The sequence below is a fragment of the Canis lupus genome, chromosome 5 (assembly GCF_048164855.1).
Source record: "Canis lupus baileyi chromosome 5, mCanLup2.hap1, whole genome shotgun sequence".
NCBI classification, from domain to species: Eukaryota; Metazoa; Chordata; class Mammalia; order Carnivora; family Canidae; genus Canis; species Canis lupus.
This window is the reverse complement of record NC_132842.1, coordinates 42,898,038-43,141,830: the sequence shown is the minus strand read 5'-3', so window position 1 is coordinate 43,141,830 and position 243,793 is coordinate 42,898,038. Positions and strand designations below refer to the sequence as shown.

General features: G+C 37.3%; 5 protein-coding genes, 3 long non-coding RNA genes and 2 pseudogenes across 12 annotated transcripts; 2 read left to right on the top strand and 8 right to left on the bottom strand.

Moving 5' to 3' along the window:
- Positions 1-728: 728 nt before the first annotated feature.
- LOC140633611 (ovomucoid-like) lies at positions 729-5,540 on the bottom strand. The gene is made up of 5 exons (XM_072826419.1): positions 5,491-5,540; positions 5,011-5,087; positions 3,495-3,532; positions 2,470-2,588; positions 729-1,080 (listed from the first exon to the last, which is right to left on the bottom strand). The coding sequence occupies exons 2-5, from the start codon at positions 5,075-5,077 to the stop codon at positions 1,035-1,037; spliced, it is 270 nt and encodes an 89-aa protein (XP_072682520.1). The 5' UTR covers positions 5,078-5,087; positions 5,491-5,540; the 3' UTR covers positions 729-1,034.
- Positions 5,541-10,481: 4,941 nt separating this feature from the next.
- On the bottom strand, positions 10,482-18,888 carry MARCOL (MARCO like). The gene is made up of 4 exons (XM_072825107.1): positions 18,408-18,888; positions 13,875-14,596; positions 11,647-11,768; positions 10,482-10,689 (listed from the first exon to the last, which is right to left on the bottom strand). The coding sequence occupies exons 1-4, from the start codon at positions 18,454-18,456 to the stop codon at positions 10,644-10,646; spliced, it is 939 nt and encodes a 312-aa protein (XP_072681208.1). The 5' UTR covers positions 18,457-18,888; the 3' UTR covers positions 10,482-10,643.
- Positions 18,889-37,136: 18,248 nt separating this feature from the next.
- LOC140633612 (uncharacterized) lies at positions 37,137-54,111 on the top strand. The gene is made up of 4 exons (XR_012031190.1): positions 37,137-37,312; positions 42,450-42,566; positions 50,944-51,033; positions 53,201-54,111. It is a non-coding gene; the product is annotated as an uncharacterized lncRNA (long non-coding RNA).
- On the bottom strand, positions 45,213-55,370 carry LOC140633610 (serine protease inhibitor Kazal-type 6). Of its 2 annotated transcripts, XM_072826417.1 has the most exons (6): positions 55,241-55,370; positions 54,979-55,122; positions 53,274-53,296; positions 47,210-47,284; positions 46,562-46,677; positions 45,213-45,422 (listed from the first exon to the last, which is right to left on the bottom strand). In XM_072826417.1, exons 2-6 carry the CDS (start codon positions 55,034-55,036, stop codon positions 45,377-45,379), a joined length of 318 nt encoding a protein of 105 aa, XP_072682518.1. In that variant the 5' UTR covers positions 55,037-55,122; positions 55,241-55,370; the 3' UTR covers positions 45,213-45,376. The 2 variants fall into 2 exon arrangements, with proteins under 2 accessions (XP_072682518.1, XP_072682519.1); XM_072826418.1 differs by lacking the exon at positions 47,210-47,284.
- Positions 55,371-77,588: 22,218 nt separating this feature from the next.
- On the bottom strand, positions 77,589-85,373 carry SPINK14 (serine peptidase inhibitor Kazal type 14 (putative)). 4 transcript variants are annotated; one of them, XM_072825103.1, is made up of 7 exons: positions 85,135-85,373; positions 82,451-82,651; positions 80,850-80,995; positions 79,945-80,045; positions 78,679-78,815; positions 78,386-78,463; positions 77,589-77,806 (listed from the first exon to the last, which is right to left on the bottom strand). In XM_072825103.1, the coding sequence occupies exons 2-6, from the start codon at positions 82,531-82,533 to the stop codon at positions 78,397-78,399; spliced, it is 534 nt and encodes a 177-aa protein (XP_072681204.1). In that variant the 5' UTR covers positions 82,534-82,651; positions 85,135-85,373; the 3' UTR covers positions 77,589-77,806; positions 78,386-78,396. The 4 variants fall into 4 exon arrangements, with proteins under 4 accessions (XP_072681204.1, XP_072681205.1, XP_072681206.1 ...); XM_072825104.1 differs by lacking the exon at positions 78,386-78,463; XM_072825105.1 differs by lacking the exon at positions 78,386-78,463 and having other exon boundaries at positions 79,945-79,988; positions 85,135-85,372.
- Positions 85,374-90,935: 5,562 nt separating this feature from the next.
- Positions 90,936-92,340, bottom strand: LOC140633608 (uncharacterized). The gene is made up of 2 exons (XR_012031188.1): positions 92,307-92,340; positions 90,936-91,046 (listed from the first exon to the last, which is right to left on the bottom strand). It is a non-coding gene; the product is annotated as an uncharacterized lncRNA (long non-coding RNA).
- A 1,420-nt stretch (positions 92,341-93,760) lies between these two features.
- Positions 93,761-97,974, bottom strand: LOC140633609 (uncharacterized). The gene is made up of 2 exons (XR_012031189.1): positions 95,241-97,974; positions 93,761-94,417 (listed from the first exon to the last, which is right to left on the bottom strand). It is a non-coding gene; the product is annotated as an uncharacterized lncRNA (long non-coding RNA).
- Positions 97,975-105,330: 7,356 nt separating this feature from the next.
- On the bottom strand, positions 105,331-186,252 carry SPINK5 (serine peptidase inhibitor Kazal type 5). Its single transcript, XM_072826416.1, has 33 exons — positions 186,114-186,252; positions 184,846-184,871; positions 179,598-179,725; positions 177,864-177,936; positions 160,986-161,113; positions 158,921-158,984; positions 157,916-158,043; positions 156,358-156,424; positions 152,586-152,713; positions 149,827-149,914; positions 147,827-147,954; positions 146,519-146,600; positions 145,074-145,201; positions 143,260-143,341; positions 142,792-142,919; positions 140,236-140,284; positions 138,381-138,508; positions 136,738-136,825; positions 134,189-134,316; positions 133,477-133,543; positions 131,796-131,923; positions 129,945-130,053; positions 128,217-128,344; positions 125,201-125,273; positions 124,185-124,312; positions 123,944-124,022; positions 119,854-119,981; positions 118,975-119,047; positions 117,726-117,853; positions 116,386-116,482; positions 111,742-111,872; positions 108,824-108,911; positions 105,331-105,637 (listed from the first exon to the last, which is right to left on the bottom strand). Exons 1-33 carry the CDS (start codon positions 186,166-186,168, stop codon positions 105,629-105,631), a joined length of 3,192 nt encoding a protein of 1,063 aa, XP_072682517.1. The 5' UTR covers positions 186,169-186,252; the 3' UTR covers positions 105,331-105,628.
- Positions 186,253-189,603: 3,351 nt separating this feature from the next.
- On the bottom strand, positions 189,604-222,744 carry LOC140634474 (uncharacterized; annotated as a pseudogene).
- Positions 222,745-239,989: 17,245 nt separating this feature from the next.
- LOC140634473 (chromobox protein homolog 3-like) lies at positions 239,990-240,456 on the top strand (annotated as a pseudogene).
- The last annotated feature ends 3,337 nt before the right edge of the window (positions 240,457-243,793 follow it).

Sequence of the window (243,793 nt, the reverse complement as noted above, 5' to 3'; positions counted from 1 at the left end):
AAGAAAATAAAGTAAGAAAAAAAAAGAGAATTAATCCTGGAGATTTTACACAAAGAAATAGCCCCTACATAGACCACACACTTCAATAAAAATGGGTAAAAGTTTTTTTAATCAATAATGAGCATAGTTGATATATGATCTATGGCAGATTGATACTTATCTTCCAGTAGTCCAAGCGACACCACTGTCATTAGACTCGAGCTTTAAAGGAGCATTGAGCCACTGCTAAAAGCTACCTCTTGTTAGTTGGGAGATGGAAAGAAGTGGAAAAGCATCAGACTTTCGCCACAAATGAATACCCTAGTGCCACCTGGCATTTGATCGCTCACTTACCTCTTGACTTATTTGTGGGAAAGTAAATAATACAATAAATATTTCCCAAACCTTAGAACCCTTACAATATCTTTCAGTACATTCTTTAATTCATTCCCTTATAAGATTTAAGCTCTTACTGATTAACTCCTTTGTGAAGTTTGTACTACCTAGCTTTCATGATCATCACACTAGCCTGGGGTGTTTCTAGAATTCCATTTCCCAATCCCCTTTCTTGGAACATTTGATTGTTTAGGTCAGAATGGATTCAACAATCTGTACTTTTCTTAAGCACCCCGGTAACATATTACTTGTTTACTTCTGAATAGATTGATTTTACTTTGCCAAAGTCTGCACATATCTTAACTCACTACCCAGTTACAGAAAGGTTATTTTAATAATAAAGATGACAATCATTAAACATTTTAATGAATGAAATTTTTATTATTTTAAGTCATACAACTTTCCATGTGATGAAACATGCAATTAGGACATTAGTGTTTCAAATTATCATTGAATAATTGAACATAGAGAATTAAAAACCCTGAATCACAGGAACTTAGAGTTGGGAAGACTACGTAAATGCTCTCTATTTTATCTTCTGTTCACAGGACACATCCGGTCATTTATGATTTCAGGCTCTGATTGAGAATGATATCCTAATCATCCATGGAATGTGTCATAAAATGTGATGACACATCGAAGGGCAGTGTGGTCAATATTCAACAAGCACCAAAATGTAAGAAAGTAAATTTCTCACCACTCTTCCTGTAGAGAAAGCAAGAGAGGGAGACAGGGAGGGAGGGAGGGAGGGAGAGAGAAAGGAAATTAAAGAGTTGTAGGGAAGAAATAAAGTGTGTTACATTTAACAAAACATAAGGAAGATGCTAATGGCAAACTGGTGAAATTCAAATAAATTCTTTATGACAGTTAACAGTGATATACCAACATTAATTTTTCAGGTTTGAGAATTGTGCCAGGGTTCTATAAGGTGTTATCCCTAGCAGAAACTGGATAAAAAACCTGGAAAATTGGTACTATCTCTTAAATTTTTCTGAAAATCCAAAATTACCTGAAAATAAAAATTTTCCTTAGAAAAGCAGTCTGCAACACCCCCTGGGTCATCTCACTGTAGACAACAAGTTCACTAATATAAATTTGACCATTGGCTGCACAAATTGGGTCCATTTCTCTGGTGCAGAAATGTACATAATATTCATGCAGAATATTGGCCGGGTATGAAACATGATGATACCAAAGCACTTCTCAACAGGGAGGATTTGAACTTGGAGCATCATGGGGAAGCTGTGCTCCACTTCCAGAAGCAGCTGGGCTCCACTAGCTCCTAGGCTGTGGCACCTGTCTCTTCCCTATGGGGCTACTTGACTCTTCCCACCTGCTCTGTTCTGATTCACTCTGGGGACCTACCCCGATCTGAAAGAGGAGATATTGGATATTGTCTTAATGGTTCTCTGGAAATGAAGGCCAATGTGGGGGATTAAATGTGCAGAGACTTGGGTAAGGAAACATCTGTGAGTAAAGTGAGGAGGGAGGTGGGAAGCCCTGGCCAGAGCACTAGCCTCCAAGCTCCTTCAGAGTGAAGGGGATGGGAAGGGAGATTTGAAGGGAGTGTTTGAGAATGCCCTGCTGGCCAAGGAAGATATTTGGAGTCTACCATGGAGTTCATGAGACAAATGGACCACAGAGGAGTTCCTTTCTAGACCAAGTGGGCCCATTAGGATGGATTTCCAGTGGCAAAGGTCGGTTCAGGGCCTTGCATGATGATGCCCCCTGCAAGGAGAGGTCTGCAAGGGGGATGATGGCCACCAGAGATCTGTCATTCTGCACCTGGGCTTAGGAATCCCATCATGCTGGTTGCTGGTCTGCCTTTAGGAATTCACCATTAAGTCTCATGAATTGATTTCTGCCTTTGCACAGTAACAAGCACAATTTTGGCAAGAGCTCAAATTCAAAATGACTTTCAGAAAGAAGAACTTAGGGGCAGGGTTCAGGAGTGACTCCTAAATATTTACAGACATCTAATAGTTACTGTCTATAGCTGTTGTGCCCAGGTTACCAGCCACATGGCTTTTGCCATCACTTTGTGATGGTTTCTTCCGACTTTTGAAGAGCAAAAATGTATTGTTGTGTGCTCACCTCTTTTCGGTGCAGAAAGCACATAGATTGCCATAAGTGTTTCCATTGCTTGCACAGACTGGATATAAATCTGTGGTGCAATCATTTTGCCCAGGTGGATGTTTTTCACAGTTTGGCTTCTAAACAGAGGTATAACAAAATGAAACTCTAAAATTTTCTCTATCTTCACATGAAAGGCTATGTGTCAAAATTGGTAAAATATTGTCTAATATGTAGTTTTCAAAGGTAACATCTATAACACTAACATCTGTAAAATCAACACTCAAGCCCCTTAAAAAATAAGATGTTATTAAATTGTCTTTATAAACCTATTACTTTTCAAAAGGTCATAAAACTACCTGACTGTGTTTTCCTAATTTAGTGACCACCATCCTCACTTCCCTTCACATCTTTCTCTTTCAAATTCTAGAAGAAGTCATGAAGCAGAAGTTTTGTAGTTATCATTCCCTTATCATTCTTGATAATTTCACTAGGTATGTGTGTATGTCTATGAATAAACATATAGATATAAATACAATTTGTTTTGTATTGATGGTGTTGGCAATTTACCTAAATAAACAATATGTGTGCATACTGAGATCATCTGTTTCTGAAATTTCTCTGTGATCTGCTTATTCAGATACTTCAATCTGTCCTTCAATTTTCACCTCTATGTGCATAGATGGAAATTATCATATTTGGTCCACCATTAAAGTGTATATTTTGGTTGGTTCGTTTGTTCCTTTTGTTTTGCTAAAATGAACACTTCTACTGTAAACACCATTTGACGTCTCTCAGATAATTGTCGACATGTTGTGCCCATTATCTGCATTTTTGTGTAATGGAACATGTGGGTTTTTAAGTTGTCTAGATAATGACAAATGGTTTTATGTTGCTGCTTAGTTTACATTTCCTGACTTTCATGTAATAATAACACTGTTTTAAAAGATCTCTCTGTTTTACATTTGTTTGAAATTTTGCTGTTACAATTTACAATAAAAGAGTAAGTATTTTATTTTTTCCACCTTCCATCATTAGTGACTTACCACATTTAGGATTTCATGAATAGGTGGTAAAGATGTTTCTGCAACCAACAAATACAGATGACAACATTAAAAACGAAGAAGAAGAGGGAGAGGAGGAAGAGAAGAAGAAGAAGGAGAGAAGGAAAGGAAGGAGGAGAAGTAGGAGGAGGAGTGAAGGTAGAGGGAGGAGAAAAGAGATAAAAAAGGACCAGGAAGTCAAAGAGGAGCAAAGAGGGGAGGAGTAGGAGAGTGGTCTTTGGGGAAACAGAATCCATCTCTTAACAGCAGAAACCTATGGGAAGTGCTACTCAATATCCTGCAAGTAATGGGGCGAGTCTTTATGTCATTAGCACAATTAAAAATTCACAGAACGCTTCAAATCTGGAAATATTTTGAAATTCCCAATTATTCTCACTCTGTGAAAAATAATTTGATGTACAATTTTTAATAATCCCTAAGCTTTCTTTGAAGATAGCATTGTTTTTCTCCTTATTTTTGTAGATGGGACACTGCAGACCAAAAAGATCATGCTTTAGAACATGTCACTTACATAGGAAGAAATCAATTAGTACTTAAATCATCAGTTCCCTCATCTATCCAATAGGATACAGATGCCTTATTCTGGAATTCAAGGATCACCTGGAGCTCCAAGCAAGATAACCTTTACCAGAGGAGTCCACATGTTTCTCCCCTTAAGTAAAGGCCTGTCTTCTGGACCTCAGTGGGTGATGAAGAAGCCAGAATATTAACCAACAGCAGACCCAGAGGAGATCTTTCCTCCCCAAGGTTTGTATTTATTGACAATGGATTTGACATCCAAAAAGGGAGGGAGAAAACAATTTAGGACATGTTCTTTAGTCACAGATGGACAAAGAGCCACATAAGCTGCCCATTTTAACCCACAACCCTGTCTCCACTTGTCCAAAGTAGGAAATGAGAAAAAGCAATCCACTGATGCAATTTTTCAATTTTATTTACTATTTTTAAAAAGATTTTATTTATTTACTGGACAGATGGGAGGGAGCAGGAGAGAGCACAAGCAGGTCTAGCGGCAGAGGAAGAGGGAGAAGATGGCTCCCTCAAGAGCAGGAAGTCTATGTGATAGGGGCTCCATTAAAGAACCTTGGGATCAGGACCCAAGCAGAAGGGAGACAACCCTCTGAGCCACCTTGGTACCCCCACTGATGCAATTTTAAAAGACATTTGTGGGGCTCCTTGGGTGGATCAGTCAATTAGGCAAGTGACTCTTGATTTCAGCTCAGGTCATGATCATGGGGTCCTGGGATTGAGCCTCATGTAGGCTCCCCATTCAGCTCAGAGTCTGCTTGGGATTCTCTCCCTCTGCCTCTACCCCTAGCTCAGGCATGCTCTCTCTCTCTTTCAAAATAAATAAATCTTAAAAGAGAAAGCTGAAAAGACATTTGTATGTCTCATCACTTTATGGGTTTTGAGACTAGAAAGTAGGTCCTCCCTCCTGGATTCCTTCATGTTCTAAGATCCGTGAAATATTTCACCCAAAACTGGAAACTTTACTCACCAGAATAAAGAGGAAACACCAAAGAGATGATGAAAATAGCTTCGATCCATGATGAGAAAAGAGACATTTTATCAAGTCTGTGGAAAGAAATTTTAGCATGTTTATGACATACGGCAGGTGGACAAACTTCCTGTTTCCAGAGGAGAGTTTCTGACTGGCAAAGGAACCCCTCCAATCCCCTAGAGTCATAATTAATTACTTAATTAATTCCTATATTCCCAATTATGGTAGACCATGTCTCCTCATCTTTCTTCCCCTGACTCTGAGTTCAATAGGACATGTATGTGAACCAAAGGCCTCCTAGGGATGTGAGAGCAATCCTGGGATAAATCCTCTTAGTATGTTCAAGAAGGAGCTGCTCCTTCCCCAGGCTTGGCACAGCCCACAGGGAGCCAGGCTGCATAGAAGGAAATAGGCCCTTCCTTGGGAGTTCCAGGTCTTCCCCAGAACATAGAAACAGCTCCTGCAGGGAGGAGTGACCTGGAGTGGCCCTCACAGCAGTGCCCTGCTCCAGGCCTGCCTTTGCCAGTGTCCCCTCACCCACCTGAGACGGAGAAGGCAGTGGACACAGGGAGGTGTTCAGCTCTAGGCACTGTGTCTAGGTTGCTCATCTGTCTTTCTCAGCCACTCCCACCTGCCAGAGGCTTCTCCTTCACTGGCCTCTTGGTGAGGAGCCTGGTGGTGCAAAACAGATGGTCCGCGGCACATAAGATGCTGAGCTGTCATGTGTGTTCTGTGTCCTAACAGTGAGAGGCTTGGGGCAATTTGATCTCCTGTGCAGAGAAGAATGAGGATGGGAAAGGGTAATAAGAGTAATTATAGATCCTAAGATAGAGAAAATACATGTAAGCTTTCCAAGCGATTGAGTTGGAAAGGACAAGAGAATCAGAGCCAGCAGAGAACAGTTTTGGGAAGTGCAATCAGGTAGCGGCTGACAACCTGGATATCGTGCAGCACTGGAGCACGTAGGCTCATCGGACACTGGTTAGATCAAAACTCTCCTTAAAGCCTAAATTGCCATTTTTTATCTTGAGATAATTGTAGATTTGAGACAGTCGTAAGAAATGACACCTACAGTTGTCTTGCCTCCTCTCTCCATTCCTCGCAATGATATGAAACTATAGTGTAAATTCCCAGCAGGAATTGATACCAGCTGGAGACCTTCTGTCACTGTCTGTTCTCACCACCAAGATGGTGAGTCCATTGTTTGTACACAAGCCTGGGCAATGGTCTGCTTGAGGAACTGTCAGGTGGGTATGAGCGTAGCCTGCCTTGGGTCCCCGGCTGAAGGATGGGACGTGTGTAGTAGGCAGGGGAGACACCAGGTCACTGTGTAATGGTTTCTCAATATCTCTGTGTGTCCAGTCATCTTGTTGTGCACCTTTCATTTACAGGGTGTAATATGTCATTTCCATGTTAATAAAACTGTAACAAAGTGAAGAAGACTAACAGAAGCGTGACTGAGACCCCACCGGGGCAATGCCTTAAGTTTTAAGTTAAATAATAGAAATGGGTGACAACTGGAGGTTTTGAGGAAGGCTAAGATTTAATCAGCCATTGTTTCCCTGATGAACTAACCTCCTTCACAATCTGGTTTCTGGAGTTTTGGCAACTAAAAGACTTGAATTCAATTCCCATTACTGCTGAGTGATCTTGACGTAATTTTTCATATTCTAATATACAATTTCTGTATATTATATGATATATATATATATATATATATATACACACACATATATTGGAAATGTGAGAGTAACAATCCCTGAGTCTTAGATCTTAGGGTCAAATATGAAGGCCGTTTGCATTCACAGTTGGCTTTTGGGCTTACCTTTCCCACCCTAATCTAATCTTCCTTTTATCAGTAGTGATAAAAGCTCACACTCAGACAGAAACTCTGAGGGTAGCACCGTTCAATGCCAATAAGACACAATGTGGCGAGTGCACAAAGTGCTCCATTATTCTGGTCAAGTGAGTATTGCTCTTAGAGTAGCTCTCTGAACTACTGACATAGATGCCATCTGAGGCTTCTGTGGCAGATCAGTTCTTCTGATATGGGACATTTGAGGAAAAAGGAACTGAAGTATACAGTTGAAATTACTGTGCAGCCCTGCAGGTCTCCCACCCTAGATTTCTCGTCTTGCACATTCTCCTGAGCAGAGATTAAGAGCAGGAGAGGCGGCCTGTGAATCCCAGCTGTTCACATGCCTTTTGTTTTCAGTGTATGAACTTGTCCAGCACAAGGGGACTCACACACATGTCCCATGTGTGAGTTGAAAGTTTCATGAAGAACAAAATGAATATATTATTCAACTTGCCTCAGAGGGAAGATAAGAAGGAGAAGACTGTACCTTTAGCATAATAGATATATTAAGGGAGAAGGAAGAAAAAATTGAGAAGTAAGAGCAGTTGGCAGCCTCCCCAGTGCCACTGCCCCATAAATTTTAGGCAAAGAAATTCCCCACTTTGGACAAAAATAGCAATTTACTTCAATTTTACCTAAACTCATAGGAAACCAACTAAGATGGTTTCATGCATGAAGCTCTCCCCAGTCACTGAATATTGTGTCTGCTTGTTTTAAACCTCATATAGTTGAAAAGAGAATAAGAAAAATTCACATTTACCAGTATTTCAAAGAAGACTGAATTCCTTCAGTGCACCATCTGTTTCAGAAGGAAGCAAAGGGATTTGCTGTCATATACCAGGCTTTAAAAGATGTCTCAGGGGGCAGGTTGGAGACCCTGTGGGTTAAGTATCGTCAGCTCTTGATTTGGCTCAGGTCATAATCTCAGGGTTGTGAGATGGAGCCCGACATCAGGCTCTGTCCTGAGCTTGGAGCCTGTCTAAGATTCCATCTCTCCTCTCTCTGCCCCTCTCTGCACACACTTGCTCTCTCTCTCTCTTAAAAAAAAAGCCTCAGGCAATGATCAAGGAGAATTTGCTGATTCAATACTCACATATAACACCTAGCACTCACTACAAGTGCCCTCCTTCACCCCATCACCCATTTAGCTCATCCTCTCGCACCTTCCCTCCAGCAACCCTTAGTCTGTTCACTCTAGTTAAGAATCTCTTTTATGATTTGCCTTTGTCTTTCTTTTCCCCCCATGTTCATGTATTTGTTTCTTAAATTCCACATATGAGTGAAATCATATGGTATTGTCTTTTTCTGACTGGTTCAATTGGCATAATACAATACACTGTGGATACATTCACATTGTTGCCGAGGGCAAGATTTCATCATTTTGATGGCTGAGTTGTATTCTATTGTATACATACATTATGACTTTTTTCTCCATTCATCTGTTGATGGACATCTGGGCTCTTTACATGATCTGGCTATTGTCGATAAGGAAAGCCATCTTATACACGAAAACCTCCAAAAATGTACCACAGATTGCCCCTTCAGGAAGAAGAAAGGGCAAAGGATGACTGTGACTATCTTGTTCACTTTTTCCACCTCAGCTAGCTGCACTGTGTTGGGAAATCTCCTCTAAAGTTCTCTGTGTAAGAAATTAGATGTGAAGATAAGGCACTGCGGTACCTTTCATCCTGTCCAGGTTGTGGGCACTTGCCTTCTGCAGATGGCATCAAAGCCAGTCATGTGGCATGGAGTAGGGGACCATTTGATCTGAGAGGCACAAATGAATGAGGAGGGAGAAAATAACCTGTAGTTAAAGATCCTACAATGGATAAGCTATGTACAATCTGTCCAAGCAAGGGAGTTGTATAGGCTCCACGAACTAGGGCAAGAAAACAAGAATTCTAGAATCTGTAATAGCTAAATACAGGCAGTATCTTAGTTTTTGAAAAAATTATAGATATGAGAATCACCTGAGGAGCTTTATAATAATATCTAGGTTCCTCCTCTGAGACGGTGATTCAATTGCTCTAGGTTAGACCCTGAGCATTGGTATTTTTATGAGTAATCAAGATAAATGTGCAGCTCTATTTGTGGGTAACAGAACTATGGACATAAAATGGTATCTGGGACTTCATTACAACCATTTCCCCCTGTTCTAAACTAGCTGTTTTGAATTTAATAGGAACATTGTATAAACTGCTCTGTGACTGTTTTTATTTATTTAATAACAGCCGAGCCTATTTTAATGTGATTTTATTCAAATCAATTTATTCTTTTGAAACACTGTATGATATTTCTGATTGTTATGTAAGTATTAAGTAACTTAAGCATATTTAGTGAGGGCACCTGATAGGATGAGCACTGGGTGTTATACTATATGTTGGCAAATTGAATTTAAATTAAAAAAAATTTTAGGGGCAGCCCGGGTGGCTTAGCGGTTTAGTGCCGCCTGCAGTCGGAGGCGCGATCCTGGAGACCAGGAATCGAGTCCCACGTCGGGCTCCCTGCATGGAGCCTGCTTCTCCCTCGACCAGTGTCTCTGCCTCTCTCTCTCTCTCTCTCTCTCTCTGTCTCCATGAATAAATAAATAAAATCTTTAAAAAAATGTTAAAGCATATTTAGTAATGAAAATTTACTCATTTCGTTCCTGCTCAGAATGATCAAATTTTTTGCATGTCTTTTAGAAGGAAATAAAAATTCTTGAAAATCATTAAAGTTGTGCACACAACTGGCCCTGGCCTGAATTTTCTGGTGCTTCTATATGCATTATCAGATCCCAGAAAAGATTTGCTTTATCAGATAACCTTATGGGTTAAGGCCTTTGTTCATATTACTTATTTGCCTTAAAACTTTTGTCTCCTTTTTTCTGAATATGGTAAAGAAGTACTTTTTCACCCCTTCCCAGCCCCTGTGTCTTTCTGACCTTATCTTTCCATGACCCCTTAATGGGTTGTTAACTTTTATGCAGCTGGCTCAATCACTTCTCATCAGCTGCGCCAAGACTGCAGGCCTTGTCTGATAGGCTTTTATCCTACCCTGTCATTCGCCCCCAGATAGCTCCGATTGTGCAGCCCTGAGAAATAGAAAGCTTCAGCTAGTTGGGAGTGGTAGAGTTGATACTGTACAAGGTAATCTTCGGTGGCAGTGGGGACTGGGACTCTTCAGGACAATGTATAGGGATAATGTAGATCAATGGATCACATTGAAATCTCTGCCAATCTTTGGGATTTTTCTAGTGTATCTGTAATTTGAGCTATTCTCAGGAGACTTGATCAGGGAGTAGTGGTGTCAGTAGGGAAGACCGAACCATTTATAAATAAGTCAGGGGGGATATAATCTAGGCAGCTAAATGTATTTACCTAATCCTAGACCATTTCTTATCTAAGGAGACTCTGGCTAAAATTTCTATCTCTATCCCTTGAAAATCAATGCCATTAATTGTTTGAAGTGTTCATAAACACTGACCTAGAACTCAGTACTACTTTTTAAGAATTTCACCTATTTTTCTCACCCTAATGCTCTGTGTCAGGCAAAAATCAATCTGTGTTCTATATCCATGAATTTGGGAAAGTCTAGAAAATAAATGATCCCAGAAATCAGAAGCAACTCTGGAACTGACTTTATTTGTAGTGGAACAACCTTGAAAATAATGAAGGATCCATCCTATTGGCAAGACTTTTGCTGACCTCAGCAGAACGCCCAAGGAAACCCATTGTTTAAGGAGAAGTGAAAGTAGATTTTGAGGTTCCAGGCAATTCGGTTGCTGTCAAAGCTAGCATTTCCCTTCATAGTTCAGACTCAGTTTTCCATTACTCATCCTGAAAATGAGATAATGAAAGAAATTAAGGATCAAGAAACTGTGGCACCAACACAGAGAGAAAATGAGATTATTTAAAAATCACATGGGAAAGAGCAAGTTGGGGCTTTGGCTGGCCTGTTTCATACTGACTGCTTTGAGAAATTGTGACTGTGTGCCAGGTGTTCCTTGTCCCTGGGCTAGCTGTCTTAGGTATAAAATGAGAGAAGGGGCATCTTATGTTTCTTCCCGCTCCAATTTTTATTGCTCTAGGGCACACTGACCTTTAACATTTATTTATTTCTGCATGAACAATTTATTCAGCCTTCATAAGTAATTCAACGACCAAAAACAAGAGAGGTGTAATTTTTACCTCATTACTATCTTTGCGGCCCTTCATTAATTTTGAAAGCTGAGACATGTAACTCTTTCTGAGTCCCATGTTCTAATTTTAAACTGCCTTAGGATCATTGTATTTCTTGTGGATGAACAAGAAGGCAACCTTGAAATGTTTGCCTGGCTCACCAAATCCATTCTTCAATATTGTTATTTAAATTTAAGATACATTTTAATAGGCTGAATTAATCTATGGGGTTCGTAGCTGTGTTTATCCTCTGATACATTTTGTTTGCTGTCTTCAACTGCAAAAAGGAAAGCTTTGTGGAAGCAGGAAGCAATTCTGTGTGTTTTGCTCACCTCCTCACCTCCACACATGCAATGCCTGGTTTATAGTGGAAGTTTAATGAATATGTGACTCAATGACTCAATAATAAATTTATTCCTACTTAAAAAGCTGAATGTATCACATTCTCTCAGAAAATGCCTGAATTTACTGTTCAGGGTTAATACTGGTCATGTGTCCTTTGACAAACACCCAAGGTGCTATTGAGAAAACTACAGAGAAACAGAGAAAAATGTTCTTCAACTCCTTTTGGATCAGAATCATACTTCCTGATACAAAGACACAGCGTCAGCTTACCTTTTGGCTTCATTGAATACACAACGATTCCCATAGGTTTTTCCATCAGAACCACAGACTGGCTTGTAGATAGACTGACATTTTGTATGTCCAGTTGGGTTCTTGCTGCTGGTTTTGTCAGTCTGCAGTAATGTGAAAGACCATTAGGCACATAAAGGGAATTCAGTTTAATTCTCAGAATTATAATAAAACTAAGAGTTATTGCTCAAAATTATTGATTAAGCATTGCATTAAGCCAATCATTTTGTGAATCCGTTTATTTTAAACTACACAACAATCCTGAAAAAAAATGTGTAGGGTTAGCTCTATTGTATCATTGCAGGCATATAGTATATTTATGTGAAAAGCCCAAGACCAGATATGGATAAATACCCAAGCTGGGTTTCAAACCCTGAATTATGGGACTCTAGAACCCCTGCCCTCATTACATGTGAGACTGCCTCCACATTAATTCTTTGTAGACAAATCTTCCCCTCATTGAGAAAACAATAATTATGGAAAAGACATTATGACTCCGGGATCATGCCCTGAGCAGAAGGCAGATGCTCAACTGCTGAGCCACCCAGGCTTCCCAATTATATATTTTTATAGATTTATTGTATATATATATATAAGAAGAGAGAGAGTGTGGGTGAGAGAGGGCTGGTGGGAGGGGCAGAGGGAGAGACTCTTTAGCTGATTCACCATGAGGGGGTCACAGACCCTGAGACCACAACCTGAGCCAAAATCAAGAGTCACTGGATGGACTGACACACAGCTGCCCCCAAAGAGGCCATGATTTACCAAACCTTTCTTTTTTCTCGTCTCACAAAAGGAAATGAGGCAGCAGGTAGTAGGATTGTGCAGACTTAAGTACTACCCGAGGCAGTTGCTTAGAGTCGACTTAGAGAATGACACACATCTGTGAGCACAAAGGAGCTCTGACAGCAGATGAGAACAGAGACACTGACTGAAGTTGTGAGGATCTTCGACAGGAGGCTTAGTTTTCTTAGGACCAAGGAAGCTGGACAAAAAAAAGCTCAGTCTTTCCTGTTGGTCGACACTACCACCGTTTCATAGCACTGCCTTACTTTCCTTCCACATAGTCTGTGAAATGGACAGGGTTGTCTCACATGTTTCTGAAGAGCTTCCTGAGAAAGCTTTGAAGTAGCCCCTAAACACTTGGAAACATGCTGGAGGAGGCAGTAAGCTGTGGACGGCAGAACCCCGTCCCTGGGAGACCACTACTTCATGTCCACCTAGACATAAGGATGGAGAGGGACACGCAATTTTCATTTGAAAGGGAGCCAAGTGAGGGGTGACAAATCTGAGGTAAAAAAATGAAGTTCCCGTGAAGATAATGAGGTGGAGGGAGTGTCCTACAAATCTGTTCCGGATTAGCAGGTGCAGTGCCCAGGATCACTGTTACATGGCAGTTGGGAGACAGAGAGACTGGCGAGTGAAGGCAAAGCGCAGCAGGACTCAAAGGGAACACGGGAGTCCTGGATGTGCAGCTGTTTGCAACAATGTCTCCCACACATCACCTTTTCACTCATCTGACAAGAGGTTCGAGAGAACCTATTAGTTGTTCTAGAATCTGGGGACCCAGATTTCCAAAGAACTGGCACTTTCTTTAGAGGAGTTCATGATCCAACTGAACATACAATCAAGTACAGAGCAACATTCTATGAGAGAGGGTATCACCAGTATTAGGAATACATTTGTGGAAAATAAAGGAACGTGTAAAAGTGGATGATGTGTGACCAGAGTGACGTGAAATGTCCGATCATATCCAATGATTACGAAATCCTCAATGCCATGCTCAGGAGTTTGGGTCCTATCTTCTAGGTATGGTGCCACTGAAGAATTTCCAGCGGGGCGGTGATGGATCAGATCAGATTTGTGATTTAGAAATAGCACTTGAGGGGCTTGTAGATTATGGATGGGATGGAGATGGGCATGAATGTTAAATGTGGCGGGGATGGGGACTCTGTTCAGGAAGGTCTCACCTAGTCCAGTATCGGGAGAAGGGCTGGAGTGGAAGATGGTAGAAGGGAATGGGAAGTGGAATGGAAGAGCACGACACTCATTAATGACCGTCGGTGTATCTGAAAACGACCATCTCCGGGTTCCTCCTCATTTGTTGGATCATCATCACCACCAGTCGTTATTACTACAGTATGTTCTGTTAACTATTTCAAGTCTTGGAACATAAAATGGCAGAGGGGGAAAAAGAGATGAACACTAACCTGAATGTCCGTTATACTGGCACTCAAAGGGTTGCCTACAGTTTTTCTTTCTTCTTGATTATAAAAAGACCTTGATTTCCCTTGTTGGCTATACCATCCTGGTCTTCCTTGCTGTCTAGATGACATTGAACCCCCTTGCTGGCTTGATGACACTGGCTTCCCTTGCTGGCTAGATGACCCTGAACCCCCTTGCTGGCCAGATGATCCTGGCTTCCCTTGCTGGCTAGACGACCCTGAACCCCCTTGCTGGCCAGATGATTCTGGCTTCCCTTGCTGGCTGGATGACCCTGGATGCCAACCCTGGCTAGATGACCCTGAACCACCTGGCTGGCCAGATGACCCTGGCTTCATTTTCTGACTAGATGGCCCTGGATCCCTTTGCTGGCTAGATGATCCAGGTCTTCCTTGTTTATTAGAAGCTTCGGCATTCCCTTTTTGATTACAGTCCCTTGAATTCTCTTGCAGACTCCCAGGCTGATTGAGAACTCCTGGCCTTTCTTGCTGATTAAAATTTCCTTGTTTTCCTGGCTGATTAGAATACTCTGGTCGTCCTTGCAGGCTAAATGTCACTTGTTTTCCTTCTGTGTTGCCACCTCCTTGCTGATTAGATGCCTGCTGTTCTCTTTGATGGTTAGCTTCATTTTTTCTCTCTAGAATAAATGCAGGCTCTGGACCTTCTTGTGGTTTAAAAACACTGGATTTCCAAGTCTGGGTTGAAGTCACTGGAATGATACCATAAGCACAAAAATAAAGTTATCTATATTTAAGAATTTAAAGTTAACAGCATTCATCCCCAGAAATAGTATGTATTTCATGCCTCTTTGATTTGTTTTTAACAAAACCTCAAGACAGAAGCTTTGCATAACTTCTCATAACCTTAATGTTTGGTTCTTGCATTTTTTACCTAACTGTATCACCTGGTTCCTAAGAATCATGGGGTCAAACCAGCCTGCCCCATTTCTAAATCAAAGTTTGATTTACTTGAGCTGAATTATTTTCCCTTATACTACTCCAAATTTTTATTTTTTGTGACTATTTCTTAATTCCTATGTTTCATAACTTATCTACTCTGTTTCTCAAATTTGTTCTGGAAGTTTATCCATCAGTATATACATATATAGTTATCTCATATATATATATACATATATACACATACATTTATACATATATGATTTATTCAAATTCTATTCCAAAATAAGCAGGGTTTAGCCAACGATCCATAAGTGAATGGAATGGTTTTATAGCTGTTGATGCTATGGAATTCTGGTGGGTCTTACGTTTCATGTCCTTGGTTTGGTACGAGGGTTCCTTTTTGGCTTCCTCACTTTTTCTGTTTAATGATTATGCATTTACCCTCACTTTCTCAATTTGAGGCTTCCTCAAAGTTGTTTTCAGGCTCGCATTGTTTTTCTTCACAGGCTTCCTTGGTAATTTTTTTCAATTTTTACAACCTGAAATCATTGTGGTATGGATGGTTCCAGGCAATACCTGAGATTCACTTGTATTAGCAATAGGCCCACTTTATATTTCCGCAAGTACACATACTTGTGCCTTCCAGTAAAGTTAACAGAAGTCAAACGCCTCGTTAATTGTTACCCATTGAGCATGCTTGCTATGGTATACTTTATTACTGGTGGTCAAGGTCTTAGGCCCGGCTCAGGAGCTTGGCACTCAGTAACCTGGCTTACTAACTGTGCATAGCGTGGGGTGGGGTCTGTGGGTATGATCTAGCCATTCTTTCAATTTACCAAGAAGCCTATTTGAAGAGTCCATTACTGTGCCAGAACTACAGTAAGATCTAGACATACAACATTATTACAGTGAGATCTAGACACACAATATGACATTATTATTCTGGCCCCAAGAAGCTTGAAAGCTTCTTGCTTTCAAGAAGTGGGTGCAAACAAGCACACAGGCATTTATAGTAGTACGATCAAAGTGAAAATGTGAGAAGTAAATTAGACAACAGACCCAGACTCAAGATAACAGACAGTAGTGCATCATCTCTCCTTGTTGGAGGAAGTGACACATAAGAAGAGAAGGCTCTAGCCAGAAAAAATGGGTAAGAAACTAATCATGTTCAGCAGAGAGATGAGTATATGCATGAGTTATGAGAACCAAACAGTGTTCCTTAGCAGGCACTAACTTGGAGAAGAAATCCATTAGAATAAAGAGTTGGATGGAAATAAATCCAACCAGCTGGGCTGTCTGGGTGGCTCAGTTGGTTAATGTACTTCCTTAGGCTCAGGTAATCATCCTGAGATCCTCGGTGAGTCCAGTGTTGGGGGCCCTACTCAGTGGGGTGTCTGCTTCTCTGTCCCTCCCCTGGCTCATGCTCACTTTCTCTTGCTCATTCACTCACTCTCTGCCTCAAATAAATAAAATCTTTTTTTTAATGTAATATTTTTACTTTATTTGCTTTTTATATGTGTAATCCAATGTTTTAGAATTATGTAATATTTGAAGATATATATTTTTAAGATTTTATTGATTTATTCATGAGAGACAGAGAGAGGGAAAGATAGAGACATAGGCAGAGGAAGAAGCAGGCTCCATGGAGGGAGTCCAATGTGGGACTCGATCCTAGGACCCCGGGATCACGCCCTAGCTGAAGGCAGGTGCTCACCTGCTGAGCCATCCAGACGTCCCATAAATAAAATCTTAAAAATCTTAAAAGGATGATCTATTTTCTTGTTAATTATGTTTGCTTAATAGGTCATACAAGCAAATACCTCAAATTTTAAAGATACAAAAGGATGAATAGTTTAAAGTCACTTTCTGTTTCTCTCCCTTCTCAAACCCCTTTGCACACAGTTACATTTACCCAGTTTTTCTGTATTAGCCAAGAGATGTCTTATGTATTTACGAATACATTGGGATATATTTTCCACATAATTAGTAGCACATTGTACACTGCTCTACTCCTTAGTTTCTCTCTGCACAGTATAGTGAGTCTTTTCTTTATCAGTACTATAGAGCATCTGTATGATTTTCCCCAAGAGCTACACACTATTTCATTTATTACATTTAGCACAATTTATTTAGATGGCCTTCTAGCAATGAGAGGCTATTGTGTTTCCTCTTTGTAGTACAAACAATGGTATAATGGATTCTGAGCAGTATAGCATTGCTCACATGGTTAAATTTGTAAAATAAAAACTGGGGGTGGAATTTTTAAGTAAAAAAGAGATATTAGAATGTGGTTTAATCATTTTTTGAAGTTAAACTTTTGTAAAATAATTAACCTCAGTCTTTTTTTTTTTTAATTTTGCTTTTCTGATTTTACACACCAAATATACTCTTGGCATTGATTTATGCTGCAGTAGGAATTCCTGATTCCCCTCTCTCCCTTTTTTTTTTTTTTTTTTTAAAGATTTTAGTTTTATTTGACAGAGATGAGAAAGAGAGAGAGCAGAGAGCACAAACAGGGGGAGCATCAGGCTGAGGGAGAGGGAAAAGCAGTGTCCCTACCAAACAGGGAGCCTTAGGCTGGATCGCAGACCTTGGGTCATGATCTGAGCTGAAGGCAGATGATAAGCGATTAACCTACTGAGCCTCCCAGGCACCCCTCTGATTGCTCTTTTTCCTTCACCCTTCAAATCCATAGAGCCACTGCATCTGGCTTTAATATACTTTCTTTAACAACAAATGTCTGCTCAGTACCTACTCACTGTCATCCAGCAAGGTGGTGTACAAAGGTATATGGTACCTGTCATTATAAAACATTTATGTTCTAGGAAGGGTTTTTGTCTATATGCATTTTTCTCTGAAGCATACATAATAATAAATATATGTGTAATATATCCATTTTCTCTGACACATATATTATAAAAATCTAGAATATCTGTGTCATTTATCACCTAGAGAAATTGACAGCCCAGGCTGGACATTTCAGCTTTGAACACAGACCACCCAATTGCATTCAGGTAAGGAATGGAGAGAAGTATGCCGGGTGACAGCTGTAGACAACTCAGGTAATGGTGGCTAAGCAGTGTATATGTGATTCTTTCGACAGACGGCAGGAATGCATATTTGTTTGCATTTTATAACAGAGAAAATCGAGATAAAAAATGGAGTTGCTTATGTTAGTAAATTGAACACCAATAAAAAATAAATTAAAAAAAAATGGAGTTGCCTAAAATAACATAAACAAGAAACTAAAAACCCAGAGTTTGAACCCATTTCTTTGTTACCACACAGCCCCAGATCATCCAACACAAAACCCTATTTTCTTTTTATCAACATGGCTTGAGAGTATTCCCAAACTCTCATAATCCTTTTAGACTGCATTTTCTTCTCAGTGTAACGTGTTGCTTTCCCCTTTCCCCTGCGTCTGCAGCAGCACCAGATAATGCTGTGTTCTTTCACCTGGTCCTTACCTTTATGCCTTCGGCGGGTATTTATGCTGTTTGAAATGACACTCTTCTTTTCTCTGTCTGTTAGAGATTTGTCATTTTAACGTTCTCTGACAAAGTATTACTAATAACTCAACATTCCTATGGAAGGAAAGTCATCAAAAGTAACTTTTCTTACCTGAGAACATGGCCGCGAACACAAAGGGAAGGAAAATGGAAGCCTTCATGTCAGACTCTGTTGTTTCAGGCTTGCTTGTTGGGTGGAGTGAAGGGTAACTCTTCAGTAGATGCTTTCTGAAGAAATCATCCTGATCACCACCATATTATATATTTGAAAAATCCTCCACCCTAATTGCTAAACACTGTCACTTTGTTTAAAAAAATTATAGAGTAATTTTCACAAACTGGAAGGTGTTACTTCCTGAGTGGATTGCCATTTTTAAAACTAGTTTCACACCCCAACTCCCATAAATATCCAAAATTTAATATGCTTCTATCAGACACATATCTTACAGAAAAGAAAAAAAATCGTGGAATCCATCAGGGAGAGTGGTAAATTCAGTGTTCAGGTTTTTTTTTATTGTTAAGAGGTGATTTATCTTTTGTCAGTACTCTTACTGACCTTGCAAGTTTGTATATCCAAACAGAGATTCCCATGACATTTTCCTACAAATAAATGATGTGCCAATTATTTACCTCAAATTATATTTTAAAAGCTAGTAAAAAATGCATGAGGCATGGGTCATTAATAAGTGATGAGTGCGTCCAGCGGGGAACAATGATGTATAATGTATTTTTTATGAGGGAACAAAACACAAGAGACCTTATGTTTGAGAATAACATTACACCATTGACCTTCTTGCCTCAAGCTATTATGCCACACAGAAGCTTATGTGAAAATCACCTTGGGATTTCTAGACGGTCATAAACTCAATATTATAAAAACAGTGGAATATTGTGCTCAAAGGTGGGTGACCTATTTAAGAAAATTTGAATTAATTGAGGCTTGTCTAAAGGAAAATGACCTGGATAAAGTGAGGTCTAGAAAATATAGCAGAAGGTTGGTTGATTGTAGTAGAAAATATAGGCTTGAGTATAGACAGACTTAGGAGTGATGTTGCCATTGGATTCATCATGTAAAAGGCATTGGCACGGAGGAGAAAGGTATTATTTGATCTGTGTAGTTCCAGGTAGCAGAACTTGTTCCAATATAAGGAAGTGCAGGATAAACATTCTTGAAGTCTAAAGACAATTTCAGCTCTGGGAAGGGAGTGAAGTAGGCGATTCTTACAATTACCTCTAATTTTAAAAAGTCCTCAGATTTAGTGGTTCTGGATAGTGCTTGATTTTCATTTCAGCTTCTTTAGAAGGGCAGTTTTGAAAATAATGAGTGATTTCTTTTAACCAGGTCAGCAATTTTAGGGCATCAAAAAGGACAAGTTTTAAATTTTTCTATAGTAAAAAGGCAACTTTGTTTTGTCCTTTCGCAGTTATTCTCTGTACTGACTGGGATTCATATGAACATCAGAACAGGCTCAGTGAGCCAGAAGGCCTGATTATGTAGATACATATGTGTGTGTGTATATTTCTCCCATATAATAAACCCCATATTATTAACCTATTTAAATATACTTAAAGACCAGATAATTTTAACCAGAGTTTCATTATGAAAATTTCCAAAATCCAACCAAGTTGAAAGAATTATGCAGTGAAAACCCATAAACACACCACCAGGATCTTCAATTAATATTTTGCTACATTTGCTTTACCATATATTGATCAAAATGAATAAATCTGATGCAGGTTATTTTCATATCCAGATACTCACATAGAAGCCTCAATTCAGTGAATTCCAAAATATCAACAAATGGACCATAATAGCTGCATTTGCATTTTGCCTAAACAATTGTTTTGTACATACTCAGTGCCCTGGGCTAGGTCACCTATGCTTTTCTCCTAGCTCAGGGTTAAACACATTTCAAAATAGCATATGTAAATAACAAATATCATGAAATGCTTTTGCATGTGAGGACCTCACACTGAGAAGATGAAGTCTCATGAAGCCTCTGCTCTGGGGTCTCAGAGACTGTCTCCCGAACTTGTAGAAGTTATTGCTGAATAAAGCAGTGCTTTCTCTATTATCTTTTCTCTATATCACTGTTCTCCAAGCCATACCAAAGGGTGTTTTCTTTTTTTTTTTTTTAATTTCTTTCTTTTATTTATTTTTTATTTTTATTTATTTTTTATTGGAGTTCAATTTGCCAACGTATAGCATAACACCCAGTGCTCATCTCGCCAAGTGCCCCCCTCAGTGCCCATCACCCAGTCACCCCAACCCCCCCGCCCACTTCCCCGTCCACTACCCCTTGTTCATTTCCCAGAGTTAGGTGTCTCTCATGTTTTGTCACCCTCACTGATATTTTCACTCATTTTCTCTCCTTTCCCTTTATTCCCTTTCACTAATTTTTATATTCCCCAGATGGATGAGACCATATAGTGTTTGTCCTTTTCCGATTGGCTTTTTTCACTCAGTACAATACCCTCCAGGTCCCTCCACGTGAAGCAAATAGTGGGTATTTGTCGTTTCTAATGGCTGAGTAATATTCCATTGTATACATATACCACATCTTCCCAAAGGGTGTTTGCAGTAATTACTTTTAATCCTCTAATTTTCTTTTTTATTCTTTTAAGATTTTATTTTATGTTATTTTATTTTTTGAAAGAGAGAGAGATAGAGCGCATGTGAGCCTGGGGGATGGAGGAGCAGTGGGAGATGGAGAAGCAGACTCCCTGCTGAGCAGGGAGCCCTTCATGAGGCTGGATCCCAGGACCCTGAGATCATAACCAGAGCTAAGGCAGAGGTGCCCCTAATCCTCTAATTTTCTTAAATGGAACATTTAACCTCTTCTTTAGTGATGGGAATCCTCCCACCTTGACAATTGTCTCCCATTGTCATCTTCACATTTGGGTCTTGGAATATTCTGTCTTAGATTAGGCTCTCTGAGAGAGAGTATGTCAGGTTTTGTTCTTTGCACCCCATGTATGTACAAGATGGAAGGCATCAGCTCCATAGCATTTGCTAAGATATTCAGACATGGACACAAATAGGTTGAACTGAATCCAGCAGATGATTTGAATATTTGGTCTGGTTTTTGAAATATAATTCATATTGCCTGAAAGACATAATGTCTCTTAAATTCAGTGCCATGTTGCTAAAACTGTCAGAGGGAGACTTGCCAGTTGGTTACCAAGTCTCATTAAATACTTCACAATATTAAGAAAAAGGCCAAAGGTCAAGCACTAGATAATCACTATTTAACTGGAGGTCCTTTTGCCATTTCTCAGTTGACTTATTAATTGATCAATTCACCCAATCTTCACCCACATAGAGGCATTAGTTTCAGAACACAGCGTCCTGTAGGGTAGGAGATGCTTGAGATAGAATCTTGGATAACCTCTCTGCTTTGGGTGTCAGTTTCCTCCCTCAGCACACAAAGTTTTGCTACAAACTGAAATTCAAATATATTTAATTTCATCATTATTTCTTGAGATGATGCATATATCTGACACACACACTAAAATGTTCCATTAATGTCAGCTCTTGTTATTATATCCATGGGCGTATTTGAGATTAGAAACATGACTCTCCCATGTTTTGTTTATTATATAATAGCCACAGAGTGTAACTGGTCACATTTATGTGTGTATGTATTATGAGTCTATGTGGCCACTTATAGTCTGTAGCAGATTAGATATAGACAGCCTGTGACATTTGATGCCATCACATACTTGAGGCTGCTTTCTAGACTCTTTTGTTAAAAGACTCAGAGATCTTGAAATTGTGAGACCTCATAGTTTGCCACAAGAGAGAAAACAGATTGCCCAAGGACATAAAGTTTGCTTGTTCAAGATCATCTCTGTCACATTAGTATACTGATTTGCTGGTCCAAATATTTTACTTCCAGCTTGTATACCCTCTATTAAAAATAATAAATATTTACTTAAACATCCAGGACCATATGCTGTGTCAAGTGCTTTACATGAATTATCCCATTCAATTCTTTTTAGAAATCTTATTTAAATTCAATTTGCCAGCATGTGGTATATAATTCAATTCTTAAAACAACCTATTTTATAGATATTGTCTTCATTTCTCCAATGAAAAATAGAGATTGTCACAGAATTTTATTGTGACAGAGTCTATATTCTACATTTTATCTCTTAATTTCTATAAAATATCTTCTGCCTGTAATAAACTCAAACAATACAATCAGCTCTTCATCTCCATCAGATGGGTGGCATCTGATGCCACCCACAATGGTGGAATTTGGAATTCCCCAAATTCCACAATGGTGTTGTGTGACACTGCAGAGTATCTTGGGGAGTCCTTGAATATCTCATAACTAGCATTGCAGTTTTAGCAATCATAATTAAAATATGCAGGTCTATTTATTTCCTTCGATTTTTATTGGTACCTTGGAATACTTTAGACACTAACTTGTTAATAAGTCCATGGAAAGAATATTTATACAGTTCCTACATTAAGGGACAGGTTGCCTGAGTTTGATTTCTGTTTCTGTCTCTTATTAACTTGGTGACTGATCACGTGTTTCCGTGCTTCGGATCCCTCTTATGTAAGATAAATGTAATTACAATGCCTATCTCATTGGGTTCTTGTGAATATTTAATAAAATAATACATGTAAAGCCCTTAGAACAATGTCTGACACAGGGAAAGCACTCAAACACTGGTAGCTATAATCTTTTTTTTAAATTTAGATTTGTGCTTTGGTCACTAGTGGAAGTTGATACTCTTGCAAGAAGGGATTTAAAATAAAGCCTGCTAAGGTAGCTGATGATATTCTATTGAAAGAAGGTAAGACTGGGAGTTATTTGAAAGAAGAGAATGTGGGAAGGGAAGCACAAGTTGTGTGTGTGCGTTGTGTGTGCCTGTGTGTGTGCCTGGATGCGTGTGTGCATGTGCGTGTACGCCCATGTGCATGTGTTATAAAAAGGTGGTTGGGAAGCCATTTTTTAAATTAATTATTTTTTTATTGGAGTTCGATTTGCCAACATATATCACCCAGTGCTCATCCCATCAAGTGCCTCCCTTAGTGCCCATCACCCAGTTACCCCCACCCCCCACCCACCTCCCTTTCCACCACCCCTTGTTCGTTTCCCAGAGTTAGGAGTCTCTCATGTTCTGTCTCCCTCTCTGATATTTCCCACTCATTTTCTCTCCTTTCCCCTTTATTCCCTTTCACTATTTTTTTATATTCCCCAAATGAATGAAACCATATAATGATTGTCCTTCTCCCATTGACTTATTTCACTCAGCATAATACCCTCCAGTTCCATCAACATCAAAGCAAATGGTGGGTATTTGTCGTTTCTAATGGTTGAGGAATATCCCATTGTATACATAGACCACAGCTTTTTTATCCATTCATCTTTCGATGGACACCGAGGCTCCTTCCACAGTTTGGCTATTGTGGACATTGCTGCTATAAACATTGGGATGTAGGTGTCCCGGGATTTCACTGTATCTGTATCTTTGGGGTAAATCCCAGCAGTGCAATTGCTGGGTCGTAGGGGAAACCACTTTTTGCGTGTGGTTTCAAAGCAGAAGTATTACCACTTGGTGGAAGTAATAAAGAGGCAAAAACTAACTTGCTATAAAGAAGTTGTTCTTGGAAGGGCCTGGCTGGCTTAGTTGGTTAAGCGTCGGACTCTTGATTTTGGCTCAGGTCATGATCTCAGGGTCATGAGATCGAGCCCCATGTTGGGCTCTGCCCTCAGCCCAGAATTGGCTTGTCCCTCTTCCTCTGCTCTTCCTCACACTCCCTGTCTCTGTCTCAAATAATAAATAAATAAAATCTAAAAAAAGAAAAAGAAATTATTCTTTGTTGATGGAATGGCCTGCTTCTTTAGGTTGTGGATCTTTCAAAACCAAGGGTACTTGATAAAGTGCTCAAAACTGTTGTGCTTTAAAGAGAGATACACCGCTCATAATGCCATCAGGAGCCAGGGCTAATGAGAACGAGTGAAGCTGGTCCTGGGGCCCTTGTGGGAACCACTCACCCGAAGACTCAGAAATTTGCCATTGTTACTAAGGAGCATGGGTACTACGTCAGCAGATCCTCTCACTTGTCCAGAGTTTCTAGAAATCCAGTTTTTTATGTGAACTTTTCAATTTTTAAATATTGGCATCTATGAAAAGAAGTGACTGTGTGTGGGCTAAGAATATCCCTAAGCCACATCCAGCTGGTTGCCATTTGTTGGAGATCTCTGTGTTAGTAGCAGTATGCTAAAAAGTATGTAACCCTACAGTTCTCTGAGTGCTGACCTCATTTTTTCCACATACTCAATTTGAGACTTTGGAAATAGCCTTCTCAAAGATACCATTTTTTCACAATGTTTCTGGATTCTTTTCTTCTGCTTTTCCATTTTTTCCTTCCCTCCTTCCTTCCTTCTTTCCTCCCTTCCTTCCTTCTTTCCTTCCCTTAGACTTCTAAGCACCTACAACATGCCAATAAACCTATGCTTTCAAGGGTTTTCACGTTTACCACACATAGAAGCTCATACTATCTTCTGTACATCATGTAGTACTGCAGTAAACTGAAAAATCTGATAAAACCAGAGACATCTAGCCTACAGGCTTCAGCTGTTCCAGAACCTATTCAGCTGTTCCAAAGACTGAAGCAACGAACCTTCTGTCTCATTTGGTACTTCTTCTTGTCTCCGCCAACAAGCTGAGAAGCTCTAAAACAAACTCTATGTGTCTGTTAGGGCAAAATATTTCCTCCACTATATTATTTACTAAGGAATGCTAATCTGGTACAGATAATATATATTTTCTTGGACTTACCTTTGCTACCCTCGAGTTCATCTGGATAAATCTGAAGACTTGAGATTCAAAGCACTGATTCGAGAATTCTGGGTTTGAGAAACATAGTAATAGTCTATGTCCCAAGTTTGTTTCCAGGTGGTATTTTTCCATACTAACTAAATCAAACTAGCTGGTCTAAGTAAATCAGGTGGTCTAAGTAAATCAGGTGATCTAACTAAATCAAACAGGTGGCCCCACTGCTATCTAAAAAGAACATCCATGTCGAAAGTCTGCCAAAATAACTTCATTGAAACTGTTGTCTTTTATGCATGATAACAGGTGGGAAATAACCCCGCAAAGGGTGTTGAGTGACAGGGACAAAATCATCTGGCCCAAAAGACAAACTGAGTGCACCTCTAGCCTTGCAGTGTCAGGAATCAACATTTCCCATTGTGTTGGAAACCAAGCTCTCCGTTTTTTTTTCCTGAAAGAAAAGAGATGGTGCTCAGAATGAAAACAGTGGAAATGGGTTAAGCCTAAGCTGGATGAACGGGGAAAGGGTACTTCTTTTTAGGTCTGTTTGGGGATAATTACACTGTCTTATTCTAAATAAGAGTTATCTGCACAATACCTAGTACAGTAAAGACATAGTGAGTACGTTCCTAGACCCATACTCTGCTGGCCCCAATTAAGTGCGCTGCTCAAGTAGCTGTTTCCATGTGCTTACATAGCTGCTTTGCAGAATTCACAGCCGTTGCGGTAAGTTTGCCCATCAGAACCACACACCGGTTTGTGGATCTTGGGACAGGGTTTCCCACCTGTAGCTGATTTCTCATAGTTCCTGCAAAAAGCCTGTAATTTAAATGAGGTTCTTTTTTATTTACTTCATGGACAATAGCATTGACATCATTAGTTCTCCTGAGGAATGAAAAGATACGCTAAATTTATGCTTAGAAATTCTTTTTTTTAAAAAAATATTTTATTTATTTATTCATGAGAGATAGAGAGAGAGAGAGAGAGAAGCAGGCCCCATGCAGGGAGTCTGACGTGGGACTCGATCCCAGGACTCCAGGATCATGCCCTGGGCAGAAGGCAGACACTTAACCTCTGAGCCGCCAGGCGTCCCTAGAAATTCTTTTAAAAAGCACACATTTTATTGTTACAATGAAGATGTATGTTAAAATAAAAAGTAATAAAAGTTACATGTAGTCTTAGCCCAGAGATGTCCTTTGTGAGCATTTGGTTTTCTTTCTATTTCTTCTCTATGTATTTTATTTCCAGTTTTATATTAAAAATAGAATCACACTGTGCATATGTCTATTTATTCTTCGTCATTTATCTTTTCTGTACCATTATGCACATCCCCGAAAGAAGGATTTTTTGTTGAAATACTCCATCATAAAGATGTTAAATGATTTGTTTTACTAATACCTCATTATTGTATATTTCTTCTTTCAGACATTGAGTTGAAATCACCATTTTGTGTATAAAATACTTGTACATATTCTGATTACTTTCTTAGGGTATGCTCTTGTGAGAATTGCTATCTCTAAGGTTCTAATTTTTAATGCTTTCAATACTGATTGTCAAACTGCTTTATCATAAGTGTGTATCCAAATATGCATAAGAGATAAACGTAAGTTCTTTATCTCTTTCTTGGAATTTCTGGAGAAATTTGTCTATACTCCTCTTTTATAAGGTATTCCTTAATACAGCTAAAAGTGCCTCGAGATAATAAGCCATATCATGTTCATCTTCTTATGCATTTCCTAGGAAAGGAGAAGGTAAAAGTCAAATATTGAAAAATATTTCTTAAATGAATGGGAAAAGAGCAGAGAATTTAGAAGATAGTTTGTTACTGAAGGTTGATATCAAATAATGTGTTTTTTTTTCAAAAAAATTTTTTTCTGGATGTAAACTCCTTGAAGAAAGGGATAAAAGAATATGTGCATTATATAATCATGTTCTATCATTGATCTCTTCATTAGCTCCTTATCTCTCTATCTGCCAATCCTACAAATAATGCATGTTTATAATAGAACTCTTAAAAATACATAGCAGTACAAGAGGAATTAACTTAAAAACCCAGAATCCATTACTCCCAAATTTGACATTTTCTATGTTTATATATTTTTAAAATATGGTCACAGATTGATAGCATTTTACAAAATGCTTTTTAAACTTGAAATATACTTTCAGTACCTATCTGTATCAAGTAACTGTGAAGTATACACAGTACCTATCTGTGTCAAGTAACCTATTTTATATTACCATTTTAAGTAGTGATATAGCCATTTTGAATAATTGCCATATGTTATACACATTATTATGCAAATCCTCATTTGGAAACATTTAGTTTGTTTTTGTGTTTTTTTGCTACTATAAAAAACCTGAAAAAAAAATCTGTATGAAAACCTTTTCAAATAACTCCTTTTCTTAAGCTGCATTTCTAGAAGTAAAGTCTGTGTTTGAATTTGCCTTTTTAAAGACTCTTGATGCAAGCATCCAGTAAAAAGTCAGGAATCATTTTTTCATATGTGCATTTCATGTATGTCTTGAACATAATAGATGCTCAGTAAGCTTTGTTAAATAGTAGGGAAGATAGGATAAATAATTATAGAATTTAATAGAGAGCCTGGGACAAAGTGTGTTTATAAATCTTCGTCATAAGAATAGAGGACAAACTTTCAGAGCCCACCTTCGTATCCTTTTTTCTACTAGAGAAAAGTCTGCATTTATCTGCAGACTTTCCCTTGCTGAGCTTTTGCTTTTGCATTTATTTAATCAAAGGATATGTCTTTGAAAAGTAATAAGTCCAGTGTTCTAATTTTGTAGGTGGGGACAGAGTGCTCACTTATTTTTGGAAGAAATGCTTCCAACATTTCCAGGACACAGTAACAGAACAGAACTAATGCTTTGATACCTCATTACACTATGACTTTTCTGCGTTGATTTTGTCTTTATTTACCAGTCATGGTAATGATTGGAAACCCTTTTTCTAAGAATATAATTTTGAATATTAAGTTACTCCTCTCAAGAAGTTCTTATTCATACTTACATACCTGCTTGCAAATTAGTTGGTATTAAAAAGCATCATAGCAATAATGCAGTTTGTAAAGTTGATTATGATTTCATTGCAATAATCTTCAAAATGTATTTCTAGATTTAAAAGTTCAACAGGAAAATATATTCCTCTACCTGCCACCCAGAATGTCGGTTTCCCCATGTGGCAAAGAGAGGAATGAAACAGAATATTAGAAATATCAGCCTAAAGACTAGAAACATCAGAGTTAGGTAGACTGTCATCAACGTGTATAGCATAAATTCACTGTTTTGGGTCAAGAATCTGACTTGTTATCTTTATGCTTTCTGCAGTCACCATATGTGATAAAAGACACCCAGGTGGTATCGAAACACACAAAGAATGGATATTTAAATGAAATATTTAGTCCTGTCAATTTGCAAAAAAGTTTTAAAGAATCTAAGTATGTGCTATGATGTAGTTTAAACAATGACTGAATTTGGCTATTTTTCCCAAACATTTTCTGTTGCAAGAACAGTGTTTGATAACAGAGAGTTTACATTTGATGGGACAAAGAAGTCTTACTTTACCAGAAGTTAATTAAAAAAAAAAAAAATCAAATTCTCCTTTTATTTTCCTTCTTATTTACCATGATTTTGTTTTCAGAGATTTATTTTCTCTCTATTTTGCTATTTAACTTCCTTTTAAATTCCCCTTTGTATGATTCCATAAAGAAATTAATTTAATTTCTTTACTGTGGACTAAATAAACATTGATTGAGGGCCTACTTGGTGCCGGTAAGTTAATATCCAATGTGGTCTAATCAATTCCTAATCCAAATTTTACAAACAAATTTTTCCTCAAGAAAGTAGCTGTTGCTTAAAAAGAGTTGAGGAGATTGAGAAGATAAAACAAATACATGTGATTTTAGACTAGATCCTATACTAGAAAGGTGGTATTTCTGGGACAATTGGTGAAATTTGAATAAGATGATAGATTGGTTAATAGTTACGTATCAATGTTAAGATCCTGATTTTGATGACTGTATCAAAGTAATGTAAAATGTTAAGATGATATTTCTTTGAAGCATTTTTACTGTTTTTAAAAAAATCAAATTATTTCAAAATGAAAATGTCAGAAAAAACCTTTAAAAAATAAAGTACAGGGACGCCTGGGTGGCTCAGTAGTTGAGCGACTGCCTTTGGCCCAGGGTATGATCCTGGAGTCTCAGGATCGAGTCCCACATTGGGCTTCCTGTGTGGATCCTGCTTCTCCCTCTGCCTGTGTCTCTGCCTCTCTATGTCTCTCATGAATAAATAAATAAAATCTTTAAAAGAAAATAAAGTACAAAAAAGTCTATTTAGACCTCTCCATCAATATTTTAAACTAAACTTTTAGGTAAGATACATAGATATAAGAGGCACATCTCAAAATCTTTGTAGTAGGCTAATTTTTGGAAAGTAGAAATGATATACATTTCACACTGGATGGTCTTCTTATATATTCTCTATCATTTGGTGACTTCTTTTTTTTTTCTTTTATTCATTCTTAAACTAGAATTCACAAAGAAGAGAAAACATTATTTCCTGGCATTAAAAAGCTTACATACTAATACAGAAGACTATCTGTGAAGGGTAACAAAATAAGTTAAACATTAAGTATATTAATAAAATCCAACAGAAACACAGATGACAAAGCAATGAATCCCTGGTGGGAAGGATAGAAGCGATTCTGCTAGTAGAAGATTTCTGTATATGTAGGGCACATGAGAGGAGTTGTTAGAGTCCCTCTGCCTGAAAGAATGGGCACACTTTCATGATGGTGCAGACAGTGACTGATGGTTGTCCTTCAGATAAAGAGCAGCATCTGCAAAAGCATCTGAGAGGTCTTGGCCAGCTAGGCACCGTGGGCCACCTAGTGTGGACAGTGCCCTGGTCATGGGGGGTAAAGAATGAATGAAGCTAAACAGGGACACTGCCCACAGATTGGAAATGGACTCTAATACAAAGCTAAAGAATTTAGCTATAACCTTCTGAGCAGGTGAAAAGTGCCTGATTTTAAAGTAGAGAATTATATGACAAAAGTTAAATGTTAGAATATTAATATTCTTTGATATCAGTGTGCAGGATTTTTATTGAGTAGGTTAAGTTTTAAAAGCACTGAAGTTGTTTCTCCTTATCTTTACATTTTGTGAAAAACATTTAATATTCAATTAGAAAAGTAAAATTATAAATGTAGCTTAGTTATCAAAATGTAATCATAAAAATTGTAATCAAATAATAGCTAATTTAGTATTTAGCACTTATGTGCTAAACACTCTTATGGGCTGTATACAAATCAACTCACATAATACTGAATTAAGTGCTATTACTAGCTGAGTTTTATTGATAAAGAAACTGAACACAGAACACTGAAGTACCTAAAATCAAACGTTTAGTGAGTAATAGGGCTGGGATATGGACTTAAATACTCTCTTTCTCAAAGGTCATATTTCAAAAAATAAGCTAAACCAATTTAGTATTTGAAGGTATATATCTATATTTTTATTGTTACTATTGTTTTTGTTGTAGTCCTGAAGAATGTAGAGCCTGTAATTACCAAACACCAATACACACTACCAAGAAGATTTGATATTTATGAGTCTGGCATACACTCACTGGGTATACCCGAGTATGTTTACTAAAATTTAGAGCTGGGGATCCCTGGGTGGCTCAGTGGTTTAGTGCCTGCCTTTGGCCCAGGGTGTGATCCTGGAGTCCTGGAATCGAGTCCCACATCGGGCTCCCTGCATGGAGCCTGTGTCTCTGCCTCTCCCTCCTCCCCCCCTCATGAATAATAAATAAAATCTTAAAAAAAATAAAATAAAATTTAGAGCTATAATTCTCCAATTTAAATGTCTGCCAAAATGTCAGGGAGCTTCTTAAAATGAAAATCCCTCAGCCTCAAAAATCTCTAGATGTCCTGATTCAATGGAGACTATAATATGTATGTTTAAGAAGGAGGAATGTGCATTTTCTGAAGCATTCGTAGTGATTTTATGAACGAGGTACACAGATCCAGAGTTACTGTATATTCTGAGCTGCCTGGATACTCTGAGTTTTTTAAATTATCTTCTTTTTATGACTATTATACACACTACTTTCACTTTCAAAATGATCCTGATTTGGAAAATAAGTGATATTTACCCTGTAGTCTTTATAAATACTGCCTATAAATTCCTTATTTGGAAATGTGACATCTGACTAATTTAAGGAAAATTGGAGGCAATTTTCAAGTCCTTTTGTGCATCTGCACCAGTGATGACACTTGATCTATATTCCTGTGTCAAGCCACCATTTCATCTCCTCATCAGGCTAGCCAAATGAACTCTGAAGATCTTAATAGAACAGCCACCATACTCCTCAGTTCAAGGTCTGCTATCGTTTTCAGACAACTTCTTATGATTGAAAAGGACCCATGAGAGAGAAGCACGTACCTGAGGATTTCCTTGGCTTACAGCCTCTGCAATGAGAAAACACATACTGATAAATCACAACAGCTCAGAAGAATCTCAGAATTCAAAAGCTAAAATTATCCTTAGTGATTGTCCATTACAACTGTCTTACTTTATGGATAAAAACGGAGGCCCAGAGAAGGGAAGACAATTGCTCAGGACACACAGTCTGTTAGGCATACAACTGACCTAGAGGCCAGATTACAAATGCCCAGTACAAAGCTCTTCTCCCTACATTTGGTGTCTGTGATTTATGTGGCTTTTATCCAACTCAATCCAAGTGTGGTTCACTTCTTTAAGATTTATGTTAAAATTGGGCAGCCCGGGTGGCTCAGCGGTTTAGCGCCGCCTGCAGCCCAGGGTGTGATCCTGGAGACCCTGAATCAGTCCGAGTCGGGCTCCCTGCATGGAGCCTCTTTCTCCCTCTGCCTGTGTCTCTGCCTCTCTCTCTCTCTCTCTCTCTCTGTGTGTGTGTGTGTGTCTCTCATGAATAAATAAATAAAATCTTTTAAAAAAAGATTTATGTTAAAATTGAGCTAGTCCTAAAGAAACAAAGGCAGAGTCTAAATCTATTCTTTATCAAAGAGGCATATCTTTAACCAGAAAAACGTTGGAAATTCCAAGGATAATCAAAGACAACTGGCAAACAAGTGTCAATATAATGATATAATATACAAGAATTTCAAGAACACTTTAAAAAATCATATGATTCATCATCATTCCCACTAACACTATCAACCATCTGCTTGGAAGATTTGTCTTAAGCACTATGTTAAATCTTATACACATTAAGAGAGAGAGAGAGAGAGAGAGAGAGAGTACAAGTTGGCCATGACTGGAATGCTAAGATTTGACTTCTAATCCTCATTATGCTACTACCTTTTTCTTTCATATTGAGCAACTCACTTCTTTTCTCTGGCTTCTATTTCACCACATGAAAATAGAGACTGTGAACTCTACCTGCTCTAAGACTTCTTTCAATAAAGATTATGCTTAAATAGCTTGGCTTGAAAGTCTGGAAGACCTGGGCTAGCATCCCAGTCATGGGCACCCTGTACTTCTCTCTCTCTGACTCTCTTTCTAATTATCTTTTTACTTTGCTCACCTGTGGGGCAAGTAAGAATGACTCAGCTTTCTGTAAAATGAAAGCTTCTCAGGAAAATTCTGGCAGTTGAATTCCTAAGATAAGAATTTCTTGAAGGTGACTTTAAACAAGAATTTCTAATTTCACTATAAATTGTTTCCTTGAAGAATGAAGCTTCTGCTGTTAATTGTGGTCTGCTGAGGGGAACACAATTAATTGGCTTGGAACTCCTAGATTAGCCACTTGGGGCCCAGGTGATCTAGGGCAGGCCATCTCATCCTATGAGATGTAACACTTTTTTTTTTTTTTTACCTTTTTTTTCCCTAAAGATTTTATTTATTTATTTGAGAGAGAGTGAGAGTGAGAGAGATCACAGAAGGAGAGGGAGAGGGAGAAGCAGACTCGCTGCTGAGCGGAAAGCCCCATGTGAGGCTCAATCCCAGGACCCTGAGATCATGACCTGAGCTGAAAACAGATGCTTAACCGACTGAACCACCCAGGCCCCCCTGTAACACTGTTTTTATGGACAAAACCATCTCTTGTGTAGCATTGTACTGATAATTAGTTAATTTGTAAATAAAAATTCCTTCTAAATTAAAAATGTGATGGGCAGTCACCATCATTAACCATCTTATCATTATAATTATTGTCATCATTAACAACATCATTAACTGCTGACATAACCAGTCTGGTCCAAAATGTCATTTCTCATGTATATAGTACTCATCTGTGAAGAGGAACAGATAGGCCACAGTGACCAAAAGCAGAAGGCTGCTTGATGGCTTCATGGTCAGTGAGGTTTGCAAGGTCTGTAGGGAATGAGTTAGAAGAGTCTACCGCTGTGGAGGTTCCACAGGCTGTATTTATAAGTGGATTCATATGCATGCATCGCAGTATATACATTTGTCAGCCAGCCAGGTTCTCCACTCAATTGTGTAATCTATTTCCCCAGAGATTAGAGACGCCAGAAACCCAAGAGGCTAATTTCATGCCTTTTCCAAACAGTCAGGGATAATGGCCCAAAATGATGTTTAGACAGAATGAAATGATTACATGTAACACACACAGAGTTTGCTCCCATCAGCAGCACATGGTGGTAATTGCAATCAAGTCATTTTATTCTACTTTGCTTATTTTGATCTGCCCCCAGCGAACCTTGGGCCAGAAAGCTTGCGTCTTGGCAATACCCTGTAAGATGATCTGCATAATAGGGGTTCAACACTAATAATGTTTGGTGTCACAGCTACTAGGACCATGAAAATGCTGATGTGAGGAATTTTGAGGTAGAGGAGATCATTAGGCAGACTAAGAACATAAGCCTAATAGTCATTACATTAAAAATTTAGGTATTCAAGGTGATTGTGAATTGGAGGCTATGTCTTTAAACAAATCCTTGCTTTTAGGCACCATGTGTGTGTTGGTTCCTATTCAACATTTTTATTCTAGCAAGTTTTTCACAGGTGGATCTTAGTCATGGTGCATAAATGCCACCTACATTTACCTTCTTTCTCAAATACACAAAGTACTCTTCATATTAGGGCTTTTGTACTCATTGTTTCCTCTGCCTGGAAAAACCTTGGCTGAGAAATCTTTTGCTCTAAAAATGTCAATTCATCTATCATTTGCTAAATGAAGATTTCCCTGACAATTCAAAGTACGCCCATCCCTAATCAGATTGTGTTTGTGCCTTCTTAGTTCTTTCCGATATCTAAAATTTTCTCATTTAATTATTACTTGTACATTTTCTCACCAGATAAATACATAGATGCATACAATCATACACACAAATGCATGGACATACATGTTAAGATATGAGCTCATGGATCTTTCCCACTACTCCACTGTCTCCACATCTCTATGCATAGAACAATGTCTTACACAGAAAAGCATGCAGAATGATTTTGATTTTATAAATGCTAACCAATAAAAATTCCTTCCGTCAATAATAATAATTGAGCACCAATTATTCCAAGTACCAGATGCTGAAAATGCAATGAAAACAAAGATTCATAGAGCTTAAAATCTTCACTCTTTTCTCTGACACTTCTGGGTGGAACCTACTAATTCCTGGAAATTTATTAGATTCTAGAAATTTAAAAATGAGTAAAGAAAGCTCACAGGTAGGAGGAGAAGAAAGTCATTTAATTAATGTTATACACAAATAAGTAGGGAAGCCCAGAGGACAGCACATTTGAGGGGTGTGCGGGGGTCAGGGAGGAAAGGCTGATAAGGGTGGTCAGGACCAGACATCACAGGGATCTGAATCTCCAACTTAAGAAAGTTGGAGGCACATAAAGAGATAACCAGCATTCCAAGAATAAAGATTAATGTGGAAAAAAGAAAACAAATAAGAACTAAGGTATATTCTGAGAAATGGTTACAGACAGGCCTTAAGTTGAAATGAAATGCTGAGCTTTGTCATGAGTCTTATGCTTGGGGTTTACTAAAATCCCTGGATCCATGGGTTTCTAGTTGTCATCAAATTTAGAAATTTGGGGTGACTGGATGACTCAGTTGATTGGGCATCTGCCTTTGGCTGAGGTCACGATCCCAGAGTCCTGGGATCAAGCCCCGACAGCTGAGCAGGGAGCCTAATTCTCCCTCTCCCTCTGCTGCTGCTCTGCCAGCTTGTGTGTTTGTGCTCTTAAATAAATAAATAAATAAATAAATAAATAAATAAATAAATATCGTTTTTAAAGACTTGAAATTTTAATATTACTTTTAAATTTTTTAAAAAATTTTTATTTATTTATGATAGTCATACAGAGAGAGAGAGAGAGGCAAAGATATAGGCAGAGGGAGAAGCAGGCTCCATGCACCGGGAGCCTGATGTGGGATTCAATCCCGGGTCTCCAGGATGCGCCCTGGGCCAAAGGCAGGTGCCAAACCGCTGCACCACCCAGGGATCCCTTAATATTACTTTTAAAAATATGTTTTCCTTCCCTCATCACCCTTCTCCCACACTGCATGAAGTTGTCCTACAATTTACTGATATTCTTTTCAATATGTTTTTTCCTGTATTTTATTTTTGCTCATTTTAAAGCTTGTCTTCAAGCTTGCTAGTCTTTTCTTCTATACTAGCTAATAATCTACTACTAATACTATATGGCATATTTTCCTCAGACATTTCAGTTTTTTCATCTTTATAAATACACTTTGATTCTTTCATCTTCCATCCTTTTTACTGAACATGCTCTTTCTTCTACCTTCTCGAAGAGATAACTGACATAATAGCCTCATCTATCAATTATATTATTTGCATCATTGCTGGATCTCTTTACATGATTGATATTTTTCCAGATTCAGGGTCATGTTTTTCCTATTTCTGTTTTCTATTTTCAGTTTTTCTGCATCCTGTTACATTCTCACCTGGTCCTTCTTTAGATGCTATTTATCCTAGAGAATCATTAACTCCTTTTCTGTTGCAAGGAAGACATATGCTATTTACAAGGCAAGTGTAAAGTGGGGTGGGGGTGCAGGACCTAGCAAGAATAGAAGCAGGAAAAGGAGCAAAAAGCAGATTTTTGTGGGGACTTTCAGTTTCCTTGTCTCAAGACTTCATTAAAATCCAACATTTCTTCACTGAAGAGAACAATCAAGGGAATGAGAAGGTAAGCCACTGACTGGTAGAAAATATTTCCAAAGATATACATAACAAAGGACTTACTCAAAATATACCAAAAAAATCTCTTAAAACTCAATGAGAAGAAAATGAACAATTCAATTTAAAAATGGGCAAAAGATCTGAACTTTACCTTACCAAAGGAGATATACAGACAGTCAAGAACTTATGAAAAGATGCTCAACATCATATGTTTTTGGGGAATTGCAAGTTAAAAACAATGTGATGTCACTACACACCTACTAGAATGGCTAAAATCCAAAGCACTGACAATATCAAATGGTAACAAGGATATAGAGCAGTCCCAGAAAGACAAAGAGGAAATTTAAATGTGTATTTTTAAGTAAAAGAAGTCAACCTAATAGACTACTTCAATACTGCAATTTATTCTTATATATATATTTGGTCTTCTGTGGTTCCTGGCTCACAGCTCCTCAAACCCTTGGAATTCCTTAAGCATTGAGGATGCTACAGGTTACCTTTGGTTATGTTAATGAATGACTTTTGGAAAGAATTTAAGGCTTGGGCTGGTTGCCAGAGGAGTCAACCACAAGATTAGTGGTTCAGAATTTTCAGGCCCACTCTCCTGACCTCTGCAGAGGAGAGAGGAGCTAGAGGTTGAATCAGTTCCCAGTGGCCAATGATTTTATCAGTCATGCTTTACAATGAACCCTTCATGAAAAAAACACCACAGGGTAGGGTTTGGAGAGCTTCTGGGTTGGTCAGAAATTCAAGTAACAACCTGGACTTGTGATTGGAACTTCTGTTGTTTTTTTTTTTTTTTAAAGATTTTATTCATTCATGAGAGAGAGAGAGAGAGAGAGAGACAGAGACACGGGCAGAGGGAGAAGCAGGCTCCATGCAGGGAGCCTGATATGAGACTCGATCCCAGGTCTCCAGAATCAGGCCCTGGGCTGAAAGCGGCGCTAAACCACTGAGCCACCTGAGTTGCCCATGACTGGAACTTCTAATCTGTAGCCCTTCAGTCAGAAGCACACGTGACAGCCTGGGCTTGCCATCGGCTCCTGAAATGGGTGAGGGGCCCCTTGACCTGTGGAATCTGATGCTATCTCTGAGTTGAGTATGGGACACCCAGCCGCTGTCCAAGAATTGCTTGATGGTGTTGGGGACATCCCCCCTGCCACACTGAAATCAGAATGCAGAAACTATACAGAGTTATATAACATGTGATTCCAAGTGAATGACATCCTGGAAAAAGTGAAACTATAGAGACGGTGATGTGGGGTCATGGGGTGCAACAGTCAAGAAAGAATTCTTGAGACATTTTATGGTGCAAAAAAGTGTTTTTGTTATAGCACGGAGATAGGACCCACGGGCAAAAGGAGCTGCACTGGACTGTGAAGAGAGACTATTGATATACTTTTAAATTTGGGATGGGGGAGGGTAGAAATAACTTAGGTCTCTAAAGGGGTTTCTGCGTGTTAAAGAGGAGTTACAGTGTCCTGGAGGTCTGGCTGTTATTAAGATAAGGCTGCATTTAGTCTCTAGCAAAACATCAACATTAAGGCAGCTGGGAGTTGCTTGAGTCACACTTTGCATGTCTCTGGTATTTATCCCTGGGCTGCAAGTTGTAAGGAAATCTAATTTTGGTTACATTTCTTGTACCTGTGCTCTCCTCGTCGACAGTAAAACACAGTAAAAAATGGTGATTGTCACGAGTTCAGCAGGAGAGAGGGATGAATAGGTAGAGCACAGAGGATTTGGAGGGCTTTGAAACCATTCTGCAGGACATGATAGTAGATGCATGTTGATGCTTTTGTCAAAACCCAGAGCACGTATAACACCAAAAGCAACCCTATTTTAAACTAGAGGCTTTGGTTAATAATGATAGGTCAATGTTGATTGTAAGTAATGCACCCCACTATGGGGGTTGTCAATAGGGGAGAAGGAGGGGAGGGTATATTTAAGAATTCTATGTATTTCCTGCTCAATTTTGCTATGAACTTAGTGGAGCTCTATAAACAGTATCTATTAATTTTAAAAAAGAAGATAAGCATATCAGAAACTAAGGACAAAAGTGAAAATTGCAATGAAGCTTTAGTTTATTCTCAGTAAGCCTATGGAATGCACTTCTGAGCTGTTTCCCCAGAACTGGATATTTTCCTCTGAAACTGTTGTTTTTAAAAGCATATCTCTTTTTTTTTTTTTTTAATTTTTTTTATTTATTTATGATAGTCACAGAGAGAGAGAGAGGCAGAGACACAGGCAGAGGGAGAAGCAGGCTCCATGCACCGGGAGCCCGACGTGGGATTCGATCCCGGGTCTCCAGGATCATGCCCTGGGCCAAAGGCAGGCGCCAAACCGCTGCGCCACCCAGGGATCTCAAAAAAAAAAAAAAAAAAATAAATAAATAAATAAATAAAAGCATATCTCCTTATAGGTATGTAATGTATCACTTTACAGTTTGCATGGAGACTTTATATACATTTATTCATTTTTCCTAAATCTGTCAGGTCTTCTTATTATTGCACATGTGATAGTATTGACGCCTAGAAAGTTAGGATTTAACCCACAATTGCTAGGAGGACGTCAAACTCCAAATCCAGTTTCTTCCAAAGGACTCAACATCCCTGGAGAAAATAGATGGACAGTCTATTGCTGGTACAGATGGACCAAGAGCAATGATGTCTAACACAGATACAGTTGATGAGGAGCACGAAGGCTGCCAAGGCTCCCATTGAGATGTCATTTTAGCTGGAGAAGTAAAGAAGGAAATCCACAAAAAAGAATCATTATTCCCTTTGCTATCTTTTTGTTTTAGTCATCTAGCTGGCCTATTTCTATCCCACAGAGCTTCTCTGTTGGTGTGTTTTTGCAGTATTGTATTTTCCCATCTAGGCAGCATGGTACAACACTTTACTTCAAACAGGCCACACAAAGAGTGTATTAGTAAGAGGAGGCAAATCTCTTCCCAGATTCTAGGATTTGAGAAACAAAAAGTAGATGTCCTTAGGAAGATGTGAACGAAGTCATGCAGTGATGTGTTCTTGAGATTCTGCTGGTTTCGCTTACATAAAAGAGTATGAAGGTTGTCAGTAAGACCAAGAAATTAACCTATAATTAATTATGACACTTGTAGGTGGGGCTCAGCACCTCTCGAAATGCTCAGTGTGAAAGCTTTTAATGACGTCTGCTTAAGTCTGTAAAACTGTTTTCAAAGCAACACACATCTAACAAAATTATTACTACAAAATGGGTTCGATATTACTGCGTGAACAATTTTCTGTGTGATGAGAACTTGAGGACTGTATTTATGAAGTCAAATTATTTGTATGAAAAATAAAATAATTCAGGTAACTGCTATTGTTCAACCTCAGAATTGTGTGGTTTCCTCTCCCACTACTTCTTCCTTTTCTCAGTTAATGATCTTACATACTTTTTCAAAACTATGGTATTAACTATGGTCACTATGCTGTACAACAAACCGCCAAAACTTATTCATGTATTCATCTTATAATTAAAATTTGTACCCTTTGGCCAACAGCCTCCTATTCTGCATTCTCTTCCCAGGCTGGCAACCACCATTCTTTCTGGTTCTGCGACTTTGACTTTTTCAGATTCTGCATTATACAGCATTTGTCTTTCTGTGTCTGGCTATTATATTTAGCACAATGTCCACTAGGTTCTTCCTTGCTATTGCAAAAGGTAGGATTTTCTCTCTCTCTCTCTCAAGTTCCATTTCCTTTATATATATATATATATATATATATATATATATATATCACACACTCTCTCCCTCTGGCTAAGTAACACTTAGGAGGACATTGGACTGAAGTGGCTGTAATGCCTTGGTAGCCTATGTAGTAATAAGCAAATCCAAGTGAAGCCAAAGTCAATGAGCATGAGTCCGAGGAAATGGAATGTAGGAAAAACTAATTGCAAACAGCCAACTTGGCTTTCCCAAATAAGGCAACTGCTTTAGGTATAGCCAATGAAGGAACTACTTAGCTTTCCTTCCACAGCTTCTGTGTAAAAGCCTTTCCTCTAGCTTCTGTTGGTGGTCCTAACAATTTTAAGTTTAGTGCTGCTTGATTTGAATTGGCATTTACCTGAATAAATGTGTAAATTTTAGTGTGCCTCAGTTTATCCTTTAACAACATCTATAAAATTTTCTTTATTCCTGCCGACAGCCATTTAGGTTGTTTCCATATCTTGGCTATTGTGAATAAGGCTGCAGTGAACATGGGAGCATAGCTATCTCTTTGAGATCTGGATCTTATTTCCTCCAGATACATACCTAAAAATGGAACTGCTGAATCACATGGTAGTTTTGTTTCTAATTTTTTTGAGAAGTCTTTGTACTGTTTTCCACAATGGCTGAACTGATTTGCAATCCCACTGACAATGTATGAAGCTTCTTTTTTCTCCACATCCTTGCCAAAACTTGTTACCTTTCGAATTTTTGATAATAGCCATCCTAACAGGTGTTGAGGCAATATTGCATTGTGGTTTCAATCTGCATTTTCCTAATGCTTAGTGATGTTGAGCATCTTTCCATGTGTTTTTTGGCCATTTGTATGTCTTCTTGGGAAAATTTGTTCAGTTTCTCTACCCATTCTTTAATCAATTTAAAAGATTTTTGAGTTGCATGAGTTCCTTATATATTTTGGATATTAACCCCTTATCAGATACATGGTTTGCAAGTATCTTCCTCACTCTGTAGGTTCCCTTTTCATTTAGGTGATCATTTCTTTTGCTGTGCAGAAGCTTTTTAGGGTGATGTAATCTCACTTGCTTAGTTTTGCACTTGTTGCTTGTGCTTTTGATGCCCTATCCAGAAAGTCACCGTCAAAGCCAAACTCATGAGATTTTCCCTTAGTTTTCTTCCAGGAGTTTTACAACTCAAGGTTTTATGTTTAAGTCTTTAATCCATTTCAAGTTGGGTTTTGTATATAGTCTAAGATAAAGGTCCATTTTCATCCTTTTGCATGTGGAGATCCAGCTTTTCCAAAGCCATTTACTGAAAAGACTACTTTTCCTACTTTGTATTCTTGGCACTTTCTCAAAGATTAAATGATCATTTATTTGTGAGTTTATTTCTGGGTTTCTCTATTCTGTTCCATTGGTTCACAGTTAAGCCATTACCACACTGCTTTGAATACTACAGCTTTATAATATGATCTAAAATTAGTATGAGTCATATCTCCAGCTTTGCTCTTCCTTCTCAAGACTTCCTCTATAACTTTAGTTTTTCAGGGTGTTTTGTGGTTCCATATGAATTTTAGGATTTTTTTTCTATCTCTGTGAAATATATCATTGGAATTTTGATAGAAATTGCATTGAAACTGTAGAATAGTTTAGGTACTATGGACATTTTAACAATATTAATTCTCCCCAGTCTATGAACACAGAATACCTTTCCATTTATTTGTGTCTTCTTTAATTTCTTTCCTTAAGACTTTAACAAGTGAAGAAGAAGGTCATTATATAATGATAAAATATCAAGTCATCAATAGGATGTAACAATTTGAATATATATGTACCCAATGTTGGAGCATCTAAATTTATAAAGCAAATATTAATAGAACTGTTGGGAGAAATAGATAACAATGCAATAATAGTAGGGAACTTCAATATCCCACTTCAACAGATGATAAATCATCTAGACATAACATTAAAAAGAAAATATTGAATTTGAACTACATTTTAGGCCAGATGGATGAAGTGGAGCAGAACAATGCATCCAATAGCAGCAGAATGCACATTCTTCTCAAGTGCATACAGAGCATTCTTTAGGATAGATCATTTGTTAGGCCTCAAAACAATTCTTAACAAATTTAAGAAAATTGGAGTCAAATCAATATCTTTTCTGATTACACAGTTATTGATCTGTAAGTTAATAATAGGAGGACAATTGGAAAACTCACAAATATATGGAAGTTAAATAATACATTTCCACAAAAAACCCAATGGACAAAGGAGAAATCAAGGGGACATTAAAAAAAAAAAAACACTTGAGACAAATGAAAATGGAGACACAATATACCAAAACTTATGGGATTGTGCTTTATGTTGTGCATTCTTTTAGTGTACGTGTCTTATCAGATCTAAAGAGTAACTAGTGAGCTAAATGGGGCCATGAAAGGATACCTTTCTCTCTTTGGGTTAGATATAAATCTTCTCACATACGTTCTGCTTATTTTCCTTTAGGTCAAGTTACAGAACTGAAATGCACCCAAACTCTGTAGTCACAGATACCAGCTCTGGGGAAGAAAAGAAGAAAGTCAGAGAAAGATCAAGAAGACTTCACAGAATGCCTCTTTCAGAGTTAGTGGCCTCTTTGAACCAGGTCTTCTCAGACTATGGCTGTAGCCCTTTCACAAAATTAACATCAGTGTTCACACATTAGGAATTATGATAGATACTGTCACCTTCTTTATATGTTATTTTAAGCCTTTGCTAAGTTCATGAATACTTTTAATTCTGATGTCTCTAAATATATAGGACTAATCCCTCCAATTCAACACTTATATCCAAATCACTCAAATAACTATAATTATGTGAAAGGTAGTTTAGGAATATGTGATTAATGTGGTCATCTTGAGTAAATAGAGGCCCTGTAACTTCTTGGCTGTGAGATCGTGGACAAATCATTTATATCTTTCTACCTCAGCCTCCTCTTGCATAAAATGGGGCTGCAACTTCACAAGTATTGCTAAATATAAATGTGATAATATTTGGGTGCTGATCACTGGGAATATGGGTAATCAGTGATATATTGGTAAACCTAATTGTTTGTGGTGAGTTATTTTGGTCTTTTATCTTTGCTACTATTTTCTATGGCTTCCCCCCCCCCCCGTTGTTCCCTTTGCAATTTTAGAGTGTGAGAGTGGTGTGCATATGTTTATGTATACTACTTCAAGAAAACTTTACATAGACACAGACAAGCCACCAGAAAGGCCCCCCTCACTCAGCCTCATCACTGACACAGCACATCATTTCTGCAGTGAATTTAGTTTAAAAATACCCATAAGAGGTAAACAGATGACTTGGCAAGATTTGGCAGGGAAAGAAAAATGCCTGAGGATAGTGATTATAAATTTGGTATGATCTGGTTTTGACAATGAACCCATGGTCATTTGAAGGTATAAGGATAGATAAGAGTGTTCAGATCAAATGAATTATTTTCTTATGCTTTGAAGAGAAGAGTACAAACCATGCTTAAAACAGTGTGTTCTGTCCTGACCATCAAAATAGTGAGGAGCATTAACAGAATTATGAATATTTGCTTCTTTTTTTAAAAAAAATATGTATTTATTCATGAGAGAGAGAAGCAGAGACATAGGCAGAGGGAGAAGCAGGCTTCCCGCGTGGAGCCCAATGCAGGACTCGATCCCAGTTGGGATCATGACCTGAGCCGAGAAGGCAGACGTTCAACCACTGAGCCACCCAGGTGCCCCTGAATATTTGCTTCTCTGTGCTTTTAAAAATCATTAAAAAAACATTTTTACTGAAAAACTTTAAACAAACAGCAATATTAAAATACTTTTATAGTGAACCCCTTTAAAACCACCTGCTAGATTGTACCATTACTATTTTACTATGCTAGGTTTGTCATGTATCTGTCCATTAATGCATCTTAGATGCAATTCAAAGTAAATTGCAGACATCAGTAACATTCTCTCTTAAAAAATTCACTATACATATCACATTTAAGACTATACTACATGTAAAAAAGAGACAACACTACATGTTTACATTCTTTTCTTTTGATGTCAAATTTGCAAACTATGGTACACATAAATCTTAAGTATGTATTCACTGAGGTTTGACAAATGTATACATTTCTGAACCCAAATTCCTATATCTTGACCATTATTGTATGTGTGACTTGCCTCTTCTTTCTAAGAAATACAAGATTTCTGGCCTTCTGTGGTTTATTTTTTATGTGCTTCCCTTCCATCTCCAAAGAATAGCTCAGAACTATTAAGAGATAGCAATTTAATTATTTATCCAGTTATGGACCCTGAAATAAGCCTTGAAATCAATGGTAGTCTTAAGAGATAGGTAAGAGATTTGTATGAGGAAAAAAGGGTAGACAGAGTGGCACAAGGTGGCACAAGAGCCATTCCAGGCAGGACAGGACAACGAGGTGGAAATAGATACTCTGTGTGGACAGCTGACAGGACCCTGGCCCAGCTGGAGGGGACGGTTCCAATAGGAGAGAGGAGGAGTGGGCCACATCGAGAGGCAATATGTTCAAAGATGCACAATGACAGTTTCCAAACTCCACAGAATGCCTGTGTGTCTACATTGGAAGTAACTAAATTTTATCAGGGAGTAGAAACTAAAAAGGAAAAGAAAAGCTTAATTTCATTAATGAGCAGTGGGCCTTTTTCTCCAGCAAGGGGAATACTCTTTAAGCATGGAAGAGTACAAATCCCACACTTGAAAGGGTAGAAGGTGTATATTTTCCCTAGCATAACCTAATCTCTCTGGCTCTTTATCTAAATACCAGATGCATCCCCTAGTTTGGTTAGGTCTGACTTAATATACATAAAAGGTACACATAAAAGGTAATATCTATGTGCATAAATGTACCATTCCAAAGAGATGAGAAAACTGTGGTCTAGAGAGGATGAATGTTTTAGTTTTATATAAAGTACTTTTCCTAAAATTAGGAAGGAGTGATATTATGTGACTTATGACTTAAATAATAGGTATTGCAAAATAATTGTAAACCTAATTAATGTATTGTCACATTGTTAAAAATCCTTCATCATCTACATGGCAACTTCAAGAATAAGGGAGGGAAGGGGATTTTCCCAAGATCCCACAGTGACTGCTTGGTTGATTTAGATAAAAAAAACAAACCAGGTCTTTTTATCCAAGTTTATGCCAGGTCAATTATTCCATATTGTATCTGTATGTCTTCTTCATCTCAAAGTAAAAACACAGCAATGATTCTACAGAATTTACTTTATTGACAAGCAAAGCCAGGGAAGTAGGTGTATATTGAACTACCCAAGAGCCAGGCAGTGTAGACAGTATATCTTTATAAATTTAAGGGACCCATTCGAGAAAAACAGAAGTGAGACAAGAAGTGGCTAGAAGTCACCACAAACACTGCAGAAAATTCAGCATTCTCCTTGATGTTTTAGATTGATCTTCCCACCACTTTTCCTATAAAAGAGAAATACACATGTATGCTCAGTGCAACATCATTAGTATTCATGACAAAGGTTGAAAAAAGGTTTAACTATTTAGAGTCCATGCCATCATTTGGTTCTACAGGTATCCACTTTTATGATTTGGCAGAGGGCAACTAAATGTACTTGGAGATGACATCTGGACAAATTACAGAAAACAGGAATCTTAAAACAAATTTCAGAATTTTACCCAGGTTGGACCTTTTGTTTTCAATTGTTCATTCTCTGAGAGTAAACATGTATACAACCAGAAAAGTAAAAGTGAAGGAGAGATAATGGCAAAGGGACTTTAGTGTCATAGTCCTGATAGAAGATATAAGAGACTGAACCTAACATTCAGATATTTGGCACTTTAGCAGGTCATATATTCAGTCCTTCTCAGTAATATGTGTCCATTACATCAAATCTCTTTTTACCCTACTGCCTTTCTTCTGGGAAAATTTGGTGTTAATTAATCAGATATTGTACGTAAGCAAGTAGGCACATATTAGGTGTTGATTCAATATTTATTAATTTTATTCTATGTGTCTGGCCTGTTATTTTTAATAGGGAGCTATATTAAAAATATAAAATTCCTAAAATTTTATAGCAAAGTTGAGAGAAATTAAGACATTCACAGAAGAAACTCTAATACAAGAAAATGAAGACAGTGGTGAGGAGTAAGAGACTTTTACCTGGCTTAAGCAAGGTTTATAATTTCTCTGGTTTTAGAGTAATCAATTAGACTTAAAGATCGATTGATTGAATTTTTTATTGATTATAAGCCAAATCCTTGGAAAGGTCGAAATCTTTGCCTAAAATCTATAGCATCTGTTCTGTTCCTTACAAACATGAAATTCAATATATATTGGTCCTTAATAGAATCTTCCTAGTGTACTATGTAAAGTTTGACTAGTCTGCATATAAAGGATAATCTTTTCCACTATTCTTTGTTGAAAGGCTCTTTTTCAACAAAGTGAAAAAAAGGAATGAACAGAAAATGGTAACTTAGCAATATATAATTTGATATAAAATAAAATGTCGGAAAGTAATTTGGGTAAAATAATATTTTTATTGATGATAAATTTTCTCTAAGCTTTCTATGTTTCTGATTTTGTTGAGTATGATACTTACACCATCGCCTTACAGAAGGCACATTTATTGCCATATGTCTGGCCATCAGAGCCACAGTGGGGGTTAGATTCCCGAGTGCAGTAGACCTTGGGATCCCGGAACTCACCACAGTCAATCTACCAACATAAGCACGGTGACAGTGACATTAGTGCATCCTGTCGGTGGAACTATCCCTCAGAAGAGAAGCTTTGGACGGCAAGCTTAAACACACACACACACACACACACACACACACACACACACACGAGCACACGTGCGCACAATGTAAAACTTTCTGAAATAGAAAATAGCTTTTCCTTGTCTGCTTAACTAGAACTTATTAAATGTAACAGCCTTTTTCTTTGAAACACAGGAAACCCATTTCTGTGGTTATTGTATTCAGAAGTAAATTAATGATGTATGCAGATCCTTACTCCTTATATAAGGAGTGAGGCAAACACTAAAGGTATGACGTTTTGCTCCAACACTTAATTATTTGGAGAGTTGTTTTTTGACTTTAAATGCTTCTTGCTTTTTCTTTTCTTCCTTCCTTCCTTCCTTCTCTTCCTTCCCTCCTTCCTCTTTTTCTTTTTCTTTCCTTTCTTTTCTTTTCTTTCCCCCCCCCACTCTCTCTTGTCAGTGAGAAAAAGAAAAAAGAAAGTCTCTTACATGAGAGAGACGCCTCCTTAAGACTCCTTTCCCTGGCAGTTGGCCCTTTGATCTTGCCATCCAGCCTCTTTTGTCCTTTAGAAAGCAGACATGCAAGAGGCAGTTGGGGAGGGCCTTCACTGTTGAGAGAGTCTAGAACCACCTCCCTCCCCAAGCCCGATTTTCCCCTTCCAGTGCCCCCTGGGAATGAATAGAAAGAATACAAAATTTCAACAATCAAGACCAATACTATCAAATGGTATATGAACAGACTTCCTTAGAACATAGACACACTTCACACTTTCAAATTGTACTGGCCCCTGCTGATACCTGAAGTGAGCCGATCAATCCTGTGAAGAAATTTGTTTTGTACACACCATTAACCAGTTGTGCTAGCTTGGACAAAGTACTCAATATCTAAGCCTCTATTTGCTTAATAGAAACTTGAAAAAAAATAACGGTTTCCACGCTTCATCCCTACCATTGTTCTAAGGATCAAAGGCGATCATATAAGAATCGTGGAAAATCAGCGTAGAATAGTTGAAGTAGACCTGGGCTAGGAGTATGGAAAATAAGCTTCTTATTGCAGGCTTGCTCTAACTGTACCATCAGACTAGATGGTCTCTGAGGACCCTTCCACCTCTATTGACCCTTCCACTCAATAGAGTGGCTAAAAAAAGCTCAGTCCTAGTTCTTCAATTGGATGGGAGAAATAACAACTTTTGCCTAAATGCTTCCTCCTCCACGTCCAGAGGTCCCTCTTCACTTACTGTATGAGAAATTCCAGCATGGTGACTGGGGTCAGAAAAGGACCACTCTCTGAGAGCCGTGAAGGTTGGGGAAGGTAAAGGATGCCTTTGCAGGGACAGCCAGAAATCCCCTCTGTGTAGCAGAGAGCAGGGGGAAAGAGGGGAAACAGCAGGCTGGGACTAGAAGGAGGCCATGGCTCTCACAACTTGAGGAGAAGTGGGCTAAGGTTTCTGAATGTCATGTCTTTCTTTCCTTCTCTTTAAAAGATTTTGTTTATTTACTCATGAGAGACAGAGAGAGAGGCAGAGACACAGGCAGAGGGAGAAGCAAGCTCCCTGCGGGGAGCCCAATGCGGGACTCGATCCCAGCACCCTGGGATCACGACCTGAGCCAAAGGTAGACACTTAACCACTGAGCCACCCAGATGCCTCACGTCATGTCTTTCTTGTGTCCAAATCTCCTCTCTCCTATTGTTTGTATTTTAGATTTCTGTACATGGAATCCAAACAACTGGCTTTTCAGTGGAGGTCAAAGCAGGTCTAGGCTAAAGGGGATGGTAGGATTAGTTTTTTTTTTCTCCTTTAAAGTTTCCCCTGTGAGGGATTTAGAAAATCCAGGAGAGCTGAAATTGCCCTCTCCCCCAATCTTTTAAAACCCCCTACTGCTCTGTCATGTTGCAGGATTGTTCTGTAGACACACCTAGGTTTGAATTTTGCTTCTTTCACTGACTAGCTACATTACCTTGTACAAAAACTTCACTGCTCTGAGCTTAAGTTTCTTCATCTTTAACAGGGCTGGCAATGCCTATCTTCTGGGATTATCTTAATAATGAATCCTTTGAAAACACTTTGTCAAAGCTCCAGGTATGTGGAAGATTGCTACTATGCATACTAACAATGTAAATTGTATCACAGTCTACAATTTCTGGAGCCCATTATTTCTTATCCCATTTTTAGTGAATTTCCTGATTTTTTTTTTTTAATTGGTGTTGGATTTAACAAGCATCTCTATTTATTCCCTCAGTTCAGCTTCCAGAGACCACGTCTGTGCACTTGGGTGCCAATGTTTAGTATCAGTCTGACCCCTTGTGGTTCTTCAAAGAACTGTGCCTTCTAAAATATTCTGGAATAATCTGTGTCTTTTGCTAATGGTGACTACCAGATTATTTAAATTATCTGGAAAATGAGTTTGTACAGTTAATAAATCAACTAAAGAGTCAGGATCATTGATATTTTAGTCTAGCACTTTAGTTCTACAAATAAAGCCAGTGAAAGTTTGCAAACACACAATCACACACACACACACATACACACATACCCCCCCGCCCCCCCGCCCCACACACACCCTAGAGTGTAGGACTTCATCTATTCTTCTCTTTACTGAAAAATACTAGTTTAGGTGCCCCTAAACTACTGCTTTCATTATAGTCTTTCTTTCTTTCTTTCTTTCTTTCTTTCTTTCTTTCTTTCTTTCTTTCTTTCTTTCTTTCTCTTTCTTTCTTTCTTTCTTTTCTTTCTTTCTTCTTTCTTTCTTTTTCTTTCTTTCTTCTTTCTTTCTTTCTTTATTTCTTTCTTTCTCTTTCTTTTCTTTCTTTCTTTCTTTCTTTCTTTCTTTCTTTCTTTCTTTCTTTCTTTCTTCTTCTTTCTTCTTCTTTTTCTCTTTCTTTTAAAAGATGTTATTTATTTATTCATGAGACACAGAGAGAGGCAGAGACATAGGCAGAGGGAGAAGCAGGCTCCCTGCGAGGAGCCCAATGTGGGACTCAATCCCTGGAACCCAGGTTCATGCCCTGACCCGAAGGTAGACGTTCAACCACTGAGCCACCCAGGCATCCCATTATAGTATTTCTTTGCTTAAGAAGTAAGGATAGAAAACACTAACATGTATTTGTCCTGAAAATTATGCTGCTCAATATGTATTCACACATATTGAGCAGCATAATGGCTGCTCTGTTGCTGATCAGAAGTAGCATGGAAGGGCATCTGGGTGATTCAGTCAGTTGAGTGTCCAACTCTTGATTTTGGCTCAGGTTATGATCTCACGGTTGTGAGATCGAGCCCCACACTGGGCACCATGCTGGGTGTGGAGCCAGTTTAAGATTATCTCTCCCTCTCCGTCTGCCCTTCTCCTCCAATTAAAAAAAAAAAAGATGAAGTAGCATGAATCCACAGACGCTCACTCAAAGTGGAGTTGGGCATCCTGAGATGCTGATTGCACAGCTTTACTGCTGTTGCTAAACTTGGGTGAGGTAGGTCCTCTTTCTGAACCCTGTTTCCCTATCTGTAGTTAAAGTGTAGGTGCTGATTAACACTGCCAGGTTGTATTTAGGTTTCCTATCAGTATCTTAATTATGAGTTAGTACAAGCTCATTAGGAAAAATGAGTAACCCCAAACATATTTTAGCCATGGAACATTGTTTTACTAACTCTACTAAAATTTATCATGCCTTTATCTTAAAATACCAACAAAAATAAACTTATGTATCTTAAAATTATTGTAAAAGACAATGGTTGACAATTATTTATTTTTGAGCAGTTTGTTATATTAATTTCAATCTGGAATACTCATTTAAACAGCACCTTAAGGATATGGTTCCCAAATATCCAGCTTAGTAGGGAAATAAGAAAAATAAAGACAAAGTAGTGAGGGGTTCTGAAAGCAAAATGTATTCTGTTCAAAAACCTATCCTTGTTCTGAGAGCATGTATTTGAAGCATTTTGGTATTACCCTATAATTTCTTTAATGAAGGCTGATGATGGTAAATAGTGGTTTTACTTTTAATTATTATTATTATATTTTTATATTTCTGTTATTTAATGTTTCTACTTGGCAAATTAAAGAATTGGCAGCATAGTAGTCACTTAAATTTATGGGGAAATTTTATGGAACTATGAATTCCCAAAGTTCAGGAACACGCTTTTCGTTTAGTTTGAACCCTCTCTTTGAAAGAATGTGAAACTTTTACAAGTCAGTAATTTAAACTGTTCACTCTAATTTCCCATCAGGTGCTCCATCATGGAGAGACTTCTTGGCATGCGAATATTGGCTTTGGGGTCAGAGAAAACTCTTTCCCTTTTGTCCTGGCTGGATCAGACGTGAGTAGGCATGCTCCCAAGGGTAGTTTCAATTTCTGCCTGTTGTTGGGATTGCCAGCATTCTTCCAGACACACAGAAGAGAAATGTAGCCTTTATGCCATCTCAAAGGTGGCATCATCCCTACCCTTAATATTTGAGCGTAAAAGAGACAGCAGTCTTGGTCAGGCAGGCTTGGTTCATTCCAATTCAGATACCCAAGGCCGGAAGGGGTTCTAGAGATCATGGAATCCATATTTTCATTTTAGAGATGTAGAAACAAAGGCAGTGAGTAGGGAAGATACACCCCTTGGATCATATAGCCAGCAAGGATTCAAACAAGGACTCATTTATACTGTCGCCAGGGTGTGTGGGCACTCTAAAGTAGGTGCTTTCCAGCATCAGGTAATTACCTAGAATGTAGATTCAAAACTCCCCAGTTGTGTGTTATTACTCAGCAAGCCTGGCATAGTGCCTGAGGATCTGCATACTGAGGAAGCATCTCCTGGGATCCTCAGGCAAGCAGAGTCTAAGACTGGGGTCCATCTACAGGAACGAACCAATAAATAGCAGATTTTCAATGAACCCTAGAAACACTAAACATCCAATCTGGAATTCCAAAATGAAAGAAGAAAAGCAGCTTCTGTGTTAATGAGAAAATTGGGGTTAAATTCCATATATATTAAATTTGTATGTAATGGCCTCATCATATTTTACTACTGAATGGGATAAAGAATGTTTTTCTGGATCTTATGTCCTCTCTCTATTTTGATATTTAACATAGGCTGGCTACCATATATATTTAAACATAAGAATAAATAAATTTTAAGATGTATAATTACATATAGCAATACAAACCCATGTGTGTATGCACTAGGACCCAAGTGTATATGTGCATGCATGCGTACACACACACACACACACACACACACACAAGCACATATAGCACACTGGCAGTAATCATGAGGCATCATCCATTATAAGATGTATCTCAATTCCTGAGATGCTAAATTTGAGGAATAAAAAGCCTTATGCGAGCAGAAGGTATACTAGGGTTGGAAAATGTTTTTCAGCTACTTTGCCAACTCCAATCAGTTGGCAGTAGTGTCTAGAAACTTCTGATGCCAAGAGTTATTGAGCACAATGAGGCTAACCAAGAACCAAGGCCAAAGTCAAGTGAAAACGTTCAATATAGACACAGGGCCAGGACTGGTAGAACAAATACCACTTGTTTTGTGTTGTCTTTTGATAGAAGAAGAAAACTGGAAAAAGGTGGTAGATTAATTTGGAAAAAAGAATCAACCAGGGATCCCTGGGTGGCGCAGTGGTTTAGCGCCTGCCTTTGGCCCAGGGCGCAATCCTGGAGACCCGGGATCGAATCCCACGTCGGGCTCCCGGTGCATGGAGCCTGCTTCTCCCTCTGCCTGTGTCTCTGCCCCTCTCTCTCTCTCTCTCTCTGTGACTATCATAAATAAATAAAAATTAAAAAAAAAAAAGAATCAACCAAATAAAGAAGATAACTTGTGCCTATTTCAATTGTTAATCCCAACGGTACTTAAGTTTAAGTGAATATTCAGGGCAAGACACTTAACAGCCTCTGTTCTAATAACTCCTTTAGAAGTTGCTAATGATTGATCACTAAGTCATCCTTCTATAATTTGCCAAATGCTCTCACATAGTTTATATAACTTAAATCTAATTCTATGTGAATAATATTATTCCTTTTCTATAGTTGTGGAAATTATGGCTCAGAAAAACTGAGTAACTTGCCCAAGATCACACAGTGAAATCAGTGACTGAGCATTAGTGCTATCACAGATTCATCCTATTTTTTTTAAGATTTTATTATTTATTCATGAGAATACACAGAGAGGAGACAGAGAGAGGCAGAGGCAAGGTGGAGGGAGAAGCAGGCTCCATGCAGGGAGCCCAAGTGGGACTCCATCCGGGGTCTCCAGGGTCACGCCTTGGGATGAAGGCAGGCGCTAAACCACTGAGCCCTCCGGCTGCCCAGATTCATCCTATTTTTATTTATACTTATTTCACTTTAACAAAATCTGAGGATGGGGCATTTAGACTCTTTAAAACTGAAAACAGTATACTCATAGAGATACTGTAATTAAAAAATGATATACTTCTGATTTCTGTATTTGTCCTGCTTGTCCATTGTTTCTGCTCTTTTACCCATAGGCAAACCTCTGGCCAGGGAATACCAACCAAATACCAGCCAGGTCTGAAGAATACGTAAAAAACATACACTGACCTGTCCTCCTTGACTGAAGACACCTGAAAAAAAAAAAGCACAAAATCCAAACAATGTAGTCTCTGAATGTGTGAAAAGCAGGATTTGCAGAATAAAGGTGCCCTCTGTAGAAACTTCAAAAGTGATATAAGGACAGGACCCTGATGGAGAATATTTCTTGGAGGTTGAGGGGAAGTTAGAGGAAATAGTTAAAGGACTTGGGAATTCATATGACAGTCCTGGTTGAGTCACTAATTTACTATGGGAATGACCTACCTATTATCTCTGGCTTCACTGTAGAGAAATTGGGTTGGAAAGTTTCCTCTAACTTTGACCTTCCAGGCTCCAGTGCCTGCAGCCTCTCCCCAAAGTCCTTGTTACAGGCAGCTGGGGAAGGCACTGCTTTTGTTGTTTGTTCTTTGATCCCCAAATTACTCTTCTGCCCTTTATACTCAACCAGCTTTAAATATAGACCCAAATATAGACTTGTAAGGACAAACTCATTCTCTTTTCTGCGATATATTTCTCTTGCTACAGCTTTCTAAATTCTTGAAAGAGAAAAAAATGTCCATGAATACAGTTTTGCTTCTCTCTCTTCCATCTTTAGGATTATGTATGTGATTTTAAGTTGTGGCTAATTAGCTCAGTGGTTTAAATCATTCTTTTTTCTTTCTTTTTTTATGATAGTCACAGAGAGAGAGAGAGGCAGAGACATAGGCAGAAGGAGGAGAAGCAGGGTCCAAGCACCGGAAGCCCGACGTGGGATTCGATCCCGGGTCTCCAGGATCGCGCCCTGGGCCAAAGGCAGGCGCCAAACCGCTGCGCCACCCAGGGATCCCAGCTCAGTGGCTTAAAATACAGATACAATAAAAGTCTTAGATTCAGTTCTGGTATGAGCTGTTGAATCTTGATTTCTGGCCATTGCTGTGGAACTCCTAATGCCAACAACACTTCTCACACTGAAACAGCAAAGAATAGAATAATAAAGAAGGAAAGAAATAGGTACAGTGGCCCTGTTTATTCATACAATGCTGTGATAAAAAAATATCAGATTGTACTATAACTATCCTTTCAACAATCTGAATTGATAGAATCTATGACTATTGCTCATTAAAGTAGCCAAAGATATTCCCCTGCTTGAAGAATTAATTCACCACCAGCATAAATGTTTCTGCATTTTAGGATTCCATAACTTTTCTGAAGCATTCTCTGGGCTGCCTTTATCCTCCTTATTTCAATTTCAGTTATTTGAATCTTAATTATAAGAATAATGAGGACAGGAAATTCTTCTTTTGTCTTGGAAACCAAATTACTCGTCCTCCGGACTAGTTCTATGAAACAAACATCTATAATGTTCAGAAGTCATGGATTCAAGTCATAAATTCTACTTCCTACTTACTAGTCTTTTGCCAATTCTCTTAAGTTCTATGTGCCATGGTTTTTTTTTATATGTAGAATATAGATACGAATACTTGACATGTGTATTGAAGATAATGTATAAAAGCCCTCAGTACATTCTTAAAATATAGAATATGCTCAACAAAAAATATTTTTTTATCACTACTATCACCTTTTTCATCATCACAGTCATTATCACCATTATGATCTCAGAATTGGTCTTTAATATCAAAATTGTTAGAATTTGAAATATGGTAGACAAATACTCTTATTCCCAGTTCACTACGAACACTGTATTATAACTTTAAGAAAAAAAAAAAAAACTCACCTGAGAAAATGCTGAAAAGAGCCAGAGAAAGGAGCAGAAGGACACTCAATGTTTTCATGGTGCCAGTTAGCTCACTCAGATCAAGGCTGCTTTGTCCAGCTCAGGTTCTGTGTCAAGACACTTCCCAGGGCACTAGAACACACACTGAGACATATATATATAGACATGATCAAGGGAGCTGGGATCTCCACCTTCTTTATAAATCATATTCTAAAACCATATGCAAATCTATACAATTTAAGCATTTATTGGGAACTCTTACCAACTTAAAGAAATGCTTCATGCTCTCCAACATTCTTAAAAATTAGAACAATTATGTAAGTTGCACCTTAGATCTTATTAATTGAGGATGTCCTTTCCCAGCTGTAGTCTACGTTTTCCTAACAACCAATATATCCTCCCTAGTCTTCCCTCTAAGGTTTTGCTACATTAAAGGGATGATTCACTGGTGGAGCCCGCTTGATGCCTAGGTCTCTTGCAGACAGGTCCTGCATGTCTGTGGTTCAGATGAGCAACCACAGGGGAATGGAATCTAGGGTGTAACTTGGATTTTCAAAGTCCATGTCATCCAAGGTGTACCCCCCCAAAATAGGTATTCTATGTTGTCACCAGGACTGCATTAGCAAAAGCATTTTCTGGGGGAGGAATCAGCCTGCTAATTTTAAAAATCATCACTGTACTCAAATGCCAGTGATTTTCAATTTTGAAGTCAAAATGAAGAAGGGAGTCTATATATATTTTTTATTTGTAAAAAATTATTTTCATTCATTTATTAATTGGTGGTGATATATGAAAGTATTGAGTCACTATATTGTACATCTGAAACTAATATTACACTAAGTCAACTAACTGGAATTTAAATAAGAACTTAAAAAATTATTTTAAAAAGTTACTGAATTGAGGAATATTTAAAATAAGGAATATTAACTAATTTCTTTTTCTCTATAAGGTAAAAAAAGTAGTCATAATAAAACTTTTTGTTTTTGCTTCTTGAAAATATACTCTTCATATACATAGATGAATCCCATTAACTATCATGGCCAATTCATTTGCAAGACAGATCAAAGAGTGGGATGCTGTACCTTTCTTTGTGGGAACAACAACAAAAATAAACAATGGTTATAGCGCTAATGAAAAAGTCTGTCTCAAATCATAAACAGCTACTTAAAATACCATGAAGAAAAATATAGCACTTTAGAGTTTTGGAAAAACATGCAAAAAATATGCCCAGTTTAAACACTCCTTTGTGGAATCCAAAAAAATAAAACAAATGAATAAACAAACAGACAAAAAGCAGAATCAGGCCTATTAATACAGAGAACAAATTGATGGTTGCCAATGGGAAGGGGGGTGGAGAGTTGAACAAAGTTGATGAAGGGAAGTGGGAGATAGAGTCTTCTGATTATGGATGAATAAGTCACAGGCTTAAAAGGCACAGCAGAGGGAATACAGTCAATGACATTGTAACAGCATTGTATGGTGACAGAGGTAGCTACCCTGATGGTGAGTATGGATAGTGTAAGGTATAGAGAAGCTGAGTCACTATTTTGTACACCTGAAACTAAGTAACATTGTGTGTCAACTATAGTCCAATAAAAAAAATTAAATGAATAAAAAAATAAACACAAGTGATTAGTGTGTCGTATGTACAAATAACTCAGAAATTATACTTCTAAACAATGGGGTTCCTTTTACATTAAAAACTTTGAGAAAATATATATGTAGTTCAGATATTGTTCCTTTTATTTCAAGATATTTATTATCTTTTTAGAAATTTACATACTTTTAGGAATTTTAATTTGATACATCTCAAAATTTAAGATGTGTTTTCTGTCTTAGGAAATGGTGAACATATTGTACTGAATTTGGTAATCGAATGAAATACTGCAGTTCAATTAAAAATTAAGCATGAATGTAATTAAAATAAGAATTATTTTCTTTTAGTTGCCTCTCTGACAATTTTGAAAGGTGTGAACTTGGATGGTAGAGGAAATGGGAGAGTGAGGAGAATAGGTAAGAAAGAGGAAAGGAATAAGAAGGTAGGAAAAGCACGTGCTTGGCGAGTATTCAGTATTTTCCTTCTCAGGAGTGTGGTGTAACACACATGTAGACACATGTGCTCACACATACATAATCTTGAAGTCCTTTGCAAAAAGTTAGGTCAGATGTCAGGCACTAATAGTTTCAAAGGCAATTAATGAACAACCTTAAAAACTGTTTTAAATTATTCTTGAATGCTTCATGGGAAGAAATTTTGTGACTTCCAAATATTCGTAGCAATTAATAGGTGCTCAGATAATGTTATATAATTGAGATTGAGATAACTTTAATTGGCAAGAAAGTATATTCTGTTATTATCGTGACATGAAGAAAAGAACAATAAAAATAAAATTTCATTCTTTGACACAGAAATCTTAGCTTATATAAAATTGGATCCACTCTACTCAGTATATTAGGTCCAAACTTCATTCATGTTTTATAAGAAAATAAAAAATAGATTGTGATCTTCAAGGACATTTACCTCCATCTTCTTCTCAGCACAAAATACAAGCTAAAGTTCTTCTAAGAGAAGTACATAGTCCTTTTATACTTAACTCGTTCTGTGGTGGATAAGAAAGAGCATAGACTTTGATTCCAGATAGACTAGGAATGTGCATTCCACTTCTGCCATGAACTGTATGATTTGAGGGATGTTAATTAACCTTTCTGATTCTTAATATTCTTAAATCAGATGGCCTTTCTTTTCATGCATCTTATACTTATTTCTTTCACTTTCTTGGCTCAGAAATACCGTTAGTGTTTTGTCGAAAGTTTGCATTCAGTCTCAAAATTGTTTAAGGTTTGAGTATATCATCATATTAGTGATGCCTTTCAACCTTGTGTCAACTACAAATAATAAATGTCTTCTTGATCATCATCAATATCATTGACAAAGTGTTGAACAAAACAGGGTTGAAGATATTTCACCAACTTATCTCCCAGGTTACTCTACTGGAATCAACGTTCATGTTTTTGGCATGGTAGCAAGCTCTCAGCCTTACGAAATACAGGGAGGCATATTGGGCATGACTTGCTTTTAAAGAATCTACGTAGACTCCTGGTTATCCTCACCTTTCCTAAATGCTCACATTACTGTATTTCCTGCTCCTCCCGTCACAGATTCAGCACCCCTTTAAAAATAAGTCCTTTATGGTTTCTCATTTATTTGCATTACACTTGTATTTTCCTAACTTAAGTCACGATGTTGCTTTTGCCTGGAATGTTCTTTCCTCTAATCGCTGTAGTCTAAATTCTACATATCATATGGGGAGAAGTCTAAGTAATAATACTCTTCACGAAACATTTCTTTCTTCTTTCTTTCTTTCTTTTTTTCTTTTTTCTTTTTTTTGAGAGAGAGAGAGAGCAAGCAGGCTGGGGTAGAGGGAGAAGGAAAGAGAATTCCAAGCAGGCTTCATGCTCAGCACAGAGCCTCATGTGGGGCTTGATCTCATGACCATAAGATCATGACCTGATCTGAAATCAAGAGTCAGTCACTTAACCGACTGAGCCACTCAGGCACCCCTCGCGGAGCATTTCTTAATCCTCTAAGGTAGACATTCTACACTAGTAGCAAGAAGATTAACTCTCATTTGTTAATGTATTTTATTTGTAATGTATTTATTTGTATTTTAATGGTTTAAAAAATTCAAAATAGTCTACAACTTTTAAAATTTGAATATATAACAAAATGTTAAACACAAGATTTCTGAATTTTTGGGGGTCCTTCATTGCCAGGGTGAAAGTCAGCTGGCATTTAGTGGTAACTGCTTCATTTAAATATGTCATTGAGGGATCCCTGGGTGGCGCAGCGGTTTGGCGCCTGCCTTTGGCCCAGGGCGCGATCCTGGAGACCCAGGATCGAATCCCACGTCAGGCTCCCGGTGCATGGAGCCTGCTTCTCCCTCTGCCTGTGTCTCTGCCTCTCTCTCTCTCTCTCTCTCTGTGTGACTATCATAAATAAATAAAAAATTTAAAAAAAAATATGTCATTGGTTCATCATTGGCCTTATTTGTTGCTGGCCCTAGAAGGCATTTGAGTTTGAGAATCATGTCCTTTGACTGCAATAATATTTATTCTTCTTAATTCTCTTGACATGTATCTTTACTTTTCTTGTGAAACTGTTCTACTTTGTAAAATTATGCCCATCTGACATCTTCTCTATTTGTCTGGATGCTCCTTGTGAACAGAATCTGTAAGTTATTAATCTTTTATCCTCCAAATCTTTGTTTTATATTTAGCAATTACTCCACATTTATTCAAAATGCGAATAAGATTTTTTTGTAAATTAGCATTATATATTGATCAGAGATCATTAGTTACTTGTAGCAAACATTTTTCAAAATCTATCCTTTTCCTTCTTTTACACATGTAGATGTTTGCTCCCTAGTTTTCTATCATTTATTTCATTTCTTTGATTTCCTATAGATATATTTCAACAGGGCTGTAGTTTCCCTTAGTAACCCCTATATACTTACCTGCTTCCTAATGAAATAGAGGGACTATATACTAATACTCTCTGACTCTCATGTGAGAAAACATAGACTGCCACTCACATAATCAGGAGTCAGATTTTGCAACCTGCAGATTCTTGTGTGGCAGCTCTCTTCCTATTTAATTCATATAACCTTCTCCAGTCACTGCCCTTACTTCACCATCCACACTCTCTTCATATCCTTTTTCATTATGATCAAGGCTATTATTTTTCTTTATATTACTTTAACTGTAATAGAAATCAAACTAAGTCATAAAGTACACTTTTGGAAGTTAACGATGTTATGAATCTTAATATAACATTAGGAAAATTTCTGTTTCATTCAAACATTTCTATCTTCCTGATTTTCTCTCTTTTTCATGTTTTTGTATATTTCTTCATGAATTCACTTTTACAGTTAAATTTTGCATATGTAGTTTCATATTAAGCCTCCTTAAACATCTTATTTTTATTTTTTAAATTTAAATTCCATTTGCCAACATACATTACATCATTAATTTCAGATGTAGTTTCCTATAATTCATCATTTGCCATAAACATCTTATTTTTGAATTTAGGTGTTTTAGCTCCACATAAATTTGGATAAGGTTCAAGAAGAGATTACCACAGCATAAACTTAGGAATGCTATGAAACAGTGATACTATTCCTCAGTCATCCTAAGAAAAAGGTCAGAGTAACCTTGTTTTCATCTTTGACAAGGTCACTAGACTGGTAGATGTGGGGTACAGAATAGACACCATGGGTTGGACACTGGCAAGATGTGAGACAAACTGTCTCGGGCTGTAATTGTGAAGCGACAGAGAATTAGGAGTAGACTGCTTTAACTGGTTCAACAACTGAACAAAAAACGTGCTGATGGATGAATTAACATACCTGAGAAGAACAGAGTACTGTCCAGTCACTACTTTCGTAACTGACTCCAATGAAGATATAGAAAACGTGCTTTAAATATGAACTTACTTCTCTATTATCCTCTCCTTTTGTGGTTCATTTCCTTGGCTTATTTAGAGAGCATTTCATCTTGTTCATTTTGGCCGGTCATCACTGCATCACCTTCACTGATTGCATCAAATTTATCAGTTAAACTACTCAAGGTGTCACGGCTGGAGTACTATCGTCATTCACCTCTCTTTTCTTAGAACTTCTATAAATCGGTTCCACCGAAATTGGTACTGGATTGCTGTTATGTTATTGACTGATGAGTCTTGTTCTGTAGCTTCATCTATAACATGAGATTATAATGATCTTGAAAGCAAGACAGGGGTTTATTTCATTCTCTGTTAAACTCTCCTATCAATATTTTTTGAATGAAAAAGGACAGTTTTCATCTTTACTTATGTTCTTTACTTATTAATCTTTTGGTTATCTTATCTAAACTACTTCCTGGGGGAATCCCTGGGTGGCGCAGCGGTTTGGCGCCTGCCTTTGGCCCAGGGCGCGATCCTGGAGACCCGGGATCGAATCCCACGTCGGGCTCCCGGTGCATGGAGCCTGCTTCTCCCTCTGCCTGTGTCTCTGCCTCTCTCTCTCTCTCTGTGTGACTATCATAAATAAATAAAAATAAAAAAAATAAAAAAAAAATAAACTACTTCCTGGGGACACCTGGGTAGCTCAGTGGTTGAGCATCTGCCTTTGGCTCAGATGATGATCATGGGGTCCTGGGATCGAGTCCTGCATCAGAGTCATAGCAGGAAGCCTGCTTCTCCCTCTGCCTATGTCTCTGCCTCTTTGTATGTGTCTCTCATGAATAAATAAAATCTTAAAAAAAATAAACTGCCTCCTAATCTTCTCTGCCATTATTTGAAGCTAATCTTCCTCAATGGTTTCTATAGGTTTGTTTGGCTGCTTTGCTCCCTCTGCCTTCTCATAGCAATTTGCTCGTCCTCATTAGAGTACTTAGAACACTATGTTATCTCTGTACTCTAGGGGTTCACAGTTTAGCAAGTAAGATAGAAGCAATACAATTCAAATATCATGTAGTAGTAACATTTCAGAAAACACACTGTTTTTGAAATGCCATGAGGGCATAAAGATCCAATTAATTTTTCCAAGACAGTATCAGCAGAAAAGGGCTCATTAAAAAAAAAAAGATACACTTGTACAACTGCGTACAAGGAGTCTTGAAGAGTAAATATGAATTCTGTGGCAAAGTAACACTGGAGGGGAGATGCTGAAGAAGAAGAGGAGGACAGAAGTAGAGATACAATTGAACTAAAACCCAGGCAAATAGAATGAATGAGAGAAGACTATTGACTGCCATGAAAACCAAATAGCTCTACAGGCTGAAGCACAGGCTACCTTACCTGGTCAAGATGGTTGAAGAACATTTGAAATGGGCCAGGACCAAGTTAGTTCCTGGAATGTCTCACCGTGTTTTCAGAGTGAGCAGTGGCCCAAGGTGATTTAGAGCTAGCTCTGAATCAGAGGGCAATAAAAATTCTTGCTGGCACACTGACTTTTCCTACCACCCTAAATTGAAACATTTATTTACCCTCTGGAAAACATGATGGAAAACAAGCTAGGGTGAATTGCACATGGTAACAATGGAAAAAATGAAATAGTTTCAGCCCAACTAAGTGTCTGGTTGTGCCTGTTCCTTTTGAAGCTTAATTATAAACATCATCAAAAGAAGCTTCTATAATGTTAGCTAACACTACAATACCAGGGGAAAGTTCGCCAAAGTCTTAAAATCACAAGGAAGCAGTGTTGCCCAGGTCAGGAGATTTAGTTCAAACAAATCATTACTCAGTTTCCCCTAAATTTAGGGGCAAAGAGTCTGCAAGATTTTTACTTCTAAATTCTCTAATCCCATTATATCGGCTATCTACATTCTTTCCCAAGCCTATCGACTCCGGGGATTGGGGGACAAGCTACCTGAGGGAAGAATAAGTGAGAGTGCCTCCCCATTGCTTAACAAAGTTTAGCCAATAAAATTAAAGAGCTTTTAACTCAGGATTCAAGGTTCTTCTGTGATCTGGCTACCTTCTGTCTCAATTTCATCCCCCAGTATCCTTGCTGAACAGCAGAGGCTCAAACCACTAAAATCCTGAGTACTATCTCTTCCTATACTTTTGCCTACTAATATTTTCTAAAACACATTGTTGCTACTTCTGCTTATTAGAATCCAACTCAACTTTCCCAACTAAGCTAAGGTAAAGCCTGTACTAAAACATTTTCTGAAGTTTCTCAGGAAAGAATCAATTTTTCTCTTCTAACTTATATTAAAATAAATATAAGCATTTTATTTATAATAAAAAGCATTTTACCTTTAATGGCATATAGCATGGGGTATATTCTAAGTCTATACCTACCTTATAGAAGTTATTCAGTATTACTTAAGATACTATATAATCTTTGAGAGTAGAGGTTTATTAGACATATGCCAATCAAAAATAGTAGGAACTATAACTAAGAGTTTAATAATAGTAAGAAAAATAGGCAAAGCTAAGTAGCTATGTTTGGTGAAGAATCAATGTTTCTATGATTCATTGTGTTTGGTTATGCTGCATATAGAGGGCAATGTCTATGACTTGGCCTCGTTGCCTGTGTATAAGAGAAACAACAATCCTGTATCTATCAGATAGTACAATCCAGTAACTCCTTATCCTCTTAACTCTGATGCAGGTAAATTTTGCACCATACCTTTTATTACAAATTGTTTTATGTAAGATAGTCCCAGTTGATATAACACATTATCTCTATGTATAATAACTTACACAAGAGGAAGTGCTTCTCAATTGTGTAAAGACCAGGTGACTACCTCTGATTTACATACATCCTTTTTCCAAGCAGTGGTGAAGAGACCCAGTCTCCTTTTATTTTGGGCTTTCTTATATGGCTTAAATTTGCTATGCTCATTTGCATCAAGGTAGTAGGAGAAAGAAAAATATTGTGGGGCACCTGGATGGCTCGGTTAGTTAAGTGTCCAACTCTTGTTTTCGACTCAGGTCATGATATCAGGGTGATGAGATAGAGCCCCATGTTGGGCTCCATGCAGTCTCTTTGAAATTCTCTCTCCCTCTGGACTCCCACTCATTCTCTCTCTCTCTGTCTAAAATAAATAATAAAAATCTTTTTAAAATAAAAGAAAAATATTGTGAAGGGTTCACACGTGATTCTTCACCAACTTGGCTTTAAAGTGAAACATCAATCATCGCTGAGAACTAGTCACATGATTACACTTAAATCCAAGAGGGGTAGAAAAACCAATTTCCTTGTTGAGCTTTCCCTTCCCGGCAATGGTTCTATATTCTATCAGTGGAGTATGAATTTTGTAGATAATTAGTCCCAATGGCTACCAGATAACCATGCATACCTGTTTTCCCACTCTTAGGGCATACACACTTGACTTCTCATAAGAGGCATTCTAAAGTGTTGTCCAATCATTGCAACCAGCAAAAAGTCCTGATTTCTGAGAGGAGCTCTTTATGGAGACCTATACATTGTAAGGTATGCTGCCAAGGCCTATCTCCTCTCCTATACTAACACATAATGGAGCTTGAACCGGGTCACCACAATTCAGGCCCCTATTCAGAACACAAGAGTGATGAGATTCACATGCCTCTCATGGCACAGAGCACTGCCCAAATCTGCTTACCTGGACTAGTGAAGTCTCCTGGCCTGGTAGTGGGGCACAGTCTTTGACAACACTCTGATTTTATTACCTAAAGAAATGCCCTCTTCCCTAGTTCTTGGCAGTTTTTGTCTCTGCCCTCTGTTAAGGATCTTATTTGCCTTTCCCCCATCAAGAACCAATCTAAGCCAGGGATGCCTGTATGGCTCAGCTGTTGAGCGACTGCCTTCAGCTCAGGTTGTGATCCCTTGTTTCTGGGATGGAGTCCCACATTGGGTTCACTGTGGGGGGCCTGCTTCTTCCTCTGCCTACGTCTCTGCCTCTCTCTCTGTGTCTCTCATGAATAAATAAATAAAATCTTAAAAAAAAAAAAAGACCAATCTAAGCTAGAGTTTGGAAACACATTTACCCCTGGGGCTACACTACTCTCAAACGTACTTCTCCATGGTCAAGTTCAGAGGCTTAAAGTTTCTTTAAGGGAAGTGATTCTTTTATCTTGGCTTATAGTTTCTCTGGCAATTCAATTTGAAAAAAAGAAAAAAATAGTTTCTTTAGCAATACAAATACTCAAAATTTGGAAGTTTCCTGAACTAATTCCTTTTACTTATTTCCATTTTGGGGAGTACGTTCAAAGTCCTTTACTATAACTGAGGCCTACTTTATGCCTTTTCTTTCTTAATCTCCAGTCTTCAGCTCTAAGTTTAAGGGAGGATAGTTTGTGTCCATCTGAAATAATGAGCTTAGGTGGGAAAGTCTTATCTTTAATATGATCGTGGCAACAAACCTAAATGACTTTTTCAATGGAGAAAATGCACATGGCTTTTGTTACTAAGGGGCTTTCTCAGTCTATTTCTTACCATGAGAGGTCTAGAAACAAAAAGCTTCTTAATTTCCTTGGAAGCCTCACATTTCTGGGTGTTTTCTCTGTGCCCTTTAATTTTTACTAGTAAGCCTCCAAATACTTTTCTCAACTCAAGTCTTTCTTATCATATGTTAAAATAAGAAAATAAAAACCGGGGGGCTCCTGGGTGGCTCAGTCAGTTAAGCATCCAACTCTTGGTTTTGTCTGAGGTCATGAACATGCAGCCCCTCATCAGGCTCTGTGTTCAGCACAGGATCTGCCTGAGATTCTCTCTCTCTCCCTCTGCCCCTCTCCCTGCCCATGCTCTCTCTCTCTCTCAAATTATAAATAAATAAAATCTTAAAAAAAAAATCAGAATACACTCTCACTGTGACTCTTTCTGATCCTCTTCCCCAGAATTACAGGCTGAGGAGGCATATGGGGTTGCTCTTGATCCATCATGGTGTGGCAGTGGTAAAACCCAGTCTCAAAGTTGTTCACATTCTTCCCATCAAGCAGTAAGGTCCATAGCCTGTATCCTTCAGCCTGGGCAAGTTTGGGAGTTTGTCAGTCACTAGAGTATGCCAGAAGTGAGGCTGTGCAAGCTCTGAGGATAGGTCATATAAGTCACCACAATGTGTACCTGGCTGTCTTGGAATGCTTAGTCTTGGGATGTTCCTCGTTGGCGTGCACGTTGAATAGATTTGAAGTGTGCCTTTTGTTCAATAAAGTGTTAGGCAAAATGATGCATAAAGAGCCCCAAAAATTAAGGGGCACTTGGGTGATTCAGTTGATTAAGCATCTGCCTTTGACTCAGGTCATGATCCCAGGGTCTGGCATTGAGCCCCATTTTGGGCTCCCTGCTCAGCTGGGAGCCTGCTTCTCTCTGCCCCTCCCTCTGCTCATGTGCTCTCTCTCTCTTTTTCTCTCAGAAAATTAAATAAATCTAAAAAAAAAATAACCCAAAACCTTTTTGATGACATTGAACAACCCCAGACTGAAGGAGACAGGAAGAAATGAAGAGGTCATGTTTTGTGTAATATGGTATAAAACATCAATGGGCAAGAGGCAGCCTCTGAAAACTACTCATCTTTAAACACAGGCCTTTTTTTTGTGGGGTGTGTGTTTTTGATGGGTAAGGGTGAGAAGGTAACACAGAATGAATAACCAAGAGACCAGAGGACAGGACTGAAAACAGAGAATTACTCCCAGGTAGCAGTGTGGGTCTTTATCAAAAACTAGCAACTTGTGCCCAATTAGTGGAGATCTATAATGAAGAAGTGGCACGGTAAAAATTATATTTAGACCAAAAGATTCTGGCTGAGTGCACTGTGCTGATGTGTAATGTTGAATGTTGAATGCATGTGAAAGAGTGGAAGCAGGGATAGTAATTAGAAGATTATTGTAATAATTCAAAAGAAATAAGACAGTGGCTACACTGAGGAATTAACAGGGTGGTGATGAAAAGTGGTTAGCTTTGGGGTATATTTTGAAGATGGAGCCAAAAGACTTTGCTGACGGATCAGATGCTGGGTGTGAGAAAAAGAGTGCAGTCAAGGATGATTATAAGGTTTTTGGCTTAACGACTGGAAAAACTGGAGTTACCATTTTATGAGCTGGTGAGCAATGAGGAAGAAACAATTGTGGAGGGACAGAATGTCAGGAGCTTGGTTTGGGACATGATAATTTTGAGATTTTGATTGGATATTCAAGTAATAGTGCTGAATGGGCTGTGGGATACAAGACTCTGGATTTTGGGGAAGAAGTACAAATTGGGGTACAATCTGCTAGTAGGTGAGATCGCTAAGAGAATAAATATGGGTAAAATCCAGAATGGGTCCAAAGGCTGAGAAGCTGCCATTGCCACTCGAGGAAGGAAATCAGAGAAGCTGAGATGGAGCATCTTGGAAGTGTGATGGGGGAAAAATGTCCTTCCTAGAGGAAGAAGAGTTTAATTGCATGAAATGTTGTTGATATGTCCACGGAAGTAAGGATTAATCAATAATGGAACATTATTCAGTCCTAAAAAGGAAGGAAATCTTGCCATTTCCAATAACACATTATCGATATCATTCTTCATATTGGTCATTCATGTCCTATCTCTTTTTGTTTTCAGTCAGGTGGACTAGAATTTTCTCAGTTTTATTAATCTTCTCAAAGAACTAGCTTTTGATTTTGTTGCTTTTTCTGTACTGATTTTGTTTTTTTACTTCATTACTTGAAAGTGGAATTTTCAGGAGCAGGAAAGGAGAAGATTTTCAGGAGCAGGAAACATATTCACCACAGGCATGGGGGAGGCACCATCTGCAGGTTGATGGTAGTGAAAGGCTAGCGTGGGTCTTTCAGGATTGCTTCTATTTTCTCAAAGAGGAAGTTCCTGAGAGTGAGGATGTTGAATGAGACACACGTAGTGCTTTCCGACTTGATTTCAGCTTTGTTTAACATTGACCTTGATGACCTCCACTTTATTTCCTTTTCCCCATTTGATGGTTATAGTTTTGACATACTTTGTATTTTTAATTTTTCATTACATCTTTATATTGCTTTTGTAATGTGACTTTTTAACAGTTTTCCTTTTTTTGTACAAGGAAAGATTCTAGTTCTATATTTATTGCAATGATTCCTCTTTTAATTATTTCTAACATCTTAACTATTTGCATTTTGAAAAAATCAGATTTGGTGCATTTTGAAAAAATCAGATTTGGTGCTCTGGTTGTCACAGACAAATGAACTGAGTTTGAATATTTCAGATAGGAGTTGTAGCTGAGACAAAGACTACATTTCAGAACACAAGGATACTTGTGAAAATGTGAGAAAAGTAGAACTGCTGCAATTTTGTCTATTTCTCTATAAAATAAAGTATTCTTATGCACTCACCTTTCTTTATGTATGTCAGTCAAAAAAGCACACACATACACACACACACAAAACCACAGGAAATAAGTGCTGGTGAGGATGTGGAGAAAAAGGAATGGTTGTGCATTGTTGATAGAAATGCAGACTGGTACAGCCACTGTGGAAAACAGTATGGAGTTTCCTCAAAAAAACTAAAAAATAGAACTACCCTATAATACAATAATCATACTACTGGGTATTTACCCCCAAATTGCAAAAACGCTAATTCAAAAGGATACATGCAACCCTATGTTTATTATAGCATTATTTACAAACTACAGAAGCAACCCAAGTGTCCATCAATAGATGAATGGATAAGGAAGATGTGGTATATAGTTACAATGAATATTATTCAGCCATAAAAAAATGAAATTTTGCCATTTGCAACAACGTGAATGGAGCCCGAGAGTATAATGCTAAGTAAAATAAGTCAGTCAGAGAAAAACAAATACCATTTGTTTCACTCATATGTGGAATTTAAAAAACAAAACAAATGAGCAAAGCAAAAAAGAGAGAGACAAACCAAGAAACAGACTCTTAGCTAAAGACAAACGATTGATGGTTACCAGAGGGCAGGTGGGTGGGGGTTGGGTGAAATAGGTGATGAGGATTAAAGAGTACACTTACCATGATAAAAAAAATTAAATTAAAAAGTCTCATTCATTGAGTTGTCTCATTTTGAATCTCAAAATTCTGTGAGATACTCATCAACAGGTAAGGTATTATCTTATTTTACCTATGATACAACCATGTGCAATAACTGACTATCAAGGTTGTAAATAGCTTGATGATAGATACTAAGCATCTAGTATTTCCTAGAATCAGCCCAAAGGGCACTACATTGACACAATATCAGTTTGCAGAATTCTTATGTGGTAGACAAAATATGTAGTCCCTTAACAAATGTGTTACGAAGATGTATAGATGCTCCCAGGAAGGGTATGATGATTCTCTCCCTTACTCAGGAGTTATTCTGTAAGTGTGAACTCTGCAGAGCTTCACCGAAAAAAAGACACAAAACTTCTGCTTGACTCATTAGGATGCAACCCTGCAATATAGGACTTTTCCTCTCCTAAAACTTAGTCACAATGCTAACAAGTCATAATTTCCCATGGAATGCTGATGTAGGAGGAGGTTGAGTAAATGTATAATCATTGGAGCTAAGTTATTATTACACACACATATGAAAGTCTTGCTTTGATATTATATTCATCTTTCCTTAAGAATAGTCTTCTGAGTCCCTCTCTCAATGCCAGAAACTGGCAAAAGGAAATTGAGCAAGGCCCTGACCACAGCAATGTACACATTCCATTCTTATTTTGGGTCACACGGGTATTTCAACAAAAAAAAGAAAAATTAAGAAGAACTGTTTAGTCATGTCAATGTATAAATACCTTCTATTTGATAGTCCTAGTGGCTCCTAAGATATATTATATCAAAAACTAAATTCCTCTTGATTGCTACTGAATCTGCATCTTTTCCATGTCTTCTTATTTGATTAATAGAATTATGGATGAGGGATAATCTCAGACTTTTATTTGATTTATACCTCTACCTTGTCTTTATATCTGAACATTATTCAGTCACTAAGATGGCATCTTCTTCATTAGTAATATTTCTAAGAAGGAGGAATCATAAACCATGAAGTTGGCAAAGATCTGATTTCAAAGATCCGATAGTAATCATATAGATGGTGAATATGTCACACAGTGCAGAAAATTCTGAATATATGAGTACTCTATAACTTTTAAATCAATTCCAAATATTTAGTTGCTTTTCCCACTTTCCAATCATTCCTTGATAATTATTTCTGTCATTTTCCGAATCCTTCTAGTAAGGGCACGATCTACTTACAAGCAAGTTTGAGAAAAGTTGAAATCTTCAAAATATAAAGCTGAAATTCTCCATCTACCAAAGGACCGGATAATCTGAGGAAGTTCCTCCTTCCTACTCCTGTTTTTATGCAATTGCCATTGTGATGATGGGAGATGAAACAAGGCAATCTAAGAATGCTTTGCTCCATCTTAGTTTAAAAAATACTGTGAAAATGTTTTAGAACCAAACATCATATTAGCATTTATGACTTCAATGGTGTGGTACAGCTCAGGTGGCTAATTCTTTATTCATTTGTTGAATAAGCACCTACATTATGCCAAGCACTAGACTGGGGATAGGAAATGTAACAATAAACACCGATATGCAATGTCTCCTGCTCCCCTGAAGCTCATGGTCTAGTTATGGAAAAAGAGGTTAGTAAAATTATCCTCGTGATATGTGTTTAATTTTCTGAAATACAGACATTTAGCAGTATGAAAGGTCCAATAAACAGGTCAGATTTAGTTTGGGACTCAGGAAAAACATTCAGAAAGAGAAGGAAGTCTGAGAAAAAGCTTCCTATCTCACACGGGTCCTCCTTTTCCTCCCCATAGCTACAAGCAAAAATACTGTAATCTCCTCTTTTACTTCCCAGATCTAGCTTCCATCCTATAGTTATTTCTTCTGGGAGTTGGACTGTGACTCACACATTTCTGCTTCCTCTGGATACTACCCAAAGGACAATATCAACCCCAGTTTAGCAGCAGGCCCTAAGAGATCCTTCTCCCTCCCAGCTCCTCCTTGAGAGCCTGCCTCTTAGGTGCTATTTTGGGATTGGAAGAATTGGATACCTACAGAATCTGTTCTCTTCAGGTCACTGATCAAACTCTGTTTTGCCTCAAGTGGCACAGTTGCATGCTTATAGAAGATCAATATAATTCCTAAGGGCTGAGAAACATTTTAGTTCTATAAAGCTTGCACCTAGGTACAATTTTCCTGCAAACTCTGTAAGGGCAGTCATTAAACCTTTGCTTGAGTATTCTTAAGACAGGGACTGGACTCCTTTTCAGGGAAGCCCATTCCACTGTTAGATAACACAATTAGACAAATCCTCCTTAATTTTAATTGAGACCTGCCTTCCTGATGATTCAGTTATCCTAATTTCCACCTTGAAGCCACACAGATCACAGTGTGTCTTTCTGTTCCTTCATAGGCTCTTTCCCTCTCTTCCCCTTTCCTTCCTCCTTTCTTCATTCTTTGTTTCGTTCTTTTCTAAACTTATTTCATGCTCTATATAAATATTCTTCTCTACAGGCTAACTATCTGCAGTTTTGCCTTTTATTTTATTTTTAATTTAAAAAAATTTTTAAGACTTTGTTTTTTAAAGTAATCTCTACACACAGCATGGGGCTGGAACTTACAACCCAGAGATCAGAAGTCACATGCTCTACCTACCAAGCCAGCCAGGTGCCCCTGCAGTTTTGCCTTTTAAAAATGGAATATTTTCTAGTACTTTCATTATTTTGATCAAATTTTTCTATACTATTTCCAAATGTTCTGTTTTTCATAAAGTTTCATACCTATGTGTATATACATACAAATATATGTAATATTCCTATATATATAATCTGATATATATTATGAAATATGTAATATTCCAGAAGCTACTTCATCAAAATAGAACTTATCACAGCTATTGGTTTCCTCAGTTCTATTTTGATGAAATAGAAACTGGGGTTGTGAGATGGATCCCCACCTTCAAGCTGCGAGCTGAGCATGGAGCCTGCTTGAGATTCTCTCATCACCCTCTCCCTCTAACCTTCCACCACCACCACCACCCCCATTTGTGTGTGTATGTGTGCGTGCGCACGCGTGCTCGCAAGATCTCTTTCTTTCTCTAAAAAAAAAAAGAAAAAGTCATAAGAAATTAACTTGACTTCTTTGTCTTCTGTCCTGTGAATTATTGCCCTACCTATCATAACCACAACTACTCGGAGCAGAATTTTATTACAGTTTGGGCTCTAATAGTCCTCAGGAAGGACCTCTTTCCAACCATCACAACACCAAATAACCTAGAATTTTTGTAATAACTAAGGATAAATTCATTCTTCAACTTGCTCTCATTCATCATTAATTTGGAAGAATATGTATTTTTAAAATTTTTAAATTCTAATTAATTAACATATAGTGTTATATTAGTTTCAGGTGTACAATACAGAGCTTGAACAATTCCTTACATCACCTGGTGCTCATTGAAATAAAAACCCTCCTTAATCCTCATCAACTGTTAACCCATCCCCCACACCCCTCTCCTCTGGTAATGGTTACCAGTTTGTTCTCCACAGTTAAGAGTTAGTTTCTTAATTTGTCTCCTCCTCTCTCTTTTTTAACCCTTTGCTTGTTTTGTTTCTTAAACTCCACATATAAGTGAAATCATATGGTATTTGTCTTTTTCTGACTTATTTTGCTTAGCATTATACTCTCTAGCTCATCTATGTTGTTGCAAACAGCAAGATTCCATTCTTTCTGATGGCTGAGTAACATTCCATTGAATATATGTACAATATTTTCTTTATCCATTGATCAATCGATGGACACTTAGGCAGCTTCCACAGTTTGGCTATTGTAAACTATGCTGCTATAAACATAGGGGTCCATGTATCCCCTTGAATTAGTGTTTTTGTTTTCTTTGGGTAAATCCTAGTAGTGTAATAGTAAAAAAAAAAGCATGAAGCATAAATAAAAATAAGGTAAGCTATGTAATATTAAAATTAATATTAATCAAAATTTTAGAATATTAGTAAACTAGTAAAACTAGTAAAGTAAAAGAGAAAATATTTCCAACATACATATCCAACAAGTGGCTCACAGAAATACATGAAGAACTCCTACAGATGATAAGAAAAATACAACTGCCCAATGGAAAACATGTGCAAAATAAAGGAAGAAGTTATCAAAAAACTAATAAATTATGCATCATCTCCATTATCCTTTACATTTCAGTTGTTTACCACTAGTTTTTAAAAAATTTTTTATTGGAGTTCAATTTGCCAACATATAGCATAACACCCAGTGCTCATCCCTCCAAGTGCCCCCCTCAGTGCCCATCACCCAGTCACCCAACCCCCTGCCCACCTCCCCTTCCACCACCCCTTGTTCATTTCCAGAGTTAGGTGTGTCTCATGTTTTGTTACCCTCACTGATATTTTCACTCATTTTCTCTCCTTTCCCTTTATTTCCTTTCACTAATTTTTATATTCTCCAAATGAATGAGACCATATAATATTTGTCCTTTTCCGATTAACTTACTTCACTCAGCATAATACCCTCCAGGTCCCTCCACGTCAAAGCAAATGGTAGGTATTTGTTGTTTCTGATGGCTGAGTAATATTCCATCGTACAGAGAGACCACATCTTCTTTATCTGTTCATCTTTCAATGGACACTGAGGCTCCTTCCACAGATTGGCTATTGTGGACATTGCTGCTAGAAACATTGGGGTGCAGGTGTCGGCGTTTCACTGCATCTGTATCTTTGGGGTAAATCCCCAGCAGTGCAATTGCTGGGTCATAGGGCAGATCTTTTTTTAACTCTTTGAGGAACCTCCACACAGTTTTCCAGAGTGGCTGCACCAGTTCACATTCCCACCAACAGTGCAAGAGGGTTCCCCTTTCTCCACATCCTCTCCAACATTTGTTGTTTCCTGTCTTGTTAATTTTCCCCATTTTCACTGGTGTGAGGTGGCATCTCATTGTACCACTAGTTTTTGATCTAATGTTATAATAAATCCTGTTCTTTTGCTAAGGTGAAGCGCTTAAGAAAAAAATAAATCGGTTCCTTGGATTATATTTACTTTCAAACAGTCTTCATCCTGTTTCTTTCATATAACACGTTGCTCTCCTAAATTTTTTGGCTATTTTAGAAACTAGCATACATTTCAGTTTTCCTATTTTAATTTCAAACTCAAAATGTACAGTTCTAGCCGTACTTCTCTTTGATCTGACATAGAATCAATTTCCCCTAATCATCTGCATACTGTTATTTGCAAGTTTATTGTCTTGCTGTTTGATCTATATATTAAGGGCTTATTTTGTTTCTCTATTCTTTTTTTCTGTGGTGTGAAGTTTGGGATTAAATGGGGATTGCACACATTTAGAATAGAATTTCTTTTTCTATGGCATATTGACCTGCCTATTCATTACTTCTCAATTCAAAAGTAGCATGTGTAGTATGATCCCGTTTTTAGTTCTATCACACTTTTTTAAAAAAGATTTTATTTATTTGACAGAGAGAGAGAGAGAGAGCACAAATAGGCAGAATTGGCAGGCAGAAGAGAGGGAGAAGCAGACAGCCTGATGCAGGCTGAATGTGGAGCTGTCTCCCAGGACCCTGGGATCCCAACCTGAGCCTAAGGGAGCTGCTTAACCAACTGAGCCATCCAGGTGCCCCAGTTCTATCACACTCTTAACCTACATATTTAGTCATTAAGAGAGAAAGAGGAAGTGTTGGAAAGATTTGCATCTAAAATTCAAGACAGTACATATTGGCTGTAATGTTTTGTTTGGTTTTACTTTTTTAAATTAAAATTTCCTCTTCTGTATTTCTGAATTCTTCTTGAAGAGTATATATTACTATTTCAAAGCAAAATCATTTTAAAATACAAATTTAACACTTAAATTAAGGAAAGTGAACCATGGTGTAAGTTGGTCTTGTGGTTTGCATGGTATTTCAATGAACCTCTTTGGCTGCCTACACATACCAGAACTCTCAAGTAATTCCTAATTTGTGTATATATACAAAATATGTATCAGCCATCAGAAAGAATGAAATCTTGCCATTTGCAACAACATAGGTAGAGCTAGAGTGTATAATGATGGATGATCAATTTTTAGTCAAGTCTGTCTCTTTGAGTTGATTAGCTTTCTTTGGGTCAGGAAAAAATGAACTCTGCAGAATTATATGAGTAATATTTAGTCTGTAAGGTAGAAACATTTACCAACTCTCTTATCCAATATGAGACCTGAATAAGAGCTCCGCATGCACTATGTTAGGAGATTTCACCGTCTTGGGGAAGAAAATAGATAAATAACATCAGGAATTGCTGAAATCTCTCTTCACCCCAAACCGTTTCCCTTAAATAGATTCAGAAACAGGAATTCCTATGTAAGGAGTGAAGGAGAGCTCTCTTGCTCCTTCATAAGGCTTTGTTTGCATTTGCTACTCACCTGGACATCCCTATTTAAACTTATCCGGAACGTCACTTCTCCTCAAAATCAGCAGTGTGCTGTTATTTTCATCATTTGAAATGATGAGAAATCTGTAGCTCCTGGAGCGTTAGCAACTTGCCCAAATCACATTGTTGCTATGCGATGAGCGGGCCAAAAAGGCTACGTTATTGGTTTAACCGGCAGTATTTTACTGCCACCTTCTGGGAAAGTAGAGTATGTTACAAGTCCTACAAGAGTTCATGAATGAGGTCAGGCCTTTTAGGCTGTGCCTGCGGCAGATGAAGTAATTGTCTTACAAGTCATGCTAGGATATATGTTTGTATATAACACACAAAAGATAATGGTTTTTAAACAGGTCATGTTTAAAAATGATTTATAGAATTGTCGTGTTTATAAATGATTATAGAATAGAGGCAGGATTATGGTTGAGAGACTAGAATGGAAGTAATAGTTAAGAAGAATATAAAAATAACCCACCAAAACATGATGAAGACTTGCATTAAATAAATATTCATGGGTCTAATTTATATCTAGGATGAAATGAGAAATTATATAAAAAATTGCATATTGAAATTGAGTTTGAGTGAGAAAAGAGAGACATTGACTTTCATTAAATCAAAACGCATGGAGAAGTCCATTTAGAAAGAAAAATAGGACTTATATTAGCTATATCATTAAAGATTCTAGAAGCCCATGAGATTAAGATGTGTAGTATCTGATACTAAGTCTATGGGTACAGTCTCATTGTGTGAACACTTGAGTTATAAGTATGCAGACAATAGAGCAATTATAGATGTAAGTGGGATTATGAAGCAGAGAAAGATGGGGAAAGAGAAGTTGGCAATGACAGAAGCTTAGGACAGATCAACAATTAGATCATATAGAATAAAGGGATTGTGACAGAGGGAGTTCAAAATTCAAAACAGCTGCTAGACAGAATAAGAGAGCGAGCACAGGCAGTGGCTGCCAGAGTGAGGAATTCTAGGGGCAAAAGTTCTTTTATGTTGGCAGTGAGAGGATATATGCAGCCAAGGTCAGCTCTTAGAGGATGCACTGAAAGGAGGGAAGTCTTACACTTAGATAAACATGCTGCCCTCCTTTCTTTCTTTGGAAATGTCTACTGTCAAATGACAGAAAAATACTATTATTAAAGTCCTTTTTACTGTTGTGAATGGCACCTTTAAGTAAATGCTTTATTATCCACTACAAATTTTTGTATTATTACAGAATGCAAGTCTTATCTTTTGGAAATCTTTTTAAAATATTGATTGAGTTATTTTAGAGAGAGTATGTGCATACACATGAGTGCAAGGAGAGGGAGGAGCAGATGGAGAGGAGAGGCAGAAAGAGTGAGAAAATTTTCTAGCAGATTCCCCACTGCATGTGGAGCCCTATGTGGATCTCAGGTCCTGAGATCATGACCTGAACAAAATCAAGAGTCAGACACTTAACTGACTGAGCCATCCAGATGCTCCAAGAATTCTTTTAAAAAGTAGAATAACAACTACTGAATACATTGACAAAAGTACTCCAGACTTCAGAATATAGTATCAGAGGAAAATCTAAATAAAATGATAAATCTTTCATGATAAAATGACGATAAATAAAATGATTTATCTTTCATGTTTCTAACTTTTTATTAAAACTATATTCTGGATGTCAAGAAAGTTAGAAACATGAAAGATAAATCAAGCTTGTAGAGACAAAAATTAAAATGTTTGAGATGAAAAAAATCTCCTGTATAACATTCATGGCAGTTTAATCATTACAGAAGAAAAAATTCGGAAACATGAACTCAAGGCAAAGTGTTAGAAAACAATCCTCCTTGGAGTCCTGTGTGTTCCTGCGTGGCCCAGGACTCAGAATAGTGGAAAGAGACCTGCTATAAAGATAGAGAATATTTCATTTCCTCAGGGCAATTTGCTTTTCATATTCTAAAGATGATAGACCAATATTATTTTTCCCTTTTTTACTGGAGCCATGTGTCTGCTTAGTAGTTAAGGTCAAAGAACTAATGGAACAGATGAAAACTCTGACCATAGTTTCACAAGAATATTCAGAGGCAGAAGAGATGCTCTTCCCAAGCTAGCAGAGAGCAAGCTGGCTGAAGGGAGAGAGCATATTAGAGTATATTAGCGTGTATATTATTCCATATTAGGAATGCATAGGAATATAGGAAAATATATATATATATATAAAACAAGGATGATAGATAAAATAATTTTAAATATAAAACAAGGAAGAAGAAGAATGTCCTGATAGATTTCAGAGGTTAAAATGTGTCAAGAGAATAAAAAAAAAAGCAGTGGGATATTCATGGACACTACTGACATAGGCCTCCTATGGAGAAGAGTGGGGCTTGTGGGTTGGGTGTGTGTAAGTGCCAGAGGTGTGTAAATGCCTCTGTCTGAATGCTGAGTCTAAAAGTGAGGTTGTTCAACAGAGAGGTTTGCAGTAAGTGGGCGACACAAATGGCTGGGAAGAGCATGATGCTCCTTAGTTCCTAATAACTGTTTTTTAAGAAATGCCATAGGAATATAGAAGAAATTTCTCTTGTGTTCCTTGGAAAACAACTTGGAGCATTTGTACCATAGATTACTACACTGTTCCCAGTATCAAGAGGCTGATGAATCCCAATATTAGTCTTTGACTTTTGGCTCAAATGTTCATTTTGTTCTACTTTTGAGAATTGAGACACAGATTCTTGGACCAAGGATAAATCAGGCTTTCAGAAAAGTTTGTTTATTAGGGAGGGAAGAGGTCTAAGGAACCTTCAGTTATCTGATACAAGTTCAGCAGGGGCAGGTCTCTGTCACTATCACATGTTAGGAGGGATGAATTGCAAGAGAAGGATTGTCATGATGGAAAGAAAAAAATACTCTCTGGCATCCAAGTCCACTCAGCATTTTCCATCATTTTGAAACCTAATTTTCCCATGAGACTTCCTAAAGGAAAGAATCAGAATCAACATTTCATGAATAAAATGTCAGAACTACAAAAACTCTTTAAAATTATTTTATCTATCATCCTTGTTTTATATTTAAGGAAACTAAGAACCAGAGCATGAAGGAAAGGGACGACAAATAAAAGCCAGGCTATTGGATTTCCTGCCCGGTTACCCTTCAATGATTCTAAGATGCTATGGAAGATATTGTGACCTATGCTACAATCTCTTTGAAAATAAATTTTTCAATCAGGTCTGAGAGTGTAATCTATAAGACCCATCAATCCTCATCTTATTCTGTTAACACTCTCATGCTTTGGCCCAATTCCTCATGACTGGGGATGATGTGGGGTTTACACATTCCTGTCATTGCTCCTTTTACAAAATTACAAAATGATTGTTGGGTTGAGGGCTCCAGTCTGATGCCAAGAGGAGAATTTTACTCCCTGTGAGCTGTACTGGCTTACACAGAGATCAATCTGAAGCCATAGTTTTGTGAGATCTCAGTGTCTAATCACTGGTAATCATGTCCTATATGTCCAAAAACCTAAACACCGATTCTTAGCAAAAGGATCCAAACCTGCAGTCACCTCATCCTAGCTCAGTTTCAGGCACATAAGAGATTGAAGGTATCTGGGAGAAGGCAAGCCAGAAGGACCTGAAACAGCACAGAGAACAGGGAGTCTGCTTTCCACCGCAGCGGGCTTTCTATTATTACCACATGCTTCTCTGAGTGGAGACTGATTAGCATCTGTACAAACTAAAACAAATTCCTGGCTTTGAGGCTGATGCACTTGGTAGAAGAGCTACATAGTAACTGCTGTGGACTAAGCTTGTCTTTGTTCTCTTCTTTCTCCCCCAAACAGTACTCACATGCTCTCAATACAGAAGATGCAGGGGTTTTCATAGGTTACAAAATTAGTGCCACAGATGGGTTGATATAAATCAGGGCAGGGGTTCGCTGTTCCAGTGAACCAACTCAAGTCTACTTTCTTATATGGACATTTCACCTGAAATTCAGTTGAAAAAAATAATAATGGTTACAATTGCCCTCACAGACAGGTAGATAACCGCTGGACTTGATTAGGAAAATCTAAACACAGTCAGGATCCTATCACTATCACACAAAGCTCTTACAGCTGCCCCTCCACAAACCAGTGGAGGAAGAACAATTGATGTTCTTCCAACTGACAACCACGATGCCCTTATTGTGAGGACTTCCTGAAAGTAACTGGGCACAGAGGGCTGCTACCCTATGGTGGGAGAAAGAAGAGTGGATAAACAGCATATATTGGGGAATATAGCTTCTTTCTCAATCTCCTTTATTTCCAGAATATTAGACATGGGAATAGTCTTAGGGATTTTCTGTGCCAACTGGGCAAAAAGCCCTGAAAGCCCATAATTGGAAAAGGGGCTTCTCTGAAATCCATATGCTTTGATTTAAAATACTTACCATGTTTTATCCATTTTCAAAATCCCCAAGTCAATTCTTTTCTCAAAGTTGTGAAATGTGAAAGCAGTTAGCATAATGCCTTGACTTTGTAGAGAAAACGAAAAACAAAGAGACATGTCTCATCGGGGACGGGAACCCCTGTCGGCTCATGATGCTGGTGTCAATGGCAGCTTGCAGCAGTGACTCAGGCTTGCTGGAACTTGAGGAGTTCTGGGGGCTCTATGAGTATCTGAGACAGATTGATAACATGCCTCTGATACAAGCTGGGAGGGAGTTTTGGCTGAATGTGTAGAGAAAGAGGGGATCATATTTGAGCTTAGAAACTCTTCTCTTTCTTTCCATATGCAACACCACCAGCATGGCCAGGCCCCATCATCTACCTCTTGTATATCTGTCACCTAATTAATCCCCCCACTTCCTCTGTTCTCCTGGCAATTGTTGGTGCTCAAAAATATATCCTAGGCAGTAGGGAGGGTTCTCTGGTTGTCAAATGATCAAATCTTGGTGTGGTTCTCAGTTTGGACACTCTACTCGGGGCTCTTGTACCTGCAGTGTACCTGCCCGTTCATGTGAGTGGACTCTGTAGAATGCCCCAGATGCCATTCCTGAAATAAGGTTATAACACAGTAATTCTAAAGAAAACTCAGATTAGACTGTCAATCCTGAGAAATAGAGTGGAAGAGTACCTTAACAGTTCCATGTGGTGGCCACCAGTTTCGACGGCCTGAAACTAAGACATAATTGAAAATAGTTGCAGAGTATAATATCTGGTGAATCCTAGCTTGATCTGTTGGCAGAATTAAAGAATTCTAATTTATTACCAAGGAAGCTTGCAATATGAAAACATGGTTTTATCTATACATGCATTCATTTCCTCCCCCGCAAAAATGTGGAATAACTCTTCTACTCCTGATTGGTAATCAGTAAGCAATCACTGCTCTCATAAATGTTGCCAGTCCAGTATACCAAATACGTTTTTGATTAATAGTAGCTAGCTTGGGCTTGAGAGGATTCAGGACCAGTAGTCAAAATGTAAAAAAAAGATTAAGAAATGCTGGAACTTTAAAGAGATCATTAGCCCAATCTCTGTATTTTACAGAGGGAAAAGACTCTTGCTAATGCCCAGGAATTTCTGGTAATACGTGAAAATTCAAGCTCTTCAGTTCTTAAGGCTAGGTATCTTTAAAACTCCCTATAGGACTCTTCTCTAAAAGAGGACAAAAAAGGTAACACCAATTCAAATTCATGGCAAAGTATTTTTAAAAGTTTTGAGTCTTTGAGATGTGCTGTGGACATATTACCAATCACTTTAACATCATACCTCACTGAAGCCCCCAAGCCCTCTGGTCCCCATGAGTTAAGTTTTATAATCTGTACTAACAGATGGGAAACAAAGGCCCTTACACTTAGCTCAGAGTCTTTTCTTGGGACCACACTCCATTGGCTTTCTCTCTATAGATACAGATACATATAGTAAAATGATACTCTTACATAAATAAATAGAAAATAATTCTAAAGCATTCTTTTGGATTACAATATCAATCTTACAAATCAGCCATACATAACTCCCAAAACCAGTCAAATTACTCACCAGAAGATAATGCCCAATGTATCAAGATGAAGAACAAAAGTGAGCAGAATACTGGAAGATACTTGGCCATTTTTCCTCCTGGTGTGTGTATCCTTAGAATGATGCTTTGAGATATTGCCTCAGGATGTTTCCCTCTAGAACAATCACTAGAGCAAAGTAATCAAGATATAAAGATGATCTGTGAAGTGAATATCCACCTTTAGCCTTCCCACTGTAGCCACTGTATACCACGCCTGGAAAGCCTATCATTTCACCCTTCCCCAAGAACAAATGTTCAGAAAAGCTTAACTTGGTTAGTCATAAATAAAAATATAGAACTCAATGATAGATCTGTGACTACTTAGAAGACAGAAGTAAATCAGAGGTTACTCTTTGGACAGAATTATATTATTTTAGTGTGGAGGTGTTTTAAGTGTCTTGAAAAGGTGACCCCTTACCTGAAGATTCACCCCAATTTTCTCCTTTGAGGAGATACGAAGAAAATGATAAGGCCATTAGAGGCTTCTAGATAGTAAGACTTTCTCAACAGAGGAAGCAGGTCTGTACTAGCTCATGAAGCAGAGACTACCCCTTTGCAGTAGGACAAAGATAATATTTTAGGCATAAGTGGTTGTGCTGAGAATCTTCTGACATGGAATGCTTATCTTTTTTGGAGCACTCTGACAGAGTACATAGGGAGAAATGCTGTTCCATCTCATGGGGGCCCCAAAGTTATTTTCATCTAGACATCCAGCAAGGGAGAAGTCAGTGAGCAAGTTGTCCTGTGGGATCGCCTTCCCTTGTAGCAGACTTTCCAATCCTAGAGAATGGTATAGGACAGTTCTAGGCCTGACCAAGGGACCACCTTGAACTCCCCTATTTCCTAATCCTACAAAAGTGACCTGGTCCTCCCTATGTGCTCTGGTGGACTTCATCGCTGCGCTGTAGCATATATAAATAGGCATCTGACATAAACTCTTTCCCAGAGACTATGGTGTGATCTGTGATATCTGAGACACAGTAAAGTCTCCAGGGTATTCTACTTCCCAAGGTGGTTGGAGGTTCTTGGCACAGGCTCTGGAGCTATCCTGCATGCTCCTGGGACAATCTAGGACATGTTTTTGCTAAGCATACACATCTCTTCCTGACATCATTCCTGGATTCCTGCAGGAACGGAGCAGCAATAGTGGACAATCTAGCTGTACTACAGCAGGATGCCAGATGCCTGCTTCCCTGCACATATATCCCCTTTGACCCACCTCAGAAAGAAGAGAAAAGGAAGAGAGATGTAACATGTTCTTTTGTGGCTCGTGCCTCTTTTGAGAAGCAGGTAGGAGGGCTTCAGGAGTGGGTAGGGTAGGTATGTAGGAGAGAGAAAGCACTGAGGCATTGTGTGCTGGGAGGAGCAGGCCCCGGAGGCCCAATATTCAGGGTAAATCAGAGTCAAACCTCAGCAGGAGTCATTGGGAAAGGAAGCACAGAGCTGCCTAGAAGCCTTGGGGGTAGGAATGGATCACTGGACACTGGACAGGGCAGCCCTTGACAGGCAATCCAAACAGGCAATGGCATGAGGAAAGAGCATAGCAGAAAAAGCAGAGTATGTTCCACAATAAGAATGATACCTGTGACCAGCGTGAAAAATACAGAAATAGCTGCATAAGAAAGGAGGCTGGTGATGCATGAGGGCTCTGGACGCCATTTGCATTTGGTCCAGCCTTTCTCTTGAATTGATCCAGAGCCTTTGCAACTTTGTAACCTGGAAGATTTGTGGTCATGGCTGAGTTTCCTCTTGCTGTCTGAACTTCCTGCCTCCATCTTCCTTCCTGTAAAGAATAGTTGTTCTTATACCAAGGAAATAAGTGAACTTGAGAAAACTGGAAAAATGGGAATTAAAAAAAAGAAATAAAAAGACGTGAAATCTCAAAACCCAGAGATAACTGTTAAACATGTATTGGATATTATGGTTCCATTTTTAAAAAATCAAAATTTTGTAGTACTGTATATTGTTTTCTGCCTTTTCCACTTAGAAATGTACTGTGACATTTTCTTGATTTTTAAGTGTAGTCATACAGTATATGAATTTAGGTGCCTGGTGCCATATGCTGTCACATATATGGGTTTTTATATATTAATATTCTCCCATTGTTGCTCAATTAGATTGATTCCAGTTTTCATTATTATTAGCATTGCTAGAATAAATAAATTTTTATTTACTTCGGTTAATTTATTTCTTATTAACTTTAATAAATGTGCTTAAAAACAAACTGACTGGAAAATTCCAGAAAGGACCTGACTAACCTAGAATATGAAAGAGGTGTTTTTCACCCAATCTGTGGACTCCATGCTTATAATCTAATGTGGAGCATTTTGAAAATACAATGCCACCTTACTAAGTGAATCATCTGTCATCCAGTTCAGAGAGAGAGAGGGACTCCATTGCATAAAAAACATTACAGAAGAAAAAGTAAAACATCAAAGGAAAGGAATGAGGCTAAAATATCTATAGCTTTTCCAAACTCCCACAAATTCCAGTTGAATAATATTGGGTGAGGAGAATATATAAGATTAAGGAATCACATCTCTCTCAGAGAATCCTTAGTCTATGACTTCCTCATCATCTATTATACCCAGGGCTTAATTCTAAAAGCTATAACGTGGAGCTTTTTCCTGGGTGGCAGTCTCCTCTTCCTAGCTATGAAATGATTTGATTTGTGGTCATGGTTGAGTTTCCTCCTGTTACCTGAACTTTCCGCCTCCATCTTTCTTTTCATTTTCAAAAACCCACACCTTACTGTACAATCCAAAGCAGGTGCTTATCACCTTTCAAGGATACCAAAATCTTCTACAGGATTTAACATACAGCTCCACTGTTCTCTGCAGAAAGGAAAGTTTTAGCTCCACTGCTCAAATTACAGAGCTTTCTTGTCTAGCCCATTCTGTTAACCAATTATCTTACTACCAGAGCACTGAGCTGCTTTCCTGTACGTCCCAATAGCTGTCCTTCCCTCACAGAATAGCCACCACACAAATGTCGGTCCAGGCTATAGGATAAAGCCTTTTTCTTCTCAAGGATTTTTTGGAAGCCATAGGACAGCATTAGCCAGACTCACATAATCTCCTGCTCTGGTCTTGAGCATTGATTTGGGTAACAGAATTCCTGACCTGTTCTTTTGGCCTCAATAACCGTCACATTCCTCTCACCTGACAAACATTTAGACAGGCTTCTAACTGATCATTTACTTTAGAAATCTTATCGTTATAAATTCTTTCTCTGGTGCCTCGAGATGTAATTCTTTTTGGAAGCCCCTGGCCAGTTTTACAACCCAGAAAGGTCTTTCTTGAGGACCCAGGAAGGATCCCTTTGAAATGCAGCCATCACGAAAGACTGCAGATTCTCTCCTAGTTTCCCTGAAAGGGCAGAACCTAACTTCTTGTGGACACTTTGCTCTAAGTTGCAAAAGCTATTTCTGTCATAAAGATATGAGAAGTTTATATTTCCTTCAGATAAAGCCAATGAGCTAACATAGCATGCCTATGATTTTCCTCTGATCTCTTGTGTTGCTTTCTCACTAACTCACCCAGACCTTAAGAATCCTCCTCCTTTTTTTTTTTTTTTTTTTCCCTCCAACAGCACTAAGCTCATTCTGAGCTCAGGCTTCTCTTACCTATTCCAACAGCACTAGACATGCCTTCCTTACCTATTTAATTTTGTCTGATGCAATCTTCATTTTAACAGGAGCATCCCACATGCCCAATAAGTCAAATTTTCTTGTCTCTTTTCTTTGGACTGAATCACTGTTTTGTTGCAATATCCTAGATTTCTTTTTAAGACCAATTCTCAACCTCATATACAAGTGTCAGCCTTCCTATCTTGCGTACCTGCAATTCTAGCATAAAACGGAAGCACTTACTTCTCATTAGTCTTACTTCTTTCTTTCATTGCCCATTTGTTTGCTTTTTAGCATTCAGAGGTCCTCCCTGAACTACCCACTCACTGGCCTGCTGTTCCCTGTTGGTAACTTCTGATTGCTACTGCCTGTCCCCTAGGATTAACCAAGAAGTGGAATTGAGACAGGTCAAGGTTCCCTTTTATTGTCTGCATCCTTTGTTCTCCCTAAAACTCCCACCCTTGGCTATACAGATGTACATGAATTTGTGTTCGAAAAGGATGGAGAAAAGAAAATCTTTAAAGGGAATTACCGAGAAGGGGGAGAAGGTAAAAAGCTTGTAAGATAGAGAAGAGTTTCTTCAAAGAGGAGAAGGAAAATGAGAAATCCTTAAGGCGAGGCTCTGATGGTGAGCTCACCTAGTGTCTGATCTGATTCCTCTTCCCTTAGGCTTCTATTTCTTTTCAAAGACTGATTTGCTTTTCTTCATTTCATTTTGGGGCAGCAAATCCTCTCCACAATCTCTTATGGGAAGTCTGGAGGAGAGGCTCTGGCCATCTAAATTGTGAGGGCCCAGCTTAAGTGTGGGCACTTTGAGTCAACTCTTTGCGGTGTTCTGATCAGTGTGAGTTGAAGACATCCCACTTTCTTTTCAGGGTTGTTCCTGAGAAACACACATAGACACACACTCACACTTCTGCTTGCCAAAATTAAACATTAATCCTCAGATGGTACAAGTTTTCAAATTATATATTGTGACCCTTCAGTGGGTTGTGAAATTTATTTTGTTACCACCACTATTTTAAAATAAAATATAGTAAAATGGAATGAATAGAGTAGAATAACATACAAATTACAATGTAACTTCAACAGTGTGTTTGTTTTTCTAGGTGGTGAAGTAGATTATATTTTTTCCCCTGTGAGTCACATTCAATAAAGTTTAAAAACCCCAAGAATAAATCTACAAGGAAATAAAAATTTGCTATCTGAAAGCTCTGTACCTTTGTACCTCTGTATCTGCTATCTGTGTCTCTTATAAGAAGAAAATAAGGGTGTGTTGGTTTTGTTTTTTTTTTACGTTTCCTGCCAAAAGCCAGATAGAGTGCTTTGTTCTTAGCAATTCAACAAGCATTTCTACGTCCCTACTTGAAACCCTTCTGTCTTCCCCTTCATAGTTACTAGAACATCAGAGGCACTTAATAAGCTTGTTTCTTGAATGACTTAATGAAAACTTCCTCCAGTTGCAACATACCATACTATCCCCAAGAATCAAACTAACTGTACCAGCATTTGGGAAAAGCAAAGTGTTGTGGTAAGTGTTTCAAATGACACATTGATGTTATGAAAAGTCTAAGCCCTCAGGTGTTGTATAGTCTAAGGGGGTTGGCATAGAGGAAAAAAGCAGATGAGAAATTGTAATTCAAAATGTACCATGAAAATAGGTTTTCAAATCAAGTAGTAGCATTATTAATGCTGGATAAATGTGGATATATATTTGTTTTAAGGCATAGGATGTGCTCTATCTTAATAATTTTCCCCTAATATTGATATACAGTAATATACATTTTACAAGAAGCACTGCATTGAGAGGATTCCACAAATTATAGTACTCTTGTTTCTTTTCATTTAGCTCAAAATACTTTTAGTTTCTCATTTGATTTCTTCTTTGACTGAGGGTTTATTTATTGCTGTGATATATACTTTCCAAATATTGAGGATTTTCCAGAGATTTTTTCTTTTCTTTTTTTTTTTTTAATTTTTTATTTATTTGTGATAGTCACACAGAGAGAGAGAGAGAGGCAGAGACACAGGCAGAGGGAGAAGCAGGCTCCATTCACCTGGAGCCCGACGTGGGATTCGATCCCAGGTCTCCAGGATCGCGCCCTGGGCCAAAGGCAGGCGCCAAACCACTGCGCCACCCAGGGATCCCAGAGATTTTTTTTTCTTATTCAATATGGTTGTGGTCAGAGGACATATGCCATATGACTTGAATTCTTTTAAATTTATTGATATTTGTTTTATGGCCAAGAAAGTGGTCTATCTTAGTAAATATTTCATGTGTACTTAAGAAAAATGTTTACACTGCTGTTGTTGAGAGGAGTGTTCTCAGGTCATGTGGTTGATATTATTGTTCAATTCTGCTACACGATTGTTAATACTCTTATTAATTTTTGAGAGATGGATATTGAAATAACTGGCATGATCATGGATTTGTTTATTTTTCCTTGCACTTAGATTCATTTTTTTATTTGCAAATCTTGAAGTTCTGAAGTTCTGTATTGAGGTTCATAAACATTTAAGATTTTTATATCTCTTTACTTGACAACTTTATCATTATAAAATTTACTTCTCATCCTTTGAATTATTCTTTGGTCTAAAATTTATTTTGCTCATATTAACATTGCCATTCCCGCTTTCTTTTGGCTAATATTAACATGGTAAACCTTATCTTTTTTTTTTTAATTTTTATTTATTTTTGATAGTCAGAGAGAGAGAGAGGCAGAGACATAGGCAGAGGGAGAAGCAGGCTCCATGTACCGGGAGCCCGACGTGGGATTCGATCCCCGGTCTCCAGGATCGCGCCCTGGGCCAAAGGCAGGCACTAAACTGCTGCGCCACCCAGGGATCCCCTGGTAAACCTTATCTTATCCTTTTATTTGTATCCTATTTGTGCTTTTAATTTATTGATTAATTAATTTATAAGGATTTTGTCTGAAAGTAATCGCTACACCCAACATGGGGTTTGAACTCACAACCCTGAGATGAAGAGTTGTGTGCTCTATTGACTGAGCCAGCTGGGCACCCCTGTACCTTTTTTTAAAAGTGTATTTCTTGTAAACACACTTGCTTTTTTTTTTAAATCTAGCCTTGCTTTTTAAAAAATTCTGTCTAGCAATCTCTTCCTTTAATTGGAATGTTTAGACCATTCATATTTAATATGATGACTGATATACTTAATGTCAGGGTTAATTTTATATGTCAACTTGGCTTGTGCCCAGACATTTGGTCAGACACAAGCTGAGATGTTACTATGAAGATATTTTTCGGATACAGTCAACATTTAAATTAGTAGATCTCGTTATTATTGTTTGTAATTAAATTATTTATTACTTAAGGTCAACATCCATGTACCCACCATTCTAGTGATGAGTTGGAATGGCTATCATCCTAAAAGGCTCCCCCATGTTATTGCCTGCTATACACTGAATATTTGTGTCCCCATCTAATTCTTATGTTGAAGCCTAGTTGCCAATGTGTTGGTATTATGAGGTAGGACTTTTGGGTGGTGATTAGGTCATGAAGGCAGAGTCCAGAGAGCTCCCTTTCCCCTTCTGCCATGTGAGGACACAGCAAGAAGACAGTTCTCACCAGACACTGAATCTTCTGGTACCTTGATCTTGGACTTGCCAGACTCTAGAACTACGAGAAATAAATGTTTGCTCTTTAAGCCTCCCAGTTAATGGTATTTTTGTTACAACAGCCCAAATAGACTAAGGCACTGCCTTAGTCACAGACTCTATTCTGATTTATATGTTAATCGCTCACATGAATATTTAATAGTTTTACTACCTATAAATGTCTCCTTAAAAAAGATATTTTAGCTTTTAGGATTTCCTTTTTGGGACTGAAAATTCTGCTTCTTGACTGCCTTCAGACTTGAGCGGCAACATCAATACTCCCCTCAGTCTCCAGCCTGCTGAACTACTTACCAGGTTCCATAATCACATGAGCCAATTAAAGTAAATCTTTTCCTTTTTCTCTTTTCTCTGTCTCTTTCTCTCTCTACATCCACATGCACATGCACACAAAACACATAATTTGGTTTTCCTGAAGAACCCTAACTAACACAATGATGTTGAGTCTACCATTTTGCCACTTGCTTTTTTATCTTTCCAATCTGTTTTTCCCCTCAACCTCCTTTCTTTGTCTTCTTGTGCACACATGAATATAAGTAGCTTCTCATAGTGTACCTTTAAGTAATATTATACCATTTAACTAAGCACAGAATCTTAGAATATTTTCATTTGTCTCTTCTATTGTCACATTGTCATGCATTTTATTTTCACATATGAAAAATAAAAATAAAGTTCTGGCAATTTAGCTACTATGGATGAAATTATGTCCCCTCCAAATATGAATGTGAAAACACTAACCCCCATTGTGACTGTTTTTGGAGATAGGGCTTTAGGCAGCAATTTAGGTTAAATGAGATCATAAGATTCAGGTCTTCCTTCAGTTCTTATTGTACCTTTAACAATTCTTGATTTTATAGTCTTTTATATTGTATAGTAATCAACTCTTCAAAAGAGTGTCTCTGACTAGTCTACAAACTCCTTAATGGCATGGATTCTTTGCCCATTTGCATTGCCTTTTTCTACACAACACATTGCTTGACCTATAGTGATCTTTCTATGTGTGTTGTTAGAAAAGACACACAACTCTCTACAAAATAGCAGGCAAGCATTTGGCCAATCTTTACTAAAAAAGCATCATGCTTAGAGAACCTGGATGGCTCAGTCAGTTAAGCATCCAACTCTTGATTTTGGCTCAGGTCATGATCTTCAGATCTTGAGATTGAGCCCTGCATTGGGCTCTGTGCTCAGCAGGGAGTCTGCTTGAGGTTCTCCCTGTCTCCCCGCGCCCCCCCCCCCCCGCATGCATGCTGTCTCTCTCCCTCTCAAATGAACAATAAATCTTTAAAAAAAAAAAAGAGCATTGTGCTTTGGACAGATGAACTTATAGGGCATAACTTTGTTCCTATTTAAAGACTTAGTGTTAGAAAATTCTCTTTACCAAGGAAAAATATCTCTCTTTGAATGTTACATTAATGACATGACTCTCCCTATGGAACACCAGAAATGAGAAAGCTCTGATCTCTATCTTATGATAATCCTGCATATGCCCTCATCTTTCCTAGCTACCTTGAACTTTCCTTGGGCATTTTAGTGACTTCAACAATTTAATCAGATTATATGGTTCTTAATATCTCCCCAACGTGATCAACAAAATGCCTTCCTTTGTGGTTGCCATTTGTGACTGAGTCCTCTTTAAATAGATATCTAATGTCTAAATACATTCCTAGTTGATAGTATTATGGATTCTTACTCTTTCTCCAAAGCTGAATTATACACTTTTTTATTATTGTTGCTAAAGGTACTAATATAAGACTTGTGGTCAGATCCATCCCTTGACCCATGTTTGCTTAAAAATCATGAGATTTTTTTTTTTTAAATGGGATTCTAAGAGTAGATTCTTCTCTCACCAGTGTGCATACAATCTTCCAGTTCTCAAACTGAGTAAAAATAGAGGAAATCTTTCTGTGTAACCCACTGAGGGAAATGACCATAGACATTCTGCTTAACAGACAGTCACATCCAGAGACAAACTTGAAAGATTTCTGCTAAGAATCTTTTATTGAAGAATCAAATCCACATATTTGCCCCCATAACCATTTAAAGAGATTGGTTCTCTACATGGAATCTGCCAAAGGGAACTTGGGATCCAAATCTCAGCACTCTCCATGCTTGGCCAAAAAGATTGTACCACGACTCTTCCTACAAGAAAAATCATTTTTTTTTTAAAAGGAAAGTTTTAGAGATCTTAAACTTAAATTGAAATTTTAATATTCTTAGATCAAGCCAGCCAAATGAGCACAGAGCATGAAAGGTGAATAATTATTAGCTGAACTCCAGCATGGTGGAAAAAGGAATTTAATGTAGTCAAATCCAGTATCAGAACCCCCCAAAAAATCTATAAATATCTCTGTTACCTGCCATTTAATAATATTATGATGTTGATCAAGTCTCCTTTTCCAGCTTCAGTTCCTTTCTACCACTTTCTTTCTCTTGCCCTCTCTCTCTCTTTCTCACTTTTTACTTCTTTTTGTAAAATATTATAATTATCGGGCAGCCTGGGTGGCTCAGCAGTTTAGTGCCACCTTCAGCCCAGGGCCTGATCCTGGAGACCCAGGATTGAGTCCTGTGTCGGGCTCCCTGCATGGAGCTTGCTTCTCCCTCTGCCTCTCTCTCTCTCTCTCTCTCTCTCTGTGTGTGTCTCTCATGAATAAATAAATAAAATCTTAAAAAATATTATAATTATCAGTGAACCATGTGACTGTTAACACTTTGTAGGAGCATCTCACTTAATTAGGTAGCTATGATGGTTTCTGGCTCTGCAGGAAAGGCTGTTTTTGCAAATAGTACATTAAATTCAGAACTTACACAACAGCATTGCAAAACGAACATTTGTTGGAATAGTTTTTTCCATCAGATCCACAGAGAGGTCTGTAATCCATGGTACACATATCAGAATATTCGGTGCACTCAATATCCTTCAGTCCAAAAAAAAAAAAAAAGGAAAAAAAGAAAGAACAATCTCAAATTATTAAATCATAGAAAATAAACTGTTTTAAGGCCTATGAGAAGTCACTTAGCCCTCAATCCCATATGCAAAAAGACATATCTTCTTTAATTTCCAAAATCTGACCCAGTAATGGTGACAATCTTGTCACAGTAAGAGATAGCTTAGCTTGAGGTTAGGGCTTCCCTCCCAACTCATTCTCCACAGGGAACTGGTAAATAGAGTACATCCAGTGGATTTTATCTTGTACTTAATTTCCAAACCAGTCCTCTCCTTGTCACACTGTTATCCACTTTATTTAGGCCCTCCTATGTCTTGCCTGCATAGTTGCAGATGTCCGCCAGTTTGCTGCCCAGTGTCTATGCTTAGCTAAGATTTCAGTCACCTGCCACATTGATGTCAGAGTGATTCTTTAAAAACCAATTTGTTGTTTATTATCAGATCTTGTTTTTTGATTAGTTAATTAATTCCCCATCTACAGAACATCCCCTCATAAGCTGTGCTTACCTCTCTCATCTGCTTGACCTGTAACTCCAACTAAATTTGAATTCTCAGAGTGTTTCCTGCTCTCCTAAACATCCCTGTGCCTTCGCTTAGGCTGTTTTTCTGTCTCACCTGACCTTACCCACTGTGTCCAACACAACAACTCCTAAGACTCCTAGTCCTCCTTAGAAGTCAGTTTAACTCTTTTTATAACAGTTTCTTGACAACATTTATCTCTCTTACCCATCAAATTGAGTCAGATGTCACTCCTTAAAATGAACTGTCTTTAGTACCACAGCACCATATTTTTATTTCTCTTGTCACATTTCAAACTGTATTAAAATTATTGACATCCACTCACATAGTTCTTTACTCCTGAATTGTCTTTATAGTTGTTCTTGAAATTTTTTTCTGTTTTTTAAAAAATAACTTCCTTTATTGTTATGAGAGTGTCCTTAAGTCCCTAGTGTCCTCTTCTTAATCTGCTAATTAGCTGCAGCATTAGAAAACAACCACATCTATACCAAACTGCCCCAGTTAAGGGGCTATGAGTAAAATTTGTGGAGTCTTCTTCTGGAGAAGTAAGTTAACTATGCTCATGTCTTTTGTTTGGCTGGCCTTATAACTTATCTATGACTATACATACTCATAGATAATTTCTAGAATGTCTATTTTAAAACTTTCATAAAGTGAGGAATTATTGTAACCCTTCATATTAGGAATAAATGAAACTTCCTTGTATACTTACACATGCAGTATCCTGAAGTTTCCTGACTTCAAATTTTTTGTTTCTGAAAGAAGATTTTATTAAATAGGTAATTCATTACTTGGCATTTTACAATCTACAGAATAAAATACAATCATATGTCATTTTGTGTTGCCTGTTTTGTACTGAGAATGAGGCGCTCTGGTTAATATTCTACCCGGGTTGATGAATATTGACCATTAACACCTTCATGTATGATCATTTTGTAAACAAATAAAAATATAAGAAAGTAAGATCAACTCTAAGAGGAGATTGGGCATTTAAAAAATTAGTTCATAAATATTCAGATGAAAATTAAAGGCATAGTATAGTGTGAAAACATTTTTGCAGTTAAGAAAAAAATATATTCAAATTCATCTCTGGCACTTATAGTCTGTGTAATTTTGTTACAGTCACTTCTAAGATTTCTGTCTTCTAAAAGGAGGTTATGAGATGATAAAATCAGTAAGCTTTCATCAGTCTTTAGTCTCTTGCATTTTTATTAGTACCCGAGTTTGCATATCCTGAGAGACTTTATTCTGAATAACACTTGTTGTTACACTTGACTATAAATTTTCAGAAGGGTTAGAAAAGAAGGAGAAAATGATGAGAAGGAAGAAGAGCTCATTTCTGTAAATATTCAGTCTGTATTAGCTGTATAGCTAAGATTTGATGTGTTTTATCACAGTGAATCCTAAACACTATTAAATTTCTATATTATAGATGAGGATACTGAAGCATGTAGCAAATTGGTTTTTCTTTTTTGCCTAGTGTCACACAACCTCTAAGTGTAATCTGGATTCTAGACCAGATACGTGACAACAAAGCCCATGATTTTGATGTTACACATACAGTCATAAAGTAATGAATTCAAATTCCTGGAATGGCTGGTAAGAACTATTCTTTCATTTTCCTAGAAGCTGAGATGTTTACAGTTAGCAACTCATAATTTGTGGGGCTGCTGGTGGTAGGGGTCTCAACTATCCATTTGTACTCTCAATCTCCTCCCTAGACTTTTCCAGATAATTGTAAGAAGCAACATGGATTTTCTCTGGGGTATGAAAGATAGATCAAAGTCTTGTAAAGTACCTGTGGCAATTATTCAATAGGAAAGACACAACAGAAAATTATGGAATTTTGACCAAGATACATTTTCTGCCTGAGACTCAGCTTCCTCAAATGTAATGTGAGAATAAAAATGTCTATAGGTAACGCTAATGGCTGAGGAACAGTACATAATGTGAATGAGAATTTGGCTGGATAGCAAAGAAATATCTAGCTAAATTAATTAATTAATTAATTTTAACAAAGTAATGTCCAAAGGGTATTGGAAGAGCATGACAAAAGGTAGGATTTATCAAACCACCTTGTTGGAAACCAAGCAGGTTTTGGCCAATGTGGACTTTGTGATCTTAAAAAAAAAAAAAGAGGGGATACAAACTGAGTATGATACTTACAGAGTTAGCGCGCAAAACATGCATTCATTACTGTAAGTCTTATGATCTGTGCCACATATTGGTTGCAGGTGCCTTGGGCATGCAATCTGAGAGCCTTTTCCTTTGTAGTTGGAGCAGTCCACCTATAATTGGAACAAAAAACAATGGCCCACATTGTCTTCCTTCCATTCTATAGTCTTTCTCGTATCAAGTTGGTCAGAGAGAAAAGAGTGGAAAGAGTACTAGCTTCTTCAACTTTTTAGCAAACAACTAGAAGACCTTACATGGATCAGATGCTGTGCTACACAACTAGATCAGACATGAAACATTAGAGGTAGCTGTTTAAGAAGAAAATGTTAGTCTCTCCTTTTCGAGTTACAGTGAAAATACAATGGAATACTGAAAGTGAAAAATACTCAGAAAAGTTTAAAATGCCACCTAAAGGTAACAGTTTACTTTATCTGCTGTTCACCTTTTGCAAAGAGATTCCTTTGCGACCTTCAAAGAAAGAAACACCACCAGGAAAAGTGGAGTAGCAACGGTTTTACCTCCCTAGGAATTATTTCCATTCACAGTGAGCCAGTTTAGCTCCTTTCACAGCTCCATTTACACATCAGCTCTGGTATCATTTTTACCAAGACCCCACAGAGAAGTTTACACTCACCTCTCTTCCTATTGCTTGATCATCAAAAGAGAGTGGCATGCGGTGCATTTGAATAGAAGGAATCAGAGAAAGAACAAATTTCATAGTTAGAGGTGCAAGATTGAATTCATTGTTCACAGTGACTAAAACCTATTTCTGACATCCTTTGCCCAGGCCAGACCTAAGAGAGTTCACTTCTTTAGTCAGGACCAATTCAGGATGAAGCCAGAAATGTATGTGACTCTGATTAAAACAAAACAAAACAAAAACAAAACACAAAAACACAACACAACACCAGGGAAATTCCTGGTCTTTGGAGAAAGGGCTGTCATAGGTATCCAGGAATTTCTGTGAGCATGTCCAGGATAGGGTTGGGTTAAGGTCTCAAAGTTCTTTCTGAAAGGCAAGTCATAAGCATAAGCATAAGCATAAGTTCTTTCTGAAAGGCAAGTCATAAGCATAAGTTCTTTCTGAAAGGCAAGTCATAAGCCTGATGTCTTGATCAGGAACTGAGCAGGTTTCCCACAGTTCTTTTATTCTTTCTTTTTTATTATTATTAAGTATAGCCAAGGCAGTATGTTACATTAGTTTCAGGTGAACAACATAGTGATTTGACAAGTCTACACTACTGACTATATTCCCTATGCTGTACCTTTTATTCCCATGACAATCTTTTTATTCTTCTTCTCAGTCTCTCTTCCTCTTCTACGAGGTCTGACTACCACCCTCTCTTTGCTAATCAGGCCAATTCAGTTAATTTCTCAATTTTCTTCTGACTTTAACATTCTATTATTATTGAAGATTGAACAAACTGCAGTTAACATAAAGTCATTATCATTGAAAGGAATCCTAACTTACCAGGTGGAGGGCCAGCCCATGCGGTGGCTACAAGAGCAAAGATGGCAAAAACAGTGAGACTCTTCATAGTGATGATAAGTGAAGGTGGCAGGGACATGCTGCTCTGAGGCACACATACACGTATATATACATATATGCACAATGGGAGGGTCTCATCTTCATCAAGACTGACCTGTACAATGATGACTGGTTGTTAATCCAAGCTAGAGTGTTAATTTCATTTGTCAAGGAAAGCTTCCTTATTTCCTTGATTTATGGGCAGCTGAAATAGTTGTACCCTGAACTCACCTACCAGAACTGTCTTGCATAATAATCCTCTGGTTTCTTAGCAAATACAACAGCATGTCTATATTTGAGAACCAGTAAAATCATAGGTGGGGTAAAGAGACATTATATGAAATGCACAAAAGTTGAAATAGAAAATAGGAGCAATGAGAACATTTCATGAAAATGCACAGTAGTACACAATATGAATACTAAGTACTGTAATACCTTTTCTGGAGTTTGAAGATAATTTATAGTGTTTTATGAAGGCTTGTTGAGTGACTAAAAGAAACTTGTGAAATATGCAGACCAGTATTATTGCTACTTAGCAAATGGGACAACAAACACAGAAAGTTTAAGAGTTTTCTATTTAGTCAGAGTTAACAGTTGGAAAAGCCAGTTCTCCAGAATCCTAGACCTATACTTCTCTCATAATTTTTTTTTTTTACTGAGATAGGCTACTTCAGTAACAACAACCAATATTTATACTTAAAATCCAATTTTTAGCATAGTGTCTCATGCTTCTTAAGATCATAACCATGATATTTTCTGTTTAACACATTCTCCTGTGCCCATATCTATATATGTACGTACGTCCACCCCACCCACATAACTGACATTTTTTCAATAATGCAGGCCTGGCCTAATGATTTCTAATTACTTAGCACTTTCATCTCCATTACCTCATGTGAAGACATCAGCTCTCCAGAAGATAGAGTTAATGTGGATTTAAGATACAGTTAATTCCCAAAGGTCTAACTCAAAGATTGGAGGAATTAAGCAAATTGCCCAAAGCAGACAGCAAGTAAGTGATAGAATCTTGACCCAAACCAGATTTTCCAATTTCAGAACTTATGACCTTCCAGTAACTGGTTGTATTTGTTTCTAATTTTTTAAGTTGTGTCCCTCTCATTCATACTTTCCATTCTCCAATACCACCTCTTTTTCTCAAAAATAATTCTATAATTTTGGTTTATGCTATTGTGAAATTTGAATACTTCTACTGTATCCATATTTCAGTGCTTCTTCAGCATTTGAAATATGTATACTACAATGAGATGTGCTCCAGAAACTTTTCTTAATGAGATAAATGATCTTCTTCCCAAGTCATAGTGGAGCACCTGCTTAGAGAGATCAAATTCTGAGTAGATAACAGAAATGAGAAAAATGGCTCAGTCATGGTAAAGCTGGAAATGTCAGGAGCAAGCACCTGGGTCTGTGCCTTTCAAACTTTTCATTATTGTTATTTAATTAAGAAATGGAACTTTCCCCCCTTCCTGAATGTAATTTTGTGAGGCAAGCAAGAAATGAAACAATCTTTTAAAAAGGCAGAAACTAAATAGAAACAAGACAGAATTAAAGAGTCCCTACGTTTCCACCAGACAAATCCATGCAAATCTATTTGGAAACTGATCTAGAACACACACACGACAGGAAGTGAGGCCCTGGGAGGGAGAGTATCTTGTCCACTCAATGGACACTCAGTGAAACAGATCCCCAGACCACTCAGTGAAACAGATCCCCAGATTCTAGTACAAGATTTGCTCTGTTATGCCATATCTTCTCACACCATTACACCGCCTTATGTCAACATGGGATTTCTGCTCCTACTTGCTTTCCCAGAGAACATGAGGAACAATCTGCCACCTGGGTCCTAGACTCCATTCTCTACTGCTTACTAGATATCCTCTTCCTGATATCCCATACAATAGGATCTTCCAGTTCAACATGTTCCTAGAAGGCCTTGTTGCTAAATCTCATTTTTAATGGTTCTCTCCAGTTTCACTTTGTTAATATCTATCAGTAGCAACTCAATCCAGGAAAATTTAGGAATCTTCATTTCATCTCTGATTTTCACACTCACATCCAATCTCTAACCAACTAAGTTTTAATTTGTATCTGTATCTTCCTCTCCAGGAAGAATATAAGTGTTTTTTCTTAGTTTGTTTGCTTTATTATTATTTTTTAAATTCAGAGTTCAAGAATAATAGCTTATAAATCTACCTCCAAAAAAAAAAATCTACCTCTCACGTTTCTTCCTTTTGGGATGACTGAAAAATTAACCCTGTCAACAAATTCTAAGAAGACTGCATTTTTCTTTCCTCCTTTTGCTACCTACTCAATAACTATCTAAGGACAATGCTCAACATCACTCAGCATCAGGGAAATACAAATCAAAACCACAATGAGATACCACCTCACACAGGTCAGAATGGCTAAATTTTACAACAGGAACAACAGATGTTGGCAAGGATGTGGAGAATGAGGAACCCATTTACACTGTTGGTGGGAATGCAAACTTGTAGCCGCTCTGGAAAATAGTATGAAGATTCTTCAAAAAGTTAAAAATTGAACTACCCTATGACCCAGCAATTTCATTACTAGATTTTTATCCAAAGGATACAAACATAGTGATTCAAAGGGGCACATGCACCCTAAAGTTTATAGCAGCAATGTGCACAACAGCCAAACTATGGAAAAAGCCCAGATGTCCATCAACAGATGAATGGATAAAGATGTGAGATATATATATATACTATATATGTATATATAAATATACATACATATATGTATGTATACATATACATATACATATACATATATATAATAGTGTTACTCAGTCATCAAAAAGGAATGAAATCTTGCCATTTGCAACAATGTGGATGGAACTAGAGAGTATCGTGCCAAGTGAAAGAAGTCAGAGAAAGACAAATACCATATGATTTCACTCATATGTGAAATATAAGAAACAAAACAGATGAACATCATAGGGGAAAGGAAGGAAAAATAAAAAAAAACAGAGAGGGAGACAAATAATAAGAGACTCTTAACTATAGGAAACAAACAGAGTTGTTGTAGGGGAGGCAGTTGGGGCATGGGGTAACTGGGTGATGGGCATTAAGAAGGGCATTTGATGGAATAAGCACTGGGTGTTATATGCAACTGATGAATCACTAAATTCTACCTCTGAAACTAATAATACACTATATAGTAATTAAATTGAATTCAAATAAAAATAAATTTAAAAAATGTGTAGGATTATGTAAACTCAATACCATCACAACACATTGTCCAGATCAAAAGTTACTTTAAAGTGACTTCAAATCCATTCCTATTTCCAGTTCCTTAACAGGTTTAAGGTTTTATTTCAGAAAAAGCGTTGGTTGTGATTCTAGGGTAGCCAGTCCTAGGGGTGGATGTGCTCTGTGCATTAATTCTTAACAATCTCCAATATGATCTGACGCCTAGTAGGGGTGAGTTTTGATCAATAAATGTAGATATACAACATTATCTATTTCCTCTTTTTCTCTAAAATTATGTCTAATTCCAAATCTTCTGTTCTGTCAGGTTTTGGGGACATTTGGTCTCATTCATTATTGAGATTGGTGAGGATCTGAGATGGTTACACAGTGCACAAGAACATGAGGAGAGACCCTCTAATCTCTGGACAGTCATGGCTGCTGCCTGCATCCTGATGGTCCAAGCCAGATATAAATGGTTCCCGTCCCTGAGGTAGTTCCCTGATTCTGTGCCACCTATGGGAGGGGGTGATTTTTGGTTGAGATTGAGAACTCTTGAATCCAGGGTTCAGCAGATACCTTTTATAGTCATACACTCAAGTCTTCTGCCTTTTGAGGATGCTACCAAGCAGCAGTGTTGGTCAGTGTTAGAACTTTGTCCCTTTCATTTCTCTTGAAAATTTTATTGCTTCTACTTTGGTTACTTTCCAAAGCACACAAGCCATTAAGAATAATTTCTTGCCTATTATTTATGCTTTTGTCAGTTTTACTCAGATATCCTCTAAGGCAAAAAGTACACACTGTTTTCTTTTAGCTTTGTGTTAAGGGGGAAGGAAAGATACAGGGAAAACTAGTTAATAGCTTTTTAACCATTGCTTTTATTGTTGATGTGTTATTATTTCTTGTTTGACATATTGACATTAAAATGACCATCAACATTCCATTCCTCTTTAGAATATTATTCTTGTGCTTTTAAGTAAATGCTAATCTGGGGTCATGCAGCTCCACTAGCAATCCTCCAGTGGGCACTTATAATTGGAACTCCTTCAATTGTCTACTCCTCTTTTGAGTGCATAGGAACAGCCCCTGGGTAGAGAACGATGTGGCATTTCCTGCATGATTTAGCCATGCCTGTCCTGTGACCAAAGGTTGGGACTTAAGCAAATATCCTCTGTGAACACAACTTGTCCATAACTCATTTTTAGAGACCTTGGCAACAGGAGTTCTGGCAACTTTGTCACTTAAAATTCTAGGAGCAAAATGGATCCAGAGCTAAGAATATGATAGTTGAAACTTTTCACTTTATTACTGCTCCTAAGACTTCTTTCATGTTTCATGTTTAAGTCAAGCCATTGGAATTCACTTTTCATTATTAATCCCATTTCTATATGTTAAAAAAATCAGCATGCGTACTTTCTTCTGCCACATGTTCCATAGATCTGGAATTGAATTATTCCACAAATAAACAGAAGTGACCGTTTCTGTAGATAATGAGCAATTTTCTGGATCACTAGACGCAAAATCTATTTCTCTGTCTGAAAACATATCGGATAGATAATATTTTATGAAGATGGAACTGGGGTTCATGAAGCCAGAGGGAATGGTGTAAGGAACACAAGATTAAAAAACACTTGAATTTGTATTTCTGATTTAGACCCACTTGGGTAAGCTCAGAAAATCACTTTCCCTCTCCAAGCTTCAGATTTCCATCTATGAAACATGTTGGATAAATCATATCTAATTTTTCTCTAGCTCTGTCAATTTGGGATATTATCAACCTGAAATAAAATGATCTTTTCCTGATTGCAATCTTATCAGGACATGTTACATATTTAGCTGATAAAAATCAATTAATTAGCTGAAAGTACAATGTCAATCACAACAGTCCACTTCACAGTGTATTTTTCTGGGGTCATGCTACTCCTTGCATTTCTCTTTAGCTGCAGCTTTTGCTAGTTTCTGAGAAAAGACCTCATGAATTTAGCCTTCTAGGCCGGGAGGAGAAGGGGAGATACATCTTATAAGATCATATTTTCATATAACTTGTTTGTTTACAGCTATTAGTGTCAGAAATATTTTATTTGTACCAGGAAGGGAATGCAGTTCCTTCTCTTAAGTTCCTCGAAAAATAATGGTCCTCTTCTATTCTTGTAGGCTTTATGCCATTGACCAGAACTGAGAGTTTCCATCCAATATTCCCTTTTAAAATTCTTATCTTAAGGGTCTGGTTTTACTCAACAACTTTTAATAAGCAATTGCTCCATGCCAGGCATTGATTGTACTAGGCACTGGGGATATAAACATGGACATTAAATGGTGTCTTCTCTTTAAAAAGTCAGTCTAGTGAGAGAGATGGACTTCTAAATAAGCAAGTACACAACAGTGACAGTAGGCCATGCAGGTATGAGGACAGGATGTTATGGGAGCATATCAAAAGAATAACTAATTTTTATTCTTTTATTTAAAATATTTATTTTCAGAGAAAGAGAGAGAGAGAGTATGCACAAGTAGGGGTGGGAGGGAGGAGCAGAGGCAGAGGGAAAGAGAAAAACTTAAGCAGGCTCCACACCCAGCAGATCATGACCTAGGCCGAAATCAAGAGTCAGATGCTTTACCGGCTTTACCGATGGAGCCACCCAGGTGCTCCTAACTAATTTGTATTCTAAGGGGAAAGGGGTCATGTAAGGTTTCCAGAAAAAAGCTGTACCTTCAATGAGCAATAGCAAATTAGAATTTGGAGGGATGGACCTTGTGAGTTGGAAGGAAAACTGGGAGAAGGACCAGGGGTGGATAAAAAGAAGATGTTAGGAAGGGACATTTAGGAGAAGTTCAAGAAAATTATTCAAGGTAGAAGGGAGAGAGGACAATGTAAGAGTGGAGGCTAGAGAGATGAACGGAGGCCTTGTATGTTAGAAAGAGTGTGGAGTTCACCTTGGGACACCTTGGGAGCTAGAGAAACCACTTACAGGTTTTAAAAATAATGCCATCAGATCTGGACTTCAGAGCATTATTCTGCCCACAATAAAGAATGCAGTGGAAGGGAGAAGACAGAGGCAAGAAGATCATTTATAACGGTGCTGTGTTCAATCATCAAGTGATGATGATGGCTTGAACCAGACTTATCCATGGTGACTGACTCTATGGGGGATAAAAAGGGTGGGGATAGACAGAAGCCAATGCCTAGACAGGTTTGTCTCACTTCGCTTTCTTCTAGTACAGTGTGGTTACTTAGTAGGAGTGTTCAAAAATTCAAACTGGGGAATTAAATATATCAGTGTTTTGAAGAGGTCATTTGAAGTTTTTTTTAAAAATAGAGAGCTGTAAAGGATGGAGACAAGTCTGTTCAGAGGTCATTAGAAAAGTCCATTAGAGAGAAAAAGAGCGTCTAAAATTCAAAGCGTCAAATATTACAAGTACTGTAATAGATTAGAATGGTAAAAGCACACTTTATTTTCTGATAGCTTTGTGACAGAGGGCAAGGAAAAATACAAGGAAAACTAGTTAGTAGCAAAGAATCATCTAGAGGAAGACAGCACATCATCCCTCAAAATAATATGGAAGGAGCTCTATGGTCATATGAATTTCCATCAAGGATGACAAATATTTATTTTGACTTTTTTCCTGGGACTAATCCTCATTTGACAAAGTCTTCCTCTCTGTTCTCTCCTCATGCTCAAAGAATGAGTTATAGTCACAGGTTATTTAGATAGAACTTTCATTTCAATGCTGGAAAGAAAAAGGCACCTGTGTGCCATAATGGCATCAGAGAAAGAACAAGAATATCTTGCTATGTCTTTTTTCCAGGAGGTAAACAGATAGCAGTCATCACTGTAAAGGCCTCAGGACATATCCACTTCATTTACCATCATCTCTCTGTATAACACATGAGACTGGCCTTGATCAAAGTCAACCAAGAAGGCCACAAAGAATATTGGATTGGGGTACAAATCTGAGTCTTACTGTGTGCCTTGTTCAGCTTCAAGCACATATTAAATGTTTAGAAATGTCCATATTTATTATTTTCTATTATTCTATTTTCTTCTAGTTCTATTTTTTTTTATTTTTTTATTTTTATTTATGATAAGCACACAGTGAGAGAGAGAGAGGCAGAGACACAGGCAGAGGGAGAAGCAGGCTCCATGTACCGGGAGCCCGACGTGGGATTCGATCCCGGGTCTCCAGGATCACGCCCTGGGCCAAAGGCAGGCGCCAAACCGCTGCGCCACCCAGGGATCCCTCTATTTTTATTCTCTATTATCATGGAGTGAGAAATGTGTTTGGTGCTTAACAGCATAAAAGAGGGCCAAGAGACCAGTAAGTTACAAAGAAGGACAAGAGACAGATTCTTACCCACTACTGAGTTAGAGCCCACAGGTCAAACCTGGCCCACCACCTGTTTTTATAAATATACTTCTACTGGACCACAGCCATGTATATTTATTTACATAATTTAAATTCATTATTTATGCAACAGCATCATTGAGTGGTTTGTGACAGAGGTCTTATATCCCACAAAGCCTATGATATTTATACTTTGGCTGTTTACAGAGAAAGTTTGCCTACCTGTAGCCTAGACAAGTGCTCTCCTGGGGTGTTTCTGAAGCCTTGAGAGAGGAAAATTTCAAGGGAGTTCCTTACATGAGAAAATAAGGAGTTTGATACTGTTAGATCTCTGAAAACCCATATTCTGAATATAGAATCTGAAACAGCATCAGTTATAGAGAAATGTGTAAGTCTGTGATTGTAACCAATAAAATGTGTTAAAGTTTTGCCTTTTCACTTCTAACTCAGGATCATTTATCACTTCCAGGGCTAGAATTTTAGGGCTGGTTTGTGACGTAGGTCTGGTTTTCATTTGCCTCCCATCCACTGAACCAATAACTCAAGAAGCAAGTAAAAAATTAGTTCACTTGAAAAAAAATTAGTTTACTTGATATTTAATGCAGCTTTTTTGTTGTGACCATTTTGACACAGATGACATTTTATATTCACCTCTACTTTAGGTGAAATAAACTTCCACATTCACATTCAACTCCAATCCTTGTACCCCCATTCCAGCATCTAGTTTTCTTGGTCCCCATCCCATTCCTGATGTCTGCACCTCCCCACTCTTCCCCTGAGCATCCCTGAGTCACTGGGTCTTTCTCCATCCCCATGTCTCATCCCATTCCAGACCATCCTATCCTCTACCTCACCCTATTCCTAACCCACACTTTCTCTGGTGCTCAGAATGATTATCAAGGATTGTTTAAGTCTTAAGTGTGAGATAACAAAAATCTTCTGTGCATATTACCTAATAATCATAACCATCATAAAAATACTAATGAAAGAATGTAAAGGGTTTGTTTATAACTCAGTAAAATGTTCAAAATGACACGAAAAAGCAACTACTTATCAAAAAATAGTAGGTCTTAGCCATGATAACAGAGTTTCTGGATTTCCTAGAACTACCCAGGAAGGAGATACAATCTCATGTTGCAGATTCTCTAAACCCTTCCCTTACATCCTGGAATTGCCAAAGAAAATAGCAACAATGTTTTCTCACTTTTTTTTTTTCGGAAATGACAGTATTTTCATGCTTGAAAAATGATTTACAAGACTTCTTTTTTTCTGTTTTTTTTTTTTAAGGATAACATAGAGAAAAACCCAGTGTAGAATTGATTTTTCAGTTACAAAGGACAAAGATCACAAAATCCTACTATAATTACCCTAGAGACAACTTCTCTAAAAGAAAAGGGCAGAAGTAAAAAATACAAAATCAACTTCCCAAATCCAAGTAGACCTGTCATTCTGGGTATAGTTCTTCTATAGCTGAGAACAACTTTAACTGTGATAGAATCTATATAGATTTCTCCTGCTAGGATGTGTTCAGCACCAACTCAATATCTGTAAGTGAACAACGTAACTGGGTATGGTCATAGGAGGCCAATATCAAGATGCTGAGTGTGACAGAGTTTCAGCCCTGAGGCAGGGGCTTACAAGCCATCCCACCCTATCCCTACCTGCTGCTTGTATTCCCTGGCTGATTTCTCATGTGCATGAGCTCACTGTCTGGTTTAGTGGCCTCTAGCTATATGTAGATAGGTATTAAGCAGTTGAAATGCAGTTGGTCAAAACAGATATGCTGTAAATATAAAATACATATACTAATATATCAAAGACCTGGTTAAAAGAAAAGTTTATATTGATTCTATTTTGAAATGATAATAGTTTTGAGATATTGAGCTACATACAATTTTTATTAAAGTTGATTTTACCCATTTTCTTTTGTATCTACTAGAAAATAGGAGGTGACACGTGATTTGAATTCTATTTCTCATGGACAGTACTGCTCTAGAGACAATTGACACACTGGTAATTCTCATTTCCTTTGTCTTGCCCCAGACCATGGGTCCAAGGCCCTGTTAGAGGAGATAGTCAAGAGGCAACATGATTGAATATGAGAAACTACTGGTTTGTGTCTTTGGATTGTATCTGCAGCAGTAGTTACTCTCTGTGGAAGTACACAAGCTGGACAGGAGAGCTGGTAAGGTGACAGATACTGAAGGTGATTCATAGCTGGTTTGACCTTAAACAGCTCTTGAATACTGGGGAGCCCATACCTCCCTCTTCTAGACACTTCTTCCCAACTATGACAGCAAATTGAATCTGAAAAAAAAAGTGAGCATTCTGTGTCCACCAATAGCTTAGCAAGACAAAAGGGTAGAGTTTTTTGGCTTCTGTAAAAAACAAAAATAAAACAAAACAAAAAACGAAAAACCCCACAACATTCCTATTATCCAGGCAGTGAGAAGGAATCCCAGAAATGGTGTTCTGCTGGGTTTACGTTTATTGAACAAGTAGTTGAACAGACAGCATTGTGATCAGGAGATTTTCACGCACAGACAGATGGAGATGTCTCTATGCCCTCAGATCACAGAATCTAGGAGGAAAGAGGATGGGAAAGACTGCAAGTCAGTGAGTTCATTCCCCCAACAGCTTTGTATTATTTTCTATAGTAAATAAGACAAGCTCTGAAGAATTCTTTGTCTATACAGATGGTGAGGGTTAGGCGAGTCAGAATTGGGCATATATTTTCCCTCATGGCTTTCACCAATTCTTCCATCATTTGTCCTAGAAGAGAAGATGGATAGGTTAGGTGCTAGAAACTGAATATTACAGAAATGTGGGCTACATATTTATAGGTATACTGTAATCAAAGAAATCCATAGATCCCTGCAGTCTGCCAAGAACTCACCACTTACCATCACTTTCACATTTTATTCAATTGATTCAATGAGTCCTGAGCAACTAGTATACATTACCTGTGGAGGGAGATACAAATACTAACTCTGCCTTTGATCATGTGTGATCCTCATGGTAATGAAAAGATGTAGGTGTCAGTAACATACCACAGAGGAGGGAACAGAGCTCCAGAGAAGGTCAGTGGCTTGCCAAGGTCTCACACTGGGTCAGAACTTAAATCTAATTCCTCCAACACTAATGCTTTACTACTATAGTTTGTTTTAGGCCATTAGAATTTAATCATCTACCTTCCTTGCCTGAATCATCCAATATTCATACACTCTTGAAAATCAACATCTAAAGTTTTTTTTTAGGGATCCCTGGGTGGCGCAGCGGTTTGGCGCCTGCCTTTGGCCCAGGGTGCGATCCTGGAGACCCGGGATCGAATCCCACGTTGGGCTCCCAGTGCATGGAGCCTGCTTCTCCCTCTGCCTGTGTCTCTGCCTCTCTCTCTCTCTCTCTCTCTCTCTCTCTGTATGACTATCATAGATAAATTAAAAAATTAAAAAAAATAAAAAATAAAAAAGTTTTTTTTAAAAAGAAGGTAAGGGCCTCGGGAAGTTTTTATCCATATAACTGCACATTGTCAGCCAGTACAACTGGAGCATCAGTAGCACTATCATTCCAAACTCAGACTTCCATTTAGTTCTTACTTCCACCCTAGGAGATTTCCTTTGATTTGAGATTCACAATCTATGGTCTTGTTATATCTCTGAAAATCTTTGTCACGGAATTGAGAATAGTCATTTATTATTTCACAGAATGATATTGGTATTTTCCTTAACATAGAAATTTCCTTAAAAAATAAAGATAAAAAATAAAAATAAATTTCCTTTCATGCTAGCTAATTTTTATTTAATTGAGATATATACTCCCTCTTCTAGAGTCCCTGGTTTTCAGAACTTCCTGACAACTCAGGGATGGTGGCAGAGCATAAGCTTGAAGCCAGAAGATCTGCACCAGACCCAAAACATAAGGTTGAATAATTTTGATAATTGCAGGATCTCCCACAGGCTGATTTTCTGTGAAATGAGAAAGATAATAATCCTTGTCCTAATCACAGGTCTACATGAGGGTGCACACAGGAAAGAGCACATAAAATTCTGAGTTACATCAATCTTAGCAGTACTGAGTAATAGAAAATACTTCTTAGATACTAAGCATCATTACGCCATTCTAGGATCTTCAGTCTATTTTTCCAGGAAAGTTGTGACTGTCTGGCCTTTTTTAAAATTCATTCTTCAGATTCCAGACTCTCTTAGAGAACATTTCAATACAGAAGCAAAGTTCAGGCAATTGGTTTCAACCTCAAGGATATGCATGCATAATAGTCATTAGAGCAATGCTGGGCCATGACCCACTTGGACCACCTTGGTGTATCGAAGATCATACCACTGAATCATACAGAGGGAACTGAACCCATGCTAAGGACACCTTTTGTTCTAATGATTTATTCCATCATCTAATACCATAAATAAGTCCTATCTGCTACATCATTCTAGTGAAAAGAAAACATCCAAAAATGAAAAGAAGAAACCCTTTTACAAAATCTTTTATGCTTAGCCCTGTCAAGATTCTTCTTTATTTTAATTAATACATCTTATCAGTATTATCCTATGACAAATTTCTCATAAAGTAGTTTTTGTCAAGTTGTCTACATGGGATTACAGCAAGATGTAGTCTAAAGTGTGATCTTTAGGATTCACATAAAGGTTATTTTCAGTCCTGAGTTATATGTAATCAGGTATATTTGTGAGATGGGAGAGATACTATATTCTGTTAATAAAATAAGGAACAAACCACTAAGATTTTATATGGTCTTCTGCTTTCACCCCCATACTCTGCTTACTTCACCTGGCCTTTTAGCAGCTAATGTAAAACCAAAAACACTTAGTTTACATCTCTTGTTTTTCCAGTTTCCCATATCAAGACTCACTGAGTAGTTCTTTTGAATGTGGCTCATCTAGTATTGCTTAGGAGCCCTAAATCTGGCAATTCCCTTATTGCCAGAGCTTTTTGTAGCAGTGGAATGGAATGAAACCAGTTGTGAATAATAATAAATATTTACTTAGTAAATGTACTCTATTACAATATTTTATTTTTATTGAATATAAATATATTTTAACATCAAATATAAAGTTATTAAGCTATAACTCACTATAATTATTAAAAATACATAAGCACTGTGCCAGGTCTGTTTCTCTAAGTTTACACTATGGACTCTTCTTTTTGTCTAAGTTCATACTTTGGTCTCTTTGGCATAAGAATAATAGTGATAATAATAACAAATGCCATTAGTTTGTAGACACTGTGTCAAATGCTTAAAAGTTAATATTTATTGAGGATTTTCAATAACTTAGTGAGACCTTTGGTCTAGATCTTTGATTTGCCGAAGGTCTCATATATGAGGAATATACAAAACTGGAATTTAAACCCATATTTACATGGAAACAAATATTTTCTCTTGTTTGAAAATGCCTATATTTCCCCCCAAGTTATATACCATCTTGCCTGGGGAAGAGCATCCTCAAATGTAATCAAGAGGGAGAATGGCAAACCTGATAATATTTGTCAAAACATCCTTCTGGGATTTAAATGAAAAGGCCAGATTTTCATGTTGGGAAACAGTTGAATGCAGTGTGAAGCGCAAGAATATGGGAGTTACACAGAAATAGTTGAAATTCGGTTCTGTCACTCTGTGACCTCTTGCAATCTTTTCTTATCTTTTTATGGTAAATCACATACTTTGCCAAAGTGTTATGTTAGGAACATTGCTCATAAACAATCTATTAATGATCCCAGTTAACAGTAAACATTTAAAAATATTAACTATTACAATTTTATTCCCACATATTGCAGTGATTACTTATCTTCACAATGAAGGATGTGACCAATTCTGGGGTTACCTGACCCAGTATCACTTCCCTAGCCAGAGAAATGTCCATCATTTGGTGGCAGACACAGAAACAGAACCAACTCACTCTGGCAGTATCATCATAAATGCAGTGTACTTACAGATGCTGGAACAGGGAGCGATGTTGTTTCTGGAATGTTCTCTTCACACTTCCCTTCACTGCGTATGTGTGTATTAGTTTGACGTATTCTGAAACAGAACAGAGGAAATTAAAAAGATGGGAAAATTCACAGTTACAGTGAGAAAAAACAAACAAACAAGGATCAACGTGGGTGAAATCTGGGCATTAAATCAGAACTGAAATGAAAGGTAAGACCCAGGATCTGAATTCAACTACTTTCCAGTAGGGATCACCCAGGTTTTGTCTCTCTCTTCATATTCAGTTCCAGATTCTTTCCTCAGTGCTGGATTCATTCCATCACATTTTATTCACCTCTATACTCATGAAATCGTTCAATGTTAGAAAAAACTTGGGGACCATCTATTCCAAAAGCCATCATTTTACAAATAGAAAAACTGGATCCCTTTGAGAAGCTTCACTGTACTGATATCGATAATGTGGGATTACAAAATACAATACATATGTATAATAAAATATATAAAATATATATAGAATATGGATTATATAAAATACAATAAAACATCATCATATGGTATGAATTTTATAGCTGGAAAAAGTCTTAAAAGGTATGCATTTTTTAAAGATTTTATTTATTCATGAGAGACACAGAGAGAAAAAGGGACCTAGGCAGAGAGAGAAGCAGGCTCCTTGAGGGGAGCTCAATGTGAGACTCAATCCCAGGACCCTGGGATCACACCCTGAGCTGAAGGTAGATGCTCAACCACTGAGCCACCAAGGCATCCCAAAAAGTATGCATTTTAATGCTTCTCTCTTAAGAAATATTGCATATCAAACATCTGCTTGTTTGCTTCTGGTATTGGGAAACTCACTGTCTATCAAGGTAGTTTGACTTGTCTTTGGACACTGCTCGAGTTGAAATGACTTCCCTCAAAGACCACAGAAATCAATACTATTTCCCCTTGCCAGGGATAGTCTGGATTTCCCCACCATAAAATATACTACCAGTTCCTTTAGCTAAAAAATCCGTCCTGAGGCATGATTTATTAATATTTTTGCCATTGAAGTTTCTGACTCTAAAGTTCCCTTGACTAGAGTATCACTTGATATGGGTTTCCACAGTTAATGGAATGCTTAAAGAACACTGGATGGATAATTTAGGCCCTGACACTTACAATAAAGGGAAGTTGGAGAATTTCTGGGCTGAAGATAAGGCATATATAGTAACAAATTCCTGAATGGTTCCATACATATACTAAATGGAGATTTCTTAATTTTTAAAACTCTTAAGATCCATGGATGGATTTAAAGAGGTTTGTGTGCCCATAAATATTATGCGCACAAATTGTTAATGTTGCTTCATTTTCTTTTCTTTTTCTTTCTTTTTTCTTTTCTTTTCTTTTCTTCTTTTCTTTTCTTTTCTTTTCTTTTCTTTTTTTCTTTTCTTTCTTTTCTTTTCTTTTCTTTTCTTTTCTTTTTTTTTCTTTTCTGGAAAGAGTAGCTTTCTCCATACCATCAAAGAAATTTTAAGCCCTCAAATGTTTAAACAACTACTGTCTTGGATATAAGAGTAGTGCAGTGGAGAGAAAAGAGAACTGTAGTTAGATCCCATCTGATCTACTTTCTAGCTCTGTGACTTTAAACAAATTACTTGGACTCTCTGAGGCTCAGATTAGTTCTCTGTACAATGAAAATAATACCATGTCAAGAGAATTCAGTGAGAGGGAACGTGCAAGTGTCTTAACTACAGATGTCAGAACACACAGGGCACTCATATTTAGATGTTATTCTAAGTATATGAACTGTAGAGTGTTCCATCCTCATATTCTGGGCTTTGCTTATGGTGTCCTCAGAAGCCAAGAACGGCATGGACTATAATGTAAATCTGGGTGGGGTGGAGTGGGGTGGAGGTAGAATGGAAAAGTCAAGATTTGTCACCACGCTTTCACTTGAAGCTGGTCAAACATAAGGCATGTCAATGGAGGTGAGGGTAAGACAGTATGTAAACAGAAAAGTACCAACCAAAGCTAAAACCTATAATGATAGTATTAAAACAAATCCCTTATATTTAATCTCCAATAAAAATGGCAATTCTTCTCAAAAACCCAGTGAAGTCAGCTGGCCCAGAGAATGGTCTGTACTTGTCCAATGGAAAAAATGAATCTGAGAATGATGAAATAATATGCCCACAGATGCACAGACAATAATAAATCTGAGCACCCACTCCAAGTCCACCATTTGTTCCAGGATGCTTTATCTTGAATGATACTACTTCTGCTTCAAGAAGAAGACTTGGAGAGGATGGGAAATTTGTGACTATCAGGTAGTCATAAGGCCCACTAGAAATTATAGGCTGGGCTGACTCAACATAGCAATGATTCTCAACTTTTTTTCTCTTTCTTTCTTTCTTTCTTTCTTTCTTTCTTTCTTTCTTTCTTTCTTTTCTTTCTTCTTCTTTCTTTCTTCATGAGACACACAGAGAGAGAGAGAGAGAGGCAGAGACACAGGCAGAGGGAGAAGCAGGCTCCATGCAGGGAGCCCGACACAGGACTCGATCCCAGGTCTCCAGGATCACACCCTGGGCTGAAGGCGGTGCTAAACTGCTGAGCCACCCAGGCTGCCCCTTTTTTCTTTTTACATCATGAATGGACAATGTTCACATTCACGTGAGTGTATATGGGCTAATAGACACTTTCTCTAATTGTTTTAACCTCACCATTTTCTTTTCCACTCAGTAAAGTATATAAGCAATTTAATCAAAAGGATAATCTCTCTATTTTATATTTGAATAAGATCATCCACAAAATTTGAATTTTTAGCTGCTAGGATTAGTAAATTGGTGCAACACACCTCAAATCGATATGAGTGTAGATCTGTGGGGCATCGCCATAGTCAAGAACTCTACACTTGAAGATATAATAGTGCAACTTATATACTTACAGGTTTTCATGACAGAGCATGCAGGGATTGTTGTATGTCTGGCCATCATCACCACAGACAGGCTGTAAATTTTTTGGGCAAAGATAACCCATCTTTGGCAATACTCGGTAGTGTTTGCACATCTCAGAATCCTGAAGAAGTAAAACATAAATCAGATTTATTCAATGGCACTCAAGAGAGATGGGCTTGGAAAAAATCTTTTGATTTCCTCAATCACATCTGAAACATTAGTAAGAGAACTGTAGCACAGATCATAGAAACTCACTATTTAAAAATCAACAACACACATAAATAATTCATGACTCAAAGTGATCATAATGGAATGTAGAAAGGTTTTAAATTGAATGGTAATGAAAATATAAACTATCAAATCACAGCAGCTAATGCAGTGATTTGAGGGAAAGTTATAACTAAATACATAATTGGCAAAGAAGAAAGTTTTCAGATCAATGATCTAAACTTCCATGTCAAGAAGCTAGTAAATAATAAACAAATTAAGCTCAAAGAAAACAGAAGACAATAATAATACAGAATAGAAATTTTTGAAATAGAAAACAGAACAAAGCCAAACACTGGTTGTTTAAAAAGATTAATAAACTTATAAGCCATTTGCAAAACTGATTGAAAGGCAAGAAATATACATTACCAATATGAAAAATAAAAAGAGGGTTTCACTATATGGAGACCATTAAAATGATAATGTGGAAATGTTATAGCTATATGCCAATAAACTTGGTAACTTAGATGAAATTTAAAAATTCCTTGAGGGGCACCTGGGTGGCTCAGTGGTTGAGCATCTGCCTTTGGTTCAGGTTGTGATCCCGGGGTCCTGGGGTCAAGTCCCACATCAGGTTCCCCACAGGGAGCCTGCTTCTCCCTCTTCCTATGTCTCTACCTCTCTGCATCTCTCATGAATAAATAAGAATCTTTAAAAAACATTTTTTTACATTCCTTGAAAATCACTTTTTTGAAACAGAAGAAATAGAAAATTTAATAGTACCATATCTGTAGGCATTCATTCCAGAGGCATAAAGAAGTACCTGTTTGCTAGTTTATTTGTTTTGATAAATAATTCAAACATCCAGGGGTGCCTGGGTGGCTCAGTTCATTGAGTGGCTGACTATTGCTTTCTGCTCAGGTCAGGATCTCAGGGTCATGAGATGGATCCCCACTTTAGGCTCCACGCTCAGTGTGGAGTCTGCTTGTCCCTATTCTTCCCCTTCTACCCCGTCCCCATTATTTCTCTTATGAGAGAGAGAGAGGGGGAGAGAGACAGAGAGAGAGAGAGAGAGAGAGAGAGAGAGATTGAGCACATGCACTTATGCACATGCATGCAATTGGGGACAGGAGCAGAGGGGGAGAGCGAGGGACTTTGACAGGTGGATAGATCCAGGGTCTGCTCTGAAGGTGGAGTCAACCATAAATGGTTCAGAGTTGGTATATTACATAAGAAAATACTAAAGATCCCCCTCTCTCTAAAATAAAATAGATAACATCTTAAAAAAATAATTCAAACATCCAATGGAGTGCTTTAGATTATGGTGAGTTCCATACTGATAGATATTCAGGGAGAATTTAGACAAACACCTTTTATGCATCGCTGGCAAAGGTAGGACTAAACCAGATATATCCTTAATATTATTTCAGGTATATGCTGCTACAAGGTTCAAAACTACATTACAAAGAAGCAACAACAACAGGCTACTTCTCCTTTTTTCTTACACGGTACAACAACTCTGAAACAATTATGGTTGATTCCACCTTCAGAGCAGACTCAGGATCCAACCACCTCTCATTACTTCTACCATTACTACCATGTATAAACTGGCATCATCTCTCCATTGATTATTGCTATGACTAACTCACTGTCCAGATTTTGCTCTTGCCTCCCTGTAGTGTATTTTCAACATACCAGGCAGAGTTATTCTTTTTAAAAATAAATCAGATCACATCACTCCTCTTCTTAAAATCTTCATTCAGAATAAAAAGTCAGTATCTTTAATAAAGTCTACAAAATCCTGTATAATATGGCCTTCTGTTACTCTAATGACTTCCTCTTCTATGGCTCTCTCTGAGGTCACTCTAGTTAAACTACACTGGATTCCTTGATGTCCTTTGACTCCTTCCTTGGGGCTCTGCTATTCTTTTCTTGGAATCCTGTCCTCTTACTTAACACATATGGCATCAATCCCTTTAGACCTTGGTATAAATGTTGCCTCAGAGTGCTTTTCTACATAGACTACTTAAAATTGTAGCCCCCTCACCCTGATCCTAGTATTTATTATATCATTATTTTATTTCATTTTCACCTTGGAGTTATATCTTATTTGTTCACACATTATCTAGTATCAATATTCTTCAAATACAAACTCCATGAATGTAGAGAGTTCTGTTTGCTTTGCTTCTGTTCTCATACACATGAATAATGCTTGGAAAACAGTAGGTGTTCAATAAACATTCATAGCATGAATGAATGGATGACAAAATGAATAATGAATATGGTTCTCTTCTTCAAGAGAAAGCTCAGCTCAAAAGCAGATGGTACATTAGGAAGAACCTTGAGGCCTCTGGTCTGCTGGCAGTATCTTATTTCTTGACCTAGGTGCTAATAACACAAGTGTGGGCACTTTGTGATATTGCATTTAGCCTCATGATATTGCATTTACACTCATGATAAGCATACTTCTTCTATATGACTATTATACTTCAGTAGAATGTTTTTTTAAAGATGAACAGATTTTATTATTTCTAATAGTCAAGATATGGAAACGACCTAAATGCCCATCACTGGATAAGTGGATAAAGAATATATGTCACCTTCCCCCCTCACCCATACACACACACAGACACTCCACTGAAATATTATTCAACGAGAATAATTATTCTTTCACTGAATATTATTCAATGAGAAAGATGGAAACCCTGTCATTTATAACAATTTAGATGAATCTTTAGGACATTATGCTAAATGAGGTAAGTCAGAGAAAGACAAATACTGTATGATACCTCTTACATGTGGAATCTAAAAATGCAAAGTATAGAATGGTGGTTACCAGGGAATGGGATTTGGGGAAATGGGAGATGTTGGTCAAAGGGTACAAACTTTCACTTACTAGATGAATAAGTTCTGGGGTGTAATACATGGTGATTATAACTAATGATACTGTATTATATCCTTAAAAGTGGTAAGTCTTAATATCAAATGTTCTCACCACATACACAAAAATGATAATTATGTAAGGTGATGGCACTGTTCACTAACACTACAGTGGTATCATTTTGCAACATAAAAGTGTACTAAATTGGGGCACCTGGGTGGTTCAATAGGTTAAGCATCTACATTCAACTCAGGTCATGATTCCAGAGTCCTAGGATCAAGCCCTACATTGGGCTCCCTGCTCACCAGGGAGTCTGCTTCTCCCTTTCCCATTGCCTCTCTCCACCAACTTGTGTGAACTCTCTCTCGCTCTCAAATAAATAAATAAAATCTTTTTTTAAAAAAGTGTACTAAATCAACACACTGTACATTTTAAATTTATACAATGTTATATTTCAATTATGTCTCAATAAAGCTAGAGGAAAAAAAGAACAGATTTTGTGAATATTTTCTCTTCATGTTTATGGGACTCCTAGGGTAGCATCTAATTTTCTAGAAATATGTAATTAATATGTAGTTCACTAGTGCAACTCATCTACTATCCTGCTTAAATTGGGCAAATAATAAGATAAAATTTATGTTTGACACTTTTCTTTCTCTTTTTTCTGGGTCATCAGACTAGCTGCTAAAGTTTTACTTTTAGAGGCCAATTTGATATTGTACTTTATGAATATTCCTCATGCTCTCCTATTCCCTTTCTTTCTTCTATTCCTGACCTTGGCAAAGCTCTAAAAAAGCAAACCTGTTAGGCTAATTTACACTAAGGTGTATGTTACTGATGGCCATGAGCTTGCATTTTGAATAAATGAGCTTTAACCACTGTGAATTGCTGATTGGTGGAATTTCACCAGTGTGAACATGCCCCACACACCCCTCTAGGCTATGGGGAAGAGGGTTGGTTTGGGGAGAGGGAGAGAGAGGGGGCTGAGTGAAGAGTTTTTTTGGCCTGATGAAATTCACAATCGAGGCTCCTAACTATTAATATGACCATATGTGCAAAAAATCACATTCATGACACACCTATATTTTAAATTTTCAATAATGTACTATATTGGCTTGGAACAGGGCTAATAACCTAAAAGAGCACAGAATAATGCACTGATGAGTAATCCCAGAACTCTCACTGAGCATGAAATACATAAAAAGGGTTTGGAGCTATACTGTATTACTCTTTCCTTTTTTTTTCTTTATAAAAAGATTTTATTTATTTATGAAACACACACAGAGAGAGAGAGAGAGAGAGGCAGAGACATAGGCAGAGGGAGAAGCAGACTCCATGCAGGAAGCCTGATGTGGGACTCGATCCCTGGACTCCAGGATCATGCCCTGAGCCAAAGGCAGACGCTCAACCACTGAGCCACCCAAGAGTCCCTGTATTATACTTTCCAAAGACTTTCTATGGAAATGAAGCTCATGGAAGGCGAGTGGCAATAGACTCCAAACATAAATGCATTAATAACTGGCTTTTCAGGAGTAGTCATTCTTACCAGAGAAGAACTGGAGGAAGTTGGGCTGTTTTCCTCCATAAATCTAACGTGGGACGGCTTTTCTCTATATCTTGCCCTTTCCAAAGCTTCTTTTTGACTACAGAAGAAGATAAAAAGTAATTTAAAGTTATAGCCACAAAGACTATCACCTACAACTTCCAGTGGGAAGCTAAGCAATCCTAAATAAAGTATGATAGAAACCAGAACATCAACCAGAGGACAATGATGTAAAGAAAAGTACACAATGGGGAACTGCTTTAGGGCACTCATCACTTAATAGATCTATGACTTTGAACAGGTTGCTTAAATTCCTTGAGCTTAGCTTTTCTGGAACATAAAATGAAGGTAGTATTGGTAATTGCTGTTTCTAGGAACATACTACAAAGAGCTAAAAAAATACTGATGATTTTGATTGTGTTTACAGTGTTTTCATAACCACCATCATCAGTATCTATCATGTCCATTGGTCCCCAAATATGGTTATTTATCAAAGTAACTTAGAAACCCCTTCTAAACAACAAATTCCTTAGCCTCGAATTTTATGCCAAATACATTTTTGATGTAAGAATTTGTATCTCTGGGCGCGATCCTGGAGATCCGGGATCGAATCCCACGTCGGGCTCCCGGTGCATGGAGCCTGCTTCTCCCTCTGCCTGTGTCTCTGCCTCTCTCTCTCTCTCTGTGGTGTGACTATCATAAATAAATAAAAATTAAAAAAAAATTAAAAAAAAAAAAGGGATCCCTGGGTGGCGCAGCGGTTCGGTGCCTGCCTTTGGCCCAGGGCGCGATCCTGGAGATCCGGGATCGAATCCCACGTCGGGCTCCCGGTGCATGGAGCCTGCTTCTCCCTCTGCCTGTGTCTCTGCCTCTCTCTCTCTCTCTGTGGTGTGACTATCATAAATAAATAAAAATTAAAAAAAAATTAAAAAAAAAAAGAATTTGTATCTCTGAAAAAGACTTCCCTGTTGAGTCTGATCTAGTTATGAAACAAAGATTTGGAAGAATTTCTTGTAGCTATGATCCTGAGAGTTAAAAAAAAAATTTTTTCCGGTGACACAGCTAGTAAATATCTGGGTTAGAATTCATATCTGGATTTCCTGTCTCCTATATCAGGTGTTCTCAACTTAAGGGCCTTGAATCTAAAGGTTTATTTTAAGGATACCATGGATTCATGAGCATACACGTTAATCCGCAGCTCCTAAAGATGCAGTTCCCATGGGTCCTGTTCCCATGCTTTAATGAAAACAACCTTTACACCGAAAAATAAAAATTGAAAAATTAAAAAAATAACAATGCAATTCCCCCACTAGCTGGAGGGGTAACAGAGTCCTCTTACTCACATGACAGCTCTGCACATGTGGCACTTGTTTTTGTATACTTCTCCATCAGCACCACTCACAGGGTCATTCTCTCGAGTGCATATGAGCTGGCCATTCCTCACGTACTGCCGAAAGTTACTGCACTTGTCCTAGAAAATGAGAAAGGGAAAGTGAACAGGATTCTTCCCCTCTCTAAAAAAAAAAAAAAGAAACCCATAGTTTTAGAAAGTCCTTTCTTAGCTCTGAGTTCAGCATCATTGCACTTATCTTGGCAGTGGAGGCCAAGGAATGCCCAGATTTTAAACTTTCCATTCCCCACTTCATTCCAAACCTCTCTGCCTGGGTCCTGGAAATGCAGAGGGGAACACTCGATGGAGCTTGTGTCCTTCCTCCTTTCCTTCCTTGCTTCCTTTCCCTCATTTTCCACATGAGCTGTACTCTTGACCAAAGGGCAGTATTATAGGAATCTAATGCTACAAATATGATTATCACTGCAAAGTACTGAATGAAGATGTCTTCTTTGCAGCCTTGAAAAGTAAATAGAAAAGGCAAATCACGCATGCACATTATCAACTGGTTGATGCTAAGAAAACTATCTGGAGGAAATAGAAAAGACATCAAGGAGAGAAGCTAAAGGGAAGGATTTGAAATTAGCTTATATTACCTGAATTGTAAAAATCAGTGTCAACAAGCTACCTGAAGCCTCATTACACATTTCGTGTCAGAGGAAAACACGCAATTGGGTGGTAAGGAATTTTGCACACTATTTTTCTTTTTTTTTTTTAAAGAAGATTTTATTTATTCATGAGAGACACAGACACACACACACACACAGACACACACACACACACAGAGACAGAGAGAGAGACAGAGACAGAGACGCAGGCAGAGGGAGAAGCAGGCTCCACACAGGGAGCCCGACGTAGGACTCGATCCCGGGTCTCCAGGATCAGGCCCTGGGCTGAAAGTGGCGCTAAACCGCTGAGCCACCCGGGCTGTCCTACACACTATTTTTCAATCTGTATTTCTCCCAAAGAGAGAATAGAGCAACAATTGACACACAGTGTGGGCAAATCCTCTACAAAACTGAGAAAAATATTAAACCTTAAAGCCAGATAAAAATGTTGTTATAACCAAAATGAAATACTAGCAAAGTCTATTTTCTTTGAAGCAAAACATTGGTATTTTTATTATCCAAAAACTGGAGGAGAATGTCAGATTCTGAGGATGAAAGGGAAGGCAGTTATCTTCGCATCTTTTAAGAAATGACCTTTGCATCGTCTGAGGGCTTGGCACTTGATTTTTCTTCGTCATTCTTTTTTCTTTCGCTCGCTTCTCGCTGGCTAAAGAATTAAAAAGGATAGGATTTTTTTTAATAGGGTTCTTACTGAATTTTTTTTTTACTGAGCTTTTTAAATGAAGTATTTCTTCAATTCTAAACCTTAGCAAATCTAACACTGTTTTCTCATATCTCAAAAAAATATATCTGAAATATTTTTTTTAAACTAGTGATTCTTAATTCTTGAAATTTTCATAGTGCATTTATGGCAATGCTATCAACTTTCATAAATTCAGTTACCACACTGTCATCCAGAATCTTATGCTCCTAGAAGGCCATTGCATTTTTTTCCTTAATAAAATATTTGTATGGTTCTCATACAGAGTTGCTTCATCTCTCCTTTCTTTTTCATATTAAATTAAAACTGAACTCTCCAATATTTTCTTTATGTAGTTATATTGCTTTAAAGTTTATAAATGTTAAAAAATATAATCTTCTTAAATCCTTGAGAAAAGTCTATTATGTAGAAATTGTTTCCTATACATACAAGAGGAAGTGAGGTACTGCAAAGCGAACTGGCATGTCTCCCATTAGTCACCTGATGTACTTCCTCTTTGAAAGCCAGGGACTTTGACACTATACAATAGCTATCTCCCTGTCTCAGATATTCCAGGTATGATTATGCTTCCTATCATAATAATAAAAATTTCTTGTGAGATTGTTTTGGAAGCTCACTATCCTCTTCTAAAGTGAAGGCCTCGTATGTTTTTAATGTGCAATGACCAGGGCCTAAAGTTTCAAATTAAAAAGATCTGTCTCTTCACAAATAAGCACAAAATATCAAACTGATTGATAAGCCTCTTCACGTACAAGATGCTCTGACACATAGCACACTTGTTGACGTGCATCTTGCCATCTGGACCTCGAACAGGGTTATTTTCTCTGGTGCAGATAAGCTTCCCCTCTCTCACCATACTCCGGAATTCGTGGCACTGATCCTGCCAAGAGGAACAGAAAAAAGATGTTGCCATGATAGTTTGATCTCTAAAACTTAGAACATAATTTGTAAGATGTAAACTCATAATATTTGAGGAGGGAAATAAAATCTAGAGAAAACAAAATTTTAGAGATGGAGTGTATGTCAAGGCATTTTATTCAATATCTGCTTAGGAAGTTAGAATCTTCTCAAAAGCATCCCCCTCAAATAATTACCCTGTCCCAGTGGAATTTCACTACTGCCTCAGGCAGCCTGTACTGTGGAAATACAATTCTTAGCAGGGTTAGCCCCAAACCTGTCTCCCTGAAGCTGTATTCATTACTCCACGCATAAAAAGCCCTAGAATGAACCAACAGGTGCTCTTTTGGCAAGACATGTATCTATGTTCCTCAAGAACAAAATAATTTTTTAAAAAATCAAGTCTCCATTATTATATGCCATGCATTTTGTTGCATGCTTTAACGAACTTCCTTTGCTTGTCACAAAAAACCTAGAAGATAAATACTCATTATCCTCATTTTGTAGACAAGAAAATAAGGCTCAGAGAGATTAAGTAAGTCAATGTTGGAACTGTGATCAGAAATCTGCTAACAAACTTTCTTATTTTCTGAGCTTTCACCTGGCAGAGAATAAAACTACTAAACACTTGTAAGAAGATAAAGCTGCCTTTTATAGTCATTGAAAAATAAGAACTTTAAAAAGAGGACAATGGAACTGAATCCACAGGATCTGGTCTCTGATGAAATTTTTAGACATCAATAGAGATTTGTCATAAACTACCTGCAAGCTCAAAGAGCCAAAGGAGAGAGATATGGGAAGATTATCTTGAAAAAATACTGCTCGTAACCTAGATGGCAGTTTCCTTCCTTCCTTTCTTTCTTCCTTCCTTTCTTTTTCTTTCTTTCTTTCTTTCTTTCTTTCTTTCTTTCTTTCTTTCTTTCTTTCTTTCTTTCTTTCTTTCTTTCTTTCTTCCTTTCTTTTTCTTTCTTTTTCTTTCTTTCTTTCTTTCTTTCTTTCTTTCTTTCTTTCTTTCTTTCTTCCTTCCTTCCTTCCTTCCTTCCTTCCTTCCTTCCTTCCTTCCTTTCTTTCTTTCTTTCTTTGATTTTATCTATTTATTTTGGACAGAGAGAAAGAGAGAGAGAGGGAGCATGGGGTGGGGGAGGAGCAGAGGGAGAGGGACAAGAAGACTCCAAGTTGAGCACAGAGCCCGACATGGAGCTCAACTCCATCACCATGAGATCATGACCTGAGCTGAAATCAAGAGTCAGACGCTCAACCAACTGAACCTTCCAGGTGCCCCTTTCCTTTCTTTAAATCATGATACCCATGAACAACTCCATACCTACTTTTACCTGCAGCATTAAAAAATGTTCTCTGGAATTGAAAACTTGATCAAAATATTAAATGTCTACAGCCATCCTTTTGGAAGTTGTTAGTATCAGTTCCTTTTCCAGCTACACAAAATACTATGTATATATGTGTATGTGTGTGTGTGTGTGTGTTTATGATAGCACCCATCTGCCCATACTGCATTCTTTGCTCTATAAGTGCAATCTCCAGCTCTTATTACCTGTGTGTAGTTAATTTCTCTGAGTTTTTCTCAACTGAAAAACTGCAACAATATCACCTGCTGCATAGATTTAGGGAGGGCTTATTTATCTTTTTACTGAAGTGTAACTGACATACAATATTATATAAGTTTTAGGTATATAGCATAGTGATTTGACATTTGCACATTTTGCAAAATGGTCACCCCAATAAATTTAGTTACTGTTACCATACAACGTTAATACAATGTTACTGACTATATTCTGCATTTGTATATCTCCATGACATTTATTCTAGAACTGAAAGTTTGTACTGGGAAGGTGTTCTATATGGATAAATGTTTTTATGACTTGTCCTGCATAGTCAACTATTTGGACTTGTGTGTACATAGGCAAGCTAAGGAATGAATATTGTTTGTGAGCCTCATGCTGTGTGAATAATCTTGGGAGCCTCATTGTTTAGAATATATTATCTGGTCTCCACGTCAGAACTGGACCTTCTGTTCTAGATGCCAGGAGTTATAAATCTTGTCTCATACCCCTTCCTGTTCCAGACTGGGCTGGCCCCTCTGGCATGGAATCCAGGAGGGGAGGCAGATAGACATAGCCGAGGCTCCTTGAAAATACAGAAACATGGTAACATAGAAATGCAGCTCACTGAAAACTGCAGGTAGGTACACAAATGTTTAATTTCAAACCCTACAATATGCCCTGTACATATGGCCCTTATGGGGATGGTCTCCCCAGGCCTCTCAGTTGGGACTCCAGCCTGGCTGTTATCCACAGGGCTTCCCCAGCTAATGAAGTTGGATGTTGTAAGTACCCGATTTGATGTAACTTTGCCTTATTTTCATTTATTGCCTACTATTACCTTCATCTATGTATATAATCCTTTCCTCTTTTGTTCCTGTTAGGTTTCTATAATAATAATAATTAATAATAATAATAATAAAAAAGTTTTCTTTCCTTTTTGAAACTGAAACATGACTATTGTAAATCTTTTGTTCAAAACAGAGGTTAAAATATGATGATGTATGTGCTTTGTAAAAAGTTTTACTATGCATATGTAGGTAAGACCATAGCTCTCTTTTTGCCACACAAACACACAAAATGTCTGGATATTTTTCATATATGAATAGAGTATTTTTTGTTCAAAATTTCTCAAATAGATATTAAAAAAGAAAAATATTGACCAAGATTATAAGTAGAATAGACAGCCTGTAGAGATCATTTGAAGTGGTATAACAGAATCCTTTCTCAAGGCCATTCATTTACCAAAAAGCATAACAGATATTCCCAACATATTTTTTAAAAAGGAAAATTACTATTAATGGTTCATTTTGTAAGGCAATATAGACCTACTGAAAAATTCCCTCATTAATGGGAAAATTTCCTGGGGAAACTTTATGATTTCTCTTTTCTTTCTTTCTCTCACTTTTTTAAAAGTGGAATAGCTTATTTATTTGTTTATGTTATTTTAAAAATAATTTCAGAGGTAGAATTTGTGATTCATCAGTTGCATACAACACAGAGTGCTCATTACATCAAGTGCCCTCCTTAATGCCAATCACCCAATTACCCCTTCCCTCTATCTACCTCTCCTCCAGCAACCTTCAGTTTGTTTCCTAGAGTTCAGTGTCTCATGGTTTGCCTCTTTCTCAATTTTCATCTTATTTTATGTTTTCTTCCCTTCCCCTATGATTTTCTCTTCTCTAACTGGAGTCCCCAGATGGATTAGAAGAGATTGTGCTGTGCCATATTCTATATGTTAGTGTTGTAAAGCATTAAACATTATTTTTAAAGCCCATATTGAATACAAGATGATACTGGAATACCTAGTCAGGAATTTATCATCTGGAGCTCCAAGTTTTTGATATTTGTTATTTTGTTTGTAATTTTGGTATCTATTTGCTTAATTATTTGTTATAAAACTTAAGAGAAGAGGGGTGCCCAGGTAGCTCAGCCACTTAAGTGTCCAACTCTTGGTTTTGGTTTGGGTCAAGATCTCATGGATTGGGAGACTGAGCCCCACACCAAGTTCCATGCTCAGTGAGGAGCCTGCTTGAAGATTCCATCCTTATGCCCCTCCCACCACCCATATGCACGTGCTCTCTTTTGCTCAAATAAGTAAATAAATAAATAAATCTTTTTTAAAAAATAAAGAAGAAATCCACTTAATAATTGCAATAAGTTGATGACTGTCATTGGTCCTGTAAACAGGTGGTAAGTGCATCAGAGTTGCTTTCCGGACATTGAATAGAACGCTATTTCTTTGCAAGACCTGGCCATGCTTTGTTGTTCATCATCAAACACACAATGTGTAGGACACAGCAGACATTCCATAAATAGTTGCTGAATGAATTAACCTTACAACCAAGCATCCAGCTTTAAGTATTAGTTGTCTAACACACACTACCTGGTTTTCATTACTCTTTTCTCCTGTGTTTCTCAAGTTGTCCTCCTCTTTCTTTTTTCTTTCAGCTGCTTCCCTTTCCCTTGAAGAAAAAAATGCAAAAATACCATTTCAGCCAAAGTGAACAAACACCTCATTAATAATTAGATCTGTTTTTAAAAAGAAGTCATTTTCTCAAACTGATGAGAAATTATTATTATACTTCAATATTCGCAATTAAAGTCCCATTTTTGAAAATACTCACAGTTTGTCCTTACACATAGCACACTTATTGCCATGTGTCTTGCCATCTGGACCCCGGACAGGGTCACTTTCTCGGGTGCAGATAAGTTTTCCATTTTTCATTTGGCTTCTAAACTCATCACACGTGTCCTAAAAAGAAGAAAAGATTACAATGTAAATGACTGATTTCACACAGTATTAGGGCTTGAAAATTTGAAGATTTTGATTCAAGAGTCAGGCAGCCACTTAACCTTGCTGGGAGGCAGTATAATGATCTACAAACACGTCAACATTCTAATTCCTGGAACCTGTAAGTATGTAGCCTTACATGGTAAGGAAATATTAAGGTTGAAGATAGAATTAAGATTGCTAATTAGACCTTAAAATGGAAGGATTATCCTGAATTATCTGGGTAGCTAGTGTAATCACAAAGTTTCTCATGAGTGAAAGAGGAAGGCAGAAAAGTCAGTATCAGAGTGATGCAGCCTGAAAACAATTCAACTGGCCACTGAGGATTTTAAAGGTGGCCACAAGGCAAAGAATGCAGGCAGCCTCTAGAAGTTAGAAAAGGCAATGAAACAGATCGTCCTTAGAGCCTTCACAAAGAAACACAGCCTTACTGATGCCTTGGTTTTAATACAATGAGACCCATTTAGGGCTTCCGAACTCCAGAAATGCATGATAATAAATTTGTGTTGGTTTAGCCACTGTTGATAGGAATTTGTTACAGCAGCTGAGCCTCATTCTCCCCATCTACAATATAAAGTTAAAAAATGTATTTGACCAGGTGGTTGTGACAATAAAACAGACTACTATTTATAAAAGTGCTTTGCAATATATTAGACTGAAAGATTTCCATTTGGCATTAAATTTCTACATTGAACAAGTTACTAGCAATATTGACATTTATGATGGCTTCTAACCTTCTTAGGGCAAAGATCTTGGTTGGCAACAGTGACACTCTCTTTCCATATTTTTGATTGCCAAGTATTGACTTACAGAAAGACCATTCTTGTCAAAATCTAGTTAATGACTTACCTTTTCTGATGCTGATTCAGTCTCATTTGATCTGTAGCCAGAATGCTTATTTTTTTCCTCTGCTTCTCTTTCCCTGAAAGAGAAAAGAGTCAATAGTTATCCTGCTAGCCCAAACTCAGGTTTGGAAGTAGCCTTAGAGTTTGGGTACCCTAAACCATCTCCTTCCCAGAGAATCTCTGTGCATCCATAAGGCAGACAGCCGCTCTGTTATTAGTAAGGAGGCTTCCTCATCACAGGGTACATAAGGTAGATATTATAAGAAAGTCAGCTCAAGTAATTCCAAAGTTCCCTTTATTTGTGTCCAGATTTATCTCTGTCTAACTTCTGCCCTCCAGTCTTACTTCACAATTCCAGGACAACACAGAACAAGTTTGCTGAATCCATTACATCTTCTCAATATTAAACCCATCAGATATTTAGAGGCAAGTTTCAGGTCTTAAGCCCAGTGTTCATCCATTCATTATAAGTTGTGGCTTTTCATTCTTCACCAACTCACCATTCTAGTGACTTGATGAGTAAGGCAATACATTAGAATATTATTTCTTACAGCATGGAGCCCAAGAGAGAGAAAAGACAAGTAATCTAGAAAGTACCTTAGGATCATGTTGTTGTTGTTGTTTTTAATCTCTTACTTTTCTGGTAAAATATTTATGTCTGTGGCACCCTAAGTTTTTGTGGCTTTAAGAAACACCTGTGAGATTCTTTAAAATTCAGATCCACTGACCATCCCAACAGGTTTACTGTCAATTTCTAGACTGGGACTCTGTAGACTGATTTTTAACAAGCTACATCATTCTGATGCAGTTGGCCCAGGATCCAAATACTGCAAAATTCTAATACACTTATTCCTCTTTCAAAGTTTCACTTGGTTTTGTACACAAAACAAACATGTGTATGAATGTACATAACATGAATACATATGTTTTTTTAGAGAGTTCCCTTTTGTGTAGTAAAATGGTAGTAAAATATATCCTGAAAATTCAAACATATATAAAATCATGACATTTTAAATAAGTACCGTTAGAAAAAAAGGGCACTGGAATGCTTCAGTTTAATGGAATGCTAGTAATAATCATGGCTCTGATCAAAAGCCTCCAGTAACTTCTAATCACAGATAGAATAAAATCCAATGTCCTTCTCTTGGCCTAAAATAACCTTATTTGATCTCCCCAAATTCATTTTCTGCAATTTTCCATGCAATAATTTTAAGACATGATGACCTCCTCTCTGTGTCTTGAGCTTGGTAATTTTATATCTTCAGAAGCTTGCATTGATTCTTGCTCTGTCTGAAACTTTCTTCCTCCAGATGTCTAGATGTTTCACTTCACTCACTTTTTACAGGTGTCCCTCACATGTTAGGCCTTCCCTGAACACCATAAACAAAGCAAAAACTTCAATCTCTCTCTGTTGACTTACTTTTCTTTATTTTTATTACTATCTGGCCTTGTGCTATGTAGTTATTTGCTTATTTATTCATTATCTGTCTTTTCTATATTACGGTTCCACAGCAGGAAGTTTGTCTTGTTCATGTGAAGAATGCTTGTCCGTGAGTAGTGCCAATTACATAGCAGACAGTTAAAAATCATTTATTATCAGATGAATGATTTCCAAAGATTGCTAGGTATATTCCAGTTGTGTTGTGTTTTGTTAAATACTCCAGCTATGTGTCTTATAGATGAAACTGATTGTATCAGCAAAAATGTTATCTTCACAATTTCTGCATTTCAGGATCATCATTTGTTCCTGAATAAAATTATCTACTCTTAATATGTGATGCAAAAAGAAACAAATTCATAAGTGAAAAGCTATCTCAATTATATTAATCATATTTGCAAAGTGGAAGTTTGCAAAAGAACAACACAGTATAGCATAAGAGATCACAACAGTTATTATTTATTACTATCCATGCTGATATGTACTACTTACTGAACACTAATGATGGTATTAATGTGACAGTTCACATTTATTGCATGCTTACTTTGTGCAAGGCACTGTATTAAGAGTTTTACATGGTAATTCTTATTTAGCTTTCAGAAGAAACATTATTTGGCTACGATATTATTGTTGCCTCTACCCCCATTATAAATAGGAAACTAAGAAAGTGAAATAACCTATTCCAGATGAAGCTAAATTCATCTGATGCTAAAACCCTAGCACTGCTCTATTCTATTCCCCTGCTTCTATTAAAGAATTTTCAAAATGTGAATAAACTTTAGGCTGGTTTTCAGAGGAACCGGATTCTAGTTTCAGCTCTGAAGTTCACTCCCCTATGAGACCTTAACTTAAAATTTTTTTCAGTTTTTCTTATCTGTAAAATCCATCATTTCATTTAATTAAATTTTCTCACATGGCCTATGCTATCACAAGATTGTAATTTCTTTTTAAGGAAAAAGGTGTTTGTGTGGAGAAGCATTACATATTATTAAATAGATATCAATTAAATGCCATAATAGCATTGTGATGTATGCATAAAATTTTAGAACTATGAGTACCCATCAAGGTCACCTGGAAAACTACCTTAATATACAGCAGTGGTTATGTTGTAACACTTGCCTCAGTAACATAAATCAAGCTTGGCTGAGTTGGATTAAAAAGCACTTCAATTCAGTACCATTCACCATGGGAAAATAGAAGAAACATACCCTAGATTATACAATAAATGTGCAGCACCCATATAAGAAACAACCTTCTTGAACTATGCTGCCCAGCTATCCCAAATGACCTTCACAAATTCTGCATAGGATTTAGGTATTATATGTGCTAAAGCACAATTTTCTACCATGATGTACTTATAGGTCACAGAATTATGACAGAAAATGGAGTAGGAATCAGACATTGAGTAGCTGCCATTGCTAGGCCTTGTTGTTCCTCAGAGGATGTAAGGGAAAGAGACATATTTGGGAATTAACAGAAAGAGCAATTTTCCTGGAGGAAGCTGTAAGTAAATGAGAAATAGCCAGTCATTCAGTGGAAGTGGTGACTATCCTTTAGACTGCCAGTTGAAAGAAGTACTTACAGTATCTCTTTACACATGGTACACTTATTGTTGTAAGACTTGCCATCAGCATCACGCACAGGATCACGCTCCCGAGTACAGCTGAGTTTTCCATTTTGCAATTTGTCCCGAAACTCTGCACACTGGTCCTGAAAAAGGAGAGGAGGGTAGGTCTCCAGATTACCTGGGCTATTGCATTACTGTTAACTTTGTTCAACAATTTGAGTAAGGAAAGTTCTTATTTACCTCCTCTTATATATAACTTCTAGCACTGCTTTCTACAGAGAGGGGACTGGAATCACCCATATTCTAAGACGTCAGTTGTCATGGATAATAATGTTGCTTTTAAGGCTTTACACAGGGAAATTATAAAGCGGACTGGGACTTAATCGTATAGATGAAGGGTCAGCAAACTAGAGCCTACAGGACTAATTTGTCCTGTTGTCTGTTTTTATATATGGGACTTTATAAATAAAACGTGAAATGCCCTCACTCATTCAGGTATATCTACGGCTGTTTTCTGACAACAGTGGCAGAACTGAATGGAAGCAACACAGACTATACAACTCAGAATGCCTAAAATGTTTGCTATTTGGTCTTTACAGGAAAAAAAAATCTGACCTCTGGGGTAGGTAGAAGGGAGAAAGGAATGCTGGAGGAAAGTATAAAGTTATGCAAACGCCAAAGAAGACAGGCTCCAGCGAACTCTGAAGATTGACAAAGGGCCTTACCAGCTCTACCCCTTGAGAGTGAGGATGTCGCCTCCTTAGGAGACAGAGAAAAACAGAACAGCCCGAATTTATCAAAGACATATGTTGAGCCTGTGTCAGATCTGGAAGCAAACAGTCTTGATATCCCAAGGTCATAAGAGGAGAGATCAAGCAGCTGTAATCTTACGCAGTGGTGTCCCCGTGCCCAAGGAATTGCTGTCATTCTGATCCTTAAAAGCGTCTCAGAAAATGTGCTAAAAATTTGCCGAAACTATTTTATTCTCTCCTTATAAGAGTACTGTTGAATAAGGGGAGCTAGAGTTCAGTGAGATGAAGTAATTTAGTCCATGCTGCACAAGTCCTACAGGCAGGGGCAGGGCCGTACCACAAACCATCTGCCTCGGAAAACCATGCTGTTTTATGCTGTCTTGGATCAACAGAAAATACGCCTCTGAAAAGTGGCTCCACTGAGGGAAAGAGAGAATAAGAGAAAATGAAGAGCATGTGATGCTGATGTGGCACATCTCCATGTTTTTTTTTTTTTTAAAGTTTTTTTTTTTTTTTTTTTTTTTTTATGATAGTCACAGAGAGAGAGAGAGAAGCAGAGACATAGGCAGAGGGAGAAGCAGGCTCCATGCACCGGGAGCCCGATGTGGGATTCGATCTTGGGTCTCCAGGATCACGCCCTGAGCCAAAGGCAGGCGCCAAACCGCTGCGCCACCCAGGGATCCCCATCTCCATGTTTATGCCACTTTCTCTCCTGTGATCAATTATTGGCATGAGAGCCACATTATGTAAAAAGCAGTCTGGTACTGGGATGAGGTCATTATGTTAATTCTTTTCGGGTTTAAAGATGTCAAAATGATGCCCAGAGGGATGAAAAATTGCTGAGTTATCACCCTCCAGGTTGGGGGGAAACTCCCCTGTTCTTCCAAGGACATTTTCAAACCAGCAAGATGTACGTTCCACTTTACCATAGGCTCCTCATGGCACCAACGTCCACGGCCACCTGGATTGGGGACATTAAAGGTCCTCTCACCTGAGCTTTTCCTTCTCCACCACTGCCGCCACCACCGTGGGAACTGTGCCCAGCAGCATTTCTCTGATCTTCCTCTTCTTTTCTCTTTCTTTCTTCATCTTCTTTCTGGCTGGAAATTAGAAAGGGGGAGGTAGGAATAATAGATTACAGAGAGTGGAGAGCATTTCTGTGAATTCCTCATCCTCTGACCAAATTAGATGTGTATAGAATTCACCAGCATTTACTGAACATCTACCATGTTGCAGGCCCTCCCCTGAAAACAGAAAGACGAATTATGTGGCGACTTTCTGCCTGGAAGAGCTCTCACCGATGTTGAGGAAAACCATGTATATAAACATAAGCAAGACCACAGGAGTGATTTACTAGCACTTCATAAATGCTCACTGTGACTCTCCAGCTGGATTCTTCTCAAACACCTCAGAGTCAAGAGATCCAGCAATAATTACCTTCTCCACCAAATGTGCCCTGGCTCCTGGAATCTCTACCTTTCATGGAGAATGAAACATCAGAGCTGTCTCTGCTCCCTACCTCTCAGCTCCCACAGCTGTTGCCGCCACAACACTGATTTCACATCTCACCTTCTCTCCTATTAATATCTGTCACTCTGGTTACTGCTTCCAGACTCCTGCAACCCCCCACCCCCACCCCTCCACCTGTAGCATTTGGAATCTTAGTCCCTTCCTTCCCTTTTTTCTCTTTTTTACTGCTCACATATGAATCTTCCCAAAGGAACCATATTTATGCCACTTACTCTCCCACCTGAAAAACTTTAGCATCTTCCCACAATATATAGAATCGACTTCAAAATCCTCAATCTGGCATCCAAACTCAGCTAAGTTGTACCTAAACTAAATGACTTGGTCTTTACTGTTCATACTGTTTTCTTAATTTTAGAGCTTTACCTATGCTTTTTCTTTCTTCTCTCATCTGTTCCTGGACTATTCACATCTTATCCAAATCATAAAGTACAATTCTACTACCCTATAAAATTTCCTATTAACTCTCCCTTCTCTAAAGTACCACAACACATTGTATACATCATTTATCATTTAGAAATTTCTCCTTCATATTTTTAAAAGATGTATTTATTTATTTTAGAGAAAGAATGGGAGGAAGAGTAGAGGGGAGGGAGAGAAGCAGACTCCTCAGAGTACAGAGCCCGATGTGGGGCTTGATCCCAGGATCCTAAGATCATGACCTGAGCCTAAACCAAGAGTTGGATGCTGAACTGACTGAGTCATCTGGGTGCCATTCCTCCTTCATATTTTATTAACTTGTACCCATGTCTAATCCTTAGTCAACTCTATGGTTTCTGAGAAGACTATTTATGTCATGCATTTGTGTACAATCATTATTCAGATTGTACATTGTAGATGTTCAGTAAATGGATATTGAATGACAGAAATATTATGTGTACTTCTGAGATTTGCATGAAAAACTATTTTTCATTTTGTGAAAAATGTGCTATTTTCAAAAATGTAGGTAGAAAAGTTAGACCGATAGTAAAATATGTTTATTATCTTCCCAGAAGTAATTAAAAGATAATCTAGAGAAGGGATCCATCAGATAGCAAAGGACTTAAAATTTTATCAAGAAGATATTGTGATCTATTAATAGATAGCCTCTACTTCAGAATTTATTGAGCATGTAATACCCTAGTCATAAATTGTCTATTTCTAGAATTGTGAATCTTGGCTTTTATAAGGAAAGATTTGACTGAAAATACTCTACAGGTAATCATTTCCTCCTTTCATATGTAAAGAAAAGACAAACACAATAGGTATTATCTTCCTGGCTCTCTGCATCCCTAACTCTGCCAACCCACAGCAGGAACTTCATTTGTGCACTCACAAGACAGCTTTACACATGGCACACTTGTTGCCATGGGTCTTGCCATCTGGGCCACGCACGGGATCATTTTCTCGTGTGCAGAAAAGATTTCCATTTTGTACAAGACTCCGAAATTCACTGCATGTGTCCTAAAGGAGGAAAAAAAGGCAAAAGCATTAGTATTTTCTTATAAATACTTTATTGGGTTCCTTCCAAGTGCTTTCTAGAAAGAACAGAAAATGACCTATGGATATTTTTCTTCCTGGTAATTGTCTCATCTCATTCAATTCCTACTAAACATGCATGGCTTAAAAAGAAGTTTCTCGTTTTTTTCCCTTGAGATCTAGCCCCTAAATCCAAACTAAATCTGCACTCACATGTAAGTAAGAATCCCTTAATAAACTGGGTTCTTTGAGAACTTGGCCACTCATCTTTGATGGGGGGTAGCAAATGACCACAAACCTGAAAAAAACTACTTAGAATAAGTCTTTTCAAAACCAAGAAAATACTATCCCAGATAACTCACGTGCGCAATGTATTATTTTCCCAAAATTCTGGTACCAGAAATAATTAAAGATAGAGGAAGGAACACAACTGATGTGACCAAATGTGGCCATCCAAAACTACATAGTGGGTTAGGAATAATGCTTGATTTGGCATCTGGTAGTCTATATTTGAATGTTTTTGTTTCCATTTTTCAACTCTGAGAACTTTGAAATAGGAAAATGTGGATTCTGATGTCAATAATCCCACTGCCTTTGTTTTTGTTTCTTTTTTAAAATTTTATTTATTTATTCATGAGAGACATAGAGAGAGAGAGAGAGGCAGAGACACAGGCAGAGGGAGAAGCAGGCTCCATGCAGGTTGCCCGACGTGGGACTTGATCCAGGGACTCCAGGATCATGCCTGGGGCCAAAGGAGAAGCAGGCTCCATGCAGGTTGCCCGATGTGGGACTTGATCCAGGGACTCCAGGATCATGCCTGGGGCCAAAGGCGGTGCCAAACCACTGAGCCACCCGGGCTGCCTTCCCACTGCCTTTGTAAGCAAGTTCTTCCGCTCTCAGGATTTTAAATCTTCATTTAAAAATATGAGAATGAAAAAAAAAAAAAAAGAAAAAAGAAAAAAAAAATGAGAATGAAGTAAATCAAATGTGTGCAAGCTATGGCCTGAAAGCAAAATCTGGCCCATCACCTAGTTTTGCAAATGAAGTCTTATTGGAACACAGTCATGCCCATTTATCTGCATATTATCTACGGCTGCTTTATAGCTACAACAGCAGAGTTGTGACAGAGACTGAATGGCCACAACCTAGAATGTCTACTATCTGGTCCTTTAAGAAAATTTTATCAATTCCTAGACTAGATGAACCTTGAATTCTCTTACATAGGCTTTCAGTAATTCTATGTTGCTGTGGTTGTTTTATTTTTTTATTTTTATTTTTTTATATACTATTTTTAAAAAAGATTTTATTCATTTATTCATGAGACACACAGAGAGAGAGGCAGAGACACAGGCAGAGGGAGAAGCAGGCTCCATGCAGGGAGCCCACGCGGGACCCGATCGCAGGTCTCCAGGATCAGGCCCTGGGCTGAAAGCGGCGCTAAACCACTGAGCCACCCGGGCTGCCCTGTTGTGGTTGTTTTATAGAGAAACTGCAAAACCTCATCATTCAGTGTGGTATTAATCTTCCAGGATAACTACCTTTTCAGCTTCTCTCTTAGCTCTTGTTCTGGATTCAGCTTCTTCTTTTTCTTTTGCTTCTTGCTGGCTGTAAGAGGCAGGAAGGAGGAGAATCACTCCTAGCACCCAATACATATTATCCATATTATCCTAAAGGGGAAATCTCTCTAGATAGAAATATCCCATTACTTCCATACCTCTACCAACTGAACTTGGGAATAGGAAGGTAAATGCACACCTCTCCATATTGTTTTTTGTTTTTAATGTTGCTTAAAGAATAAGACACATGTGTCATGGCAAACCAGTAAACAAATTTTTAGCACTACTTTTTTTCTGGAAAATAAAGATATTGTCCTTCTCCCCAGAAAGCAGTGAGGGTGCTTGAAAATATTGACTAGATGTTAGCAAAGGTTCAATGTGTTAGCTCCTAACGATCACATCTTTGGATTATTCGTGGTAGTATATACACAGAGAACAGGTATCCCAGGTCTTGTAAGCCATTAACTCAGAGGAATTTGCCCTGAGCATATGGAGCAATTCATGTATGTTTTAGAAAATGGAGAATACCTCAAAGACATGCACCAAGTATATGGCTTTATAATCATAATTCCTTGTACTCCATGCAGAGATAGCTTCCATATCTACTTCCTGGAGAAAACCTTCAGTCTGACCTCCCTTGCCTGTGCCAGGCCCATCTCCTCCCACATGCAGCAGCAGATGCTGTTCTACTCACAAGAAGGCCTCACACATAGAGCACGTGTTGCCATGCATTTTCCCATCTGGGCCTTCAATGGGGTCATTCTCTCTGGTGCAGGGCAGGCGTCCGTTTCTCACATAGTTACGGTATTCACTGCACAGCTCCTGCCAAATGGGCATGGATTTAAGAATTGGGTAATGAAATACTGGAGACCACCTCCACTTACCCCTCTGAAAACTATACTAGAATGCCCCCCAAACATAGTGCATACATCAAAATGGTGATGTAGAAGGTCAACCGTAAGTCAAGATTCTTTTCAGAGGCCTAGCTCACACATTTCTGGAATGTAAAATTACTGCTACCGATCTCTAGAAAACCTGCAAGCCAACTCAAATATGATTCTGGGCTAGATACTGTGAGATATATAAAGATGAATTATCTACTGTTCCTTCTAGGGAAAAAAAAGCGGGATTGGCAGAATAATAGCTTCTACTCCCCAAATTGTCCAAGTCCTAATACTCAGGCCCTGTGAATATATTATCTTACAGGGCAAAAGAGCCTTCACAGATGTAATTAGTTAAGAACTTTGAGATGGGGAGATCCTCCTGGATTATCCTAGTGTCTCCAGTGTAACTGCAGGGGTCAGTTCTTACGATTGGAAGAGTCAGACAGGAGAGAATGAGAGGGAGTTACAACTACAGAAGAACAGTCAGAGATGTGATATTGTTGGCTTTAAAGATGATGGAAGTGGTCCAAGAGCTAAGAAGCATACGTGGCTTCAGAAGGGAGAAAAAGCAAAGAGACAAAGTCTCCCCTAGAGATTCCAGAAAGGAACTCAGCCCACCAACCCTTAGATTTTGTTCAGTCAGATCCAGGTCAGACTTCTAATGTAAAGGGCCAAAGATAATAAGTTTGTGTTACTTTAGACCAGCATGTTTGTGGCAATCTGTTAGAGTAATCATAAAAACCAAATATAGAGTATTTAGAGTCTTTGGAGCAAATGTATAGAAGCATCGATGAGTTAGAATAAAACAAATTATATAATTGAGAAATAAAGGAAAATGGCTGGCATAATAGATGGTAGAACTATTAAGTATATTGTATAAATGGGGGAAACATTTGGAGAGCAGCAAATACTTATTCTGAGCCATGAAAAGTGGCCAAATTTTGACATATAGAAGAAAGGGATAGTCATGTCTGAGTATGGGCCATACAGAAAGGAAAGTTCATTGTATGTATAATTTTGAAGACTTAAGACATGTGAAGGACTATGTTGATATACATGGATAAGTTCCTTGGGACTTCTTAAAAATAATACACTTAATAAGATTTTATTATTTTATAAGTGAAGAAACGAAGACACAAAACTATCTGCCTCTCTGGTTGGAAGACACAGGCAGTATTTGAGCCTTGGCAGTTTAAGTCCAGAATTAAGGTTTTTAACTGTAATGTGACTGAGTCTACAAGATGGGACACCTTGAATCAATGCTTGGCATGTCGAAGAAGCAACAAGGTGGCCAGTATAGCTGGCACAAGGGTGGCAAGGGGTAGAAAGTAGGAAATGCTGTCTGAGAGGTGGCAGGGGTCTGGTCATACATGGCACTGTAGGCCACTGGAAGGACCTTGGTGCTTACTCTAAGATGAGAAGCCATGGGTGGCATAACCTGCCTTATGTTTTTAAATAATTACTTTGGTTTCTGAGTTGAGGGTAGATTGTAGGGAACAAAGGTAAGAGCAGAGAGAACAGTAAGAAGTCAGGTCTTTAAAATTATAAAGGGATACAGGAGAGGAGAAATGAAGACCTGAGGCATATCCTGCAGGAATCTTGCAAATGGTGACAGGGTGCAAATTCTTAAGGTGCATGATGGGCATTATAGCCAGAACTTGTGTTCCAGTTGCTAGCTTTCAAGTTATGAACTATATGTATTTCCTAACTTCTTATCTGAGTCTCTGAGTCCTCTTCTATAAAATACACACAATAATACACACCTTGACCTGTTACTACAAAGATCAGTCCTAAAATTGCTATACCACATGGCTTATAGCTGCAGCTGAATAATTAATAGCCACCACCACCATCATCACCATCATCACCATCATCATCATGTGAGAATGCAAACCCGAGGCTCATATATGCTGTTAAGTAACTTTCCCCAAACCTCACAGAGAATTAATTGGGATTAAAACTTAGGGTTGCTTGCTTTGTTTTGTTTTCTTTTATTTGTTTGTTTTGAACGAAGCATCCTTATATAAAAAGATAGAGAGAAAAATCTGAAATCTGCCTCTATTGGTTTATATTCATATAACAAGATATAGCCATCCATATATATTTCTTTTCTGGCATAATACAATTTACATAATCAGTGGACAAAATAGTGACTCACCTCTCCTCAAATGCACAAGCAACTAAATCAGATTTGGTATTCTAAACTGAATGGGAAGAAGGAATCTCCTTATACATGAGGATCCAGATACATGTTCTTAGTCTGTGAAGTAACTAAGGACACTGGGATAAGGAGACGGGAGCGGGAGGCCTGCACAAGGGAATGGAAGAGTTACGTGGTTCTAATGTCTGAAACGACTACCTGTACTGCTTCTCTCTTCGACTTCTCAGCCTTTACTTTCTCCTTTCCTTCCTTGCCATTATTTTTCTTCTCTTCTTCTTCAAGTTTGCTACAATTAAAAACAAAGATACAGGCTAAGTACAATTTCCTATTCTCTTTGATAATGTATTTATAAAGGTATGAAGATCTTCCACACAAGGTCAGATTTACTCTTCTTTACAAATTTATCTAGTCTAAGAGGTGATACCCCTGTGCCCAGTAATGCAGATAATAAACAATATAATAATAAAATATAAACTCTCTTTAAAAAAAATAAAACTAGCATGTTTTTATCAGTGTGTGACCCTCAAGTAGTCTTTATCCCACCAGCCAGTGACTTCAATGATCTGAAAGAAACCACAAATGCCTTGATGTTTAAAAACTGTGCAACTTTTCCTATGTAAATAACAACCATATCAGTGACAAAAGCCAGAGGTGCTACCAAGGCAGATGATGGGTCAAAATAATGTTTCATTATAAAATTAAAATTTTAGATATTATTTTAAGGGAATTAATGTTCAAGTTGAAGTTCAAGTTTTACAATAATGATCCAAATCCAGGAAGATTCAACAATTAATATTTTGATGTTGATCATGAGCCTAAGCTTCTGGCTTCCTTGCCATTTTCTATTGATCTGTAGCTTATCAAAGCTAGAAAATCTGTAGCATTGACTACACCACATCCAGTTATCACCATGGACCAGCATGGACCAGTGGAGCAAGTGAGAGAAGAACTTTGATTTCCTGAATCTCAGACCACTTTGTACACTACTGGCCTAGTCTGTCAATTTCTCCTTTAAGGAACTATGAGCATATATACCTGAGATGGGACAAGGACATGTGAAAGTTAAGTTTTAACACCAACTTTGCACCTTTTACAACAGGTATTATTTAAATATTTTTCTTAACATTTACTTTAGCGTGAGACTCTGTAGAGGATTAGGAATCTAAGAAGGAGGAGAAGCAGAGGAAGAAATCATCAATTTCTCCTATACTGTCTCACACAATGGAGCTCTGGTCCCACTCACCAAAACAATGGCCTACAAGTCCCTGGATTTGCCTTTCAAAGAAGATATTTCAATAAACATCTCTTGCATGGGCTTGCCCCTTAGGGGTTTTACTCTCTAACTAAACCACTTATCAAAGTATTTATTCCACTTGTGCATGGTAATATCTCTGAAAATAAATGCAATCCTCTCCGTTCCATTTCTCATTCTGGTTATTTTAACCTTGCCTACTGGCCTCATAAACTTCTGTCTGACTGGTTTTCCCATAGTCAATAGCTGAATATATTCACAGAATCATAAAATATCAGGGGTGAGAGACAAAGATATTACTGCATTCAGATAATCAAATTTCCCTTCTCAGTTATGGATGATGATTATCAAGTATTAAAAACATAATAGCGCTAAATTAAGACTTTCCCATGACTTAACTAGAGGATAGAAGGATAACTGAATAGAGAATCACTGTGTGTTTTAGTATTACTTCATGTCTTATCCATGTGCTTTTAAACTTGTAGCATACAAGCCATGGTATATATTCTACAGATTTCTGAGGAAGCTGAGACTCAGATGTGAGCAATGATGAAGAGATTCAGTGGGACAGGTGAGGGTAGGTACTCACAATACACTTGCACACATGGCACACTTGTTTCCATGCATTTTGCCATCAGGGCCACGGACAGGGTCATTCTCCCTGGTGCATATAAGCATTCCATTTCTCACTTGCTTCCGAAATTCACTGCAGAGCTCCTGGAAAATATTTTCTCAGAATGACCATCTACCCTTCCTACACCTTTGCCTCTTCTGAGGAGTACGTGATGCAGAGTAAGAAGAAAAGCAAAAAATGTTGACAGGTAGCAGTTAATTGGCAAGTATTTACAAAGCTTCTGCCATGGACTCAAACTTGTCCTTGCACTACAGTAGATCTGAAAATATTCATCATCATTGTTCTGAGGCTGCTTATACTCCAGGTGCAGAAGAAAGCTGACAAAATTAGCAGAGAACAATATACACCTTTGTGTTATGTTACATATCACAGTCTATAAAAACTATGAAAGATCACAGGTGAAGGGGTTCCATGGACCTAGAACAGGAGGCTTCCTGGAGGGACTGAGAAGATTACTGAGCCTCCATGAGAAAGAAGGGCATCCTGCCATTTGCAACTACTTGGATAAAACTAGATGATACTCTGCTAAGTAAAATAAATGAGACAAAAAATACTGTATGATCTCACTCATGAGGAATCTGAGAAAGCTGAGCTCATAGAAACAGAAAGTAGAGTGGTATTTGCCAGGGTCTCGGGGTTGGTGGGGGAAATACGGAGATGCTGGTCAAATGGGCTAAATTTCCAGTTATAAGATGAATTAAGTTCTGGAGATCTGCTGTAGAGCATGGGAACTATAGTTAACAATACAACAGTATATTATACAGTATGCTTGAAAGTTGCTAAGAGAGTAAATCCTAAATGTTCTCACCACAAAAAAGAAATGTATTTATGTAATTATGTGATGTGATGGAGGTGTTAGGTAAGACTATGGAAGTATCATTTTACAACATATAGGTGTATCAAATCAACACAATATATACCTTAAACTTACATGGTTTTGTATGTTAATTATATTTCAATAAAGCAGTAAAAAATTAAAAGAAGAATATGTGCAAAATAATTGGTGAATCTCATTTTCTTTAGAAGGCTGAGAAAGAAAAGAAAAACATGCTCAAACTATGAAATAAAGATATATTTGAAATAAAGATATGGAAGAGAGAACAAGTATGGTCCTTGGAGAAACTGATACCTTTCTGGGAGCTCTTTGATGAAGTAGAGGGATAGGAGGTATAGATTTCAAACAGGAGAGGTACAAGGGGAGTAGAGAGAAGGAGAAATGTGTTAAGACTAATTGGAAAATCTAAGATGATTTGGCAGCTGATCGGATATTATGGATAAAACAAGTGTTCAACTCTAAATTACCAATAAAAAGATGGTGTAACTAACAGAAAGTTAATGAGAAAATGAGTCAGTTTAAGGGTTGACTTTCAAACTGTGTCAACTCTTCCCAAATAAATATTAGGCTTATGTTTTGCATTTGTTAGGAAGTAAAGAACATAAAGATAATTCTTGTTTATGGCCATTATATGAGAGTAATCCAACATCCCCTACAGACAGATTCTGTTGTGCTATTTGTACCAACAGAAATCTAAGAAAGGCCAATTATGGAGAGTATACCTCACAAAGTAAGTTAGCCCTCTACTTTTTATAAAATGAAACTCAAAATCTGAATTATCATGCAATAAAATTGGTGCTCTAGAAACTTCTAATCTAGGCCCTTTTTCAGGTGAAAGGCTTTTTGTTTTTATTCATTTCAGGCATGACAATTGAAAAGGAAAACATTTCTGCTAGTGAGATATCTAGGATACTTTAAAGCAAAAAAAAAAAAAAATTGTCAAGGCATAGTATTAGCAGTCCTGAGAAAAATTACCTTTGTAGCTTCTCTTTTAGCCTTTGCTTTTGCTCTTTCTTCTTGCTGACTATTAGGATCAGGGGAAGAAAAAAGAGAGAAAAAGAAGAAATGAGTCTTAGTAGAGTAGATTATTAATATTTATAGGTTGATCATTCGTTACTTTGACAATTTTCAAATTGTCACTCACAAAGATCCACTCACAGCAGTTTGTAATTCTATTGGCTAATAAACTGAATTCACTTCACCTCAAGAGAATAGTATGCAATAAAAAGTCCCTTAATAAGTAAACCCATATAGCTCCCTCGGCAAGTACACTGCAGTAATACCTTCCTATTGCTGATTCTTTTGCATCTGCAACGGCTCTCTATAAAGTGGCAATATTTGGCTTCTGGGAGGTAGTATAGCATGGTGGTTAACAGGACAGAGTCTAGAGCCAAACTGCATAAGGAACACAAGAAATGTCTAAACCTCTCTGAATCTTCCTCATCTTTAAATGGGAAAGGGAGAGCGGGGTAATTCTTCTCCTAGGATTTTCATGAGCATTAAATGAATTGATACATGTAAAGCAACCAGGGTAAATAACTGGCACATAATGAAATGACTGACAGAGTGATATAAGGGATTGGTATCATCATCATTGTAATTATTAAAAGTGAGACACTCCAAAAAAAAAAGGCATATGATGGAAACGGAGCAAGGGTGATAGCTCTTAACCATTTTAGGTAACTAACAGTATTGCAAATGAACTTTCCATAATTGGATCTCTAATATAAACAATTTAATCCTGTTGTATAGGCATAAAAAACCTAAACATGTAAAAGTTTTCATTTTAAAATGTAAAAATGTTTAATATGTAAAAATGTAGTATTTCAATCAACCTAAGACTTGCTCATTGATCAAATGAAAATATTTTTTAAAAGGTGAAAAGGCGGGGTGTCTGGGTGGCTCAGTCAGTTAAGCATCTGCCTTTAGCTCAGGTCATGACCTGAAGGTCCTGGCATTGAGCCCCAAGTCCCACATCCTACTCAGCAGAGTCTGCTTCTCCTTCTCCCTCTGCCCTTTCCCCCAACTTGTGCACTCTTTCTAATAGCTAAGTAAAATATTTTTAAAAAGATGAAAAGACAGTTGCATATCATATGAGAGTGTGCAAGAAAAGACTATGAAGAGAAAAATGATTCTTAAAAAAGCCAATAGCTTTTGCTAACATACCCATAAAATATGACGTAATAAAACTTTCTTTTTGACAAGGAATTTTTATAGTGATGGGAGGAAATTACTAAAATAGCTCCAAAACTGTGAGGTTTCTCATACTTCTTTATATGGAAACTGCTCTATCCTTTACCATGAGTCTAAGTTGATTAAAAGATTTAACAAGTGTTTTCTTTCCATACTGGGAAATTATCAGAGGAAGCAGCAGAGCTGACCACTAGGTGGCAGGATTACTTCCTTGCCACGGAAAGATTATTGTAGAGGGTGAAGAAATCCAGACAGAAACAAGCCTAAATACAGGCAAATAAAATGAAATGCCATAATTTATAATGGCATTGCTAAGTGGTTATATTGTGTCTACAGCATACAGTGGAAAACATCACTTTCTTCATTTTTTTTTCCTGCACTGATATTTCTGATATTTCTATCATTCTCAACTTCTCAGGGCCTTTATTTTGTCATCTGTTACTTGTGATAATACAATAAAGACCTACTTCATATATTTGTTGCAAAGATTAAATGAGATTAGGTAGAAACGCATTTAGCAAGTATATGCCAATTACTTGCATTCAGCAAATTTTGGCTATGCGGATTTGGATTTTAGCACTTCCATGTGCAAACACTATGCAACAAATCTTCAGGATCTCTCCACCAGGGAAGACTGAATGACTGAATCCTTTCAGAGATACTGAGTATATAGAAAATCAACTGGAGTATCCCTTGGGACAAAGATAAAAAACCTTAAGGAATATTGTAGACTTTTGTTTGAGAGGACACATCGTGACACTTATTCTACGGTTATATTTTACTCCCCTGTACGTGAGCATCCAACTTTTACCATTTCTAAAGCAGACTTTACCTACTTCAACTATTACAAAGTTCATCTTGATGTTGCACCCATATCTATGTCCCTATGGCTGTCATTTGTTTTAATTCTACTCATTGAGATCACACAGAATGAATAAGAAGAAAGGTAGTAAATTAAAACAAACAAAAAATTTCTCCTAAAATTGTCCATGTACCATAATGACATTTTATCTGTAATCTCATCCATTTACTATTTTAGCTTAATAATCCTTCAGCAAACTAAAAGCAATTAGTATGGTTATCATAGAGTATTCTCTCCTGTGAATAAAACGTCTGGAGTTACCTCTAAAATGTCCTGAAAGAAATTATTATGGATCTCTTTAGATCACAATAATTGTCATCTGAAAGCTCTTCACTTGCTTTTTGGCTTTGTGTTTTCCTGTGTATGTTTTTTTTTTTTTAATTTAGTTTAAATGTGACACCCTAAAATGACCAATTGTTTAAAAGCTTCCCTCAGTTCCTTCTGTCTCCCCTTCAGGAGTCCTGAGCTCTACTCACAAGAAGGCCTCACACATGGAGCATGTGTTGCCATGCATTTTCCCATCTGGGCCTTTGATGGGGTCATTCTCTCGTGTGCAGAGAAGCTGTCCATTCCTCCTTACTTTTCGGTATTCAGAGCACAATTCCTGTGAAATTGAGGAAGGAAGTTTGAGGTTTTGAACACAGGTTGGATCCGCCTGGAAAAATAGCTGCAGTTTAGACTTTTTTTCTTAAATGGGGATCTGCAGTGGGCTTATTTTAGAATAGTTCTTAACTGGGAAGACATGACTATTTTTAAATGGTAAAAGTTATAAACTCTCAACCTAGAAATAGTCACATATGCGCATGAGTATATGCTCACATATAAATAAACACAAAGTGTTTGTAGAAATGTTTCCTACAATTTCAGGGGATTTATGAGTTTCCTGAATGCCATCTGTGGAGCCCAGGTCCACATGCCTCTGACTTTTGAGGAGTTCCCCTCACCTCAAAGGAAGCTGTGTTCTCAGATTGTCTCTTATTTCTTGACTCACTTTCCTTCTTTTTCTTTTCTTCCTCTTCTGCTTGGCTAAAAAAAGAATGATTAAAAGAGATCGGTAAGGATCATATAGAATGTCCAGACTGAAAGTGACCTCAAATATCATTTAATCATTACAGTTAATACTTATTAAATTCTGGGGCTCCTGGGTGGCTCAGTTAAGTGTCTGCCTTCGGCTCAGGTCATGATCCCAGGGTCCTGGGATTGAGTCCCAGCCCCAGGTTGTCAGGCTCCCTGCTGAGCAGGGAGTCTGCTTCTCCCTCTCCTTTTGTTCCTCCCCACGATTCATATTCTCTTTCTCTTAAATAAATAAATAAATTAATTAAATCTAAAGTAACAATAACAACAACCTTATTAAATTTTTACTATGTGCCTAGCCTGGGGGTCATTCCATGAAATCTTCCCAACTGTATGTTACAAAACTACTATTATAACCCTACATACAGATGACAAGAAAACTGACAGAATGGATTGCTTTCCCAAGGACACAGAACTAATGTACACTACAGATTTAAACCTAATCCAGGGGAAGTTTTTTGATCTTCCACTACTCACAACTTCTAATACTCAATATTTCTGATTACTATCTAGCTTTGCTTTAATCTGCCAGTAACTTCTCTACCTATATCATCCTTGAAACCCCACTAGGTCATTCTACCCTTGAAGTCCTCAAACTGTTTGGAAGTTGCTTCTGGCACTGAGCCAGACCCTTTCCAGAGCTTTTACTCATTGTTCCCACTTTCAACCACAGAGACAACTTCAAAGCAGTGTTGATCCCACATTTAAAAACAAAAGCTACTTGGGTATTTCATGACCATGACACCCCCTTGCTAACTGTCCCAAGCCTTAACAGTCTTCAAAGGGCATGGTTTTTATTCATTTCTTCTAAATATGTTTTTGTTTTCCTACTGAAGTGGTCTTCTCATAATGGAACAAAGAAATGGAACAGAAAGTTAATCTGAACTCACTGCTTGCATTTTCTAGAATCCCTCCCATAATAACAACAGTTGTCTGGTAGAAGAGAGATGTTGAACATGTAGTCACATGTCAATTTACCTGTGCTTAGTGCTATGAAGCAAAGTCCTGATCACCCTGAGGGAGAAACTGTGGGGTTAGGGATGCAGCTATTCAAGCTGGTGAGACACATGGGAGACCAGATTCTCATGATTCCTATTCCAAGTCATTCCCCCAGATCCTGTGTATGAACTAATGTACCATTTTGTGTATTGATTATGTTTGCTTTGTGATTTGTTGTGTGATTTCAGATGACTTCACAGCCTGCTCTGCAAGGGTAAGATCCTTGTTTTACATCCTGTACACTTTAACAGGGACTCAACCAGGGATTGATATGCAGGAATTATTCTTTGGAGTTGATTAGGAGTGACAACACCATGATGGCAAGATATGTGGTTCCTAACTTCCCTTCCCCTCACAAGAACAACTAACCTCTATTCAAAAGCATGACATGCCTGAGAAAATCCTAGAACACAGGGGCGAGGTGGCAGTACCCACTGTACCTCAGAGACCAAGACAGACTGCATTAGAAGGGTAAGAGAAGCAGCCTCATGTGGACCTCATTGCCCCTCTCTCAGATCAGAGCAGGCATTATTCTCTGATCCTTATGACGTTGTGCAAAAATGCCATTGACAAGAAACAAATATAACTAAAGAAATAAAATATAACAAAGTTAAAATTCAAAAATAAAAAATGAAGCAGAAAGGACAAAACTCTCCCTCATTTGCCCAGGTGCAGCACTACTCACAAGAACACCTCACACATGGAGCACGTGTTGCCATACATCTTCCCGTCTGGGCCCTGGATGGGGTCGTTCTCTCTAGTGCAGGGGAGTCTCCCATTCCTCACGAGCTTGCGGTATTCATTGCACAGCTCCTGCCAAGAAAGAGAAAGCAAGGTGGGGATACATTTTATTCCTATTCCAAGCAGAAGATTGGAACATAACCATTGGCAGAAACTAATATTATGCTTCTCTGACACGAGAATTTTAGTTGTGTTTCTTTCAAATGTAAAATTTAACTCAACAAACAGAACTCATCACTTGATAAGAGATGAGAACAAGTGAGACACAACAGAATGTCACAATGTAATAAAAGAGGTAGACAAACTCCACTATAATCTAAACAGAATAAAATAAGTGCGGGGGGTGCATGGGTGGCTCAATCCATTAATGGTCTGCCTTTGGCTCAGGGCATGATCCCAGGGTCCTGGGATTGAGCCCCATGTAGAGCTTCCTGCTCAGTGAGGGGTTGCTTCTCCCTTTGCCCCTCCACCTGCTCATTCTCTCTCTCTCACATAAATAAAATCTTAAAAAAAATTTTTAAGAATAAAATAAGAGCAAACATACAGGTACAAGAAAATCTGAGAACATAGAGGTTGGGACCATGAGATACGATTGTGAAAACTGGGGAAGATATCATGTAACAACAAGAATAATTTGAGTGAGACTAAAGAGTAAACAGGATTTTCATGGGTAAGAAGGGGATTGGGGAATATGCATATGAGACTGTAAAATTAGGAAACAAAGTAGGAAACCACATGAGCATAGCAGAACATGAATTTCCAAATGAAGGCAAGCGAAGTAAGAAGGAAGATATGGAGATTGAGGTATATCCTGTAGTTGATGATGAGCCATTTGTGGTTTTTAAGCAGAGCTGTATTGTGATCTGATTATTAATATTTGAAGCTTTACTCTAGCTATGTTAGGGTGGATAGTTGGATAAAGGAAAGAATAGCATCTAGAAGGAAAAGTAGGCAATAATGACTTATAGAAGCCTATGAGAACAAATAATGTAACATTTCAGAGGTAAAAAAAATATCAGGCTTTCTGTGTGCAGAATGAAGGTATTTTTATCCCAATTCAGATGTGAAATTTAAAAAATTCACATGTAGAAAATATACATATAGAATCTTTAGAAAGTGGTTTGCAAAAGCTAGCATAATCTGTAAGTGATGAAACCAGGACTAGAACCTAGTTTTTTCAGACTTCAAATAAGTTATTTTTACTCTACAGGGTTTGTCTTAGAAGCAGCAAGAATTGATCAAGATCCCATGGCATTCATCTCAATGCCATTCCAGATTAAAGGGTTATTCCCGGCAGTTTTTGCTGGATGATATTCCACCCTTTATTTGGCTCTGAAATATGTTCAAATTAGAGTGTCAAGTAGGACTCAGTGGGTAGATTCCACTCACTGCATATAAGGGTGTTTTTTCAGATTCTCTTTTACTTCTTTCTTCCACTTCAGCCTTTTTCTTTTCTTCAGCTTCTGCTTGGCTAAATGAGAGAGAAAATGAGAAGAATCCATTGGACCAAACACAGGCAATTATTAGTCCACATTCTTGCATTGCTAATCTGTCCTCCCTCCTTAGGAAGAGCAATTTTGTCCTTTTATCACTATATACCAAAGAGAGGCAACAAAACAGCCTCTAGTATGGTAAGATACCATAACTTCTTCATTGTTTTTGCTTAATACTGAAAGAGTGATTGTAGATCTGGAAAGCTTGCTTTCTACAAAATACCTTTCTTGCCTGTGGTCAGAAAAGAAATACTATCAATGTCCATCAAGGAGATATTGAAACTAGTGCCATCATGAAATAGAGAAAGTGGCCTTTACAAAGCATATCAACTGGTTCCCTCATTTCACAGAGAGAAGGTGAGGCAGAGAGGGCTTTGGCTATACTCTTAGGACACGACTACCGCTAACCAAGGTCTTTCCTCTCAAGTCTATTGTCTATTACATCATGCACACCCTAGCTTTGTTAATTCACTATTCATGGCTATGTTATCTAAAGACAAAATACAGTATAGGTGGAAAAAGGCCAGTAATTTCCATACACTGATAAACCAAATGAACCTATATCTGCTTTGCACAATAGAATTATATTGCATGTACAGTTAACTGATGCCATTTCAACCACACAAAACAAAAGGCCACAGATTAGAAGTGTAAACCAATGACTTAATCTGAGTTCAATCAAATAAACTGGGAGCAGTTCCAAATTTTGAAAGTCAACTGTCAATTCTAACTTACTGAGAAATGTCACATTACATAAAGTAATATGTACTTTAATTTTATAAGAGTTCATGATTGTTTCATGGGCAACATTAACTCTAATAATCAGTATCTGCATTAAGTGCTTATGTTGGGCCCTAACCTCTCTGGAAGATGAGATACCTGTGAATTTGTACCACAGGTTCACCTATGAAGCTTCCACAGTAGGGAGAATGTGGTATTTGCACAAGCTCATGGCTGTTGGGATGTTCCACTGGGATGTTCGCTTTAAGAGAGCAAGTGTCAGGGAAGCAGACATATAGGAGTAAAGAGCTCTAGGTGCTTACTCCCAGAGCCATTGCTAACATTCTCAATGTAAGTATTCAACTCCCTCCCCTACTTCAAACCACGGGTTCCCCATTTACAAAAGCAGTTAGTTATATTAGACTCTTTGTAAGGTCTCTTCTCTCTTTGGCATTCTTTAGACACTCTGACATTCTATACTCACTAGAAGGCTTGACACATGGAACACAAGTTTCCATGCATTTTCCCATCTGGGCCACGGACAGGGTCATTTTCTCTGGTACAGAAAAGCATTCCATTCTTTGCATGATCCTGATATTCACTGCAGAGCTTCTAAATAATGAAAATGAGACAGTTTAGATATAGTTCTCTATTCTGATTATATATTTTTTAAAAGATTTTATTTATTTATTTGAGAGAGAGAGTGTGTGTGTGTGAGAGAGAGAGTGAGCAGGGGGGAGGGGCAAAGGGAGAGGGAGAGTGAGAATCTCCATGTTGAGCATGGAGCCTGACACGAGACTCGATCTCATGACCCTGAGGTCATGACCTAAGCCAAAGTCAAGAGTCAGATACTTTACCAACTGAGCCACCCACATGCCTTCTGTTTATACATTTTAGATGCTGCTAATTAAAGATATCAGAGAAGAGGAACTAAAGAAAAAAATAAAACTTTCAGGATTTAGGATCATCCTGAAATTTTGTGATACTTCCCTTGGTGTAATATTCACCCATTTAAGTATTCAACAAATGTATTAAGGGGGTATAAATATAAATGTGATTTCTACTCCAGTGGGAATGACAAGGAACGGCAAAAAGCTAAGAGATATGACACAGGTCTGAGTTAAATGGATACAACACAAAGGGAAGAGTGACTCATGGAAGTACAGAGAAGGGTTTATAGCTGAGTTATATAACTCTAGGATGTGTCCAGGTAAACCGTGTGGCAAATAGGTCCTCCAAGACCAATTATGACATATATGCAAAGATAGAGGGCCATAAAAAACTACGTTATCTTGAGATAATCTATTATTGCCCAGAATAAAGAATCAGCTGGGTAAAGAGAGGAAGGTTTGGGAAGTGGTTAAAAAGGAGACCATGAAGATAAGTCAAAACTAGATCACTGAACTTTGAAAGGGATTTGGACTCTATTCTTAGGAAATTAGAAAATGATAAATATATATAGAGAATATATAGAGAAGAGAAGATCATAAGCAAATCTGTATTTTAGAAAGACCACCCAGACAGATTTGTGAGGATTTGAGTGATTGGAGACTGAAGTTTGAGAAACTATAGAAAAAATATGGAAAGGGAGGGAGGAAGGGAGATAGGGAGGTAGAAGCAAGGGAAGAGAAGAAGAGAGACAAAGAGGAAGGAAGAAACTGGAAAGATAAAAGGATTGTTTTGATTTGAGAACTAAAATTAAAGGATTGAGGGAAAAAAATCAGTTGAAAGTGAGGCTTAGACAATAGGATGCAATCACATGAAAGTAGAAGGGGGAACTAATGAAGTAGGCTGTTTTATGAAACTGTGAACTCCATACTACAGAAGGTGGGCTAACTCACTGTAAAAAATAAGTTAAATAGGGTTTATTCATAGAATGAAATGGTCCAAATATCCTCTAGGATACCTTCAAATGTTAGCTTTTCATATGGCCACTGAGTTGTGGAAATATTTCCCACTCTATAAAAGCAATGTGGAAAGTGAATTGAATCTTGAGGATTGAGGAAGATGTTGGCGCAAGGCATAGAGACCAGGCAGGATGCTAACGCATCAGTGCAAAGGAAATCTAGTAGATACATAAACTAAATGGGTAGTAGGAGAGAAAAAGACAAATGAATAGTTAAGAGATGCTTAGAAAGTAGAATATGGTATGATTTTAAAGGAAGCAGACTAAAATGTTACATTGAAGACCTCCAAAACAACTACCACACAAATTAAACTTCGAATTCAGATAATGCTTTGATATGTTATCTTCATTTAAAAACAATTCTAATAATGGTTAGCTCCAAATACAGCTATTTGGAGCTAGAAATTGTAGTGTTATAATTATTCATCTAAATCTTATGAAATAATAATGATAAATAACTTTCCAGAAAATCCATCAATAATGGAGGAAAAACAAACCAATACTGAAAATGCATGTTAGAGTAAAATGCACACATACACCACAAAAGTCAGAACTAAATTGATCAAACTAGTCTTCACCTCAATTTCTCTCTTAACCTTGACTTTTTCTTCAGTCTTTTTCAGATTTTCATGTGCTTTATTTTTTTCTTCTGAAAAAAGCTGTTTACTGGGAAAAAAAAAACAAAAATAAATACATGAATACAGATGCTTCAAATCCTCACGTTATAAAATAGTCATTTAGGTGCAGGTGGAAGAATAAGAATAGCCACGTATTCTTGAGTTCTAGAATAAACACGTTCCAATCATCTTATGGCTCCTTATTAGGTTGAAATCTTCACTCTTTCTCCAAAGAATCCCTTTTATTTTGTCTTCATGTTTGCCCTTCCTCTCACCGCAATGACTTTTTTTGTCATCTTGTCTTCTTTTAAATCTCCTCAGCTTAAATTCTACCTTCTTTAAGAAGACATTCTAGACCTCAAAGTGGAAGAGAACTATATATCTGTTATTGTACTTTCATACCTGAATATTTTCTTAAGGGATAGTTCTCACTCTATCTTGTAATGTGTGTGCGTGTGTGTGTCTCTGTGTGTGTGTGTGTCCATGGCTTATTTCTGCTATTTAACTTTAAGCTTCTTGAGAGGAAGGATCTTCATTCATACATTTACTCAACATTTGGCTTGTAACTACTTTTTGTCAAGTGTTGGCCTGGTGCTATAGTGGCATATAAAACAGACCCATATCCTATGTTCTCAGAACTCAGAAGCTAGTCAACAAATAGTCATAGAAATAAATACATTATTACCAGCTGTGATGATTGCTATGAAATAAAATGATTAAGAGTTATAAAAATCTATTTCAATTAGGAATTTCAGGAGATCTTATCCAAAAGAAGGGTAATTTTGAAATGCCACAGTAGAGACATTAGCTGGCCAAGAGTGAGACAAACTGGCAGTAGGCCAGTTTAAAGGAAAGGGCTTAGAGAGTTCAAGGATCTGAAAAAAGGATGGGACCTTGTCTGAGACATCTTCATAAATGCCATAATTTATATGCTGTGGGATTTGCCCTTCTTCTCCCCACCCCCCCCACCTCCTTCAGATGCCTGAGATGAAAAGATAAAGTTAATCCAAGTCACATATAAACATGAAGTTTTTGTGGGCATCGACATCTATTCTGTCACACTGGGATAATTACTACAGGAAAACGGCCAAAGTCTTGGTACCTGCTTTCACCCTCATTCTGTATAGACTGTCTTGTAAAAAGGCTTACAGAGGTGTTGGGAGGAAATATTAAGAAGTATGCTGAAATCCAGTCTTCTCACTGGAAAATAGAATCCATCTGTAAACTAATATTCGATAAAGGAGGAAAGACTATCCATTGGAAGAAAGACAGTCTCTTCAATAAATGGTGCTGGGAAAATTGGACATCCACATGCAGAAGAATGAAACTAGACCACTCTCTTTCACCATACACAAAGATAAACTCAAAATGGATGAAAGATCTAAATGTGAGACAAGATTCCATCAAAATCCTAGAGAAGAACACAGGCAACACCCTTTTTGAACTCGGCCACAGTAACTTCTTGCAAGATACATCCACGAAGGCAAAAGAAACAAAAGCAAAAATGAACTATTGGGACTTCATCAAGATAAGAAGCTTTTGCACAGCAAAGGACACAGTCAACAAAACTCAAAGACAACCTACAGAATGGGAGAAGATATTTGCAAATGACATATCAGATAAAGGGCTAGTTTCCAAGATCTATAAAGAACTTATTAAACTCAACACCAAAGAAACAAACAATCCAATCATGAAATGGGCAAAAGACATGAAGAGAAATCTCACAGAGGAAGACATAGACATGGCCAACATGCATATGAGAAAATGCTCTGCATCGCTTGTCATCAGGGAAATACAAATCAAAACCACAATGAGATACCACCTCACACCAGTGAGAATGGGGCAAATTAACAAGGCAGGAAACAACAAATGTTGGAGGGGATGCGGAGAAAAGGGAACCCTCTTACACTGTTGGTGGGAATGTGAACTGGTGCAGCCACTCTGGAAAACTGTGGAGGTTCCTCAAAGAGTTAAAAATAGACCTGCCCTACGACCCAGCAATTGCACTATTGGGGATTTACCCCAAAGATACAGATGCAGTGAAACGCCGAGACACCTGCACCCCGATGTTTATAGCAGCAATGGCCACGATAGCCAAACTGTGGAAGGAGCCTCGGTGTCCAACGAAAGATGAATGGATAAAGAAGATGTGGTTTATGTATACAATGGAATATTACTCAGCTATTAGAAATGACAAATACCCACCATTTGCTTCAACGTGGATGGAACTGGAGGGTATTATGCTGAGTGAAGTAAGTCAGTCGGAGAAGGACAAACATTATATGTTCTCATTCATTTGGGGAATATAAATAATAGTGAAGGGGAATATAAGGGAAGGGAGAAGAAGTGTGTGGGAAATATCAGAAAGGGAGACAGAACGTAAAGACTGCTAACTCTGGGAAACGAACTAGGGGTGGTGGAAGGGGAGGAGGGCGGGGGGTGGGAGTGAATGGGTGACGGGCACTGGGGGTTATTCTGTATGTTAGTAAACTGAACACCAATAAAAAATCAAAAAAAAAAAAAGAATCCATCTGTACTCAGAAACAGACACACATCACTAGGATCTACTTACTAAGTGATATCATGATTTTAGAGGACAGCAAATTGCTCAAAAATTTTCAACAACAAAGCTGCATCTCAACATTGTTCTTATTCGTCATTCCCATCAAGCTCCACTTTACCCATCCAATTACTCCAAAGAAAACCACATCTATACTCACAAAATTTCAGCACACAAGGCGCATTTATTGCCATGCATCCTGCCATCAGGGCCACGAATTGGGTCACTCTCCCGTGTACAGTAAAGTCTTCCATTCCTCACTTGGGTTTCATATTCTTTACAAAAATCCTGCAAAATGATAAGTAATTACATTTAGCACTTTTCTACTCTTTAACATAGAAAATGCATGTCATGGATTTATAGTCAAAGAATGTTGTGTCTAGAAGGTATGGGTAAACATATAACATATTAATAAGAAATAGTAATTATGTTATGAAATTACTTGGTACATGTTTCTACTATGTGGTATATTTATTAAAAGAAAAAAGAGCAGTGAGGCACCTGGGTGGCTCAGTCAGTTAAGTCACTGACTCTTGGTTTGGCTCAGGTCATGATGTCAGTATCTTGAAATGGAGCCTCTACTGGGCTCTGCACTCAGCAGGGAGTCTGCTTCTCTCCCTTCCTCTCCCTCTACCCCTCCCCCTGCTCCTGCATACTCTGTCTCATAAATAAATAAATAAATAAATAAATAAATAAATAAATAAATAAATAAGCTTTTTTTTTTTTTAAGGGTAGAAGAACCTTATAAAGAATAAGACTAAGCAAATATCTCCTAAAACTAGATAGCTCTTAACTTCCAAATTTATGAATAAAGGATTATAAAAAAAATAAAAGGTCTTTCAGGAGAGAGATAACAAAATGGAGCTGCCAAGACAAAATAAAAAAGTTGCCAACAAAGCAGAATAGGGGATCTATAAGATGAGATGCTTAAATATTATTTAATGTGGGTCAAATCAAGAATAATCCTATCTGGTTTGCAAGGAAAGTTAATAAGGTGGCATCCATCGTCCTCTCTGTGAATGTATGGCCTCCTGTACTGATGTTCATTTTTATGTGCTCTGCCTCATTTATGGATTTCCATTTCTAACATAGTAGGTAGGAAGCACAGAGAGAGTCTAATTTTCCTTTACTCCCCACTGGAGAAAGGTCAAATACCAAGACTAAAATTGAAATTTAAATTTAAAAGGCTGTGACTTTCCCAAATAACCCAAGAAAGGTTTGTACCCAGATTTCCCAATGCTTTGATTCAGTACTTTCAGGTTTTTCTCTGTTTGGAAAATTCTTCTATTTGAATTGAAGGCTATACTTCATATTTACATCCATATTTATATCTATATCTATCCCAAATTACTCTAAATTTAGGAATCTCTATGTCAAGAAACATGTTTTGTGATAGCTTATATTACTACATAACATACAAAACAAAGCCTACAAAAAAATGCTTCTCTAAGCCTTTTTCAACTTCCCATTTCAGCCAAGAAAAAAAAAAAAAAAGCATAAAGAGTATGGTTTGAGGGATGCTTAGGTGGCTCAGTGGTTAAGTGTCTGCCTTCAGCTCAGGGTGTGATCCTGGAGTTCCAGGATCGAGTCCCACATCGGGCTCCCTGCATGCAGCCTTCTTCTCCCTCTGCCTGTGTCTCTGTCTCTCATGAATAAATAAATAAAATCTTAAAAAAAAAAAAAAAAGAGTATGCTTTGAAGCTGGAAGAGCTGAGCAGCTAAACGTTGCCTCTAACTCCCTGGGAGGTCACAGCAAAGGCCCATCACCTTAGAGACCTCAGTCTTATCACCTATACAATGAAGTTTTTGTATAGATGCTCTTTAGGGCCTTTTCTAGAAAGATGTCATATTCTCAATTTTTTAAATAATAACTGATAGTTCATTAGGACACTTTTAAAAAGAATCCTAATAAGACTCCTAATAGGAAGATATTTGTTTTTGGAGGAGCAATGGGTGTGCTCCAAACTTCCTGGTTGTAATAATCTAGGAATAAAGACACAGAAGACAATCCCTGATAATCATAGCATGGTAATAAAATTACTGTTCAATGGTTCCCATAAAAGAAACAATGATAATGTCAGTTTATAAGTTGTGATTCATGCAAGGAGATTCTGAAGAAAAGCTTTTGTGAGCAAGACAAAGACAGGTTAATTATGGGGCAGATATTGAGCCATCATCACTATAAAGCAGTCGTGTTCAACACAGTCCTGTCCAGCAATCCCACCAAAACAATGACCCTAGCCACAGAGAAAAAGAGGGAAAAATAAATAAGATCTGATGATAGATAATGGAAAAGAACTGTCTGTGTTTATAGAGTAGTAAGATGCTTAATATTACAAAATGATGCCAAAGTTTTGGACTGAAGTTGAACCTCCAAAAGAATTGCTTTCCAAATCTCAGTTATTGTTGAACAAATTAGTGATGCCTGAATGCTCCATGTTTCTTCATTCAAACTCCGTTGGCCTCCCTATTTAGGGTGGGAAATTTGCTTGATTGAATAGCATTATGAAGTAGAAGTTCAGTCCTTGACTATCAAAAACTGGACCTGTGTCTCTCCTTAGGAAAACATATGCCCATCATCCACAAAAATAGTATACTTGTTGTAGAGTTTCTCCCAACGGAATAGGGGTCCCCAAATGTGAGGCATTCTGGATCGAGTGGGGGCTGGTGGTGCAGGCAGTGAAAGAAGGCAGAACAAAAGAAAAGTTTGGCGAATACACCACAAAGAAGGGTAGGAAGGATAGCAAAGGAAAGGCTGTCTGCTATGAGGCAGTGGGTGGGGGCTGTATTTAAAGGGGGAAGGTAAGTAGGCATGGGAATGTATGGAATTCTCCTTTTTGGTATGTATGTCTGGGTATAAGGAGCCCTTTGGTTAGTTAGGGCTGATGGATCTTTTGAGGTGACCACCTATGGGCCTGTTCATATTCAGCCAGGGGATTACTGTGGGTCCTTTTGCCTTGATCAAGTTTCTGTTTTTCAAGCCCATTGCCCAAAAGAGGCCTCTACACTTGTATTATTAGCACAAGAGGGTACAGCATGTGGACTCACATTTCAACAAGAAAGTAAAATTGAGATCGTTTATCCAACCTTCTTAATTTGGGACAAAGAAATTGAGGCCCAGAAAGAAGAGATGATTTGGTCAGTTTCACACAACCAGAGCATAACAAAATTATGGGTAAAACTAAGTTGCTCTGACTTCTCAACAAAAAGCTAGTCATTTAGCAAAGTAACTGCCATCACTTTCAGTGAAGGTAGGGTTGGTGATTTAGGAAATCCAAGCTGTATGACCTGCTATGTTTATTCAATCACTAAAGGAATAATTTTTTATACTAAACAATTAAATTACATAACAATTTGAAAAAACTTCATTTTAAGGGTACTTTGAAAACCGATCTCAATATCTGTTTTGATATTTTTGTTTAAACAGAAGCAAGATCTTTATAAATGCAAGCATCACTGAATGCAATAACCGTAATGGAAAAATGAATTACTCCATTTTGTATCAATGGGATCAGACATAAAATGCACCAGTGGATACATTGTTTAAAAGACTCTAGAATTATTTTAAAGTTATTCATGTCTAATTTTTTAATGTTACATTAAAAAAATATTCAAAGCAAAATTAATCTACACTAAGCCAGAGAAATCCGGTGGAAATTAAGCAGAATTAAATTTGCATATTTCCTGATTTACATTTTCTTTCCTTTTTTCTTAAAAATAGCATATTTTGAGCTTTAGTTAGGAAATGCCATTTTATATTTAAATCTAATGATTAGTATACCTGAAATAGTCAACCTGGAAAGTTTGAAATTGAGGGAAACAATTTATCGTAAAAATTAAGGACAATGACATTATTGAATTCCTCAAAGATTCAAGCCTAATTTTGTTAACACTTTGGCCACAAGACCAAAATATGTCGGTGAGTAATTTACGTTTTTGGCACTTCTTCGAATTCTGGCTTCACTTGCTCTCTTGGCATTTTCTTGAGCTTCTTTTAAGCTGTTAAGAAAGAGAACAGCTGGTCAGTTTATGGCTCAATCATATTTTTGGTGTCCAATTCTGTGCTAGGCACTTTCCTATCCTTGGCCATAACTTGTGAAACCAATCGATTTACATGACACAGCCTTTTCCCTGTCTTGAATTCTAGCCAGAAAATTGCCAAAGATAAGGAAGGGTGTGAAACTGACTCACTGACAGTCAATTAGAAGCTTTGTACTTTAAGAGTAGATGGGTGTGACTCCTTGATTGACAAACAGAAGATTGTCCGGAAAATTCCCTTTAACTGGCAGAACCAAGAGCTTTTTAACACAACGCTGTGACAAGGGTGAAACCAAACTGAGCATTTGAGGTATTGCCGTCCACACCCTTATGCAAACCTTTTCTATACCTTATAAAGTATTTGTTTGCCTTCATGTAAAATCACCGCTGTTAAAATAATAAAAAAAAAAGCCACATTGAACTGAGCTTCTAAGTCCTCTCATATCTGTTACCTAATTACATTCTCATCCCAGAGACAGGCATTATTAGTTCTACAGAGGATGAAACCAAGAGTTAAACCAAGAGGTCAAATTCTCTTTTTTAGCTAGTGCATGAAAACAAACAGAAAGTCACAGAACTGGGGCAGGTTGGAACACTATAGGCACATGTCTTCTAGATAAGAAAGTAGAAATTAGGCTTATTTCCTGTCTGGAAACCAGATATAATCACTGTTTTGTAAACCTGATAGGATCTGCCCTTGAATTCTCTAACCAGCACACTGTAATTTTCAAAGGCAGGTGTGAAATTTATTGATCTGTTAAATCTTTCTCTGTCTTGATTTTAAAAATCCATGGATATAACTGGAGCACTTTAAAGCCTGCTGACATACAGATTAGAGAGTCTATACCTTGTTTAACTGCCAGAATATTAAAGACTCATTGGATCTTCTCCACATTGCAGCCTCAGTACTCAAGATGACAGGCACTCAGAGAAAGTTAACCCTATTCTTCCCTTTCCTAAAGTTCCACCTTTTATATTCATTTTTTTCACCTTTTATATTCATAATGAAGGCAGCCACATGACACTATTGTTATTATTATTAATTTAAATTAGACTGTCTCTTTTAGTAAGAATCTCTATACACATTCAAATGAAGCAATGTACATCAAAAGACCAAACTAGATTATTCTAGGAAAGTGTTTTCTAAATTTTAAAATACTGTACCTTATAAAACACCATGCATTGTCCTATCATTGTAATTAAGCATATTAAGCGTTTTGAATTTAATAATTAACATAATCACCTTATCTATGCCTTTTAAGAAATTCTAGCAAATGAAAGAACTAAAAAGAAGCCACTCAGAAAGCAAGGACTATTTCAACTTGTGAAGACAAAGAATTGTATGTTTCATGAAAAGGACTGTATCTCTCTGTGGAGCAGTTCTCAGGATATCACCAAGTGCATCCTCATCAAGTCCACCTACTTGGTCTGCTTGGGGATGATAATACTTACAAAAGCTCGGCACACATGGCACACTTATTGCCATGTGTTTTTCCATCAGAGCCAAGGACTGGATCATTTTCCCTCGTGCATACAAGTCTTCCATCCTTCACATAAGGTCGAAAAGCACTACATACATCCTGAGGAACAGGGAAAAGAACTTAACATTCACCATCCTGATTGTAGTGCTTTCCACACTGTTTTCAGAAATTTTATAGTACTCAATGCTTCTCTGCCCAATGCACATTACCCACCTAGAGCAGTGACAGATGCCTAGAGGTAGCTTATTAAGTATTGCATAATTCAAGTGGTTTTGTATGGTGCTCATTTACTTATTCATTTATTAGTAAACAGAGATACCCTAATATGTGCTAGAACTAAGGCAGAACACAGTCCTTGCACTCAATTTGCTCACAATGTACTTGATGACACAAAGAGACTTAAAATATGATGTGCTAACTCTCCTGGTAGGTGCTCTAGGAGCATAGAAAGGGCACCAAAGACGTAGGAGACGTAGGAGAACATTCAGCTAGAAAAAATCAAGTGTGACATTTTTTTTTTCCTATCATCACAGGGGCACAGAATGTTAGCATAGGAAAAAGCTATTTAATTCAAATTTCATTTTTAGATATGGAAACCCTGGTACAGTATGGGTAAGTAATTTGCCCAAGGTCTCCCGACAGCAAGTGACAGTGCTAGGGTTTCAATTCAGATTAAGCGACTGAAGCGTAATGCCCTTTCTTCTACAAGTGTAGTTTCCTTTTGATTGATTGATTGACTTATTTCTTTTTTTCATTGAAAGCAGAAATAGAGCTGAGAAGTCTAACTACCAAAGTAACCTGCTCCAGTTTCAGGAACTATCAACTGCTTTTCATCTAAACAAGCAGTGACCCATTTCAAATAGAGCAAGAGTTGTTTCCTTCCTAACACTCCACCAAAGAAGGAAGAGGGGGGTACCTTCTTTCTCTCTAAAGTCAGCCGCCCAAGGTCTCCCACTATTTTGACACTTGTCCTCACCTGCTCTGGATTATTGGTCTCACATTCCCCTTCACTTTTTATGCCAACTTGAGACCTGGATTTACTGGAATTGAAAGTAAGTAGACACAGTTTAGTATCACAGAACTTCTTACCATTCAAAAAAATAATTTGTTTTCATTGTATTATGATTGTCCTTTGCCCTTGAAAACAGGTGTCACCTTGCATTCTTTTTTTTTTTTTACTTACTGTTTCTAATGAGAGCCTATGTTTATAACTTGGAGTTGAAGAAATAGAATCACGTTGGAGGGTTAACAAGAGTCAGACCTGTAAAAATTTTTTCTACAATTTTCTTTCCTGCATCTAGGGAGGATCCGTATAAGAGAAGGAAAAAGTACACCTTGTAACCAGATATCAGATGTCCCCAAAGAACTATCCTGTTGATGATGTTATTTCAAATATACGAATTCAAGTTTATAGGACCTAACATCCCACTAAACTATTCTTTGTTTGGGCTATGCTGACTGATATATTTTAGTTGTCATGGAAAGTACCTAAAGTCCTAAGAATTAAGTTTATTCAGTCTAATTGAGCTTTATCTCTATCTGAAAACAGAACCATAATACACTTCCTACTTTTTAAAAGGTAAGGCAGCTTAAAACCACAGTCTTTGTATAACATTAAAAAAAAAGGAAAATGAAGTCACTAAGAGTGATATGAAAAAATTTATATCAAAAGATATCATCTGAAGGAAACAAAAAAAATTGAATCCCAATGTTACTGCAGTATCTCCTAGTAGACAAAGTTAAGGAAGAAACACAATGTGCAGTATGTTTCTCACTACATAATGAAAGAAATACACCAGAAATTAGGGTGAGAAACTTAGACCTGAAGAGATTTAAAGAATCTATCACAGGATCCCCCACATAAAACATAGTAGTAATTACATGTTCAATGTGTTCATAATAATATTACAAAATACTATCTAATAAAACCTATCTGTTCTTCCTATGTTTATTTGTGCTTTCCATTTATGTTGATCACTGGTGAGAGGTAAAGGCATAATTTCAGAGTGAATCTCTGAAAATGCAATAATACAAGGCATCAGAATGATTTAATTCAGTTGTGTTTTGGTAAAGATAGTTATTACAAGGAGAGATAAAGTTTGTAGAACCTTGAAGACTGAATATTTATAACATCTTTTATCAGCTTTAAGCACTGGTTGTATTTATATTTGCAAAAACTGAAGAGCAGACTATTCAAGACTGATGCCACAAGCCAGAATCTGTGAAGCAGGTATGCTATCTTGCTGATAGAAGACCGCTGACAACCAAACTTAGCTTTGAAGGTGGAGAAAGAATCAAATGGGGACAAAATATTGGACAGTGAGATGCTTTAGCCATGTGACAGAGGTCAGATAAATGGAAAGAAGCTCAATATTAAAAGTTCCAATATCTACTCTACTATTATAAATTATCAGGCACTTAGTAAAAAAATCATTTGATGATTAAACAATTATCTGTGAAAAAAGATATACTCCTAGATAGATAGACAGAAATAGATATCTGTATGCGTATGGATGTATGTGTGTATAAGTGAGTATATATACATAGATGTGTGCTTATTGTGCATGTAGATAGATATATAGATTTAGATATATCAGATGTATGTCTACTTCACAGAGACACTGACAACTATCTGATAAACTGCCCACAGAAGTGCTTTGTAAAATATAAAGTAAGGCATTACCCATTTTTTCCTTAAGAATTATAAAAGGAGTGGTCCTAATAATTTACTAATGGCTCATTCCCACAAAATGAATTGATATTCCAAAGCCTGTAGGGGCACCTGCATGACTCAGTTGGTTAAGTGTCTGCCTTTGGCTCAGGTGGTGATCTCAGGGTCCTGGGGTCTAGCCCCGCCATCCACCTCCCCTGCTCAGCAGGGAGCCTGCTTCTCCCTCTCCATTTGCCCCTTCCCCTGCTCATACTCTCTCTCTCAAATAAATAAATAAATAATCTTAAAATATTAGACTGTAAGAAAAAAATGTGTCATGTAATTATACAGAGAGCATGCTTTGGGGAGAAAGCCCGCTGCAGATACTCACGCATTCTCAGCACACAGTGCACATTTGTTGCTATACGTTTTCCCATCTGTGCCACAAACGGCTGCATTTTCGAAAGTACAGATAAAATCTCCATTTCTCTCTCCTTTCCTGAAATCATCGCAATTCAACTGCAAGAGATATTACCAAGGAACATCAAAATATAAGAGATAAAATATTCCTTAGATACTTAAATAGGTTAATATTTTAAACCTACAACAATATAACTTACTGAGAACAAAACAGATTGAGGAGACTGTAGTGCACGAATAACATCATTAATAATAAAACATAGCCCAAGAACAGAGATACAATTAGATTTTAGGAGAAAGAATTTCTACTTGATTTTGGTCACTTGTTATCTGGATGAGGTAGGCCAAGTCACCTTTCTGAAACTCAGCATACTGTTTGTCAAATCCTGCCTGCCTTCTCTGCAGAGTGGTAATGAGGTCCCGTAGATAATGGGTATGAAAGCTCTTGGTAAAAAATAAGCTGCAATCGAGTTTTTATTATTATGGATTAGGGTACTGATCAGGAGCCAGATTGAATTGTTCATAATTCTAACTCTGTCACATACTGGCTGTGTGATGTGGGAGTTTCTTAACCCCTCTGTTTTGGTGTCCTTATTTGCAAAATGTGTACAATATTACTAACCTCTCAGCATTTTAAAGAGGTCTCAGGGTACGAATACATGCACAGCATTTAGAATAGCATATCATAACCATTTATAGCTATTATTGTTGCTGTTCTTATTTAAACATTTTCCTCACTAACAAGCCAATAAAATGAAACATGTTTTGAGGATGACGGAAAATCCCCAACTCTCAGTTCTAATAATATGACACATACTCAGAAACATACCAGTATGGTGAGGAAAACAACTACACTCAGTGGTAACTGGAGACTAGGGTTTGATTCTCCTATCTGCCACCCACTCACTCCACCTCTTTGAACCCCACTTTCAATATCTGACAAATGGAAATTTACATCCCATCTATACTAGTGATTTGTGCTGAGGATCAAATGAATACTTTTGAACCCTTATTTGGCAACACTATTGTGACATGAGCTAACTAAAGAAGTCCTAGACTTAACTTGAATTTAATTACTACCTAAAAGCAAAGAATGAAAATGGAGAATTATTTAGTTATTATATCACATGACAAAATAAAATTTTGATGTTATTGTCCTAACAAAAATATTTTAAATACAGATATGGAACGCTTAGAATAGAGACCAGTGGCCTAGTATGTCAAACAATACAAAGAATAAAAGAACAATCGATACAAGTATATAATGAGTTTGTGAACCAAAAGTTTACATTGAGGAGTACTTCCAAAAGACAAAAAAGGAAAAAGAATTTAAAAGAGAAAAAGAAAAGCGATGGAGCATATACCACTATTCATCTCATATGTTTGGGAAGAAGTTAAAATAGAGTGAAAACAGGATTAAGTAATGGCTATGTGTGTGATTTCATTTGTTCGGTTGTTCATTTGTTTCTCAAAATCCACTATATATTTTACAAGGCTCTGGGCTTCTACTAGACTAAGACTCTGCCACAGCAAAAACCAACAAACAAAAAAAGGAATATATGCTTTAAGGAACTTACATTCTAATAAGAAGATAAAGGCCATAAATATGATAATTTTAAAGTATAATAAATGCTATTTAAAATATTGAACGATAACTAGAAGGGTGGCTATTTAAATACAGTATCAAGAAAGATCTCTCTGTAAAGGTAACATTTGAGGTGAAATGTGATTAATGAGGAGAAGTCAGCCACTAAAGATCTGAAGAAAGGACATTACAGGCATAGAGAACTGCAATTGCAAAGGACTTGGTTTTTTGTGTGTTTTGTTTCTTTGTTTGTTTTCTAAAGATTTACTTATCCATTCATGAGAGACACAGAGAGAGAGGCAGAGGGAAAAGCAGGCTCCACGCAGGGAGCCTGACGTGGGACTTGATCCCAGGACTCCAGGATCATGACCTGGCGGAAGGCAGGCTCCAAGAAGGCAGGCGCCAAACCGCTGAGCCACCCAGGGATCCCCAGTTGCAAAGGATTTGTGACAAGAACTAGATTATCCTGTTTAAGGTGTTTAAGGGGGCACAAAGAAGTGTGGCTGAAGCATAAGGAAAAAGCAGGAGAGCTGCTGGTTTTCTCTCTAAGGTCATTTCTGGAGAAACTACAGAGGCATGGGTGATATGGATTGATTTTATTACCTTGGGACATCACTGCTATCCCCCTTCACCAGCAAAAGCAACAGCAGCTTACTAGGGCACAGGTGTTGGCAGGACGATGACAGGCCAGGTCAAAAGCCAGCTGTGAGGTGATGACTACAGGTGTGGGTATTTACTACTCCACCTCCTCCTCCCTCTACACTCCAAGGCTGGTAGGTCACAAGCTACAGAAAACACCTCTTCTTAATGCTAGCAGTTTCTGAGAGCTTACAGCTGGATTCCCCACCTGGTGGAGTGGCAATGAACTGGAGGCACAACACTGGCTCCAGTTCTGATCTAGGCTTTATCCCTTTTCCTGTCCTTACACTAACCAGGAGAGGCAGAGCCTTAAATACCATCTCACTCACTGTAGCAGAAAAAAATAACTAAAGCTATTATGGAATCTTGGGTAGAAATATCTGTATATGTGAGGAACACAACAACATAAAAGAAATATGGTAATGTAATATTCAGTATCGGTTGAAGCAGAATTATAAGAATGCATAGAAAAATAATTTTTCAAGAGTGTAACTATGCTTTAGGGAGAGAAAAAAAACGGCAATATGAAACAACAGAAAAAGATATAATGGGAAAAAAGTGGAAGTTTTAGACATGGAAAATATTTAAATGGTAATAAATAAAACAATATAAAGAATGAAAGTAGCATAGGTACAAATACCTAATGAATTTGTGAACCAGAAGATTAGATCCAGAAACTCCCAGAGAAGGCAATGATAAAGGAAAATGCATTTAAAATAGAAGAGAAAATTTAAAGAACCTGGTGAATAGAATCAGAGGTCCCAAGGAGACAAATATATATAGGAAAAATATTTGAAGAAATAGGGTACATTTCTAGAATTAATAAAAAACAAGAGAAATCAAGAAATACCCATAATAACTCAAAGATAGAATCTGGTCAATAACAAATTGAAGGAGTTTAGGGAATTTTAACCAAATGAGAGCAGGTTAACATATATTAGGGGAGAAGATATAGATATTAGCAATAAACAAAGACATTAGCAATAATGATGATAAATAATTATAAATATAGATATTTGGTTAAGGGTACTCATAATAAGAGCAAAAATAGATATGCAACCTTTAACTCCTCATCAGAGAAAATCTGGAAAGAAGAAACTACTTTTAAAATAATTTTTTAAAAGTCTGATATCTGAAAATATGAAAAATTAGAAGAACCAAGTCACAGTACAACAGAAATAAATTGTAAATGGACTAAACACATAAATTAAAATACAATTTGTGGCTGGATTTTAAACAGAATCAAACCAGGTATGGATGATAAAAGTTAAAATTAAAAACCACACAGATATTAAAACAATAGGATAAGATACAAGGTAAAAATGAGTAAGAAGGCAGATGTAGTAATATTAATACTCAAATTATAGAATTCAGTCCAAAATGCATCATAAGTGACAAAGGACACTATTTAAAGTAAAAGGAAAAACAGAGCATGAAGGCATAATAATCACTGAGCATTATTCACTTAATAATACAGGCTCTACCTCTGTCAGACTACAACCAAAAAAAGTGATAGAATTATATAAATCAGTAACTGGACTTACAGATTTTAGCACATACTTCTCAGAAATTGATAGATCAAGTAGAAAAAATTAAGATGCCTTTAGATTTTTACATCAAACTACCACCATCAAGAAATGGCAAATAACCATTTTTTTCCAAGGCATAGGAAACATTTGGGAAATTCCAAAGGATTGATGTATGGTCTATGTTCTCTGCCCAAAATTCAATAAAAATAAAATTAATTTAAAATAGACAAAATAATTATATTTTAAAATCAAAGAATGTATTACTTGGAATGGAGGAAAATTAAGGAATGTTTGGCAAAGAGTAACAATTGGAAATACTTCAAGCGCAAATCTTGGGATAGATGATCATTAATATCTACACATCCCCTTGTCATGGAATCTTAAAAGTTAAAATTTTTAAATGAAGTATTTCTCAATCTGTTATAAAATGTGCATCAGAACAAACATAAACAGGAATAAGACACGGATAACAAAACAATAGAAGATTAACAAAAAAGCTGATATTCAGATTTCTATGATTATTGATAAGAGAGAAGATGGAAATAAAAATACATGCAATGATCATTGAAAATAACTGTACAAACATTGAGATATACATACAATAAGGATGTATTATGAGTATCCAGATGCTGAAACATCTGAAAACCAAAATGGGGATGTGTCTACCAGAAAAAAGTGTAAAATACCTACAGTGGCTTAATAAGAAAAGCTGAACAGACCAATAAGCATTAGTCTAATTGATATACTGGTCTGAGATATTCCCTTCCCAAAATGCCCAAGTCCTAATAGCTTTAAAATCCATTTTTCTAAACTGTTAAGAAAAAAGGAAAACTTGTATTGAGTAATGATAATTTACAAGTTATTCCAAAAATGGAAAAAGTACATGATCTGAAAAACAATTGCAGACAGTTCTATTGGGGTTTTACTTACATACCATAAAATTCACAAATTTTAAGTGTACAATTCAATGATTTTTTGGGTAAATTTATGGCGTTTTACAACCATGACCATAACCCAGTTTTAGAATATTTCCATCACCCTAAGAGTTTTCCCAGTTCCCAGCGCTAGCCTTGGGTAACTACAGAATTTTCTGACTATAAATTTACCTTTTCTGGATACTTCTTATAAATGGAATCATAAATATGCAGTTGTTTGATTTTGGTTTCTTTCACTTTGCATAATGTTTCTGAGGTTCATCCATGTCATTCACAGTATCAGTGGTACTTTCCTTTTATTTATTTATTTGTTTATTTATTTATTTATGATAGTCACACAGAGAGAGAGAGAGAGAGAGAGAGAGAGGCAGAGACATAGGCAGAGGGAGAAGCAGGCTCCATGCACCGGGAGCCCGACGTGGGATTCGATCCCGGGTCTCCAGGATTGCGCCCTGGGCCAAAGGCAGGCGCCAAACCGCTGCGCCATCCAGGGATCCCGCTTTCCTTTTATTTCTGAATAATACTTCATTCTATAAATGTAGTTCATTTTGTTTATTCATCACCAATGGAATTCAGACATTTAGATTATTTCATTTTGGATTATGAAAAGATTGCTGTTATGAATATATTCACATGCATGGCTTTGTATAGACATTATGTTTTCATTTCAATGAGGTTGATTCCTAGGACCAAATTTGCTAGGTCATATAGTAAATTTATGTTTCACTTCTTAAGAAGTAGCCAAACTGTCTTCCAACTTAGTTATACTCTTTTTTTTTTTTTTTTTTAAATTTTTTTTTCAAATGTTTATTTATTTATGATAGTCACAGAGAGAGAAAGAGAGAGAGGCAGAGACACAGGCAGAGGGAGAAGCAGGCTCCATGCACCGGAAGCCCGATGTGGGATTTGATCCCGGGTCTCCAGGATTGGCCCTGGGCCAAAGGCAGGCGCCAAACCCCTGCGCCACCCAGGGATCCCTAGTTATACTCTTAAGTGAACCTTCCTGCCATCTGTGTTTCCAGTTTGTCCACAACCGTAACGACATTTTGTATTTTCTGTCTTTATCATTACAGCCATTCTTGTGGATGTGTAATGGCACCTCACTGTGATTTTTTTTTAAGATTTTATTTATTTATTCATAGAGACAGAGAGAGAGGCAGAGAGAGAAGCAGGCATCATACAGAGAGCCTGATGTCGGACTCGATCCAGGGCCTCCAGGATCACGCCCTGGGCTGCAGGCAGCACTAAACCGCTGCCCTGGGCTGCCCGTCACTGTGATTTTAATATGCATTTTCCTACATAATAATAATGTAAAACATCTTTTTAAGTGCTCACTAGCCATTTAAGATGCTTTTAGTGCAATAGCTGGAGTTGTTTGTTAATGGAGTTGTTTTCTTACAATTTAGTTGTGAGAGTTCCTTATACATTGTTGATAGAAGAGTTTCACCTCCTCTATGACTATGTTCTCCCCGTCCATACTTGCTTTTCTATTGTCTCAATGATTTCATTTCAAGTCAAAATGTTTGTGCAGGCACACTTTGGAGACATTGCAGTTTGGTTCCAGACCACCACAACAGGCAAATATTGCAATAAGGCAAGTCAAATGAATTTTTTAGTTTTCTAGCACATGCAAAAGTTAAGTTTACACTATACTGTATTCTATTTTTTTTTAAAGATTTTATTTATTTATTCATGAGAGACACAGAGAGAAAGGCAGAGACACAGGCAGAGGGAGAGGCAGGCTCCCTGCAGCAAGCCTGATGCAGGACTTGATCTAGAACTCCAGGAGCATGTCCTGAGCCAAAGGCAGACGCTCAACCACTAAGCCACCCAGGTGCCCCTATGCTGTGGTCTATTAAGGGTGCAATAGCATTATGTCTAGAAAACACAATGTACACACTTTAATTAAAAGATACTTTTTTTTTTTTTTTTTTTTTTTGCTGGTCAAAGGTCTTGTCTTGATGTTGATGGCTGCTCACTGATCAGGGTGGTGGTAGCTGAATGCTGGCGTGGCTATTGCAATTTCTTAAAGCAAGACAACCATGAAGCGCGCCACAGCACTGAACTCTTCCTTTTATAAATGACTTCCCTGTGGTATGTAATGCCGTTTGACTGCATTTTATGCACACCAGAACTTCCTTCAAAATTGGAGTCAATCTTCTTAAATCCTGCCACTGCTTTATCAAATAAGTTATGGAATACTCTAAATCTTTGGTTGTCATTTCAACAATCTTCACAGCATGTTCACCAGAAATAGATTCCAGCTCAAGAGACCACTTTCTTTGCTTGCATAAAAAGTGACACATTGGGGTGCCTAGGTGGTTCAGTTGGTTAAGTGCCTGACTCTTGGTTCTGGCTCAGGTCATGATCTCAGGCTTATGGGATGGAGCCTCGTGTTGGCCTCCACATCTCCCTCTGCACCTCCTCACCACACTCTTTCACTCTCTCCAATAAATGAATAATTTTTTTTAAAGTGATTCCTCATACCTTCAAGTATTATCATGAGATTGCAGCAATTGAGTCACACTCATATCCCACTTTTAGTTCTAGTTCTCTTAATATTTCCACCACACCTGCAGTTGCTTCCTCTGCTGAAGTCCTAAATCCCTCAAAGTCATCCATGAAGGTTGGAATCAACTTCTAAACTCCTGTTTATATTGATGCTATATCTTGACCTTTTCCTATGAATCATGAATGTTCATAATAACATCTAGAACAGTGAATCCTTTCTGGAGGTTTTCGATTTACTTTGCCTAAAGCCATCAGAGAAATTGCTGTCTATAGCAGCTAGAGCCTAACACAGTATATTTCTTAAACAATAAGACTTAAAAGTCAAAATTACTCCTTGATCCATGGGCTGCAGAATGGATGTTGCAATAGCAGCCACAAAAACAACACTAATCTCATTGTACTTTCCCATTGAAGATCACTGATCACAGATAACCACAACAAATTAATAATAATGAAATTTTGAAATATTATGAGAATTACCACAACGTGACACAGAGATATGAAGTGAGCAACTGCTATTGGAAAAATGGTATCAATAGACTTGTTTGACGCAGGACTGCCACAAATTTTCAATTTGTGAAACACATCTGAGAAGCACAATAAAGCAAAGTGCAATAAAATGAAGTATGCTTGTAATTTTGATGAAGTGCAACTTGTTAATTTTGTGTTTATGGATCATGCTTCTGGTTTCATATCTAAAAACTCTAATTCAAATTCATTAATTTATTCTGTTATGTTTTAGTCCAGAAAGGTTATAGCTATGGTTCTTAATAATCCATTCTGAGTTAATTTTTGTGTATGATAGAAGAATCTAAGTTTATTTTTATGGATATTAAATTTTCCAAGCATTTGTTTATCTTGGCAAGTCTGTCAAATATTTGACCATAAATCTAAAGAATATCAATTCTATTCCACTGCACTGATTTTTATGCCTGTCCTTGCACTAATAACACACTGCACCATGTGTTATAAACACATTTTGAAGTCAGTTACTGTTAGGTGTCCCATCATTCCTATATAAATATTAAAATCAGCTTGTCAATTTCTACTGGAAAAAGTCTGCCAGGATTTTTGTGGGACTATGTTGAGTTTATAGATTATTTTGGGAGAATTGCTATCTTGATAATAATTTTTGGATTGTTCAGGGATGCCTGGGTGGCTCAGTGGTTGAGCGTCTGCCTTTGGCCCAGGACATGATACTAGAGTCCCGGGATTCAGTCCCACATCAGGCTCCCTGCATGGAGCCTGCTTCTCTCTCTGCCTCTCTCTCTCTGTGTCTCTCATGAATAAATAAATAAAATCTTTAAAAAAATTTTTTTGGGTTGTTCATTGCTAGTATACAGAAATACAACTGAATCTGAATTATTGGTTTGTATACTGAAATCTTACTGAACTCATCTATTAGTTCTAGTTTCTTTTCATGGATAATTAGGATTTTCTATACATAGTATCTTGTCCCTGCAATGAAAAGCAATTACTTTCCTTCCAAGCAGAATGTCTTTAATTAATTAAGAAATTTTGCCTTATTATATTGGCTAACCCTCCAGTTCAAGGTTGCATAGAAGTGGTGTATTGGATAAAAGTGGTGAGAGCAATCATCTTTGCTTTCTTCCCAATCTTAAGGTAAAAATATTCACTCCCCAACCATTAAGTATGATGTTCGCTATAGCTTTATCATAGATGTCCTTTATCAGCTGAGAAAGTTTTATCTATTGGTAGTTTTGTGCATTTGCGTGTGTGTGTGTGTGTGAGAGAGAGAGAGAGAGAGAGAGAAAGAGAAAAAGAAAGAGAAAGAGAGGCAGAGAGCGTTTTTATACTGAATGAGTGTTGGATTTTGTTAAATGCCTTTTCTGCATCTATTGAAATAATGATGTAGTTTTACCCTTTATCAGTATGGTGTATTGGATTTTCTATTGTTAAACCAACCTTTCTTTCCTAGAATAATTCCCACTTGGTCATGGTTTTATCTTTTTTTGTTGTTGTTGTGTATTCTGTTTGCAAATATTTTGTTAACCATTTTTCTATATGTTTAGAGTAATATTTGTCAGTAGTCTTCTGTTGTGGTATCTTCCTTTGCATTTTGTATCAAAATAATACTGCCTGGTAACTGTTACTTCTATTTCCTGAATGAGTCTATAAAAGATTAATATTATTTCTTCTTTCAATATTTGGTGGGGAGTCTTTCTTTGACTTAATCATGGATTGAATTTGTTTACTTGCTATACATCTATTTTGATTTTCTATTTCTTCTGGGTCATTTTTTAGTAATTCATGTATTTCTAGGAATTTTTCCATTTCATGTCAGTTATTAACTTTTTTTGTCACAAATTTATTCATAATATTCTACTATAATCCTTATAATTTCTCTAGGGTATACACTGATATTTTATATTTCATTCCCTATTTTGGTAATTTTTGTCTTTGCTCTCTCACTTTTTTTTAAGGTCAATTTGTCTAAAGGTTTGTCAGCTTTGTTAATCTTCTGAAAGAACCAATATTTGGTTTATTAACTTTCCGTTGTCTTAATGTTTTGTATTTTATTGATTTCTGCCTGTAATCTTTATTATGCTCCTCCTGCTTGTCTTTTTCTAAGTTTCTTAACGTAGAAGTTATGATTATTAATTTGTGACCTTTCTTCTTCTCTGACTTAGGCATTTAAAGCACTATGCGATGCTTTATTTATTTTCTTTTAATTCTTATTTATTTATGATAGTCACAGAGAGAGAGAGGGAGAGGCAGAGACATAGGCAGAGGGAGAAGCAGGCTCCATGCACTGAGAGCCTGACGTGGGATTCGATCCCGGATCTCCAAGATCGCACCCTGGGCCAAAGGCAGGCGCCAAACCGCTGCGCCACCCAGGGATCCCTATGCGATGCTTTAGCTAAACTCATTTCTTGAATTGTGTTTTGTGTTTTTATTCAGTTCAAATTATATTCTGATTTCTCTCAAGATTATTTCTTTTATCCATCAGTTATTTAGAAGTATGCTGTTTACTGTCCAAATATTTGGGTATTTCCTTAATTTCTTCCTCTTGTTGATTTTCTATTCAATTCTATTTTTCAAATTTTAATTCTTTTAATTCATTAAAATATATTTTATATCCTAATATTTAGTTATGTTGTAGAATGTTTCATTGTTCCTTAAAAATAATGTCATTGGGGAAACATTTTATATTTCAGTCAGTTCCTAGTGTTATTCAAGTATTCTATATCTTTGATGATATTTTGTCTAGTTGTCCAGTCAATTTTTAAAAGCAGAGTATTAAAATTTCTAACTATTATTGTTGAATTATCTATTTCTTCATTTAATTATAGCATATCTAGTCTCATATATTTTGAGCCTCTGTTAGAAGGAGCATATATATTTATGATTGTTATATCTCCTGATGTATTAATACTTTTAAATTATAAAAATGTCCCTATTTGTCTCCAGTAATATTATTTGTCTTAATATCTATTTTGTCAGATGGTAATGTAGCAAATCCTCCTCTCTCATTTTATATTTGGCATGGTAGTATCATTTATCATTTCATACTCCTTGTGTCTTTGGATTTAAGGAGGATCTATTGGAGATTGGAGATAGTTTAGAATTGCTTTGTTTATCTTACAACAATCTCCACTTTTTGATTGGAATGTGTAAATCATTTACATTTAGTATAATTATTGATATAGTTATATTTAGATTTGCTATGTTTCTGTTTTCAATGTGCTCTTATCCTTTTTTACTTCTTTATTCCTCCACCGCTGCCTTCTTTTTGGTTAAATATTTCTAGTGTGTCTTTTTAATTCTTCTGTTGATTTTATATATTTATTATATATGTCATTTTCTTGCCAGTTACTCTAGCAATTGCAATATGCCTCCTAATTTATCACAAGCTATTACAGATTAATATACAATTCTGGTAAAATATAGAAGCTTTGCCCCAACACAGCTCTATTTCCTTTATTCCCCTTTGTGCTACAGTTATCTTGCTTTATATAATATTATATATTTAAAAGAAACTAGGTGAGGGGCACCTGGCTGGCCCAGTCAGTAGAGCATGTGACTCTTGATCTTGGAGTCATGACTTCAAGCCCCATGTCAGGTGTAGAGATTACTTGAAAAGTAAATCTTTAAAAAGTTTTTTTTTTTTAAATGAAAGAAACGAGGTGAAAATAAGGGAAATATATAAAGTAGTTCATATTAACACATAGATTTACCATTTCTAATGCTTTTCATTTCTTTCTGTAAATCCAAGTTACCAGCCAGAAGTAATTTCCTTTCCACTAAAGGACTACTCTTACTATTACTTGTAAGACAGGTCTGAAGGCAAAAAATTTTCTCATTTTTCATTGATTTGGAAATATCTTTATTCAACTTAACTTTATAGATTAATTTTGGTGGATATAGAATATTGATAAACATTTTTTTTTCTTTCAGTACTTTAAGCATGCCTTTCCATTGTCTTCTGGCCTTCATTATTTTTTTAAAATTTTTATTTATCTATGATAGTCACACAGAGAGAGAGAGAGAGAGGCAGAGACACAGGCAGAGGGAGAAGCAGGCTCCATGCACCGGGAGCCCGACTTGGGACTAGATCCCGGGTCTCCAGGATCGCGCCCTGGGCCAAAGGCAGGTGCCAAACCACTGCGTCACCCAGGGATCCCTGGCCTTCATTATTTTAGATGAGAAGCCAGTCATTAACTGTAACCGTTATATAGAATGTGTCATTTTACTTTTTTTTTTTCCTCTTGATTTCAACATTTTGACTGTGATAGGCCTAAGTTTTGATCTCTTTATATTTATCCTATTTGGGACTTGCTGAAATTCTTGAATATAATGAGTAATTTTTTAAAATCAAATGATACATTTTAGGCCATTATTTCTTGAAAGAGTTTTTCTGTCTATTTTTTCTCTCCTTTATTTTTGGTATTTCTATTGCATATGTTTTGGCATGCTTGCCACCTCAGAGACCTGACTCCATTTTTCATCAATATTTTTTCTCTACTTCTATTGTTAATGTTTATTGATCTTTCTACAAATTTACTAATTCTTGCTTATGCAACCCCAAAGCTACTTTTGAACGTCTCTAATGAATTTTTTATTTGAGTTATGCTTGTCAACTCCAGAATTTCTATTTGAAATATATATCTTTGTCTATGTCCATCTCTATTTACTGAAAATTTCTATTTGTTTACTCATTGTTATTATACTTTCCTTTAATGATTCAAATATGGTTTTCTTTCATATTTGAACATTTTTAAAACAGCTGCTTCAAGTCTGTGAAATCTAACATCCAGAGGCACTTAGATAGTTTCCATTGACTTTTCTTTCCCTCTGAGTATGGGTTATACCTTCCATTGACTTTTCATGTTTCATAATTTTTGTTGAAGGTTGGTTGGAAATTTTGGATAATGATTTCACTAAACAAATTTTTTTTTTGCTTATTTGCTTACTTATTTTATTGCTTACTTGCATCTTTGGCTGGGCTAACTCTCTGATATCTTGCTATCCCATAGTGTGCAGCTATCAGTGTTGTCTGCTATGGAAATGTTTATAGCACTTGGCCAACAATTAGACACAGTTTTTGCTCAAACACCTCAGGCTAGTAAAGCTTCCACTGCCTGCAGTTAGGCCTGTATATACTGGGTAGGGCACTCAAAATTCTGGATATATTTACATCTAGCCCAGCATTTACTTTCCACTGGGATTGTTTTCATTTGTGCTTGCTTTTCAAAAAAAGGTGGTTTTATTAAAGCACGAGGACAGGACCTATGGGCAGAAAGAGATGCTTCATGTGTGTTTTCTAAGTGCTTGTGCACAGTCTTATGGTCAGCTAAAACTTTGTGAATTGCTTGGTCCCTCTTTGCTCTCTGCTGCCCATGTATGAAGACTCAGCCAGAAATATGCTTGCCTCAACCATGCTACAAATTCAGGCCACTGTCTTTATTCTTAGTGAATGAAGATCATGGCATCCAATGAAAACATCTCTGGATATGATTGTTGCCCACTACTCTAAATTACTTTAATAAGGACGGTGCAGTTGCTGACCCTCAGAGTAGCCTGCCCTATGAAAGCAGACCCTCCATACCAATCAAACAACAGGAGTAAGATGGCAATATCCCTAAACAAGAACATCACAGGCCCTCACCACCACCATTGTTTCAATTCAAAATTTAGCATTTTTCAAACATAAATGCTAGTCAAATTGACATAGACTATTTGTCAATTTCCAGAGTGCTATAACAGTTGTTTTGGTCAGTTTTGTCTCAATTTATAGTTGTTTTCTGGATAAAGGATTTGCTGATCTCCTTATTCAGCCACAGCCTTAGGTGCTACTTCTCAGGGTAATTTTATATTGATTTCAAAGCCAGACAAAAATAATTAAAAAGAGAAAAGTATACACTCATTTTACTTATGAAAATAGTTTCAAATTTTCTAAATAAAATACTAACTATTCAAATTAAAGAGTGTATTAAAAATGTATTATGGTTAGGTATGATTTACCCTAAGAAAACATTAATAGTTTAACATTAGCAAATTTATCAAGAAATTTATTACATTAATAGACTTAAAAAGAAAAAATCAGAAAATTATTTCAACAGCTATAGAAGACATTTGATTTTCATTAAAACAGATTCAGGAGATTAAGAATAGAAAGGAATTTTCTAAACCTGCTAAAGTTTATTTAAAAATACCTACAGTAAACATACTTAATGGAGAAACCCTAGATATATATTCCTTTTTAATATATGAAGATAAGGCAATCTGATGTTCATTATTATCATTATTATTATTATTGTTTAACTATGGAATTCTAGATTCTGGCCAATGATATAAGAAAAGGAGAAGATATAATGGAGTGATAAAATGGAAAAGGAAGTTATAAAACACCTATTATCTCCTATTATGCAGATAATGTGATCAACTACCAAGAAAAAATGATGAGTCAATAGATAAACTATCAGAATTAACAGAAGATATCATAAAGCTATTCAATGTAAGATCAACCTGTAGAAACCAATAGAATTTCTCTATACCAACAATAACCAGATAGAAATACCATAAACAACAAAAAAAACAAGCAAAATATCAGTAAAATTACAAATTTTCTAGGTATTAGCAAAAAGTATAAAAATCTGTGGAAAACGCTTAATAGATTTCATAAAGTACACAGAAATTATTATGAATAATATTAATGATAAGGTATTCTGTGCTCTTGAATTGGGCAAGTTAATATTAAAAAGTCAATTTTGCTCAAATTTATTTATAAATTCTTTGTACCCCTAATCACTTCAGGTTTCCAAACTCAAGTTGGATTTTTCATAAACTCAATAAACTTTTTATTTCTAATATACAAGTAAATATACATCTATGTATAGGTAGGTCAACTTGGAGAAAGATGATTTAAGAAAGGTGACCTGCTTAATTAGTTATTAAAGGAATGAGCTCATCTGAATAAGGAGCTCAGAAATTCACATATACACACATATGAACATAATATCGTACACAGTTGGCAACCTAACTCAATGAGAAACATTGAATAAATGAGTCAATTAAAAAATGAAAGTCCCTAGATGGACCAAATACATTAAAGATTGTGAGGAATTGAACTATGGGTGATAGAAATGAAAATGGTGAAAAGAAGTCATATTTGAGATACACTTTGGAGACAATACCAATGAGAGTTGTTGATGGATTGGATATTAGAGTTGGAAAGTTAAAAAAATGACACGTTAGTGAAGAAGAAATTGATGATGCAAGAGAGAAAGGATCTCTATAGTAGGAGGAAAATTCTTGAACAAAAAGAGCACCTTATCCTGAAAGTGAGCCTCAGGGTTGATTTTTGATGGGAGGAATCTAAGCAGAGAAAGTGGGTAGATTTTTCTCTCTTATGGTGAAGAGAAAGTAACAACAAAAACAGTTTAATTACATGAGTGCATTCAAACACAAACAAGTAAAAATCTAAGCAGAAATTACGCGAAAGGCCCACAGTCAAATGTGAACAACCTTAATTTATAAATATTTTCCTCGGTAGCAAAACAAGTAACCATAAGAACTTAAGAGGTAAAAATCATAATATAGGCATGAAATGATAACAGAAAGGTATAAAGGTTCAGAATTCCAAAATTTTCTTCCTTAAAAATCTTATTTGATCAAATTTAGTAAATGTGTGTCTACACGTGAAAACATCTGACTAGCAAATTTAGAAATACTTTTGTTAGAATTGGTATGGGTGTGTATTTCATTTTTTTGTTTGTCATTTGCTTGTATTTTATACCTTAAAACATCATGATCAGTTTTTCTTGAAGGAGAAAGATGGGGAGGAGAGGATGGAGAAGGAGAATAGATCTTAGTGAATGAGTCCGTCTCTAAATGTGACAAAGCAGAATTGGAATTTACCAGGATACTTGTCTGACCTCCACAGATTTTGTAAAAGACAGAAGCTGCTTGCTTTTGCTCAGATAAAGGATTTGCAGTGATAGGCCAATTGAGGGGTGACTGTGTTACTCTTTTAAAAGTGAGACTGGTTGAGTTAAAGCAAAGAATTTGGTTGAGTAGATTTACTGTGGAAACTGAGATTCTCAGACATTCCTGAGTAACGTTTACAGGGAAAAATTTTAGCGTGGTTAATCCAGGGATGTTATGGTAATTTGGGTGTGCCTCCCCTGACTGATCACTTTAATTATGTGTCAGGGAGAGGAGAGGAGGAAGAGAAAGAAGATATGGGAGAAGAAGCTACCTGGGAGATTGGAGAGATATGAGTAGTTGTGAGGATTCCTAGTGATAACCCCCAGCTTTGTCAACAGTTTACTGTGACAGAGTGTAAGCTAGAAATGTCCCTCAATCTGGGTCTAGCATTTTAATTTTTTTGTAGAAATAAAAAAATTGTATAAATTAAGAAAATTACAAAGTAAAATCATTGGGTGGTGGCTTGCATCTGTACAGTTTCTTTCATTTTATTCCCTTTTTATTAAAAAATTTAATAAATTTATTAATAACATTTTTTTAACCACAGAATACTCTTCTGAAACATATATTAGCCTGTATTCCAACCTGCAAAATAGATGTAAACAAGCAACTTTAGGTGAGTTAGGGAAACTCTCTAGGTGTCAGAAAGAACATGCAGGAGAATGTGAAGGAAAAAAAGAAAAAATAAAATGAATCAGAAATCAGACACCTGCTAACATATGTTAAATACTGTATCTGGCTTTTAAGAGTTAGTTTCTCATTTGATCCATATTCCGTCTCACAGATGAAAAAATTGAGACCCAGAGAGAGAGACATAAATTGTCCCAGTGACACAGAGTGTAAGAATTCTGACATTTGAACTTAGTTCTGAAGTTCCATGACGGCTTTTGTTGAAGCTGAGGCAGGCCAGGAGGGATGAGAAATGGCCATGGAAGGCAGATCTCACACTCCCTCACTCCACCTCCTAGTGTCTGTCAGTGCCCAAAGTGGTTTCTGAGAGTCGGGTCATGGGTTGGGCATATGGACAAGCTGTACCAGATATTTAGCCCACCCCTGGACTAAGCCATGTTCCCTCCCTTCTAAGTAGTTGGCTTCACAACAGGTATGACCTAGTAATTAGGAAACAAACAAACAGTTCTAAGTAGAGTCAGACATAATCTTGAAAGCAGATATGACAAGTTGACTTCAGATAATCTCACCTTGTCTGAGGCAATGGCCCGGGAGGCTCTCGTTAAATAGCTGGCTCTTTTCTGGGATTTTGCTTCTTTCTCCCTGAAAGAGAGTGAGAAGTAGCATAGCTTAGACATGCTTTCCCAATTTCAAGGATAATAATATACATGTCAAACTTAATTTTGACTCTTATCCTCAGCTAACTCTAGTATATCAGAAGTAGAGGTAGATATGTGCAGAAATGACCTAAGTTACCATAAACTCTCCTCAGTGCTGAAAAAAATCTCAGACATGGCTCTACAGAAAGCAGGAATCTCTTCTTTTAACTGCACAACCAACAGACTAGTCCTCCACCCATTTAACTGCTTCCAACATCCCGGTGGTCACCAACTCTAAAAGCCATCTCTACCATCTTTGGAATAGTCTCTTTGAAGGACTATATTCATACTGAACCGAAATCTATCTGCCTGTTTTGGTTCTGGTTCTAAACTCTAAGGTCCCACAGAGCAAATTCAGACATTTGAAGATAGTTTTTATGCCCTGTACATCTCCTTTCCAGTATTAGAAACCAAGTTTACTCCAACATAATTTAAATAGGTAACAAAAATAATAATTGAGTGATTTCAAAGAGATAAGCTACCTTGTATGTTTCAAGACATTTTATTTTTGTTTTAAATTATTTTTCAGTAAATATACTATATTCATATTCATAGCTTTAGTCTCCTATCAGGGCATCCTATATAACAAGAAGGAAGTTTTATAATAAATAATATATCTGCTGGTTTACATTCAGCTTTCAAGAGAATAAGAGAATTGCTCAGCTTGCCCTGGGTCTCCCCCATCCCCATCCCCTAAGTCTTGCCCTTTTCTTCCAACCTCCACAATTTCTTCACTAGGTGCAGCATGATGATTACAGCTTCATTATCCCAAACTTATACACTATGTCAAATTAAATCCCCTGAGACATACCACTTGGCATTTAAAAAGCTAATTATAACATAATTATCTTAAATGGATAAGCTTAGTATTGGCTTGGTATCAGTGTTGAAGTTTTGATAGTGGTCAGAAAACAAAGATGACCTCCTTGTTCAAAAACAAACTAGAACACTTTGAGTTGAGGATTTTTGGTTGATGCCAAGCCTTCTTCCACCTTTGGGTGTCCCTGAAGAGAAGGAAACCAAACTAAGAAGCATTGCATACATGTCGGTGAACTTTCAGGACACTCACCCTTCCGGAGCTGCAGGGAGGTGGAAGCTAAAATCAATTCTTTAGACCATCTTATCCTAGTGTAATCCTAGATGTCTAGAGAAACTGGCAGCTCACAGGGTCAGGGTGTGTCCTGCTTAAATCCTTCTACTGGTTGGCTGCCATAAGGAGAGTTTGATATCATTCCTAGGGAGCTTTTCTCAGGCCTGAGTATACAACAGAGTCAGGGCTTAAGAGACCCAAGAATTCTTTTTTCCCAGAGTTAGGAAACTCAAAGTGGAACTACATCTTCAAAAGACTATTAAGTGTTACAGAAGGTATTAACTCTGGATCCTCTGGAATGTTTTGGAATGCCATTTGAGTGATTATTAAAATTTTTTCAAGTAGGTGGCATTTATCCAACTTCACCTGATAGCAGGTGTCAGACTGATCTGCTAAGCATTTTTATTTAACCTTTCAGATTCAGAAAAATATATTTGACAGAATATAAAAAAAATACATTCACTAGTCCAGAGGATAGCTGGTAACTCAAACACTTAAAGAGAGATTTTACTCACAACATCATTTTGCAGGTGGCACATCTATTGATGAATGCTATTCCATCGGGGCTTTGAAAAAGTTTTTTATCTTGGGAACAAAATAATTTTCCATTTTTCATCAATGCCCGATATTCATTACATGTTTCCTAAGGAAAAGATGAAAAAAAGCATGTTTACTGAAATCTCATCAAAGCAAGACTTTACCTTCTAAGAACTTCTTTGAGCAATATTATTTAATGACCAATACTTGCTTTGTAGAGAAGCCATTCACTCAATTGACACAAATATCACAATCAAAAACAATGACTGGATCATCTGTTGGAGACTGCAAATCTACTTAAAAAGCATTCATCCAAAAACAATTAGTGAAATGGAAAGACCTGACCTTTATTCCAGGGTTGTCTTTTACAAGCCCAATAGCCTTAGCGAATTATCTTCTCAATGGCTAACTTACCCTGTCTGTAAAAATAGAGGATATAATTTCAGATGTTCTGTATGTGTTATGAGGATTAAGTATTGTAAGCATGTAAAACTTTCAAAGTGCTTGATACATAGTAATCAATATTTTACATTATCCTCCTCCCCCTTTCTTTCTCCTTTATTATTGTTGTTGTTATTATTATTGGAATATGACACATATAAAATACCTAGCACACAGTAGGTCAATACTAATTGCTGTCAAAAGGAACATGAAAAGATTGCTGAAAAGGTTAATTCAATATATTTCATGGAAGGCTTGCTATATGTCACTCTTTTCTAGGACCTTAAAACCAATGGTGCATTTGCATTAGCTCTCAAAGTACTGATTTAATGATATATTTCCTATTAGTTTAGAAAATCCACTGGGTCTTTAAAGCAAGCCTTTGGAATCTAAGTTTTGTGAGTTTTTTGGTTTTATTTTGATTTTGCAAAAAAAAAAAAATACTGCTTCAAGGTGTTTGCATCAGGAAAAAAGAAATTAGGGTGTCGGGGTGGCTCAGTTGGTTAAGCAGCTGCCTTTGGCTCAAATCATGATCCCAGGGTCTTGGGATTGAGTCCTGCACTGGGCTCCCTGCTCAGTGGCAAGTTTGCTTCTCCCTCTGCCCCTCCACCCACATGTTTTTTTTTTTTTCCTCTCTCTCTCTCCTCCCTCTCTCCCTCAAATAAATACATAAATAAAAATATTTTTAAAAAATAGAAAAGAAGCAAGAAATTATTATTATTTTGAAAAGAAGAAAGAAATTAAATCAAGCCTTTGCTCTAAATCTGACAAATACAACCTCTTTTAAAGAACTGATTATAGAATTCTGTCCAGCCTCAAAATTAATAAGTTAGGAAACAACAAGTGTTGGTGGGAATGTGGAAAAAGGGGAAACCTAGTACACTACTGGTGGGAATGCAAGCTGGTGCAACCACTCTGGAAAACAGTACAGAGGTTCCTCAAAAAGTTAAAAGTAGAGCTACCCTACAATGCAGCAGTTACACTACTAGGTATATATCCCTAAGATATGAATGCAGTGATAGGAAGGGGCACCTATCCCTCAGTGTTTATAGCAGCAGTATGCACAACAGCCAAACTACGGAAAGAGCCCAGATGTCCATCAACAGATGAATGGATAAAGATATCTATCTATCTATCATCTATCTATCTATCTATCTATCTATCTATCTATCTATCCATCCATCCACAACAGAATATTACTCAGCCATCAAAAAATGAAATCTTGTCATTTGTGATGGAGCTAGAGTGTATTATGCTAAGCGAAATAAGTCAATCAGAGAAAAACAATTATCATATAATTTCACTCATGTGTAGAATTTAAGAAATAAAACAGGAGCACAGAGGAAGGGAGGGAAAAAATAAGTTGTAATCAGAGAGGGAGACAAACATAAAAGACTGCTAACCATAGGAAACAAACAGAGGGGTGCTGGAGGGAAGGAGTTAGGGGATGAAACAACTGCATGATGGGCATTACGGAGAGCACATCACATGATGTAATGAGCACTGCGTGTTAACAAACCACTGAACTCTACCCTTGAAACAATAATATACTACATGTTAATTGAATTAAAAAAAAGAATTCTGTCCAGCTTCCTATATCTTTATAATAATCATTCAATCAGCCAACAAAAACTCATTATGATATTAATTTACTTTGTTAGGTGCCACGGGTATAGCTAGGTGCATGGATATGGCACTAAGGCAGAAGCATTCTTGCCTAAACTGTGCTTACTGTCGAATGGATTATGATGTACTTCACCTCACGTCTTAAACATGGGATGCAGTTGGTAGCACTTGCAGAATGATTAATGGTGAAGAAGAAGAAATAAATAATATCAGAGACCAGCCCTGGGAAATTTTGCTCATGGTGACCTACTAAAATATCTCTAATATTTTTATCACCACCCAGTGATCTTATCTGAGTAGCACAGCAATAATTTTGGGCAACAGCCTGACGACTGGGCCTCTTGTGTCTCAGTCTCTGATTTTACAGTATTTTTTAAAGATTTTATTTATTTATTCATGAGAGACACAGAGAGAGAGAGGCAGAGACATAGGCAGAGGGAGAAGCAGGCTCCATGCAGGGAGCCTGAAGCGGGACTCGATCCCAGGACCTGGGGATCATGCCCTGAGCTGAAGGCAGACACTAAACCACTGAGCCACCCACATGTCCCTCTGATTCTACGGTATCTTATGCCAACATTGCAAGTTACTGCTCAGCTCACCAGATATAACTGATTCTATAAAGTCTAGATAAAACTTTGTCATAGAATCAGAGAAGAGTCTGGTGTTTTTTTGTGATAGAATAATATCCCTTGCGAGGCAGGTCTTAAAGAAAGTATTGAAAACAAAGATTTATGAAGCATTAGAATGAAGCTTTTAAAAGGTTTTAGTGGTCAGTTGAAAAAGAACATTACTAATTAGGATAATTCCTGCATTGGACTTCTCCAGTGTCACAATGAGATGAATGCCTAATTCCTAGAAAGACCCACTTTGTTTTTTTTTTAACAGATGGACAACCAAGACCCAGAGAGAAGGTCAAGATTAATTAGTTTAAGTAGTTAAGATAGAATACAATGCTGTTTTTCTGAGTTACAAAATAATCCAACGTATTCTCTTGGCAAAAACAGGAAAAGGCCATACAAATTGAAAGCAGGAGGTGGGTTTTCTCTCAGGAGGTGGATTTTCTCTCGGAAACAATGTCCTCTCAATTACTGACAAGGGAGGGTTGAAACAGGAACAGATCTACACCAAAACAGCATCCTGAGGTAGGGGGATGACTTTTTAGCAAGTGTTTACTTGCAGTCCACCTTCCAGTCTTTGGCTTATTTCCATTTTGTTTTGTTATTGTTGCTGTTGCTTGTGTTTTCTCCCGGTGTCTCAGAACAACTCAAGCCCTCCAGGGCCCAACTCCTTCCTTCACTGGCCGGGATGTACCCATTGTCCTCTACTGTCCCTCCTCCAATAGCACAATAAAATCCCCCAGGAGCTGGCATCAACCGCACTCTGTGTTAGAGCACTAACAAGGTCCTTTTGGCTTTATAATAACCCTTCTGTGATGACAAATTCACGTATATGGTAAAGATCCTTGGAGATCACCACAGTACTTTTCCATGCTGTGCTGGCTCATGATTGTATCATTCAACATGGTTTTCTGGCACCAGTAAGAACTCAATCTACTGAATTTGGAAAATAAAAATTCCAGCACTGTAAGAAAGACTAAATCAATACTTTTAACTTCTGACAAAATTTACATAGACGGTTGTAAGAAATATTTCCAGACACATAGTTATTTCTTTGTGTTCTTGTTCATACCAACATCAAGGGTGGCTACATTTATTTTAAAAATATTTTCCAGTGAAATAGATTTTAATGGTATAAAAAGTCACAGTTGCAAAATTAGAAATATCCACCAGAATCACCACCCATTATCAAAGACTCTGAAAAAGAAGATTATGGTTTCCTGCACAATAAGATTTATACAATACTCTTCTTTTGCTAGTAAGCAACTAACATGCTAGTAAGCATGTTCTTTGATTCCCCCAAATCCAACTTTTTTTCTACTCTACTCTACTACCCTACTTATCCCATAGTATTCTATATTCCCATAGTAGTTCTTGAGCCTCTCCTTACACAGCAAATTTAGATGAAATAATATAAGCTATGATGAAATTTCCTAGAACATTTCTGAAATGTTTCTTTAAAAAAGTTGTTACAGAAAAATATAGCAAGAGAGTATTTTAACAATAGTTCTATGAGTTTCATTATAGAAAAGGGTTGTTTTATTGTTTTATCATTTTAATGTTCACAGCTTTTAAGAGACATAGCCCATATTTGCTATATATCTAGCACTGTTTAAGTGCTGTATTAATGGCATAGGTGTGTGTGTGTGTGTGTGTGTGTGTGTTTGGCTCTGGACTTATTTTTTCCAAATTGATAAAAAATAACTTCTATAGGAAATTATTCTTTTATTGCTTAAACCAAAGATTTCTAAGTGTTGGCTAAGCACCCTCCTGAATCAAGGCCTCTACCATTCCAGGTTCTTCTATCTTCAGGACTTACTCCCTTCAGATCCTTGTTCTAATACTATCTTTTCAGAGCAAACTTACTTGACTATCCTAAGAAGAACTGATACCACCTCCATCCTCAGAAATTCCTATCTTCCTTCCTCCTTCATTTTCCTCTTAGCACTAATCATTATTTAATGTGCTATATATTTTACTAATTTCTTTATTAACTTATCTGTTTTCCTCCACTAAGGTGTAAGTTCCCCAAGGACAGGATTCTTGTCTATTTTCCTTATTTTCCAATATCCCCAACAACTCAAACAGGGTCTGACTGATAGATGACAGATGCTCACTAAATATTTAGTGAATGAAATATATACACTGACTATATACAAGGTCCAGACAACCCCTTTATCCACAATGGCCACAAGAACACTTATTTCTGCTTTCTATGTCTGTCATGACTTGTCAGTTGTTAAATCGAATAATACTAATTCACTGGTTTGTTTTTGGAATTTTAGAGCACTCCTTTAGCATGACAGATTGCCTCTTGCAGACATCCACCATCATTAATACATGGATAGATGTGTGTGTGTTTGCATGTCCGTGAGTGATTCATGTCTTCCTTCATAAAGACCTGTTTCTGTGTTTTTAACAAAAGCTATTAGTACCTATCAGTATAATATGTATGCATTATTAATGCGAAGGTGTTGGCCACAGGCCATTTTACTTTAGAGATCTTGGAATGGATTCAATGAACAGAAAAAGCAGGACTAACCTGATTTTCATCCTCACTGGCAGCATCTGGGACAAAAATACAGAAACTAAAGTTAAGGGAATGTAAAATATTCAACAAATAAACAATTCACTCAGTGCAGTGCCTGCTTATTTTAATGGCGGCACGTTATAAAACCACAAATTATTTTTGAACACATTAAAATTTACCTTGGCAAACAAAATGAGGGCACTGCACCAGGAAACCAGTACATATGTTCACAGAGGTCTAGTCACTCATAAAGGTCTAATTACTTTGGAAAATAATACTCGTACTTTTTTACCCTCTCAAAATATTTAATTTCAAAGAGATCCTTTCACAGCAAAGTAAAAAGACTTCTTTTAAAATTATAATATAACAAATATCGAATATAGCATATCAATTATAATTTAAAAGTATAATTAATGTAGCATAAAGTTATATTATATATACTCATAAAATGAAATATTTTGAAATCTGTCAACTCTGTCTCCTTATTACCGCTACAAAAATTAGAGATCTGACAAAAATTAAGATTCATTAAAATCATAGGCTATTATACTGTTTCATTAACAGACTGCTTTTTGTATGTACACACTTATCTTAGGAAAGTGAGCATCATTTACGTATAATGATCTTCTGACTCTGAGACCTTCCTTTAAAAAATACAAATGCTTCAGAGCAAGACTGAGTCTGGGCAACTCATGTTCCCTTCAAATTCAAACAGCAGCTGCAAAAACCTACCTTCTACTTCCCACAAAAGTCTCTTAGCCTTTAGGAGAAATGCTTTCAACCCATTTAGGATTTGATAACACAAAATAAAATATTGCTGGAAGGTACTACTACTTTAAAATAAGAATAGATGATTGAAGTTGACTTTTTAATAGCTAGTTCATAAATATAGTATTATTCTTTATAAAATATACATCTAAGTTTTAAATATCTATTATATATGTAATTCTTGTCAGTATGAATTGATATGCTCGGTGAGGGGAAGATGGAGAAGAATCTATTAGCTTTTCAGAACTAATATAGATTTAATAGAAAGAATTCTCATGGATAAAAATTCAGATTACATCAAACTACTTGCCACTTTTAAAGATAACAACATACTTATTAAGCCACATATATAATTCTTCAAAACTCTGTGTCTGGCAAGATATTTCAAGATTATACACACACACGTACATATATACATACAAACATATTAAGAGTAAGGGGAAGGAGACAAGTCCTTGACCAGGACTTTGCCATGTGTGGCAAGAGGCTTAGATTATACGCAAATTGCTCACCTTGTATGAGGCAAAGAGCCAGGGTCAGAAGCATTGGCACTTTGGCTATCTTCATGTTGAAGATGATGTAAGTCGGTTACAAGTCTGATCCTTGCATTGCTCACCAGCTGGTGCTCTAAGACTGAACCCATGGAGATGCAGCTCACTTTTTATATACTGGCAAATACTGGTGACACCCACAACAACAACCAACATTACAAAACCAGTTGTTCTGGGTCATGCTACACTTAATATACTACATCAATTTAGTTTCCATCCTTCAGTATCCTGTCAAGGAGGCAGATTTGAACAGATAGTGTCTATTTCCACAGTTCTAATACGTTTTCATGATACCTCTCCCAAAAGGCAATAGATTAAGCCCAAGAACTTTATTAATGTTTAAAACTCCATACCTCTATGTAAAAACTGAATGTTTCACCAGAACCAGACATATAACTTTGCAGACAAACATGTTTCTAACTGGACTCCTTTCATAAATGGGTGGGGAGGGACGAAGGCAGATGGGCTATCCTACTAGTCAGGTAGAGACTTACAGATTCTCACATCTGGAGAGAGTTGCTTAGAGTAAGAGAAGCTAAAATTCTAGTTGCTTCCATCTGCAAGTGTTTTGAAGTGTCTCAATCCAGTGCCACAGATAATGTACAAGTTAGAGTTAACAAGCCAAAGAGATAACCCAGCAAGATTTTAATTTTGAGTACAGGGGGAGACCAAAATTCAGAGAAGGAACAATGACTTTTCCAAGAGCACACAGTTTAGATGGAAGAGGCAGGGGTGGTACTTTTAACTCCATATACTGCTTCCATCACATATTAGTAAAGGTAGAAACTATGTGAAATCAAAACTTATACATAACACTTAAAGATTCTTTTTTTAAAAAAAGACTTTTATTTATTTATGAGAGACACACAGAGAGAGAAAGGCAAGGACATGGGCGGAGGGAGAAGCAGGCTCCCTGCAGGCAGCCCGATGTGGGACTTGATCCTGGGACTCTTGGATCATTCCCTGACCCAAAGGCAGACGCTCAACTTTTGAGCCACCCAGGCGTCCTAATACTTAAAAATTCTTTTTTTTTCAGAAATATTACTTGATATTTTATATGTAATTGATAATTCAAGTTTCTTTTTTTTTGTAAATTTATTTTTTATTGGTGTTCAATTAACCAACATATAGAATAACACCCAGTGCTCATCCCATCAAGTGCCCCCCTCAGTGCCCATCACCCAGTCACCCCCCCCCCCGCCGCCCACCTCCCCTTCCACCACCCCTAGTTCGTTTCCCAGAGTTAGGAGTCTCTCATGTTTCTGTCTCCCTTTCTGATATTTCCCACTCATTTTTTCACCTTTCCCCTTCCAATACTTAAAAATTCTTAATCTGTAGGACATTTTCTATTCTAAAGTCTTATCTTTTGGTGTAATCAAACATGGTAATCATAAGCATTAGAGACTCAAGCTTTAACTTCCCACAGCCCATCACTCCCCAAACTATATTTTGAAAAATTTGGCTTCATCAGTTTTCCCCTAAATTAAGTTTACTCCTGTATTGACTCACTGTTTAGTCTCCTATGAGGGAAAGAAAGAATAAAATATTTTAAAATACAAATATATCAATGTAACATTTTTCCAGTGAAAGTATCTTCTCCTTAGTTCCTTCTTCCATTTTACAAGTAATGCCTTTTGTCTACCAGCTTATTCTGTTCTAATAGCTCATGAAAGCACCTGAATAATTATGCAAAAATGACCGAAGCCAGAGCCAAATGGTTTGACTCCAGTACTCCAAAGGGTATCCACATCCACAGTGGGGAAAGTCAGGGACTTTATGGGATCAATGTCCTTTGAAAGATTCTTCCAGAAAACTGATCTAAGGCTACCTAATTTGGGGATGATATTAATATTCTGAATACCATCAAAGCCAGAGTATATCCTTTTCTCTTTTTGTGTGAAATAACTTATTTCCTATAGAAGTGTAATCATTGGTTTCAAGGTCTGTGCTTTGTTTCTTTCCAATGGTTTAGTAAAATGAATGTCTATGGAAAGCAAGCTCAAACTACGTTACTGTTACAGATTAGAAAATTAATATCCATCATAGCTTAATAGAAAGAGAATGGAATAAGGAGTCAGGAAATTTGTTTCTATTCCTGTCTTTGCAACTGCACAGCGTAATGGAAATGACCTTGGCTTTGGCGCATGGTACACGTAGTGAACAAATCTTGACTCACAGGTTACTAGCTATGTTGCCTTGGGCAAGTCATTTATTTTTTCTCCGCCTCAGTTTCCCAATATGCTAAATAGGAGTAATGAAATTACATTGTATAATTGTTGTAAGAGTTAGAGGTAATTTGTGTGTGTGTCTGTGTGTGTAAGGCTCAGGCCAATTTTGAATATAGTGATAAGTTTTACTGTTAATGCATGCTGGTTTTGAATTTTTATGTCATTACAATGATGTAGTTGTATTATTGGGTAATTTCTAAGATACCAAGAAAAGTCAACATGTCTTGGACATTGACCTCATCAACGGATTTTAAGCTTCCTCAGCAAGCAATAACACTCCCAACACATTCTGAAGTGAAATTAAAAGTCAAAGTTCTCTTTTTCGTTTTGTTATTCTGTTCTAAACTACAATACCTAAACCAAACCAAAGCATTTGCTGTTTAAAATGTATCAAAGTTATCGCAAGATTTCAATCACCATTGATTAGCTTAGCTTTCTCTGTAAAAGTGTCTTCTGAGTATTGACACACTGGTCCTAATTTTTAATTTTTTATCTGCTCTGTCAGATTATATGAAAAGAGTCCCAAGAATACACTCTATCATTGGTAGTAAGAAAGTTTAGCGCCTTACCATAGAATTGGTGAGCTGTGAAATATGCTCAGATGAACCCTAAACCTAGCCCAATGGATAGTATTCCCACGAGTGGAAGTGGTGTGGGGGTAAAACAAAAGAACCAAGCAATTACTGTAGCTCTAAAGAATCTCTGCTATGAGGAAAGGTTGAGGAGTTGGTCTCCTTACTGGAAAAGTGCTCCTCACCAACACCCAGTATATCCTGAAATGATGAATAAGAGGTCTGGAGCTGAGAGCCATTTCTATGAGGAAAGGGAGCCAAAAGAAGATTCAGTGAGCACCTCCAATATTGGAAGGACAGCTAGCTGTCTCTTGGTATGAGGACTCTTTCTTCATTTCCTTTCAGGAATGTTTTAAATCCAGAGGTGATTCATTACATACTCTGCTAATCACTCCATGTTTCTGAAAACCACAAAATGTAAATTCAGATGAATGGGATTGAGGTTTTAGGAAACTGAGGTTTGGGTTATCAGAGTACTTTTATTGTGTGTGGTTCTGAAAACGATTTCTTCTTTATTGTTATTTTACAATGTACCATGAACATCTCTTTCATGCACAGGAGGGACAATGTCCTACTAACAGAGAATACTGTAGCTGGATCAAAAGGCTGCTGTTAGCAATAGTGACATCTAAAGCAAGTATCAACTTAAGGTTAAAGCACAGCGCCTGGAAAATAAATGCCTGTCAGGGAAAGCAAGGCCAGCAATATTCTCATCAAAGAAATCAGAGTTGCATGACAAAGGCAATAAGATAATGGGATATTGTGTAAGCCCTTTCGGCCCCTACCACAATTCCTGACTTCCCTGACCCCTGTTGTCCCTTGAGGAGAATGGATCCTGTACATCTCACTGTATCCAATGCAAACTACCCATTTTCTGTTTTCTCCTTAGCTCTTCCTGAGCCCTTGACATATCTCCACATTCTCTCATCATCTCCTCACTGTCCAAGTGCCTTTCCTTTTTTTTTTTTTTGTTTGAAGTCTTTATTTAAATTCTAATTAGTTGGGGCACCTGGATGGTTTAATAAGTTAAGTGTATCTGCCTTCAGCTCAGGTCATGATCTCAGGGTCCTGGGATTGAGCCCCAAGTCTGGTTCCCTGATCAGCTGGGACTCTGCTTCTCCCTCTCACTCTCCCTTTGTGCTCTCCCTCCCCCTCTCTCCCTCTCTCAAATGAATAAATAAAATATTTAAAAAAATAAATTATAATTAATTAATATTGACTTCAGGAGTAGGATTGACTCATCATTTACATATAATACCCAGTGCTCATTCCAAACAAGTGCCCTTAGGAAAAAAAAAAGAAAGAAAACCAAACAAGTACCCTTCTTAATACCCATTGCCCATTTAGCCCATTCCCCACTTACCTCCCTTCTAGTAACCCTCAGTTTGTTCTCTATAGTTAAGAGTCTCTTATGGTTTGTTTCCCACTTTCTCTTTGTTCCCCCTCCCCTATCCCTATGTTCATCTATTTTATTCTTAAATTCCACATGTGAGTGAAATCATATGGTATTTGTCTTTCTGTGACTGACTTATTTCACTTAGCATAATACTCTCTAGCCCCATCCACATCCTTGCAAATGGCAAGACTTCATCCTTTTTGATGGCTGAGTAATATTCCATTGTGTATATATACCACACCTCTTTTATACATTCATCACTTGACAGCCATTTGGACTCTTTCTATAATTTGGCTATTGTTCATAATGCCACTATAAACATCAGGATGCATGTGTCCCTTTGAATCAGTATTTTTGTATCCGAAGTGCCTTTCCTGTAAGTCGTCCTGCTAGTCCTTGGGGGAATCCAGGAGGTACCCCGGTCCATTTTCTTTTTGCTTCCCTAGGCATATAATCCCCCACCAGGTGGTTTTCTGCAGCCCACTCGTGGCTTTCAGACTTCACCCAGGATCCTGGCTTGTTCTCATAGTTTCCCTTCATTTTCAGACTTGCCCTGCTTTTCTTGCTTTACCTCATCTTCTGGATGTCCCTCATCATCTACCTTCCTTCGTACTGGAGCCCTCCCTCATGCCCTGATTTTCCCTCCCCTTTCAACTTTCCTTCCTCACCCAATTTTCCTTCATCCTCAGGCTCTACTTCATATTTTGGCTTAGCCTCACTTTTCTTTTTGGATTGTCTTCCTTTTCATTGTAGAATTTTTTCTATGTTGAGATTTCCCCTTCTTTTCCTGTCTTGCAGGAATTGTGGACTGGTTTTCACCTTCCCCTCTAGCCTTGCTAGCTGGGGACTGAAGCCAGAGCTGTAGGTCCAGGCAGGCACCAAGTTCTAGGGCTCAGGAAGTCTGTGCGCCTCCCCCTCCAACCGCGTCCCTCCTCCCCACCCCCCTGCAGCGCAGACCCAACAGCCAGGCAGGCATACTTTTCCTTAAATTCCAAATGCCTGCTTTTTTTCTTCACTTCTTTTTAATTATTCATCAAACATATAGAGCCTTTTTTCGTCTCATCACAAAGGAGTGGAACTAGATTTTAAGAAATACAAACTTTACAATTCAGAACATGTATCAAGTGGCCCAGAATCTAAATTCATATCAAGGATATTGACACAGAGGGAAGCGATGAGAAAATTATAAAAGTAAACAAGATAAGGTAACCAGTAGTGCTACTGAAGGCAAAGGTTATTTCCCATATCCGAAGTTATCAGACTGCTGTTCAAATCTCTTTTTCTATGTAGGTATCCTTGATGATCACAATAGTTTAATAAATAACTATATTATAGATAAAATCACATTGTGCATCTTTCAAAACAAACTGCCATTATTAGCTCTCTTGATTTGTTTATGCAATGATGTGAGGTAGTAGGTGTTTTCCTTTTCTTACATGCCCCAAATGGTACATGAATGAGCCCCAGAGCAGGAACTAGCATGGAAAGTAATCTTGGCCTTGCCACTTTCTCACCTTGTACACCCAATGTGGCTAACCCAGGGAATTCAGAGAGAATCCAGACAAATGGTGCTATAAACTAGGGAGAGCATGCTATTGTTAAAGTAGTTCATTCTTCGAATTCCTGCTCTCACACACTTATACAAATTCACACACACACACACACCCATAATGACTAGGGCAAAAACAAGTGTGTTGTGATCATGATTGAAAAGTATATGTTGGGCAGCCCCGGTGGCTCAGCGGTTTAGCGCCGCAATCGGCCCAGGTCGTGATCCTGGAGACCCGGAATCAAGTCCCACATCGGCCTCCCTGCATGGAGCCCACTTCTCCTTCTGCCTGTGTCTCTGGCTCTCTCTCTCTCTCTCTCTCTCTCTCTTTCTCTCTCTGTGTGTCTCTAATAAAATAAATAAAATCTTAAAAAAAAAATGAAAGAAAAGTATATGTCCTAACACATATGAGAAGATGAAATAATTTATTTCTTCTTTTCTTTTCTTTTTTTTTTTTAAAGATTTTATTTATTTATTCACGAAAGACATAGAGAGAGGCAGAGACATAGGCAGAGGGAGAAGCAGGCTCCCTGCGGGGAGTCCGATGTGGGACTCAATCCCAGGACCCCAGGATGACGACCTGAGCTGAAGGCAGATGCTCAACCACTGGCCACCTAGGCATCCCTATTTCTTATTTTCTTAATTCTTGATTTCTTTTCCTATAAGTCTCATATTTTCCCCCATTAATTTAGCAGGTCTATAGTCTCTTTTTTGAAAGACACTAATTAGAAAATCAGCCTTTACCCATCCTCTTATCTTGCACTGTTCTGTTAACAGCTAACTTCACTCCCTCTGTGAGAATTCATTTCTGTTTGTCTACAAAAGCCAAGAAACTATAGAGATAAGCATCTCTTTTTATCTAAGAACAAGATGGGATTGGCACTGTTTGATCATAGACCCTGCTATTTATAGATATAATTGTTGCTTTTATTAGATTAGTATTAAGAAAACAAGAAAGTTTCAATATCTATTTTTTAACCGGATTTTTACGTTTTGGTTTATATTTGGTTCTTAAATACAATATCCCTACAGTTGATGCTATTGGAACCTCTGTTACATGACTCCAAGCTGCTCATCACCTGGAAATTCAGTACATTCCAAAGTCTCCTACGATTCATTCTGACTATAGAAAGACAGAGTTCATGGAGCTACAGTCCTTTGAAAAAAACCACAGTGAATTAACCTTGAAGTAGCTACTAGAAGGAATTTTGGTGAAAGAATACTGCATATTTTATTTCTGAAAAATTTATATGTGTCTGTGCATACAGTAAGCAATAATTAAATTGTTATATTTATAAGCAAAATTTGGAAAAGATAATTTATGTGGTTTTTATTCATATATCTTTATAAAATTATTTGCAAAGAAATACAAAACTTGCTAAGCATTTATTGTACACTTAACTGACAGGTATAACAATAAACCTAAAGCTTAATTATTTCATTCCTTTTTTAAGGTAAAGAGCTTGAAGTTTGGTGAAATTCTGTAACTTCCCCAAAGTCATACAGCCTGTAAGCAGTAGTCTTTGCAACTGATAACAGTCGTTGCAAATAAAGGCAGTCAAACTTCAAAGCCCATGCCCTTAAATACCACACACTATAGAGACCCCATTACCTACACCTGTAATTAACTTAGCTCAGACACTGAACTGTTGTGGTCTCAGCTGTGTCCCTCCAGAATTCATGTTTTGAAGCCTTAACTCTAGTACCTCAAAATGTGACTGTATTTGGAAATAGGTCCTTTAAAGACATGATTACATTAAAATAAGACCATAAAATAAAATAAGGCCCTGACCCAAACTGTGTCCTTATAAGAAGAAGAAATTTGGACACACAGAGAAATACCAGTGAGATGTGTGCACAGTGACTTATGCCAAGCCACCTGGCTTGTAGGTGGTTAAGCTGAGAGTCATATCTAGGTCTTAAGACTTAAAATTTCATTCAATCAAGTAACACATTGATTGTGTCATGACCCAATCTTGGTTCATTAGACAGGAAAAGGCAATAAAGGAATGAATAGTAAGCATGAAATCAGAGAGTTCTCAGGTAAGGGACCAAATTCCTAAAATGTGATTTAAAAGTTAAAAATATAAGTAAAAAATGAGGTGTTTAATGGTCTTCCAGTAGACTTCATAATACTCCCTACGTGAGTACAACAAATGTTGACTAAATGCCTATATGTGCCTAGCACTATTTGAGAGCCTCATTCAATATTTGTGAAAAAAAAAGACATGATGTCTGATCTTTAAGAGATTATAATCCAGTGGAAGAGGTAGAAAATAATCATAGAAATCATTGTTCAATCAAATCTGTGAAAGTGCTTTTATTTTTTAAAGATTTTATTTATTTACTTTAGAGAGAGAGAGAACATTGAGTGGGGGCTAAGGCAGAGGGGAAGGTAAAGGTAAAGGGAGAGAGAATCTGAAGAAGATTCTGTGCTGAGCTTGGAGCCTGATGCAGGGCTTGATCTCACCACCGCAAGATCATGACCTGAGCCCAAACCAAGAGTCAGATGCTTAACTGAGCCCCCCAGGTGACCCGGTGTGAAAGTGGTTTTTAAAAAGATACCCATCGAGTAAAGCTAAGATATAACACAGGTTTTACCCTTGGAGGGGGACTCCTAATCAGGCTCAATTTTAAAAAATGAACTGGGATTAAAAAGGTGTATAAACTCACCTATCTGAAAAATTCAGGTAGTCAGAATGAATCATTCCTTAAATAATTATGAGAATCAAAGTTTGGCTCTGGTAATTTCTTCTATCTGACATTTTTAGTTTTTACTCTATCACTAGTTAGTTAACTAGCCCAGAGGCAGGAGTTGAAATTAAGATTGAATATGGGAAAGCTTTTTAATTTAGTGGGCTTTTTTGTTTATTTTGAGTGCTAACTCCTACATGATATTAATACATTCAAATCCTTCCTAAAAATTGATTTAGTTAATAAAATATTTTTCCTTAGAAGTAATTTTAATATTTTTGAGCAAGGAGCTACAACTCCTTGTAAATAGTGAACATTTATTTGCCAACCACATAAACAATCCTGGAAAATGCAATAACTAGCTTTAGCCTACAGTATAAAATAGGGGTAGTCTTTTCTCTCCAATAAAAATTCCACTTATGCTTCTTTAGCTCCTTTGGTCTCCCCAACTCTCAGCCATGTATTTGTATTTCAGGGAAACTGGTAACCTCTGCCTGTATTTTTCTCTAGGTGTAGCTTACTTCTCATTTGTTCTCTCTGCTAGGATCACTGATCTGTACTACTTGATGTCTAATGTCAGAAAACCATGTTATTTTTCCATTTTCTTTTTCATTATTTCGGGGGGAGGGCATATCCTTTCCTTGTTACTCCATTGTAACCAGAAGCTTAAAGCTTATTTTGTTTTTAAGTGATATGTATTTTTCTCTTCCAATGCATTTGATGTCCTTCAATTTTCTTTATTTCCCTCTGAATACATGCTTTTCTTTTGTACTCTCAATGCTGTTTGTTACTCAAGGATAGAAAAGGACAGCGGTGCCAGACTGGCTCTGTCAGTAGAGCATGTGATTCTTGACCTTGGGGTTATGAGTTCAAGCCCTATGTTGAGCATAGAGATTACTTAAAAATAAAAAAAACAATTAAAAAAAGAAAAGAAAAGTAGAAAATACTGAGAGTACAAAAGATTCCAGCCAAAATGAAATACAATATTTCAGGACTTTCCTGAACCATTTCTTACAGGTGGAGCCAGACAATGTCTGGGTAGAGAAAATCAGTTCTTCAAATTGCCCCATAGAAGACCAGTGATTTTTTTGGAAATGTGAGACTTGCTGGCATTTTGACCTCAGGCAAACCATGATAAGAGTATCATTCACTTGACAGTATTGTTGAGCAGATTGAGATGATTACATGAAAAAGCTACAGCTACTATTATATTGGCTACAGTCCAAATCATATAGTGAAGACTACTTGAGAGCCAGGACATAAAACTTTGAAGTTGTGTTTAGCTTTGTAGTGATACTACTTGGGTTCAGAAACTGGCTTTTTTGATGTGTGACCAGGGATAATTTGCCTAAATTCTCTGCATCAATTACTTCACTGCTAAACTGAGAATTCTAATTGTGATTGCCATGAGGATTACATGATGTAATTTATGTAAAGTCTTTAGATGATGGGATATGGAGAGTGCACAATGTTAGATGTTATTAGAAATGTCTTCTTGTTAGCCTCTTGACAATACTGAATTATGGATCACAGTGGGGAAATCCAATTCTGGATTGGATAAAAATATTGAATATTTTATGGGAAGTGCCAAAAAAACAGTGCCTAATTTTAGAGGCACAAATGAATAGTTTCCAGGGTGGAAGACTCATTTCTTCATTAGCACCCCTTCCTTTGGGCAGCTTATTGTATTCCAGGTGGTGAGGCCTGTGTGAAGAATTGGGTCATCCTCAATGAACAATAGCCACATGTGGTTGGATGACTGACAGGTTATCTGACACATGAAAAAGTGACACCTTTTCAAATAGGTCAGAAAACCAAACAGCTTATTCTAAGCTCTTGAATTTTCAAATATTTTCCCCCTTTAAAAGAGAGGAAATGTCTTATTACCCATCTAGGAATTGGAGTGGGGGAACTGCCTTTTCTTTTTTTTTTTTTTTTTTTTTTTTATTGGTGTTCAATTTACTAACATACAGAATAACACCCAGTGCCCGTCACCCATTCACTCCCACCCCCCGCCCTCCTCCCCTTCTACCACCCCTAGTTCGTTTCCCAGAGTTAGCAGTCTTTACGTTCTGTCTCCCTTTCTGATATTTCCCACCCATTTCTTCTCCCTTCCCTTATTTTCCCTTTCACTATTATTTATATTCCCAAAATGAATGAGAACATATAATGTTTGTCCTTCTCCGACTGACTTACTTCACTCAGCATAATACCCTCCAGTTCCATCCACTTTGAAGCAAATGGTGGGTATTTGTCATTTCTAATAGCTGAGTAATATTCCATTGTATACATAAACCACATCTTCTTTATCCATTCATCTTTCGTTGGACACCGAGGCTCCTTGCCTTTTCCTATTGTTATGAGTCCCTCTTAGACCTCTAACTCATTAGCAAGTTCGTGAATATAGTTAAATAGTATTTAATGTAGAACTTGGGAGGCTGAATTTTAATTACTGTCCTCACTTTTAGCTGAAGTGACACTGTGAACATGGATTAAATCCCTAAATTACTGATGAGGTGTGAGGCACACTGGAAAATGGACAATGGGGATAAAAAGAAGGCAGACCAATTAAATTTAACCCTAAAGTCGGGCACCGGGGTGGCTCAGTAGGGTAAGCATCCGACTCTTGATTTTGGCTCAGGTCATCATCTAGGGTGGTGGGATTGAGCCCTGCATCAGGCTCCGTGCTCAGTGGGGAGTCGGTTTGGGATTCTCTCTCCCTCTCCATCTCCTCCTGCCCCTCCCCTTGCCCATGCTCTCTTAATCTCTTGCAAATAAATAAATGAATAAATAAATATTTTTTTAAAAAAGTAAACCCTAAAATAAACGATGGACTCTGGGTGATAATGATGTGTCAAGATAGATTTATCAATTGTAATGAATGCATCACTCTGGTGGGGGTGTTGATAATGAGGGAGGCCCTGCATGTGTGGGGGCAGGAGGTATATGGGAAATCTCTGTACCTTCCACTCAGTTTTGCTCTGAATCTAAAGTATCTCTGAAAAATAAAACGTATTACATAAAAAAAATTTTTAAAACATTGTCTTCAAAGGCAGCAATACCTGGAACAAGCAGCATTCTGTAGATAGTGAATTAACTGATGACCCTTTTTTTTTTTTTTTTTTGATGACCCTTTTGATCAAAACATTCTGTTATTAAGTCACTTAGGGAACAGCTATGAAAAAAAAAGCATGAGATTTAGAGTAAAAAAAACTGGGTCTCCTAACTTATCCATGTGATTTTAAACATGTTTATTTACATCTTTAAGTCCATTTTCTCATTTAAAACATACAAATAGTATTGCCATCTACAAATTAGTTTTGTCATGAAGTTAAAATTAAGTAAGACTGGAAGTACTTCATGAACTATAAGGTGCTAAGCAAAAGCTCATTGTTGTTCTTGATCCATACTGGCCTCAATGCGTATCTTGATCATATTCACTTATAAGGCTAACTCATTACATCTCAAAATCTTTTAAAAAGGGGAGTGAGGGATGCCTGGGTGGCTCAACAGTTGAGCGTCTGCCTTTGGGTCAGGGAGTGATCCAGGAGTCCCAGGATCAAGTCCCCACATCGGGCTCCCTGTAGGGGGTCTGCTTCTCCCTCTGCCTATGTCTCTGCCTCTCTCCCTGTATCTCTCATGAATAAATAAATAAAATCTTTTAAAAAATAAAAATAAAAAAATAAAGAAGGGGAGTGAGAAATAAGGAAGGAAGAGCTAACACTTTTTTTTTGCCCTTAAATTTATTAATATATGCAATTCTAACTAAAGTTAGCTCTTAAAAAATACAATTTGTTGTCATCTAGGTGTGGTTGTATTGTAAGATGCCACTGCTCTGAGGGTGGCTAGCAGTGGCACCAGGCCAAATCCATTGTGGGTGTGGAGACATCTAGAATAATAAAGTATCACTCCACCCAGCTGTCTGTCACCTAATTAACTGGTGTGCTCTGAAAACAACTCTTGGGAGTCACAGTAATCTCTCATCTTAAAGTTGTGATGCAATGGAAAATGGCAGCCTACTTATGGCGGAAATGCAGAATATACTCCAACGTTTGTTTTCTGGTAAGTGAGGCAAACGGGAGACAACTGGGCTTTGTAATTTCTGTGGAAGTTCACCCTTGATTCCTTGCCCACATGGATTACATTTCTGAGCTCAGCAGTAAGTGCTTACATAACTAAAACTGCTTAGCCCTAGGCATCCTCTCTAGAAAGAAAAAAAAAACGAATATTGCAAGGCAAAAGATATACCTTTGCCAGACCACAATTTTCCTTCCATTTATCATAGAATTAAACAGTGAGGGTAGATATAGCAATGAGCTCTGTTAGAAAAAAAAAAAAAAAAGAAGGAAAGAAAGAGGGGAAACCTGTCGGGTTAGTCCCTGACAAGAAAACACACTCAGCCCTCTTGAGCGAGTGTACAGTCTGAGAGAATTCAGTATCCAAAGAACTGATGGGTTTTGGCATATTCTAGTATATTCAGATATCTTCATTTTATCAGTGTAAGGCCGATGAGGGGAAGCCATAGATTCAAGGACAGACATCTAGTGAGTGGCAAAGCCAGAACTCATTCTACATCTCCTGACTTCCAGCCCCATGTGCTTTCTTCCACATCACGTTTTCAATCACCTGCTCATGCTTGATTTTGGAATTGACTCTTCTTTCATCACCCTGTATTTTGAGAATAAACCAAGACTCATCTCATATACAGAATTCTGTGTAATGGGTTTGAATTCTAGGTTATATTTTTATTAGCTTTACTCTATCTTAACTGGAGGCCATTTTGTCTCCCTAACCTCCCCCAACCCCCCCGCCCCACCGCCCTTGCAACCTGGGGACATTTTGCAATGTCTGGAGACATTTTTACTTGTTACAATTAGGGGTGTTCTATGGCACTAGTGAATAGTGGCCAGGGATGTTGTTAAACATACTGCAATGCACAGGACAGCACCTCCCGCGCCCAAGAAAGAACAACCCAATCCAAAATGCCAATAGAGATGTTCAGAAACCCTGCTCTATGCTTCTTAACCAGAATTAATCTCAAAGTTTCATTAATTGTCCTGGCGATTAGGCAGTTGCTTCTGGAACAAGAGATTATGCTATGACACACAGAGGGTATAAGGATACCAACAGAAAAGCCAAATAATGTTTATTTTTTAATGATTTACTAGCTTAGCCAGTTTTTTGTTGTTGTTGTTGTTTGTTTTGTTTTGTTTTGTTTTTACCTCTGATCCTAAAATTCGTATCTTCACTTGGGTGTAGAATGCGCACAATCCTGAATCCATCAGTAACCTGTCTTGGCCAGAGATACACTTTCAACAGAAGATATAGAATACTGGATATTTTACTTTGGCCTTCTTTCTATCCCTTTCCTCCATGTTTTCCAATCATTATTTTGTCATTAGCATCTTTGCAGCCAAACTCCTCTGAGATCTACCTTCCAAGGACCTTCTTTGGCTTCTTACTTTTGCTGAAATTTCACCTAATTATTCAAAGTTGGTCACATTCTAAAAGTTTGTTCATTTTCTGATTCTCTTCACTGTTACAGCCATGGCCTATCTCAAATTGGTACCCCAAAAGCCACTTCCCTAACTTCCTCTCTCCTTTCTCCTTTAGAACTTTCCTAGAAGTCTTCAGTGCTTTCTCTGGTGTTTACATTGTTTCTGTTTTGGCTATAATGAATTCAGTGCTTAAACAATAAAATTTGTTCAAATAAGATCATGAATGTGAGCATAACATACATAACAAATAAAAGAGTTTTGTTTTCAAGCAGTAAGGGAGGGAACTGTGTGTCTCACACCCAGTTTCCACTTCATTACAGAGAGGATAACTTTCTAATTTTTTAAGTTTTTATTTAAATTACAGTATAGCTAAGATACAGTGTAATATTAGTTTCAAGAGTACAACATAAAAAAAAAAAAAGAGTACAACATAGCACTTCCATACATCACCCAGTGCTCATCACAGTAAGGGCACAGAGAGGATAACTTTCTAAGTCATCAGTGTATATATCCAGTATCTAGTAGAGGGAGTACATGTAAAGAAGTTATATACATATTTATTGATCAAAATGAGAGAGAGAAAAGATATAAACAGTTTGAAAATCACAGTGATGCCAAGTGTAGACTTTTCTCCCTGCTACATTTCCCACATCTCAGTTGTTCTTAGTATGTTGAATCTTGTATTAGTTGAATATTCCTCATATTATGAACAGTTGTATCTTTTCCTACTGATCATGTTACTCAGACTTGCTACCCTCTTTCTTCATTTCTAAAGTTCACTTCTCATTTTCCATTATCTCTAGTAAGACAATTCATTCATTTGCTCACTTTAGTAACACATAAACTAAAATTATTAATTCGTTGATGAATATTAATTCATTCATTGATGAATGATTCACCGAATCATTACTTATCATCAACTTCAAAGTCTGTGGAAGTTACTAAAGATGAATCAGCTATAAACCTTTCCTTCAAGGGTCTTCTAATCTAATAGGATAGATAAGGCTAATCCCCAGTATAGCTCTACTTGGAAATAAACAGGGATAACTGACAAAAGATAAAGTGCCATGGGAGTTTGGACTAGGAAAATTTACTATCAGCTGAAACATCTTGAGTCTCATTCTGCTGTATTTCTCATGGCTTTTTCTACCAGATATTTTTAAATAGCAAATATTTTAACAGGAATTCTGTGTGCTGGGTTAATATTCTATTAAAATAAACATCTTGATTAACTATTTTGCTCCTTTTATTTTTTATTTTTAAAAGATTTTATTTATTTTTTGAGAGAGAGAAAGCACAAGCAGGAGAAGGGGCAGAGGGAGAGGGAGGAGCAGACTCCCCACTGAGTGTCCCAACTATTCTGCTTTAAATATTTGCTGAGTATACATAAATAGTGACATGCAAATTGAACAGTAATCTTATATATCTTTATAAGTTAGAAAATGTAATCAGTATAAATGGTTATCACTTATATATAATCAGTAAAAAAATATAAAAACTTGACCAAAGACAAGGCATCTGGGTGGCTCAGTTGGTTAAGTGGCCACCTTGGGCTTCTTGTCAGGATCCCAAGACTCTGATCCAGCCCTAAGTAGTTATCTTAATCCTGGGGCTCCCTGCTGAGCGAGGAGCCTGCTTCTCCCTCTCCCTTTGTCCCTTCCCCCTCCTCACTATCCCCCACCAATCAACCCTAACCTTCCCCCTCTCCTCTCCACCATAAAATGAAAATTATTAGTTATTTCAAAAGAACACTGCATGTTTGTGGTTTTTAAATGTACCTGTATAGTTATGTATCTCTATTGACTTGTACCTGTCACTATCCAAACATTCAGCAGTGATAACATCTACTATGACGAATGCAGTAACAGATTTATACTGCTAAGAAAAAGTTGCCACATGCTAGTTTTCTTTAACAATGCTGATTATCACAATGATAATACCTAGTATAGGAGAAACATTGGAAGTGGAAATCTAGAGACATGAACCACAACCTTGGCTACTAATTACAAGTCATCTGGCCTTAGGCAAGTTGCATTGTCCTCTTAGAAAAGAGATTACTCATTTATGCCATATTGAGTATAGACCAAAAACTCCTAATTTCAAATAATGACAATAATAGTAATTTTGTCTTGCATGATGCCAGAAATGTCTACAAAAAATTGCCCCATCCAATTTCTTTGAGGAAAAAGAAGCTCTAGGCTATTCTTTCAGAACAGGGAGGCATGGCTACTATCAGGGTGGACATGTGGTCCAAGGGTAGCCAATTCATAGGCTGGGTATTCTCTGCACAAGGACTTTGGCACAATAGGGGCACTGGGTATTATTTTAGCTAACTAATCGCCCTGCTGGAATTTGAGTAGTGTAATATGGAGAGAATCAACATACTGCTAAATGGAAAAAGAAATAAGATACAGAAAAGTAGCTGAGGCCAGGACAGTGGTGTCAGAAGAACTAGTGAAAGGGATGGCAAGAAAATCCATTGCTCCCAGAGATGAAGGCAGGTGTTCTAAGCATTGCAAATATACTGACACATTTCTCTACAAAGTATGGAATTTAGAATTGTAAAATTACCTAACTACCAAAGCATGTGCAATCCCTTTATGACTATGCACTGACTAAATGAAATATCAAACCTTAAAAAAATTCTGGCACCTTGTCTTTGAAGGTCCCTGAAGCACTTTCTCAGGCTTTCCTATTGGATCGTTTATTTGAACTGCTTTTGGTTGTGAACCAAAGCTTTTCCAGGCTCCCTCCTTCTTTCTTCTTTCTTTCTTTGATTGTGATAGAAACTATATAATATGAGGTTTACCATCTTAAAACATCTTTAAGACTACAGTATTGTTAACTATAAGCACAATGTTGTATCGCAGATCTCTAGGACTTTTCCATCTTGCAAGACTAAAACTCTGTATCCACTGAACAACTCCCTGTCCCCCCACCCCACCCCCTGGCACCCATCATTCTACTTTCTGTTTCTGTGAATTTCATCATCTTAGACTCCTCATATAAGTGGAAACATGCAGCATTTATCCTTCTGTGACTGTCCTGTTTCACTTAGCACAATGTCTTCAAGTTTCATCTATGTTATAGAATGTGACAGGATTTCCTTCTTGGGATGAACCAATATTCCATTGTATGTATACGCCACATTTTTCCCTCAAAAAGACTCAAAAACTTATGAGGGATTATTATCTCCATTTTAAAATTTGAAACTGAGGTTCAGATTCTTATCTCAAATTACAAAATTAGACAGTGACATAGACTGCCTTCAAACCTAGAAATGTGTGACCACAGAGCCCAGGCTATTGTGCTGTCTTCCAAATGTAAAATTGCAACAGGTTGTTATCCCACACCTCTACTGAAAATATTAAAGTGATATTTTTCAAAATACTTCCATATCTTTAGCCAGTACCTTCATATTTTTGTTCCAATGTGGGAGATAAATGAGAAAGGTATTATCATTTCCATTTTGCCGATACAGAAACCTAGGATCCCACCCAATCTGGAGACCATATAAAGCAAACCATTGCAGAGGAAAGGACACATGCTTGTCTCTTCCACTTACCAGGTATATGAACTTCTGCACTTTACTAATAAGGAGTTCCTATGTCAATAATGATATTGATCTCATAGAATAGTGCAAGGATTAAAATTAAATGAAATCTAGCTCTATAACTGACAAATAAAAGATGTTCAATAGATGATCATTCTTTTCTTTTTTTCATTTCCAGATCCCACCCACCCTTTTAAAGAATTAAATCACACTCTGTTTAATATCCATCAAATTCTCCAAGGTCAAAGTATAATGTGAAATGCATGAACTATGATTCATCATATAGTATTTCCTTAGATTTAAAGAGTGTCATTTTATCCAGGACTACTCATGTCTATTTCTGCTCACTTGCTAATTTATTTCCACCCCACCTTCTTCTACAAAGCATTTAAGGCATAGAACTCAACTCAGATCAAAGTGCCAGGATATAATCATGAGGAATCATTCTTTCAGTGGTTTCCTAACTTAAAAACTCCTTGTAGAAAAGGAAAAGAAGGACTAATCTGAAAGCCAGATACATTTAGAATTGAGGACAATTTCATCATCCAAAAAGCTGGATTTCATGAAAATTGCCTTCTCTGAGTCTCAGTTTCCACTTCTGTGAATTGAGCAGGATTAGTTGATTTTTCATTTTTCTCCCAACTTCTATGATGCGATGTTTTTATGGGAGTAGAACATCCATTAGGGAATCTAGCCGCTACCTTAAAACCAAAGTGGAGAGGAGTTCCAGCTGTTGCAAGACTTCCTGTCCACCTGGGAACACTCCCTCCCTGGCCTCCTCTAGCATATTGACTTGATCACCCATTTGACGCATTATTTTAATGATTAAATTATGAGTTGGTTTTTGTTTTTATAGGTGTGTAGTTAACAGAGAAAACACATAGTTAACAGAGCCTTATACATGTTCATAACTACAATATCTAATAGAGTAAAGACAGTGAATACTTACTTGCTGATAAGGGAAATTTCTTTTTGTATTCTTTCAGATTTAAAACTTTAAATAGTTTAAGTCTGTTTACAATTGCACATTCTCTGGTTCACACAAAATAGTTTCTGTCATTAATGTTGTCTCCAGACACTGTAAAACCTTTTCACCTTAACTATTATGTTTGATGCCTCCAATAGTCTCAAATCTTGCACAGTGATCTACAATCTACTACTGATCTACGTTCCTATAACATTTATAAGCAGGGAAGAATTGCAAGTGAAAAAATATGGGTTTAAAATTAAATCAGGTTCTTGATCCAGAATTCACTATTACCAGCCATTAAAGCAACAAAAAATTATTAAAATTTCTGACTCTTGGCTGAGATTATTCTATAGTTATCATGAGGGTTGATTAGATAGTATCTGAAAATTTCTAGGCTATAATAGGTACTCAATAGATGGTAACTATTATTAATTCCACAAAATATTAAGGTATGTAGATTAGGAAAAAATCTTTTCACAGATATGACTTTCTATGTAGAAAATACAAATAAACAGACAAAAAATAAAAAAACCCGTCTTAGAACCAATAAGTGATTATGGCAGAGGTGCAGGATACAAGATTAATACGCAAAAGCCAAACACTTTTCTATATTCCAGAAATGAATAAATGGAATTTTAAATTAAAAACTCAACACTATTTATATTAGCACCCAGAGAAATGAAATACTTAGGTCTAACTATAACAAAATATGTACAAGACCTATACGAGGAAAACTACAAAACTATGGTGAATGAAATTAAAAAATTAAATAAAAAGATATCTCATGTTCATGAATAGGAAGACTCAATATTATCAAGATGTCAGTTCTTCCCATCTGGTCTACAGATTCAATGCAATCCAAATCAAAATTCCAGTAAACTATTTGTGGATATTAACAAAGTGATTCAAAAGTTTATATGAAGAAGAAGACCTAGAATAGCAAATACACTGTTGAAGAAGTAAAACAAAGTGAAAAAAAAAAAAAACAAGTTGAAGGAGTGATGCTACCTGACTTCAAAGCCTACTATCAAGCTACAGTAGTCAAAACAATGTGGTACAGTAATCAAAACAAAAGAACAAATAGATCAATGGAACAAATGGGGAGCCTAGAAATAGACCCATGTAAGTATGGGCAATGGATCTCTGACAAAGGAGCAGTGGCAATACAAGGAAGCAAAGATAATCTTTTAAATAAGTGATGCTACAGGAGTGTCTGGGTAGCTCAGTTGGTTGGGCTTCTCACTCTTGATTTCAGCTCAGGTCATGATTTCAGAGTCTTGAGATCAAGCCCCATGTCGGGTTCTGTGCTGAGCACAGATTCTCTCTCTCCCTCTGCTCCTCTCATTGGCTCATGCAATCAATCAATCAATCAATCAAATAATTTAAATAAATGATGCTGAAAGAACTGAATATCCACAAGCCAAAAATAAAAACAAACAAACAAACAAAAAAAACGAAAAAAAAAAGAACCAGCCCAAACATCTTAATATAGGCTTTATACTCTCACAAAGATTAACTCACACTAGATTACAGATATAAATGTAAAATGATGCAAAACTTTATATAAAACTCCTAGAAAGTAACAGCAAAAAACCTAGATGACTTTGAATGGGGATGACTTTTCATTTTTATTTTTTTAAGATTTATTTATTTATTTTAGAGAGAGAGCAGGGGAAGGGGTAGATGGAGAGGGAGGGAATCCTCAAGTAGACACCCTGCTGAGCACGGAGCCAGACTCAGGGCTCATTCATGAGATCATGATCTGAACTGAAATCAAGATTTGATGCTCAGCTGACTGAGCCACCCAGATGCCCCTGGAGATGACTTTTAGATACAGCAGCAATGTCATGATTCATGAAAGAAAGAGTTGATAGGCTGGAGTTCATTAAATTAAAAATTCATGCTCTAGAAAAACAAGAGAGAGAAAAGACAGGCTACAGACTAGGAGACGTATTTGCAAAACATGTCTGATAAAGAACTGTTATTCAAAATATACAAAGAACTCTTAAAATTCAACAATAAGAAACAATACGATTTTGGGATGCATCGGTGGCTCAGGTGGTTAAGCATCCAACTCTTGGTTTCAGCTCAGGTCAAGATCTCAGGGTCATAAGATAGAGCCCTGTGACCTGAGCTCAACACAGAGTCTGCTTGGGATTCCTTCCCTCTCCTTCTCTCTCTCCTCCTCACCCCTCTCGCACTCGCACACATGCTCTCTTCCTCTCTCTAATGAACAAATAAATAATATCTTAAAAAAAAGAAACAATCTGATTTTTAAATGGACCAAAGACCTTAACAGACATCCCACCAAGGAATATATATAGAAAACAAACAAACATATAAAATGATGCTCCATATCATATTACATTGGGGAAATGTAAATTAAAATACCAAAGCACGTAACTATTAGAAGTGTCAAATTCTAGAATGCTGACACAACACCGAATGATGCTAGGATATAAGCAATGAAAACTCTCATTCATTGCTGGTGGGAGTGTGAAATGGTACAGTCATTTTGGAAGACAGTTTAGCAGTTTCTTACAAAACTAAAAACACCCTTATCATATAATACCTCCTTTGTATCTACCCAAAAGAGCTGAAAACTTATATTCACACAAAAACATGGACATGTATATTTATAACAGCTTGCCAAAATATGGAAGCCACCAAAATGTCCTTCAGTAGGTGAATGGATAAATAAACTGATATATCCAGAAAATGAAGTATTATTTAGTCTAAAAAGAAATTGGATATTAAGCTATGAGTAGATATCAAGAAATTTTAAATACATATTACTAAGTGAAAGCAGTCAATTTGAAAAGGGTAGGTACCGGGATCCCTGGGTGGTGCAGCGGTTTAACGCCTGCCTTTGGCCCAGGGCGTGATCCTGGAGACCCGGGATCGAATCCCACGTTGGGCTCCCGGTGCATGGAGCCTGCATCTCCCTCTGCCTGAGTCTCTGCCTCTCTCTCTCTCTGTGTGTCCCTGTGTGACTATCATAAATAAATAAAAATTAAAAAAAAAAAAGGGTAGGTACCGCCAGATTCAATTGTATGAAATTCTGGAAAAGTGAAAATATGGATACAGTCAAAAGATACAGTGTCTGCCAGGGGTAGGGGTGGGGTTAGAGATGAATAATTAGAGCACAGAAGATTTTTAGGGAAGTGAAAATACTTTGTATGATACCATAATGATGGATACATGTCATTACACATTTCTGAAGACTCATAGGATGCTCACAATATAAAGAGTGAACCATAATGTAAACTATGGGCTTTGGGTGATGATATCTTATGCTTATCAACTGTAACAAATGTTCCACTCTGGTAGGGGTACTATGCATGTGGAAGTTGGCAGGGGTTATATGGGAAATCTCTGTACCTTTCCCTAACTTTGCTGTGAACCTAAAACTGATCTACAAAATAAAGTCTTGATTTTTAAATCTTACCTTATGATTTCATCCACAAAAATCTTCTGGTGACTTCTCTCAGCCTCAGAATCAAGATCTTCCCATTCATCTTTGTTTTTCAAAGACCATATAATTTGTGTGTGGCTTACCTGTTGGAATATATGGGAAAATGAGTCCTTTGACCTTGCCAACCTCGCTTTTGAATACATCTTCTCCCTCCATTTGTCACCATAGGAAGATTGAAGATTTTAAAACTAGTCACTGACAGAAAAACTGAGATTGAATACAGACTCTCTTATTTTATACCTCTAGGATCTTATGGATTTCACTTAACCTAGCTCCATCTGTGGAAAGGTGATGGTAATGTAAAGATTGCTGCTAATACCTATATTGTTTATAACTCAGGGCCTGGCACATGGTAGACACTCAATAATTGGCAGTGATGTTGATAATGAGGAAGATGATCTTCTGGCCACTGAACAGAGATGCAGAAAGTAGAAAAGTTTCTCTCTTTCAAATTGTAACCGAGTTTTAACTAAATCAATATTGACTTATTCAATCCACACATGTTTTTCCCTAACTACCACACAGACTGACATCTGAACCACATATTCTATCTCATGTTGTTTTCATATAAATAAAATATTCACCAATCAGTTGTCTTATAGATTGTCAACAGAATGTAATGACTAGAAGGATAGATTCTGGAAGTAAATTGCCTGGACTTATATCTGTCACTAACTATGTAAGCTTGAACAAGTTACTGTATCTCTCCTTGCCTCCATTTATTCATACAGAAATCCTGGATAATAACAGTAGCTATCTCTTACTTCAATAATTAAAATTAAATAAGTTAGCACATGTATAAAGTACTTAGAATGGTTCCTGGCAATCATAAGCTCTCAGTAAGTATTTGCTATTATTATTATTTCATCCTTTGTTCTCTTCGATAACCTTCTCACTAGCACCCTCCCAAAATATTTAGCATTAGCTGACCACAGAGAGGGTCCTGAGTATTTAATGACTTGAAATAGGATGTAATTTGGATTTACAAGGCTTAGAAAGAAAGACACTGACAAGGCTGGAAGAGTTTGTGGAAACCCATACAGCTATTTGAAGTGCAGTATGCAGAGTCTGTAAGTATTTCAAATGCATATATTAATCTGTAATCTAACATTTTTATGCCAGTGATATAACAGACCAAATTCACTAATGTAACCTACAACTTTAATGGTTGTATAGCTCTATATACAAGAAAATGATAACTTTTTTTTTTTAAAGATTTTATTTATTTATTCATGATAGTCACACAGAGAGAGACAGAGAGGCAGAGACACAGGCAGAGGGAGAAGCAGGCTCCATGCTGGGAGCCCGAGGTGGGAATCGATCCCGGGTCTCCAGGATCGCGCCCCGGGGCCAAAGGCAGGCGCCAAACTGCTGCGCCACCCAGGGATCCCAAGAAAATAATAACTTAAACATATACCAAAAGGAAAATGGAAAATAAGCCACAGTGTATTCGCAGTTCAGCTATTTAGACTTGAGCACACCAATCTCAGAGCCCTAACTGTACTCTCTGTTAACTATCCTACCTATCCTTCGCCTACATCAGGGAATGTATTTCTGAAGCCAAAAACCTGTCATTCTTATCTAACTCCTTTCTACCTAATCTTCCAGTAAGCCCAGTCAAGTTTTCCTCTAGAACATGCCTGCCTCTACACTGTTACCTAAACCAAACCATCTCTCATAATGACTGCTGCTCTAGCATCCTCATCAGTTTCCTGGCTCCCATTTTGACCCCCATGCCAGTCAATTTTCCATACAGGGGTCTGAGATATATTTTAAAAATACAAATCAGATCAATTAAGCCACCTTCTCAGCAATTCTGATTGTTTTCCATGAGATCTCACATTGGAATTAGATCCGACTTTCAGCTCTGCCCTAAAAAATGCTAATGAATCTTTCCAGTTCAGCTTGTACTATTGTTTCTTCTCACTTATTATAATCTATTACCATCAGTCCTTTTCCTGTTTCTCTAGCATGCAAGCTCATTGCTACCTTAGAATCTCCTATGAGCTTAACATTCTACCTAGAAAGCTTGCTTCCCAGGTTGTGAGGGGTTCACTCTCATACAGGCCTCAACTTAAATATCTTTTTTTTTTTTCAGACAGACCTTTCTTTGTAACCAAATCTAAGCAGACCCTCCATCTACTGCATCCCCAATCCCACTCATTTTCATGACAGTTTATTTTCTTTGTAAAATAATCAGTAACTGAAATCCTTTTGATATCAATCTATCTACTTCTTCACTATTTGTCTTTCCACTAAAATACAGGCTTCATAAAGCAAGGATCTTACCTGAAAAGAACTCTTTCTCAGATTTTATTCCCTGAAGATTTATTTCATGATTATTGCTATTGTTATTATCACTGTCATTATTATTTATTGTGTGACTTGAGAATTTCCACTTGGTTTCCTCTATTTCAGGGTAAAAGTAAGAGCATTCCCTAATATAGGACATAAAAAACGAACATAGTTTCTTCTAATCATTTTTTCTTATGTTCCCATTTAAAAAAATAATGAATCCATTAATTTGGTGCTGATGATGTTTATTTTTCCTTAGATCTTCTCATCCTTGATCACATTCCTAGATCTCTTTTTATACATTATAATTTTTCTATAGCAATAGGACTCAAAGTATCATTTGTATCTGTGTCAGTTATCTCACCTATTGCATCTCATTTAAATGCCCTCTACAACCTGAAGAGGTGGGCATTATCAGGCCTGTTTCGTGAATAACAGCTAACATTTGTTGACTGATTATTTCGTAGCAGGCATTGTTAAAAGTGTTCTTATGTTAACTTTCATGACAAGTAACATTTTATAGGTCAGGAAGCCAAGGAAAAGAGAAATTTATTAACCTGTATAATATTGTACAGATATTGTTAATGATAATGTCAGAACTCAAACCAAATTCATCTGACTCCAGCCTCATTTTTTTAACCTCTATCACTTACACATATGAAAAAAATTTCCTTTCAGAGAGTTTAAAGAATTTGAGATTAAGTGGCAGAACATGGTTTGAATGAAAAGCACAGACTCTAAACCATTAAACTATTTTGCTCTCCCAATGATATTTAGTGCCTCAGTCACTACTGTGAAATGTTTTATGACTAGGCAAGTGGTTAGAATCTGTTTCTCATCCCCTAGACCAGTGGTTGCTATTTACATTCACCTGTCCCACTCCATTCTCTATCGGAAGTTTTCCTCTTCATAGGATTGATTAACAATTCTGTGGCTGTTCCCTACCCACTGCTTATGCCCACCTTTGTTCCAGCAAATGTGAATACATAGGACTGGCATGCAAAGGAAGTTCAATGAAACAGTGTAGATGCAGGTCAGGGTTCACAACCATCCTACACGAAGCTCTACCCACATGCTGGGCCCAGTGAACACTCTGCATATGTTCTCTATTTGGCTCTCCACAACAGTCTGGTGAGGGAGCTAACCTTATCTCCATTTCCAGGGGGAAGAAACAGACTCAGAGAGTTTGAGAGTTGCCCAAGGTCACACAGTAGAAATGAAACACCAAGATTTGAATATAAGTTTTCCTAACACAATGGATGATTCTTAAACTCTTTTTTTTTTTTTAAGATTTTATTTATTTATTCATGAGAGACACAGAATGAGAGAGAGAGGCAGAGACAGGCAGAGGGAGAAGTAGGCTCCATTCAGGGAGCCTCACGTGGGACTCATCCAGGGTCTCCAGGATCACGCCCTGGGCCAAAGGCAGCACTAAACTGCTGAGCCACCTGGGTTGCCCAACTCTTTTTTTTTTCTTTTAAAGGTTGTATTATTTTTTTTTTTTTTTTGAGAGAGAGAGAGAGAGCAAGCGAGAAGGGGGAGGGGCAGAGAAGGAAGAAGAGGGAGAGAATCTCAAGCAGGCTCCTCGCTGAGCACAGAGTCACAAGTGGGGTTTGATCTCACAACCCTGACATCATTACCCCAGCCGAAACCAAGAGTTGGATGCTTAACCAACCAAGTCACCCAGGTACCCCTTAAATTCTTCAACACTACACATAAGGATTTCTAAATGAAATCAAGAGGGAGCTTTTCACTAGAGTTCTATTCTAAGCCTGTTTATCAACAACTTTTAAAAGTATAATATGGGCAATTCAACTTAGTAAGTCACACAGAAAAAATGCTGAATAGGGGAAGAGCCAGAAGTCAGTGAGGGTATCTTGAGATAGAACGTGGTTTCTGTCCTTACATAACACAAGTGCATAGACTGTTCCCAGCCCAGACATGCAACATGAAAGCTCTCATTGGATTACACATTGAAAGGTGTCATTCCCACTGTTGTTATGGTATCATGGCAACTTATTCAGGTCAGAATTCCTGCATTTTAATTCTTGCTTAACAGTGGAAAGAGTGTCTCACTTACTGTCAGAACTCAAGCACTTAGAGTCGATTTGGCCCAACCCTTTTCATTGTATTGATGAAGAGACTGAAGCCCTACTGACATTAAAACACAGGCAGCAATTTGGATGAATCTTAGACATTATGTGGAGTGAAAGAAGCTAGATACAAAAGACTACATGGCCACCATGTAATGTTTTTATACCAGAAAACTAGAGTAGAATAAGCCTGTTTGATAAAAAAAAAAAAAAAAAGACTACATGGTAATTATATACATGGTATATAATTCCTTTTATATAAAGTTCCAGACAAATGAGGCAATTCTGTAGTGATACAAGTTCACACAATGGTAGCCTCTATCACTGGGGAAGGATGGGAGAGGAAGGTATTGACCATAAAGAGGCACAAAGAAACCTTTAAGGTAATTTCTATACTTTGATCTGAAGAGTAATTACACAAGTGTATGCATTCATAAAAATGCATCAAACTGTACACTTACGATTCTCAAATTTTAGTGTATAAAAATTTTTATCTAAAAAGAAAAAGAAAAAAATAATAGCCTGTATACTAAGAGACCTGTGGAAACCTCATCTTTTATTGAATAATACTCAGAGACCATTTTGTGGTGTGCAGAGAATTATATTTAGGATTACAGATCTGGAAAATCATTCTGTAGAACAGGGAAGAAATTTACTCAAGATCATGGACTAATGAAAAAGCTAAGTTTGGATTTTATATTTCATGACATAATGGTTTAGAAATACCTGGAATCATAAAGAATTTTTGATGGAGGCCCTTTCCATACTGTGGAAAAGTGCAGTAGAAAGGGTATTGAGTCTGAAGGCAGATAATTTATATTTAAAGGTCAACGTCACCATTATTTGTATAGATTGCAATGTCTGGCACATGGTAGGCATTCAATTTATTTTGAAGGGTGTGTGTGTGAAAGGATGATTGAATGAAATATGATCAATAATTTAACCTCTGAATTTAGGAACAATAAAAATAAAAACCTTTTATATATTCTAAAAGAGTAACCTTCAAAGTATGTTCCATGCAAGACTAAGTATTAACAGATCATACCATCAGGAAAAAAGCTTTTTAGAGTCAATCTAAATGTGGTTTGACAATCTTGATTTAAACAAATTGATAACTTTGCTTAGCTGCAGGACTTCTGTCACATAATGTACATGCAACATCTTGAGAGAAAAAGTAGGTATAGAGCATTTAAAATTTTTTTAAATTAATAACTTTAAAAGATGTGATTCCCTAAAGTTAGATATATTTGTGGGTTTATTACATAAAAGAAATTAAACATGACCACAATGATATAAATGACTGGAGAGAGGAAATGAAAATATATTATTGGGCACCTGGGTGGCTCAGTGGTTTGAGCATCTGCCTTTGGTTCAGGTAGTGATCCTGGAGTCCTGGGATCGAGTCCCACATCGGGCTTCCTGTGGGGAGCCTCCTTCTCCCTCTGCTTATGTCTCTGCCTGTCTCTGTGTGTCTCTCATGAAATAAATAAAATCTTAAAAAAAGAAAATATATTATTTTAAGGTTATTACATGATGAATGGTTGGCATAATATTTAATCATAGACTGCAAAAGCTTAAAATGTATATTAAAAACACTAGAGTAAAACTTTAAAATTTTTACAAAAGACAACTCGTAAACAATGGTGAAGCAAAAATGGTATCATAAAAACAGAAGGAAAATGAGAAAGAGGGAACAAAAAACAGAAGGAAAACATAAAATATATAGTAAGATGGCAGATCCAAGTCCAATTATTATCAATATCAATTATCACTTATTAATAAAACAAAAACACTAATTTGAGAAAACATTTGCACTTCTATGTTCACAGCAGCATTATTTACAATACCAAGATATGGAAGCAACCTAAGTGTCCATCGGTGAATGGATAAAAAAGATACGCACACACTGGAATACTACTTAGCCATAAAATAGGAATGAAATTTTGCCTTCACCACAGCATACATGGACCTAGAAGATAATATGCTATGTGAGAGAAGTCAGAGAAAGACAAATACCATATGATTTCACTTACATGTACAATCTAAAAAACAAAACAAATAAACAAACAACAAAATAGTTACAGACTCATAAAAAAAGCTAGTGGTTGTCAGAGGGAAGAGAGACACAGGGATAGGTAAGACAAATGGAGGGGATTAAGAAGCAGAAGCTTCTAACTACAAAATAATTAAGTCATTGGATGAAAAGTATAGCATGGGAAATACAGTCAATAATATAAAAATTTTGTGTGGTGACAGATGGTGACTACCTTTGGTGAGCTTTGTGTAATGCATAGAATTGTCAGATCTCTATGTTGTGCACCTGAAACTAATAAATGTCAACTACACTTCAATTGAAAAATAAATTTTAGAAGTGTTTAGAAAAAATTTTTAATAAAAAAATGTAATGCCATCTACAACACCATCAGAAACAAAAATGTTAGGAATAAAAATAAGGAAAGATGTACAAAAGCTCTATATTAAAACTATCAAATAAAACTTGAAAATAAATGAAAGAATACTGAAATAAATGGAGATATACAACATGTTCATGGATATAGACTCAAAATTATAAAAATTTCAAATGTTTCCAAATTTAATGTGCGAACTTAATAGCATTCAAAATTCTAGTAAGACACTTTGTAGAAAATGAGCAGCTGAATTTATGTTACAGATGAAAATACGAAGGGCCAAGAGGAGCCAGGTGATCCTCTGCAAAGATACTGAGTATGGGATATCAGCAATAAGTGGAAAGTCACAAGTGATGATACCAATCATTTCCTTCAAACTCTAAACTTCATATTTCTTTAAAAGAATGAAGCTCTTGGGGATGAGAGTTGACCTCAGAAGACCTAGGTTTTCACACTGGGCATCTTTATTTACTAGGGGAAACAACCTTGGACAATCATTTGACTTCTCTAATCAGTAAAGTGAAAATCATTCCAGCTTTCTCACATTATTGGAATGAAGACAAAAATGTACATATGGAAGCATTTTGAAAATTGTACCATATATATTTATTACTGCTTTTATTACTTGAGGAATTGTACTTATATCAGGAAGATGACACAGAAAGAACTAGATAACAGAAGCTATTTTTGGAGCTATTAAAAATATCTGAGTGGGCAGGAGGCAGCTGGAACTCTCAGGTGGAATGGAAGTGGGAATTTCCTGAGTTGTTATCTGAAGAAGCAAAGAGCTTACCAAACATGGTAGAAGGCAGCTCAAAGGAAATACCACCAAATAGAGAGGTTTCTTGGGATTCTGAGGACTCTTGCACGTGTTGGCACTATACTTGACAGATACATAGCCAACTTGGCCATATGTGACAGAAGAATCAGTTAAACAATTGGGCCAGAACATGAGTATAGAGGTAGCGGGAATAATTTTAAAGAACATGGTATCAGTAAGGCAACATCTTAGAGAATTAGTTATTCAACATAGCCAAGTTTTCTAAACAATTCAGAATTTACCCCTTACATACAATATGGCTTAACCATGTCTGGGGAAAGGGAAACATTAAAAAAATCTATACATACACATTTTGCCTCCTTGAATAAAAAATAATCCTCAAAATTTAACCTGCCCTTGACAACTCTATAAAATACAGTTACACCCTTTGGATTTTATCAAGATACATAGGGTTGTCTGCCCTACACTGCTTTATCCCCCAATTTACATGTCCCTTGAGTACTCCAAAAGCTTTCCTTGTGGATTTTCTACCTTAACAACCTATAGGGCACAGCCACGCTCTGGCCCTCATCATTACACGGATATTCTCCACCCCTAACATGCAAAACTCGAAGTGCCCTTTCTGATCAGATTATCTCTTATATTTAAGAAGTGAGGCTCTAAATTCAGGCACATCTAACTTTGAATTTCAATTCTTCTACTTCCTATTTCTCTGAACCAAGGCCATTTATTTAACTTCTTTCTGCCTCAATTCTCTCTGTATGGTATATTTCCTGCCATGTACCCACTGCGATACCTGATAAAAATCAGATGCAAGGTGGGTATTTGTCAAGTAAAAATGAACACTACCCTCCTTAATGTCATAGAAATGCCCATAAATTTCAATGAGTCTTCCTTTTCTTCACGTAGAAATACATCTATAGTTTTCGTCAGCCTTTCTGTTTCCCACTTTGCCTTAGAAGGATGACGATAATTCTCCAGAGCTAATCACCCACCTCACGTCTATTCCAAGTACTCCCACATTTTCAGTGCATTGCCTTTTCAAATTCCCCTGTAATATTCTCATCACAGCAGGATGTAATTCCTTTAACCCACTAACATGCTTTATCTTTCTCTGTAAGTTACTCCCTCAGTTTTCCCTTGCCTCTTGTCTTCCCAAGGTCCTTCAAAGGGCAGTGTCTACTTATGGCTTCCACTTCCTTGCCTCTCCTTCATTCAGCATTCACCAACTCTAATTTAGCTCCTCTCCTACTGTTGTACTGAAAATTATTGAGTATTAGTTAGTTAAAGGTACATTCTTTTTTTCCATTTTATTTAATTTCTCATAAAAATTTGACATGATTGGGGGTACCTGGGTGTCTCCATTGGTTAAGCATTCCGACTCTTGGTTTTGGCTCAGGTCACGATCTCAGGGTCATGAGATCCAGCCCTGAGTCAGGCTCCCCCCTTAGCATGGAGTATGCTTGAGATTCTCTCTCCCTCTCCCTTGCTCCTCCCTCTGCTCATATGCTTGCTATCTCTTCCCTCTAGAGTAATAAATAAATAAACCTTTTTAAAGGATTTGACGTGATTGCTGCATCTCCCTCTGAACCCTCCGCTTTTCAATTCCATGCCACTACTCTCTTCAACTATGCCCCTACCATACTGAACATTCTTTCTCAATCTCATTTATTTTTCCTTCCTTTACTGCCCAGCCCTCACACGTCATATGTCTTACAATTTAATTCCTGACCCATTAAGTTTCAGCTCCCTGACATCAATCTCAAATCATTGTCTCCATCTCAGTGTCCCCCTTCATGCAAACTTCCAAACTTTTCCACCAGTCATTAATACTCACATATCCAAAACCAAACTCACTATTTCTTCCTCACACCCAAGTCTCCCCCTCTTTGTTCCCTATAGTTAGAGCTTCCCCTCCCCAGCTAAAAATGTAGAAGTTATTTAAACATCTCTTTATCTAGCTACATCTAACTGGTCACAACATCTTATTGGTTCTATCCATAAAATCCCAAATCTATGCCTGTATTTTTAACTTCATTACTATTGCTTGTATGTTTGCTCACCTGCTCTTATTCATTCAAGGTGTGACTCCTGACTTTCCCTACGCAAACCTGACCTTCACCTGCAGTCTGTCCTATTACAATGAATTACACCGCCATTCTCCCAGTTAATGATGGCAAAAAAATAGCATTTGTCTTTCATTTTCCACTTCTCTCAATGACCACACACAACCTATCATCTATTCTTGAAGATCCATGAACTAATGATCATGAACCAATTAATATGACATTCTTTCTACCCCTACAACATCTTTAGGTCAGGCCACCAAGGTCTTTCATCTAACTTTTGAAATTTTAATCTACTTTCACTCCTACCTATAACCCCCCTTCAACTTATTCTGTATGTACAAATTGTCAAAGTATAAAAGGCCAGATTGCATTGTAAAAAGTTAATCCTAAACCTAATCATAATTTAGACATATTGAATACATGTCTGGCACAATTGGAGTGCTTCGCACATGTGAATTAACTTCATTTTAACACCCTTGTGAGATCCAAGAGTAAGAGAAGTAAAATAGGTTGCTTAAGGCCAAAGACCTAAATGAAATCAGGTCATGTGTCTCCTTTCCTAAGCAATCATCCAACATATTTCCGTTACATTTATAATTAAACACAAATTGTTTACTGCAGCCAACAGTGATCTCATCCTGGCCAGCTCTTCATCTCCATCATGTGCTGCTCTCACCTGTTTTTGCTGGGCTCTGATTGCATTGCCTCTCTCTCTCTTTCTAAGATACCACAAACTTGCCTAACTCAAGAGTTTTGAATTAGTTCTTTTATCTGGAAAGCTCTTCTGCCTAATTCTTTCCATAACTTACTCACCTCAGCTTTCATGTTTAAAATTAAATGTCACTGTTTTCCTGAAAAACTTAAAGGCTCTAAAATAAATAAAGGCCCTGATTATTTTTTGTCAAAGCACCATCTGGATTTCTTTCATGGCACTTATCGTATCTATAACTATTCTGTTACTTTATTGTTTACATACCTATTCCTTCTCTTCCATTACATTATAAATTCTAGAAGATCAGGAACCATGACTTTTTGTTTAACATTGTAGGTTTAGCACAACACTTGATACAGTCCCCAGGACAAGGAATATGCTTAGTAATAATTGTTGAATTATTCATTTGACAATTCACATTTTAAAAATCTGCTTAAGTTCCTACTATGTTCTACATGCTTATAAATGATGATCAAAGTGGTTTACAAATATGTGGCCTTGTTCAGAAGTAGACAAATAAATAATTACAAAATTATGTGGCACATGCCATAAAAAGGCATTTGTAGGAAGAGAATAACACCATCTTCCTAAAAGAAGACAAGGAAGGCTTCATGGATAAGCTGACACTGAAATTAAATAAAAAGTTCTCATATGGTTGAAATTGTGTTCCTCAGGAGACATTTGGCAATATCTGGAGACATTTTTTTATTGTCACATTGAGAGAGAGAGAGGGATTGCCACTGGCATCAGGTAGGTTGATACCAGGGACATTCTGCAATGCACAGGACAGCACTCCCAAAACAAAGGATTAGCCAGCTCAAAATTTTAATTGTGTCAAAGTCAAGAAACTCTAGATTACCACCATAGCTTCCTATCTTTCCAAAAACATTCACTCTACCCTCAGGTGCCATTAGCTTTCTAAAATATAAATCTATTTATATCATGCCCAATTCATAATGTTTTCTGATACTTAATATCTAAAAATTTATTGATCTATTACCTCATGCCAAAGTCTTCACAGCGATCTTGTGAGGAAGGCATTACTGCCTCCATTTTACAGACAAGGAAACTAAGACTCAGGGAAGGTAAGTAACAAGTGATGGCTTTCTGTGCCTCTAGAAAAACACCCTGGCCCCTTGGCTTACCGTGCAGTCTGATTCCAACCTTATTTTCCAGTGTTATTTCCCAATAGTCTTCTTAAACATAAACATTTAATCAATTACCAATTACACATTTGGAAATTACACATTTCCAAAAACACTTTGGAAAACAACAGTATTCAGAAAAGCTGAAGATCTGGGTACCACATGAGCAAGCAATGCGAGTCCTAGATGAACATGTCAGAGATACTCTCATACCTCCACACTAGGGGACATGTACAAGAACATTCAGATATCAGTTTTCCCAACCAAAAAAAAAAAAAAAGGAGAGAAAAAATAAATCAATATGCATATCCATCCACAAGAGCTTTACATAAGTGAGTTGTGATTTACTCATGTGACAGAAGAGTACAGAGCAATTAACATGTGATATATAGAGAAATGAACATATCAACATAGAGAAAACCTTACAAAAAATTAAGAAAAATGCAAGTGGCAAGAATATAGTGTATAGTAACATTTATATGCAGTTCAAAACATACAAAAATCTAAATGAATTTCCCAGATGTCATATAAGGAACAAACTTATATTTGTATATATAAAAAAAGCAAAGGAATCACAAACAGCACATTCAGGATTGTGGTTATCTTCGGAGGGAAGAGAAGACATGAGATCTTGGAGCTTCAGTATATTTGGTAATATGCTACTTCTCAAGATGAGAATTCACTATATTCTTTTTATTTTATATAAGCTTGGTCTTTGTATATATTATTAGTATTGCTATTATTATTATTTATATGTAGTAATGTTTAGGTTTATACCATATAATCATTTTTTAGTCTATATTTTAGTTCTTGTGATGTCTTTTGCCTGAAATGACCTCTCTCTTTTTCTACCTGGTGGAATCATACTCTTTTTAAATTACTGTGGAAATGTAGAGGGAGAAGTTTAATTCAGGCTGGGTAGCCAAGGAAACCCAGAAAGTAGATGTGGAATTTGAAGTAGGTTTTTAATTTTGAGAAAAATGAACAGAGTGAAGGGAATGAACAGAGAAAACCCATTCAGGGCAGAGAAAACAGCTCGAACTAGAGCATGATGGACAATCACAAGCTCAAGATTCCAGGATGGCAGAGTAGAGGAGTAATGACAGAAGATGGGTTGGAAATTTAAGAGACATAATGAGACATTTCAAATGTCATTCCATTCCAATATCCTAATGAGAGAGCCACTGAAGATTTATACCATTAAAAAAAGCAGAGAAATGTTTTGCGAAAAGGATGATGAAAGTAGAACAAGAGGATAGAGTGGAGTGGGGAGCAGGAGAAATCATCTGGAGGCTATGGTAAAATATAGAAGGATCTGGACTGACATGGACTAACTGGGGACAGAACATACTAACAACATGAAAAAAGCACTGGAGTTTTTAAAGGAGTTATCTCTAAACTTCTCAAATTTAAGTACCATATCTCAAAAAATTAACCAAAATAATCTCCCTTTTGCTAAAGATATTCTTGGAGATGAAATCAGTCACACTAACACATTGCATTGACTCAACAAGATGCACTGAAAAACCTTTATTTTCTGGAAAGAGTAAGTATGGCTTCCCAAATGCTTACACAACTTTCTATGAGGTATCACATGTTTCCACAGTAGGCCTCAGAGTTGGAAGGGTCAAAGACATGCAAAGCTGGACATGGTATTAGAGATTAAATTCATTTGACTGACGAGGAAATAGACACCTGGAGAGGGGAAGTACATTTATCCAAGGTCACAGGACAGGTTATTTTACCCCTTCATGAAGGTAGGTATTTATTGAACTCCTACCTTGCACTAAGTACTGGTTGGTACCTAAGCCAGGTATAAATTCCAGGTCTCCAAATTCTCAGCTTTGGGCTCTTGTGCTGCAACATGTACAGCCAAGCATTTAATAGCAAATTGTTATTATTTTTTTAATAGCAAATTAATTCGCCAGGGACAAACTTCAGTTTATATTTCAGTAACTAAAGTCCATGGTCCACCAGCCCTGGAGTCCGGGACCCTAACCTAGCCCTACCAACTGAGAATCTCTAGGGAAAGGGTTATAAAACCTGCCTTTTAACAAGCTCCTCAGGTAATTCTCATTAATATGACATTCAAGAAACACAGCTTTAAGGGAGTATATAGGAAAAAGCAAGGGTTAAGAGCCTTTGTTTAATTTAGGAAGCAAACAGTTAATACTAGTCAACATATCCCAGAAGAGGAAAGAAACTGATCCTCTAGTCCAGATTTATGGTTATCTCAGAATCTGACCCACTGATTAACCATTTACTTACAAAGTATGCTTTACTGTTTGTAAGTGCTTTCCATAAATTATCTCATCTGGTCAAAACAAAAACACTGCACTCTAATGGCACAATTATTTTCTTTCTCCTATCAGGAGAAAATAGCTCAGGAAGGTTAAGTGGCTTGCAGAAGGTCCCATAGCTCAGAGGCCAAAATTTCTTTGACTGCATCAGAATTTCTTCATTTGGTAAGTAAAGGAATTTTACTTAATGAAACTTAAAATTCTCTGTATAACTAGGACATGTGTGTGCTAGTGTCTATCCATGTGGTTTCATTCATTGCAGGTCAAAGTCTATGTTTCCTTTAAAAAAAGCAGAGGAAAAATGAAAGCCCAACATCTCTCACCAAACTAAAACACTGAAACCACTGGAGGATAGAGTATCACATGATAATCCCGTCTTTGGTGCTTCAGGAACTCACTCCCAGGCCTGCTATCTGCCTATGTAAATCTTTTCCCCAGCAGGTACTTCCCTGCAGGTGTCTGGATGACATCACAAGCCTATTTCAATAGGCTTGCCTACTATGTTCTTTCTCCTGGAAAGAAACGGAGTCCACATTCTTTCCGCTAATACTAATACTTTCTTACATAAGTTTAGCACTTTGTAGTTTTTAAAAGGTCTTCAGAATCTTTTTATCAGACACTAGCTAGTTCTGGGTTACTCTGTTCTTCTACTAGCTGTTGAGATTTCCAGGCTCCTGATTCAGATCCACCCCAGCCTAACACTGTCAGGACTCCCCCTGAGGCACTCTTCATATTCTCCTTCAGCCTTAGGGGCCTGGGCAGCTAACCTGACTTCCACTTGACCTCAGGTCTTATTTACCCGAAGACATTGCCAGCCCCTTTAAGCTTGGGGATTTGCACTGCTTTTTCTCCATCTCCCCACAGCCCAGAACATTAGGTGAAACATAGATATGTGCTCATAGAGTTCTCTGACTCTGTCACTTGACCAGATGCCTAAATAATATCGTCTACTTCCTCCCATAGTGCTTGTCTTTGTCCATGAGAAACCATTCCCTGAAAATTTAACATTAAACTCCCTTCTGGGTAACAGCTTAGTGATAACAGCTATACAATTTACTGTGTCTGGGAGATGGCTAAGTGCATTATATGTGTATCTCACAACAGTACTGCAGGAAAAGTATTATTACTTTCATTTTACAGATAAGTGAAATGAGGCCACAGAGACTAAATACTTACTCAAGTTGCACAGCTAATAAGCAGAAAATGTGAAATCAGGTCTGTGAAACTTAAAGAGCCATGCTTTTAACTAGTCATTTAGGCAGTCTAGCTTAACTAACTACCTGCCTCTCACTCTTCCCTTCTTGGGAACATTGAACAGTGTTGGCTGGCTAAACTTCCCAACCAACTACACCAGCTGTAGTTGAGTCCCTGCCCACCACTGTCCCATCCAAGTGGGTGGATGAAGTTCCAAGTTCCAGCCTCTCCCAGTCATTAAATCCCACTGGAGTTAACCAGGCTATGCTTGGAATTATGTGACATGTCATCTTATTTGACCCTCCCAAAAGCTCTGTGAGATTGACATCACACGGATCATAAATCCCACTCTTTAGTTGAGGGTGGCTAAGGCACAGATAATTTGACTAGTCTGGGTTTAATCCAGCTTGCAAGTGGCAAAACCATGAAACTCAAGTTTCAAACACCAAAAACACTGTATGTCAAGTAACCCTCAAACACATTTAAGTTAGGCAAGGAATACAGAAAATTAAATGCACTGAGTCTGATCCATCACTATGTTGAAGTGCATAGAAATTCAGTTCTGTATAATTGCCTGAGGCTAAGATGTCATCAGCCTCTTCACCCTTACTCACCACCACTTTGTACCACATTGGTCCATATGGTAGAACAATAATCCATTCAGTATATGAAGTAGCCACATCCAGTGTTCCAGAGTGTATGACCCAGTAGCTTTGAATAAAATTATATAATTAATGGAAGGAGAGGAACAAGGAATGAAGCAACAGTGAAGTAATATCCCAGGTAAATCTGGACAGGAATCAGGAAAAGAAAGATTGTGTTAATGGTATTGAAAGTTTACTATGATAAAATAAATTTTCTTCCTAGAGTACCCTGGGTTTCCCCAACAAGTTTTGGCTAAGCCACATCAACATTTGACATTTCCCTAGAGAAGCAGGATCAATCTCTACCACTGAAAAATGGCTAGTGAATATGGAGGCTTCTATCTAACCCTTGCTATTTTTTAACTGGAAAATCACAAGGGAAACAAAAAAAACCTCCAGAAGCCACTCATTCTGTGCTCTTGTTTGGAGATACAATCACCTCCATTCAGCTCCTGAGAGTAGTATAGAACCTTTGAGTAGGAAAGGCCTCAAGGGTCATCTCTCGTAACTCCCTCACATTACAGATGATGCAATTGATGCACAGAAAGAATAAATGACTTGCTCAAGGTCATATGGTGAGTCACTGTCAATGCTGGGCATCAGCATCCAGTGTGCTATTCCTTCCTCTCTCTAGTTATGCAATTGAAACTTTTTTTTTTCTTTCTTTCTTTCTTTCTTTCTTTCTTTCTTTCTTTCTTTCTTTCTTTCTTTCTTTCTTTCTTTCTTTCAAGGGGGCAGAGGGCGAGAAATAGAAAGAATCCCAAGCAGACTCCTTGATGAGTGCAGAGCTGGATGTGGGGCTCAATCCAGGACCCCAAGATCATGACCTGAGCTAAAACCAAGGGTCAGACACTCAACCACCTGAACCACCAAGGTGCCCCAAAGCCCTTCTTATGTTATATTTTATTTAATTAGCCTGGTACAAAACCTGATTATTTACGAGCTAGAAAAAAATGAAAGCAAGATACTAGAGTGATTACAATGTTATTAGTATTGTGAACATAAGGGGGATGGTGAAAAATTGATGTATCTCATTGGCTACAGTAACTGTATTTCTATTTTCTTTTAAGTATAAAATAATGATGTGAGCAACTAATTAATCAAATGTGATATTAGTCCTTAAATTAAAGTTGGGTTAGACTATATCACTTTAAGATTCCTAAAAACATTTGAGACTCCATGATCCCAGACAGAAAGTGGAATGAGCCTTGGACTCCCAGTCCAGAAATTCCAATTCAAAACTGGCCAGCCCTGCAATTTGAGATAAATCGTTAATCATCCTGAGCTTTATTTTCTTTTATCATGTAAAAATACTAATAATCCTCATCTAAGCCTCGGGCCCATAAGGAAATACGAGATTATATATTTAGCAATAGTTTATATTCTGTATTATTGTGTTACTATTAGTCTGTAGTTATAAAACTCCCAGGTACCATGTATGTGTGTGTATGTACGTATATATGTACGTAAACCTGTCTGCATGGACAGATTCATATGTATTTCTGCTTTAGATTTTTGTGCCCAATTTGATTCAGCTGCACTGTCTCACATGGCAGCAGTCCTCTAAGGTGTACCATACCTGCCCTAATTTACCTCCTACGAACAGTCATCTTCCTCCCCTTCCTCCTGCGTGCATCTGCCAGGATTCACACACCTGGCATTCATGCCATTGAACCTCCTAAGCCTGTGAATGTTAAGGCTTACTGCTCTGTTTCTCAGTCTATTTTGTGATTTCAGTTTTTCTTTTTTTTTTTTTTAGGTTTTTATGTATTTCTTTGAGATACAGAGCTAGAGAGAGAAGAGCACGAGCAGCAAGCAGAGAGAAAGAGGGAGAAGCAGGCTCCCCGCTGAGCAGGGAGCCAGACGCAGGGCTCAATCCCAGGACCCTGAGATCATAACCTGAGCCAAAGGTAGATGCTTAACCAACTGAGCCACCCAGGTGCCCCTCACTTTCAAATTACATTTTAAAAAGAACAAATCAAATTTCCTTTTCCTTTTTTTTTTTCCAGATGTTCCAGGATTCTTTGTAGAAATACATGTGTAATTTTCCACTGTGAAATTGAAGTGCCAATCCTAGATATAAAGCCTGTGAACTGGAAGTCTTTGAACTGAGCATGTGGTCATTTTATTGAGTCTTTAATTTATAGATGGGGTGGGAATAGTCAGCTATAATCCTCTGGGTGGATACAATGTCTAGCATAAACTAGGATTTCAAGATTTGATGAAGTGACATTTTTATGCTAAAGTATTATCATTGAAAGCAAATGAAAAAACTGGCAAGCTTAAAAAGGGGCAAGTTTTTCAAACTGCTACCTGAAGAGCAGTGACAAAGAATCAATCTGGAGGTGGGTGGGAGTGGGGAAGCATAATATCTGAATAAATTATTAGCTTCAGCAATAATAGCAGAGCAAAAATTACCTCTTCCATGTGGAAGACTTTTGTATTTTTTTTTTTTTAAAAGATTTACTTATTTATGAGAGACACAGAGAGAGAGAGCCAGAGACACAGGCAGAGGGAGAACCAGGCTCCATGCAGGGAGCCCGACATGGGACTCAATCCTGGGTCTCCAGGATCACACCCTGGACAAGAGGCAGGCACTAAACCACTGAGCCACCCAGGGATCCCCTGCTTTTGTATTTTTAACTGCCCTTTTATTTGTTGTATCTCATCTCATCCTCTCAGAGCACTGCTAGGAAGACAAATCAATGATGTATTTTTCTCATTTTACAAACAACATTTGGCAAGGTTAAATATTTTGCTTGAGGTCCCCTGTATAGGAACTGGAGAAGTCCAGACTACTAATTGAGGACTTTCTCTGGAACGTAAATTTTATTCCCCCCCGCCCCCGAACGAATTTCCATTGTTTTGTTACTCTTTGATGTTCTCAGGGCACCCTATTTTAAAATTATACAATAATTTTTAAGATTTCATGGATCAGAAATTGTATCTTCATTTACTCAGTCTACCAACAATACCCAATGTGCATACAGATCCCTAAGCAGTTTGTAAAACCCTAGGAACCACAGAAACTTGAGAACCACCGCGTTTACATGGTTTGCAAAGCGGCCTGTTTGAAAGGAGCCTCCTGCCTTGATGAGAAGATCTTAATCAGAAAGGGAGGGAATAGAAGGGAAGGGAGAAGAAATGGGTAGGAAATATCAGAAAGGGAGACAGAACATAAAGACTCCTAACTCTGGGAAACGAACTAGGGGTGGTGGAAGGGGAGGAGGGCGGGGGGTGGGGGAGAATGGGTGACGGGCACTGGGGGGGCACTTGACGGGATGAGCACTGGGTGTTATTCTGTATGTTGGCAAATTGAACACCAATAAAAAATAAATTTATTATTAAAAAAAAAAAGAAAGGGAGTCATTATTTCACATAACAAGAAGTCCAGAGATGGAGCAGACTTTAGGACCGGGTGACTCGGCACCATGGCTCACATCTGCCTTGTGCTGGGGCCAAATGCCTGCAATAGCACCAGGCATGGAGCCAGAGGAGAAAAAGATCATCTCTTCCCCAGGCATCTATTAGGAGACAGGAACCTTTTCCAGGACAGACACCATCAGCCTTTACTGAGTTCACATCATTCTTGAGGCTCAGCACTGGCAAGGGGAAGAGTACTTCCCTCATGTCAGCGAAGCCCAGCCTAGAGCTGTGGGTAAGATCAGCTTTCTAGAGGCACAAGGCTCCATGCGGGCATGAACAGAGGATAAAATCAGTCCTCTGTTAGGAGGAGGGGGGAATACTGCTCAGTAGGGAAACAACGATGGTCACTAGAGGCTAACATATGGGCATATTTTCAGGGCAAGAATAGGGCCCAAGAGAAAGTGCTTCAGTGGAAGTCCTAAAGTTAGATGATAGCACTGGCTTTATAAGGTTTTTTAAAATTGAAGCCAATGTCTAACATTAGAGAGTGACAATACAATTCATACTTTTCAATGGTCTATTAAATTGAATGACAGAAAATAATCATTTGCAAAGGATGCAAAAGTTACAATAGCAACATATTATTTTTAGTAAATTCATTTACAAAGTTCATTATTCAATTTAACAGTCACTGAGCAAGTGCTACCTGCTGGGTAGTACCAACATAAATTCATTAAAGTCTGGGTGTTGGGGGCAAAGGGGTGGAGACATGTAAATTATTATATGTAGTATTTTTCTTTCTATCCTATACAAAGTAGAATGGCAGGATGGTCCAACACATGAGATCAGGCTAGCCAATGGCCATATACACATATAATGAGAAATCATAAAAAGGTACAAGAAATAAACATATGCATGCTTCCAGCTTAGCAGCAGTAGAGTGGAGACTAATGTTCACTCTGTTACACAGAGGTGGCTTCAACACCCTAAGTATTAGAGACTTTACACAACAGCAGAAAAATGGAATTGCATGAAGACATACATAGGTAGCATGGCTAGTTTCCAAGGGCAGCTCTAACAAGACCTGACACCAAACTACAACCTATGCTTGCTGAAGATGGGACAGACAACTCTCTCTGTTCAGAATATTCTGATCATTAAAAATGGAAGCCAAAGCTTACATAGTTGAAAATAAATAGTAAACATGATCCCTTGTATTAAGTACTTAGTCCACTTTACTTAGCCTTCAGAAAGCCCCCAAGGTAGGTGGTATTATTATTATTTTTACTACTACTATTTTTATTATTATTATTGTCAAAACAGGGAAATGAACTCAGAGGAGGTTAAGCAATTTGACCCAGGTATGTAAGTAATAACGGATGAAAGAATTGAGCCCAGACTCTTTTGTCTCCAAAGCCTATACTTTTCAACATTTCAATCACTGGTTTTGAAAATATGGTCCATGGTCTATTTACAGAAAAATCACCTGGGATGCATATTAAAAATACAAACTCTTTAGCTTCGTCTAGGAGGCACACTGAATCAGTTGACTTTTTAGATGGAGCCCAGAACTGTGCATTGCATTGCACTTAAATTTTTTTTTATTTTTTGCCTACTGCCTATTAACACATCGCTAGGCCACTCTGCCCTCTGACATTTAAGACATCATTATGAAGGGAAGGTGAAAATCTTACTAATAAGTGTGCATGAACAAAGACGTTCTGGAGGTTATTCCATCTAGAAGCCTTCACTGAATAGATAGGAAGATCCACTGACTAGAAAGTGTAAGGTCCAAGCTTTATACAATAATGTCAACATTATAGCATAGGTGGGAGTATCTGGTGATATCCAAGAATTCTGGAGCTTTCCCCCTCCTTCCTGACTCCGATTTACTCTATGACTTTGAAGAGGTCACTTTTTATCTCTGGGCATGTTTCTTTACTATTAGCTTCTGGTGAGCTGACCTGTCCTTCACAAGGATGATCCCAAGATCCACTCAGGAAAGGAATTTTCCAGACTCTGCAGCTCTTCTTTTTCAATTTAAAGAAAAATATTCAGCAAATAATAGTATAGGTGATATAAAAATTCATGAAAATAGTATGAGAATGATTAGAGTACAGGAAACACTGATAAAATGGTTCAAAACACAGACTTTAGAGTCAAATGTGCTTGTGTTTCTCAGCCAACTTGTAGATGTATAATATTTGTAGTAGCTTATACATTCTTTCAGTAATTCACTTTACCATCGGCAAAATGGAAATATAGTACTGCCTACCCACAGTTTGTCGTGAGGATTAATAAAATGACCGATGTCAAGCTCTTACCACAGTGCTTAGTACATAGCAAAGTCAACAAGCTGTATCTGCTATTTTAGATAGAGTGGCAGCACCAACATTGCCTTGGCTAAGGGAGGTTGATATATTTCATCTTCTAGGATCATAGATCATAAAATCTAGGGAATATAGAAAAATCTCTGAAGTTTATCTAAACTAACCTTCCCCAGATCCTACTACTCAAAGCTTAAATTGTCTCTAAAGGTGTTTTTCACCTTTACAGTTTTAACCTCTATGGTTTGTGACATTTAATAATCACTTAAAATATTTTTAAATGCTCCCAGTAATCTGAAACTAAAATTTTGCATACATTTTAATACAAACAGTATTCTAACTTTGTCACTGATGAAGATCATAATAATGAATTACATTCCTTGAAATAGTAATACTCTTTGCTATTTAGAAATTATGGTAGCTATTAGAGGGGCTGAGCTATTTGTTAGCATATTAAAGAAGAACAGATGTATTACTAGATCACAAATTTGTATAATATTTTGAAAACTGCATTTGAGTGTAAGTGGTTCCCTTGTAATTTTAGCATTTTATTTTATGCATTCTGAGAAGAAAACCACAGGAGTTACTACTACACCACCACAGGTGTTCAAAGCACATATCAAAAGTTGAAGGACTCTTGCTCTACGGCCTTGCCAAAAAATGTCTCTGTAGTCTCCTTGCATACTTTAGATTTCCTGTCTCCAGAAATAATCATTCCATATCTGTCTATGTGAGTCTTTAAAACCATAGACAACAAATTCCACTTGGTAGTGGCAGAAACAGACACCAATGTGCCAACCAAATTTCTAAAAAATATAAACTAACTCTGGTACATACCTTGCAAAAGTATCTGATCTGCCATCCAAGAAAAATAGTAGCTCTGGAGGCAGAATTTCCTAGATTTAAATCACTTACTAAATAAGTTACAGGATTTCATACTGTTTTATAAGGTACTCACTCTGTCTAGAGGCCACTTTTTTCTACCTTTTTTTCAGTACGAGTATAATTAACATGCAGTGTTATATTAGTCTCAGGTGTACTACAGAATGCTTCAACAATTCTACACATTACTCAGCGCTTATCACCATAAATGTACTCTTAATCCCCTTCACCTATGTCACTCATCCTCCACCCACCTCTCTTCTGGGGAACATCAGTTTGTTCTCTATAGTTAAGAGTCTGGTTTTTTAAAATTGCTTTTCTTCTCTGTTAGTTCATTTGTTTTGTTTCTTGAATTCTACATATGAGTGAAATCATACGATATTTGTCTTTGTCTGACTTATTCACTTAGTGTCACACCCTCTAGGTCAATCCATGTTGTTGCAAAAGGCAAGATCTCATTCCTTTTTATGGCTGAGTAATATTCTACATTATATATACCACATCTTCATCTATAGATGGACATTTGGGTTGCTTCCACATCTTGGCTACTGTAAATAATTTTGTCATGAACATAAGAATGCATGTATCTTTTGAAATCAGTGTTTTCATTTTTTTTTAAAACAGATTTACCAACACATTATTGCTCCATGTCACACATCATTTGACCACACCTTGGCTCTTCTTTTCAACCATACCGAACTACTTTCTGTTCCCAGTCTGTCATAATTCTTTTGCCTAGAAATCAATTTTCCTTCTCCTCTTTCCTTGACTCTGCTCTTAGGAATCTTTCAAGTTTCAATTTCTGTCTTACTTTCTTTCCGACATTCATTACCCTCTGACCCTCATCCTGACAAGGCTGAGTGAGATGTCCCATTTATGCTTTCCCAAAGCACACCATGCTTTCCACTCCTCAGGCAGTACTGTAATTGCCCTATTACTGGCCAGACTGTGTCACTTGACTACAGCTTCTTAGGTGCAGGAACTCCATTTTATAATTTGTTTAAATCCTATTCCCTACCATGTGTCTGACATATTTGATAAATGGATGTGACAAACGACTATAGTTAAAAGGGTCTCAGGGGACAAGATGTCTGAAAAATAGAACTTTTAACTTATTTATATTTAGAGGTAGGACACAAAGAACTGGGAAAATCATGATCAAACTGGAAAAGAACTTCAGGGGAAAAGAGACAAAATAAGCATCTTAAGAGCCAGGGCTGTCAGTTTATTTCAGGTTCTAGCCCCAAAATGACAAATACTTATCCAGATACACCACTACCTATTACGAAGGGCATGAGAAGCTTCCATGTTTGCTCTCTGTATCCTTTTCTGCTGAGTCCAGGAGACTCCTCAATGCCCGGGCCACTGTCATCAATCAAAGCTGGCATTTAAATTGAAACTCATTTGCCAACCTGGAGAAGATCATGAGACATAATGACTACTGCCTTCTTCCTGAAGCCTTTCTGCCCTACTTTCAAGTATCTCACCAGCTTGCTCCCTTTCGGTGTCAGGTTTGAAACCAAGTGAAGAGGAGAAGGAAGAGGAAGTGTGGAAGCATGTGGGAGGGGGAAATTCAAGCAGAGGCAGTTGGGGAGGGCCACCTGTAACCAGCTCTCATACTCCACCTCCTCCCCTTCCCTTCTTTCCTTGAGGTTCTTCTTTCTCCTTCTCACTATTTTCTCTGATTATTCTCTAACCTGCCCATGTCTTTCTGAGCTTTCTGGCTCTTTGTTAACCCCTTTTCACTTTGTAGCAGCTTCTCATTCTCTCTCTCTCTCTCTCTCTCTCTCTCTCTGTGTGTGTGTATGTGTGTGTTTTAAGTAAGCTTCACACCCAGCGTGGAGCCCAACACAGGGCTTGAACTCACAACCCTGGGATCAAGACCTGAGCTGAGATAAAGAGTTGGACACTTAACCAACTAGCCACCCAGACACCCCACATGTCATTTTCTGGTATCCTCATCTCCCTTTCTCTTGGCCATCCTCCTTCCAACTTCTCTTTTTGTCCTACATTTCCTCCTGCCTACATTAAGAGGTTCCATGAACACCATAGGAACTTTTGCTTTCTTCTCTCATTTCCATCTCTTTCCTTCTCACCTAAATTCTAGAATAATTATCTTTATCTTAAATATTACTTTATTCCTCTTCTCCTGGCTCTACTTGTACTTATCTTTCAATTTCACCTTCTGTATCATTGACTTCCTGATATCCATTTCCTCTTAGCCCTCAATTTCTAAAAGGATGGGAAAAAATGTCTTCAGAGCACTGCTTTTTTTTTCCTAATAGATGTTTCAGTTAATATCAAACTATTTTATTTAATCTAAAGGCAATAGATAAAAAGCCATGTATCACATACACAGTAATGAAACCTTGCAAATTATTTTCTAGCTGACTTTACAAATCTTACATATCTTCTAAATTGATAACTTCATCACACACAGTTTTCTTTAAACTGAAATCTAACAGCAATGGCCAAAAATGTTTTAATCCTGTCATTTCTTGAGTGTCTACTATGTACATATTGCTCAATGTATTACTCAAGTTCTAAAGTCTTTGGTTTTCCTCTCTAGACCTACAGTTAATCTAATTTCTAAAGATATTTCATGGAAAAAATTTTTTTAAATGAGCACAGGCTAATTAAAGCATTACCCATTTGTATTGTCCTGCTAATGAACACTGAATGCCTGTACATCCTAGATAGAAAAATTAGGCATGACCTCCTAGATGCCTTCGGAGTAGCTTCCTTAATGAATATTTGTGCCTTATCTCTCATTAGCTTAGAAATATAAAAAATTCAATGCTGTTTCTTAAAAAATAAAATAAAAAAAATCTGAGTTAAATCCCAAGGCTGCAAGGAAGAGGCAGCCACTCATAAACAAGGTGTAGTGTAGAGGGTGGGGAACTACGTTAACCTTGTTTTTAGTAGGAAGGTACCAGTGTTTCCTTAAAGTCTGTCATCCCAGTGGCTGACCAAAGGCAAAAGGCTTAGAGCTAACAAACAAAACAAAGCAAATTCAGCAAGTCTCTTAAGAAAAGCACCAAGTATCAGGCCAGAAACAGTCATAAACATCCTACAGAGAACTCTCTTATTTCCACCAAAAACCAAGTGTCAGTCATAGAAGAGCAATTAGGGAACATTAAAATCAAATCCACCGCTTTACTAGCAGACAGTTTGGTTATAATTATGAATGTGAGCTTTAGAGATACACAGCCCTGGCTTAAATAGTCACTCTGAAACTCACTAGCTGTGTTCTAAGCTAAAAATATCATTGGAATATTGTGAAGGTAAGAACATTAAATAGATGAGGCTCATAAAATTATGGCAATATATGAAACATTAATTCAGCATTAACTATATCAATTCTAGAGAAGGAAAGGGGATTTCTTGATGTCATACACTTAGCTGAGAACAGGATTAAGACCAGACTACCAACAAATTGGTTTTTATGCCATTCCTCATTTGACTCACTGAGATCATCCAAATATGGCTCATGGGTCAAATCTGGACTGCTGTCTGGTTTTGTAAATAAAGTTTTATTGGAACACAGCCACACTCATTCATTTTAGTATTGCCAGTGGTTGCTTAGTGTCAAGATGGCAGAGTTGAGTAGTTGCAATCAGCAAAGCCAAAAATATTTACTTAAAACCCTTTACAAAAATGTTTGGCCAGACTTGTGCCTTGGTCTAAACTTCAAGCCTAGATCCCTTGGGGAGAAGGAGTAAAGGTAAAGATTTTTTGGTGAAATCTGACCTTACCAGGCCTTAGTTTCAATAGTTTAAAACAAAAAACTAAACAACTTACATAACCAGAGGGTAATCTGTTTCCTGTAACGAATAGACTTCAGATTCAGAAGAATGTTCAGAATCAAAATATTTGTTCATCCTGGCCTTTTATTTCTACTTAAATCTCAAATCTCTACTCCATTTTGCTCTCCACCAACTCAAGGATCTCTAAATGCATATAAAGCTGCTACGCACTCCTCTGTCCCCATACAACTATGTTTTCTTCATCCAAGTCAGGCAATATTGGTGCTAAATCTGTTCTTAGGCTCCTCTTTGCACAGATGAAGGAATTGATGTCCAGGTAGGAAGAGCCTCTTGGCCATAGTTCCCAAGCACAGTGGGGTTTTCTTTGTTATTATTAAACTAAAACTGCCCCCATGATTTGCTTTATGTTGCTCAATTGTTTAGAGTTTCTATGATGGAGAGTAAGATCACAAATTTAGAATTTTATTTTATTTTTAAATATTTTATTTATTTATTCATGAGAGACATACACAGAGAGAGAGAGAGAGAGAAAGAGGCAGAGACACAGATAGAGGGAGAAGCAGGCTCCATGCAGGGAGCCCGAGGTGGGACTGGATCTCGGGTCTCTAGGATCAGCCCCTGGGCTGAAGGCAGCGCTAAACCGCTGAGCCATCTGGGCTGCCCCAAATTTAAAATTTTAATATAAGAATTGTATCTTTAATGAATTACTTTATAAACTGCTTTGCTGAGAGGAAGAAAATCAGTTCTCACCAGGGATGAGAACCAACTACCTCTAACTATCTTATCCCAGTTCCTCAAAATATCAAAGTTACAGACTTACTTACTTTCATGCAATCATAACCTAACTATTCCCCTGAGATCACCTTTTTGCCAAGAGATGGAAACGCTTTCATGCACCCATAGGAAAAGGAGACCCACAACACTGGGAAAGGGAGAGGAAGGTGGACAGGACATAGCCTTCAGGAGCAAAATCCAAAGAACTACCTGGAAAGGGTGCTAACAGTACATATTTGGAAGGAATTGTGAATTTATCTAGTAAAAAAATTATGATGTATAAGAGGGTTACATTATTTATCAAGAATGTCTTTAGCTGAGACTTTAATCTCCAGCCCCTCAGCCACCTCCACTGCCGTTACTGACATAAGCCACTGTAATATGCTACAGGACTGATGGGCCTGGAGTCCACAGTTCATGTATATACAACATATTTACATCTCTATGTCCAGAAGGCTGTAAATTTTATAGTGATGGTGTAATTGTTCACCATCCCTGCAAGAGATCATTGAAAGAGATGAATGTAGTGAGACGTGAGGAAAAAAATGCTTCCGATGCTATTAGCTTTGTGGTTTTCCTGGTCAATATCACAAGCCCTGAGTTTATTTGTTCTGTCACCAAACCTTTATTCATAGCATCTTGAGGTCTGCTGTACAAGCCACAGAGTAACAGCTTTTCTCTCCAGATTAAAATTAAAATAGCCTTAGGCAGTAAAATCTTAGCGCTTTCCTTTTAAATAACTAAATTCGTTTGCAAATCTTATTGTTCCTTTTATAAAACATTTTAAATTAAATTTTTAAAATTATTTTTAAATGGCCTCTGAAAAATATGTTATCTTTTTAAAGCTTAAATAATTACACACTCTAAAGCTTTTCAAACTACGTTTATAAATTTAATTTCCCTTTGAAGTATTTTAATTGGTAGATTTAACAAATGAGTACTTTTTCAGTACTAATGAATTTTTACAATTGTAGTAAATTTGACAAATTTAACTAGTTTAGATATTGCAATACTGAGAATGACATAGCAAGATCTCAGCCTGAAAAATATGGGTAATTACTTAACCATTTTAAATATATAGAATTTATTTGAATTAACCAAATTTCCTTGTGGATTATAAATATGTGAAATTACAAATATGCACAGCACCCTTACATTTTTTGAGATACAACTGACATACTCTAAATATTTAAAATGTAGACATACATATGTACACATATGTGAAACCATCACCACAATCAACACAATGAAAATTTCCATCACTTCCCAAATTTTCTCATGCCTCTTTGTAAAGAACTCTCAACTCAACATTAAGAACAGAATTCCAGGGAAAACTGAAAAACAGGCAAAGATTTAAATAGATCTTTGACCAGAAACAAATTGTTTCATGTGCAAAACAAGCACATGAAAAGATGCTTGACATTATTAGCAATTAGGGAAATTAAAAGTACAACCACAATTAGATACTATTAAACACCTAATAGAGTGTTGGAGAAGATGTGAAGGGATTAGAACTCTCATATGCAGCTAGTAGCATTGCAGGATGCAACATCACTTTGGAAAAATAATTTGAGAGTTCCTTTAAATAATTAAGCATACACCTATTCATTCCAGCCATTCTGCTCTTAGGTATTTACTCAAGAGAAATGAAAATGTATTTTTATATAAAGGCTTGTACTGGGATTTTTAAAGCACTTTTATCATAATAGCCAAATACTGGAATCAATTCAAATGTCCATCAACAGGTTATCAAATAAACACATAATGTTATATCCATACAACAAAATTCTACTCAATAATAAAAAGAGGTGAACTATTCACACATGCAACAATATAGGTGAATCTCAGAATAATCATGCTGAGGCAAAGAAATTAAACAAAAGATTAAATACTCATGATCTATGTAAAACCAAAGAAAATGCAAATTACTACATGGTGATGGAAAGTAGATGAGTACTCAGGTGAGGGAGATTCAAGTGGGAGAGAAGAGTTGAAAAGGACTTAACGAAAAGTATGAGTTGAGGAAATGTTTTTTTTTTTTTTAATTTTTTATTTATTTATGATAGTCACACACAGAGAGAGAGGCAGAGACATAGGCAGAGGGAGAAGCAGGCTCCATGCACCTGGAGCCCAATGTGGGATTCGATCCTGGGTCTCCAGGATCACGCCCTGGGCCAAAGGCAGGCGCTAAACCGCTGCACCACCCAGGGATCCCGAGGAAATGCTCATTGTTTTGATTGTGATGAAGGTTTTGAGGCTTTATGTGCACGTAAATTGTATCAAGTTGTCCATTCTAAATATGTGCAGTTTATTGTCTGTCAATCATACTTCAATCATGTTATTAAAATTTTTTAAATGATCTGGTACTTTTTAAAAAAGCTTTAAATTTTTTTGCAGAGAATCAAGAAGATCCTTAATTTTTATTTTTTATTTTTTTATTTTTATTTTTTTTAATTTATGATAGTCACAGAGAGACAGAGAGAGAGAGAGGCAGAGACACAGGCAGAGGGAGAAGCAGGCTCCATGCACCGAGAGCCCGATGTGGGATTCGATCCCGGGTCTCCAGGATCCCGCCCTGGGCCAAAGGCAGGCGCTAACCCGCTGCGCCACCCAGGGATCCCGATCCTTAATTTTTTAATGTAATACCTGTAAATACAGAAAGAATCTTTTAAAAATTCTTTTCTGACTCATGCCAAAGTTAGACTTTGTTTCACATACCTGTTACAAGCATCCTCACTTTCTAGATTATATGTGACACAAATGTATGAACAAGGGTATAGTAGGTTATGCTACATTGCAAACAATCCGGAAAAATCTCAGTATCTTTGATTTACAAAAGTTATTTCTGAATATATTACATGTCCATTGTAGTTCAGGAACTCTGCTTATTTTTATGACTCAAGGATCCTGGCTAAAGAGCACCCACAATATCAAATGCTGCCAAGTGACACCTGGGCAGGCCACTCTGGAGGGTCTTACAATGAAATGCTCAGCCTACAAGTGACAAAGTTCATTTCTATTCACAACTCTTGAACCAGATAAGCTAATGCATATGGCCCCACTCAATCACAAGGGAGCCATGAAATCCAATCCTACAAGTGCTAAGAAATATAGAACCAAAGATATTTGACAAGCAGCATTAGTGACGACCACCCACATTGTAGTGTTCCCATTTCTCACAGATCTTGAGATACATGCAAATAACCATTAACTTAATGCTATATGATTTCAATTTTCTAAAGGCAATTAATAATATTTTTAAAATCATAATATGTCAAAAGAAAATATAATCAAATAAAAAAGAGTTAGGGGAAATGACCAAATGTTGGATTATTAATCTTTTTCGGAAAAGATTTTATGTATTTATGTGAAAGAAAGATAGAGTGAGAGAGAGCACAAGCAGGCGGTACGGAGAGGGGAGGGAGAAGCAGACCCCTTGCTGAGCAGGGAGATGATGCAGGGCTAGATCCAGGACCTCAGGATCATGGCCTCAGCCATAGGCAGCCACTTAACCAACTGAGCCACACAGGAGCCCCTTAGATTTTTTTTTTTAAGATTTTATTTATTTATTCATGAGAGACATTCAAAGAGAGGCAGAGACATAGGCAGAGGGAGAAGCAGGCTCCCTGCAGGGAGCCCGATGCGGGACTCCATCCCAGGACCCAGGGAACACACTCTGAGCCAAAGGCAGATACTCAACCACTGAGCCACCAATGCATCCCAACCCCTTAGATTATTAATCTTTTTTTAAAAAAAGATTTTATTTATTTATTCGAGAAAGAAAGGCAGAGACATAGGCAGAGGGAGAAGCAGGCTCCAGGGAGGGAGCCCGATGTGGGACTCAATCCTGAGACTGCGGATCACACCCTGAGCCAGGGGCAGGTGCTCAACTGCTGAGCCACCCAGGCGTCCCAGGTTATTACTCTTTACTCAGAAACTTCAAGTGTAAGCCTTTCTATTGCTTCATATAATTTTCAGGTTATTTACATTTTATTTGAACAATTACATTAAAATTTAGTTTTTGTAGATATAGTAAAGTTTAATTGCATTACATTTCAATAGAAATTCTGTTCTGTTTTACAAACATGTGATGCTTTCACTATTTACTTTCAGTGCTTAAATCTAAAATTTTCAGTGTCATCAGGTCCCAAATTCTCAATCTTGCATTCTATACTAATTGCATAATACCACAGAGAAAAACATAAAATTGCAATTTTTAAGATAAAGAAATTTCTAAATTTTCTAATGAATTATAGTTTTTTAAATCACCTTTTGGAATATGAAAGGCATTTGATATAAAATCTTCAATTACTTTAATCTTATTTTTTACTACTTTAGGATTCTTTCTCTGTCTACTGACATGCACTTTTTAACCTTATTTACCCAAGTCTTTTATGTGCCACGCCTATTCAGAATTCTTCACTGGCTCCCTTTGCGTGTCTCGTCGGTAAAAAAACTCTTCCACTTGGTGTCCAGGGCTCTCCATGATCAAACCCAGTCCCTTTCCCATGGCTGTCCTCTATACAATACTCTCTAATGCAGACATGCTTGTCCCCTTACCAAGTACTGTAGCATGATCTATTCATTTCTTACATGTTCCTTACATTGTTATGCTCTCTTATGTTGTTAAGTGCTTATATGCGTATTCAATATCCCACAAGTCCCTAGAGAAATATTAATGAACGGCCCTATTCTACATCGTGAACATGTAGAAAACCACAGTAAGCAAAAAAAGCCTGGTCTCTGCCCTTGCAGAGCTTGCCGTCTACAGGGAGAGACAGGCTTTTATCAAGCAGTCACATAAGCAAATGTGAAACTGTAACTGTGTAGAATGCTACAAAGAAGAGGCACCTGCACTGTAAGAGAACAGTGGAGACCTGACCTAATCAAGGAGGTGTAGGTGTGCGGAGAGGGGGGGCATGTAGTGAGGGGAAGGTTCTAATGGGTCAGTTAAGCTGGTATCTGCGTAACAAGCTAACCAGGTCTGGAGGAATAGGAAGCCCATCCTGGGCAAGCACAACAGACCTTAAATGCAAAGGTGGCTTTCTTCTGACTTTGATATATGTCAAAAATAAAAGAAAAAGTAGCTGGACCCGGAGCAGCTCAGAGGCGGCGAATAATAATAGCTCTTCAAGCCTGCAATAAAAAACGGCCTCCAATAAAACTACATTCCAAAAAATGGGAAAGAAACAGAATGGAAAGAGCAAAACAAGTAGAAGAGGCGGAGCCTGAAGAATCTGTGGTGGAAAGAGTACTGGACCCACCGTGTAGTGAATGGGAAGGTGGAGTATTTCCTCAAGTGGAAGGGATTTACAGATGCTGACAATACTTGGGAACCTGAAGAAAACTTAGATTGTCCAGAGTTAATTGAAGCATTTCTTAATTCTCAAAAAGCTGGTAGAGAAAAAGATGGTACAAAAAGAAAATCTTCAGCTGACAGTGAATCTGATGACAGCAAATCAAAGAAGAAAAGAGATGCTGCTGATAAACCAAGAGGCTTTGCCAGAGGTCTTGATCCTGAATGAATAATTGGTGGCTCAGACAGCAGTGGAGAATTAATGTTTCTCATGAAACGGAAAGATTCAGATGAGGCCAACTTGGTGCTGGCAAAATAGGCAAGTATGAAGTGTCCTCAAATTGTAATTGCGTTTTATGAAGAGAGACTAATTTGGCATTCTTGTCCAGAAGATGAACCTCAATAATTGTTTTATATATATATAAAAAATCTGGGTCTTTGTTTTTTTTTGATTTATTAGTGTGAAGAAATAACATTCTAATGAAAATCAAGTTTGATATGTTTGTTTTGAAGTAGTATTGAGGGAGTTGTTAGGGTTTTTTGCATCTATAGCACTGGTTACTTTGAACAAATAAAAGCTTTCTGTAGTTGTTTCCTTTGTCAGAAAAGAATATTTGAGACCATGGCATATTATCTCCCTGCATTAGAGAACACCTTTTCTAAATGTTGGGGGAAATTTTCATAGTCGTTACTCAGTCAGAATTTGTGTTTAACTCCTATATGCCTAAGGACCATTCTGGGTTTTTTGTTTAATTAGGGCTTTTTTGTGTGTATACTTAAAAGTACATATATAAATGGTTTTCTTTTCTTTTTGTTATTTTTGAAACAGTCACCAAAACAAAAACAGCATTTTATAACCATGGATAAGCCCATGTTTCTAGGATGCTATCATTTTCAGCAACTTAAGAAATAAATCACTTAAAGTTACATTGAAATTTTTCCTGAAGCCTTAACCTTTCAAATTTTGTAATTAATTGGACAATTTAAATACAATGTAAAGGGTGTAAATTGGACAATTTAAAAGCAGGCATATCAGAATCCATATCCCTAGTTACAATTATATAAATGCAAGTTTATTTGCAAGATCCCTGAAAGGAAGATTTTAATCACCACCAACAACCTCCCCAACCCAAAGGGCAAAACTAGACAAGTTTTGGTATACTTTAATTAGGTAAGCAAAACTTATTTAAATGGACATTTAAAGGTTCCTTCTAGTGAACCATTCCTTTTCAAGAAGTTGAAAACCCTTGTGCTGTATTGACTAAAAGGTCGTGATTCATGGAGTGTCTAAGTCTTTGTTCATGGAAACCCAATCATAACCAGATGGTTAGAGATGTTGGCAATTTAGCACCTGCTGGAATAAATTGGTGGACAGACTTCTATAATTCAAATTCTTGACGTGCATGCTTTTTCTTCACCCCAACTCATTTCTAACATGTAGGCTCAATCTTCTCAATATTTGAATTACTGGTTCAGCAGAAACCAGGAAAAACAATAACTTTGTAGTCAGAATGTTATCCAACTGTATATTGTTTACTTTATTGTAAATACTGCTAAACAGTGGTCAATAAATAGTTTTATATTCCTTAAAAAAAAAAAAGAAAAAGTAGCAATAAGTTCACAGTTACATGGGGCTAGTTTAGTTTATGCAAAAGCTTAAAATATGGGAACTCATTTGATGGATACTCTGCAATCATTAATATAAACCCATTGTAAGAATAACTACTTTTGAGTTTGGAGATATTAACTGGTTTGTCCAAAGGGAAAAATCAGGAATAAAACTGCAGTCCCTGATCCATGATGCAGGATGTTTTTTCCATAGCCATAGTTATTGCCCCTGCATCTGCAAAGTCCACTCACCTCTGCTCAACCAGCTGCCCAACCATGACTTCTTCCCTCAAGCATTCCCAGTCCTCTCTGACCTACAATCAAAAACAACTAGTGCCAAGCATAGGATCTCTTACAAACCAGGAACATAACTACAACATAAATGGCAGCAAAGGGTCACCATAAAAAGAGGTCATAAAATTGATTGGAAAAACAATGAGACTCTAGGTAAAGCAGGAATAAAATGCAGGCAAAAGAAATACAAGGAGGTAAACAAATACAGAATAACATGTCAAAATTTACTAGTAATCAAGGAAGTGCAAATAAAAAGTGGTTAATGTTTAACTATTAAATTAGTATTTTAAAAATATATAATAAAAGGAAAAGCTGCCAAATTTGCCACAGAAAAATGGCATTAATGTTGGTAGGAGTATAATCAAAATTAGCAAACAGACGTCGAGAATGTGCCATTCTCGGTACTACTCATCCACCGTTCTGAGTACCTTCTATATGGCAACATAAACCTATGAAGTAGATACTAATGTTATGCCTATATTAGAGGTAAGGAAGGAGAGGCACAGATTGAGTAACCTTTCCAGTCACTAATAAAAATTCATACAACCATCTTAAAAATTAGTTAGATGTTCTATAATAAGAAAATTTTAAGTATCAATATTTGACCCACTATAACTTATTGGAAAGATTTATGATCAAACGTATGCCAAACAGTTAGCATTCAGATTGTTCCTGATTTTTTCCACCGCTGTTATAAATGTGAACTGTAAAATGAGAGAGTGCTTAGATATTGTAAGAGAGAAATTGTTAAAATATCATAGTTTATCTGTATGACAGACTATCATTCATCTAAATGTTCTGGAATATTCTTGGACATGTTTAGGGAGAAAAATAATACAAATATATACATACAGAGTATAATGATTCCAACTTTGTTTTTAAATAGTACTCAGTAAAGGGCACCTGCCTGTGTGGTTCATTTGGTTAAGTCTCTGCCTTCAGCTCAGGTCATGATCTTGGGGTCCTGGGCTTCCTGCTTAGTGGGGAGTCTGCTTCTTCCTCTCTTGCTAGTGCTCTCTCTCTCTCTCTCTCAAATTAAAACAAATAAAAGTAGTAAATATTTGAGTGCAGTTGTGAATATAGGCAATATCATCCTTGGCTTGATGAAGATAAACATAAAATCTGTAAATAAGAATTTTGTAAATATATACATAAGAATTTACAGATTTTGGTAAGCCTATTATGAAGGAATAATAAAAATTAATTTAAGAACATAGAGGGAATCTTGTTTTATTTTTTTTTAAGATTTTATTTATTCACTTATTCAAAAGAGAGAGGAGAGTTCGAGCTGGAAAGGAGCAGAAGGAGAGGGACAAGCTGACTTTGCACTGAGCACAGAGCCCGGCCCGGGGCTCTATCCCACAACCTGAGCTGAAATTGAGAGTCAGGGGCTCAACCAACTGAGTCACTCAGGCACCTCAAGAGAATCTTTTTAAAAATCAAAATGATGATTTACATTATGAGATATGGCTCCATAAGATAGTTCAGAATTTACAAACTGGAGGAACCTCAACTCTGTTGCATTATGCCTAAATCTCATTAAAATGAATCACATTCACATAGATTTTTCAGTATTACAGGGGAACAAAACTTAACTAAATCTGAGCTACTTGGCCAGGACCCTGTTCTTCAGGTTTGTCTAGTCTCCTTGACCCACTGGGGTTAGGTCCAGCTGACCCTCTGAACCCAGGAAGTCGGATTCAGGTGTCCTGTTGACTCCTTACAGTTCGAGTTTCATAAAAAGAGCCTCA

Coding starts and splice junctions, on each gene's coding strand:
- LOC140633611 (XM_072826419.1), bottom strand. CDS start 5,077: ATGTCTCTTTTCTCATCATGGATCGAAGCTATTTTCATCATCTCTTTG. Junction 2,589..3,494: donor TTCATGAAATCCTAAATGTG/GTAAGTCACTAA, acceptor ACCTCTGTTTAG/AAGCCAAACTGTGAAAAACA. Junction 1,081..2,469: donor GCTTTCTGCACCGAAAAGAG/GTGAGCACACAA, acceptor CTTTCTCTACAG/GAAGAGTGGTGAGAAATTTA.
- MARCOL (XM_072825107.1), bottom strand. CDS start 18,456: ATGAAGGCTTCCATTTTCCTTCCCTTTGTGTTCGCGGCCATGTTCTCA. Junction 14,597..18,407: donor GTTCGCGGCCATGTTCTCAG/GTAAGAAAAGTT, acceptor GTATCATTCCAG/TGACTTCAACCCAGACTTGG. Junction 10,690..11,646: donor GTATTCAATGAAGCCAAAAG/GTAAGCTGACGC, acceptor TCTCATTTTCAG/GATGAGTAATGGAAAACTGA.
- LOC140633610 (XM_072826417.1), bottom strand. CDS start 55,036: ATGAAAACATTGAGTGTCCTTCTGCTCCTTTCTCTGGCTCTTTTCAGC. Junction 53,297..54,978: donor TCTTTTCAGCATTTTCTCAG/GTGAGTTTTTTT, acceptor TTTTTTTTTCAG/GTGTCTTCAGTCAAGGAGGA. Junction 47,285..53,273: donor TCTTCAGTCAAGGAGGACAG/GTCAGTGTATGT, acceptor TGCTTTCTAAAG/GACAAAAGAGGCTGGATGGC.
- SPINK14 (XM_072825103.1), bottom strand. CDS start 82,533: ATGCAAATGGCGTCCAGAGCCCTCATGCATCACCAGCCTCCTTTCTTA. Junction 78,816..79,944: donor CACCACATGGAACTGTTAAG/GTACTCTTCCAC, acceptor ACTGAATTTCAG/GTGAAATGTCCATATAAGAA. Junction 78,464..78,678: donor ATCTTCTGTATTGAGAGCAT/GTGAGTACTGTT, acceptor GTGCTGTTTCAG/GTCCTTCTGGCTTGCCTTCT.
- SPINK5 (XM_072826416.1), bottom strand. CDS start 186,168: ATGAAGATAGCCAAAGTGCCAATGCTTCTGACCCTGGCTCTTTGCCTC. Junction 134,317..136,737: donor CGAAGAGAGAAGCAGTACAG/GTAGTCGTTTCA, acceptor CCCATTTGGCAG/GAGCTGTGCAGTGAATACCG. Junction 116,483..117,725: donor CACATGTGCAGAGCTGTCAT/GTGAGTAAGAGG, acceptor CTTCTTCTGTAG/TCAAAAAGAAGCTTTGGAAA.